Source organism: Mastigoproctus giganteus, chromosome 4 (genome assembly GCF_048544385.1).
Source record: "Mastigoproctus giganteus isolate SK-2022 chromosome 4, ASM4854438v1, whole genome shotgun sequence".
Taxonomy (NCBI): domain Eukaryota; kingdom Metazoa; phylum Arthropoda; class Arachnida; order Uropygi; family Thelyphonidae; genus Mastigoproctus; species Mastigoproctus giganteus.
Genome location: NC_143578.1, coordinates 176,683,580 through 176,971,937, shown reverse-complemented (window position 1 = coordinate 176,971,937; position 288,358 = coordinate 176,683,580). Strand labels below are relative to the sequence as shown.

Genomic DNA, 288,358 nt, shown 5'->3' with positions numbered 1-288,358 from the left:
GTATTTGAATAAGAATATTTTAACTTATTGGATGTTCTCTAATAATTTTTCCGGTATCAATATACGCCAGTGCAACGGTACTAAACCAAATAATTACGGTTATCCAGAAGAGGAAACGAGGAAAACCATTTCTGCAACATTAATACATTGATAAGGCACGATCAGCAAGCAACTGGAATACACATCATACTTACAAGATAAAAAAGAACGAATTTTGCTCTGAAATAAATCAATAAATAAATCTGAAATAAACTGAAAAGTGCTTTTTTAAGTCTAAATATGATAATACTTCATAGTACCCAGTTATTTTAATCCTTTTAGTACCTTAATCTATACAAGTTAATATTAAACTAAGAATATATTATCATACTTACTTCGTGTTGCATTTTGGCAATGGCAAATGCAGGTAGGAAAAGAAGCAAATATGCTGCCCATGTATAAATGGCGCTAGCCAAAAGCAGCCATAATGGTATATCAGTTCTGACAACTTGGTAAGTGGAGAGACAACATCCTATTGTGTTTCCGACACAGAGAAAAAGTATTGCAGGGGACGTTGCGCTGCAATACGCATTGACTAGTTGGCAGCAATCCACATATAACAAGCGAAGTTCAGAAATGCTGTACCGATGATCCGGATTAGCAACACAAGCTGATCTATAAGTCAGACTTTTGATCTCTGAATTAATTCGACGGAAGACAATCTGAAAATACTTTGAAAAATACATAATCCAACCTGGAACATAAATCCAATCAATTATGAACATACTATAAACTAAAAACACCAATACACCAAATATAACAGCTCGCGTGGGATTAATAAGAAACGTTGGAAGCGCATGGGCAGAATAAAATTGACTGGCTGTAAACAGAGACAAAAAAATTACAACAAAAAGGTTAGATAAGTAGAAGCCTAATATTAACGATGCATGTATTTTCAGTTCCTTTTTATCAGTGACTGTCAGTGAAGCTTTCTTCATATTTTTAGTACATTCCTGTAAAAAGTTCAGAAACTTCTTCTCTTTTATGAAATTTATCGTCCTCAGGAAGAGTGAAGTGATTAATAAATAAAAAGCGGAAGCATAGTAGACACCAACAATTGTCTTTCGTTTTGGGTCCCTTCGAAGAATGTTGCCGTTTTCGGACAGGACCACGAAACCTTGAACAACTATAAAGCAGTATATGAATATTGCGTACAACATCTGAAGACTGCATTTCTTTACCTTCATATCAAAGATGTTTCTAGACCGAAGTCCACTTATTACAGAAACGCCCGCTAGAATATGTAGTACCGAAATCATTCTGAATCCAGGAAGAATATTTTCAGTTTTATCGACAGTGATTTCCCCAACAGTCAGAATTTCACGTGATGGGTGAAATTTTTGAACCTTTGTCCTACGGTTACAGAGACTCATATCGAATCGCTGTACTGCGTTCAGAAAACAGCCTATTCGTAATCTGAGGACTTCTAAAGAAACTGAAAGAAGCTTAGAATAATAATAACTGCTCCTTTATTAGAAAGTAATTCTGCGGAGTCGGTCTTTCTGCACTGTTCCTATCGCCGCATTTAACCTTTGTGCCTTAAGTGATGTATCTGAGATTAACCTGTTTCTTGGAAGCACCTGCTGCTGCTGGACTCATGCTACAATAATGATGCTTTGCACTTCTAATTGCACTGTTTTCGATTTTTATATCATCGTTTTCAGACTATTTTTTTCGATTAAAGAAATTATCATTGTTAAAATGGAACGATGCCGGATTGAGAGAGAGGAGACGAAATCGACTTAATGGTTACGTAGTCCTTTTTTTTTTTTCTTAATGGATGGAAAAAATAAAATACACTTTAGTTTATTTGATTTATTTTTTTTATGCTTACATAAAAATAAAATGAATACATGGGGGTAGAGATGGGAGAAGTCAGAGCCTGCTACCGTTGAGAAAAACAGAAGGTAATACTTTGAAGAGCTTAATGATGATGTTTTTCAATATAGCGTTTCAAATGCTTATAGGTTGAAAAGCATTGCCTTTCGTGCTATAAAGAATGGTGTCCAACATTTTTTTCATGTAGTTTCTGCACTCTTGGGGATTTTTGAATTTTTTCTGTGGGAAATTCCTTGAGGATCCATGACTTATTGGGCTACTATTGAAAATAATCACCGATCGATATGATATCTCTGATGTTAAGTTTTTTTTCGTCTTCCAAAAGTGCACTTTTCCGATCCAGGTGGTCAGGGATGCGAACGATCAGGGATACGGATCAATGCATATGGTGCATTGGTCCGCATCCCTGAATATTCTCTGCTCTCTCTCTCTCGCACCCCAGGAGAGAGAGCGGAAAATATTCAGGCCTCTCATGCAATTTGTGCAGAGTTGACGGATGTGATCCAGAAAGGTCAGCAAGAATTTTGGGTCTGGAATAGCATTTTTTCCAAGCTGTTCAACAAAAGTGTTGCAGTTGTAATCTTCATCCATTTTGCGGTTGTCTTTCAACATTGCAAAGAAGGTGACGATTTAATGTGCAGGTGGAAGTGTCAGATATTAGACACTTCTACCTGTGGTTTTTAAGTGCTCCAGTACTACTACGCAGATGCCAAATATTAGATGACGATTAACATGCAGATGGAGGCGTCACTTGATAGATGACGATGTACTGTGTAGATGATGATTAACATGTAGATAGAGGTTAGATGACGAGTAACATGTAGATAGAGGTTAGATGACGAGTAACATGTAGATAGAGGTTAGATGACGATTAACATGTAGATAGAGGTTAGATGACGATGACCTGTCCAGGTGATCACCTATTAGATGACGATGACCTGTCCAGGTGATCACCTATTAGATGACGATGTACTGCAGGTGACATACATTAGATGACGGTTAACATGTAGATGGAGGCGTCACTTATTAGATGACGATGTACTGCAGGTGACATACATTAGATGACGGTTAACATGTAGATGGAGGCGTCACTTATTAGATGACGATGTATTGTGCAGATGACGCATATTATATGACGATGTATTGTGCAGATGACGCATATTATATGACGATGTAATGTGCAGGTGACACATATTAGATGACGATCTAATGTGCTTGTTTGTTTGTTATTCTGTTTTTAGGAGCATTAGCAACTAAGGCCATATTGCTCCGGGGATATGCGGTGATCATTCCCTGACCTTTCCGCATCCTCCGTATTTGGTGGTCACGGGCTCGAACCCCGATCTAATCAAGAAGCGTGTGCTACGCACTGCTGCTGCTGCTACTGCCCACCTGGCTACAGAGGCGCCTTCAAATCTAACATGCAGACTAGGATCGAACTAAAATCTCAGTTTCAATGAAACAACCCTACCTACTGAAATCCGTTCAGTGAATTCCACTCCTCTGTGCCCAGAGGAGAAATACAAAAAGATTTCGTCCCATCGTGTTAGAGAGCAGTTTTGAATGATTGGTTTATATGGAACTGGGAAAGATTGTTTCTGGAGGCTGTTGATTTTGCAGTTCTGTCAGCTTCTTCGTTTCATTTTATTCCTTTGTGTCCTGGTATATTTGGTCCCAGCACAAAAGTATTTATTGTTTTTCTTGTTGATTTTGCAGTTCTGTCAGCTTTGTTTCATTTTATTCCTTTATGTCCTGTATTCAGCACAAAAGTATTTCTTGTTTTTCTTTAGTTAAGTCTGTTAGTATGTTTAATTTGCCCAAGACAGTTCTTGGGCAATATATCCTATCCGGTGATGGTAGATATTGTTTGTGGTTTTTATGGCTTGTATGGATTCATTACACTTAATGAATCACAGTATATTATTGTTCTCAAATGATATGTGGTTTTTAAGTGCTCCAGTACTGTTTGAACTTCTACTAATAATTCAGTGTAGACACTGCATTCTTTTGGAAGTTGGGTTGACAGTGTAATGTCTGGGAAAACTGCTGATGCTCCTACATGGTTCTCTGATTTTTATCAGACTGTGGAATATTGAGTTCTATTAAAGTTGATGTCTGACAAAGTATTTTTATTCCAGATTTGTGTGGAAAGTTCAAAAGCTGTTTACCCATGATGGCATTTCGTGCTCTTCTGTAGTTGAATCATTATAAGAAGAAGAAATCTTTATTGTACAGTAAAGCGTTACTTATTCGATGTAGTTCCATGGCAACTCGTTGTGAAGGAAGAGCACAATATGAGACACAGAGCAAATGATGCCTACTACAACAATTTAAGAGTTATCTATGGTGTATCTACACCGATATTATATAGATATTCTTAACGTATTATGCCTTCTGCATTTAGTTATTTTCAAATATTACCATATAAATCTTTTGGCATCTCTCATATTGTGTGACTATCTTCACAACTGGGTTGTCATGTCTGCAATTCAGGGTACCTGCCCACCCACCGATGATAGTCCAACAGCTTGGAAACGGTGCCGTCAAGGGGAGCCTGATATTCACGGAGTTTCCGAGAATAGGTAACAACAATCTTCTCTAATGGGGAAGCGTTGTCTATTCGAGGAATTTATGAGCTTTTGAGTAGTGTGAGTTGAAGGAGGAACTGTCCCTTTCTTCGTTTACGGCATTTCCTTCCTCTACCTCTCCTACTAGAGAGAGCAGTTTTGAATGATTGGTTTATATGGAACTGGGAAAGATTGTTTCTGGAGGCTGTTGATTTTGCAGTTCTGTCAGCTTCTTCGTTTCATTTTATTCCTTTGTGTCCTGGTATATTTGGTCCCAGCACAAAAGTATTTATTGTTTTTCTTGTTGATTTTGCAGTTCTGTCAGCTTTGTTTCATTTTATTCCTTTATGTCCTGTATTCAGCACAAAAGTATTTCTTGTTTTTCTTTAGTTAAGTCTGTTAGTATGTTTAATTTGCCCAAGACAGTTCTTGGGCAATATATCCTATCCGGTGATGGTAGATATTGTTTGTGGTTTTTATGGCTTGTATGGATTCATTACACTTAATGAATCACAGTATATTATTGTTCTCAAATGATATGTGGTTTTTAAGTGCTCCAGTACTGTTTGAACTTCTACTAATAATTCAGTGTAGACACTGCATTCTTTTGGAAGTTGGGTTGACAGTGTAATGTCTGGGAAAACTGCTGATGCTCCTACATGGTTCTCTGATTTTTATCAGACTGTGGAATATTGAGTTCTATTAAAGTTGATGTCTGACAAAGTATTTTTATTCCAGATTTGTGTGGAAAGTTCAAAAGCTGTTTACCCATGATGGCATTTCGTGCTCTTCTGTAGTTGAATCATTATAAGAAGAAGAAATCTTTATTGTACAGTAAAGCGTTACTTATTCGATGTAGTTCCATGGCAACTCGTTGTGAAGGAAGAGCACAATATGAGACACAGAGCAAATGATGCCTACTACAACAATTTAAGAGTTATCTATGGTGTATCTACACCGATATTATATAGATATTCTTAACGTATTATGCCTTCTGCATTTAGTTATTTTCAAATATTACCATATAAATCTTTTGGCATCTCTCATATTGTGTGACTATCTTCACAACTGGGTTGTCATGTCTGCAATTCAGGGTACCTGCCCACCCACCGATGATAGTCCAACAGCTTGGAAACGGTGCCGTCAAGGGGAGCCTGATATTCACGGAGTTTCCGAGAATAGGTAACAACAATCTTCTCTAATGGGGAAGCGTTGTCTATTCGAGGAATTTATGAGCTTTTGAGTAGTGTGAGTTGAAGGAGGAACTGTCCCTTTCTTCGTTTACGGCATTTCCTTCCTCTACCTCTCCTACTATCACCTTCCTACATCTTTTTTGCTTTCCTAAGTCTAATAGTGATAGTATGAGGATAACAGAGATCTTTATCCCATCCCATATTTCAAACGGTGCCGTCTGGGTGGTGGTACTCACTGAGAATATGTAACAATAGTCGTCTCTATTAGTTAAACGTTACTTATTCGAGGTAGTGCAATACCATGGCAACTCGTTGTGAAGGAAGAGCACAATGTGAGACACAGAGCAAATGATGCCTACCAGTTTCTTAAAAGTTATCTATGGTGTACCTCAGTGGTTTTCAACCGGAGTGCCGCAACAACATTCCAGGGGTGCCACGTAATTTGGGTTTAAGTTACTTAAACTTATTATTATTTTTTTAATTTATATGTTTATTTCATTATAAAAAGGTGTACGGTATCTTTTTAATTTTGTGGCGATATATAACTGATGTTTACTTAGTACCTATATATATATATATATATATATATATATATAATCAAATTTTATCATATATATATATATATATGGTCAAATTAATCCAAAAATTAAATAGAGAGATAAAAAGAAAAATAATAGAAAAATGTTTTATTATTTTTCGCTGCATAAAGACCACCGCTGTGCAAATCTATTGCATCGTCGGTTTGATCTTAGTATCATTCCGTCTTTGCATGGATTTGTTTAGCGTTCGAAATGCAGTGATTCCCTGACTATTATTGGCCTCGTTGTCCTCTGTCGAGATGGTGCATAATGGTCAGTCTATTTTATTTTATTAATTTTCAGTTTATTTGGTCATGTAATGTTGTTAGTTTACGTTTCCACCTTAGTGAGATTTCACATAATTCGGAAACGGGTGCCATCGAGGGGGCGCCGCTAAATTTCTTTTAATTGGCTTAATTTCTAAATTATTTTAGGAACGTTGCTTCAGCACTACCCTTTTCTTCTTTACCCCCCCCCCATATTTTTCTGTTATTGTTATTTTATTTGGTTCAGGTCATTTTCACTCTACTGGTTTGCCATGCTACTGGCAATATTCTATTTTAATTTAGCTTATATATGTATTGGGGTGCCCAAAAATAAAATAAATGGCTTAGGGGTGCCGTTATTAAAACAAAGGTTGAAAACCACTGGTGTACCTACACCGATATTATATAGACAGTAAAGATACAATGTGTCCGCCACAGCCAGTAGACCAGGGGCTTGGCAAGGTTATGGGGTAATATAAAAACATGTACAGTATAACAAAAAGATTAAATTAGGTGTCATGAAGAAATTTTGTTGCGCAAATAATCTGGATTTAAGTTCTTCTAATTTATTTTTTCTAAGGTCACTATTCGGCGGAAAATCCGATTGGTATTTACCGTGGAGTGTGTTGAAGTGCCTTTATAAATTTCCTTTTTTGGGTATTTTTCTTTCACCATTACAAAAAAGTATTCCAGTTTCCACTCTTGATGAAAATGATACGTTTTACTCTTTTTGTAGTATTCATTTTGAATCAAAAGGTATTAAATTAACATATAAGTACTGTCCAGGTATTAAATCAGCAAAAGCAATGCTTACCGATTAAAACACTTTAAGTTGCCCGAACCGGAAAAATATTCTGTCTGAACAGCTAACGTAGGATAATTGATGAAGAGGATTCCCAAATGAGGAAGTTGTTTCCAAGATAACCGGACAAACATACCACCGTTTATTGCTCTGTTTGGTTATATACTTATAAGAATCAGTTTTGAATGCCTTTGCGATATTTCTCTAAAGCTATTTTTGGAGGTCACGACCATAAACCAATAAAAACAATTTGCACTTTTCTGTTAGTGCAATCTAATTATAAACGGGTAGTAAACTCAATCTTATTGCAGTTGCAATAATACCGACAACTGGAATTCTGTGGTATTTTACGTTATTATAGTGAAATATGTTTCTCCTTCAATGAAATCTTCAATCATGGAAAAAAAAAAATAAATAAATAAAATTTCAAAATCTGCTGTTCATTCCTATTTTTGAAGCTTCGTTAAAAAAAAAAAATTAAAAAAATCACACGCAGGTAGCGAAACCCTCTGCGTAATATAAAATTTTGGTAGTGTACCCGACCATGCAAATCAACGGATGACTGTATATTTAAAATTCGTCGTGATCGACCAAAATTAAAGCCGCGATCGACCGGTAGATCGCGATCGGCTCGTTGGCCACCCCTGGTGTATACGTATGCGGAATCTGTTTCCTTTGATTACTCCTTTCTCAAATACAGTTTATAAGATTTATTCGAAATAACTTAAATAACTTAAGGAAGCGAATGTTCTCAGTAATCAAAACATTTTATTTCAACGAAAATGAATACATGCTTACTATGATATGTAACACTGAACAATATAACATTTTATATTATAAAGTGTTAACTAATTTTAGAGCTTCATTTCGTTGGAGTTTCGTGAACAGTTCCTTTCCAGAAATTTTTATTTTAGGAAAATAAAGTTAAAGATGAAAGTAAGGCTTGAAAATTACACAGGTGACTAGTGAGTGGCCTGATCTACTATGGGTGACATCGTCAGTCTCCTGATTCATACAGCAGTATGGTATAAGTAATAACGGTGTTCATAATCTGAAAAGAAAAAAAAAAAAGAAGAGATGAATTAATCTTACACCAGTTATAGGCTAGTAAAATCCTGGAAAAACATAGTTATTTGTTTTCAGTTAAAATCCGAGGCAGGTTTACCTTTAGCTTCCTTATAGGACCTTCTTTTCAGCGACACATTTTTGCGACTTCATATTTTCAAAAAGTACATGTATAATAATAATAACTAGGGGGCTTTACCACCTGCTCGCTGCACTCGCTCCTTTTGATAAAGTAAAATAAAATACTTACAGAAGCTTTCGACACTGTGTGTGTCTCTTCCTTTGCTATGAATACGTAAATACGTTACATATGGTACCGCGTGGTCGTGTTAGATAAACATAGCGCGTGACCACGCTTATTACGTATTTTAGTATTTATTACGTATTACCACATAATTCGCATCTCTCTCTTCTCCTATTGGCTGAATAAATATCACTAGGAGGAAAATTATTTTAATGTATAGAAAGATAGTACATAAATAAATAAACAAATATATAAATTAGAGAAACCCTCTACTTAACGGACAACCTCCATCGAACCAGGCTTTATCAAAACCAGATTAAGGATTTTCATTACCATTAGGTAGTGAAGGCTTTATCAATATAATATCAAATAGGAAACCCCGAAATATTATATGAAGCATTTTTGTTCTCATGTTATGACCATTGAAGTAATTTTTTGTTGAAATGCTGCTGTTATGAAACAAAACCAAAGTTACATTTATGTGCCAAAACATTATGACCACCTACCCAACAGCGTACGTAGCCGAGTCGTCAGGAGCGGGAGTGCAGTAGCGCACGCTCTTTGAGTAGACCGGGGTTGAAGCCCCTGACTACTGAATACGGTCGATCTGGCAACCCGCACTGGACCAGCGTGGCAGATTATGGTCCATTTCCCTCAGCGTGAATTGTTGAGGAGGCTTCCATCCTGCAGTGGGTTGATAATGGCTGCACTTTACCTTTTACCCAACAGCGTTGAACCGCCTCTCGTTGAGCTGCCTCTCGCCATCGACTTCACGAGACCGCGGAAGGTGTCCTCAGGTATCTGGACAGAAGGACGTTCCGGAGTTCAGCGACGAAGCGAGGCACTGGCGTGGACTGTCGAATGCTGCGTGACACCACATCTCACAAATGTTCGATGGGATTGATGTCGGAGGAATTTTGCGGGCGGGGGAGGGGAGTACACGAAATGCTTGAACATGATCATCGAACCACTCCTGCACAATGTGGAGCCTTGTGACATGGGGCATTATCTTTTTGAAGGAGTCCACTATTATCGGGATACACAGTCACCATGTAGGACAAATTGGTTCGGAACAATGCCAAGGTTTAGTGTGTAGTGTATGTTTCTTATCTAGCGGCACCGGTGGTTTCTCCCTACAAACTGCGACGTATGCTTTGCGACGCAGTACAAATGCCTGAGATAGTGTAAGTATTTGTGTTAGTTTGTGTAGTTGGTTATGTTGATCTGTTGTTCCTCCTACATTTGGCGGTCAGGGCCCCTAGTGGGACCCCACGTTTTCGTCCACCGCCTCGGAGAGGCACCCGGGTACAATAGCAGAAATACTCTTTCTTGCTAGAAATACGCCAGAGGATCGCCAGAGTATTTGAGGAGGGATCCTCAAAATGATAAATCCGCCGTCTGTTTTAAAACTCCAATTTCTCAGCACTGATCAGAGTAGAGTTTCTACTGTGACCAGGCAAAAAGGTAAACTGCAACCATTATCAATCCACTGGAGGATGAAAGCCACCTCAACAATTCATGTTGAGGGAAATGGACCATAATATATCACGCTGGTCCAGTGCGGGTTAGCAGATCGACCATATTTAGCAGTCAGGGGCTACTCAAAGAACGTGTGCTATTTCACGCTCGCCCCTGACTACTCGGCAAATAGGGATATTCTTTTAATAAATTATTTTAGCTAACATCAACTAAAACTGATGATGGTGAAGACCATAAAGTATCATGAAATCATCGATTAAAAATTATGGTAAAAACATATTTCATTTGCAGTATTCAACTTCAGTTCTGTAAGTGCTTAATAGGATAATTAAAAGCATAACAACATTTTAAAAAAGATTACTGAATGAAAATTCCTTAAGGAATATGAATGTGACTTTAGACCACCCAGCCATTAACAATAACTTTTGCCGAAATCCTTTCCCATTTACTAAGCTGAGCACAAAGTAAAAAAGAATGAAAAAAAAAAGTCCAGTAATGGTGTACGAGTATTTGCTTCTTCTCCGGCCCACTACATGAAAAAAGATCCCAGGGATACTATTCATTTTGACAAACCCCTGAGAGCTGACGCCTGGATAGGATCTCTTACAGGTTTTCACTCTTAATACGGCCTTGATCAAAACCATTGAAACTGGTATGTTATGTTTGCATGTATTGGACAAACATAATTGGTTTTGACGAAAATATATTTAATTTTGGTTTTGTTGCCAAATATTAGCATTCGGGTTTTTAATATTTTCCTGTTTGCGCATAGTTTCAGCACATTACAGAGACAGTAGGTTTTACAGCTGAGTTCGGAAACCGTTCTGTACTTCACTGCATGTGCAAGACATAGTGACGACACTGAATGATTAACGTATTTTTTTTCCGCTTTCAACTTTTAGCTGCACAAAATCTGTAGTTAGGTAGTTTGAAATTAATGGTACATGTGCAGGGCGAGTGGTTACTGTACTTTCATTATTAGATGCGTTCACATATTATGCATATGCTGTATATGCGAACGCATCTTCACCCGTGTGCCTTCACTTTGATCATCCATCCCTTCCAGCCCATGTGGGTATCACAGTTGGTAGAATCGCCGTTCTCCTCACACTGGGTGTAAACGACTTTTTCACAACGTGGCTGAGTTAGTTGGTCTCGGGCAAGGGTAGCGTGGTATTTTCTCCCGGAAACTCGGGTTTTTGTTCCAGAAAACAGAAAATCGACCATAGAACACACGCAATTTACAAACCATATATACAGCACAATATGTCCTTGGTTGCTGATGCGCCTAAAACCCTACAACAACAACAACAACCGTCTGTCAGCATGTAACAACTCGACTCCCAGTGCATAGATTTTCGCGAAATTTTTTGCTGTTTTTGAAAGATTTGTCGAGCCATCCCAAATTTAATTAAAATCGAAAAAATAGACATCCGAAATTTTTAATATATTATACTATATTTAATATGTACACCGTACCGTATATCGTAGCTGAAGCACTGGATATTGTTTGTTGGCATACACTCATTCAAAGAATGAATGGGCAATATGGCGGATGCGCAGAAATGAAATTTTCTGGATTCTCGCTTCGCACGTAAAAGTGCTTTTTTGAGGAGCTCTCTTTTGTTATCAGTTAACTAAATATATAAATCACGAATTATTACTATTTTTATATTATATTAATCACAGAATAAACGCGGAATACGTTTCAATTTTTACGTTGTCCTCCTAACTGCATATAATTTAATATTTTTATAATTTAATTAATATTACAATTAATTAACATTATAATATGACTATAATTTAATTATTAATTTAATAGATTCATAATTTCATTTTATTAATATATATTTTTTAATTTTTATGTATTTATCAGTTTAATTATTATTCTGTTCACGGATATATGTGCAGGACAGGATATCTTTGTACTTACTGTATTTCATATTCTTTAAATCGAAGCCATTTCGTCCCGATTTGAACGCGAAAAAATGGTAACCTTACGTTATACGGAAGGAATAAAGCTCTGAAGCTTTGTGTTATATGGAAGTCAATAAAAAAGTAAAGAAATAAAGAAATAAATGCCAGAAAATGGTGAAAATTCTCTAATGACATCCAGTGACGTTTGCACTTCTACTATTGTAGAAATGCAGACTAGTAACTGGACTTATGTTGTTGTAGAAGATCAGCTACTTGTTCATTCAAATATTTATAATGATACTTAAAAAAATGAAACATAAGCTACTTACTGCTGTCATGAGCGGAAGGTCCAAATTAAAGAAATACGATGCTGTAAAGGAAGGATGATCCTCCTCATCTAAGGACATCATGAAACTCATTATCTGAAATATTGAAAGTTTGTATGTTATTCGGATGATATTGTAAATGTGCTCACGAATAAAATTACGTTTGTAGTTTTTACTGACTTCTTTTGCTGAAATTCTTATTAAACACGTTAATCACATGAAAAGAATAATTCCTCATAAATATTCCCTCCAAATTCTCTTGTTGCTAGGATGGTGGTTACTATTGCTGGCCTTCAAAGACTTGCGATTGAAGGCGATTAGAGAAGATGAATTTTTATGGATTTTTTTTTTTTTTTACATTGTGTTCGAGTTAATTGGTCTCGGTTGAGAGTTACGTGGCTTTTCATCCAACAAAACAGGACATCGACCATGTGATGCAGTATGTGCAATTTACGGACATTGCATACTGATGCCTCATGGCCATAGCTTCCTCAGCGGTAATTTTAGAAAATCAGTCAAGCTTTTTTAATTGTACAATACAGCTAAAGTGGAAAAAGCTCAGACTCGAATCATGTCGCGATGGGAAGGATATTTTTCATTCCTTTGCCGAATTAGTCGATCTCGAGTGTTTGGAGCGAGTTGCATGGTTTTCCTCTCAGAAATTCGGTTTTTTTTATAAAGCAGAACAGGCATAATACTGGCTATAGAATAAGAAATATACAAGCTGATATCGAAACGTTGAAGAAGACTTCAAGCATCGCCATTACATTTGTGTAATGGAACTAGAAAGGGGTCTTTATCAGCGCAATCTTCTATCTGTGTCACGTTAAGAATTGAGGACATTTTTTTTGTTACATGAATGGCCCAGTATTTCTGGTATTATTTTCAATTTCTTGTTGACTTCGTGCCAAGTCATCTTGGACCAGCAATTCGGTCTGATGGCCTTTCAACACTCTTATTAGTTCATTGCCAGCAGTATAGGTTGCCTTTCTCATTCTATGCAGTTCCATTTATCTGCGATCTCCAAATCATTTCGAAATCGGGATATAGCGCAACTTTGCTTAGAGACACTTACTGGTAGCGACGGCTAAGGTTGAGAAGTCGTAGGCAACGTGTTAGCATGAGTATCATGTAATGCCAATGTGTGGGGAATGACAAATCGAAACAATCTTGTAAATCCGCTCCCCTATCCAAAGTGACAAATATCCATAATTTTGCCATATTTTATAAATATTATTTATTTCCGATATACGAGGTGTCCACAGACCTTTATAAAAACTAGAACATTATTATGTTAATAGCGTACATGATACTAACCTAAAATTACTTTCAAGTGATAGAGGATAATTTCAGATTTTTAGTATTAGTATTAGTAAGGCTGAATACTGCAAGAAAGCGAACTTTTTTTTTTCTCAAATATATAATAATAACAAAATTCAAACAAATGAAGATATTCATATTATACCCATTTCCACAAGGTTGGTCATATTCATCGCCTCTGCCACGTTGGGAGTTAAATTGTTCCAATGTTATACAACCTGCTGCCCTTAGGTAAGCTATATGAAATCCAAACTTCTGTTATTCCCTGAAATTTTATATTTTTTTCCCCCTGGTTCGTATGAAGTACGAACCAGGGGGACACTAATATGAAGAACGGATTAGAAGGTGTGGACTGCAAAGTTTGACAGTTCGACTGCCCCTTAAATGTCTAGTGGTCAAACTTTGCAGTCCACACCTTCTAATCCGTTCTTCATATGTGCATCGCTTTACACTCGTCACTAATCTGGTCGCCATTGTCTGAACCCTTTCCAGGCGTTCTAAAAAGATGTCTTATTTGAAGTGCGGTCTTCACACTTGAATACAATATTATTTTATTCATCAATTAGCATAATCGCAGAGCTATAATCATTGCAGAATTTACCAATAAATCCACAAAAAAATTATTGAAAAAAGGAATTCTTATAACTGTAATACACTTGACGCCTATTTATTTTTTATTGTTTTCATATAGGTATTTGTTCTTTAATTTGATTTTCGGTAGCTCCTAGCGCTGCTGGATTTCCAACAGACTGTGAACAGATGCAGATCTTTCCAATGGAGTTTGGACTTTGTCTGAAATTTAATTATATGTATATTTTATTTTTTATGTAATTTTATTATTTTTCAATTTGTTCATATCAATCTTTTTTGGTCATGGCAGGTTTTTCCCCTCCCTGTACTTGGGCAAATAGGAGAGGGAGTATATAAGAGTACTACTAAATTATGTGTAACTGACAGCGGGGTTACCATTGGTTGGCTGAGACCGCTTTAAGTAATAAATATCAAAATAATATCAATCTAGCTCGGTGGCAGTTAGTCAGCATAATACATCGTCATCCCCCCACTGACATTTTTTGCGCCATAAAAACAAAAAAAATCAATCAGTCGATCTTCCTCTCTTTTAGAGAGAGTTTGGGTTCGATTTACATCGATGACTGGAGGTATTTCTAAAGTCCTCTTCACTACAGTTAGCCAATCTTACTCGGTGGGAGTAAGATTTCCCCTTAATTTAAGCCGGGTTTTTCTGTCCACACAACATTTAAATTAGCCTGTGAACCTACACACGTTTTCAAGACATTTTTCGGATATGAGCGGCGAGCTCGGGTGCCCTTAAAATAATAATTTTTAATTCGAAGCTTGTTGCTGAGTGTGTAGCATAGTGATTACAATTATCGTCCTCCCATACCATGTCGAAATGGCCTCAGTGAATCCCGTCGATGACGGCAGGGACTTTTAGAGGCTTTATTCACACTGCATTGAGTTATTCGGTCTTGGACGAGGGTAGTATGGTTTTTTCTGCCCAGAATACAGGAAAACTAATGAGATTTATATATATATATATATATATATATATATATATATATATATACACACACACTGTAGTAAAACTAACACTGTCTTCGAAAGAAATCATGGGATACATACCTAGTAACGGGCAGGCCCACCTTCCGGATAAGGGCAGTCACGTCGAGGCATTGAGTCCACTAGTTCACGAAAGCGTTTCCACAGGTATTTCCATCCATGCTTGCTGCACCGCTGTCCACAATTCCGTCGCATCTCTGGGTCAAAAGTTCGAACTGACCTTTCCACAGCATCCCAAAGATGCTCCACAGGGTTTCATGTCCCGGGAACGTGGAGGCCATTCCATGGGTGGTAAAATTTGCGGAATGTTTTTCGAACCGTGTTCTAGTCACCACGGATCTGTGGGGAGGCACATTGTCGTGCTGGAACAGTCCATTGCCCTGCTGGTGCACGATGACCATGAAGGGATACAGATGGTCTGCAAGGATGGGACACGTAACCTGAGTCGTTCAGAGATGCGTCTAGACGTACCAGAGGTCCCAACGTGTGCCAGTTTGAACATGCCCCAGATCATTATCAACCGTCCACCTGCCTGAACAGTTCCCTTGTTGACATGACGGGTGCATAGCTTCGTGCGGTTTCCGCCAGTTACGCGCCCTCCAGTCCGTTCGAAATAACTGGAAACGGGACAATCAGAACCGTCTCCAATCATCCAGGGTTAGTGCCGATGTTCTTTCGCTCAGTTGAGGCGTATAGTTCTGTGTCGTGGTGGTAGCAATGGGACTCTGGTGGGTCGGCGACTCCCATAACCTATTGCGGCTAATTTATTGTCTGATGGTCTTGGTGGAGACTTTTCTGTCACCTCCCTCGTTGAAGTCGGCGGCGATTTTGTGCCACTGTCGCTCTCCTATTGGCTCAAACAATACGCGACAGACGTCTACAGCCGGGTTAATCCACCACCTTTCTCCGTCCACAGCGCTGTCCACGATGAGATGTTATTCCGGAAATGACATATTCCCGATACACTCATGATACTGTCGAATGAGGATAGTGCAATATCTGTACCACCTCCGCGATAGAGTGATGCATGCTTCGGGCACCCACTATCATTCCTCTTTCAAAATTCGGTTCACTCGCGACGTCTATCCCTACTGACATCGAATTGCCGTCTACGTGAATGCAGTTACCTCGTATATACCTGCGAAGCGGTGGGTTGCCCAAGAACCAGGTATCCTAAGAATTCTGTCCTTTCACTGTACATATATGCATATTCTTAACGAACTGTAATAGTATGCTACTATGGTATACTTTTAATATCTTGAAAGTACCTTACCTGAATGCGTTCTTCAAGAGGAAAATTCTGAACAGCTAATCTTCCTAACAACGATCGCGTTAATGATGCCTAAGAGAAAGTATTAATTAATTAAAATTAAAAGACGCAACAACACATAGAAACATTGATAGTGTACTATCACATAAGCATACACTAACATTATTTAAGTATACAGACATCATTTAAATGAGAGGATTTTTTCCGCGACGTCACTATTTGCAGAAGAATTCAGCGCTGCTTCCAAGCTGCCATTATCTATCAATTAATAGCAGACATGTGCCTAATGATATGTGTTAATGGCTAGATGAATACACGGGTAAACTTATAATGAAAGTTCATACTTTCCTCTGAAACAAAAATACTTGTATAAATATATTTACGAGTTAAAGGTTGTTTCACGTGGTGATCCTCATCGGGAATCTGACACAGAACATTTGTTTTAATGCGTTATTTAATCATCTATTGGAGGACGTTTGAGACAGTTTAGAGCTTACAGTTTACTTGTATTTAATTAGGCTTAATTACGAGCTGTTCGGGTATTGAAACTTGAAGAAAGGTATGAGTTACATTCTCCCCATCTCGTCATTCAGCAATACATTTAGATATGTTATATTTTTCTTTAATTTTATTATAATAATAGCTTTCTTATCCTTTCGTAATTGTTTCATTTATTGTGATTTATGTATTTTTTACAAGACACGCTGTATTATTAATGTAGTAAAATCACAAAGAAGGTCTAACCTTGAACTCATAAAAACATTCGTACAGGTAAGATATTTTTGCTTTACGCAGTTTAATTTACCATCTTTCATTATTGGAACAGGTCCTATTGAATATTATGTCATTCTTTTAAGAAAATATTCATTTGCATTTGCAAATCTAGAGTACCTTTTTTTAATCTTAAATCAGTTATTCATCGAAAGTAATCGGCAGCCAGTAGCGAATAGTTTGATTAATTGATTCTTTATCAATTGAAGATCCCTCATATATACTGTGCCTTATATTAGAACATATCTCTGTATATTTCTAATATTAACTGATAACGTTAAGATATTTATCTCTGCAATAACAAACTCTAGTGTAACATATTCCAAAACTCCATATATGCTATCAGCCAATTGGCTGATAAAAGAACTTGAAAATAAATTCTGACGTGCCGTGTTCGGATCCCATAAAAAATGGACATCATTATACATATTGTGTAAACCAAACAGAGTTAACTAGAGTCCAGTACGGATTATATTTAGGTATAACCTTCTCTTACAACCGTTCGTTTTAACACTATTTAAAAAATATGAATTTACAGCCATGCCGAAAGTTAGGTTTCATATTTTCCTACTTGTATTTCATAATTTAGTTGTTTGTTTTGTGTAGAATTTAAATTCAAAGTACCTAATAGAGAGCACTCGCATGTAGCACAGTGATTATAAACACACTAGTTAAAAAAGCCCAAGTTCTATTACCCCGTGGCACGAGGAATTTTTATATGCCTTTTTACAGCGTGGCAATTTAGTCCATCTCAAGTGAGGGTTGCGTGTTTTTTTTCCCTTCCGGAAACTATGGTTTTTTCGTCCAGCAAAACCATACTTTCCGGCCTGAGAATACACCAAGTTGTAGGCACAATACACCGATCAGTTTCATTTGCTTTGGCGTTTAACCAGAGCCGGATTTAAACTTGTTATGGCCCTGAGCTATAACATATAATCAGGCCCTGCTCTCTTACAGTTCACATTGTTAAAAAAGGATTTTTTTAAGATGGAGTGAGGCCCCTTGTAATGTGAGGTCCTAAGCTGTAGCTTGTTTAGTTTATATGTAAATCTGGCCCTGCACGGTTTAACACACACATCATCTAACCTACTGGAGAAGTTAGAAAAAAAAACAAAAAAAAAAGATGCAAACCAGAGTTATAAAGTATATGCTTAAGCAAGACAAAATTTACGTTTACAAAGACAACCACATACATCCATAAATATCATTTTTAACAGTTAAATCTAAAGAAGCCATACGCCTTGTGTATGGCTTCTTTAAGGGCCTGTAGGACTTATATTTGAAATGATTAATAGCAAATACTTAAACGAATCTCTTTTACCCTACTTACAGATTAAACTTCCATTGCATATAACGCAGACATACACTTTCGAATACAGGAGGCTTTCCATATGATTCTCTTGCTTACATTAGTAGATTATTACAGACGGGATGAATTACATCATTTTCTGACCTCTCTTAAAACAGTTAAACAGCCTGTATCCTGGAGATTAAGTTTTAGCTTAATAAAACGAGATCTATGATTGCTAAAGTCTTCTTTCACATAATTTCACAGAAACACAGTACTTTAATAAGATATAATATTTCGTATATTCCTTTATTTATTTATTTTTTATTTGCTTAATTGTTACATGCTGGGCCGTTTTAACGCATGGGCGTAACCGGCGGACGCCAGGGGCCTCGGCCTGCTGGGGACCTCACTTGTTGATCTTAAATAATTTTTTTAAAAGACCCTCTGTCCTATATGTTACGTTGCGGTCGAAAGCACTGCAAATACAGAACATAATGATATACGAATAATGTTTTTGGCTTTCTTTAAATAGTTTAAAGTGCCGAAAATATGTGATGGAGCATAATTTCCAGTAGATCTTTTAATGCATAGAGTTAGGAATGCGACTAAGAGAGACCCAGAAAAAAATTAAAACAAAATTTAAACTGAATTGGGGCTACATTTGGAAATTGGCCGCGGGGGGGGCGAGAGTTCTTAAAACGGCCCTGGTTACGTGATCTTAAAATGACTTTCTATACTTCATTATGTTTATACAGTACTTATTTATTTCTTTACATTATCGTTGAAAGTTTTATGTTATTAAAAAATCCTTTTTAGAAATTAAATTATATTGCGTGTCGCAATAACTTTTATAAATGGCATAAGAACTCGGTAAATGTTGCTTCGTGGTTTTTTAGTAACGTTTCAAATTTCTTACTGATATTCATAGAATTTGTATATAATCATTCATTTTTAATATTATTTCTATTTACTTTTTCGTTCTCTAAATTGTAATGGTAGTTGTTAAATTATGTTTTATCAGGACTTTACCTAATGCTTACTTTTTATGTATTTTTGTATTTGTGCTGGCTGTGGCCTAATGGTTAGCGCGCTCAAGGAGATTACGAGTTGGAGACCGTACGATATCACAAAAAATGCACTGCTTGGGGGTGAGCTGTGGCACGGACAGTCTACCCTCAATGATTAATTCAACATGCATATAGTCGTAACGAACATATCAGCTCTTCTGGCTTTGGACATATCTCCAATAAACGGAAATTATTCTATTATTAGATCTTATCTGACAGAACGTATGCGGTTCAGGATAGCAGTGGCAAATGATGCAAGAAAGCAAGCTTATACAGTATCATTCAAAAAAAAAAAAAAAAGGACACCTCCCATTTCGCCTGTTCATTCTCCCACCCAATAGTTTGTCTAGTTCTTTCTTGAATTTAAGCTACCAACTTTCATACTTCCACACATTTATTCTCCAACCATCCTTAATTTGAATTTGTGCTGAACGCTGCAATTCTACCATATGTGAATAACGGAGAATTTCTGTTTTGAGAGGTGATAGCCATTATGTGCTATCCAATGTGTTATTTTGTTTATTGAAGTCTGAACTTGTCTTTCTATGGTATGCATATTCTGAGAATTTCTCGAGATTGTGAGATTGTCTGCATACATATAAGTACTTGGGATATCTTGTAACATCTTATTTATTAAAATAGAAAACAAAGTAGCACTAAGTATTAATCCTTGTGGTATGCCGTCTTCCATGTATGCCTGAGACAGTACATTTTTGTGTCGTATTTAGAAGGTTCTGAGAATAAAAAAAACTTCGTATGAGTTGAGGTAATTGCTCTCTTAGTCCAAAGGGGTGAAGGTCTTGTAGGATGCTGAATCTCCATGTTGTGTCAAAAGCTTTATCGACATTGATACTTACCATAACCAAGTGTTATTTTTGATAAATGCGTTATGGATGTTTGACTCTGCTTTGTTCATCATTTGAAATGTAAATCTATTTCGTCTAAATCCATGCTGATTTTTGTTCATTAGATTTTTAGTTTCCAGAAATAACGTGTGCCGTTTATGTACCCGTTTTCATAAGCAACTGGTATATTGGTCAATAGTTCTGTAGGGCTGACTGATCTTTTCCTGCTTTGGGAAAAGCTAAGATAAAGTAATGTTGCTTTGACTGTGGGTATGAATTTTCCAGTATAAGAGCTCGTTGTTATAATTGCTCACGTGAATTGTGCAGGACTGGTGACTGAATTTTTGGAAGTTATGATTTCATGATTGATTCATGAAAATAATACATTGATAGTCTAGGTATATTATGACTTCTCTAGGTTCGAGTATCCTGTAATCACTTTAAATGATTTCGCACATCGTAATCGGACATTACACTTGTGTTTGGATAAATCAACAAATGTGAAAAAGTTAACTTACAACCATAAACTCTGAGATATCAACAAATAAATAAATAAAATATTAATAATAATAAATGAACAAATAAAATAAAAACATGAGCTTGAGTGAATTCTATAAAATATTTTACTGAAAAATAAGATTCAGTTATATTGAGTTTGAAAAGCAATATGTCATTTTCATGAATCAATCATGCAATCATAACTTCCAAAACAGTAGCCAGTCCCGCACAATTAATGTGAGCAATTATCACAACAAGCTCTTATGCTATGTATACGGCTGTTGTAGTAGAGTTTTAGGAGCATCAGCGACTAAGGCTATATTGCTCTATGTATATTGTCTGTAAATTGGCGTGTGTTCTGAGGTCGATTTTCTATTTGCTGGACGAAAAACCCGATTTTCTGGGAGGTAAAAACCATGCTATCCTCGCCTGAGACCGACTAACTCAGCCACGTTGTGAGAAAGGCCCATAAAAATTCCTTCTGAAAGGACCGGATTCGAGCTCAGGTCTTTTCCACCTGGTGTGCGGAGGACGGCGACCCTTCTAACTGGGCTACCCACGAGGGCATATATATGGCTGATAAGATCTTGTGGTAATAAAGCCTCTCATGAACAGTGGGTAAATGACTCAATTCGCCTCCCTAAAGCATTCCGCACATATTTAATCGGATTAAGGACCGGAGATCTAGCTGGCTACGCTGTACGAAGAATATCATTACTTTGAAGAAAACCATTGACTAGCTGAAGTTAATGTGGAAGAGCATTCCTTGAAAATGAATTCAGGCTGTTTATAACAGCTCTGAAAAGATTCATACATGACTCGCTCTTTCAACATATTTGAGACTTCTCTCAAAGATGTGGAGAACGGTGTGGCTTTTTGTCATGAAGCCTCATCAGACCACGACATCAGTAGTGGTCCCTTTCTCTTATATTAAAGAAATGGAATTTGTTTCACATTCTGATGAGACCACAACAAGAATGAGATTTCAAGGCTGAAAATTGAATCTAGACTCATTTCTTAAGAGAATATTAGCCCATTGATCCTTTTCAGAGATAGTGTCATCTGCACCAAGTCAGCAGGTTCTCTTATGTGGGCGGACAAAAACGTAAACCAAGAGTTTAACCAAGAAACGACCCTTGGTGCTGGTCCCCAAATTCGGATTCCGCAAGAGTCTCGAATAGCTTCCCATCTCTAATGCGCTTTAAATACCTTACCAATCCAGTTGTCTAGCCATATCCCCCCCGCCCTCATCAGCTGTCGTGATGGAGGATTTGCGGGTATGGTAGTTGTTCCACTTCGTCTCGCATAGAGTAGTCTCCTGTCCTGAAGCTTTCTGTAAGCAGTTTGCTTTGAAACTGGTTCTGGTTTTCGCTGATAGCTCAATTTAAAGACCTGCTTGGCTGGAATCTTTCTCTAACATTTACTATTAGGTCCAGATTGATAGTGTAACAGTCGTCTAACTCTGAATTTGCCTTTCTCATCATGAAGTCTCCTAATGTTGTTGCCATTAAATCGAACTCCATTCTTGACATGTGAGGCCGTGACTGTCTCAGCTTGCGGCTGTCCTGGTAATAGTCGTCCGCCGAATCTTCTAAATCATAGGTTGCTTTCTACAGATAAAAAAAAACCTAATTGTGTGCGTTATTGTCTGCGCTAAATTTGTAATGTGCACTTTTGTAGCTTGCATATTTTGTGTGCTCTTGAACTTAACTCGTATTGTAACATCATATTCTCGTTCATCGTTTTAAATTGCATCAGAATACCCAGTTTTATCTAAAAAGTTACAAGATTACAAAAATGTAAATTAAACATGGTTTAATCAGATAATAATTTACAAAATTAAACACTATTATAGCACGTTTAAGGAACTTTTCCAAACTTAAAAATAGCCCTTAAGTTAATGGGCTATAAAAAATAACTGAGGACGATTTCGAAAGTCGCTTGTGCGCGGCTATTAGCTTCTATTTTTTTTTTTTCTTTATTTAATTTAATTTAATTTAATTAGGCAACCATAGAATGGAAGGTGCACTCTCCTTTCTTAGAAAAATTTTTATAGCCCATAACTTAGTTTTTAAACCCATAATCCCTGTAAGTTATTAGAATCCTATAACCACTATGTATGTGGTAAAACTCTTCACCAGCTAAGCGGATTACTATGAGGCGAGTGCTGAAAATTAAGCTAAGCTATACATACTATCTAGTTATTACATTAAAGCACATAAGGACTCCTTAAAAATCAAGAGTCAATATGTAAGATTTATTTTCTGCTGTGTCTGTTATGCTCATTCGCACAGGGACATCTATGGTTCTTTGCTGAGAGCAGACCATGACAGAATACCGATACCTTCCTGAAGAAGTGGTCACCGTTGTTACTCTAAGTGTTCATGCGTGCTTCCTCTTAGTAGGTGTTTGTATTCACCAATTGGTTTGGTTTAGGTGCAGGGGGGGGACGGTTTCTTCGCTTGTTTTCTGAACCTACTAGTCATTTAGCAAGAGATTCAGTTTCTGTACTTGCTTGAAAGAAATATATATCCTATTTCTTTCAAGTGGAAGTGGTGAAAGTATTATTGATAATGCTATATATTAAGTTTCGTTTTATGTTCCATGACATAATGAAACTTAATATATAACTTATTGGCTAATTTCCTGCATATCAACACACTTTTCACCACATCCAACACACAGGGGCCGCCACTTTCCAATTCTCACTAGAGGACCAGCCATTATACACAATTCCATTTCTTTCTTGGCTACAGTAAGGTCCACACGTGATTCTTTTCCTTGGACATGGTAAGTCTACTTTTACCATATGCTTTATTCTTACTTTAGTTTTTAACTTTATATCCTTCGTTCTCTGTTGAGTCAACGATGTTCTATCAACGTGTACTATGCATTAACCTCAGGGGTTCACATCTGATGAGTATGGGCTTAGCACACCCAGGGTCCTGAGCTGGATATCATCATTCTTCTCTTTCTTGGTGATTCCTTTCTATCTCTCTCTCTCTCTCTCTCTCTCTCTCTCTCTCTCTCTCTCTCAGGGTAACACAAGAATTTTTTTGGCTGCTGCAGCATAAGCCTCAAGCTTCCTTGCACCATATGGCTAATAATAATAATAATAATAATAATTATTATTATTATTATTATATAAATTCGAAACTTCTTAATTTCAGTTATGTTTTATATAATCCTAAATTCTATTATTGTTATATAACCTCGAAATTGATTGTTCCATAGTGCTTATTGATCATTACAGAAGCAGAGAACCCCTTATTGTTATTTTTCCTTTCAATTTTAGTGGTTGACCCCGGAGGAACTCACCCCATTTTTAAGTGTACCTCATAAGTTATTGTATATTATCCTTTGTGTATAAATAATATATTTCACTCATGCGTTCTCCATAGATTTATCTAGGAATGTCTTTTATAATCTTCCCCATAAGCTAATACATATATTTAACAAAATAATACGATATATACTGTATATTACATTATGGACATAGTATATATTGCTACTGTAATGGCATTAGCCCATAAATTCCGTATATTAATGATTATCAGCATACTATAAACCTCATATATAGACACCGGACAAAATAATTAGTTACTTATGGCATTTGTGGTATATAATAGATTGAACACGTGTTTCTTCTGCGGTTGTTTGTTTACAGCCCTCAAATTAGCGTAAATAGTTAACTTGTTTTCTCTATTTGCAGGTATACCAGCTGCGACTGAAAAAATAAGTGTTTGTACCACGAAAGATGGGGCACAGAAAATATGTTAGTGAGTGGCAAAAAGGAGTAATAGCATTTGGCAGATCTAAAGGACATCTTGTTAAAGAGGTAGCTGAATTTGGTGGTATCTCAGAAAGAGCAGTAATAAAAGTTTTTAAGGAATGTCATGAGTCGAAATAAATCGTAAATCAGCGCCAGAATTGTGGTTGAACGTTTGTGCTAAGTGATCGTGATTGGCAACGAATATCGCGTATAGTAAATGAAAAACGATTTCAAAGATCAAGAACTGCTGCCAACAGTTAACCAAGAACCTCAGCAGCAGACTTCTAAGAGAACACTGCGAAGAAAATTGCATAACATGGATATCTGAAGTAGGGTACCCCGAAAAAGATCAATGTTAACAGCTGTACACTTAAAAAAAAAAAAAAAAAAAAACCGGGCTAATACTGAATAAAAGACATAAATACTGGACTGTTGATGACTGGAACGCTGAGATTTTGGTAGTCTGACGAATCCAAATTTTGCCTATGCTCTAATGATGCCAGGGGTTAGAATTTTTACTTAGCATCGCCAGTACTTGTTAACAGATAGGACGGTTTTTACAAAGATGGGAAGATACACTTAAATAGAGAGAGTGCAAGGATATTTGCTGATTCTGTCGAGGCAGTCAATAGGTGGGAAAACTGCTACTTTTTGGGAGGAATACATAGAGGTGAACTATATATCTTGAATTGCTCCTGGTGGGACATGCAAAAGCCTGGAAAGCAAGCTGTGGGAATTTATATACTCTGCTAAGGGGTATCTTCATGGGATAAGCTGTGTTAGGGCTAATAAGAACAAAAACAGGTACACATTTAAATAAAATTTCTGTTTATACTCCAGGACCACACAGTAAGAGGAGTTCACAAGGTAGGGAAAATACAAGAAACAGCACTATTTAGCAGTCACGGGCTTCAATGATTGTACTACTATTAATGGTAGGAGCATAGTAAATAAAATTGATGAGTTTGAAGTATTGGTTAATTCATCAAATGTGAAAAGTATAAGGATATCAGAAAAGTGGTACCACTCTGAAATATGGGATGCGGATTTTTAATATAGAAATTACAATGTGTACAGAAGAGGCAAGACAGGAGGGGTGGGAGTAGTTATGCTCTTGGTTAAAAAGCACATAGAATCAAAAGCATTGCATCCAGATAAACAATTGAAATTTGGGTTGGTATTTCAGGATGGATTTTGGTTCCTGTGGTTTGCTTGGTGACAGAACAGTATACAAAGAAAGACGTGGTCTTGCTGCCAAGTACAACTTATTGCAGCTGTCTTGGAAATGAATGAATTGCACATTAAAAATGAATCCTGAATATGTGTGAATTTCTTAAATATTTCCACGGAAAATAAACTGAAATTTATCTCCATCGAAAATAAAATGAAATTCTTTTGTGGAGAATGCAAGTAGGATATTTGTGTCATGAAAGAAACGTCTTAAATTTCATTCAAATTGCTACTAATATTTAAACTGCTTGTTTCACTAACAACACATAACTTGTAAATTGTGAACGAATTCGGCAAATTTCCTTATTCTGTGCTAAACTGGCCAAACAGATATTTGGATAGATTCACAAGATAAAATAAAAGAAATACAAATAACGGCTACCTGTTTCACCAACGAATAAATACTTGACAATATGGTGTCATGCAAGGGATGAGTTGTTTTAAATTTTGCACCAGAGCAACGATCATCAGGCAATAGCATCTTGTACTTTGGTCGGTTTGCCTGTTTTGAATGATCAACTTTCCGAGTGGCCAGGAGGAGAACCATGTAACCCTTAGTTGAGGCCTACAGTCTTGGCTATGGCATCAAAAAAGACCATTAAAGTAAAGTTGTCTTCCATCTCGAGATCATATGAGTTAAGCACAGTCAATTGGTCAATGTAAACAATCGAATTTTGTGTTATAATTAATAGCCAATAATATGTTATAATTAAAATTCATCTGAAAACTATTAGTGAATTGGAAGCTGTACTGTACTACCATATACTGTAAACAGTTTTTCATGAAAAATAATTTAGCTGTGACTACTTAAACACTTATAAAAAACACAAAAGAGCAATATAAGCTTTGGCGTTTTTATTTGCGATTTAACTTTCTATCTCTTTTCATTAGGATAAATATAAATACTTTTCTAATTACTGGACACCATTACATTTTTAGAAGTTTAACAGCTCGTCACAATACGGATAATTTTCATCAGTATTCAACATATTTAGAATAGTTCTGGAAATCATTCTTACCTCTTGTTTCATCCTTGTTGCCATTAAAGCAGCAGAAAAGATAAGAATATAACACATAGAACCATAAAGCGCTGCTGCCAACGTTAACCATAAAGGTATTCTATCAATTCTAGTTACCATGTAGGCTGCAAAAAAACATCCCACAGTATTACCTACACAAAAAACAAATATGCCTGGAGAAAGTATGTCGTTAGCTGTGCGTACAAGTTGATAGCAATCAAGGTAAAGTAGATGAAGTCGATCAATCGGTATCCTAGACGATAAATTGTTGCTTCTCAATCTAAGGTAATCATTGATAGCACCAAAGAGGGTACTGAATAACTGTGCCATGTAAATGATCCAAAACGATATCACGCTTATATCCATAACAACGAAAAATTGGTAAAAGGTAAGTGATATTCCAAAAACAATCTGCATGATAGTGTATGAGGACACCAACGTTGGTAGGCCACCCGCAGAATTTAGCTGCCAGGTATTTAGATAGGCTATGATACCAAATGAAATGAAGTTTAGTACATATACAATTGCCAAAACTTTCACCACAAATTCTACTTTTGATCTTTGCTGTTGATTTAATCTTATGGATTGCTGGGTGTTACAGCATTCTCTAAGAAAATTCATAAAACCTTCAGCACGAATGAACATCAGTGCACGGTAAATTATTGAAGATACAATAAGATGAAATATAGCTGAGCAATAAACATAGAGGATTACCTTTCTTTTTTTATTTGTTCTGAGATCGACAGAAATTAGATAAGACGCGAAACTACCGAATACAGAAGTAAAGATAAAACATATTATTCCATAAATTGTGCGAAAACTCAGCCGCTTGACAAATATCTCGAAAGCATTGGCCGATCGTACTCCGTGAAGGAATAACATTCCATGGATAGAGAGGAGAAAGGCAACGATACGAATTCCAACAAGTGAATGACGCTCTCGTTTTTTGTTATAAAATTTTCTGTTAGTTACCATAACAATATCCTCATTTTGAAAGGCACTTTTGCGTGTCGTCATTATCACTATTGAAGTAACTTCCAAATTGAAGCCGGTGATGTAATTAATTTTTCAAAAGAACAAGAAACTATATATTACTGTGTTGTAGATGTTTGGAAATGACTGAGACAAGAGAAACAGTTTGCTGAATATCAAACAGTAAATGCCGAATAAATGGTGCGATTATCCAAACCCTGGCCCTTTATTCAAATCTTAGAGCAGAGCTTTATATACTTGGGAAGGAGGAGATTTCCGAATCAATATGTTTCTTGTTATGCTTTTCTTGTAATGCATAAAAAAACGGATTTTATCTCAGCAATCGCAAATCTATAAGCAATAAAAAGCAGCTATTGATTCCCAAATAACATTAATGCATAAGTAACAGTTTGTGCTAACTATGCAGCTTGTCTATGAAAACATATTGAAATATAATATTATTTGTAAGAAAATAACATTACACAAAAATGTATTGATATCGGATGTTCAAAATTTCAAAATAAAACTATATAATCATTTTGTGTTATATAAGTTGTTATATAACTGGCTGATTTTCCTGAACATCTGTTATCTTAGTGTCCCCCCCAACCCCCGAGAAGTAATAAAAAACTAATGGAGGAAAAAAAAAGTTCTTTTTGTGCTCGTATGTATTCCTTTTCTTCTGCAAGGTTACTAAAGAAGACTTTTTAGTCTAAATTACTTGCTTCATTTTGAATTACTGTTGGTAATTAATTATTTGCTAGCTATAATTAACGGAATATGTACCTTATGAGTTTATTACTGGTTTGTGGTGCAGTCTGAATAAAATGGCTTACACCGCTACATATTTTGCATATATCGTGTGAAAAAGATTTTATTAAACTGGTAGTGTCACTGAGTTGCAACGCCAGTTTTTAGTAAAATTTTACAGAAGAAAAAGTATATGTAGATCAGCAACTAACAGGTTGCTTAAAAAGTTTGCAAAAAAAGGTGTTGAGTCAAAATGGAAAATGTTACGAAACAGAATTTTCGTTAATAAAATCTCTTACTTTTACTGTTCAAGTATGTACATGACTTTACCTGAGAGTGTAAGATTGCCAGGTGTCCGGTTTTAATCGGGGCAGTCCACTATTTGAGTCTACTGTTGGTAAATAAATTGAAAAAATACCCGACATTTGTTTTTGAAAATTTTATAACGTAACTTTTTTCAACCATTATTTTATTTAGGTTGAAACAGCAACAAGGTAATCTTTATTAGTAGTAGTATTCTGCAGTGTATTACTCTTTCATAGTAAGAATAATAGTTTCATCTGTTTCGATTAATTTTTTATGGAAAGATTAACATAACAGGTCTGCGATGGATCTTTAAGAAGTGACTTTCTTTTTTTTTTTTAATATGCCTCTCAATTGTTTGAGATGTGAAAGATGTTTACTTTTTTTTAAAAAATATATTAAAAAGCTACGCAGTGAAATTTAAATTATAAGTTGTAGAGTATTATTTTGAATAAATTTAGTTTCATTATATTTTAGATTGTTTTTCTGTGTTGTGTCAAAACCGCTAAGGTTTTGACACTTAACACAGGTTTCTATTTAATTTTTGAGGCGGCGGCATATTGTATCTATAAATTGCTTGTTTAAAAGGATAAAAGAGATTACTTCAATCTCGGACAGTTCAACTTATCAGGAGATAGACTCGTCTGTATTTGCAAATTTAGTTAACCAATATAACAAAACACTAACTTCATACCGGAAAAGTGATTTCATTTCAATGACTCAATTAAAAGAACTGAAAGCAAGGACATATAATTTTCCATTACTTTCTTTTTTGACAAGTAAAATTCCATAAACCTTATTGTACCAACCGCCCGATTGTGTCTTACAGAAACTCAGCATTTTCGCATTTGGCCATACATTTACACAATATTATAAAACCCTTCAGACAAGACAGATGATAAAATTCGGAATTAAAAACTGCGACACTTTATTTAATAGTCTTAGAAATTGCAAGCTCGGCGGTAATCATAAGTTGTTTTCGTTAGATGTCACTTCTCTGTATACGAATTTTAATGTTGAATAAGCACTTGATATAGTTTGGGAGTTATTAAATAACAATACCATCACGATGAAGTATACTAAATTTTCTATTTAATTAAGCTTCTGATTGAAGCAAATTATATTACCTTTAAGGCAAGATATATAGGCAAATTTTCGGTCTACCTATGAGTTGTACCTTGCTAACATCGAACACTTACATTTAAAACCGTTTCTTCCCCGTATTATTTAATACAGGAGATACCGACGTGCTCATTATTACCGAGAATTTCACCACTCAAGCCATCTTACAAAAATTCAATAATATTCATACAAGACTACATTTTACACTAGAAAAAGAACAAGATGAAACGAAGTCTTTAAATTTCACACTTACACGGGATGGGAATAAAATACAATTAAACATTTACCGTAAGCCTACAAATACAAGCATGTTTCTTTAATAGTTATCACCCATTCATTTTCAAAATGGTCCATCAAATTCAGCCAATTTCTTAGCGCTTATAAATATTCCACATCTGAGTCTGCTTTCATTGAGTGATTGAGATACTGACCAACAGGTTTTTAAATAGAGGTTATCTTCTCATCGCTGTTAACCAAAGACAGGTTAAAAAATATCACGCCAATCAATAAAACCAATAAAAAATACTTTATTTCCATTCCGTATATTGATCAATGGCATAAACAATTTAGTAGACTCATTAAAGATACAGAATTTCAAATTGTAGCAAGACCAATGCAGAAACTATATACTATGCTAAAAAAATCCCATAGTCCTTTCTTCTTTCTCGGTACAACTGTACAAGTAACTGATCTCTTATACAATATATCCTGTAGTGAATGCGACGCATCGTATCAGGGCTCGACCCCTGTACCCTAAATGTGAGGGTGAAACAGCATGCCGCTTCAGTCCGTTCTTTGAATGCAACTCCATCAAAATTGATTTATTTTTAATGAAGCAAAATTTCTGACCATCCAACACAATTACACAAAGTTATTAATCACTGAAACCCTTGAAATTAAGTTGCACGAAAGTTCTATCGATGTACATCGCCCCTACCTCATTTTGGATTCATGGTTTTTTACGCGCATGTGCGAGGATAAATAATCTCTCCATTTAATATCCTGACACATACGCATCGTGCTTTTTCCAACCTGTAATCAAGACGGTTCGTCGTAGCCATCTTAAGGAAGGAAGGTTTCTTAAAATTGTTTTAAATTTTCCCATCTCGATTTATTTCATCGCCGTGATCTTAATTTATTTTAACGGCGTGATCAATTTTTTCGTTGTAATTAATTTTGACACAATGTCTTCTTGGGGATTGTTTGATGTGTTTTAGGGTCCTTGACCTTCGATTCCGGGCCGCGTCGAATCATTCATGGTGCTGTGAGTGCAAGGATTCATTAAATTATTTTATCCGTCTACATTTGAAGAGCGTCGTTCTGAAGTCATTCTACGTACCAGATCGAGGTAATCTCTTTTATCCTTTTATATACCGTTACAACGTAGAACCTATTAAGCCTTGTAGTTCTGTTTTCATATGAATTGCTTGTGTTTTTCTATTGTAGTCAATTTGCTTGTTTGCTGGGGACAGCAAAAAAAAAGAAAAAAAAAACCAACCGCTTCAGGGAAATAAAACCATGCTACCCTATTTTTATGACTGACTAATTTAGTCACAGTCTGAAAAAATCCCATAATAATTCCACGTTTCATTGAGCGGATTCGAACCGAGGCTCTTTAGACGCTGTGGGAGGAAGACGGTGATTATACTCATTGTGCTACTACACGTGGTGGTTTTTTAATTTAGTACTGTACTTCTTACTATAATCTACCCCCTTTCAATGAGAATTTTTATTGTGCCAAAGTTTCCTCATGGGTGTTCGCTACTGTTTTTGGAACCCATCCAGCTAAGCAATTGAAGAAATTTATCTACTTTTAAGTAATTGAAGCGAGAGCGCGAAACCGGAATCTGCGGATGTGGCCCTTGTAGGTAGCACAGTTTGTAGAATCCCCGTCCTCCCTACACAGGGTGGAAAATACCTGAGTTCGAGTCCCGTTGATGATGTGCGGAATTTTTATGGGCATTTTTCACAACGTGGCTGAGTTAATCGGTCTCAGGCGAGGGTAGCATGGTTTTTTTTCTCTTGGAAACTCGGGTTTTTCGTCCATAAAACAGAAAATCGGCCACAGAACACACGCAATTTAGAGACAGTATACACGTACCAATATGCCCTTAGTCGTTGATGCTCCTTAAAAAAACCCTACTATTACTGCGGATGCGAACCAATATCTATCCAGTTTTTCTGAAGTCACCTGACAACGTGACATTACCGGAACGGGGTCTCTCTGGTCCATTCCGAGCCCTGTGTGTGACATTAAGAATGAAGTTGTTAGTAGAAATTATGAATCAACAGGGCTTACTTTTATTTTTGATATAGTGTAGTGTTCCAAAACAAAGCTTACATGCATACTTTCAAAAGATAATGTAATTAATGTAACGGACCCTGGCTATGAGTTATCATAATCAATGTTACATTAAAAGCCCAAATCAAGACAAGACAACGCAAATTATGTGTGCTTTGTCATACATATACGTAATAGCATTTGGCAGATCTAAAAGACATCCTGTTAAAGACGTAGCTGAATTTGGTGGTATCTCAGAAAGAACAGTAATAAGAGTTTTTAAGGACTGTCATGAGTCGAAATAAATCGTAAATCAGCACCAGAATTGTGGTTGAAAGTTTGTGCTAAGTGATGGTGATCGGCAACGAATATCGCGTATAGTAAATGAAAAACGATTTCAAAGATCAAAAACTGCTGCCAAATGTTAACCAAGAACCTCAGCAGCAGATTTCTGAGATGTTAACCAAGAACCTCAGCAGCAGATTTCTGAGAGAACACTGCGAAGAAAATTGCATAACATGGATATCTGAAGTAGAGTACCCCGAAAAAGATCAATGTTAACAGCTGTTCACTTAAAATAAAAAAAAAAAAAAACTCGGGCTAATACTGAATAAAAGACATAAATACTGGACTGTTGATTACTGGAAAGCTGAGATTTTGGTAGTCTGACGAATCCAAATTTTGCCTATGCTCTAATGATGCCAGGGGTTAGAATTTTTACTTAGCATCGCCAGTACTTGTTAACAGATAGGACGGTTTTTACAAAGATAGGAAGATACACTTAAATAGAGAGGGTGCAAGGATATTTGCTGATGCTGTCGAGGCAGTCAGTAGGTGGGAAAACTGCTACTTTTTGAAAGGCATACATAGAGGTGAACTATGTATCTTGAATTGCTTCTGGTGGGACATGCAGAAGCCTGGAAAGCAAGCTGTGAGAATTTACATACTCTGCTAAGGGGTATCTTCATGGGATAAGCTGTGTTAGGGCTAATAAGAACAAAAACAGGCACACATTTAAATAAAATTTCTGTTTATACTCCGGGACCACACAGTCAGAGGAGTTCACAAGGTAGAGAAAATACAAGAAACAGCACTATTTAGCATTCACGGGCTTGAATGATTGTACTACAATTAATGGTAGGAGCATAGTAAATAAAATTGATGAGTTTGAAGTATTGGTTAATTCATCAAATGTGAAAAGTATAGGGATATCAGAAAAGTGGTACCACTCTGAAATATGGGATGCGGATTTTTAATATAGAAATTACAATGTGTACAGAAGAGGCAAGACAGGAGGGGTGGGAGTAGTTATGCTCTTGGTTAAGAAGCACATAGAATCAAAAGCATTGCATCCAGATAAACGATTGAAATTTGGGTTTTTATTTCAGGATGGATTTTGGTTCCTGTGGTTTGCTTGGTGACAGAACAGTATACAAAGAAAGACAGTTTTTTTTTTAAATGAAACATAATTTAGCCGTGACCACTTAAACCCTTAGAAAAAACACAAAAGAGCAATATAAACTTGGTGTTTTAATTTGCGATTTACCTTTATATATCTCTTTTCATTACCGTAAAATATAAAAAAGGATAACGATCATAAAAATGCCTTTGCAAGGTCGTGGTCTTGCTGCCAAGTACAACTTATTGCAGCTGTCTTGGAAATGAATGAATTGCACATTAAAAATGAATCCTGAATATGTGTGAATTTCTTAAATATTTCCACGGAAAATAAACTGAAATTTATCTGCATGGAAAATAAAATGAAATTCTTTTGTGGTGAATGCAAGTAGGATATTTGTGTCATGAAAGAAACGTCTTAAATTTCATTCAAATTGCTACTAATATTTAAACTGCTTGTTTCACTAACAACACATAACTTGTAAATTGTGAACGAATTTGGCAAATTTCCTTATTATGTGCCAAACTGGCCAAACAGATATTTGGATAGATTCACAAGGTAAAATAAAAGAAATACAAATAAAGGCTACCTGTTTCACCAACGAATAAAATACATTGACAATATGGTGTCATGCTAGGGATGAGTTGTTTTAAATTTTGCACAGAGCAACGATCATCAGGCAATAGCATCTTGTTCTTTGGTCGGTTTGCCTGTTTTGAATGATCAACTTTCCGAGTGGCCAGGAGGAGAACCATGTAACCCTTAGTTGAGGCCTATAGACTTGGCTACGGCATCAAAAAAGACCATTAAAGTAAAGTTGTCTTCCATCTCGAGATCATATGAGTTAAGCACAGTCAATTGGTCAATGTAAACAATCGAATTTTGTGTTCTAATTAATAGTCAATAATATGTTATAATTAAAATTCAGCTGAAAACTATTAGTGAATTGGAAGCTGTACTGTACTACCATATACTGTAAACAGTTTTTCATGAAAAATAAGTTAGCTGTGACCACTTAAACATTTATAAAAAACACAAAAGAGCAATATAAGCTTTGGTGTTTTTATTTGCGATTTAACTTTCTATCTTTGGCATTTTCTATCTTAAATCCTTGGCAAGGGATGCAAAGAAAAACAGCAAAGAGTTCTTTACTTATGTAAACTCTAGAAGGAAGGGGATGAATCAGATTGGTCCACTTGATATTGATGGGTCAAGTGTTGATGATCCTGCTCAGGTAGCTAACAAACTAAATGAATATTTTGCATCGACATTCACACATGAGGAGTTATTCAGCGAGGGGAATACCAGAGGTGTATTGAACTCTAGCAGTAAGCTACAGAATCTTGAAATAACTGGGAGTAAAGTGGAGGAGAAACTGTTGAAGATAAACACAAGAAAGGCACCCGGGGTGGATGGGATCTATCCAGTTATATTAAAGGAGGCAGCAAAGGAAGTAAGCAAACCCTTAGCCATAATTATGAGAGCTTCCTTGGGCTCAGGGGAGGTACCCATAGACTGGAAATGTGCAAATGTGACCCCAATTCACAAAGGAGGATCAAAGGCTGACACAAGTAATTATAGACCTGTGAGCTTAACTTCTGTTCCAGGAAAATTAATGGAGGCACTGGTTAAAGAAGCACTGCAGGATCATTTAGACAAGACTTCAGTTATAGCTCAGACACAGCATGGTTTTGTTAAGGGGAAGTCTTGCCTGACCAACTTGATTGGATACTATGATGCAGTCACAAAAGAACTGGATGCAGGGAATAACTTTGATATTATATACTTGAATCTTAGAAAGGCGTTTGATACTGTTGCACATGGAAGACTGCTACAAAAATTGGAGCAGTGTGACATTGGAGGCAAATTGCTGCTATGGATAAAGGGGTGGTTGAGGGGGAGAAGACAGAGAGTGGTAATCAATGGACACTGCTCATCGTGGACTGAAGTTATTAGTGGAGTCCCTCAGGGCTCAGTGTTGGGTCCATTATTGTTTTCTGTATTTATAAATGATTTGATGATGGTATATCGGGCTTAATGTCCAAGTTTGCAGACGATACAAAGGTTGGCAGGGTTGTCACGGACACTACTGACACTATGCTGCTGCAACAGGATCTGGAAAGGTTGAGCAGATGGGCTGAGAGGTGGCAAATGAAGTTCAACATTGACAAATGTAAAGTACTACACATGGGAAACAGCAACCCCAGAGCAACGTATCAACTCTGTGGTACAACACTGACAGTGGTAGAGAATGAAAGGGACTTGGGGGTGGTTGTACAGGCAGATATGAAGTTCTCTGAGCAGTGCAGACGGGCTGCAAGAGTAGCTCAGGGAGTATTGTCAATGATATACAGGAATTTTTCCAGCAGGGATAAGGAGGTGATTATTCCATTGTATAAGGCGATGGTCAGGCCACACCTAGAGTACTGTATACAGGTCTGGAGGCCTCATTTCAAGAAGGATGTAGAGCTGCTGGAACGAGTACAGAGAAGGGCAACAAGATTAGTGAATGGAACAAAGGGGTGCTCTTACGAAGAAAGGCTTAAGTTTTGCAAATTACAGTGTCTGGAGACTAGGCACCAGCGAGGTGATCTGATAGAGGTGTATAAAGCCTTGAATGGTTTAAGCATGCTCAATGCTGATGGGATTCTTCCTCTAGCTCAGAAAAATCACCTGAGAGGGCATAAATTCAAATTGAGGAAAGACAGATGTAGGATAGACGTGCGGAAATTTGCCTTTAGCCAGCGGGTGGTTGGTTGGTGGAACAGACTTCCATCCCTTGTGGTGGAGGTTGATAGCCTAAATAAGTTTAAAGCTCAGCTGGACAGGTATTTTGAACGAACAGAGGGGTGAAGTGGAAGTGGGGTTTTTTTTTTTTTTTTTTGGCTGATGCTGCATAAGCTTGCTTTCTTGCATCAAATGCCTCTACTAATAGTAATGCTAATGCTAATCTCTTTTCATTAGGATAAAATATAAATACTTTTCTAATTACTGGACACCATTAACATTTTTAGAAGTTTAACAGCTCATCACAATACGGATAATTTTCATCGGTATTCAACATATTTAGAATAGTTCTGGAAATCATTCTTACCTCTTGTTTCATCCTTGTTGCCATTAAAGCAGCAGAAAATATAAGAATATAACACAAAAAACCATAAAGCCCTGCTCCCAACGATAACCATAAAGGTATTATATTAATTCTAGTTACCAGGTAGGCTGATAAAAAACATCCCACAGTATTACCTACACAAAAAACAAATATGCCTGGAGAAAGTATGTCGTTAGCTGTGCGTACAAGTTGATAGCAATCAAGGTAAAGTAGATGAAGTCGATCAATCGGTATCCTAGACGATAAATTGTTGCTTCTTAATCTAAGGTAATCATTGATAGCACCAAAGAGTGTACGGAATAACTGTGCCATGTAAATGATCCAAAACGATATCACACTTAAATCCATAACAAGAAAATAATAGTCAATGACAATTAATATTCCAAAAACAATCTGCATGATAGTGTATGAGGACACCAACGTTGGTAGGCCACCGGCAGACTTTAGATGCCAGATAGTAAGATAGGCTGTGAAACCAAATGAAAAGAAGTTTAGTGCATATACAGTTGCCAAAACTTTCACCACAAATTCTACTTTTGATCTTTGCTGTTGATTTAATCTTATGGATTGCTGGGTGTTACAGCACTCTCTAAGAAAATTCATAAAACCTTCAGCACGAATGAACATCACTGCACGATAAATTATTGAAGATACAATAAGATGACATATAGCTGCGCAATAAACATAGAGGATTACCTTTCTTTTTTTATTTGTTCTGAGATCTACAGAAATTAGATAAGACGCGAAACTACCGAATACAGAAGTAAATATAAAACATATTATTCCATAAATTGTGCGAAAACTCAGCCGTTTGACAAATATCTCGAAAGCATTGGCCGATCGTACTCCGTGAAGAAATAACATTCCATGGACAGAGAGGAGAAAGGCAACGATACGAATTCCGACAAGTGAATGACGCTCTCGTTTTTTGTTATAAAATTTTCTGTTAGTTACCATAACAATATTCTCATTTTGAAAGGCACTTTTGCGTGTCGTCATTATCACTATTGAAACTTCCAAATTGAAGCCGGTGATGTAATTAATTTTTCAAAAGAACAAGAAACTATATATTACTGTGTTGTAGATGTTTGGAAATGACAGAGACAAGAGTAACTATTTGCTGACTATCAAACAGTAAATGCAGAATAAATCGTGAGATTATCCAAACTCTTGCCCTTTATTCAAATCTTAGAGCAGAGCATTATATACTTGGGAAGGAGGAGATTTCCGAATCAATATGTTTCTTGTTATGCTTTTCTTGTAATGCATAAAAAAAATGGATTTTTATCTCAGCAATCGCAAATCTATATGCAATAAAAAGCAGCTATTGATTCCCAAATAACGAATGCATAAGTAACAGTTTGTACTAACTATGCAGCTTGTCTATGAAACATATTGAAATATAATATTATTTGTAAGAAAATAACATTGCACAATCATGTATTGATATCGGATATTCAAAATTTCTAAATAAAACTATATAATCATTTTGTGTTATATAAGTTTAATATTGGCTGATTTTCTGGAACATCTGTTATCTTAGTGTCCCCCCCCAACCCCCGAGAAGTAATAAAGAACTAATGGAGAAAATAATAGTTCTTTTTCCTTTTCTTCTTCAAGGTTACCAAAGAAGATTTTCTAATCTGAATTACCTATATTTGCTAGTTATAATTAACGGAATATGTATCTTATGACTTTATTACTGGTTTGTGGTGCAGCCTGAATAAAATAGCTTACACCGCTACATATTTTGCATATATCGTGTGAAAAAGATTTTATTAACCTGGTAGTGTCACTGAGATGTAGCGCCAGTTTTTAGTAAAATTTTACAGAAGAAAAAGTATATGTAGATCAGCAACTAACAGGTTGCTTAAAAAGTTTTCAAAAAAAGGTGTTGCGAACGCAGGAGTCAAAATGGAAAATGTTACGAAACAGAACTCTCGTTAATAAAATCTCTTACTTTTACTGTTCAAGTATGTACATGACTTTACCTGAGAGTGTAAGATTGCCAGGTGTCCGGTTTTGATCTGGGCAGTCCACTATTTGAGTCCACTGTTGGTAAATAAATTGAACAAATACCGGACATTTGTTTTTGTAAATTTTATAACGTAAATTTTTTCAACCATTATTTTATTTAGGTAGAAACAGCAACAAGGTAATCTTTATTAGTAGTAGTATTCTGCAGTGTGTTATTCTTTCATAGTAAGAATAATAGTTTCATCTGTTTCGATTAATTTTTTTATGGAAAGATTAACATAACAGATTCTGCGTTGAATCTTTAAGAAGTAACTTTTTTTTTTTTTTAATATGCCGCTCAATTGTTTGGATGTGAAAGATGTTTACTTTTTTAAAAAAATATATTAAAAAGCTGCGCAGTGAAATTTAAATTATAAGTTGTAGAGTATTATTTTGAATAAATTTAGTTTCACTATATTTTAGATTATTTTTCTGTGTTAAGTGTCAAAACCGCTAAGGTTTTGAGGCGTCTGCATATTGTATCTATAAATTACTTGTTTAAAAGGATAAAAGCGATTACTTCAATCTCGGACAGTTCAACTTATCAGGAGATAGACTCGTCTGTATTTGCAAATTTAGTTAACCAATATAATAAAACACTAACTTCATACCGGAAAAGTGATTTCATTTCAATGGCTCAATTAAAAGAACTGAAAGCAAGGACATATAATATTCCATTACTTTCTTTTTTGACAAGTAAAACTCCATAAACCTTGTTGTCCCAAACCATGAGGCTGTGAGTGCAAGGATTCATTAAATTATTTTATCCGTCTACATTTGGGGACCGTCGTTCTGAAGTCATTCTACGTACCAGATTGAGGTAACCTCTTTTATCCTTTTATATATCGTTACAACGTAGAATCTATTAAGCCTTGTAGTTGTGTTTTCATATGAATTGCTTGTGTTTTTCTTGTGTAGTCAATTTGCCTGTTTGCTGGGGACAAAAAAAAAAAAAAAAAAAAAAAAAACCACGCGCTTCAGGGAGATAAAACCATGCTACCCTATCCTTGAGACTGACTAATTTAGTCGCATTCTGAAAAAAATCCCATAATAATTCCACATTTCGTTGAGCGGATTCGAATCGAAGCTCCTTCGACGCTGTGGGAGGAAGACGGTGATTATATTCATTGTGCTACTACACGTGGTGATTTTTTAGATTAGTACTTCTTACTATAATCTACCCTTTCAATGAGAATTTTTATTGTGCCAAAGTTTCCTCATGAGTGTTCGCTACTGTTTTTGGAACCCATCCAGCAAGGCAATTGAAGTAATTTATCTACTTTTAAGTAATTGAAGCGAGAGCGCGAAACCGGAATCTGCGGATGTGGCCCTTGTAGGTAGCACAGTTTGTAGAATCCCCGTCCTCCCTACACCGTGTGGAAAATACCTGAGTAAGGCTACTACACGTGGTGATTTTTTAGATTAGTACTTCTTACTATAATCTACCCTTTCAATGAGAATTTTTATTGTGCCAAAGTTTCCTCATGAGTGTTCGCTACTGTTTTTGGAACCCATCCAGCAAGGCAATTGAAGTAATTTATCTACTTTTAAGTAATTGAAGCGAGAGCGCGAAACCGGAATCTGCGGATGTGGCCCTTGTAGGTAGCACAGTTTGTAGAATCCCCGTCCTCCCTACACCGTGTGGAAAATACCTGAGTAAGAGTCCCGTTGATGACGTGTGGAATTTTTATGTGTCTTTTTCACGACGTGGCTGAGTTAATCGGTCTCAGGCGAGAGTAGCATGGTTTATCTCATGGAAACTCGGGTTTTTCGTCCATAAAACAGAAAATCGGCCACAGAACACACGCAATTTAGAGACAGTATACACGTAGCAATATGCCCTTAGTCGCTGATGCTCTTTAAACAAACCCTACTATTACTGCGGATGCGAACCAATATCTATCCAGTTTTTCTGAGGTCACCTGGCAACGTGACATTACCGGAACCGGGTCCATTCCGAGCCCTGTGTATGACATTAAGAATGAAGTTGTTAGCAGAAAGAAATGTGTGAAAATGTTTGAATTGCACATGTCCTGGATGCAGTTCAGAGCCAAAAGTACAAATTGTGTGGCCCTGTGAACTTTTCAAACGGTCATGTATAACAAATCATACTCTCGAATTTCCTTCACTCTTCGGGTCCTCCACAGTACTGGCGGACTTTGCGATATAGTAGTTTCGCTACCGAAGCAATTATCTGCAGCTTTGAATTGCAGAACTGCTGTTTGTTTTTTGTGAATTTTTAACTCATCGGATACGCATGTCATTGGCATCAGTTGAAGCCCCAACATGTCCAATGTCGCCTCCACATTTATCAATAATGTGTCGCAGTAGGAGTGTGAAGTTGCAAAGAATGCTCCAGTATTTCCTCCGCTATAGAAAAAAGTTCATCTGCAATCGCTTTCTTCAGGAATGGTTCGTAGAGTCTTTTGAAACACTTTGTCTTTGAGATAATTCCAACAAACTGTTGTCAAAAATTTCATCCAGGAACTCAAGGACAACTTCTCCTCCTGTTCAATGTTGCCAACCAAAAATCCAAAATCTTTTTTGGATTTTTGGTTGGCAACAAGCTCCCTTTTTTTTACGAAGTAATAAGGTTGTTGGTAAGAAATATTTTAAGCTTGAGAAACTTCAAAGGAACGAAAAATGATTATGAGTAAAAAATTTACCCTGTATGCGAAGCATGTGTTTACAGTTCGATTTGTTCACAGGCATGCATGTTGTGCGAAGGAGCGTGTGTGCTGATCAATATGGCAGCTCTGAAAATAACGGAATGAGAAAAAATCAGGCTGAATGTACACTGGTTTATCAAGAAAAGACAGTTTTGGACAGTCTTAGCATGATCGGGTACGTCATAATTTCTGACATATCGAGGGTTTAGTGTCATTTTGTAGTAAACGTTTTTGTAATTAACCAAGAAAAAGTCATTCACACTTTCTTGGTTTTCCCGAAATGTGCTTAGAGCCCAAGATAACTTGTAAACTATTAGAGAAATATATTTCTATGACATGATATGCATTGTTATTTGTATAAAGTTAAATTAAAGTTATCTCAAAACCAAAATTAAATTTTGTAGTTAACATTGTCTGACACTAAGTCCTCGATATACAGTAGTGTTCCAAAACAAAGCTTACGTGCATACTTTCAAAAGAATGTAATTAATGTAACGGACCCTGGCTATGAGTTATCATAATCAATGTTACATTAAAAGCCCAAATCAAGACAAGACAAAGCAAATTCTGTGTGCTTTGTCATACGTATACTCGTATGTATCCCGTGATGGGCGGCACCCGAACGTTATTTCAACCCCTCCGAGTGCGTTGACGGATTTATGGCGTCGAATGCGTTGTGATTATATAGAGTGAAATAGCTTTCTTAAGTTTCTTGGTTTCGATATCTTGGTTTCAATCAAACATTCACCTTATCTATTTCTGGAGAAACAAAAATGTTTCCCTACAAAATTGAAAAGTAGAAGTCGTAAAAGTTTATTGTCTATTTGGCCAATTTTTGGACGACAGTAAAAAAATCGTCCAAGTTATTGATTATTTAGTTTGTAAATGAAACACCTTTCTATTTAAATTAGTGACGGGCATAATCGAGTCATAATCAACTGTGGGCAATAATCGGAATAGAGAGAGAGAGAGACTCTAATTGAATCCCTCCTTGTCGATATTTTTTGTCCTTCAAGTTTCTTGTTGTCGTTTCATAATCGACTAATTTTCATATAATCGATTATACCCATTAATGATGGGAATAATCTGTTGCACCAGAACATCGAAATCACTGATGTCCTGGTCCAGCAGAAACGGGCAAATGACAGTAGTGTTTTGATATGGGGGATGTACTGCTTGCAATGTCTTGGAGTCCTCATGACTATAGATTGCATTTTGAATGCTAAAAATTGCCTATCCATTGTGGCTGATCAGGGTTCCTTCATGGTCGCCATTTTACTGGATGGCGCAAGTATGTTCCAGTAGGATAATGCTCTCGGCTGCGTTGCCGCTTTTGTTCTAAATAAGTTACTAATTTTTCACAACGTGGCCGAGTTAGTCGGTGTCGAGGGAGGGTAGCATGTGGTTTTTCTCCTGTAAATTTGAGTTTTTCGTTCATCAAACAGCAAATCGACCACAGAGCATACGCAATTTACATACATATTATATACGGCGCAATGTGGCCTAAGTTGCTGATGCACCTAAAATCCTGCACTAACCAACCAACCAACCGGATGTAAAAGGCCTGAATCCGAATCCCAGCAATGACGCAAGGCAGGGGGAGGAGGAGATGGTCTGTCTCCTCCCTCCCCTGCCACTCCATATACTTCGCCTGATGAGGCATGGCATGCCTTATGACCACCTGGGGGTTACCTTCCCTATCGATCCCATACTTCTGTATTTTCCCCCAGTTTTCAGTCTCTACCCCTACTCTGACTAATACGCCAGCGTACACCCCACGCAACTAATCAAAATTAACGATTTCTAAATTGAAACCTAAACCACATTAATCTGTTCTGACTTTTTCTAAACTTAAGTGTCCCCCCCCCCCTTTTTTTTTAAGGTCCTAGCCACCGAAATCTTAGGAAATTAGGTGGCAGGACCTTCCAGAGTATATATAAGCTACTGGGTTCCTGGTCTGCCTCCACGGGGCGTAAGTTGGGCAACGTTGGGTCCAGTGGCTAAACGACCAGAAGAACAACGGTACACGATACTAAACGATCGAAGACCCACACACTTTTAAATCTCTGGCATTTACAGTGTACTATAACACACCACAACTTAAACTACGTGGAGATGGGGGAAACCCCTGGTGCTGCTTGACCCTAAACACACACTTACACTTACTTACAATGACACAAGGAACTTTTATGGGCTTTCACTTCGTAGCTGAGTTTGTGAGTCTCAGGCGTTACTAGCAAGGTTCCCCTTCCTCCCCCGGAAACTCGGGATTTTTTTTTCGTCCATCAAACAGAAAATCGACCAGAGAATACACGAAATTTATTTATACACGAACAACTCACTTGCCCATGTGACACATGGGCAAATGAGTTGCTTCTCGTGTTGCGCTAATATGAGAGTTTTTTTTTTTATCATGGACTTTAACCAGAAAGTGACCAGCAGTGTTTTCAAGACCACAATTCAATGAACCTTCCTCAGTATGAGCTGCTAGAGTAGGTGCTAGGTCAAGGTACCTATACTTACAGCCATCCATCGCCAATTAAAGTGAAAGTTTGCATCTGAATGCCGTCATTGGACCATTGATGACTGGAAAAAAGTTGTCATTTCCAATGAATCACGTTTTCTTCTTTGCCATTTGGCACAACGTTCTGGTCCGACAGAAACGGTCAGGTAGATCAGAGTTTTGATATGGGGGATGTCCTGCTGGGAATCTCTTGGAGTCCTCATAATTGTAGACTGCATTTTGAATGCTAAAAATTGCCTGTCCATTGTGGCTAATCAGGTTCGGTCCTTCATGGTTACTATTTTCCTGGATGACACAGATGTGTTCCAGTGGGATGATGTGGTCAACCATGTTGCGCTTTTGTTCGAGAGTGGCTCGTTGAACAAGAAAGTAATTTCTAAGTGCTACTCTGGCAGCCAAATTCGCTGGATATGAATACTATAGAACACCTCTGGGATTACCTGGATTGAGAGATCTGGTGTTTGGATCCTCCACCACGGACTAACGCAGATTTCGGGATGCAGTCGTAGCGACATGGTACAACATACCTCATGCAATGTTAAGAGTCCATGCCTCGCCGTATAGAGGCGGCATTTGCAGCATGAGAAGGGCTTATCCGCTATTAGGTAGGTGAATGTTTTGATTGGACAGTGTATTGTAGTGGAAGCACTAGATATGTATGTTACCATGCACTGGTTGGAGGAATGAATAGCTGTATGATGCAGAGAAAATAAATAATCTTGGTTCGTGCATGAAAGTCGTCGCTTTTTGCTAGCTAAGTTTTTTATGTAACTAATTTACTTGTTGTTAGTTACATAAAACTTACTTAACAGTCAACAAGTAACTAACTTACTTGTTGACTGTTTATTATTAGCTGCAAAAATGCATATTTACGCTATTTCTAGCTCTGTAAGTCTTTTGTTAATTATTTATCTAGATCTAGTGATATATAATTGATTAGATCTATTTGATTAGATGCTGTTTCAGGGAATATGAGTTTCTTTAATTTTCCTCTTATGGACTAGGAATCATGGACCGGAAATTTACATAATAAATTATTTAGAATGGCTCAACATCTCGTGAATATCTTTTTCTGCATTCGTTCCACAGGGATGCTCCTTGGATTCTCTCCTTTTTCATATCTATATAAATGATGCAGTATGATTCTCAGACCACAAGATATCAAACTTTTGATATACACCGATATTAAATTATAGATCATGTAATTCCCTAAATGATTGTATTAAACTCCGTATTTCCAAGAATCCTTTCATTATTGGACTAAGCATAATAATCTGATCATAAATATAGAAAAAAATGAAGTAGTGTTACAAAGGTCCTCACAAGAAAGGAATAAAATTCGCCTACACAATTCACCAACGATAGTTATCTATCTGTGTATACATTAAAAAAATTTTCCTTTTAGTGATATTTATTCGAGCTAATGGAAGAAGAGGGCAAGGCAATTACGTCACTACAAATGTACAGGTAAATAATTACATTGTTGTCTTCCATTGAAAGACAAATACGTCCATAATGTTCACCAACCTCGTGCAGATGCTTCACTGTCTAATACATGCCACGCCCAGCATCATTTGTCCATCAATTTGTACAGCATCAATTTGACGTTGTAATGTCATTTGATGATGGGACCCGATATAGTTTGTATATTTGTAAATAGTTTAGTATTTTGTAAATATTTTAAATATTTCTATAGTTTGTAAATATTTTAAATATTTCTATAGTTTGTAAATATTTAATTAAATATTTTAGTCCTGTTCTTTCCAATGCAACAATATTTCTCATGCATTATAGAACCCGAAGCAAAAGGCCTTTTTCTAAGTGACCTATGTAAACACAGGTAAATAATTACATAGTGATATTTATTCCACCTTGAGAATGCCATGTGGTGGGGTAGTCACATGGGAGAAGAGGGATGTGGGTCACGTGGTACAACTGGGCGGTCCAATTATGTCACTACAAATACACAGGTAAATAATTACATAGGTCATTTCCTGATTAGATATCGATCAGTGCGTTTCGACAAGTGTCTCTTTTACATAGAAAAGATTTAACTTCGTCATACCTCTACAGCTTATGTAGAAAAGCATGTGCAGGGGTTGGCGAGCAGGGGCGAAGCCCTATAGTTTATACATTAAACAAAGTTTTCTCCTAGAGATATTTATTCGAGCCAATAGGAGAAGAGGGCGGGGCAATTACGTCACTATAAATGCACAGGTAAATAATCACATAGGTCATTTCCTGATTAGATATAATATAATAATATAATGTTATTATATTAATATAATGTCATTATTATACAAATAATAACAAAACAATACAAATATTTACAAAATACTAAACCAGGGAGGCGATCCTATGGCATGCGTGTCCAAAGTGTCATGCATACACATTTTTTGGGTACACAGAATTCAGAGCATTCCAAAAAAAATTTGAAACTTTGAAACAACATCAATTGTAACCTGAGTATGCCCGTTCTCTCTGCCAGGCATGTAGTGACGTCACACCATTCAGTAAATAGTGCAATCCTTGATAGATAACCTCCATGTCCCCCATTGAAAGACAACTGCCTCCATAACGTTCAGCAACCTCATGTACGTGCTTCACTGTCTAATACATGACCACGCCCAGCATCATTTGATGTTCCATTGTAATGTCAGCTGATGACGAGACCAATATAGTTTGTATACAGCAGGCCCCCGTTATAACGGGGTTCGCTTTACGCTGATTCGCTATAACGCTGTTCTTAGATTACAACCCGTATCTGACTATAATGCTGTCACAGATCACTATAACGCTGTTTTACAGGTTGCATTTTTGGCATATTTAACGAAATCGTTTCATTTGTTGGAGTCCATAGCTTGAAAATGAATAGCAAAAGAGCATTAAAACGTTTCCCACGCCGACTTGAGAAATTTTCTCGCACGCAAATTTAATTGCAGTTACGTATTTCCGAGATCAACATTTTAAAAAATGACCAAGTATAGTGCTTGTAATATTTGCGTTATACAAATTTGTATGCATTTATCCGAAGTCTAGTTCATTTTAGATGTACCGTACATCACTCAGTACCGTATTAGACATCGTGAGAAACGGACAGTTTACTTGAACATTGTACCATAATTAATACAACCAACACAGTTACATTTTCGAAGAGTTAATAATGGCCGATAAGAATGAAAAAGCAACAACATCTGGGCGCAGTACGAAGACTATAAATGTAAGAAAAAGACTGAATTTGAAAATTAAATTAGACGTTTTGAAGTGAATCGATTCCGGTCAAAGACAAGCGGATGTGTGCCATAATTTAGGACTTGCAAGTTTAACTGTAAGAACAATTATAAAAAAAAAAAAAAAAAAAAAGAATTAATTTTAGCAGCGGGAAAGATAGCTATTCCACTGCAAGCAACTAGGGCTAGGCCGGCTATTAGGATTGAAATGGAAAGACTTTAACTAATTTTATTGAAGGTAATATCCAATGCAGAATTCAATTAAATTAAATATTATTAAAAAGAGAGAGAGATAGAGATTAGCCAATATGATGATCTGAAGAAAACTCACCTAAAAAAAAAAAAAAAAAAAATGTCAAACCATTTAAAACTAGTAAGGGCTGGTTGAATAGATTTAAAATCCAGGGAGAAGCCGCAAGTGCAGATTAAGGAGCCGAAACTTTCAAAAAAGAACTTGTTAAAATTATTGAAGAAGGGTATTATGTGTTATACTTCTCAGCAAGTTTTTAACATAAATGAAGCAGGACTTTTGTGGAAACGAATGCCTAAAAGAAGTTTCATATTGAAAGAAGAAAAAACATGCCAGGTTTCAAATCGGCGAAGGTCGGTTGACTTTATTGTTGGGTGGTAATGCTGCGGGGGATTTAAAATTAATACCCCTTTTAGTTTATTTGGAAGAGGGACAAAGTTTAACCCAAAACCTACACATTTTTCATGATTAAATTCATCAAATTAAATTAAATAAATTTAGATCAATTAAATTCATGATTTTAATTGGAATTTTAAGTTTAATTTTGATACGTAAATAGTTGCCACATAATTATATACGTATGTAATGCGGAATATTTTATATGTACAAATATTTGAATATTAAATATTTTGACCGACATTTGTGCATCTTTTCACTACCGTTTATTATTGATTAGGAAATATCCTATGGCACCGACCGCAACTCACAAATACGTATGTTACCTTATGGGAATGCATCGCTCACTTAGCACGGATTCACTTAGCGCTCTGTTTTTACGGAACGAATTATCAGTGTTAAGCCGGGGGTCACCTGTATTTGTGAATAGTTTAGTATTTTGTAAATATTTCAAATATTTGTATAGTTTGTAAATATTTTAGTTAAATATTTTAGTCCTGTTCTTTCAGACGCAACAATATTCCTCATGGATTATAGAACCTGAAGCAAAAGACCTTTTCCTAAGTGACCTATGTAAACGCAGGTAAATAATTATATAGTAATATTTATTCAACCTTGAGAGTGCTGTGTCGTAGCCACTGGGAGAAGGGGGCTGCGGGTCACTTGGTGGGGCAATTAGGTAACTACAAATACACAGGTAAATGATTACATTGGTCATTCCCTGATTATATATCGATCAGCTGCTTTACATAGAAAAGATTTGATTTACTCCATCATACCTCTGCATTTTACATAGAAAAGCATGCTCGGGGGTTGGTGAGCAAGGGGCGAAGCCCCCTAGTCAATTATTAATGAAATTAGAGATCCAGGTATTTTATTTTCGGGTACTGTTCCTTTTCTTCCCAAATGAAATCACATAACTAAACAGGGATATTGACGAATAGGTTTCATCAAACATTATTCATTAGCAAAACACAACCAAAATATTATGTTCCATCATATTTCCCATATAAGAATTTGCGTCGCATCTTTGGACTCGAGACTGATATTCACACCAATAAATTATAAAGCATGCAAACAAAAATGATTGAGTATTTAATCAGTCATGATAGGCTTGGCGATTATCATGTCTGATTAAACACTTTAATTTTCCTGTTATAGTGTATTTCTGATCCATGATTACCAGTATAGACTTATATACTGGTAATCATGGATCAGAAATACACTAAGTTGGATGACTGTTATTTATTTCATTATGTCAGAGACAGCGCAGGAGACACATGCACTGCCATACTGTTAATGCGGAGAAAGCGCATTAACCTCTCTGTTAATGGCTGTCAACGTCTTACTCAACCTCCTCGTGTCAGATAATTATTATTATGCTTGTAGGTCTTTGAGGAGCAGTATTAATGTCTCCCTCCTCGAAAAACTTGGGGAGGGAGACATTAATAGGAGGGAGACAACATCGACGGGCAGTTGCAGCTACTACAACAACAGGGCAACTGTATATGGGCACTTGGCCCTATACACTGGGCCCTTATGTAGGCGTCACACATTAGATGACGACACACTGTGCCCCTATGTAGGCGTCACACATTAGATGACGACACACTGTGCCCCTATGTAGGCGTCACACATTAGATGACGAGACACTGGGCCCTTATGTAGGCGTCACGCACAATCAATTTCTTGTGTCAAATTTCATCCACACTGCCCCACCCACATTTTATAACACGTTCCTATTCCGTTTGATTTCTTTCCCAAGTGTTCCGCTGTAGGGCAATGTTCTATATTATTAAAGCCGCCGCCTGTATTACCTCATTTTTCATCTATGTCGCCCTCCCCAAAAAACTTGGGGAGGGAGACAATATCGACAGGCAGTTGCAGCTGCTACAACAACAGGGCAACTATTGCTATTCACCCAGGAAACAAATTTGAACAAAACAAATTTAAACAACCAATCATCGCGACACATGAAAATCCTGTGGAATGCAGGAAAGAAAGCCAAGGGGAAAGTGCCCTCCTTAATGATGAGCAAAACAGGTTCCTGAAAAACATTGATGGCATCTGTACAGAACACATGAAATTGTTCCACATGCAAACTGCAGAATTTCTGGAAAACATAACGTGGAAACTAACATCAATCTCTGACAGTCTCCAGAATTTATCTGAAGAGAACCTACAGCTTCGTGTACAGAACAATTACATGAAACAAGAAATAGGTCTCCTAACCAATCAAGTGCGTCAACTAGCAACCTTATTTATGCCCAATGAAAACAGTATTTCCAACAACGTCCCACACAACGTGGCTCAGGGAACCTCGGAAAACAAGCCACAAGAAGTAGAACTGATACATGATTCAAATGCTAAAAGGAATTATACTCCCTAATTTATGTATAATGCAATGCCTCATATGCCTATCACCCTTAACCCAATGGCAATAACACAAGGAGATAAGAATCAGCTTAATAGCGGAGATGCAGGGCTGAATGACTGTAACTCGCCCAAACCTGCATCTAACAACACTGGGGGTAGCCACTCAAAGACCTCTCAGGTGGCCCTCTCCACAATACCGATCCAAAATACTACTAAATCTAAAAGGTTAAAGGAGACAATCCATACTGGAAAGGGTGAATCAAGACCCACATTTGCAGAAGTAGTCACCGGCAAAAAATATGCTGAGAATAAAGATGCTGATAATACAGATTCACTATGGCATTCCAGGTAGATCCACAGTCACCAATTTAACATCGATAACCAACACCATTCTCAGTGCACTAGAAGCTAAAGCAGAGCTTTCTGTCACCTACATCGACTTGGAAGCTGCCTTCGACTCCATGAGTATCCCCTCACTTGTTCACCTCCTAGAAAACTACTTCTACATAAAAGATGACGTTGTGGTTTATCACAACCCTGCTCTCTGACAGAACCATTCTTCTTAAAGCGGTCAACACACAATCTGGAGAAAGATCACTGTGGGAGTTCCCCAAGACGGAGTTCTCTCCGGAGCATTATTCCCCACAGTTATTATTCCATTTGTGCAACAGAGAGAAGACACTCTGCTATGCCGATGGTATTAATCGGCATAGCAGATTAATCCCGGCGAACATCTCTCAAACATCAATAAAAAGATCTGTGAAAAGTTACACGACTTAGGATCCTATTTCCATCAATTTGGCCTCCTCATTAACCCTGCCAAATCAGCCCAAATTGTCTTTTCTCTGAAGCGCCAACCCACTGAAATCCAAGCTTCTCTAGACGGCATTCCCTTCCCAGCGGTCAAGATGCATACAGACTTGGGAGTCGTCTTCGACTATAAACTGAGCTTCAACCCCCACATTTACAAGCTCACAGCAAAATTCTGTCAAATGCGCTGGACCACAAAACAACAACTGCTCCACGTTAGGGATCTGGATGTGACTCGTCGGTACAGGGGATATTCAGGGATATTCATGTGTTGTTGTGGCGGATCCCAAGGTTTCCCCCATAAGCCGCTATTGTACTTCTTGTGTTGAAGCTTATGCCAAAACCGGCCAATTGTATGTAGTGTGTTAGTCGTGTAAGTGTTACGATGTGTTCTGTTGTTATGTTATCGGCCGGTGCCTGGCTCTTAGCAGATAAGAAGCAGTAACACCTGGTCACTACGTCTCACCCCCCATCCCCGCCACGTGGAGGCGGCCAGGATCAATTATCTTCTGCTGGGCAAGCCCAGGGCATAACACCTGAGAGTGCCCGAAAAAGAGAGTGAAGTGGAAAAAGAGGAATACAGAGGGAGAAGTTTGGGATCTTGGGAGGTAAATGGATAGAATAGAGGAGAATCAACAGAGGGACTCTCCAATAGTTAGAAGTGAGAAGAAGTTAAGCAAGAATAAAGTAGGAAGAAGTGGAGAAGTGGACTAACTTCTCTAACCATGGAGACCTATCTCATGAAAAATCCCATCCTAGGAACTAGGATCAGCAAAACATCTTAATTACAGTTTGCCTAACCCCTTGTAGGCAGAACGTCTTCAGTTGTTGAAACTCGTCGGTACATATACACCTCAGTATACTCCGTCGTACTGTATGCCTCGGAAATTTGGGGGTTCGCGGCCCCTACCAACATCAAGCGCATGTACTCCGCCGAATACTGTCTCCTTCGTTGGATCACGCAAAAACATCGTCATCCACCCCCAGCAAAGGACAGCTGAGATGGCGACGTCACTTCATTTTGCCCGACTTCCAGATCTTGTATTTGAAAAACGCCTTGTTCTCGCTGTCAAGATGACAACCGGAATGGTCTCGGAGCCAAGCATCTGGGAACTGTGTGGCTGGAGGATCCTTCTACCCGGACTGAGGTCAGCTCCCACGCTCACAGCTCACTATAACAGACTAGCGCTCAGTGACCGCTTTCTCCCCACAATCCTTTCAATTGACGGCGACCTCTGTAGGTTTGTGAAGGATCGGAGGTACCGAAGACAGATCCTTAAGAGCCTGACCTTGGCCAGGCAAAGTGCACATTGATAAGGGCAGCATAATAATGCCCAATATATTGTAAATAATGTTCAAAACACGATGTCATTATGAATGTGTTGTAAATAAAGTCAAGAATATCTTTATGAAAATAAATATTAATATAACATAATGTAAATATGAATATCTTTATTAATTCATTGTAAATACTGTCAAAAGCATATATCCTGTAAATAATCTGACACTGATTCTATTTTATTGTTGGTTCTGGGGGATGAGCCCGAACTTCGATGTGGGCCCCGTCTCCCCAAGGCTATTGTCCACCAGCCAGTGTAAAACCCCTGGAATTGCTGCTGTGAAGGGTCTATTGTATATACCACGTTTGTATACAATAAAGATTATATATATATATATATATCATAGACATTTGTCTGTAGTTTGCCATCCGTTGTAAATCTCAATCTTTCTCTTTTTATTGCGTGACTTTCTATCATGGAGATAATCTTCCTCGTCGATAGGAAGCAAACCGTCTCCTGAATGTGGGTGTTCCATTAGAGAACGCAGATTGGGTAGAATATAAATAGAATATTCACCTTTTATAAAAATAACAAAAATGTTTGTTTGAACCCTTCGGCAATGCACCAAAAATAATGTGCAACCTCAGTACGTCTGGAATTGCATCTGAAAGCTGCTCTACTAATACTTCTTGCGTTGCAGGCGAACCGAGCCGTGTTTTCACGGTACATTCAAAATCTTCATGCTGGGCATCGAAAAATTCCTAGACAATAATCTTATTAAACAATTCGTCGATATTGTCGAATTCCGATGGCAAAATGGCCTCTGCAAGGCCCACAGTCCACACAGGATGGGGTAGTCTCACAGTATAGTGCGACTGTGTATTTTCTGGAAAAACGTCCATGCTGGCGGAATTAGGCAGAATTAGGTATTCCGTAACTAAAATAATTCGGGATTATCGCTCTTTCTGATCGGCGTAAGTCACCACAGTCCTTCAGCCAACTTTGGAAAATTGTAGTAATAAAAGATCTTTACACTTAAACAGTGACCGACCCTTACACAGTTAAAGAACTTCTGTCAAATCCACTCAACAAGGCAATGGCTAAATGAATAAATTGTTTCGCTTCCATCACAGCTTATACATCTACTTGTGTGTCTCTGGAAATGAGGACGTACTGCGTCTGCAAGTATTTACAAAAGAAGTGATTCTGAAGGGTTTGAACTCTGCTTTTCTTGTTTCTAGTACAGTGATATATGAGAAACTGTCAGGTAAGTCTATATCCGTTAGACGGAGAGGAAAGTTAGTCTGCCATTCTGAAGAATGGGCTCTATCCTCTAGGAGTCTAGATGCAACCCGTCTCGTTTTATGAAAGTCAGAAGAAATCGTTGTGGTGAACAATAATTATAAGGCATCACCTGTGACTTATCAACTGATATTCCATACAAGAACTGGCGCTGCTTGGCTCTTCTTTGAAACTACACTCTGTCTTAAATCCAATGGCCATATCGGTTTTCGTTAGATGGCACAAAAAAAATGTCAGGAACCTTGGTGGTAAAGCTTACACGCTTTTACAACTGACTTCTGCAAGGAAACAACTCTCTGTCCCACTCATGTGGTTCCAATTTAATTCCCTTTATCGTCGGAATCCAGGTAGAATTATGAGGAGTAAGAACACGGTTGTAGACAATATTAGCTCATACGCTGAGGTGTTTGCTAGAACTAATTTTCTCAGAAAATGTACAGTTCCATACGGTGATATCCATAGAGGGCGTTGCAATCAGTAATACAAGCACTGTAATTAATCCTACTGCAGATAAAATGATTATAAACGATGCTATTCCGATTTGTTTATCCAGCTCGAGTCTGCATACAATCGCCATTTCACCAAAATTGCATCTTGCCACGATACACTCTTCTTTTCAGTACTCGATCAATGATATAAAATTCGGGACGCTCTACTTTTTGCAATTCTGAATAAAACTTTCTGGAGATGATATTGTCAGATGTATCAACTAGTTGATAAGTCACAGGTGATGCCTTATAAATATTGTTCACCACAAAGATTTCTTCTGACCAATTGTGAGTCGCACCTTTTTCAAAAGTTGATTTTTGGCGTGAAATGCGAACAACATCACTTTTGGCAATAAACGTCCAGGAGTTAGGGGATGGCATATAAGTGCCTCCACACCTCAGATTCATTAGAAAAAATTGACGTCAACCGGTCCCATGCCTATTGTTCTGTGCTTAGTTTTGTTATAGCCCTCTAAGAGAGCATAAAGTATATCGATATAACGATATATATTTTTGTGATAAAATATCTCCACATTCTCTCATGTGGAGATATTTTACTCTCATGTGGAGATATTTTACTCTCATGTGGAGATATTTATCTCATGTGATTGTACGATGAAACCTCTCGATCAGGCTCGCTTTCGTGTCACCATACGAAGAAAACAGATGAATGCCTTCCCTTTTCATTAAATCACGAACACGTTTATTCCAGAACTCTTTTCCTTTATCGGTCTATAAATAGTAGGGTGGAGAACCAGCGTGAAACACCTTTGATAAAGCCTGTGCAACCTATAATCCTCACTAGTTTTTCGGGGAACCATCCATGCGAACCGGCTAAAGCAATCAATAACAGATAAAAGGTATTTTAATCCGTCATTGAACTTTGCTATTGAAGTCAAATCGACGCGATCACGTTGATACTGGTGTGCAATACCGCTCACAGCCGTTCGTAATCGTTTGAAACGATGTTTCACAGATCTGTATATTGTATAAGCAGCTTGTGACTGAAGCCACTGCTTCATAATTGCAGGTGTAACCCTAACGACATTCTGAACGCAGGTCACCCCGCAAAGCTCCCTGGCTTTGCTGGAGTATAATAAGCGCTGTACAGTTATTCATTCATTACAAACTGGCGTTGATGTAATTTAAATACTGTATATATAATAGAAAATTTTTGTGTAAGCAATTACATCCTGAAAAATAGCAGTCCCGCAGAGCTCTGCGATTTGCGTGTTGTTCATTACAAAAAAAATAATAATAATTCAGGTGTAGAAATGCAATTTTTTATTAAAAAAATTATTTACATTTCTCATAATAAATGATGATAGATTACATTTGGCTTAACATCGCCTTAATCAATAAATGCTGAGCGAGAAATATAAAACACTGTATCCTTGCAACTGCTTTATCGAGTCTTGAATAGTAAGCTCAAGTTCCTCGATTAATGAAAAAGGACCGCATTTTTTCATAAAATCACTGAGAAAGAAAAGAAACTCCATCTCACTTAAGGTACGACGATCGTAGCCCAATTTCACCCAAATTTGCTTCAGAGACGATGCTAAAATCTCTGCCATAATTTGAAAAACATGCCTGTGTCCACGCAAAACTTCTAGATGACTGCTAATATTGTTAGCACGAGAAATCAGCATAGAAATACCATTAATTTCGATTTCAACAACTTTACCTTGAAGGAAAAAACGAACAATATCTTCGCTTGCTACTACCTAACAAGACCTGCCAAGAATAAAGTCTGCTTTTCGACCATCATGTAACATCTTCTCAGGGTAGGGAGGTGCGATTTCATAACTTCCCACACATCCGCAGATAAAGAAATAACAGTATTGCGTGACTCTATGGAGATTTCAGGATCGAATTCACTAAGGGAAACATGGAATCGAACTCCTCTTGACAACACAAACTGCAAACTTACACGAGACATAGCGAAAACAAACTCAAGTCACTATATAAAAATGCACTCGCAAAGCATATCGATCAGAAAAATTATATATAGTCTCTTTGGGGGAACCACCAATCAAAAGACTATATGGTCCTCCAATCAAATGGGATTAACATGCAGCTGGGCAGGCAGAACCAGTTACGAAGGTGTATGGGGTTTACTAAAAGATGAGTAGTTTTCTCATAGCTTTATCATAAACAAATCATCAAACTAGTTTTTTTTATTTCTCATCTGGTGCTCAAACGTGACTGTAACCCCTTTACATCACTTAATTGACATTTTTGACTGATAATAAACCACCTGCATCAGCTCTGTGACCTACATCCCACATGTGTCTCAAGGGGGGGGGTTCTGTCTGGCATTCAATTCTCAGCAATCATGGTGCCGTTTGTGACCAACAAGTGCAATTGGATCACATATGCTGACGATGTCAAGCTCCTTACTAGGATATCGCCGGCGCCTCCGTAGCCAGGTGGGAAGGAGCAGCAGTGCGTAGCACACGCTTCTTGATTAGACCGGGGTTCGAGTCCGTCACCACCAAATACGGAGGATGCGGAAAGGTCAGGGAATGACCACCGCATATCCCGGAGCAATATGGCCTTAGTTGCTAATGCTCCTAAAAACCAAAATAACTAACTAACTAGGATATCGCCATCCAACTCGGCAGCCGAAACCACTCAGCAAATCACTAGCAAACTGCAGGACATGGCTGACTACCTCAGTACTTTCAACCCCCAAATCAACTCCCTAAAATCGGCACAAATAATTTATTCCCTAAAGGGCAGCGCAACAACGTTGGATTCTGTGCTTAACGGCTCCTCAGTTCCAAGTGTTCAAACGCGCAAAGATCTAGGGGTCGTTTTCAACTCCAAACTATCTTTCAACAATCACGTAAACCTCATACAGTCGAGGGTGAATTCACTACGCTGGGTCGCCAAACAACAGCTGCTCCACACCACCGACCCACAACTGGTAAAAAGATACATTGTATCAATCCTTTACCCGACAATACTGTATGCTTCAGAGATATGGGCCTTGGCTGCCGAATCCAACATTAAAAGAATATTCTCTGCCGAATTCTGGCTTCTAAAATGGGACAACAGCAAACTCCACCTTCCTCCAGCTCTCAGATCAACGCAGTTACCAGAAGCCCTTCAACTACGCAGGCTCCGATCCTACATCGGAGAAAGAAGGCTGCTGTTCACCATCAAGATGGCCACCGGTAAAATTGCAGAGCCGAACATCTGGGATCACTGTTCTTGTCGCATTCTTCCCCCTTATCTCCGGTCTTCAGCACAGTTGTTAGCAAACAATAACCGGCTAGTACTAACCGGCAGATTCCTGCCAAAGCAAATGCTGCCCTCACTGCAAGCCATCGATGGGCACCTCCAAGAAGTGGTCAACAATAAAAAATACAGGAAGGGAATCCTCGTCGAACTGAAAATGTAAAACTGTGCTTTGTTGCCTTCCAATAATCTGATGTAACATATATGTTTTTCTCATGTGTATCTCTTTTGTAAATATGTTTTGTAAACCCCTGGCACCACCATGCCGTGACGGGAATAATTGTATGTATATCATGCTGCAATTAAGGATTCTATTTTATTCTATTCTATTCAATGTACTCTCAGATAACATCATTTGATTGATGATGTTGTGACACACATATCCTGCTTGATTGCATAATATCTGTGCCCACTAACAGGTGTGTATGTAGGTCAGGGACCCAGGAAGAGGGGGGCTGTGGGTGTCTCGGTTGTATTCCCTATCTACTATCGTGCCTTCTCTCAGTTTACCCAGGACCTATTCGCTAAAAGGAAACACCTGCAGAACCAAGTCGTAGCAACTCTGAACCGTCCCTATAAAAGAACTAAGGAAACTACTGTCTTGAAATTATATATAGCACTTCAAGTAATTACCACCCTGGTACCCGTTGCAGGATGACACTGTAATCGGACTACACTCTTACACAAGATAAAACCTGAACTTGACACCTGACTCTGGATTTTACACACTTGGACCCTTACCTTCACGTACTCCTACCTCTACATTCATTTCCGCGGACAGTGATTCTTCCTACTTGTCATGGACTGCCTCTGCTGTCGTGGGTTGCTGGGTAGGATTTCTGTTGCCAGCTGCCTCTGACCATTCTTGCCACTGGCGATCTACACAGCATGTATAGTATCTTATATAGGACAGCACCTCAACGAAAGTTCAACTCCGCCTTCTACACAGCATACTTCCTGTGCAACTTTCATCCCCATCTTTGGGGGGTTCTCTCCTGGGATGTTTCCCCCTACCCTTCGCCACGTGGACTGTTCGCTCTTCCAATATTTACAAGAGCCGGCCCTCAAACACCGCCCCCCCGGTCATACCAGGGGGTGGGGCAGTGTTTGAGGGGCGGCTGCTTGCAGTCGAGAGACGGAGAATACACGATGAGTTAATGAATATTTGGCAAACTAGATGGAATGACTCTGATAAAGGCAGGGAAACCTACGCTTTTATTCCCTCCGTAACAACCGTGAATTGGAAATTCAGATCGTGGTTGCAGTTCAACTTTAGTGCTTCTTTCCTGCTGACTGGCATGGCTTAATATCTAGGCTGAGTCAGATTGGTTTGGTCCCTTCTGGCTTGTGCTTCTGTGAGGCGATGGAGACTGGCCTTCATGTCATATTATATTGTCCATATTATGAAACTCTGCACAGCACACTTGAACAGGAGACCTTTAATTTGGATTTGGATACCTTGCCGGATTTGTTTGTAAGTCGAGTGTCCTTTAAATGTTTCTCAACTTTTGTTAATAATGTGTTTAAAAGAAGGGCCATGTTGTTAAGTGATAGAAGAGGTATTTCGTCACAAGGTATAGGAATAGCAGCTGAAGGCACTGGATAACACAATGTACTATTTAGTGCCGAATGACTAAAATACCGGCTCTGTTTTTGTAGTGCATATTATATGAAATTTTAGAAAGATTTATGGCTATTTATTATTTTTTTAATTTATTTATATATTTCCTGCTGACTGGGCATGGCTTAGCTTCTGTTCCAGGGAAAATAATGGGGTCACTGGTAAAATGAAGTAATGCAGGATCATTTAGACAAGGTTTTACTTATACTTCAGACTCAGCATGGGTTTGTTAAGGTGAAATCTTGTCTGGCCAATTTGATTGGATCCTACAAAGTGGTCACAAAAGAACTGGATGCAAAAATAATTTATATATCATATACATACTTGGATTTCAGGAAAGCTTTTGATACTGTTTCACCTAAAAGACTGCTGTACAAATTGGAGCAGTTAAGGGCAAGTTGCTGCTATGGATAAAGGGATAGTTCAGCGGGAGAAGACAGAGAATGGTTATAATTGTACATTGCTGTTCTTGAAGTAATGTTATTAGTGTAGTCCCTCTGGGTTCAGTGTTGGGCTCGTTGTTTTCTAGATTTAACAGTGATATTGATGAATGCATATCCGGTTTGCTGTACAATTTTGAAGATGATACAAAGTTTGACAGGGTATTTAATAACAGGAATGATGGTATCCTACAACAGCAAGTTCTAGAAAAGTTAGGAATGACATACACAAAGTACTGCGTATGGGTAGCTGTAACCCCGGAGTAATGTACCAACTGTATGGTACTACATTCGGAAGTGGAAAATGAAAAAGACCTGGGGGAGGGTATTGTGCAATCAACTGTGAAGGTCTGAGCAGTGCAGACAGTCCCAACACAACTCATGGGGTTTTCTCAATGGCATACAGGACTTTGATAGCAGGGATAAGGCAAGTGATTATCTCATTGTATAAGGCAATGGTTGAGCTGCATCTTGAGCACTATATACAGGTCTGAAAGCCTAATTTTAGAAAGGATCTAGGTCTGCTGAAACTAGTGCAGAGAAAAGCAACGAGATTGGTGAAGGGAACAAAAGTGCGGTCTTACCAAGGAAGGCCTCAGTTCTGCGAATTTCAGTGTCTGCAGACTAGGCACCTCGGAGGTAATCTGATTGACTTTAAGGCTTTAAGTGGATTGAGCAAGCTGAATGTTGACGAAATTCTTCGTCTTGCTCAGACTACACAAATTTAAATTGAGGAAGGACGGATGCAGAATAGATGTACAGAAGTTGGCCTTTAGTGAGCCAGTGGTGTATTGAAGCTGATAGCTTAAATAAAGTCAAGGAAATTGCATCATTTGCCACTATTAATGCTAAATGAATTAACTTTTTTATTAATTATGTGTAAGTCTGCATATAATTTCTGTATTAATTTTTTTAATTAGTAAATATAAATATTAATCACTCTCCTTGAGCGCGCCTCCCCTTAAACCCCCTTCCTTTTTTTTTTTTTTTTTTTTGTGCTGTCGTTATTTATTTCGTTCAGAATGCTATGTCAGATTTAACACTTGTTAGAAACACCTAATTTTGTTTTCGTGTGTTCATCATAACTCATGGATACCAATGTCGATAAAGGAGAGGGTAAACTTTTTATTATTTATTATTTTTTTACTGTTTTATTTTTATTTTTTAGCTCTAGGTATTCTTCGCGCCACCACCAAAATATGGCTGTTGTGGCTTATGAGACTATGGTTGTGTTCTTATTACGGTAGCTTCGTTTACAATGGCTGTCATTTTTTTGTTGTGTATTTTTAGAAACGTTATATTTCGGTTACAGATATTTTCTAGTTTTGCGGTTGATAGCAAAGAAGATTTACCATATGCAGATATTACTAGTAAGTAAAATTCGTGGAAACCAGATGTATGATGGTTTCATTTGTTTTAATTAATTAACAAATTGTGATATTTGTCAGTTTGTTTGGAACAGTCTTTCAACATTAACAGGTGCCAAAAATTAATTATTCACAATAATATACGTATGCATTCGTTATTAATTCGAGAAGGGATTTAACTTATATCATATTAGCTGTAACGGATTCAATGTTTTTAGATTTACGGCTTAGGTTTATTTATTGTTATTATGAGAGCATCCTTGGAGTCGGGGTAAGTCCCCACGGACTGGAGATGTGCAAATGTATCTAGAATTCACAAAGGCGGATCAAAGGGTGACACAAGTAATCACAGACCTGTTAGTCTGACTTCTGTTCCAAGGAAAATAATGGAGTCACTGGTTAAAGAAGCATTGCAGGATCATTTAGACAAGACTGCAGCAGTAATTCAGACACAGCATGGGTTTGTTAAGGGGAAGGCTTGTCTGACTAGTTTGATTGGATATTATTATGTGGTCACAAAGGAATGGGATGCAAAAAATAATTTTTATATCATATACTTGGATTTCAGAAAAGCTTTTGATACTGTTGCACATGGAAGACTACTGTACAAATTGGAGCAGTATGGAATTAAGGGCAAGTTGCTACAATGGATAAAAGAATAGTTGAGTGGGAGAAGACCCACTCTATTGGAATGAGCAGCAGTCTGGAAAACAAGATGTAGGATATTTCAGAGACTGCTGGGTGTCATTGCGGTACAAGTAAACACATGGGTTGTGTTAGGGTAGCTAAGAATAGGAACAGGTGCATGTATACTTGCGTGTACACCAATGCTAGGAGTTTGGTAAATAAATTTGATGAATTTGAGGTATTGCTCAAAACATCAAAGGCAGATATTGTTGGGATATCAGAGACGTGTCACACAGATATTAGGAATACAGAACTGGAATTTTGGGAGTACGATGTGTACAGAAAGGATAGGAAGGGAAGAGGGGTTATGCTATTAGTTAAGAAACACATAAAATCCAAGGAAGTGAAGCCAGTCGACATCGCTGGACAGTGCAGTGTCGAGTCAGTTTGGTGTGACATAAGCATTGGGAGATAAAAATTTAGAGTAGGAGTGTGCTATAGGCCTAAAGACTGATGAGTATAATAAGAAACTGTACAGGGAAGTAGAGTGGGCAAGTAAATTAGAGAGTCCTATAATGGGGGATTTTAATTTCCCAGATATTGACTGGAATTTGTGGGTTGGTCACTCACACACTAGCAAGGCTTTTGTGGATTTATTGGATGATTGTTTTCTACATCAGCATGTTCGGGTAGCAACTAGAGGGAGAAATATTCTTGATCTGATTATCAGTAGTGATTCTTCATGCATTAAGAATCTGCAGATTAAGGAACCTTTAGGTGGTAGTGATCACAGAGTGCTGAAGTGGGATTTACTCAAAGAGGTAACTACCATCAGGGGTAAAGGGAAGGGTTTTTGCTTTCGTAAAGGCGACTACAATGGTCTGAGACAGTATTTAAATTCTATACAGCGGAACCAACTGATGATGTTACCAACAGCAAATTCAAAATGGGAAGCATTCAAAGAACTTATCTTGGAAGCTACTAGGCTTAACATAACAAGTAAGAAATATTGTTCAGGGTTTAGGCCTAAATGTATGTCAGATGAACTAATGAGACATATCGCAGAGAAGAAAAATGCATGGGATACATATAAATTAACATGTGACACAGAAGCCTATGATAGATATAAGTTGATCTGTAACCAAGTTACAAAGGAGGTTAGACATGCGAAGGCAGATTACGAGAAATCTTTGGCCAAGGATGCAAAGAAAAACAGCAAAGAGTTCTTGACTTATGTAAACTCTAGAAGGAAGGGGATGAATCAGATTCGTCCACTTGATATCGATGGTTCAACTGTTGATGATCCTGCTCAGGTAGCTAACAAACTAAATGAATATTTTGCATCAACATTCACACATGAGGAGTTATTCAGTGAGGGGAATGCCAGAGGTGTTATCAACTCTGGCAGTAAGCTAGATAATCTTGTACTAACTGAGAGTAAAGTGGAGGAGAAATTGTTGAAGATAAACATAAGAAAGGCACCTGGGGTAGATGGGATCTATCCAGTTATATTAAAGGAGGCAGCAAAGGAAGTAAGCAAACCCTTAGCCATAATTATGAGAGCTTCCTTGGACTCAGGGGAGGTACCCATAGACTGGAGATGTGCAAATGTGACCCCAATTCACAAAGCAGGATCAAAGGCTGACACAAGTAATTATAGACCTGTGAGTTTAACTTCTGTTCCAGGAAAATTAATGGAGGCACTGATTAAAGAAGCACTGCAGGATCATCTAGACAAGACTTCAGTTATAGCTCGGACACAGCATGGTTTTGTTAAGGGAAAGTCTTGCCTGACCAATTTGATTGGATACTATGATGCAGTCACAAAAGAACTGGATGCAGGGAATAACTTTGATATTATATATTTGGATCTTAGAAAGGCTTTTGATACTGTTGCACATGGAAGTCTGCTGCACAAATTGGAGCAATGTGGCATTGGAGGCAAATTGATGCTATGGATAAAGGGATGGTTGAGGGGAAGAAGACAGAGAGTGGTAATCAATGGATACTGCTCATCGTGGATTAATGTTATTAGTGGAGTCCCTCAGGGTTCAGTGTTGGGTCCATTATTGTTTTCTGTATTTATAAATGATATTGATGATGGTATATCAAGCTTAATGTCCAAGTTTCCAGATGATACAAAGGTTGGCAGGGTTGTTAAAGACACTACTGACGCTGTGCTGCAACAGGATCTGGAAAGGTTGAGCAGATGGGCTGAGAGGTGTCAGATGAAGTTTAACATTGACAAATGTAAAGTACTACATATGGGAAACAGCAACCCCAGAGCAACGTATCAACTCTGTGGTACTACACTGACAGTGGTAGAGAATGAAAAGGACCTGGGGGTAATTGTGCAGGCAGATATGAAGTTCTCTGTGCAGTGCAGATGGGCAGCAAGAGTAGCTCATGGTGTCTTATCAATGATATACAGGAATTTTTCTAGCAGGGATAAGGAGGTGATAATTCCCTTGTATAAGGCAATGGTCAGGCCACACCTTGAGTACTGTGGTCTGGTGGCCTCATTTCAAGAAGGATGAAGAGCTGCTGGAACAAGTACAGAGAAGGGCAACAAGATTAGTGAATGGAACAAAGGGTTGCTCTTATGAAGAAAGGTTTAAATTTTGCAAATTACAGTGTCTGGAGACTAGGCACCGGCGAGGTGATCTGATAGACATGTATAAAGCCTTGAATGGTTTGAGCATGTTCAATGCCGATGGGATTCTTCCTCTTGCTCAGAATAATCACCTGAGAGGGCATAAATTCAGATTGAGGAAAGACAGATGTAAGATAGATGTGCGGAAATTTGCCTTTAGCTAGCGGGTAGTTGGTTGGTGGGACAGACTTCCATCCCTTGTAGTGGAAGTTGATAGCCTAAATAAATTTAAGGCTTAGCTGGACAAGTATTTTGAACGGAGGGTTGAAATGGAAGCGTTTTTTTTTTTTTTTTGGCTGATGCTGCATAAATAGATCAATGTGGCCTTAGATGCCAATGCGGCATAAAACAATAGCAGCACTGTGATAGAGACATTTAGTTCTTTAGGGATCTTGCCTTTGTTGTAAAGATTAATTAGAAATTTGGTTAACTCTTTAAAGTAGAATGTTTTTTATTTAAAAAAAAAAAAAAATGGTGTCTGACAGATGCCACTTTTTAAAATTTCTTCTGTTATTTTTATAATTTGTATTTGCTATCAAATGTTATGACCCTTTGCCCACCAATATTCTATAACTAGTTAAACAATATTTTCTGTTTATAGTTTGATATACTGTGAATTATAATGCATCGAATTTTTTTTTTTTTTTTGTTTGGTGTTTACAAGATAGATACCAAACCAGATGAACAAAAGCGTCTTTCTTTTAGGCAATACTACCCATTACCACTTGCACCTGCGAGATACCAGTGACAGATGTGAAATCTTGCCATAGAGCTTTGGTTTCACCAACTAAATGCAAACAGCTGACAAAAATAGACTACATTGCATTTGCCAGACACAACACAACCATCTGGTTTTCAATTTGATGGATTAGTGACCTTGAAAAAAACGATATAAACTACAAAATACGATAAAAACTAATTATTATTTTCTCTAATTTATTTTCATTTTTGATATTTTTGAATTGAGTTTAGCAAATCATAATAACTCACTCTGTTCAAATCAGTGAAAAAAGCTAAAAATATATTTTTTTATAATTCACACACACACACACACACACACACGCTCACAGATACCACGTGTCTTTGTTAAATTTAGGATGCAAGTGACAAAGGGTTAATTAATTCTATTGGGATATCTTTTGTAACATTGGCTTTTTCTTCATATCTCTGATGGCATGTTTCACTTCTATAATTTTCAGTGTTTGTCATTATCCTCCTATTCTTGGTTCACTCTTTGGTCATCATATAGTTCTTTTAGATATTCTTGCCAGATAATTTTTTCCCTTCTATATCAGTTCTCACTACTCTTTGCTCATTTTCTATTTATTCTCTTGCCTTTTATTTCCTTGCTACGGCTTTGATTGCTTTGTATATCCATTTCTGTGCATTTTATAGATCTTCCAATTCTGTAAACCTTTTTTTCAAGTCACATTTCGTTTGCTTTAGTAATGTCTTATACTTACAACAATTTCTCCCCCCCCCCACTTAATTTTTTTTTTTTTTTTTTTATTGCAAGCACTTTGTCCATACCCTTGCTTGTTTTTTAGTTTTGTCCATTAATCATTTATATTATTTTTGGTTATGTCTGGCATTCTTTCTACCAAGATTCTTTCCCTTGTCATCATCATAAACTTTATTTTTATTTATCCAACTCTTAGGCTTTTTTCTATTTTCTTAAATTTTAATTTTAGAAAGCTAATTAAAAGATAGTTGTCTGATTCACAGTCTACACTACGATAAGTTTAGGTTCTGTTTATCACTTTTCTAAACTTTGGTATATTAAAATAAAGTCAGTTTGATTTCTGATGATCCTTGTTGCTGAGTTTATTTGGGGGGCTTTACAAGTTGGCTTTCTCTCAGGTTGATCACCCCGAGTATTTGCTATTTTTAAATAAACTGCAGTAATCCATCTTCCCTTTCAGCCTTGTTTCCTTTGCTATCTCTTTATGGCAAAGAGAGATGATGGGAAGTTCCCATCCGCCCCATTATGATATTAATTTAATGAGATTTTGCAGGTTTTTAAAGCTGTTTCTACATCTCCATAGAATCTTTCAATTTCAGCTTCATGTGTATCTAATTTAGGTGCATATCCATTTTAATGGGTTTTATATTCAGTTTTAAAACTTGGTCCCTGTATCCTTCAACAGCTTTTAGCATATCTCATTGTGTAGGATGATACCAGTTCCATTGTTGTGCTGGTTGCTTCCAGAACACCATACAGTGCAAGGAAGCCAAGGGCTTTTGCTGCACTGGACAATAAAAGGCGGGTGGGCAGATAAGAAAAAATACAAATCATGCACTTCCCTCCTTAGGTAACTATCCAGTTGACCATTTGAATTTTTTCAAATGGTCAGCCTCAACTACCTGAGGAGGAAGAAAACTTCCTACAATCTAATCTAAACCTCTTACCCTCTGATTTTAATTTATGGCCTCTCATTCTGGAATTCTTTTACCTGAAAATTCTGCCTTCGTTTTACTAACCCCTCTCAGAGCCTTATAAAACTAAATCAGGTTTCGGCAACCAGCAAGGTGCCTGGTTGCTGAACTTTGTAGCCCATATAATCAAAGTCTTTCCTCTTATGTTCGCCCATTTTCCCATCTCACCATGCAAGTTGCCTGTCTTTGGACCTTTTCAAGAAGCTCAAAGTATTTTTTTTTTAGATGAGGTCTCCATACTTGGATCATTCAAAATGTGGTCACACAATTGCCTTATACAGTTTGATTATGACCTTATCTCTACAGAATTATGTTCAATAAATCATTGATAGGACACCATGGGCTTTCTTGGCAGCCTGTTTACACTGCTCAGAAAACTTCATGTCTGCCCATACTGTAACTTACAGTTTCGAATTCAATCCCACCAAGTTTATAATTTATTTTGGGGTTGCTATTCCCCGAGTGTAATAAGACCTTAAATTTTGCTGCATTAAAACATAGCTGCCACTTTTCTGACCATTCTTGAAGTGTAGCAAATTATCCTGAAGGATCACTGCTTGGTTTGCAGATGATGTAAAGATTGTTAATGTACAGTCTTTACATCATCTGCAAATTTTGACATCATGTCTTTTATCCCTTCGTCAGTGTTGTTTATGAAAATCAGAAGCAACAGTGGTCTAAGAACCGATCCTTGGGGATTCACTTCCGATGTTACACCAATCTGAAGAATATCCATTAAAACCTTCTGCCCTGCAGTCACCCAGCAATCCATCTTAGAATCTTTCCAGTAATCCCAACATGGACCAGCTTATACAGTAACTCCTCGTGAAGGATGGAGTTAAATGCTTTGCTAAAATCCAAATAAACTATGTTGAAATTGTTCCCCACATCAAGCTCATCAGTTAACTGATGAGCTGGTGGTTGGTGGAACAGACTGCCATCCCTTGTGGTGGAGGTTGATAGCCTAAATAAGTTTAAGGCTCAGCTGGACAGGTATTTTGAACGAACAGAGGGGTGAAGTGGAAGTGGGTTTTTTTTTTTTTTTTTTTTTTGGCTGATGCTGCATAAGCTTGCTTTCTTGCATCAAATGCCTCTACTAATGCTAATGCTAATGCTAACTGTGGCAAAATAACTTAGCAAATTAGTTAAGCATGATTTTCCCCTAACAAAAAAGATCATGTTATGTGAGTTTCAGAATGACATTCCTTTCTATATGTCCCTGTATTGCACTCTTACTCATAGCTTCTAAGACTTTCCCTACTAGTGAAGTCAGACTAACTGGTCTGTATTTAGTGACTTCACTCTTAGAACCACCTTTATGTATTGGTAATACATTGGCACTTTTCCAGTCCTGAGTCCAATGATGCCCTCATAATTAACTTCACTTGTTCAATACGGCCTTCACTTCTTCAATCTCCCTCAAAATTACTGGGATACCATCAAGTTTTACTAATAAACAGCCATCAGTAATTTTGAAATAACTAGTTTCATATGGTTCAAATTCACTTGCACAGCCTCCCTTTAGCTTCAACATGAAAGGTCTTTTGTTGCTAAAGACTGGTGCAAAGTACCTGTTCAGTTCATCATCTGGGGATGTCAAACTTTTTCATTCTCGGTACACAAGGGTCCTCTCAGATTTGTTTTTATTCTTTGTATTCACATACGTGAAAAATTCCATGTCATTTTTTGCTCTCTTAGCCATTGCTTTGTCATGCTTGGCCTTTGTCTCCCTAACCTTATTTGTGGTACTGTTACTGATCAACTTCTAGCTGAGTACCTTTCATCACTCTGACTTTCCCATGCTGTCTTTTTCTGCTCTGTTAGATAGCCAGCTCCGTATTCATCCATTTCGGCATCCTCCTTGTGCAATATTTTCTTAATGGTATATATGCATTGATGGCTTCTGTGATTTTTAAAGGTACAGTATTAAAAATCACAGAAGGTATTTAAAGGTATTCCATTATTCAAATATATTCACCACCCCTGTGCAGTCTGCTCAGTTATTATTATTATTACCCATATGGTGCAAGGAAGCCTGATGCTTATGCTGCACCAGCCAAAAAAAATTTCTGAGTTACCCTGAGAGAGAGTGAGAGAAGTAGAAGGAAATCAGCAAGAAGGAGAAGAATGATGATATCCAGCTGAGAACCCTGGGTGTGCCAAGCCCATACTCACCAGATGTGAATCCCTGGGGTGAAATAGATGATATATAGCAGGAATGGCCAGCAAGTTGATTTCAGCTTTAATTTCGGTCGATCATGACTAATTTTAAATATATATGAAAAATAGATTACTCAAAATCTACATATAATTATTATTATTATTACGAATCCGTTGAACCATGTGACTTCTCTTGTTGCCATGCAGCCGGGACAAGAGTAGTCATGACACATACACTATGCTCTCCACAACGTAACTGCGTGAAAATTCACGCAGTTACGTTGTATAATATTAATAACTGGACAGTATTTATACATTAATTTAATAACCTTTGATTTAAAATTAATACTATGAAAAAGAGCAAAAACGTATCAATTTCATAAAGAGTGGGAACTAGAATACTTTTTTGGAATAATAAAAGAAAGGTATTGTTGTTGTTGTTTGATTCACAATGCCTCCGCTGCTATACCCAAAAAAGGAAATTTAGAAAGACATTTCAATGCACTGATTAGTAGTATTTCTGCATATAGATATCAATTTTTGTCAATGCTAAGGATCTAAAAGAAAAAAAATATATGATCATTTTGCAAATATGCAAGATCATTTGCATAAATATCCTGCTTTTGAATTAAATAGTGAAAAATATGTTTCTGAAATTGAGAAAGTTGTGGATGATTTTGAAACCAGATTAAGTGATTTTAAAACAATTGAAGACATTTTTCAATATATTTCTTATCCATTTAATGTCGACTTAGATACGAAACCAATTGCAGAAAAAATCGCTGAGATTTTTCACACTGAGAAAATATTACTTGAAAATGAAATTATTACATTGCGAAAAGATATCTTCCTAAAAGCCAAGTCATCAGAAGAAGACTTGGTGCCTCTGTAGCCAGGTGGGCAGGAGCAGCAGTGTGTAGCACACGCTTCTTGATTAGACCGGGGTTCGAGCCCATGACCACCAAATACAGAGGATGCGGAAAGGTCAGGGAATGGCCACCGCATATCCCCTGAGCAATATGGCCTTAGTTGCTAATGCTCCCAAAAACCAAATAACAACAACAACAGAAGAAGACTTTTGGAAATATGTTTGCTGAGAAAAGTACCCGAATATAAAAAAATGCATTGAACTTTTAAATTCCTGTTTTGGTTCCACATATCTATGTGAATCAGCCTTTTCGTATTTGAAACAAACAAAGACGAAGAATCGCTCTACTCTCGCGGGCTTGCATAGAGAAGATTCTTTACGGTTGGCCTTATCACAGTATATCCTCAATTTTGAAAGCTGGGCAGATGATATGAAGACAAACTTTGCATAAATTAAAATTTTAAATAAGTATTTCTTTTTCTTCTTTGGTCCTTAGCTGGCGGCTGGAGGAGGCGGTTGGCCACGCAACCAGTACGCTGCTGTAGGTGCCGCAAGGTTTTTTCACTTGCTCTGTGATGTTCTTCCATGCTTTACGATCCATGGCGTCAGTCCTGGCCTGATTAAGGTCGAGACGGCAGCTCTTCAGGTCATTTTCCACTTGCTTGGCCCACGTTTTCCTAGGCGCGGTCTGTTGAATGCTCCATTGGGTGGGTCGTTGTCTCCAAAGGAGTGTGGATGGTATTCTATTCGCGCCCATTCTACATACGTGGCCAAACCATCTAAGCCTTTGCTTCTGGATTTGGTCGGCGATGGTTGGTTGCTGTTGGCATCTGGCGCGGATGGTATCATTAGTGATGCAGTCGCGAATTGAGATGCCCAGGATCTGCCGCAGCCATCGCATTTGGAATAACTCAAGTTTGTTTAAATCTAGCTTTAGACAAATCCATGTTTCCGATCCGTAAAGGAGAACGGGCAGGATCAAAGTCCGGAAGAGTCGGATTTTAGTCTTTGAGGAAATGTTGGTCCTCTTCCACAGACACCATTTGAGCGAGGCGAATGCAGTGGCCGCTTGTCCAAATCTGCTGTGGATCTCCATGGTGGATGCAACTTTCTTCTCCTGGATCAGCAACCCAAGGTATTTAAAGTCCTGCACTTGCTCTCGTAAAGGCGACTACAATGGACTGAGACAGTATTTAAATTCTATACAGTGGGATCAACTGATGATATTGCCAACAGCAAATTCAAAATGGGAAGCATTCAAAGAACTTATCGTGGAAGCTACTAGGCTTTACATACCAACTAAGAAATATTGTTCAAGGTTTAGGCCTAAATGGTTGTCAGATGAACTAATGAGGCATATGACAGAGAAGAAAAATGCATGGGATACATACAAATTAACACGTGACACGGACGCCTATGATAGATACAAGTTGATCTGTAACCAAGTTACAAAGGAGGTTAGGCAGGCGAAGGCAGATTACGAGAGATCCTTGGCAAGGGATGCGAAGAAAAACAGCAAAGAGTTCTTTACTTATGTAAACTCTAGAAGGAAGGGGATGAATCAGATTGGTCCACTTGAGATCGATGGGTGAACTGTTGATGACCCTGCTCGGGTAGCTAACAAACTAAATGAATATTTTGCATCGACATTCACACATGAGGAGTTATTCAGCGAGGGGAATGCCAGAGGTGTATTCAACTCTAGCAGTAAGCTAGAGAATCTTGTAATAACTGAGAGCAAAGTGGAGGAGAAATTGTTGAAGATAAACACAAGAAAGGCACCTGGGGTGGATGGGATCTATCCAGTTATATTAAAGGAGGCAGCAAAGGAGGTAAGCAAACCCTTAGCCATAATTATGAGAGCTTCCTTGGACTCAGGGGAGGTACCCATGGACTGGAGATGTGCAAATGTGACCCCAATTCACAAAGGGGGATCAAAGGCTGACACAAGTAATTATAGACCTGTGAGTTTAACTTCTGTTCCCGGAAAATTAATGGAGGCACTGGTGAAAGAAGCACTGCAGGATCATCTAGACAAGACATCAGTTATAGCTAGGACACAGCATGGTTTTGTTAAGGGGAAGTCTTGCCTGACCAATTTGATTGGATACTATGATGCAGTCACAAAAGAACTGGATGCAGGGAATAACTTTGATATTATATACTTGGATCTTAGAAAGGCTTTTGATACTGTTGCACATGGAAGACTGCTGCACAAATTGGAGCAGTGTGGCATTGGAGGCAAGTTGCTGCTATGGATAAAGGGGTGGTTGAGGGGGAGAAGACAGAGAGTGGTAATCAATGGACACTGCTCATCGTGGACTAATGTTATTAGTGGAGTCCCTCAGGGTTCAGTATTGGGGCCTTTATTGTTTTCTGTATTTATAAATGATATTGATGATGGTATATCAGGCTTAATGTCCAAGTTTGCAGACGATACGAAGGTTGGCAGGGTTGTCAAGGACACTACTGACACTATGCTGCTGCAACAGGATTTGGAAAGGTTGAGCAGATGGGCTTCGAGGTGGCAAATGAAGTTTAACATTGACAAATGTAAAGTACTACATATGGGAAACAGCAACCCCAGAGCAACGTATCAACTCTGTGGTACTACGCTGACAGTGGTAGAGAATGAAAGGGACCTGGGGGTGGTGGTGCAGGCAGATATGAAGTTCTCTGAGCAGTGCAGACGAGCTGCAAGAGTAGCTCATGGTGTATTGTCAATGATATATAGGAATTTTTCTAGCAGGGATAAGGAGGTGATTATTCCCTTGTATAAGGCAATGGTCAGGCCACACCTAGAGTACTGTATACAGGCCTGGAGGCCTCATTTCAGGAAGGATGTAGAGCTGCTGGAACGTGTACAGAGAAGGGCAACTAGATTGGTGAATGGGACAAAGGGGTTCTCTTACGAAGAAAGGCTTAAGTTTTGCAAATTACAGTGTCTGGAAACTAGGCACCAGCGGGGTGATCTGATAGAGGTGTACAAAGCCTTGAATGGTTTGAGCATGCTCAATGCTGATGGGATTCTTCCTGTAGCTCAGAAAAATCACCTGAGAGGGCATAAATTCAAATTGAGGAAAGACAGATGTAGGATAGATGTGCGGAAATTTGCCTTTAGCCAGCGGGTGGTTGGTGGGTGGAACAGACTTCCATCCCTTGTCGTGGAAGTTGATAGCCTAAATAAGTTTAAGGCTCAGCTGGACAGGTATTTCGAACGAACAGAGGGGTGAAGTGGAAGTGGTTATTTTTATTTATTTATGTTACTTTTTTTTTTTTTTTTTTTTTGGCTGATGCTGCATAAGCTTGCTTTCTTGCATCAAATGCCTCTACTAATGCTAATGCTAATGCTCGATCTGGACACCTTCAAGATAGATCGTGGCTTGCCACCCATCTGTTGTCAGGGCCTTTGTCTTATCAGCATTGATCTTCAACCCGTATGGCCGGGCAATGTCGTAGAGGATGTCCGTGGCTTCAGCGTCGTTTCTAGCAAAGATAGCACTATCATCAGCAGACATCAAGTCAGTCACATAGTGATCCTTGCCATATTGTATGCTGACTGTTTGCCTCATAGTGGCGTCAACCACAATGTTGAAAAGCAACGGGGAGGCCACGTCCCCTTGGCAGACTCCAGTTTGGATGGTAAATTCCTCAGATAAATCGTTCTGGATGCGCACCTGGCTGGTTAAACCATTGTATGCAGTTTGGAGGAGTGTGATGACTTTTCGAGGTACGTGTTCGACCTCTAGCAATTTCCATAAGGCGGGCTGGTGGATACAGTCGAAAGCAGACTTAGTCAATAAAAACAATGATGGTTCGCTGTCCACACCGGATCCTCTCCTCCATCAGCTGACGGATGGCGATGATTTGATCACAGCATCCTTGCCCGGGTCTAAATCCCGCCTGTTCTTCTCGACTGGTTTGCTTGCGATGTTTTTGCAGCCTTGACTGAATGATCTTCATATGGACCTTTCCAATGATGGTAAGGAGACTGATGCCACGTTAGTTTTTGCAATCCCTTTTATCACCTTTCTTGTGGATTGGCACGATAATGGCTAATACGTATTTAAAAATAACAATTCTGAATTGTATTTAATTTGTGATTAATAAAATTATAAACAACATTTTTCAATATGTGTTGATTAACTTTTTTAACCATATGCAATGAAATTCTTGAGATGGTAGATTGCGGCATATTTTGAAGAAAAAGAGTAGATCACATCACAAATTAAGTTGGCCACCCCTGTTATTATATAGCACCTTAACCTGCCATACTCTTAACCTGTTGTAAAATGTAAGGCAGTGCATCCAGTTGACATTGGTGGATAGTGCAGTGTTGAGTCAATTGGTGTGAAATAAGCACTGGAAAAGCAAAAATGAAATTAGGAGTGTGTTATGGGACAAATGTCTCTGATGAGTACAATGAACAACTATACAGAGAAAAAAAATGGGCGAGTAAATCAGAATGTTTTATAATGGGGGATTTTAACTTTCCAGATATTGACTTGTATATTGGTCACTCGCATAGTAGCAAGACTTTTGTGGATTTACTGGATGATTGTTTCCTACAGCAGCATGTTCGAGAGGCAACCAGAGGGAGTAATACTCTTGATCTGATTATCAGCAGTGATTATTCGTGCATTAAGGATCTGCAAATAAAGAAACCACTAGATAACAGTGATCACAGTGTACTATTGTGGGATTTATTTAAAGATGTAACTACCATCAGGGTTAAAGGGAAGAGTTTTTGCTTTCATAAAGGTGAGGTCTCAGACAGCTTTTAAATTCTACACAGTGGGACCAACTGATGATGTTACCAACAGCAAATTCTAAATGGGAAGCATTCAGGGGTTTAATTTTGGAAGCTACTAGGATGTTCGTGCCAACTAAGAAATACTGTTCAAGGTTTAGGCCCAAGTGGATGTCAGATGAACTAATGAGACTTGTGGCAGAGAAGAAAAATGCACGGGACGCATATAAATTATCAGGTGATGCATAAGTCAATGGTAGATATAAGCTAGTTGGTAATCAAGTCACAAAGGAGGTTAGACAAGCAAAGACAGATAACAAGAAATCTTTGGTAAAGAATGCAAAGAAAAGCAGACTTCTTTACTTATATAAACTCTAGAAGAAAGGGGATGAATCAGATTGGTTCGCTTGATATATCAGTGGTTTTACTGTTTAAGGTGGCTGACAAACTGAATGAGTATTTTGCATCTACATTCATAGATGAGGAATTCTGTAAGGAAGTGGAGAACAGAAGTTTATTAAACTCTAACAGAGCTAAATGGTTTTTTAATAACTGAGCAAAGTGGAGGAGAAATTGTTGAAGTTAAACATAAACGCACATGGGGTGGATGTGATCTATCCAGTTATATTAAAGGAAGTAAGCAAACCCTTAGCCATAATTATGAGAGCATCGTTGTACTCAGAGGGAGGTTCCCACGGGTTGGAGATGTGCAAATGTATCTCCAATTCACAAAAGGGGATCAAAGGGTGACACAAGAAATTTACAGACCTATTAGTTTGACTTCTGTTCCAGGGAAAATAATGGAGTCATTGGTTAATGCATTGCAGGAGCTTCTAGACAAGACTGCAGAATTCAGACACAGCATGGGTTTGTTAAGGGAAAGTCTTGTCTGACCAATTTGAATGGATACAATGATGTGGTCACAAAAGAACTATGTGACCACATCATTGTATCCATTGAAATCCAAGTATATAATATCAAAAAAAATTGGAGTCCTCCAGGGTTTGTTGTTTGGCCCATTGTTGTTTTCTGTGTTTATTAATGATTTTGATTAAGGTATATCAAGTTTATTGTAGAATTTGCACATGATACAAAGGTTGGCATGTTGACAAGTTGTTTGTTAATGACAGTATGCTACTGCAACAGGGTCTAGAAAAGTTGGGCAGATGGGCTGAGAAGTGGCAGCTGAAGTTTAACATTGACAAATGCAAATTACTGCTTATGGGTAGCAGTAACCCCAGAGAAATGTACCAACTATGTAGTACTGCACTCAGGGTAGTGTAGAATGAAAAAGACCTGGGAGTAATTGTGCAGTCAGATATAAAGTTTTCTGTGCAGTGGAGACAGGTTTCCAGAGAAGGCCATGGGGTCTTGTCAATGATATGATATACAGGAATTTTGCTAGCCGGAATAAGGAGGTGATTATCCCCTTGTATAGGGCAATGGTCAGACCACACCTTGAATACTGTGTACAGAGCTGGAAGGATGTACACTAGCAAGAATAAGTACAGAGAAGGGCAACAAGACTGTTGGTGAAACAATGGGGTTCCCTTACCAAGAAAGGCTTAAGTTCTGCAGATTGCAGCGTCTGGAGATTAGGCACCTGTGAGGTGATCCGATTGAGATGTATAAGGCCTTGAATGGTTTGAGCAGGCTCGATGCTGATGGGATTCTTCCTCTTTCTCCGATTACAAACCTGAGGGGGCTTGGAACTCAAATTGAGGAAAGATAATTGTAGAATAGATGTGTGAAGATTTGCATTTAGCCAGCAGGCAGTTGATTGCTGGAACAAACTTGCATCAGTCATTGTGGAAGTTGATAGCTTAAATAAATTGAAGGAAGAAGTGAACAAACTTTTGCAACAAATGGATGTTAATTCTCTTTTCTGAAATTAAAGCTTGCACCTTTACCTTTAACTACTGAAATATCTTTCTTGAACTTCCAACTAATAGTTGCATGATCACTGCCTGCCAATGGTTTCTGTACTTAAAGCCCTGTGGTGCCATCTGATTCATTAATAATGATCAGGTCAAGGATATTCTCATTCCTAGTATTTTTCTCTAACATCCTGATATAATAACCAACTAGTTTAAATTTTTCTTTCTGTTGATGACTTTCCTCCTATTTATTGCAATCAGTTAGGGCAGATTGAAGTCACCCATAATAAGATATCCGTGCTTGTTTGTCCATTCCATCTGCATGTTGGAACTCATCGTACGAAAAGAGCTCAGTGAGCTCTTTTCGTGCTCAAGCTGCTTTTGATAAGTAGCATGACACCACCTCTTCCTATCTTCCATGTCTTTCCTAAATACATTATACATACCGTAGTGGAACTCATGATCCCCAATTTCCAGGTGGCACCACAATTCTGTTAGCCCTGTTATGTCAACATTAGTTGTCTTAACCAGTAGTTTGAATTCAGCCATTTTATTGATAACACTCCTGACATTACTGTATACACAGTTAAGACTCTGTTCTAGATAGTAAACTATTCTTTTATAGTTTACTACCCTGACATTTTTTGGAGGAGGAAATTGAAAGGTCTACCTGACCTTTGAATTTCCACAAACTGTCAGCCTCAACCACCCATGTATGTAACTTATTCCAGTAATTTATAACTCGCTGGTTAACATAAAACTTCCTGCAATCCAGTTTAAACATCTCTAATTTTTTTGTTTTGTTTTTTTATTTGCCTAAAATAATTCTTCAAGATCTTTCCTAAATAGTGCATTAATGCAGAAAAAAGATTAGGAACCTGTTTTGTTTTCATCTTAATTTTTTAATTATGGCTAGGGACTTAACCAGTGGCTCTCATCTGGTGAGTATGGGCTTGGCAAACCCAGGGTCCTGAGCTGGATATCATCATTCTTCTCTTTCTTGGTGATTCCCTTCTACTTCTCTCTCTCTCTCTCTCTCTCTCTCTCTCTCTCTCTCTCTCTCTCTCTCAGGGTAACACCGGAATTTTTGGCTAGTGCAACAGCAGCATAAGCCTTAGGCTTCCTTGCACCATATGGCTTATAATCTGGGTGTGTTTAGCTTCACTAGACACTGAAAAAGTGCATGTGCAACCTAATTATTTTCATAATTTTGCTGTCTGGTGCAGAGGAGGTGATTTTTGAGAGAATAGTGTCACGTTTGGATATTGTCTCACTGAGGTGGGGGAAAGAAGTTTTGTTGATACATAAATCTCTTCGTGGGTTTCTGTAAGTAACATAAATTCAAAATTTCCTTCACACTCTTTATATGTGATTCCATTTCTATATGTAGCCTATATTCTATATATAGAACCATTGTGACTTAAGTTTGTGGGATACTCTCTCTGCTCAGAATACAAACACATCAGAATTATCAGATGTGATATCGAAGAGAGCAGCTGGCTATTCAGCCTTTCATCCTAACCATGTTTCATAAGTTATTTGTTCTTGGAATATTATGTTATTGTAGTTACTTATATGTTGTTATTTATAATGACATTGAAATAGTTCATCTGTTTGTTAACACTGATGATGCAGCATAGAAGAATTTCTGCAAAATCTCTTATCTGTTAGAAAAAATTAAGGTCAGCAGGAACAAAATTACAGTTTTATATAAGAAATTTTATGCTTTTTAAAAGATACATATTAAAATTATGGAATTAAAGTCAACTTTTTTTTAGTAAAAAATATTTTGCTGCTGCTAATGCTAACTTAGTTTTAGCAACCATATAACATAATTCAAGAGTTAACAGTGAGTCGAGCACTGTTAGTATATGAATCTGAACATGCAGAAATCACCCCCTTTCTGATTAAATGTGTACTTGCATATTGTAAGATACTTTATGTATAAGCCTACTAGCTCTATGACTGAAACACTTTGTGCCTTTTTGAAATGCAATAAGGCTAATAGTAAGATGTTAATTTTCTGTAGAAATCTAATAATTATTTTCCTAGGTCTTAAATCAATTGGGAACAGGATCACAAAAATCACTTTTTAGGCATAAGTCATACTTGTCACATGCATGGTGTTTGTGGCACCTTGAGCAGTTTCCTCAAACTTTCTGCTTGCCCAATGGACCTTGCATCGTAGTGGGGTTTTTTGTTATCTGATGAATAATGAGACTGTCATTGAAAAACAGTCTTAGCACACCTGGCTATTCTATTTTCTGGTAGGTAAGAATTGTTTATTAACTTAGTTTGTTAGTATGAGCATTGTCACATGAAATTACATACCAAATATTGCAAAGGTTTATTTTGATGTTATTCAATAGACTTTATTGATTTTTAATAGGGACACTATGGAAGAATTTACCACGAACATACTTAGTTACTCCAAAGTGAACAAAATGATTTTCCAGTGGAGGAAAAATGGGTGTCAGGGTTTTGAAACTTCCCTGTGACAAGGGAGTTAATAACATACCAAATGTCTGGTTAAAATTATTCTGAATGATTGTACTGGAACTGTTCTAGTTGTACCTGCATGAAAATATTGTTAAAATGCATCTGTTGTTACTGAATATATATTTTTTTTTTTTTTTTTTTTTTGTAATGCATTCTTCCTACCATATACATAGTTCTGTGTGTGGTGGGGGGACATTAAAAAGGATATTCTCCTTTTTAATGTTCCCACAGATATTCTTTTTAATGCTTTTTTCTTTTTACCTATTTTTGTCATTTGATAATTAATCTTGTATTTAAACATCAGGTTTTTTAGATGTTCTTTTAGAAGCAGTGTGCACAGGTAAATCAAGAAATGGAAATTGGTGAGAAAATATGCAACAATGAATAAGGCTGCAATTTGTCTCTGTTTTTTAATTCTTTAAGAAATTAAAAACAGATTGCACTCAATGAAGTTCAAAGTTCTTATTTTCTCACTAATTTCCACATCAAGTTTACTCTTATAATATTTATTGTATTCATAGTAAGATAAAAGTTCCTAAAATTATGTTGCTGATCATAATACATAACTGTATAAAGGCATAAGTTTTAATATAATTGTACACAACATTTGTTTAATGTGCATAAAGCATTTGTACAAAAAAGCCAGTTCTAAAACTTAGACTGCTAATTTAAAAAGTGAGTTGATTAACATTCTTTTCATTATAGGAAACAGGAAAACAAATGCTTTCTGAAGTTGATCTCTCTCTCTCTCTGTTATCCAGATTTAAGATGGAAAAAGGCAATGCTTGAAGTAATGGTGAAAGCCATGTGAGTCATCACAAAAAAAGAAATCAAGATTTTAATTTGTTACAAAAGCAATTGTTATAGAAAATTATGGATGACAAAGGAACTTTATCACATTATATGTTTGTAGCTCTGACAGCTGGTTTATGTTACTTTAGTGCTCTTGAATGTGGTTTTGTGTTTGATGATATGTCAGCCATTAGAGACAACAAGGACCTACGCCCTGGTATGCCACTTTTCAATATTTTCTGGAATGACTTCTGGGGAACACCAATTCATAAAGAACATAGTCACAAATCTTACCGACCCTTGTGTGTTTTAACATTTCGCCTGAACTATCTTATTCATGAGCTCAATCCATGGGGTTATCATCTTGTCAATGTGTTATTTAATATAACTGTTTGCTGTCTTTATCTGAGGTTGTTGTTGTTATTTCTTCCAACTAATGTTAGCCTAGTGGCTGCCATGTTATTTGCTGTCCATCCTGTTCATACAGAAGCTGTTACTGGTGTTGTTGGAAGAGCAGAACTTATGTCTTCCATTTTCTTTCTGCTTGCATTCCTTTCATATACTAAATGTTGTGGTAGATGGAGGACGACAGATTGGACCTACCTTATGTTCTGTATACTGTTCATAGTATTAGCTACCTTTTCAAAAGAGCAAGGAATCACAGTTGTTGGGGTGTGTTTTGTATATGAAATCTTTGTTGCTCAAAAGTTACAGTTGCAAGACCTTTTTCATATTATCCAGTCATTAATAGCTTCCAAAACTCCGCCTCCTATATGGCTGAGAGAGATGGTGTTAAGGCTTGTGGTATTGATAAGTGCTGCTATTTGTCTCTTGGTTACGAGAGTTAAAATAATGGGTGCTAAGCTGCCAGTTTTTACAAAATTTGATAATCCTGCTGCTGCTTCTGTTACACCTATTCGTCAGTTGACATATAACTATCTACTTCCTGTAAATATTTGGCTTCTCCTCTTTCCAAGTGATCTGTGTTGTGATTGGACTATGGGTACTATACCATTAGTGGAATCATTTCTTGATCCACGTAATTTTTCTACTCTTGCCTTGTATATAGTATTTATTGCGATGGTGTACAGAGCCTTAACTTCAGATGGACTGTGTTCTCATACATTATTTATGAGTATCTCATTAATGGTATTTCCCTTTCTTCCAGCCTCCAATTTGTTTTTTCCAGTAGGATTTGTTGTTGCTGAGAGGATTTTATATACACCAAGTATGGGATTTTGTATGTTGGTGGCATATGGTTGGCATGTATTAAAGGAAAGAGTACAAAAGAAAAGCTTATTGTGGATTTCAATTTTCTGTCTCCTACTTATTCACAGTATGAAAACTATTCTCAGGAATTATGATTGGAAAACTGAACAAACCATTTTTGCTGCAGGACTAAAGGTGAATCAACGAAATGCTAAATTATATAATAATGTTGGTCATGCACTTGAAAGCCAAGGCAAATTTCAAGAAGCTCTGAAATACTTCCTAGAAGCTTCAAATGTACAGCTAGATGATATAGGTGCACACATAAATGTTGGGAGAACTTATAACAATTTGAAACTTTATAACGAAGCAGAGCAAGCATTTTGGAAGGCTAAAAATCTTTTGCCTCATCCTCGACCTGGTGAGCCCTATCAAGCACGTATTGCACCTAGCCACCTAAATGTATTTCTTAATTTGGCTAATTTAATATCCAGAAATGGAACACGATTAGAAGAAGCTGATGCACTGTATAGACAAGCCATTAGCATGAGGGCTGATTACATTCAAGCTTACATAAATAGGGGAGACATCTTGATTAAACTAAACAAAACCCTTCAGGCTCAGGAAGTTTATGAAAAAGCTCTTCAGTTTGATAATACAAATCCGGACATTCATTATAATTTGGGAGTTGTGTATTTAGAACAAGGAAAAGCAGCAGAGGCATTAATATATTTTGAAAAGGCTCTTGAATTTGATTCAGAACATGAGCAAGCGCTTATGAATTCTGCAATACTTATACAGGAAAGTGGAAATCCACAACTTCGTAAAGTGGCATATGAAAGGTTATATTTGCTGTTACAGAAGGGTAAAGCTAATGAAAGAATTTATTTCAATCTTGGAATGTTAGCTATGGATGATAAAGATATACCAGTTGCAGAAAGGTGGTTCAAGAAAGCTGTAGAGATAAGAAAAGATTTTCGGAGTGCTCTTTTTAATCTTGCCTTACTGTTGTCTGATGCACACCGTCCCTTAGATGCAGTTCCTTTCTTGAAACAATTACTGCAACATCATCCAGATCATGTTAAAGGGCTTATATTGTTAGGGGATATTTATATTAATCATATCAAGGATTTGGATGCAGCTCAGAAATGTTATGAGAAAATACTTAATATAGAACCTGCAAATGTTCAAGCTTTGCACAATTTATGTGTTGTTTATGTAGAAAGGGGCATTCTTGGTGAAGCTGAAAGTTGCTTAACAAAGGCTGCTACTTTAGCTCCTCAGGAGGAATATCTTCAGCGGCACTTAAAAATTGTACGAGCACGCTTGTTGAAACGACAAAACCAAAATCACCTCTATGACAAGAAAGAACATATAAAAAGTAGATTAAAGAAAGTAGCAGAAATACATCACACAAAATCAGAAATAACTCATTCCTCAGATAATACATTCCATTTTCATCACCCTTTTTCTCAAAATGAAATCTTATCAGTAGCAGATGTAGAGGAAAATATTACTATTCATCGGTAACTGGTAAACTTCCTAAATGAAAACTTTTAATGGTGCTAAAAATGTGATTGTTTGTTAAAGATGTATCAATACAGGGTTGAAATGTAAAAAAAGAAATAATATATATGCATTTTATTCATAGAAACTATTTTTATATGCAAAATAAATATTTTAGATTTGCTTAGCCAATAAGGTGCCTGAATTACTGGTGAAATTTGTTTCACTTAATTTATCATTAATGAATATTTCAATGATTGCACTTTATATTTAATATTGCTATCTTTTTATGAAATATATTTGAACCGTTTTTTATTTTAACATTTATGATATATTAATGTGATTACCAAGTGAATTGCCATTTTTTATATGAGAAAAATATATTTTTGAAATTTTATTTAATGTATGGTATTTGTGCTCTTGCCACAATATATCTTTAATTTTGTGGTTTGAACTTGGGATTTGCAAATTAAATTTAGAGAATAAGTATATTATTATAGCCAAATGGATTTTTTAAAAGCACAAATGTTAAATGTGATACATTTTTAAAAAATAAATTTCTGGTAGGTCTGTTTATTTAAACTCAAGTAAAAGTTTGCTTTCATTACTTAATTACATGCTATCTCCACATCTACTAGATGTGCAAGTGGCATGTGGCATGTAATTAAGCAGGTATTACTAAACGGCAAAACTTAAAATGTAGGGGAGTACAGGATAGGTTTTGCAATACCCCCCCCCCCCCCGAAATTTAATTTTATAAATATATTAGGGGGGGGGATTCAGGTGAGATTATGGATGTGAGAATTTCATTAATCGAAGTGGGAGGGAGTAACCAGTGGCTGTAATTATACTAAGGATGACTGTTGTTGCAACAGGAAGATAGGCTTAATAATATCACTAAAGACCTTGAAATTGAGAATCTATACTTTGTAATTTGTTTTTTAGTATTCTTCAGTTGGCCTTTGTTTTGTGATAGTGTTATTTATAATATTAGTGATTATGATATGATATCTGTCTTTCAATATCTGTGATAAAATATGCATTTCTTTCAGGTACTGAATTATCAGCACACAGTCAGCTTGTGTTAAAATAGAATAAGTGAAGGGTGAAATGAGCAAATTCAGGAACAAAAAGAGTCTAACCTGAGTTTTGGCACCCCTGATTTAAGTTATAGAAATAACATGTAGAAAGCATATGGGTCATGAGTACAAAATAGATACATAGGATAGCCAAAAAAAAATGTGCACATCTTTTAATATAATATCGGTGTGTAGATACACCATAGACAACTCTTAAGAAACTACAAAGTAGTTGTTGTAGGCATCATTTGCTCTTTCTCATATTGTGCTCTGCCTTCACAATGCGTTGTAGTGAAGGCAGAGCACAATATGAGAAAGAGCAAATGATGCCTACAACAACTACTTTGTAGTTTCTTAAGAGTTGTCTATGGTGTATCTACACACCGATATTATATAGATATTAAACTCTTAATGTATTATGCCTTGTGCATTTAGTTATTTTAAACATCTTTTAATAAACCAAAAAGTACAAACATTCAGAAAGGAAACTGAACCACCAATATGAGTTTTTAGAAGTTGCGATAAGTTTGAACCCAATGGTGCACATACTTGATCACTGATCAAGTTTGGAAGTCCTTGCACATTAATAATCAGTGAATTGTAATATAAGCATTCATATTATGATTACCAGAAACATTATGCTCTTGAGATTAAAAAAAAATAAGACAAGTCTGAAAACTTTTTACTGAAAAGTATACTTGCACAACTGTTATGTAAATGAAGGTGGTCAGAATCACTCAGAGTTCATTGTGTGTTATGGAGGCAGAATTTGTAGACGTGATTGACTGCTCCTCTGATTAAATTGTTCATGTTTAGTAGTTCTGTGAATCAGCATAATAGCTTGCACTATCCCATGAAAATTCAAATGTTGCTGTGGAGAGGATGTTTGATGTGCTAGAATTGGTACTGTATGAGCGTCTAGGAATATTTTGGAACATAAAGTATGTTTGCTTTTGGTGGGGAGCTATTACTAATGCCACACATCTAAAGATATGCTGGAGTTATCCATTGTGCCTGCTGTTCATCAGGTATTCATTCATGAAGAAGTGTACTGCCAAACCCCAACCATTATAGTAACACAAAGGAACTTAACAATAATGCAGAAATGACTTCTGTGATATTAGACTATCAATAATGAATTTATTAAATAAATTTTCTTAATTACTTAAGCTGTCTGTAACTGAGAAATATGGTTAGGATTATGAATAATGATTTTTATAAGAAAAATAACTAGTATCGAGTATCATTAGATGAGACCCAAATGAGTGAGATGTGGAGCTCTTGTATTTAGGAGATTTTTGGTAACCAGTTATGCAAATTCAGTCATCAGTCAATCATGATCTGTGTTTTTTTATTTATTTTGTTAATTATATGTGCCTTCATTTCACATTGACAACTGAAGAAACTTGCATGAGAGAATACCAAAACACTTGATTTCATTAATTTGGATTTCACCTACCAGTAACTGATACTAGTTATTATTGCTCGACAAATTGCAGACTTCCATTATAGTATAATACAGCGTGTAAGGTTGCTGAAAACTGCATGTTAACTGGGCCAGATTTTTCTGTATACAGTGTTATGAATTAGAGTTATATCTCCGATAGTTGATTGGGAACACATTTTGTGGTACAATATTTGTATTAAGACAGGTGTCAAAAAAGATGATGAAATAAACATCAAAGTAGAGTAGGGAAACCATGTATATATTGCAGACACATAAAAATGAAACTTGGGTTATGTTTAAGTGAATAGATAATTAATCATATTACATAATAATTCTTTTTAATATTTCTGATTGTAATTTAGTTTATTTAATTTCATAATTTTAAGAAAGTACTTGAGATATGAGTAATGCTGTATATCAAATTTGTTTCATATTAATTTAAATATTTTGACGATAAAACAGTTTAACGTTCAGTCCGTGATGTGGTTTTAAAAATTTGTATTAGAGTGCTGGGAAAGGTGGGGGGGGATATAAAAATTTTATTCAGTTTTTAAATTTTTGTATGCTTTGCATTCAGGTTATGGGCCTTCTGTAGAAAAGTTACACCTGAACAGAACAGTCAATGATTTAATAATTAAAAAAATTAGTAACATATATTAATGTAAATTGACATTAAACTGTTTAATTTGTATTAGTTTTCATATATGGTCGTCAAGAAAAGATGCAATAGTTTTGAATACCTGTTTTTTTGATGTATTGCACTGGCATTGGTGAGTTGGTTTTCATTAATTCAAGCAAAAACATAATAATCAGTGTTTGATCCCTCAGCATCCACATTCACAGATACTGATTGAAGTTTACCATAACTGCAGCCAGTATTTCTTCAGAGATGCCCTTGACAGTAGCTGTGATTTCACCTTTCAGTTCTTTTTACAGTGTGGAATGTTCCTGTAGATGTCTTTCAGGCAGCTTCACATGAATCTAGATCCAGTAAGTACAGTAAAGTGTGGTGTATTATAGTATAGTACAGTGGCCAAGAATATCATCCATCATTCAGGGTATTGATTACAGATAATGTTCCTATGTGACAGGTGTTCTTAATCTATGAGTCACCACGGCGCCTCCGTAGCCAGGTGGGAAGGAGCAGCAGTGCGCAGCACACGCTTCTTGATTAGACCGGGGTTCGAGCCCGTCACCACCAAATACGGGGGATGCGGAAAGGTCAAGGAATGACCACCGCATATCCCGGAGCAATATGGCCTTAGTTGCTAATGCTCCTAAAAACCAATCAATCAATGAGTCACCATGATTCTCTTTAATAAATTGAAATTTCTCCATACACAAGTGGTTTTTTTTTTTTTTTTTTTTTTTTTTTTTGCACTTGAGGTAATTGAGGCACGTTGTTACAACAGCACCAACTTAACCTTGAATGAATAGTGGACAGCAAATTTGAGTGAATATCTAAATTTTCTATTATCAAAGCTATTGTTTTGTAAAACTCTCAAATAATAAACTAATTATTAATCATTTAATAATTCATAGTACATTTAATTCATAGACCACAGTAAAGTAATTAAAGGAAATACATTATTAATTCAAAACTGAACCATGGGAAATTGACTCTCAAACTTAATCTGTATCCTGGCCAAAAAAAGTTGAGAACCCTTGCTATGTCATTTTAAAATAATAGTCATAGGAACATTTGGGGGGTGTGTGTTCCAATGTCTTAAAGTTGGGTCAATGTGATCTTGAAGTTTTAGGTTGTTTGTTTATTTGGTTTTTAGGAGCATTAGCAACTAAGGCCATATTGCTCCGGGATATGTGGTGGTCATTCCCTGACCTTTCCGCATCCTCTGTATTTGGTGGTGACGGGCTCGAACCCCGGTCTAATCAAGAAGCGTATGCTATACACTGCTGCTCCTTCCCACCTGGCTATGGAGGTGCCTGAAGTTTTAGGTGGCATTCCACATCAGCTATATCATTCAGGAAGACTAGTGTGAGAATTCCAGCTGAAGAAATTTTGCACCACACCATGTAGTTTTTGGGATGCAGTGGGGTAGACTGAATAAGGGAATTTTCATTTCTCCTTATTAGGTACACCTACTCGTTTTCATTAAATGGAGTACTCCTTCAATAACCATCATGTGTTAATATCATGCATTATAAAGCAAGTGGACAAATATGTGAGGATGTTGTGTGTGTGTTCAGTTCAGCATGAGAGTAGGCAAGATGAAAGCTCTGAGTGACTTTGAATGTGGCATGGTAGTCAGCCCAGATGTGCTAGTATTAATATCTTGCAACCTGCAACCCTAATGGGTTTTTACATATGATTATGTCTCTGGTGTATCAAGGTTGGTCTAATACCAGTAATATCAAACCAGCTGTCATGCCCTGGTTGAAAACAGCATGTTAGTGTGACAAGCTAACAGCACTTATGCTGGGTAACAGAAAGGCTACAATCAGTCGGCCAAATTTGTTGTACCTTTTCATGCTTGAGGTATCGTAACTGATGTTTGAACTGGATTCCACTCCTGTCAGCAAAATACAAGGTATGGTTACGGTGAGCTCAAGAACAACACTGGATAGTAGAGAAGTGGAAAAGCATTGCCTAGTCTGATGAACTCTAGTTCCTGCTGTTTCGTGGTTACAAAAGTATCAGAATAGAAAATTGCATGTCCATGGCTCCATTCCTCCAGATATCAACAGTACTGGTGTAATTGTGTGGGGTGTGTTTTGTGGTGAATGTTGGGATTCTTGGTACCAGCAGAGTAACATCTGGATGCCACAGATTATCTATAAATTGTTTTTGGCCAGGTGTATTCCTTCATGGTTGCATTGTATCCTTCTGCTCGTCAGTTCTTCCTACAGAAACAGAAGAGTGAATTCAGCCTGTAGACATGGCTTCCCCATCACCACATCTCAGTCCAATTAGGCACCTTGTGAGATGAGCTGAAATTGAGCCCTTTGGAGTAGAAATCTACAATCATTTAGTTTTTGACAACTATAAAAAAACATTTGAGTCAGTGTGGATTTAGCACACCTGAGGAATGCTTTCAACTGCTCTGAGTCCTTGTCACAAAAAATCCAGGCTACTCACTATATTATTCTCTTTATTGATGTAGCCCACTAAGGCTACACCACATACGGTTCACCAGTTAAAGTGCATTTCTTTGGCAAACCATATGTATTAAATATGGTTCACTATATGTATTGAATAACTGTTCCATTATTTTCCAAATATCGATGAAATGAATTGTAAAGGCAAATCACTTTCCTTCATCAACATTGGTAAAGGATTGTTGGATGCGTATTTTGTAAGGAAGCACTTTTAACCTTTCATTGGTAGTGTCCCCCCCTCCCCAATTAGTCTTGCATCTGGTCGGATTTTCAGTAATTTTGCAGTTCACAGCTTGAGTATGGTTGCAGTTTTTGAATGTAAATAATACCAAAAATTAATGTATTAACACATGGAGTAACTTATTTTATTAGTCCCCCACTCAAGTAATGCATAGTTTTATTGTGTAAATTGAATTACATCTAACACTACTTATGAGTTTTGCAAATTGCAGCATCTGAAGATTAAGCACCTTTAAGGTACTATGGCATGTGATGCAAGAAAGCAAGTGTATGGGCTTATGCCGCATCAGCCAAAAAAAAAAAAAAAAAAAAAATTACAGATGATCTGATTGAGGTGTATAATTAAGGCCTTGAATGGTTTGAGCAGGATCAATGCTGAAGGGATTCTTCCTCTTGGTCAGATTACGAACGTGAGGGAGCATAAACTCAAATTGAGGAAAGACTTGTAGAATAGATGTCTGGAAATTTGCTTTTAGCCAGTGGGTAGTTGATTGCTGGAACAAACTTCCATCTGTTGTTGTGGAAGTTGATAGCTTAAATAAATTCAAGGAAGAACTGGACAGATTTTCGGAGTGAATGGATGGGTGAAATGGGAAGGGTTTTTTTTTTTTTTTTTTGGCAGCATAAGCTTGCTTTCTTGCATCAAATGCCTCTACTATTTCTAATCTTTATAAATTGTGTGCATTTTCCTAAAAGGTATGATTAGTTTTCTAGATTTCAAATTTTATTTTTATGCCCCCCCCCCCACTCTCTTTCTTTCTCTCAGTATTGTGTTGCCAGACATGAAAAAGTAGGCTGAAAAAGCAACCCTTCTTATTTCTGAATTATCTCTTATATTATTATGATTATATAGCACATTTATATATAAAGCCAGTGCTACTACAGAATTAGAAATTGAACTGACAATAAAATGAAATGTTTCAGTACAAAACTGAAATAAGAATATCATTAACTAGAAAAGAATAGCGAAAGCTTAAAAAGCGGTACTCACCTTGATATTAATCTGCGGTGGTTTACTTAGGTAGCGTGGTTAATGACCACATAGGTACTTAGGTAGACGTGGTCATTAACCACGCTACCTAAGTTAACCATCGCAGATTAATTTCAAGGTGAGTACCGCTTTTTAAGCTTTCGCTATTCTTTTCTAGTCTATTAACACGGTACTTGAAGATTTCTAAAAATTTCGTATTGAATATCATTAAGCATTTGTAGTCATACATACATATAAAATTGTCTACATTTTCATTTTTTACCCTTTATTAAAATTGTTTTTACATGGTGAATGTATATTCATGTCTAGACTCCTTAGAGGTAATATGATTATAAATATGGATATAAAGATTTGATTTGAATTTTTATGGTGCATGAGCAACTTAGGCCATGATGTGCAAAGTTGAAGGATACAGAAAAAAATAATACAGGGTGTGGATATTAAATAAAAAGACTGCATGTGCAGCCACTATACACCAAGTGCCACCTGTGAAAGAAACATTGGTTGACATTCAACCTTTCCTAGTTGTCTGCCAAGTCATTCCAACAAATTCATTTGCTTTACAGTGAGATGGGATTTCCTTACCTTGTGTTTTTGCAGTTTGCTGGAAAAATTACACACAAAAGAAATGAACGATGAACCAGCCTCAAATTTTTAATCAAACTAAAGAGAACGCCAACTGAAAGTTGAGCTTCTATGTCAAGCTCATATGTTTAAATGGCATAAAAGATTTTTAGAAGGAATAGAGAATGTGGAAGATGAACAACCAGGCCATCCAGTATCCATGAAAACTGATGAAAATATGTACCAGGTGAGGACATTGATTACAAGTGATCATCATTTAAGCATTAGAATGGTTTCATCAGAACTCAGTATGGACAAAGAAACAGTTAAACATATTTTAACTGAAAATTTAGGCATGAGAAAAGTGTGCCAAGATGGTGCCAAAAATTTAGAATGGAGATTGGAGAATGAGTACTCTCCAATTTTGTGAAGGTGTTTTGAAAAAAAAAAAGGAAGATGATAAAGACTTTCTGAGTACTGTAATTACTTGCAATGAAAGTTGACTCTTTCAGTACGACCCAGAAACCAAAGACAATTAATGCAATAGAAGACAAAACAATTCCCAGAGTAAAAAAGCAAATACAGTCTGTCCTCGTATAACACGTGTTTGCATTACACGAATTCGATCATACATGATTTATAAATGGGGGAACAATGTCGCATATAACACGAATGTAATTCGCTTATGCACGATTCGCCTTTGTGTTTACAAGAAATGGTAGTCGAATGCGGCGGAATCACCACAACTGAACACAACACAGTAGGAATAAAGAGAAGATTCTGAAATTTTGTTTTTATGATTTCGTGGAAGGGGAAACAATTAACATAATAACCTAAAAATCAACAGAATTTCAGCTACTGTATCGGTATTATCGCAAATGTAATTAGATCGACTTTTACCACCCGTTTATAACAGACTCCACTAGCAGGAACCACCAATAAACCGGAAACTGCAAATTGTTTTTATTGTTTTATGGTAATGACCTCCAGAAATGTGCTTTATTGTTTTATGGTAATGACCTCCAGAAATGTGCTTTAGTAAAACATAAGCATGTAATATGTGAGAATAGTGTGTTTTCGCCTTTACTGCATTGTTTATTCAGTTTGTACACGGGCGTTGCATCGTTTATTCAGTTGCTACTTGTTCGCTGTGCGTTTATGTATATCAAGCTTGCCTCCTCATTTTTGTTCAGTTTATAATTGTGCTCTATTCTCAAAAAAATGAGTAAAATACTTGAAAAAAGTGTGAAAAGGAAGCGTTCTGGTGAAAATACTTCAGAGAGAAAAAGAAATGCAAAATCAATAGAAGAAAAATATGAAATTGTGAAACGCTTTGACCAGAATGAAAGAACATGCGATATTGTGCGTGCTACAGGCCTAAATGAGGGAATGCTGAGAACAATTAGAAAGAATGCAGAAAAAATAAAAGCAACTTTCATAGCAGCAACAACACAAAGTGTAACAAAATCAGTTAGATCAAGACACAAAGAACTGGAAGAGATGGAACGTCTTTTATCTGTTTGGATAGAAGATCAAATAAAGAAGAGATCAGGAACAAGTTTGCTTACGATAAAAGCAAAGGCATTGGCAATATTTGAAGACCTCAGAAATAAAGCTGAAAACCCTCAAGAAGTGCCTCCCTTTACTGCCAGTAGTGGCTGGTTCAACAATTTCAGGAAACGTCACGCTTTCCATAATGTGAAATTATCAGGTGAAGCTGCGAGTGCAGATGAAGCAGCAGCAAAGGCATTTCTGCCGATACTGAAAAAACTAATTGAGGAAGAGGGCTATACACTGGACCAAATTTTCAACTCTGATGAAACCGGACTGTATATTGGAAAAAAATGCCATCACGAACATATATCTCAAGAGAGGAAGCACGAGCTCCAGGCTTCAAGGCTGCTAAGGATAGGTTTACCATTATGTTAGGAGCAAATGCAAGTGGCGACTTGAAACTGAAGCATGTTATAGTTTATCATGCAGCCAATCCACAAGCATTAAAAGGGATCACAAGGACTGCCCTGGGTGTTTACTTTAGGAACAGCAGAAGAGGGTGGATGACAGGGCAGATCTTCCCTGAACTTCTACTACATGTGTTTGAGGATGTGTTTTGAAACTACTGCAAAAAGAAAAATTTGGATTTTAAGATTTTAATTATTTTGGACAATGCACCAAGTCACCCTCCAACCCTTGCTGAACTGTCACCAAACATCCAAATCTTGTTTTTACCACCTAACACAACATCTCTTATCCAGCCACTTGACCAAGGAGTAATTGCTGTTTTTAAGCACTATTACACAAGACGGACATTTAAGATGCTGATAGCAAAAACAGAGGGCAAAAATGCACCAACGGTTAAAGACTTCTGGAAGCGATTCAACATTAAGAATGCAATTTACATAATTGTGGAGGCTTAGAACGAAGTGACAAAAGAATGCTTATATGGTGTTTGGCGGCCTCTTTTACCAGATTTTATTCGTGATTTTAAAGGCTTTGATCCTGTAAATGAGCTTCCTAAATTAAAAGCACATTGTGTTGCCCTCGCAAAGCAGGTTGGCTTTGAGGAATTGGAGGAAGATGATTTAGAAGAGTTGCTTCAGTCTCATGAAGAAGAACTGCAACAACTTGTTGCTGGAGGGCAGGTGGAAGATGAGAAATACGACGAAGTTGAATGCCTGAACGCCACCATAAAACCGCTTTCTACTTCAGAGTTATCTTCAGTTTTAAATTCATTTGAGAAAAGTATGCAATGGCTAGAAGATAACGATTATAATGCAGAAAGAAGCAGAAGAGCACTTCATACAATTCGATCTGCTTTGGAGCCATATAAGCAGCTGCTTTGTGAAAGGAGGAAGATTGCGAAACAACAGAAACTAGATGTCTTTTTTATGAAAACACCCAAGAAAGAGACAAAAAATGAACCGCAGCCCTCTAGTTCTGGCGTGACCACATTTCGTCCAAAGTCCTCATCGGCATCTCCTCCACCTCCCAGTTCCAATAATGATGACAACCTGCCACCACTTTTCCCATAATTACGCTGCTTCAACCCCTTTCCCTCAAGCTATCTTCATTTACTTTTAAGGTAAGAATCTATCTAAATTTAAATGATTAAATTATTAATTTTACATTTTTCAACTGTAAATGTTTTATTACGATTATTTATTGTGTTTGGTAATGTTTTGGTTAAAAATGTGTGTCCAATCTTGGGTGGTCGGCCCCTAACCCTATTTTATCCATAGGGCCTGTTGTTTATATTACACGATTTTGCATTGCACAAGGGTTTTTAGAAACACAACTATCGTGTTATACGAGGACTGACTGTACAGTAAACCCTCGATTTAACGGACTAATAGGGGAGAAGGGGTGTCCGTTAATGTTGAAAGTCTTAAATCGAATGTAACCTGTGGGGGTATTTTTTATTGTTCTTAATGTAAAAAAAAAATCTAATACAATATACAGTACTATACAATATTAAATTATAATGAAGAATATGTAATATTCTGTTGTAAATATAAAATGTTGCAATTTGGCCTTTGATTTATGGATATCAGAAATAGTTCCTTTCTTTACGCCGTAAATTTCATGGCACGCGCTACTAGGGCTTACAATACTGGTCAAAATCTTAATACCGGTATTTCGGTATTTTTAATTTATGAAATCGGGATACCAGTATTAATACCGGTATTCCAAAAACAAACGTTTTTCTCAAATTTTGATGACAATTAGGTGCAATAAAGTAAGGAAAAAACAAGTACTGTAATTACTTGAATTCATGTTTTAAATAAACTTTTATTGCAATAATAAATATTCTGAAAAAAATCATTAAAACACAGTTATTCTAAAAACAAAGAAATACATATTGTTACTGCAAAGTTTAGTTATGTTTAAACATAAGCATTCACACTACCTGTCCAAATAAAGTGAGCTCTTAAGAAACATAAGCAATCAATAGTATGATCATTTAAAATTGATCTAATTTTGGTACATACAGTATTTGATTAGCTGCAGAAAACGCCCTTTTGGAACCTATTCTGGTACTGTCATACTGAGATAATCGTAGACAATCTCAGTCCTATTTTCTAGGCTTTGAACTTTTTTAGCAAAAATAGTTTAAAGTATTTCATTAATTTCCGACTCAAGTTCATCTTTTAAAATCTCATTGGAATCAGGCAGTTTCTTATTTTGGAAAGAATTTGTGGAACACTGATGTTCTGTTTTCCATGTTGGTCTTCTGTGGTTGAATTATGTTCATTTTCTGAAGGAGAAAGACATTTTGAAGTATAATTTTCACTATAGTATCTTTACTGAGTCTGGGTGAGAACAAAGAGTGGGGATAAAGAATAAAGAAGAGAGCAAAGAGTGCAGTTAAGGAATTCTTCACATACATAAATGCAAAGAACAGGACAAATCAGATTGGACCCTTATGTAGTGGACATGGGATAGTGTTAGATACCATAGCTCAGCAGTTACTTTGCATCAATATTTACATAAAAAAAAAAACCTTTGTGTCATTGAGATATTATGGAAGTGAAGTTTATAAAATATAATTAATGATGTTGAAATTTCAAATTATTATTTAATGAGAAAACTTTCATGCCTACAGGCGAGTAAGGCTCCTGTGGTTGATGGCATATAATCTTAAAGGAGGTGGCAAATGAGTGCATTGAACCATTAAGGCTAGTTATGGGAGTATCACTGGACTCAGGAGAGATTCCATTGGATTGGTGTAAATTGGAATATAAAGGCGGTTCTAGGAGTGTAACGGGAAATTACCGACTGACCAGTCTAACTTCAGTAGTAGGGAAAATTGTGGAGGCAATAATCAAGGGTGGAATTTGGGATCATTTAGATGGAAATGGAATTCTGTAGGATACACAGCGTGGTTATGTAAAGGGAAAATCATGTTTAACAAATCTGGTTAGGCATTTTGACAGGTCACTCATGAGCTGGATTTAGGGAATAATTTTGACATTGTTTATTTGGATTTCAGCAAAGCATTTGACTCATTTCCACATGAGTGGTTACTTTATAAATTGGAGCAGGCTGGAATCATAGGGAAAATCCTTAGATGGATAGCACAGTGGCTTGAGGGCACCAGGCAGAGTGTTGTGATAAATGGTTATTCCTCAGATTGGGTTAATGTAAGAAGTGGGGTTCTCCAAGTATCAGTATTGGGACCACTGTTGTTTTTGATTATCTTAAATGACATCTATGAAGGGATGGAGGGCATGAGGTCTAAACTTGCAGATAATGTAAAGATCAGTAGATTAGTTAATGATCGCCGCCAAGCAGAGCTTCTTCAGAGTGACCTAGATAGACTTCCGGGATGGTCAGAAAAGTGGCAGCTATGCTTTAATTCAGCAAAATGCAAGGTCTTACACCTGGGGAACAGCAACCCCAAAATAACTTATACACTTGGCAGAGTTGAACTGAAGTCAGTAGTGGAGCAATGGGACTTGGGAGTTGCGATACGGTAGACAGGAAGTTGTCCAAGAATTGTGGACAGGTTGCAGTGTTGCATGGTGTCCTATCGATGATTTATCGAACATTTGCTAGTAGAGATAACGACATCATAATCACATAAAGGGTGATTTTTATAACCTTTGTGATTAAATTATAAACAATTATTTTTTTTTTAAATTAGTACCGAAAAACAAGTATTTTTTTTTTGTATCAATACCGGAAAAAAATTACTGGGATCCCAAGATCCCGTTTTTGTAAGCCCTACGCGCTACCGAGATGCCTTGTTCTAATTTCTCAATTAGCTCTAATTTCTGTGCCATATTTAAGTTCACACACTTTCTTTTAACTCTTCTATCACTTGATGCCATTTTAAATTGCAAAATTATTTAATAAATAAAGTCAATTCAGAAATCACAGAAACACTCTGTATACAACCTGGCCGCATGATAGCTTGAGGCAGACTGAGACTGAATCGCTAGACCTGCAGTTTAGTGTCCCGAGTCACGTTCAGCTCGCAAGTCACCGCCTGCTCTTATCTGTAATCTGGGAAAACAGCTATTTGAACACGTTTTCAGAAAGAATAAAAAAAACCAATTTCCTGAATTTGATTATAAAAATAAAAGTAGGTAATTATCAAAACAATAATGGAAATAGGTAATTATTAATTTTTAATTAATAACACAAGTTTTGTATAACCTAAAAAAAATATATGGTCGAGATTAATATGTACATTACTTAGTATGAACCAGAGTTGTGATGCTCAATGCGTTCTACATTGATATCAATATTTGTAAAATTAATTGGGTTAAATTGATTTTTAATTATTTGTTAGTCTAATGTAAGTTTTTTGATTTTTTTCGTTTTAATTTCTGGAGAGTAATATACGGAAGTGTTCTATGTACTATATTGAGATAAACTCCTCTTATTTTACAAATATGTACATTACTGTATTATTATTTGTCCTGTCTGTAAAATCGGCGGTTTACCGTATGTCAAAATCGAAAATGAAAACCATGCTGCTTGTTTTCTCTGATATTAAAGGAATTATTATGGCTGAAAATGTCCCACCAAATCAGACTGTCAATCAAACATACTATGTTTAAGTTCTAACAAGTGAAAAAATTCAAAGGAAGAGGCCTGAATTGTGGAAGGATGGTCGGATGTTCCATCAGCACAATGCCCAGGCACACAGTGCACTCTCATCCACCAGTTTCTGGCCAAAAAACAAATCCCTATATGCGAATGTGCACCCTGTCCACCAGACTTATCCTTTTGTAACTTTTTTCTCTTCCCTAAACTGAAAAGTGTACTTAAAGTAACCCATTTTCAGTCTGTTGAAGACATTCAGAAAAAAACGAGTGAGCTGTTAAAAGGGCTTACAGAAAAGACTTCCAGAAATGTTTCTGTGCTTGGTCATGCCAGAGTGTAATCAAGAACATTCCTTCCCTTTGTTGCAGAACAGAGAGATTTAGTCTGTCCCTGACATATGTAAGAGATACGTTCCAGGACTTCTTACATAAATCGATTTTTACATAACTTGGGAATGGCTAATAAAATATTGCTTTATATCCCTAATATGCCAAAATTACAAAAACCACATAATATCCTCAGAAGAATGAAGAAAAATAGTTGTATACAATAACTATCTGTAAAGAACTTCACAGGGTTAAGTTACAGGAGATGCTGTCACACCTTATGACATGTGAATGGAGCCGCCCTACACAATGATAGTTTGATGCAAAGTCGTTGAAAGTGGTAGGACAGTGTGAATTTCAACTTCACGACAATAATCTGACATGTAACAAATATTACATACAAAATGCAAGCAAAAGCTCCCAATTCACTCTAAAACAAACCTGAACTAACTGTACAATCCAGAAAGGATTTAGAGATGAAGGGCTAGATGTAATTCTCCGAAGAAATAGCCGATGGGACAGTCCACGTGGCTCGAATGTTGGGGTTTCTCTGAAACACTTCGACGTAATTCACCCATCTCAAACACGTTGAATATGTCTTCAGAATTTTTAAACCAGAAAATGAAATGTTAACTCTAGTTATTTACCTAGATTTTAGTTACGCCACAGGTTAATATCCAGCATAGTTTGTATGGGAATGAAAATAAAAACTTGTATTGTTCCTTCATTCGACTTCACTCTTAAAAATTATGCAGAAAGGGTCTTTATGATTTTACCAAAAAAAATTTACCTAAGTCTGAAGTTACATAAGTCGAGGACTAACTGTAATTCTTTCCACTCTTGCCAACAGTGAGAAATTATTTTATTTCTGAACAGCAATTACCAGATATTTTTTTTTTTATTAAATTATATTATGAATGTCTTAGTTTATTTTAATTTTTATATGTGTAAAAAATATTAATTAGTTGATTTTAATATAAAGCTAACTATTGCTGAAGTGTAGAAAATTTAATGCAAATTTTCGTAATATGTCATTTTATTTTTATTTTATTTATTTTTTGAGGGGGTTGCGGGCTGAGTTTTCAGCTGTGAGTCTTATTCATTTGACCCACACACAAGTCTGTCTCCAGTTATAAGGACGGCAACAATAGTGCAGCAACTGACAGATGACAATTTCTTTTCAGTTTTTGGGGAAAAGTTTTTGGAATTCTGCTTGGTATATGCCAGTGTTTCACCTTTTCTTAATGGATTGCAATGCTTATTGTAATTTTATTTAAAAAATTAAATATTTAAAACTAGTCTTTTTAAACCTTTTTTTTTTTAACACCAAAATTAATTCTGTTCTGCATAAAACTTAAAAAAGAACATTATGGCCATAAAATATAAAATTATTAGTATCTTCTGTTTTCAAGTATAAAAATCTGTTAATCATGCAAAATTTCATGTGTGCATGCATTATTTATGTTTATTATGTGTTTAAATAAATATTTTTTTTTACATAAATTTTTAAAAATATATATATTAGATTATTATTCACTTCAATTTTCAAGTTCTTTCAAATTTCCTCTTTTCTTGGGCACACAGAATTTGAATATTATGCATGTTGCTAGCTTTATCCTGAGAGAATATTGCCTTCTGTGATTTCATGTGTTTATTATAAAAAATAATAAGGTAGATATTTATAAAACTTATGGGAGAGTTTAGAAACAATTCCAAGCCCCGTGGTATGAACATGTCAGGGTATACTAATATGATTTTAAAATATTAAAAACAGTAGTGAAGCACCTATGTCATTTAACTGGCTCCTGCATGCAGTTACTCTGGGAAGAATTTTTTTATTTATTGTATTAGGTGGTTCCTACCAAAATTTGGCAATACCACTGTTTAATATACAGATAATTTATATAACTAAAATGTTTATATATAACTAAATTATATATAACTAATTTATATAACTAAAAATCACTTCAAAAACCATGCCATCTAAAAATCTATATTTAGGAAATTACAGATTTTTAACAGCTGACTGTTACATGCATTTTGATATTTTTGAGTGGAACCTGTCAGGTCAGTGCTATCACTGCAGTTGAAAAATTCTTAAAATGATATTTTTTTTGGTTTGAACCTAGCGTTGCAGCAATCACTCTAGCACATTTGCAGTATTTCAGGTATCCTCGGGGACTTCTTTTTGCTAGCCACATTCTTCGTATTGTCTATCACAGACCAGAACCAGACCTTTTTAAGCTCGTACTGCACTGTTTGAAACTTCCAATTTGATAAAACTCTTACCCTTTTATCCAAAAAACATGGTGCATAGTTGTATATGCCATATTTTTTAAAGGATTTTCCTGCTAGGATGTATTATTATCTGGTTAAAAAAAAAAAAAAATTTAATGACACCAACTCACTGCTCCACTCCAAGCCCAACACATCAAGAAATATAGCATTCAGAAGTTTTGGAAGTTTTCTTGATGACACTGTACAATGTATAACTTAGATGAATTTAATGTGGGAATTAAGAGACTAATTAAGGAACATTTGCATTATGGTAATTAGTAACACAGTCATAATGTGCATATTCAATTTTAAAAAGTTTATGAATTATTTCAATTTTTCATTTAATGCAGTTTATTATATTTAATTATATAATTGCTGATGTAATCAATTAAAAATTACCTTCATTGAATTATTTTGTGTTTTTATTTGGCCCTTTATAATTGCTTTGATTGCTTGTTGAAGATAAGCACTTGCTTTCTTTTGAAAAATATTTTATTTTAATAAATATTATTATTGTGGTCCTTAAAAGGAAGCCTTTGTCATTGGCTATTTTAACCACCATAGGTAGGTCATTTCTCATATATCTGACGGTGGTGAAAAATTATCAACCCCCTCCCTCCCCCCCCACACATTTCTCTATGTGGGTGTGTTTCAAGCAGTGTGCAGGACCTAATGAAGGTGGATTCACCTGTGAAAGTTGTCCTGGTATATGTAGATAAGCTTTTATAATACATTAAATGTATACAGTGAAACTTCCCTTCAATGGACAGCCATGGGGAACGAAAATGTGTCCGTTAGACAGAAGTGTCCGCTAACAAGAAGTCTGAGGGAGAAAAAAAAAAAGAAAGAAAGAAAAATCGTTAAACGTTTAATGTAAAATTAAAATATATACAGATTTTGAACAGTATTTTTGTAAATAATATACAATTACATACACAAGAGATAAAGAAAAATCGTTAAACGTTTAATGTAAAATTAAATTAAATTATATACAGATTTTGCACAATATTTTTGTAAATAATATACATACAATTGTGCTATGCATATTATGACTTTATCTTAAGAAAAATGCATACAGTAATCACTTATTTTCTTCTGCACCTTCTTCCGGCTGATAATTTTGTTTTCAACATTTGTTTGGAGTGAAAAAACCATCACAAGTCCTTCAGTATTTTCTTCAGTGGCGAAAAACATTTTTAAACGATTGATTTGTATGAGCACTTCTTCTATTTTCATCGGTGGTTCGTCGTTAATATGTTCTTCGATAGAATGACCTCCTTCCATTTCTTCATCCTCATGAGGAACTTCTTGAAAAATATCGATGATAATGTCGTTGATATCTAGAGCACCATCTTCTATAGTGAGGTTTGAGTCTATATCTTTGTAACCAGGGTCACTTGTAGCGGAAGTATCGTGCATTATCAATAGATGTTGAAGTTCTTGTTCTTCTTGGTGCTCCACATTGCTGTTCACAACTTCAATTTTTGTGTTTGAGAAGCCAGACTTTACAAAACAGTTCACGACAGTTTGTTTTCTAATTGCGTTTACTGAAGAGGAAATCCATTGAATCGCATCTAGGATGCTGATTTTCTTTGCAAGGTCACTCGCACATGTTACATCGTTCATGTTTGCAATGGGATGTCTTAAAACACGTTTTCTGTAGTGAAGTTTAAAATTTTTTATTATCCCTTGATCCAAGGGCTGACACTCTGCAGATGTGTTTGGTGGCAGAAAAATGATTTGAATGTTGGACAATTCAATGTGCGGGTGAGATCCAGCATTATCCATGAAGAGAATAATTTTTCTGTTTTGACGAATCATGTTTTGGTTAAATTGACTTATCCATTCGCTCATGATATCTCGTGTCATCCACGCTTTTTTATTAGAATTCCAGTCAACATCCAAAAGATTCAACTTTATGCCCTTGAAACAACGAGGATTTTGTGGGTTTCCTATAACAAGAGGTTGTTCAAAGTCTCCCAGTATATTTGTACACAATAGTACAGTCAAGCGTTCCTTAGAAATTTTTCCGCCCTGGCACTTTTCGTTTTTTAGACTCATTGTTTTTTCAGGAAGAGCTTTAAAAAAACAACCCTGTTTCGTCACAGTTGTAAATATCCTTAGCTTCAAAATCACGACATAAATCTTCCAATTTGACGGTCCACTCTGTTACAACCCCAGTATCAACAGATCCACCTTCACCACTTATGGTTTTCCAAGAAATTTTATGCCGAGTTTTGAACTTGTCCAGCCATCCCACAGAAGCTTTGAACTCATTTACTTCCATAGATTTCGCAACCTCCAAAGCCTTTTCCCTAATAATAGGCCCATTAATGGGAATTTTTTTAGCACATGCGCGACAAATTTGAAGTCCAACAGTTTTCGGGAATGATTTTTGAACCTGATCATTTCCGTGTTGCCAAAATTGTTTGAGCAGTTCATTTTTTTTCTTTAGGATGTCGCTTACCTGCGTCTTCCCGATTTTGAATTTTGCAGCGAGATTGCAAACACTATTTTTTTGCAGATCATACGCATTGATGAGTTCGACTTTATCTTTTAAAGTTAAATGTTTACGAGAAGACATTGTGCACTTCACACGACACTGAACAAAACTGAAAACTGAAACTGAAAAGACGAAAGGCTGACCATAATCCCCCCCCTGCACACACCGAATTCATCAGAACTTTTACACGTGCCTTAAAATTCTTGAAAAAAGGGTTTAGAACCGCGACGTAAACCTTGATAAAATTCAGAGAATCGGAAATAGAAAATAAACACACATTGAGGCAATACGTGGAAGAAACGTTCCTTGAAAAAGGGCCGTGAGCTCGCCCGCTGTCTGTTATGGGGAGATCAAATTAAGTGTTAATCTAAACGAAACAGTGCAGATTGCCTGTCCGCATCCGTTACAGAGAATGTCTGCTAGACAGAAGCTGCAAACACGTTAAAACCAATGGATGTGAGTTGAGGAATTTGAAAATGTCCGTTGTAGAGAGATGTCTGTTAACGAGAGGTGTCCATTAGGAGAAGTTTCACTGTATATGTATATATACTGTATGAACAGCAAATATTCAATTTAGATACCGTTGTGTTATCAGAGACAAAGAAAAAAGGGGCTGTGGAGAGGAAATAATGGGAGAATACTACCACTTTTGGAGTGGAGCTGATAAGAGTGAAAGAGCAAGAGCTTCTATTGCTGTTGAAAAGAAATTGAGACATAACATCAAAAACCGGCAATTTATTAACGAAAGAACACTCTCTGGAATTGACAGTGTATGGGAGAGAAATATGTATTTTGGGAATATATGCCCCGACTAAAGACACGGCTGAAACCTTGAAGGATGAATTTTGGGAGGATTTGAGAGAACTAATAGAAAAAATCCCCAAGAACAAAGGTGTTTTTAATGGGGGATTTCAATGCAAGAGTAGGACTGAACAAAATAGCAAAGTTAATGAAAGATTTGGAGAGAAAGAAAGGAACAACAATGGAGATAGACTATTCAATCTTTGTGAACAGTTTGACTTGAGAATAAACAACACATTTTTCCAACACAAGGATGATATCCATAAATATACTTGTTCGTGGGAGACGAGCCAAATTAGATCAGTTATAGATTACATTATTTCAAAACATTCAGGGACATATGTATTGAAAGATGTCAGAGTTTATAGAGGAGCCGAATGTGGATCTGCCAATTTTCTTGTTAAAACAACGCTGAGGTGGAACTGGATTAAGAACATAAGAGCGGACAACCAACAATGCAGGGAAGGAGAAATGCTTGCTACAAATGGATCAGTTTAACGTTAAACTACTTCAGGATGACAACATTAGAAACAACTTCACCCAGAGATTGGATGCCGAAATTAACATAGAGATAAAAGATAATACTGAAGAAATCTACAAATATTTAAAAAATATTGTAAAAAAAATAGCTCATGAAATCCTAGTCAAAAAGAAGAGCCAAAAAGACCTGGATTACAGAGAAAGTAAGAGTTGCTGTAGAGGAAAAGAAACTTGTATATCAGAAATGGCTGGGTGATAGGAATGATGCATATAGGAACATTTATGTTGAAAAGAAGAAAATAGCCAATCGATTAGTAGTAGAAGCGAAAAATGAAGAATGAGAAAGGAAATGCACTACTGTTAATAGCAAATTGGGCTTCACACGATCAGCGGAATCGTGGAAGGTCATTAAAGACTTGAGAAAACAGAATAAACACAATGGTCATTTTTAGCATTAGTAGAGGCACACGGTGCAAGAAAACAAGCTTATGCAGCATCAGCCAAAAAAAAGCTCCGATTTCACTTCTCCATTCGTCCCAAATACCTGGCTGTCAACATCCACAACAAAAGATGGAAGTCTGTTCCACCAATCAAGTACCCGCTGGCTAAAGGCAAACTTCCGCACATCTATCCTACAAACTCCTCAGCTGGATATCATCATTCTTCTCTTTCTTGGTGATTTCCATCTCTCTCTCTCTCTCTCTCTCTCTCTCTCTCTCTCTCTCTCTCTCTCTCTCTCTCTCTCTCTCTCTCTCTCTCTCTCTCTCTCTCTCTCACACACACACACACACACCGGGTAACTCAGAAATTTTTTTTGGCTGGTGCAGCACAAATCTCATGCTTCCTTGCACCATAGGGCTAATAATAATAATAATAAAACTGTCTTTCCTCAATTTCAATTTATGCCCTCTCAGGTGATTATTCTGAGCAAGAATCCCATTGGCATTGAGCAGGCTCAAACCATTCAAGGCTTTGTACAACTCAATTAGATCACCTCGCAGGTGCCTAGTCGCCAGACACTGTAATTTGCAAAACTTATGCCTTTCTTCTTAAGAGCAACCCTTTGTTCCATTCACTAATCTTGTTGCCCTTCTCTGTACTCATTCAAACAGCCCCACATCCTTCTTAAAATGAGGCCTCCAGACCTGTATACAGTACTCAAGGTGTGGCCTGACCATCGCCTTATACAGGGGGCTAATCACCTCCTTATCCCTGCTAGAAAAATTCCTGTGTATCATTGACAAGACACCATGAGCTACTCTTGCAAACTGTCTGCACTGCTCAGAAAACTTCATATCTGCCTACACAATTACCCCCAGGTTCTTTGCATTCTCTACCACTGTCAGTGTAGTACCACAGAGTTAATATGTTAGTCTGGGGTTACTGCTTCCCATATGTAGTACTTTACATTTGTCAATGTTAAACTTCATTTGCCACCTCTCAGCCCATCTGCTCAACTTTACGAGATCCTGTTGCAGCAGCATACTGTCATTAGTGTCATTAACAACTCTGCTAACCTTCGTATAGTCTGCAAACTTTGACATTAAGCCTGATATACCATCATCAATATCATTTATAAATACAGAAAACAACAGAGGGCCCAACACTGAACCCTGTGGGACTCCACAAAGAGCAGTGTCCATTGATTACCAATCTGTCTCCTCCCACTCAACCATCCCTTTATCCATAGCAGCAATTTGCCTCCAATGCCACACTACTCCAATTTCTGCAGCAGTCTTCCATGTGCAACAGTATCAAAAGCCTTTCTAAGATCCACATATATGCTATCAAAGTTATTCCCTGCATCCAGTTGCTTTATGATCACATCATAGTATCCAATCAAATTGGTCAGACAAGACTTCTCCTTAACAAAACCATGCTGTGTCTGAGCTAACTGAAGTCTTGTCTAGATGATCCTGCAGTGCTTCTTTAACCAGTGCCTCCATTAATTTTCCTAGAACAGAAGATAAACTAACAAGTCTATAATTACTTGTCGCCCTTTGATCCTCCTTTGTGAATTGGGATCACATTTGCACATCTCCAGTCCACGTGTACCTCCACTGAGTACAAGGAAGCTCTCATAATTATGGCTAACGGTTTGCTTACTTCCTTTGCTGCCTCCTTTAATATAACTGGATAGATCCCATCCACCACAGGTGCCTTTCTTAATGTTTATCTTCAACAATTTCTCCTCCACTTTCCTCTCAGTTATTACAAAATCATCTAGCTCACTGCCAAAGTTTAGTTCACCTCTGGCATTCCCCCTCCCTTAATAACTCCTCATGTGTGAATGTAGATGCAAAATACTCATTTAGTTTGTTATCCATCTGAGCAGGATCATCAACAGTTGAACCATTGATATCCAGTGGACCAATCTGATTCATCCCCTTCCTTCTAGTGTTTACATAGGTAAAGAACTCTTTGCTGTTTTTCTTTTGCATCTTTTGCCAAAGATTTCTCATAATCTGCCTTTGCTTGTCTAACCTCCTTTGTGATTTGGTTACAGACCAGCTTATATCTATACTAGGCTTCCATGTTACCCATTAATTTATATGTATCCCATGCATTTTTCTTCTCTGCCACACGTCTCATTAGTTCATCTGACATCCATTTAGGCCTAAACCTTGAACAATATTTCTTAGTTGGTATGTAAAGCCTAGTAGCTTCCAAGATTAATTCTTTGAATGCTTCCAATTTTAAATTTGCTGTTGGTAACATCATCAGTTGGTCTTTAATACCTTTGAAAGATTGGATGAAATACCTTGGAGAACTTTTAAAAGGAGACTGGGAAGATTTCGGTGAAGAAGACTTGGACTTAAAAGTTTCTGTTAGGGAAGTGGAACTCTTGCTGAAGGAAGGAATGGCAAATCACCTGGACCTGGAGGAGTTTATATGGAACTTCTGAAATAGGGAGGAAGAGAAGTGATTGTTCTGATACAAAAACTGTTAAATGGTATACTGAGAAGAGAAGAAATACCGAAAGAAATAACAACAGGATATATTACATCAATTTATAAGAAGGGCAATCGGAAGAGATGTTCAAATTACAGAGGAATATGCATTCTGAACCTGCTGTTAAAGATTCTTGGGAAATGGATCAGGAACCATTTAGAAGCCTGAATTGAGGTGTCAGCAGAACAAAAAGTGGTTTTTCAGCCGGGAGGTCATGTGTAGACCATATCTCAACAGTACAGCAGATCCTTGAAAAATGCCATTTGAAAGGAAAAGAAATCTTTATGATTTTGTTGACCTTGAAAAGGCATATGACTGTTCCAAGAAAACTTATGGGAAGCTCTGAAGGAGGCAAATATTGATGGACAACTTATTAACATTATTAAGGAATTTACTGGAATAACAGATGCAGAATTAAAGTAGGATCAGCTTTGTCACCTGAATTCCACACTTCAGAAGACTTATTACAAGGCTGTTGCATGTCACCAACACTTCAAAATTTGTATTGACATCTGCCTAAGATCCTGGTCAAAAAATGCAATAAAATGAGATTGCCGATTAATAAGAATGCCTATATTCACAATTTACTTTTTGCAGACAATCAGGTGGTGATAGTACAAGACTTAAAAGATGCAGACTATGCATGCCGTCAATTGTTTGAGGAATATAAACAATGGGGTCTAAAAATCAATTTTAGCAAGACTGAAAAGTTGTCTTCAGGATCAGGACACAGTCTAAATATTGCAGGTTTTAAAATCAAACAAGTCAATAAATTCAAATATTTGGGATCAATCTTACAAAGTGATGGATCATCCCAAGCAGAGATCAATAAGAGAATTGCAGATGGCATGTTAAATTCTGTTCTGTGGAGCAAAAATATCCTAAATAAAACCAGGAAGATTTCGGTGAAGAAGACTTGGACTTAAAAGTTTCTGTTAGGGAAGTGGAACTCTTGCTGAAGGAAGGAATGGCAAATCACCTGGACCTGGAGGAGTTTATATGGAACTTCTCAAACAATTGTATAAAGTCTTCTATTGTATGGAGCAGAAACCTGGACATTGAATAGGCGAGTGGAAAACAAATTTCTCTCCACAGAAATGGATTTTTGGAGAGCTCAGCAAGAACTAGAAGAGACAGAAAACGGAATGAAGACATAAGAGAGAAAATGGAAGTGAAAAAGAATATTATTTACAAAGAAAATAATATCTACAAAGAAAAGCGTTTAACATGGTATGGACATGTAAAACGGATTCAAGAAACCAGATATCCAAAGGCTATCCTGGAATGGATACCTCCTGGAAGAAGGAGAAGAAGACTTAGGAGGACTTTTTTTTTTTTTTTTTTTTTTTTTTTGGTAGTTGGCGCCTAGGCTTCTGTGGCCATAATGCACCTCCCAAGGTTTTTGCAGTACATTGATCCAAGCCCGAGGCGGGAATCGAACCTGCGACCTTTAGGTTGCCAGGCAGGCACTTTACCCACCCGGCTAGCCCGGTCGGCTAGGAGGACATGGATGGATGGAGTACGGGAGTGCATGACAGCCCGAGGCTTAACCGACCAAGACACCTTGAACTGCACTTTATGGCAGGAACTTAAATACCTGTACTTGGTATTTATTTTTTTTTGAGATTTTAATGCTTTTAATTACAGATTTACATGTGTAGTGTAACTGATTTTAGTTATAATACAGTTTATTTAATTTAATTTTGGTTTGGAGGTTTAAGGATTGACTTATGGAAGATAACTACAAATACAACTGAATCTTGATTAAAATAAATCTGACCTAATTTCAACTGAGGTCTAGCTGCTAGTCATCTTCAATTGTGTGCACAAACAAATGGCAGCACGAAAACAGCAAAGAAAACAAAAGCATGAGAGAATCAACTCATAAGTCAGAGGAAAGTCCATGTGGATATGTGACTTCCCCATTTTGACAGTTTTGTTTGGTTTTTGAAGGTGAGGAAGGGTGACCACATTCTGATGTCTGGATGCTTGGATTTGGAAGTGGTGTAGTTCTGTGATGGTTTCACTGACCAATGGTAATTCTGGGATAAGCTTAAGGAATAAGATTTGCTGATTTTTGATTGGGCCAAGCTTCAGTAATGTTCAAATCCTTCATGTGCTGGCTTATGGAAGGTAGTAGTAGTAGTGGCATGTGATGCAAGAAAGCAAGTGTATGAGCTTATGCAGCATCAGCCAAAAAAAAAAAAAATGCACCATTCCCTCCAAATGCCTGTCCAGTTCCTCCTTAAATTAATTCAACCTATCAACTTCCACAATGACAGATGGAAATTTGTTCCAGCAATTAACCACCCGCTGGCTAAAGGCAAATTTCCGCACATCTACTCTACATCTATCTTTTCTTAATTTGAATTTATGCCCCCTTAGGTTCGTAATCTGAACAATGGAAGGATCCCATCAGAATTCAGCGTGCTCAACCCATTCAAGGCCTTGTACACCTCGATCAGATCACCGTGCAGGTGCCTAGTCTCCAGCCACCGCAATTTGCAGAACTTAAGCCTGTCTTGGTAAGATGATCCCTTCATTCCCCTCACCAATCTTGTTGCCCTTCGTCTGCATTGCTCAGAAAACTTCATATCTGACTGCACGATTACTCTCCCGGTCTTTTTCATTTTCTACCACCTTTAGTGTAGTACTACACAGTTGGTACTTTTCTCTCGGGTTACTTCTACCCATATACAGTACTTTGCATTTGTCAAGGTTAAACTTCGGTTGCCACTTCTTAGCCCATCTGCCCAAATTATCTAGATCCTGTTGCAGTAGGTGGTGGGAGAGTTTGCATTGTGGTCCCAGGCTAGGGTGTTGGAGAGATTTGAGGATATCTGTGTTAACTTTGCTACTGTTGTGGCTAATTAAGGGAGGAGACGGCTTTGGAGGAAAGGTTCCTTATATTTCTCCACAAATGGAAATTGTAAGTGGTTAAGATTGTAGAATTGTGAACGGCATGGCCTTCAGCAATGTATTGTTTAGTAGTCACTGAGATGGGATCTGGTCTTGATTTTGTGTTGTATTGTACTGTCATGCATGTATAAGTTTGGCATGTGTGACTCACCTCGCACTGGTAATTGATTTTGCAAACATCCCTCCTGAAGTGTTGAAGTAGAATGGAGGGAGGTTGGGGTATATTATGATTCTGTGGATAGATTCTGAATGTTATTTGGAATATTAAATATGCAGAAGTCTTCCTGATTGCAAATGCCATATAAATCACTGTGATATTTTTGATATACCTTAACCAGCCAGAGTTCATTTGGGGGGGGGGGGGTCCTTGAAGCCATGGACTGATGCCTAGCTGTTATAACTTGTTTATTATTATTATTATTAGCCATATGGTGCAAGGAAGCCTGAAGCTTATGCTGCACCAGCCAAAAAAAATTCCCGAGTTACCCAGAGAGAGAGAGAGAGAGAGAGTCAAAAGTAGAAAAGAATCACTAAGAAAGAGAAGAATGATGATATCCATCTCAGGACCCTGGGTGTGCTAAGCTCATACTCACCAGATGAGTATGGGCTTAGCATACTCATGAGTGTGCCCTTGGAGTTAAATAATAGATTAAATAATAATAGATAATAGAAAGTACCAACATTTTCACATTTTGGCTTGTTTTTCCATGGCTACAAGGGATAAGGGGAGGATTTCTCGTGCAAAGTTTTCTCTTAGAAGTAAAAAATGCCTAAAATGTGACAGTAGACCGGGCCAACATATTTAAATGAGCGTTATGATTCCGTCTCTGGTGATGTTTGTTGTTGACCTTTTGCAGCAAGAAAACAAGGCAGTTCTTGGCTTTGTGAAGCAGTATGCTTGTTCTGATGTGAAAACTGACAAGAAAATTTCTCAATAAAATTTGTATTTTTAATGCAGTGAGTTCTTATGAGCTTTTATAATGGTAAGATTTAACAGGTTCTCAAATAATTTAATTTTTGAAAGGATTTTAAGACTAGGCTTGGTAATACTTCCCCACTAACAGTGGAATGTATCTGGTAACCCTGCTTGTGGAATTGAATCTTCCCAAAGAAATTAAGGAGTTTCAGCATTTTTAGGTTTTAGATTTCTTTGTTATGCCGTGAGCCCTTTCATTCTGGGGTATGCACTGACAAAATTTTTTAACTTCTGTGATGCGGGGATATGGAATCTTTTTTGAGAGTGATCTAGTATTTTGTTATTATAATGTATGTTGAGAGTGGTGTCTGAATGAGCTAAGATTCTAGTGCGGGCAGACAAATTGGAAGTTTAAATTGGAGGCCCCAATCTATAATCTTCACTAGAGTGGGAGTAAATTTTGATTGATGATGACAGCCTGGCTTTGCACATCAATTCAAAGAAATGCAGAAGTCAGTAGTAGATGGTGTGTAATAATTTGCGAAATATAATAATAAAATCAGTTTCTAGAGTCGAAATAAAGATAGTCTCCAAATGCCATATCCCTGCAACAGGGTGCTGTTCGAGGGTATGCAATTTTGTTCAGATTTTTTTTTTTTTTTAAATGTTGAGAATCAGAAGGAAACATTAGGTATCCGTCAAGCAGATCTCTGGTGATAATGTGGAAAAGTTGAGTGTGCAAGAATAACATTCGTAATAAAGAAAACATCAAATAGGCATTAAGATTTAAAAACCATACAAAGAGAGAGACTTTGTTACCATGATTAAAATATGAAAATAGTGCTCATCATAATGTAAATCATTTAAGGATCAGAGGACTGTTGAAGGGGAAAAAAAACAAGCAATTCCAACCAATTATGTAATGTTTTTATGGACATTATTTTTAATATTCTTAACAGTAAAATAAATTATAATACCGAAAAATGTCCAAAATGTACAAAACAGCTCTCCAAAAGAAATATTTTTCAACATTGATGATATCCCTATATAAAGTTCTCCTAAATTAATTTTACATGTTAATCCCTTTAAGGTTACAGGCTAGTGTCCTCAATTAAAAAAATAAATAAATAAATAAAAAAATTAAAAAAAAGAGAGAGACTGAATAGTCTATTTCAATGAATAGAATTCTTCTATATCTGTTAACAAGACATTTAGTGAATATATATATATCAGTATCAAGAGATTTAACAAAATTTAGGAATATGTTAATGATGGAAAGGTTATTTTATATATATATATATTATATTGAGTTTACGTAATGCTAAGGTTTGTGTGTTACTAAATGAATAAAAAATAATATGCAGGGTGTGTCTCACTGGCTTTAATGACTTCAGTAAACTCCCTTGGTGGTCACTTTTTACAAGTTTTTGGTATGTGGAACTAAGACAAACTCTGCTGGGACTAAGACATCCTTGTTCTGATGCTCATTTGTTCCAGAACATCCCAAAGGTGTTCAGTTGGATCATCGACATTTAAGTTTATCTTGAAAAGGGGTTTTTATACTCGGCATAATACACATAAATTCGAACATCTATGGAATTTATAACTAATTTTGATAATCTAGTCATTACTGAAAGCAATCATGTGGACCTGAACTGTTGTCAACTGAAATTTGTCCGCTTCGTCAGGTCATTCTTAACTGAAATATTTATATCCATACATATCTGAAAAAACATTTTACTAGAGGAAACATGTAGCCTTGGCATAGTGGCCAACTCTCTGGATTTATGATGGTGAGCCATCTTTTTTGGCTTGATTTTGACCTTTTTTCCATCTCACTATCGTTCTAGAGTTAGTAGCATATTTTCCCCCACTATTTTTGGAGAAAAAGATAGTAACACTCCATTAAAATTGGAATTCTCTTAATGTCATTAATATAGCCATAGTAAACACGAGAATAGGTTACCATAATTGCTCAGTTAGCTGTTAAAAAAAAAAGCAAGCTGTATTCTCCAGATGAAGCACTCAAATCCATGTTTTGTTTGTAATGTGAAAAGATGTACATAATGGATTCAAACGTCATATTTTCTTAACCACATTCTGACTGCAAAGACAGTAACCAAGAGTTATTATGGAATTCTAGTAAATTACATTTCCAAAAAATTTTTAGTAAATCAAACTCAAATCTAATTTAAAGAATTTTGTTTTAAGGTTAATTTTATATAAGTAAATAATAATAAGCAAGCACTTACCAACTGTCTGTGCAGTATCATTGTCCCAAAAGGTGTCTTAGGTCACAAAACTTGACTTGAAAAAAAGTATATATTTTATTCTATTTTGGTTTAAAAATTAATGTAATATCAACTTTTTTTTTTTCAATACTACATCCATAAATGTGTAATAACCTCCATTGTCCATTAAGCCAGTGTTTGCAGTAATATTGCCCACAAGGTACAAATACTGTTGCACACAGAAGACTACTGTGTAAATTGGAGCAGTATGCCGGTGCTACGGGATAAAAGGATGGTCGAGTGGAGAAGACAGAGTGGTAATTAATGGACACTGCTCTTCGTGGACTAATGCTATTAGTGGTCTCCTAGGGTTCAGTGCTAGACACTTTGTTTTGTATATTTATCAGTGATATTGATGAAGGTATATCAGGTTTAATGCAAACTAGAATGAGTACAGAGAATGGCAACAAGATTGGTGAGGGGAACGAACAGGTGTCTTACCGAGAAAGGCTTAAGTTCTGCAAATCGCAGCATCTGGAGACTAGGCACCTGCAAAATGATCTGATTGAGGTGTATAAGGCCTTGAATAAGTCTGCCAGTGCTCGGCAATGGCAGACTTATTGAGTTCTGCAGTCTGTAAAGCTCTCGTATGTGGTCTGTATAGCTCTTGTTTCAGTGCCTTTGTTATCTTTAAATAACAGTTTACCTACACACCATGCATCTCAGGGAATTGCAGTATCAGTATTCTGCAGGTTTGTGTTCCTGGTGACACTTGCATTATAATGTGACACTCATTATTGAGAGAGGGATGATACTTTCTCAATTTAGTATGCAATGAAGATTAATAAGAGGCCCTAAATTAATTAAAAACTAATATAATTAAATATGTATTTCAAAGAAATTAAATTTTCAGCTGCTAATTCACATTGCCAATGGATGCTGGAAACCAAACCAAAACATGCCCTCCCCTAGACATCATGACCTAAGTTGCCAATGCGCCATTAAAAACTAAATCAGTCAATCATAAACCCTAGCTGCATGGAGGTATACCTGGTTCTACTATTGATGGCTCTTTACTGGGGGTCCCAAGTAGTAAGTGAAAGGAGTTGGGACAGTGGGAGAAGTTTGGGCGAGGGATAAGAGAACAGTGAGTTGGGAATGGGACAAGGTGGCATTTCCTAGAAAACTAAGTGAAGCGAGTAGTAATATTACAGATTGTATTGATGGACAGTCAATCCTACCCCCAGAAAGAATCAGCAGGTCCCCCGAAGGGTTGGTATCCTACCCTCTAGGAGCCTACTACGCCAAGGCCTATTTCCCACTCAGCTTGACAGTCAGATTATGTAATCCCACCCCATTATGTTATTACCTGTAATGATCTAGGTTTGGTAGTCATTGTCAGTGGGTTTCTCTTGTCAGGAATTCTGCTAGGATATGGGGGGAATATGCATGCTGGTCATGTCTGGGTGGGATCCTAGTTCAGTGAGCCATCAGATGCCGCTGCCCTTGAATACACAATGCAGATTCATTGAACACTAATTTTTTTTGTATGAGTAGTTTTAAAAGGCATTCACAGGTCATGGTAAATAGGACAGGAGTTGGTGATGTGGTGTGGTGCAGATAGAGGTTTGTGCTAGGCCCAATACATGAAATTTTCCATTGAGGCTTCTATGTCCAGTTAGTAGAAAAGTTGCTGTGAACCATTTGTTGGTTCACAGTTGGCTGTAAACTTGCTGTGAACCATTTGTTGAGCTGTTTGAGATGCTCCTGCACTGTCTCATAAATATGCTATGCTATGTGCAGGAGACGAAAGGAGTATGCAGCTCTAAAAGGAAGAAATGTGACAGGAGTTCTCCACTCCGAGACCCAGACCTTATGAATTCAGTGTGTCAGAATTCATAAGGTTGAACAGTGGAAAAAGATGTCTGATGAGTTGATTAAACACATGACCAGTTTTTGCACAGGTGGAGTGGGTGGTGTGAACCTCAGAAGGCCATGCATACAGCCTGTCTTTTGGCAACTCAAGAGGTGGGAGGGGGACCATGGTATGACGTAGGTTGTTATTGTACACACAGGATTGCCCTCAAGGGTAGCTCAGTTTGGAGAATCACTGTCTTCCCTACATTGGATGGAAAACAGTTCGAATCCCGTCAATGATGGCGCGAGCAATTTTTATGAGACATTTTTTCAAATTGGTCAGGATATTAGGTCTCATTGATTGTGTCATGGTTTTTCGTTGCAGAAACTATAATAGAACACGTAATTTACAGACTATGTGGTACGATATGGCCTTAGTCGCTAATGTGATTAAAACTACAACAAAGAAAATCTCATACTGTTAGAAGGACGGTGGATGCCCTTGAAGGAACTAAATTGAGGGGCCCATCAAGCTCTCAGCTGCCCACATCAATGCCAGAGTTTGCACTTGAACTTCACGCAACCCTCGTGACTGTTTTCAGGGAAACTGGGAACATATTGTGCAAAAAAGGATAGGTGAAACAGGACCAGGGTATGTCTGTCAGGGGAAAGGATGACGTAGAGCAGATATCTTTTAAGGGCACAGAAGGTGATATTTTTGTACATGGCACTAATATTGAGAATAGGAGACCAGCGGGATTACTTAACAAGTACAGGTCACTGTTGAAAAAACGCTGTGAATAGGGTTGAATTTGAAAGTGTCAGCAATTCTGCCCAGACACGATAGGAGGGAGAATGTGATGAGAGCCTTGTCGATCAATTCAGCCCTGGAGAGATTGTGCAAGGCTCAAGACCCGGAATTTTTCTCAGCCTAGTCTATACTTGTTAACAGGAGACTGCTTTTAGACAGAGATGGAAAGGGTGCAATGAAGAATATATGCTGATGCCATCGAGGCAGTGTTAAGTGGATGGGAAAACTGCTAGTTTGGGGGATATACAGACTAATAGTTTAACAGTAGTCGCTGACAGGTGAAAATGATTCTTGCACTGCTTCTATTGCAATGAGCAGGAGCCTGGAAAACAAGATGCAGGGGATTTCAGGACTGCTGGGAGTCATTCGGTACAAGTAAACACATGGGCTGTGTTAGGGTAGAAAGATAGGTGTGTGTATAGGTGCCTCCGTACCCAGGTGGGAAGGAGCAGCAGTGCGTAGCACGCTTCTTAATTAGACCGGGGTTCGAGCCCGTCACCACCAAATACAGAGGATGCGAAAAGGTCAGGGAATGACCACCGCATATCCCAGAGCAATATGGCCTTAGTTGCAAATGCTCCAAATAACAAACAACACTTTGCTTGGAGTTTGTTAAATTTCAGGTGTTCAAAATATCAAAGGCAAATGTCGTTGGGACATCAAAGATGCGGTGTCATACAGATATAAGAAATGTGAAATGGAATTTGAGGAGTACAAGAAGGGAAGAGGGGTTATGCTATTAGGAAACAAAATCCAAGGAAGTTGACATGGCTCGACAGTGCAGTGTCAAGTCAGTCTGGTGTGACATAAGCACTGGGAAATCAAAATTGAAAGTTGAAGTGTTTTATAGGCCTAACGACTCTTATGAGTATAGTAAACGTGTACAGGGAAATAGAGTGGGACAGTACATCAGAGAGCCTTATAATGGGGGATTTCAATTTCCGAGATATTGACTGGAATTTGTTGGTTGATCACTCACACTGGAAAGGCTTTTGTGGATTTATTAGATGATTGTTTTCTACAGCAGCATGTTCAGGAGGCAACTAGAGGGAGTAATACTCTTCATCTTATTATCAGTAATGCTTCATGCATTAAGAGATTGGTGCCTCCTTGGACAGGAGCAGCAGGGCGTAGCACACATTTCTTGATAGACCGGGGTCCCAGGCTGTGACCACCAAATACCGAGATTGCCGAAAAGTCACGGAATGACCACCCCATATCCCAGAGCAGCCTTAGTTGCTAATGCTCCTAAAAACCAAATAATAACATGCATTAAGAACCTGCAAAAAAGGAACCCCTAGGTGGCACTGATCACAGTGTTCTAAAGTAGGATTTACTCGAAGAGGTGGCGCCTCCGTGGGCAGGAGCAGCGGTGCGTAGTGCACACTTCTTGATTAGACCGGGGTTCGAGCCCGTGACTACCAAATACGGAGGATGCGAAATGGTCAGGGAATGACCACCGCATATCCCCGGAGCAATATGGCCTTAGTTGATAATGCTCCTAAAAACCAAATAACAACTCAGAGGTAACTACCATCATGGGTAAAGGGAAGGGTTTTTGCTTTCGTAAAGGTCAGAGACTAAATTCTATACAAATGACGTTACTAACAGCAAATCCAAAATGGGAAACATTCAAAGAATTAAACTTGGAAGCTACTAGGCTTTTCATACCTACTAAGAAATGTGCGAAGTTTAGGCCAAAATGGATGTCAGATGAACTAATGAGACGTGGGAGAGAGGAATATATATAAATTAATGGGTGACATGGAAGTTAATATAGATATAAGATAGTCTGTAACGAAGTCACAAAGGAGGTTAGGCAGATTACAAGAAATCTTTGATAGGATGCAAAGAAAAACAGCAAAATGTTCTTTACTTATGTAAACTCTAGAACGAAGGGGATGAATCAGATTGGTCCACTGGATATTACTACTTTCCATATGTATGGTTCGACTTGATAATCCTACTCACGTTGCTAACAAACTAAATGAGTATTTTGGATCTACATTCACTGATGAGTTATTTACGTAGGAGAATGCCAGAGGTGAATTCAGTTCTGACAGCTAGATGATTTTGTAATAATTCAGAGCAAAGTGGAGGATAAATTATTCAAGATAAACAAGAAAGGAACCTGTGGTGGATGTGATCTATCCAGTTATATTAAAGCAGGAAACAAAGAAAGTAATCAAATCATTAGCCATAATTATGAGAGCTTCCTTGGATTCAGGGGAGGTTCCCATGGACTGCAGATGTGACCCCAATTCACAAAGGAGTATCAAAAGGCAACAAGTAATTACAGACCTGATAGTTTAACATCTGTTCGAAGGAAATTAATGGAGTCACTGGTTAAAGATACACTGCAGGATCATCTAGACAAGACTTCAGTTATAGCTCGGACACAACGTGTTTATTAAGGAAAAGTCTTGTCTGACCCATTTTTTGGATACTATGATGTGGTCACAAAGCAAATGGATGCAGAGAATAACTTTGATATCATATATTTAGATTTTAGAAAGGCTTTTGATACTGTTGCACTTGGAAGACTGCTGCACAATTTGGAGCAGTGTGGCATTGGAGGCAAAATGCTGCTGTGGAAAAGGGATGACTGAGTGGCAGAATACAGAAGGGGTAATAAATGTGCACTGCTCTTCGTGTATTAATGTTATTCGTGGAGTTCCTCAGAGTTCAGTTTTGGGTCCATTGTTGTTTTCTGCATTTATTAATGATATTTATGATGGTATATCACGCATAATGTCCAAGTTTGCAGACGATGCGAAGGTTGGCAGGGTTGTTAATGATATTTCACTGCTGCAACAGGATCTAGAAAATTTGAGCACATGATTTGAGATGTGGCAACTGAAGTTTAACATTGACAAATGTAAAGTACTGAATATGGGAAGCAGTAACCCCAGAGTAATGTATCAACTATGTGGTACTACACTGAGAGTGGTAGAGAATGAGAAGGACCTGCGGGTAATTGTGTAGGCAGATATGAAGTTTGCTGCAGTGCAGACGGTCTTCAAGAATAGCTCGTAGTGTCTTGTCAATGATATGCAGGAATTTTTCTAGCAGGGCTAAGGAAGTAATTATCTCCTTTTACAGGGTACTTTAGAACTATACATGTCTGGAGGCCTCATTTTAAGGAGGATGTTGAGCTGCTGGAGCGAGTTCAGAGTAGGGCAACAAGATTAGTGAATGGAACAAAGGGTTGCTCTTACGAAGGAAGGCTTAAAATTTTGAATATTACAATGTCTGGAGACTAGACACCTGCGTGGTGATCTGGTTGAGATGGATAAAGTCTTGAATGGTTTGAGCATGCTCAGGACAGCTGTACGATAGACGTTCGGAAGTTTGCCTTTAGCCGGCGTGTGGTTGATTGCTGGAACAAACTTCCATCTGTCGTTGTAGAAGTTAAAAGCTTAAATAGGTTCAAGGCAGAACTAGACAAACATTTGGAGCGAGTGTCTGCGCGGGTAGCACAGTGGTATCGTCACCGTCCTCCCCACACCGGGTGGAAAAGGCCTGGGTTCGAATCCCGTCGATGACGCGAGGAACTTTAATGGGCTTTTTTCACTCCGTGGCTGAGTTAGTCGGTCTCAGGCGTAGATAGCAAGGTTTTTCTTCCCAGTAATTGGGGTTTTTTCGCCAGCAAAACAGGCAAATCGACCATAGAATACACGCAATTTACAGACACAAATACGACTTAATGTATTTAATTACGGGCAACCCTAAAATAATAATAATAAAAAAAAAAAATTTGGAGCAAGTGGATGGGTAAATTAGATTTTTTTTTTGTTTTTGCCCGATGCTATATAAGCTTACTGTCTTGTATCATGTGGCTTTACTAAGTGCCTCCGTAGCCAGGTGGAAAGGAGCAGCGGTGCGTAGCACACGCTTCTTGATTAGACCGGCGTTCGAGCCCGTCTCCACCAAGTATGGAGAATGCGGAAAGGTCAGGGGATGACCACCGTATATCCTGGAGCAATATGGCCTTAGTTGCTAATGCTCCTAAAAACCAAATAACAAAACAAAATCCTTTACTAATGTTAATTTCATATTATAATGTTTAATTTTTATCCAGGTTGTGATGGGTTTATTCAACATGGCAATGCAACTATTCACCATCACAAATTGCATCTGAATGGTTTGAAGATTATTCTTCAGGTTGCCATTGTGTCTAGCTGGCTCTCTCTTTTTTTTTTTTTTTTTCCGTCTCGCCCACCCTTTTTTTTTTTTTTTTTTTTTTTAACTTGATCTCTGTCTAGGAAGCTTAGGCGACCCTTGCAGCGACCAGCCAGAGAAGCAAACTGTACTGTACTGTCTAGCTCACCTCCTAGTGGTGTGTACCGGCAACGTTGGGTCCAACAGGGGACCCTTGGCCAAGAAGCCGAAAGAACAACAGAACCTGTCATAGATCTACATATAGCCACACTCCACATACTTCTTGCATTTACAGAGTACAGTACTGTTATCCTCACAAGATTACTAAAGGTGCGGTTGTGAGAAATCACCCCACACTATGTCTAACTGGAACAAAGGCGCCATCAGGATATTTTGAAAGGCGGTGCATGTGGGAATAAATTTTTTGTTCAAATTTTCGAATACATGCAATAACTTATGTTTCAATAAATTAATGGAAATTTTAAAAATTGTGTTAACTTGCACCAAGCTGCAGCGCCCATGGCCCCATCGTATATAGTTGTATTTCGGGCAAAGTTTCTAATTTTTTTGACCAGTGAGGGTTTATCTGTGTAAAAAATATATATGTTGTTTGTAATGCAAGTGTTGGATTTTACGATTGTTTTTAAATGCTTCAAAGTTCGACTTTACATAATTATCACAAGTTAATGGTCAGGCCGCTTGCAGTACTGGATATATGTTGTGTCTTATATACGGCGGCACTTAAACGTTAGTTCAACCGTCGCCACCGTAATAATAATGCCTGATCACTGTGTTAATGACGTCATCATAAGTGGGCCACAAGAAGTACATAAAGCTACATCGCTGAACAGAATTGAGCAAAGCGAAAGCAAGAGTTGAATGTAAATCTACTTTATTTTCTGGGCGTAACGGAAAGATAATATATGTTGCAAGGGACAATATGAAAAAATAAATGAGATGAATAAATAAAAAACTATCAGTTTTTATACTTAAATGTGAAAACTTTTGTTAATCATAATATTCTGAAAAAATGAAGACAACACATTTATAGTTAACTATTTTATTACATTTTGAATGTTTTGCATGTAATTTGTAATCCAACTAATGTATACACGTATTCTTTAAATCTAATAATTTGGTTACTATCATTGAACAGAAATTATTTTACTTTTAAATTTAGCTCATTTTCAATGTTTGAAGTTTACGTTTATGTTGCTTTTAATACATCATTTTTCTTTTTACAATAATTGTTGAGTTAAATATTGATAATGGTATTAATTAGAAAATTTAAAATTATTTTTTCTGAAATACTTTTTCTGTTAATTGAAATATTATCACTTACAGTTGCTACACATTATAACCAATTTTCTTCAAGCTCACAATTTTTTCAAAACAATGTAATCTTTCTGCAATAATTTTTTTCACGGATGAAACATAAATGACATCTTTGTAATTTGGCAATAAGCTTAGAATCGTAAATATATATGCACTTGTATCTGCTTCAGTACTATCGAAAGAATTTCCTAGTACGTTTCCACCTTTGTAATCAATATAAGGTTTCAGATGAATTTCATCGATCATTAAACTAATTTTGCGTTCTGAAGAATTTAAAAAAGCTAATTTCTTCAGCTAATTCTCTTGGTGGTCATCTGGAATTTTTGGGTTTAGAGAAGAGCAGAGCCTACGAATAGAATTTGGATGAGGAAGAAGTAGTAATGTACAATGCTGTAGAAATTTGTAGGCATGTGGAGATATCGGAAACACCAAAGACGAAAATATTAACACTTCGGTGGAGTATCTGTATGCATTCTTTTCACATGCTAACAAATGTAATTGTTCGCTTATGAATTCAAACACTGTTGCTCTCTCACTATTCATGTCTCCCGCAATTGAATTCAGTAAACTGCAAGCAGCATTTAAAACAAGAAATATTATTAACATCACTGCTGTTAGCAATTACTGGTAACGTTCTAAGATGTTAATAATCTGTTTGAAACTATTCACCTTCATAGGAAGTGCGGGTGGTTGGTTGGTGGAACAGACTTCCATCCCTTGTGGTGGAGGTTGATAGCCTAAATAAGTTTAAGGCTCAGCTGGACAGGTATTTTGAACGAACAGAGGGATGAAGTGGAAGTGGGTTTTTTTTTTTTTTTTTTTTGGCTGATGCTGCATAAGCTTGCTTTCTTGCATCAAATGCCTCTACTAATGCTAATACTAATGCTAAAGTTCCATTGACTTTGACTTTCTTAAATTATGAATTTCTCCGCTCTGTACAAATACCGACAACATCAAATCCTCACTAATCAAAAACACAATACAGTTATTCTTTGAAATAACTTGCAGGATTCGGGTGCTGTATGTCTTACTCAAGCACTCCGCAAGTTGTGGGACCGTAGTAAATTCGCAAGCTTTTTCATAGTCATGTTTACTCTTACTATTTTCCAGGGTCTTCTCAAAGTGTTTTTTTCTAATCTTCGCTTCTTCTTTTCGGGACTATCTCTTGTAAATGCTTGTGATGGGAAATAGCTTGGACAGTTCGGAAAATGTGATGGAACAACTCCGTGAATTAATTTTGGATGCTTGAAATCTACGGCGATTCTCTCTCTCTCTCTATTTTTTCATCAAATTTAGATGCCCGTCAAACTGTCTGGGATGGCTCGAAATGAATCTGACATACCTGTAACAATGGGCCAATATGGCTGCCGTTACAAGTAGACACGTTTTCACGAGCTCCTGATTTTTCTATTAAAATATGAGTTTTATCAAAGGTTGCATATACAGTAGTTACATTTCGTGTACAATGTATTTATCTACACTAAAATTTCAATAAATAAAATTAATATTGCGTCTCGTACAAATATTGATATTTTTTGATTTCTTAAACAAGTATGCACGCATTTTTCTCCGAGTGTATCCAATATATGAAAGGAATAATTTATTATTATTATTATTATTTCTCCCTGATTGGGGGTTCCACCTCGTGACGGGTATTGCTACCAAGTACACAGGGTATTTTTTTTGTTATGTCTGGTGTTACTGTTGGTCGAGAAACTCTGTGACTATCCTACAGGTGTTCGGGACTGGGACTTTCTGCAGTTCTTGTAAGTGTTCGCTGGGAGTCCTATTGCTACTAGACTGTTATGTTGGGCCTTTGGCACCATACCTGTGGTTGATACAATGATCGAAATGGTCGTTACTTGTTGCATATGCCTCATCTCATTGATATCCTGTCTTAGGTTCGTGTACTTGATTTTTTCCCCATGGGTTTTCTGCATGTTGGGTACCGCTATGTCAATCAGATAGGTAACCTTTTCCTTCTTGCCCACAAGGGTTATGTCCGGTCTGTTGTGCGGGATTGTCCTATCCTTTATTATGGTGCGATCCCAGTACAGCTTGTGGGTTAGGGTCTCTACCGTACACTTTTTTTCGATCAACTAGTATTTCCTTTCTAGCTTCTGATGTATTATCCTGGCTACCTGGTCGTGTCTATGAGTGTACTCAGTCCGAGTGATCACCCTGCATTGTTGTTTTTTGTTTTTTAGGAGCATTAGCAACTAAGACCATATTGCTCCGGGGATATGCGGTGGTCATTCCCTGACCTTTCCGCATCCTCCGTATTTGGTGGTCACGGGCTCGGACCCCGGTCTAATCAAGAAGCGTGTGCTACGCACTGCTGCTCCTGCCCACCTGGCTACGGAGGCGCCTCACCCTGCATTCTGCGGTGATGTGCTGGATCGTTTCTGAGGCCAGGTGGCATCATCAACGTGTCATCGAACACTCTGGGCTCCTTGGCGATGTATTTTCTACAGTTCCTGGTGTTGATTACCTGGTCTTGGATCGCGAGCATGAATCCTTCAGTCTCGGGGAAGAGCGTCCCGCTCGTGAGCCATGCATTGGAAGCAATTTTATCTATGTCATCTTGATGGAGATCATTGTAGTGTCTGCCATGAAGTGTCTTCTCTGCCCATCTTTCTATCTTTGTTTGTACCTCCTGGTTGGGGGAGGAATCCTCACTTAGGTTCAGTGGAGTATATCACTTGTTTATCTTCCTTATGGCCTGGTGGAGTGCTGCTGTGTGTTTCTGGAAGTAATCCTTCAGGTTAACTATCGCTGTTTTCTGTTGTTTAATAAGGTCTATCAGGCCCCTTCCTTCTTCTTCCCGGGAAATTGTCAGTCTCTCCATGGAAGATTTTGGGTGGTGTTGGCCGCTCTTGGTCATCACTGCCCTTGTCTTTCTCATGATATTCTCCAGCTCGCTATTAGTTCAATCTATGACCCTAAAGGCGTATGTTAGCACTGGGACTGTATAGGTATTTATGGCTTTAACTGTGTTCCCTCCATTCACTTTGCTTTCAGCAGGGTTCTGAGTCTCTGATGGAATTTTTTGGTCAGGCCTTAATTTCCTTGTGCTGTAACTGCTGACCTTGCATCATCCCCAAGTATTTGTTGGCCTCACGCTCTGCCATGGCTTCGATCTATTTACGAGTCTGCAGCTGGTAGTTTCGGTTGACTAATTTTCCCTGACACAATCCATGGATCTTGCATTTGTCTGGACAGAATTCCATCTTAATATCATTGCTTAATTCTTTGGTGATCTGGAGTAGTTGTTGGAAGTGCTTCTCGGTTCCCTCGTAGAGCTTGATGTCATCCATGTACATCAGGTGGGTGAGGGTGTCCAGGTTCTTTCTTCTTTCTTTGAGGTTATATCCATACTTGCTACTGTTTAGCATGGTAAATAGCAGGTTAAATGCTAGACAGAACCACAATGGGCTAAGGGCATCTCTCTGAAAGATTCCTCTCCTGATTGGGATTGGCCTGGTTGTGATGTTTTCGACCTTAATAGTGGTACTCCATTCGTCACGGTTCTCCTAGGATGTTTATCACTATCGGATTGACTTTGTAGATGTTCAGCGCCTCTATTGATAATATGAGGCACGGAGTCGAAGGTCTTGTGGTAATCGATGTAGGCTGTGTACATGTTATTCCGTTTCTTGAAGGCTTGCTCCATAACCGCCGCATCTATTTTAATTGCTCTTTGCATCATTTGCTCATCCGCTTGCATCCTTTCTGCTGTTCAGCCATTATGTTCTGGCTCTCCAAGTGGTCTGATATCTTCCTGGTTATGCAGCTGGTCAGGATCTTGTACATTGTTGGGAGGCAGGTGATTGGCCTATATTTCGCCGATTTTCTTGTATCTTCGTCTTTAGGCTTCAGATATGTGATTTCTTGACTGAGGAACTTCGGGATTATCTCTGTGTGCCTTATCATTCGGGTGAACTGCTCTGCCAGGTGCTTGTGTGTGCAAATGAGCTTCTTGTACCAGTAGTTGTGGACGTTATCTATTCCTGGAGTTCTCCAATTGTGAGAGTTCTTGATCGTCTGTTTTACTTCTTCTTCTTCTTCCAGAATCTCCCACCGTCCCATTTCTTGTACGTTCTTGGTTTTCTTGCGTTCTAGTTCTATCCAGGTGGCTTGGCTGTTATGTCTTACTTCCCTGCTCCATATGTTTCCCCAGAACTCCTCAATCGTCTTCTTTTTGGGTGGTCCGTTCCTGTCTTCTCCGTGATTCCTGTAAAAGCCCCTTTGGTCCTCTTCATAGATTCTGTTGTAAATTTTCCTTTGGGAGCTCTCTTTTGTATCGGTGTAGTCTCTTGCTGAGTGCAAGGAGGTTCTGCTTTAATGTGTCCAAGTATTCTCCTATTCTCTGATTTTTTCTCATGTATGCTGTGGACGCTGTCTGTCTTGAGGATGCTCTTCACTTTTCCAATTAATTTCTTACTCCTATTGCCCCGTTGGTAGTAGTAGTAGTAGTAGTACTAGTAGTAGTAATAGTAGTAGTGGCATGTGATGCAAGAAAGAAAGTGTATGAGCTTATGCAGCATCAGCCAAAAAAAAAAAAAAAAAAAAAAAATCAATTGGCCTATCTTGATTCTTAATTTTTCTATCCTCTGCTAAAGTCTTCTTTCCCAAGCCAGTGGTTCCTTCTGTTTTCGGTTCTTCTGCTGCTAGTCTCTTGCTCCTCCTCCGTTAATCCTCGTGGTTGCTACCGCAGCACAATACACGGCTGTGTGGATGGCCTTCAGTGTTGCACCATTGCTGTCGAGGTAATGCGGTATTATGTGCCGATTCAGGCGGTCTATGACTCTCCACAAGATTCTATTCGGCCTCTGCTTCGGCATCACGTGGGTCTTTGTGTGGGGTCAATTCCTTCGAATTCTGTTAGGGCCTTCTTCCACTCATCCTCTATTCTGGATATCACGACCTAGTATCTTTCCACTTCAGCTGCTGTGAGTTGTATTTCTTCTTGCTCTTCCTCCTCTGGTTCGGTGGTGGCATGTTCTTCCTCCTATGGTTCCGTATACTTTATCCTTTATTATTATTATCATCCGTATGGTGCAAGGAAGCCTGAGGCTTATGCTGCACCAGCCAAAAAAAAATTCTGAATTACCCCGAGAGAGATAAGTAGAAGAGAATAACCAAGAAAGAGAAGAATGATGATATCCAGCTCGGGACCCTGGGTGTGCCAAGCCCATACTCACCAGATGTGAGCCTCTGTGGTTGAAATTATTATTATTGAAAACTTCCAACGATATAGTCTGTTAATAATAAGAAAAATAACAATAATAATAATACATGTAATAATAATATTATTATAAGCGAGTTATGATAACTTGTGCGATTCCTGGTTATTGCGGCAAAAATGATAAGTGTATTAATTGGAGGCGCGAAGTTACGAGTATACCGAGTGGCGCTTTGTTTAAAAAATGTTTTTGTAAATAAAAAAAAGAGAATAAAATGCATCTGTAATCGAGCGTACCAAAATTAGGTTTATATGATAGAATCCTTAATTGTTTTTCCTTGTGTACCATATTTGTATTTCATATTTCGAAAACTTTCCTTTCCACCATTAAAATAATGATGTCACGTATACAGCATGCGATCATGTGTGCCGCTTATACGATTTGAAATGCCTTAACCCTGATCAAATAGTTGTTGGAATGAGCAAACTTTGTAAGTATACCGAAGTGATTTAATATATTGAATTTAATTTGTACAGTATTGCAGCATCATTTAACTGACTCCATTGCTGACGAGATTCCTATAGTTTTATTTATTTATTTTTTGTTGTCATCTGTTAAGTTATTTAGTTAACTTTATATGAAAATTGAAGAATATCATGCAGTAGGCATGGTACCATTTGTTGGCATCTCCCTCCAGTTAGATTTGTAATAGCCATATAGCGCAAGGAAGCCACAGGCTTTTGCTGTTCTAGCTAGGGGGAAAAAAAAAAGAAAAAAGAAATACGAGCAGATAAGAAAATACAAGTTATTTCTTTGCTCATGTAGTAACTAGCCAGGTGAAATTTATTCAAAATGTTAGTCAACTACCTTTGAAGGCAACCTGTTCCAGCAATTAGTGACTTGCTGTCTAAATGAAAACGTCCAACAATATAGTGTAAACCTCTTCCCCTGTAATTTGAATTTATGTCCCGGAGTTTTGAGGTTCTTTATAACAGCAAAAATTCTGCATTCATTCATTTTACCAACCCTCCCAGATTTTATAAACCTAAATCAGGTCTCCTGTAAGGTGCCTGTTTGCCAAACTCTGTATCCCACGTAATTGGAGTCTTTCCTCTTATGGTTGTCCTTTTGCTGATCTCACCATGCGAGTTTTCTGGCTTTGAACCCATTTAGGAAGCTCAATGCCGTTTTTTTTAGATGAGGTATCCATACTTGAACACCGTATTCCAAATGTGGACTTACAGTTGCCTTATACAGTGGGACTATGACCTCTCTATCCCTACAGGATAATGTTGAATAAATCATCAGTAGTACACCATGGGCCTTCCTGGCTGCCTGTTTTCACTGCTCAGAAAAGTTCATATCTGCCTATATTTTAACTCCCAGTTCCCTTTCTTTCTCCAAAGTTTTGAATTCAATTCCACCAAGTTTATAATTTATTTTGAGGTTGCTATTCCGCAAGAGTAATTAAGACCTTGCATTTTACTGCATTGAAACATAGCTGCCACTTTTCTGACCATTCTCGAAGTCTAATCAAGTTATCTTGAAGGAGCACTGCTTGACACTCATCAGTCTCAGACTCTCCCAATGTTTACATCATCTGCAAATTTTGACCTGTCCTCTATCCCTTTGTTGATGTCATTTATGAAAATCAGAAACAATAGTGGTCAAAGAACCAATCCTTGGGGGCTCCACTCCTGACGTTATACCAATCTGGAGAATATCCATTAATCATAACCTTCTACCCTGCAGCCACCCAGCAATCCATATTAGAATCTTTCAAGTAATCCGAACATGTTCCAATTTAACAGTAATCCCTCATGAAGGACTGTCAAATGCTTCGCTAAAATTAAAAAAAATTATATTGAAATTGTTCCTTACTTTCAATTAATGAGTAATTGTGTCAGAATTGCTCAGAAGGTTAGTTAAGCATTATTTCCCTTAACAAAACCATGTATGAAGTTCAGAATGCCATTCTTTTCTAAATATCACTGGTTTGTACTCTTACTCATAGCTTCTAAGAGTCGCTGACCGGGCTAGCCGGGTGGGTAAAGTGCCTGCCTAGTAACTCAAAGGTCGTGGGTTCGAATCCCGCCTCAGGCTTGGATCAGAGTAAATGCAAGAACTTTGGGAGGTGCATTATGGCCACAGAAGCCAACGTGCCAACAACTAACAAAAAAAAAAAAAAAAAAATTTGAAGTGAGACTAACCAGTCTGTAGTTACCGACTTCACTCTTATAACCACTTTTATGTATTGGTGATAAGTTTGCACTTTTCCAATCCAAAGAAATCTCTGCCAAGTCTAAAGATGCACTCATAATTGACTTCAATAGCTCAATACATTCCCTGGTGCCCTCCCTCAAAATTACTGGGTATATGCCATTAACTTCAGGAGCTTTACTTGCCTTTACGCCCAAAAGTTTTTCTAATAAACAGGTGTGTAATTTAGAAACCACTAATTTCATATGACTGCCTCATTTGCACAGCCCCTTCTCAGCATGAAGAGTTTCTTCAGTAAAGTCAGATGTAAAGTACCTGTTCAGTTCATATGCAACATCAGCTGGGTTGTCTGAGACTTTCCCCCACCTAGTGCACAAGGGTCCAATCTGATTTGCATTTTTCTTCCTTGTATTGAGATACATGAAAAGTTCCTTGTCCCCCATTCTTTCCTGTCTTAGCCAATGCTTTCCTGTTATGCAGCCTTAGCCTCTCTAACCTTATCTGTTGTATTGTTACAAACTAGCTTTAAGCTGTTGTAGGCATCAGTAATTTTCATCACTCTGTAACTGTCATATGCTATCTTTTTGTGCTCTATTTGACCAACCCCACCTTTGCATTCATCCATTTTGTTATCCTCCTCCTGAAGTATTTTCTTAACGTTAGGTATGCGTTCATGGTTTCTGTGATTTTTGCTTTAATAGTATTCCATAATTCAAATGTAGTTGCATTCACTCGGCAATGATTAGGTCAAGAATATTCTCACCCCCTGGTACAAATAATATGTAGTTTATTTAAAAAAATTTTTCTTCATGGTGGTTTCCCTCCCACTTATATCAATCTATCTGGAGCAGATTAGTCACTCATAATAAGATATTTGCCTTACTCTTCCGTCCCATCTGCATGTAGACTCTTGTTGGTATTATAGTAGCAAATGATGCAAGGAAGCAAGCTTATACAGCATCAGCCAAAAAAAACACCCCATTTCACATATCCATCCCCTCCAATAGTTTGTCTAGTCCTACCTTGCATTTATTCAAACTATTCACTTTCACAGCAACAGATGGAAACTTGTTCCAGCAATCAGCCACCTGAAGGCAAACTTTTGCATGTATTGTGCAACCATCCTACCTCAGTTTGAATTTATGCTCCCTTGTGTGCATAGTCTGAGCAAGAGAAAGAATCATATCTGCATTGAGTTTTCTCAATCTGTTCAAATCTTTAAACACCTCAGTCCGATCACCTCATAGTGCCTAGTCTCCGGACACTGCAATTTGCAGAACTCAAGCCTTTCAGATGCCTCGAAACAGACAATAGTTACTGTTCACAGCTGTTGAAAAATAAATGTCTACTAAAAATGTCTTTGTTGTAGTATGTCACCAAAGTATTCATGGTTGGCTTCCCAAACAACATTGTTGCTTTCATCAGCAGTGAAACTAATTTTGAAGTCCTTCGCTGTTTGTTCATTTCGTTAAAGTTCAGGCAAATATATTTTAAAAGTCCATCATATTTAAACATAATTTTTGCTGCTGGACAATGCTGTTTAATAAATTCAGATGACTTTCATCAACCGGTGAAATACCACCACTTTGCTTATTGGAGGCTTGAAGTGGTGAAACCCATGTTTAGTCTCTAGAGCAAAGTTTCCGGAATCCCCTTCCCCCCATACTTCTCCTTCAACCCATGCACGGTACTAAGTACTATAGGTTTTGATACTTTTCGTGTTTGGGGTTTTCATTAAAAAAAAAAAAAAAAAAAAACCCTCCAGCTGTCAACTATTTTAAAATTCAAACCAGTGTGACACAAAGAATGAATGAAATTGTGTTTGCGTCTTCTGTTTTTCTTTTTCTCTGTCACCTTCATCTCAGTCAGCATTAGTGTGATATTGAGGATACTATGCTAAAATGCTGTTATTTTCTTATAATTTCTTATACCATTAAACAGGGTTTGACAAATGTGGTAGCCATGCTGACTAATGAAGGCTTGGCAACTAAATTTAGCAGCTGTCACTTTGAACTGCTTTTTTTTTTTTGTTTTATGATTGCTATGGTCTGTATCTTGCAAGGATTGACACATGATTTTTGAAAAATGTATGGTACAGTGGGTTCTTAGTATGGATGTTAAACTATCAGCAGTCTCATTTTATGCAACAAACAATCACTACTTTGAATGTGGTAGTATGGTGTGTTATTTGGGGATTACTGCTAAAGAAATGCAATATAGTGCATTCATGTGTTAAACTTCAGTTGCCTGTTCTCAGTCCATCTGCCTAGCTTCTCTAGGTCTTGTTGCAATAGCATAACCCTGATTCCTGTGATTAACCATTCTGCCAAATATTCTCAGCAAACTTAGACATTAAACTTGATATGACTTTGTTATTACTAGTGGCAAATGATGCAAGAAAGTTTGTACAGCATCAAACAAAAAAAAAAAACACCCTTCCCACATCACCTATCCTTTACCTCCATAAGTTTGTCTAGTTCTGCATTGAATTTTTCAAACTACCCACTTCAACAACAGAAGGAAGTTTGTTCAAAAATCAGCTTGCTAAAGTGAAAGTTCCACATATCTGTTCTGCAACCATCCTTCCTTGATCTGAATTTATGTCCTCATATATGTAGTCTGAGCAAGAGAAAAAATGCCACCAGCTTGTTCAATCTATTCAAAACCTTAAACACCTCAGTCAGATCTCCTTGAAGGTGTCTAGTCTGTAGGTACTGCAGAACGAAGCATTGCAACATGCACTCCTTATCCATATCAACTGGCAATGCATCCACTTTACTTGGGTGACGTGTGCGCAATGTTGTCAGTTTGGTGTGATATAAACACTGGGATAATAAAATTTAAAGTATGAGTGTATTATAGGCCTCGTGACTGTGATGAGTCTCATAATGGGGAATTTTAATTTTCCAGATGGTGACTGGAATTTGTGGATTGGTCCCTGATGCACTAGCGAGACTTTTGTGGATTTCTTGGCTGACTCTTTTCGACAGCAGCATGTTAGAGAGGCAACAAGAGGAAGCAGTACTCTTGATCTGGCTATCAGCAGTGATTCTTCATGCATTAAGAATCTCCAGGTAAAAGACCCACTGGGTGGCAGCAATCACAGAGTACTAATGTGGAATTTAATTAAAGACATGACTAGTGTCAAGACTGAAAGGAAAGGCTTTTGCTTTCATAAGGATGAATACAGTGGTCTCAGACAGTTTTTAAATTCTGTGCAGTGGAGACCACCTGATGATGTTACCAACAGTAAATTCTAAATGGTAAGTAATCAAAGACGCTATTAGGCTTTTCATACCAACAAAGAAATATTGTTCAATGCTTAGACCTAAATGAATGTCATATGAACTATTGAGACATATGGCAGAGAGGAAATGTCATCGGGTGCATATAAATTATCAGGTGATACAGAAGCTGATGGCAGATATAAATTAGTCGGTAATCAAGTCACAAAGGAGGTTATGCAAGCTAAGGCAGATTATTAGAAACCTCTGGAAAACAATGGAAAGAAAAACAGCAAAGACTTCTATGCTTATATTAACAGTAGAAGGAAGGGGGTTGAATCACATTGGGCCAATTGATGTCTATGAGTTAACTGTTGATGACCCTGATCAGGTTGCTGACAAATTTAATAGGTATTTTGCACATCTACAATCACACATGAGGAAATCTTTAGGGAAGGGGATGCCAGAAGTTTACCAAACTCTAAATGAGGGGCTAAACAACTTTGTTATAACTGAAAGGAAAGTGGAGGAGAAATTGTTGAAGATGGACATAAAAAAGGCATCTGGGGTGTATGGAATCTAGCCAGTTATATTAAGAAAGGCAGCAAAGGAGGTAAGCAAACCCTTAGCCATAATTATGAGATATTTTCACACATGGCGACTTAAACCTAATTTAAATAAAACCGAAGTTAGCTGTTTTCATCTGGATAATCATAGGGCTAACTATATGCCACAAGTGGAATATAAAGGTCAATGACTGAAACACAACCCTTTCCCAAAATATCTGGGAATTATAATGGACCGAACACTGACGTATAAACAACACCTTTGTAATATTGCAGCAAAGATAAAAACTAGGAATAACATCTTGCATAAACTCAGTGGAACAGGCTGGGGAGCAAACGCAACGGTGCTACGAACATCAGCCCTTGCCCTAGTCTACTCAGTTGCAGAATATTGTTGCCCCGTATGGCTTAATAGTGCACACTCTGTAAAAGTTGATATCCAACTGAATGACACAATGAGGACAATATCAGGCACCATTAAATCGACACCTTTAAAATGGCTACCAGTGTTATCTAACATCTATCCCCCTCATATAAGAAGAGAAATAGCCTTGCTGAAAGAATGGCAGAAATGTCAAAGAAATCCTCACTTGCCCATACATCAGGATTGCAACCCCCAGAAGCCGGAGAGATTGAAGTCTAGGAACCCCTCATGGAAGCTAGGCGAGAAACTTACCAAGTCACATTTTAATGCTGACCAGACCTGGCGCGAAGACTGGACTACTTCAAATCCCGACCACCTGGGCTTAGTCAGTGATCCATGCAGAGCTGTTCCAGGTTTCAACTTACCAAGAAAGGAATGGACATCCCTGAACAGAATCCGAACAAATCACGGAAGATGCAAGTTTTGGCTGCATAAGTGGGGAAAAACTGAAAACCCATTCTGCGACTGTGACAACGTGCCCCAGACCATCCAGCATGTCATCTCGGAGTGCCCAAAGAGGAGATTTGAAGGCTCCATCCAAGATCTACATAGTGTTACTGATGATGCTATTAAGTGGCTGAATAAACTGGACATTACATTTTAATTCATCAAATGTTACTTATAATTTTTTTCTGTAAATATTGTTTTTAGGCTTATTGTAATTTATTTATTTATTTTTTGACATTGTTACAAATGTATCCTCATTTTTTGCCATACGAAATAATAATAATAATTATGAGATTATCTTTGGGGTGGTTCCTGTGGCCTGATGTGCAGAATGTATCCTCAATTCTGCCAGGGACAAAAGTGATGAAGTTGTAGGGTGATCTTTTAAGTGCACAAAAGGTGATATTGTTGTACATGTTGAGAGTAGGAGATCTGCGGAATTACTTAACAAGTACAGGTCAGTGTTTAAAAAAAAGTCGTGAGTTAGGGTTAAAATTGAAAGTGTCTGCAATTCTGTCTAGACACGATAGGATGGACCATATGATGAGAGCCCTGGAGAGATTATGCAAGGCTCATGGGGTAGAATTTTTCTTGGTTTATGCTTGTTAAAAGTGGAGTCTACTGCTACAGGAATGGGATATACTTAAATAGAAAGCATGCAAGAATGTTTACTGACACTATCGTGGCAGTGTTAGATGGGTTGGAAAACTGCTAGCTTGGGGAGATACACAGACTAATAGTTTAACAGTAGCCACAGGCAGAGGTGGAATGAGCAGCAGACTGTAAAGCAACTGTGAAACAAGTAAATACATGAGCTGTGTTAGGGTAACTAAGGGTAACAACAGTTGCATGTACATGCAATGCTAGGAGTATAGTAAATGAATTTGAAGAGCTGGTCAAGACAAAGGAAAATATTGTTGAGATATCAGAGATGTGGTGTCACACAGATATAAGGAATGCAGAATTGGAATTTGGGGAGTACAATGTGTACAGATAGGAAGGGAGGATGGGTTATGCTGTTAGTTAAGAAACACAAAATGTTAAGCAGCGCATTCAGTTGACATTGGTGAAGAGTGCAATGTTCAGTCAGTTTGGCATGACATAAGCACTGGGAAAACAAAAATGAGGGTAGGAGTGTGTTATAGGTAGAGTGTCCATATGTCCCGGTTTTCTGGGATTTGTCCCAATTTATGTGAAACTGTGCCGGTGTCCCGAAAGTTTTTCCAGAACACTTAATGTCCCAGATTGTTATTATGAACATTTTTGTACAAATGTATTTTCGTGCAATCAAAAGATAGTTAGCAGAGTTCGCAGTACAGTATTGTCTTCAATTGTGTCGTCAGTCACAGCTTGAACATCACATGTTCACCGCCGGTTTGTGTTCAGTGCACCTGGTTCGATCAGTTTATAGATAAAGCGAAATTTTTTGTAAAATTATTTTAATTAGTTTAAGCTGCATAATAAAAAAAATGTATAAATGGAAATGTGTTTCCAAAGAAGACTTCCAGAAAGAATGGAGTTTTATAAAAAAAAAAAAAAAAAGAAAGACACGAAAATGAGGCTGAATGCTCATGTTTTATCAACATAAGTCATGGTGGGAGACGTGATATCAAAAATCAAAAAAAAAAAGCAATCAAATTTCAAGCAACTGCATCATCATCCAAATTGGAACACTTCTTTGTTCAAAGAAAATTCAAATGAACTTGACAAGGTAGCCATCGCTGAACTTACAATGGTGCATCATTTAATTAAACATCATCAGTCGTTTAGAAGTGCTGATTGCTCCTCAAGCCTTTTCGATCAACTTTTTGACGACTCAAAAATCGCACAAAAATTTTCCGGTGCACAAATGAAAACAATTCCACTAATAAAGAATGTACTGACTCCTTATTCACTTAACAAAGTTTTAAAAGATATCAGTAGTACTGAATTCTTTGGAATTTCCAGCGATGCAGACAACCATAGATTGGAGAAGGAATCTCCATTGTTATTGCATTATTTAAACGAGAAAAATGGTATGCAAGTTAAATTTCTTAAGATGAATTTTTTACGCGATGAGATATCAGAAACTATAAGCAACTCCATTCTTACTTCTATGAAGGAAAATAATATCCCAAAGAAAATTGTATTGCGTTCGGAGCTGACAATCCAAATGTTAATTTTGGAGGAATCAACAGAAGAGGCCAATGCAACATATTTTCTCGACTCCAAAATTTGGTTATTTCCAATATGAAAGATTGGATGTCTAGCGCGCACATATTTCATAATCCTGACCAATAAGGAGCAGGAAGACTAGCAGTTGACATGGAATTGGTAATCATAAAAATAGTTTCTTACTTTCACACTTATACGGTTCAAATGGAACGTTTAAAGGAATTTTGTCCTACTGTTGATGTAGATTATAGAGTATAAAAATACTCTCTTGCTCGTTGACATTATTTCCTGCCATTGAATGCATTTTAAAAATTTTTGAAGGTTTGAAATCTTTTTTTTTCTTCATTTGAAGAAAAGCCTTCTGTTTTTTATTGAGAAATTTTTTAATCATCTGTTGGGAGAAGCATATTTGTGGACTGCTCACAGCTTTCTCAGTTTCTTCAATATCAATAAGCAGATATTAAAAAAAAAAAAAAAATTATTTTAGAGGTTAAAATAATTGTTTAAGAAATGATTAAGATGTTAGATAATTGAATATCTGATCAATGTCTGCCATTTGAGCCTAGAAAAATTATTCAGTGTGAAATAGAAAGCCGAAGAGTTCATAAGTTTATTAAAAATGAAATTATAGATTTTTTATTCGACGGTTAAAAATTATTTAGAAAATTGGTCAAAACCCCTAGAACAATTCCAATTCTTAAACTGGATGCTAATGAAAAACATTCCAAAATGGGAGGATATAGCAAATTCTCCAGAATTATTTGAAAAGATTGAAATGAAGTTTGATGAAAATTTATTATATGATCAGTTTGGAGTTTTAAAAAAAAAAATGCCATAAACAAAGTTGAAAATAATAAAGAATGGAATACACTGAATTGTGTTGAAAAAATGGACAACATTACTTAAAAAATCAAATTCCTTGAACAAAAGAGTGATTTTATTAGATTATGTTCATATTTATTTGCAATTCTAGGTCAATGCTGGATGCGAGTGAATATTTTCTTCTGTTATTAGTCTTCTGGGGTAATTTTTACCCAGTATAAGTTTTAACTAACTTATTCTATACTTTTTGCTCTATCCACAGAGCTGAACTTTGCAATAGCTGGAGCAAGAACTGTTGGATAGAGTAGACAACATTTACTGATTGGCTTTTGAATTTAGATAAGTGCTTTTTACCCGAAAGTGAAAAGTTGCCATGATTGTTGATAATTGTTCAGCTCACTCTGAAGTGAGATTAAAAGCTATAAAGCTTATATTTTTGCCTCCAAACATTATTTTACAGCCTTGTGATCAAGGCATAATACAGAATTTAAAATTTTATTACCGAAAACAATTGCTAAGAAAATGTTTGCCTGCAAATGAAGCAAAAGAAGATTTCTCCGTCAACTTATTGAATGCATTGCATATGTTGCACACTGCTTGGAATCTTGTAACACCAAAGACTATTGAAAATTGTTTTCATTATGCGGGATTTTTCAAAATGACGGATTTAATACGGCATACAGGTCTGGAGGCCTCATTTTAGGAAGGATATAGTACAGAGAAGGGCAACAAGATTAGTAAATGGAACAAAGGGTTGCTCTTACGAAGAAAGGCTTAAGTTTTGCAAATTACAGTTTCTGGAGACTAGGCACTGTGTGGTGATCTGATTGAGGTGTATAAGGCCTTGAATGGTTTTAGCAAACTAAATGCTGGTGGGATTCTTCCTCTTGCCCAGATTAATCATCTGAGGGGACATAAATTCAAATTGAGGTTTGAGTTGTAGAATAGATGTGCAGAAATTTGCCTTTAGCCAGCAGGTAGTTGATTTCTGGAACAAATTTCCATCTGTCATTGTAGAAGTGGACAGCTTAAATAAATTCAAGGCAGAACGAGACAAACATTTGGACCGAATGGATGGGTGAAATGGAAGGGGTTTTTTTTTTTTTTTTGGCTGATGCTTTATAAGCTTGCCTTCTTGCTTCATATGCCTCTGTTAATGCTATTTTGGTGGATCTGGTATATGCAGATCTTCATTATGTGGAACAGGCATTACTTCAGATATTTTAGGATATCTGATGCTTGCTGTGCATACTTTTTCTAGACATCCCTGATATTTTTCTCATGCAGAAATAGCAATCATCAATGTGGTGGTACAGTATACTTTTAATTTTCCCAGTCAACCACATCCTCAGATTTGTAATGCAGGTTTGCACATTTGTGGTGCTCAAGTTTTGTTCTAATCACCAATCTTTCTACCAAAGCACACAGAATAAAAATATTTAGTAATACTTTTGATTTTCTTTCTCTGAATTTTTGTTGTAAACTATCTGCACACATAGCAAAAATTGTGAAGGTGATTGAGACACTTCCCTTGCTTCTGCTTAAACATTTCAACAATACAATACTAAGCAAAACAGAATAAAGAAACACTATGCAGTAGATAGCAGATAAACTACACATACTCTCATTACAACTGTCTTTCTGAAAGAGAGAGGTGGGAGGCAGACAGACAAGGTTAAACATGTTAATCCTCCCCACCATTACTGCCAAGCATGAGCATGTGCAAAAATTGTTATTTGCAGGTAATATAATAATTAGTGTCATATCTGCCGCCAAAAATTTTAGTAAGAACTTGTATATGTGGAAATTGTGTCATGATGTGAAATTTTAAGAATTATTTTCAAAATTGTACATAAAAAATTGACTATAAACATTCCTATGCACTCTTATGTGTTGAATTTCTTTATGCTTATGTTGCAGTGAGTTCTAGGTTTGTTTAGCATTATGGTTTCTTTTCCTTCATGGTGCTTTGGGGGAATAATTGTTGTAGCCATTTAAACAAGCAGCTTCATCACTCATTTGACTGGTTTTTACAAGATGCCATTTTTCAGTCAAGATAACTCTGCAGCATTCCAAAGAAAATGGGATTCATGGGTACATTTCTTCATCTTTCATTCGTTCTTCTGTTTATTATAGTGGTGATATTTCATAATTTAAACCTTAGTTCACTCATGTTGTTCCACTCCTGACATCTCTGTTGTTGGCAAAATTTGTATTTTAATTAATTAATTCATTTTTTTTTTGTGTAAATTACTTTGCCATTTCTGCTTCTACTGCTTGGGGATCCTGTACTTTTGATGTATAGTTTTTTTGTTGAATTATGTGATATTCCACACTGTTTTATATTAAACTAGTCTTTTTAGTAGCTTTATATTTATTACTTTCTGGGTTCTAAATCATTCATGGCTTTTGCCTATTCTTTGGAATCTTAATTTTATCTATACTTCATAGTTGCTACATCTCTGTCCTCCTATTACATATATATTTGCATTCTCTATTACTTTGGTATTTCTATTTTTTTAAAAATAGATAAGTATATATATATATATAGACCCCCCCTCCTCCTCGCAGATTCAAAACTGATTATTACAGTTATTCAGTGTATGAGATGATCACCTCCATGGGAGTATACTATACTCTCAGAAAATACCTAGATAAAAACTGAAGTTATCCCTGTTGGAAAAAATAAACTTTTAACTCATTTTTACTCCTTCCCAGGGGTGGGAAAACAGAGAAACTGATTATGTGCCAAATTCAGTTACTTGATGATCCACTCCCTCCATCCATAAACGCAAAGTAATTAATGATCTATGTTTAGTGGTTGCAGGCCTTCCTGCTAGTTGGATACTTGTTTTCAAAAAAAAAGTATAGCCTGACCGCTTGGAAAAGAATTATGGGGGTGTGGCTTGTATAAAAGGAATTGCCCAAGTAAATATGTTAAAAATAATCAATGTTGTGAAATCTTTGTTTACTTTCAGTTTGTATTCTGTACCTAAGTTTGCAAACATTTCTGCCACTGCTATAGACACCCCTAAAATTCCAGTGTGGTGTGGTATCTTGTGCATGACTGCACAACATTATCTCATACTGTTGTACTGCACAAGTTCTTTTCCCTGTGGGAAAGCTATTAAGATTTATTGTTATGTATTTTCTTTTTTAAATTTATGATTATCACATGAGGATAACTGTTTTTGAATATAGAATGTTTTAAAATCTTTATTTTTGTAATCACAGATGTATTCAGTTATTAGTATGTATTAGTAATTTTTGTTACCACTTTGAGGAATATTGAGAAATAATGTATTTTTAATTTTATGATTTATAACGTTACGGCATGGACAAGTATGTGATTAAAGTTCCACATGACTCAAAGATAGTGCAGAAAACTCAAAGTAGAGATTTAAAACAAGGAACGTTAGAATCATTAAAGGTATGTGTATAACATTAATGTTTGATTAAATTTTTGAAAATAATCTAATCAGGAATTTCTGATTAATTTCCTGGCAGGCACATTGATACTAAAAATAATAATTAATAAATAAATTAAAACATGAGTGAATTTTTTTGATATTCATTCATCATTCCCATATTCTTTCACTTTTGATCATTAAAATCTTAAATAATGAATCACAATCAAAGTCAAGTCTAATGAGGAGAATGTAGGAAAAAACAGGAACATTGTGTACAAAATACAATGTTTTCACTGTTCGTTGCCCAATTGTCAATCCCACGTATACCACAGTCTGTGATAGCTCACCTTGGGTCATATTTCTTATAAATTTCATTGCATCTTTAATATTACTTTCAGTTATTTAAAAATTTTTAAAAATGCTAAAAATATATGCAGGTGATTTGCTATACTTTATTATTATTAATGTAATTAATATAAATTTTCTATATGTATGAAACCATACCCTGTTTAATTATGACATCTAAATGCTCTTCAACAGCAAATGATAGTTTCATGTTAGAAAAGAAAAAGACTAAAAGCATGATGTTGGAGAAAAGTTGAGCATTATACCCATTAATATGAGAATTATTGTGAACGAGGTACTGGGTTTACATATATATGTATATGTATTAAGAATTTGGCAAACATGCATTAAAAGCATAAAGTGTGCATTACTAGCATTAAAAGCTTCTTATGAAACTTTTAATATGTAGAATGAGGAGATGGTTGAGCCACCAATTGTTTTCTTCTTTAGTAAAATTTTAAAGGTGTGTTTTGTATTAATGCAGTTTAAATCAACAGATTTGCTATCATTTATTAGCACACACTGTTATATACCCTGTATGTGATGCACTGCTATATTAAAGGAATACGGTATTGTGACACAAACAGTCATTAATTTTTCAGCAGGTGGAATGCAATATGACAGCACACAAATAAAATTCAATGCAGAATAATGAGTGATGGTGTAGCAAAGGTAGTTGCTGATGTGCTTGTTATATGTACATGAGATAGCAAGATGTCTTGCCATTGCAAAGAGAGGTTGTAAATTTTGAATTGATTTTAATTTTTAAAAGACAAAATTTTCTTTTAAAAATTTAAATTTTTAAAAGACCCTTCAGCCTCTGCTGTTTATAAAATCAAAATTGATTTTGATTTTATAAACAGCAGAGGCTGATAGGTTTGCAGCTTGCCAGCAGTCAAGCCAGTTGCCTTGTGAATGTAAGCAGATATAAAGAAGTAATGTTACCAATACTGAAGGGTTGCAAGTCAAATTTGTGGATGACAAAGAACTACATTAAGAATTATTTTTCAAAGATTAAAAATATATTAAAAGTCATGTAATATAAAAATGACATATTCCTGTATCATTTCCCTCTAGCATGCAGTGGTCATTCAGATGATCTGAATGCAGTAGTGTTTTGGGTGGACGCAGAGGTTTTATCTTTTAAAATTAGTATTTTGTTTGGTTTCTCTATTTTCCTTGATAGAGAAAAACCAATACATTTTCTTGAAAGGTTTGTCATTTAAATTCAGTGAAACTCTTAATTTTTGAGTGAACATAGAAGTGCAAGACAAAGTATGAAATCCTGCAATAGTTAGGCTTCATAGCTCTGAAGTCTGGATTAAAAGCTTCTACACTATTGGCATCCTTCATATTACATAATTAAGTTGCAATTTGATTGTCAGTTCTTACACTTAGGGTGCCTAGTCTACCCATTGATAATCTCAGGTTGTCACATACAGAGAATGAAGGTAGCAATCTACTGAGAATAAGCCGCAATATACTGGGTTTTTCCGTTAAGAGGCCCACCCAAATATAGGCCCATCTGGGCCTATATTTGGATTTTGTTTTCCAAATAGAAGCCCATGGGCGTTTATTGGGGACAAATAATAACGTGCTTTCTCATAACATACCATATATCCATATATCGGCGCTCTGCGCATGCCCAAGATGTCATTGCAATAGATGTGAACTGTACTTCTTTATTCGTTGTCAGAATATTTAACCCTAAAAATGGATAATAAAAAGTCTAGTAAACGAAAATCGTATACTATCCAGGAAAAACTAGTTTGTGACACGTTTAAAAGCGGGGGAAAGTCAAAATTCGATATCGCAACAAACAGGCATTGACAGGAAAAATCTTCGCCATTGGTTGCAACAGAAGCAGAATTATTGAAGCTTGTTAAAAAAAACGTAAACACAAACGTCTTGAGGGTGTAGGAAGGAAGGCATTTTATCCCGAAATTGAGAAAAAACTATTTGAATTTTTCAAAAAGGAACAAAATAACCACCGATCAGTTACCTATAACACATTGCGAAACTATATTTTCTCACCTTAAAATACCACTTGCTTTTAAAGTAAGCAACAAGTTCTTATTTGGATGGACCAGGAGACATCGGATTAGATCACGTAAAATAACTCATCATGGACCTGGATAATCGCGATCCAAAGGAAACGCAGGAATAAGTAAAGCAATACTTAATTCAAGTAAATAACGCTACAGCAGGAATGACAAGTGATCGTGTTTTTAATATGGATGAAACTCCATGTTACTTTGACATGGCAAGAGATTGCGCTCTTCACTTTGTTGGGAACAAAAATGTTGATGGTGCAGATACAGGGTTCAGAAAAAATCGATACACGGTCTGTTTGACAATATCATTGGATGGATGTATACTCCCACCTATGATTATTTTTCGTGGCTTAAAGAAAATTCCCAAAGTAACAATTCCCAGTGGTAAAGCAGTTGTTGCTGTAAACAAAAGCGGATCAATTGACACAAATCTACTGAAGACGTGGATGGATACTGTTTTCTGCAAGAGAGGATCTTATTTTAGTAACATTCCATCAGTAATTATTTGGGATTCTTATGGAACTCATAAGAAAGAAGAAATTTTAAAATATCTTTTTAAAAATTATGGCTCAAAGGCAGTAATAATTCCAGGAAAGACAACACACTACACGCAGCCCCTAGATGTTGCCATAAATTCCATTTCAAAGCTGCTATGAGAAAGGAATGTGATAATTGGGTAAGAGAAGAATCGCGATGTTGTGATTGTGGATAAGTCCCGACATTATCTGCGCCGCGCCTGTTTGGAATCGTTAAACACCAAATGCTCCAATACCTCAATGAACAGGAACAGTGGTTGTGAAGTCCACCCTATCACCGAAGCAATAGTCCTGTCCATTGACAAGCGCTGGCCACGTCCACATACATCACAGCCACAGGCTTCAACCTCAAACAATTAGCCACGCGCTTCACGTACCAGATTGGCAGTACACGCCTCCATTCTAACTGTCATTTTATGTTTTTGTTTCAACTGAAGAAGGTTGTCTAACCAACCGAAAGCTTTGTATGTTTCTATGTATATTTATTAAACCTGTTACAATTCGCTCTGAGAAAGCCGTAATTTATTTTACTAAGAGAAGAAACTGCTGAATTTACTCCAAAAGGATATAGAAAAAGACCATCTTACCAAAAGATTGTTGAAATGGTTATTTCTGCCTGTAATACAATCCAATCAAAATCAATTCAAAGAGCATTTGAATGTTGCGGCATTGCTGCAAATGGACAAGAAGTACCAGCGACCAATATATTAAATCAAAAGCGAATTATCCTTGAAAACAATCATGGACTTGAAATTGAATCTGATGATCTGGCTGCTAGTGATGGAAGTGATGAAGAATTAATGGAATTGGATGAAGACGAAAACAACAATTCTTCCACTACTAGCTTGGATTGCTCTGATACAACAGGTTCTGAATGAAAATTACTAATATAAATAATTCTCTTCTTGCAATTATTATTTTTCTTATATATTTATATTTTTTAAAGATAATAAGAATAATTTTTAATTTCATACTGTTCTATTGTTGCAATATTTAAAATAAAAATAACCTTTCATTAATCAAATAAATATTATTTCAAAATAAACCTGCTTCTATTTAGGGACAACATGAGAACCTTATAAATGCAAAAACCAAATACAAGCCCATGGGCTTCTTAATGGAAAAACCCAGTACTACTCTTTTGGGGAAGTGCTGCTTAAGAGTAGGCAACTGATTGTGAAGTATTCACAATGTGAGATGCAGTATAATGATGCATTTTGTGCAAACTTTCATTTGCGTTTATATACACAGCTATATTTGTACATGTACAAATGCTAGGTTTGGATGCCGGTAATTTAATCATAATAGCGATACGTTGAACTTCTGTTGTGAAATACTTTCTCTCATAATTCTTTTTCAAATAAGTGTAATTTTAAATGAAATTCAAATGCACTTAACTATATATGTTATTCCAGATGTTCTTGTACAAGAACAAATTAATGACCAAATGTGAGCATCATAATGTAATCCTCATGTGGGCAATTTTTTTTTTTTTTTTTTTTTTTATTTTAACTGAACACATTTCATGGCACCATTTTTCTGCCCATTGGGTAGAAAGGGGGGTGCACAACCTGAACAATCTGGATGGTCTTCCACTTAGGTTGGACTTAAACTCAAGCTGAGTCTAACACTGAAGAATGAGCTTAATACACCAGAATTAGGCGTAATAGTTAGAACTAATACTGGTTATTTCATGGTAATGTTTAAAGTGCTGCTGAAATAAGTTGGTTATTTTTTAAAAGAAATTGAAGTAGAACACCTAAATGAGATAATGTTTAGAATTCATATCGGGCATTTAATAATATTTAGAATTCTGCCAAAATAAATTGGATATTTTTAAACAGTAATTCAAAAATCTATTAAATATGTAGTAATGCTGTTTTATATCCCATTTAATATTTTTGACTTTAATTTCTTTTAAATAACCAATTTATTTCAGTGGGATTTTAAATATCACAATTAACATTTACATGTATCAATTCTATATTGTTACTCTAAGATTGGTCATTTAATAATTAAATTGCTGCAAAATAAATTACTTTTAAAAAATTAAAGTCTGAGACATATGAGATATAACATTAAATGTCGAGTGACTACTACAGAATTTGAAGTACTGGCTAAGTCATCAAATGTGGACGTTGTAGGGATAGGGATGTTGTAGGTTGTAGAGATGCAGAATTTGAATGTGGGGAGTATAATGTGTGCAGAAAGGAGAGACAGGATAGGAGGGGTGGGTGAGTAATGCTCTTAGTTAAGAAGCACATAAAATTTAAGTCAGTGCAACCATTTTACATTGGGGGACCAGTGCATTGTTGAGTCAGTTTGGTGTGACATAAGTGGCAGGAAAACAATAATTAGAGCAGGAATGTACTACAGACAAATGAATGTGATGAACATATATACAGAGAAATAGTGGGCCAGTAAATCAGATTGTCTTATAATGCAGAATTTTAACTTTGCAGATATTGACTGGAACGTGTGGATTGGTCATTCACGCAGTAGTAAGACTTTTGTGGATTTATTGGATAATTGTTTTCCACACCAGCATGTTAGAGATGCAACAAGTGAAAGTAATAGTCTTGATCTGATTATCAGCAGTGACTTGTCATGCATTAAGAATCTTAAAATGAAAGCACCATTAAGTAGTAGTGATCATAGTATAGTTATGGGGGATTTACTTAATACAATCAAAAGCAAGAGGAAGGGTTTTTGTAAAGGTGACTTTTGTCACCTCAGTTTTTAAATTCTATGCAGTGGGACAATGTGATAATATTACCAACAGCAAATTCCAAATGGGAATCATTCAGGGAAGTAATCATAGAAGCAGCTTGGCTTTCTATACCAACTAAGAAATACTGTTCAAGGCATAGATCTAAATGGATATCAGATGAACTGATGAGACTTGTGGCAGAGGAGAAAAATACATAGGATGCATATAAAGAATCAGGTGATACAGAGGCGTACAGTGGATATAAACCATTCTGCAATGAAGTTACAAATGGTGTTAGGCAAGCTAAGGTAGATTACAAGAAGTCTCTGGCAAAAAAATATGAAGAAAAGAAGGAAGAGGATAAATCATCGCTTCATTAGATATGAATGGTTTGACTGTTGATGATCTTGCTCAGGTTTCTGACAAATAATAGATAGTTTGCATCTATATTCATGCATGAGATATTCTTTAGGGGTGGGAATTCTGAAACTATCAAATTCTAACTGGGAGCTAAGTGATTTTCTGATAACAGAGATGGAAAAAATGCTGAAGTTAAACATAAAAAAGAGGCACCTGGGTAGATGGGATCTATCCAGTTATATTAAGGCAGGCAGCAAAAGAGGTAAGCAAACCTTTAGCCATAATTATTAGAGGATCCTTGGATTCAAAATTTTGAAGTCACTGGTTAAAGTAGTAATGCAGGATCAAAAAGACAGGAGTGTCATATTGCATTCACAGCATGGACTTTGTTAAGGGACAATCTTGTCTGACTGATCTGAGGGATGGTTGAGTGGGAGAAGGCAAAGAGGGGTTATCAGTAGACATTGCCCTTTTTGGTTTTCTGTTATTATACTGAAGTTATTCAAGGTTCAAATCTGGGCTAATTGTTTTCTATATTTATTAAAGATATTAACGAAGGCATGTCAGGCTTAATGTCTCAGGTAGCAGGGTAGTTAACAACAGTAATCAGTCTGCTACTGTAACAGCAGCTGGAAAAATTAGGCAAATGGGCTGAGAAGTGTCAATTGAAAACATTGACAAATGCAACCTACTGCATATGTGTAGCAGCACCTCAGAATGAATACAAACTGTGTGGTTACCAAACTTGGGTGGGGGAGAATGAAAATGACCTGGGGGTAATTGTGTGGACAGACACGAAGTTCTCTGAGCAGTGCAAAACCAGTTAGGACAGCTCATGGTATGGTCATTAGGATGGTTTTGTAAATGATATACTGCTGGAAGTTTCTAGCAGTATATCATTGACAAAACCATCAGGTTTAAGGCAGCAGGGATAAGGAGGTGATTATCTTGTTGTATAAAGCAATGGTTAGGCCACAGAATGCCTCATTTTAGGAAAGATGTAGATTTGTTGGAACAGGTGCAGAGAAGAGCAACAAGATTAATAATTGCAATAGAAAGACCCTTATACAAGGAAAGGCTTCAGTTCTGTAAATTGCAGTGTCTGGAGACTAGGCACCCATGAGGTGATCTGATTTTGGTGTTTAAGGCTTTGAATGGATTGAACAAGCTCAATGCTATTGGCCACACACATGATGGGACATAAATTTGAAATCAAGAAAGGATGGTTGTAGGATAGATGTTTAGAAATTTGCCTTTGCCTGGTGGGTAGTTGATTGCTTGAACAAACTTACATATGTTGTTGTGGAAGTGGATAATTTGATTAAATTCAAGGGAAGAACTAAACAAACTATTAGAGGCGATGAACAGCTGATGTGGGAAGTGTTGCTGTAAGCTTGCTTTTTTTGCATTATTTTCCATTATTAATACAAATAATAATACAGGCAGTTTAGTGTTGGAGAAAATATGCTTAGTCAAGGTGACTAATGAGAGAGTCTGGTGACCTCGTGTGTCTGTTTGCAGTATTGGAATTTGTAAAAAAATTAAAAGTATGTGCATTTAGTGATATGAAATGAAAGATTGGAGACACTTGGCAGAGTTAACATTTGCTGGCTGATAAAATAAATGTGTGCCATATTTATTTAATCAGCCATCACATGCTATTAATATTGCTATTTTACTACACCTTATAGTTTACTGTCTTCAGTGCTTAAATTTATTCACCACATCATAGTAGCCTATCAGGTAGGTTATACAAGACTGCCACTTAACAAATCCAAGCTGTGACTGCAGTATAATTGCATTCCTATCCAGATGGTCCTGCATCACTTCTTTAACCAGTGATTCCATTATCATTATTTTTCCCTGGAACAGATGCTAAGCTAACAGGTCTGTAATTACTCATGTCACCGTTTGATCCCCTCTATGAATTGAGGATACATTTGCACATCTCCAGTCCTTAGGGACCTCCCCTGAATCCAACGATGCTCTCATAATTATGGCTACAGGCTTGCTTACCTTCTTTGCTGCTTCTCTTAATATTATTGGATAGATCCCATCCATCCCAGGTGCCTTTTTTATGTTCAGCTTCAACAATTTGTCATCCACTTTCCTTTCAGTTATTGTCAAGTCATTTAGCTCCCCATTGGAATTTGATAAACTTCTGTCCTCCCCTCCCCTAAAGAATTCCTCATGTGTGAATATAGATGTAAAATACTTATTGAGTTTGGCCGCAACCTAAGCAGGGGCATCAACAGCTAACCCATAGACATCGAGTGGCCCAATGTGATTCAATCCCTTCCTTCTATTAATATAAGCAGTTTTTGTTGTTTTTCTTTTGGTGTGCATAAGTATATACACCGATGAACCAAAACATTATGACCAATGAGTCGTTATGCAAATCGAAGCAGCTGTAGGTGAACTATGGTGCATGTGCTGGTTGGGACACAGTATAAAAAACACCTGGTACTGAGCTTTGTTAATCAGTGTTACTCTTGTTCTTCAGATGGGAAAGGCAGCAGACTTAAGTGAGTTTGACAAAGGCCAAATTGTAATGGCCAGACGACTGGGTCAGAGCATATCCGAAACAGCACGGCTGGTAGGATGCTCACAGTCAGCTATGGTTAGTACCTACCGAAAGTGGTCCAATGAGGGGGAAACCCATGAACCGCTGCCGAGGTGTTGGAAGACCACGGCTCATCGATGCTCGAGGTGAGCGAAGGCTCTCCCGGATGGTACGTGGCTACAGAAGGATGACTGTGGTATAACTAGCCGGTAAATGGAATGCTCGTGACGGGAGTAATGTGTCACAACACACAGTACATTGAACCCTGCTGAAAATGGGGCTGCGTAGCTGCAGCCGATCTGAGTGCCCATGCTAACCACAGTTCACCAGCGACAGCGCCTACAGTGGGCACGCGAGCATCGAAACTGGACCTTGAGTGATTGGAAGAAGGTTGTCTGGTCCGACGAATCACATTTCCTGTTGCACCATGTGGACGGCCGGGTATGTATGCGTCATTTACCTGGGGAAATGATGGCGCCTGGATGCACCGTGGGATGAAAACAAGCCAGTGGCAGCGGAGTATTAGTATTAATAATGGCTGCATGGTGCAAGAAAGCCTATTGCTTATGCTGCACCCGCCCAAAAAAAAAAAAAAACCCTGAATAGAACAATGATAAAAAAAAAAATATATAAATAATAATTAATAAAAGAAAAGGAAATTAAACCTATCATCCTATGCGCTTCCCTGACCCGAAGGTACTATCCAGATGACCTTTGAATTTCACCAAACTGTCAGCCTCTACCACCCATGTAGGCAACTTATTCCAATAATTTATAACTCGCTGGCTAAAATAAAACTTCCTGCAGTCCAATCTAAACATTTCTCCCCGTAACTTGAATTTATGTCCCCTATTTCTAGCATCATTTATAATCTTCAAAATTTCGTTCTCATTCATTTTACTTATGCCTTACTTATTTTACAGAGCCTTAAACACCTCAATAAAATCTCCTCTAAGGTATCTAGTTTCCAAACTCTGCAACCCACATATTTGAAGTCTTCATAAGGACGCCCTTTTGCCGATCTCACCAGGCGAGTTACCCGTCTTTGCACCCTTTCAAGAAGCTCGATGTCTTTCTTTAGGTGCGGTCTCCATATTTGAACACAGTATTCCAAGTGTGGGCTAACAAAAGCTTTATATAATGGGATTATCATGTTCCTATTTCTACTTGCAAAAGTTTGATAGATCATCGATAGGACACCATGGGCCTTCCTTGCAACCTGTTTACAATGCTCAGAGAATTTCATGTCTGACCGTATCGTAACACCCAAGTCCTTTTCCTCTAGTACTGGGTTTAGTTGAACTCCACCAAGTGAATAAGTTATTTTGGGATTACTGTTTCCCAGGTGTTAATACCTTACACTTTGTTGGATTAAAGCATAGCTGCCATTTTTCTGACCATTCCTGAAGTCTATCTAGGTCTCTCTGAAGAAGCTCAGCTTGACAGTGATCATTAATCATCTGCAGATTTAGACATCACGCCCTCTATCCCTTCATCGATGTCGTTTATGAAAATTTAAAACAACAGTGGTAATAATACTGATCCTTGGGGAACCCCACTTCTTACATCAACCCAATCTGAGGAATAGCCATTTATCACAACCCTCTGCCTTCTGCCCTGAAGCCATCCTGCTATCCATCTAAGGATTTTCCCAGGGATTCCAACCTGTTCTAGCTCATAAAGCAACCGCTCATGTGGGACTGAGTCAAAAGCTTTGCTGAAATCTAAATAAACAATGTCGAAATTATTCCCTATATCCAGCTCATGAGGGAGGCGCCTCCGTAGCCAGGTGGGAAGGAGCAGCAGTGCGTAGCACACGCTTCTTGATTAGACCGGGGTTCGAGCCCATCACCACCAAATACGGAGGATGCGGAAAGGTCGTGGAATGACCACCGCATATTCCCGGAGCAATATGGCCTTAGTTGCTAATGCTCCTAAAAACCAAATAACAACAACAACCAAACACGGAGGATGCGGAAAGGTCAGGCAATGACCACCGCATATCCCCGGAGAAATATGGCCTTGGTTGCTAATGCTCCTAAAAACCAAATAACAACAACAGCTCATGAGCGACCCTTTCAAAATAGCGAACCAGATTTGTTAAACATGATTTTCCCTTTACAAAATCATGCTGAGTATCCTTGAGAATTTCAATTCGATCCAAATGATCCTGAATTCCACCCTTGATCATTGCCTCCATGATTTTCCTTTCAAACTTTCTCTTGAGGAAGTTTGTGATAACCACTAAACAGTAGAACCCCAATAAAACTTCTCAATTCATCGGCACTAAGCGAAAAATTTGGGTAATTTTTTTGTTGTGTGTACAATGTGCTTTGCTCTACTATGTGATCAATAATGCCTTGAGAGAAAAACTCTTCGAAAATTTCAACTGCTGTTTTACCGTATAACAGAGATGTAACATTTTCAAAATTATTTTGGGATAAACTGTTCGTCTCAGTGTACTGTATATGATTCTTTGTCCACTCTGGTGTTTTTCCTTTTATATGACTTGTTTTTGCAACTGTTTGAGAAATTGATTTTCTGTATTTATTGCGAGATTCTGATAGGCTTGAAAAGCTTCCTGATGTATCTTCATTACGCAGAAGATGGTTCGTCACTTTACACAGCTTATTTTTTTTACAGCCAGTGCGTTGTCATCGCTGCTCAATTCAGATTCATCATTTATAGGTGTAAATAACTCTAGGGTACCTGCAACATCTTCCACTTCTTCCTTCTCCTTCAAGATTATTTTCTTCAAAATTCTCTGTGTCAGTTAGCTCATCAGAATCTGGAGGATTGATTGGAACATCAACATCATTGTTATCCCTGTCTTCCCAAAATGCAGGATCCGCAAACATTTCCTCTATCTCTTTTGTAGTTAGATATTTTCTAACAGTGTACTTTCCACTGCTCATGGCTTTGTTATATAATATTTTTACAAAGGTAAACCACTAAAATTTCGTTTTGACTCGAGAAACATCCACGTGCTTGCTGATGTTATTTTCAGCCAATGTCCTAAAAATGGGACATCAACATAAATAACAAATTTACAATAAATAATAGTGTAGATGGCTTACCCTTTTAGTTGAATCACAGAAAGCAACTATTCTAGAATATATTTCTAGAGCCCTTATAGTGTTTGAAAAAAACAGAGAAACTTTTATACACTTATCTTTCTTATGACACACACATGCTTGAAAACGAAAAACTTGTAAATGCTTTCTGTCCTAACTTTTTGTATTTCAGTGCCATCTGACAATAAACGCCGTGATTATAGATCAGTTTCAAACTACTGTGCTTCCTGTAATCCAGTTTTCTGCATTTCCATTATTTTTATTTTCATTAAAAGTTGCGTTCCATAAATGGGACAATGGCTGTTAATGGGTTAAAGGACATACAGACATAAGATGGTTGTCCAAAGAACGAGCTATTAAGTCGTTGTTCTTACAAATAACAAAAGTTCGTATAGTCTTAATTAATATTGAAGGTACGTCTGCAAATGCAGAAACTATCAGTATTGCTTAAAGTCTGCTTTTTTATGTAGATTGGCTATATGGAATAAAATTCTTCATAATACTGACTGTGTAATAAAGCATTACAAGCTAAAAAGTTTTACATACGTAACTCTTCCCAATTAATAAGTGGATTGATAAAATATCTCCAAGAAATATGTGAAAGTGAATTTCAAGATATTTTCGGATATTCTGCTACCACAGTAGAAAAAAATACTATACCAGTTACATTTCTAGATGAAAGAAGAGGAAAGAAAAAAACAAAATGACACTGAATCTTCAGATGATTTCAATTCATCTTCTGAAAAACAATTTTGTATTGAAATTAAATGTGTTTTGGATATTCTATGATTGATTTACTAGATTTGAAAAACTGAATACTATTTTTTCATATTTTGATTTTCTGTTTACTTCACTCACATTAATTAATAAACCTGACTTGCGGAAGGCTGCTTCCGACCTTGCATTAAAATACAACAGATTTAAATGCATCAAATATTTCAACAGAAATTGAAAATTTCAAAATCATGTTTTATCAGTTCTGCAGGATATAAAATCTGTAACCCTCCCCTTTCAACTTCTCCAATTCATTTGTGAGTACTGTCTAATAGAATCTTATTGAAACATAGAAAGTGTTATGATTTTTCTTACCCTGCCTGTAACAGTAGCTTCTTGTGAAAGCTCCTTCAATAAACTTAAATTTTTGACTAAAAGTCATTTTAGATCAACAACTGGACAAGAATGACTAACAAACATATCAATTCTTTACTTATGTAAACTCTAGAAGGAAGGGGATGAATCAGATTGGTCCACTTGAGATCGATGGGTCAACTGTTGATGACCCTGCTCAGGTAGCTAACAAACTAAATGAATATTTTGCATCGACATTCACACATGAGGAGTTATTCAGCGAGGGGAATGCCAGAGGTGTATTCAACTCTAGCAGTAAGCTAGAGAATCTTGTAATAACTGAGAGCAAAGTGGAGGAGAAATTGTTGAAGATAAACACAAGAAAGGCACCTGGGGTGGATGGGATCTATCCAGTTATATTAAAGGAGGCAGCAAAAGAAGTAAGCAAACCCTTAGCCATAATTATGAGAGCTTCATTGGACTCAGGGGAGGTACCCATGGACTGGAGATGTGCAAATGTGACCCCAATTCACAAAGGGGGATCAAAGGCTGACACAAGTAATTATAGACCTGTGAGTTTAACTTCTGTTCCCGGAAAATTAATGGAGGCACTGGTTAAAGAAGCACTGCAGGATCATCTAGACAAGACTTCAGTTATAGCTAGGACACAGCATGGTTTTGTTAAGGGTAAGTCTTGCCTGACCAATTTGATTGGATACTATGATGCAGTCACAAAAGAACTGGATGCAGGGAATAACTTTGATATTATATATTTGGATCTTAGAAAGGCTTTTGATACTGTTGCACATGGAAGACTGCTGCACAAATTGGAGCAGTGTGGCATTGGAGGCAAATTGCTGCTATGGATAAAGGGGTGGTTGAGGGGGAGAAGACAGAGAGTGGTAATCAATGGACACTGCTCATCGTGGACTAATGTTATTAGTGGAGTCCCTCAGGGTTCAGTGTTGGGTCCTTTATTGTTTTCTGTATTTATAAATGATATTGATGATGGTATATCAGGCTTAATGTCCAAGTTTGCAGACGATACGAAGGTTGGCAGGGTTGTCAAGGACACTACTGACACTATGCTGCTGCAACAGGATTTGGAAAGGTTGAGCATTGGGCTTCGAGGTGGCAAATGAAGTTTAACATTGACAAATGTAAAGTACTACATATGGGAAACAGCAACCCCAGAGCAACGTATCAACTGTGTGGTACTACACTGACAGTGGTAGAGAGTGAAAGGGACCTGGGGGTGGTTGTGCAGGCAGATATGAAGTTCTCTGAGCAGTGCAGACGGGCTGCAAGAGTAGCTCATGGTGTATTGTCAATGATATATAGAAATTTTTCTAGCAGGGATAAGGAGGTGATTATTCCCTTGTATAAGGCAATGGTCAGGCCACACCTAGAGTACTGTATACAGGCCTGGAGGCCTCATTTCAAGAAGGATGTAGAGCTGCTGGAATGAGTACAGAGAAGGGCAACTAGATTGGTGAATGGGACAAAGGGGTGCTCTTACGAAGAAAGGCTTAAGTTTTGCGAATTACAGTGTCTGGAAACTAGGCACCAGCGAGGTGATCTGATAGAGGTGTACAAAGCCTTGAATGGTTTGAGCATGCTCAATGCTGATGGGATTCTTCTCTTGCTCAGAATAATCACCTGAGAGGGCATAAATTCAAATTGAGGAAAGACAGATGTAGGATAGATGTGCGGAAATTTGCCTTTAGCCAGCGGGTGGTTGGTAGGTGGAACAGACTTCCATCCCTTGTCGTGGAAGTTGATAGCCTAAATAAGTTTAAGGCTCAGCTGGACAGGTATTTCGAACGAACAGAGGGGTGAAGTGGAAGTGGTTATTTTTATTTATTTATGTTACTTTTTTTTTTTTTTTTTTGGCTGATGCTGCATAAGCTTGCTTTCTTGCATCAAATGCCTCTGCTAATGCTAATGCTAATTATATCCATTGAAAATCATGTTGCACAAAACAAATTATGATAAAATTATTGAGTTTGCTTTGGCAACAGGGAGAAAAATTAAATTAAAACAATACATCTTCATTGCATATTTTTAGTTTATGTTATAATATTAAAAGTATTCTATAGTATATTTCACAATATTTTATTTCTATGATTTTATTCTAGATATATAAACATAAACTATCTGTAATATCTATGATTTTTTTTTTTATTTCTTTGTAGTTTATATAGAAACAAAGTCTCTGTAGATATAAACAAATATTTGTAAGTTTCTTTTTCTTTAATATTTTTGTTTTGTTATATTCACTGTATTATTTAAATAAATTTATAAAGATTGGCTACCTTCATATAGTGGGGGTGTACTTATATTACTTTTGCCCCAGGTGCAGGATTCCTAGTTCCATCTCTGGATAACAGTAATTAGTACCACTACTTAAACTAATATAAAATAAAAACTAATAATACAATCCTAACACTAATAATACTAGTAGGTGGTAGATTACTCTCAACTGATGCAATACCACTGTGCCTTTGCTATTGGAGGCTTCAAGTGGTGAAACCCATGTTTAGTCTTGAGAGTAAAGTTTCTGGCATCTCCCTGCTCCATTTCCTTCAACCCACTCAAGATACTAAGTACTATGGTTTTGATACCCTTCATGTTTGGGGTTTTCAAAAAAAAAAAAAAAAGAATGTAAATAGAAGAATATCTGTATATGATTTATTAGATTATAATACACAAAGCGAAAAATGAGTTATCAAAGAAAAGTTTCCGAGAATTGTTTTGAATTTATTTATGTTTAGCTGAAAGATGATTTCTTTTTAATTTTTTTCAAACAGTAAAAATAATTGATAATTTCCAATTTTAAAATTTTAGGGTGTTGTGGTAATAGAAGATATTTTGCGACATAGAGCAGTTTTGGAATGGAAAGATCAAGCTGCAAGTGAACTTCTAAACACTTTAACTGAACTTGAAAAGAAAAGGCCCTCTAAAGAAATTCTTCTGTCTACTAAGATTGGTAAGTCCTGCATTCCTTAAGTGTACATAATTACTTTAGTAAAAATAATGGTTATATTTTTGCTGCTGAGCTACTAAATGCACAATGAGCATATATGAGAAAACAGATCATACTTATCTGTTAATTTTATATAGATTTTGAAGTTTCTAAAATTCATGGTGTTTCTGGGTTCACTTTTATTGCTAATTTTAAGAATCCAACCCATTTTTACCTATCACGTACAGCTTTTTTACAAACAGAATTGTTTTCTTAGATACACATTCCATGTATACACAATATGCATACTATCTACTTTTTGACTGACAGGTATCGACTTGGCCAGATGTCTTTAGACAAGCTTGTAAAAGCCTGCAAAGTATTTCTTTTGCATTCAGTTGTTTTCTGGTGCAGTCATGCTAACTAGTATCTGCTTCTAACATGATTTTTATAATCTGTGTTTTTGACAATGGCAACTCGCAGTTGTGTGAACAATTCAACTCTATTTTGTTACATTGCAGTAACTGTCTTGTGGCAAAAGAAAGTAAGAATATAACATCATATGTGAAAAATGTCTATCTGGTCCTCTGCTTCTGACACACATTTCAAGTCCCTCTTAGAATTGAATATTGTCTTTTGACAATGGCTTAGCAGAGTTTCTGGTGACCCCTTCACTATCTCAAGGGCTATTCTCTACTCAAACCTTAGTATTACACCCTGGATGCAGCAGATAATTAATAGAAATATACATACCCTCTCACAAATTCTCTCAGGTAGATAGAGGTGCCAGCTTTAGGTGTTATTGGCATGTTCCACAACTAGACGAAATCGTGGGGCAAATCTCCACTTGGCACAATTACGCTAACTCTGCATGGTTTTCGATGTTTGTAAACTAATAGCTGTTTTTAATTCAGTTTTTCACAATGATTTCAGAAATGTTATTTGTTTTTTTCTGTCGCTTACCATTACCGTTCTTTCACAAATCACTTAAGTTGACGTCTTGAGTTGTATCATTGAATACATTAAGCTAGGAGTAAATGTTGGGAATTTGTGAACTAAATCTTCACATGTTGACAATACTGCTTTCAGTCATTTGTTTCTTGACCTTGAGAACTCCATGCAGCAGTGTTTGTCAGTCATCAAGTTGCATTTTACTAGTAGGTTTCTAGCTTTTCTGGGCAGTAGTCTATGTGAGAGTGTAAAAAATGCACCTTGATACACATGTTGCAGCCCAGCTTCTTGAAGTTTGCCAACCTATTTAACTATACTCTTGTAATCTGGATCCTTGTTGTTCCTAAGAAGTTCTCAACAACAGACCTGAAGCTAATCCATGCCTGTTTTTCACTCAACAGTGTAAACATTGTTGCTCACTTTCTTCTTGAGGTTATTGTGTCAAACTTGTTGAAAAGTGAGTAAAATGTCTTCGTGCAAGTGTTTGAGCAATCTAAACTTATTTTGTTATATTTATGGAAGTTGTGTAGTCCTCAAGCAAAGACAGGATATTACAGAATTTTTAAGAAATGTGTATTGTGCTTATTTTGGAATGAAACTTGGTAACCAAAATAAATAATGGGCTCCACATAAAGTTTGCCAAACCTGTGTTGAAGCGTTGTGATTGTGGAAAAATAGTAAAAAAGAAGGCTATGCCATTTGCAATTCCCATGATTTGGCAGAGTCTACAAATCACTGTGATGACCATTACTTTTGCTTGGTTAGTGTAGTGGGATACAATGCAAAGAGTAAGAAGGACATTGTGCATCCTAATATTCCTTCTGCCATTAGTCAGCAACTTGAAGTTGACAAATATTAAGTACATGGTTAGTTGGTCTGTGCTGACTTTAATGTGACAGGCATGCTACTTGGACAGCATTCTGGCCACACAAAAATGACTTGCTTACTGTGTGAGTGGGACAGTCGAGCAAGTAGCAAGCACTGGTCAAGGAGGGACAGTTTGCCTGGATCAAAGAACATAGTTCATAAATCACTGGTGGACCCCAAAACCTTTGCACATCAAAGTAGGTTTGATGAAACAGTTTGTGAAAGCTTAAGCTAAAAGAAGGTATTTTTGTTAGACCTCGCAAACTGATGAGGGAACTATGAATAAAAGAGAAAAACAGGCATGGATTAACTTCAGGACTTCTTAGGAACAACAAGGATCCAGACTACAAGAGTATAGTTAAATAGGTTGGCAAACTTCAAGAAGCTGGGCTGCAACATGGGTATCAAAGGTGCATTTTTTACACTCTCACATAGACTACTGCCCAGAAAATCTAGGAACCTACTAGTAAAATGCAACTTGATGACTGACTATTTCTAGATGCTGGAGAGGAATTGAAAAGTAGAAGGATCAGCAAGAAAATCAATGAAATGAAAATTTGACCCATTGTATATCATAGGTGCATTTAGTGGACATTTTACCACACTGCCCTTTCTAATAGTATTTTCAACATGTATTTAAATATAAAAGTCTGGTAAAAGTAGGATTTTATTATAATTTTCAGTGCACAAAATTAATAAAAATTTGTGAAAAAACAAATTTCTCTCATGGCCTTTGAAGAAACCAGATGTGATGGAAACAGACAGAAGCCATTTTTGAAATCAGCATTAGAAAATGATTTTCTGAGAAAACATTGCTGAAATTTTTTTCAAAATGCAGAATAGTGATTAATAATCTTGAAGACTTTTGAAGATTCCCAGCAAATACAATAAAGACATTTGTTTTTCATGCTGAAAAATTCTGTGAGGATGTAGCATACTAAAAGGAGATTTAGGCCTGACGTAGCCGAGTGGTCAGGAGCGAGAGGGCATAGCACGCGCTCCTTGAGTGGACCGGGGTTTAAGCCCATGACTACTAAATACGATAAATATTTGTATTGACGATTTATTGTAAACTCTACTGACTTGGTTGTCGTGCCGGAGTATAAACAGAAAAAAAAAAAAAAAAATCTTCCAGAATTTTTATAGACCTGAGCATGCACCAAATAGATGTGGACTGTAACAAATACCAACATGAACTGCCTTATAATAAAACTGTGTCACATAACAGGAACTTGAAATTCCTCCTTCAAGAAAAATAATGTAGTTATATATTCATTAATAGGTGTAAATATATCATTAATATATTTCCTCAGTTTCTGTTGCTAATATAATGTGGTCCTTGGTCCTTGAGGTTGTCATAGACATTCTATGAGGTATGCCAAGCCAGGCTTGCTACCTGGGAGTCAAAAACGCTGACGGAACTGATATTTGGGTGACACTCAAGTCAAGTGGACCTAATTTTGGTGAAGTCCGGTCGATCTGTGACAGCCAAATCCTCTGCTTGCACCTTCACAATAGTGTGACTGTTAGTAATCCTGGGTATAACTCCCATGGCAAGTCTTAAAATATGGCACCTAGCATACTGGAGGTAATCACCCAGGTGTGAACCAACTTAAGCAGACTTAGTGTGGTGCCTACCACACAAAGTCTGCTTAAGTTGGTATGAGTTGGAATGCCTCCCCTCTGTGTTACCAGGCAATATTAGGTAGTAGATGACTCTCATCAACCAGTGCAATACCACCACTTTGCTTATTGGAGTCTTGAAGTGGTGGAACCCGTGTTTAGTCTCCAGAGCAAAACTCTGGCAATCCCCTGCCCCATCATGCAGTGTGGTTGATGTCTTTTGAGGTTATGATGGATATCATGGCGAGATCCAATCTTCCTTACATTTCAAGGGTACATCTCCAGAGTGATGTTCACAGGCTGGCCACTAGATAGTCCACTTGACTGAACCTATTGGTAACTCTTTAGGAGGCTTCTAGATCAGCTAGTGTATAATCTTGCTGCCTCTACTCTGCCAGGTAGTGACTGGAGAGAGTCCAATCAGTGTGTATGCAGGGGTCATTGTCAAGGAGCTGGGGATATTCTTGCCATGTGTATGCCATATATCCAAAAATTTCATTACTTTATACATGTCCTCCCACCTTTTCTTACTGTTGAATTCACCATGAATTGTTAAACTAATAGAAAAAAACTTCATATGTGAAAAGATTTAAATCTCCCAAACACTTCCTCATTCATTCCACAAAATACACAGTCTTAGTTCTAATCTCAGTGATGTCCATTTTCATTTACAGTCTACCAAACCCCATGTACTTTTTCTGAGAGAATCTCAGTTATTGGTTGATTCTTTTTTTTTTTTTTTTTTTTTTTTTTTTTTTTTTTAAGGAGCATTAGCAACTAAGGCCATATTGCTCCGTGAATATGCGGTGGTCATTCCTGACCTCTCCGCATCCTCCATATTTAGTGGTGACGGGCTCGAACCCCGGTCTAATCAAGAAGCATGTGCTACGCACTGCTGCTCCTTCCCACCTGGCTACGGAGGCGCCAATTGGTTGATTCAACCATTGCTCATCTCAGTTGTCCGAATTATTCACTGTACGATTCCTGTTTCTTCAAAGGTGGTACTTGTACATATGTCCTTTTTCATATTCCCTGTCAGAGACCTAGTAATTTGGAATCTCCTCTTTTCAATCTTTTCGGCTTAAGATCTCTCCTGTTGCTTCTATTGTTCTCCCAACTCCACTAATCACTTGGAACTCTGACTTCCTCTTTTCAAAACTTGACTTTTTCTAGTCCAACTTTCCTAACAGTGAGGTAATTTTCCTTGGGTGTTTTTAATGTTCACAACTCCAGTTGGCTTCCGTTTTCTAGTCAAGCGGACCCAGCTGGTTGAGATGCTCAGGCTTTTGCAATTACTAATGACCTCGCACAGATTGTTCATTTACCTACCAGAATACTGGACAATCCTAACCATACAGCCAACACGCTTGATCTTTTTGTAACAAACAACCCTTCTAACTACAAGGTTAAGGTGAGTGGTTCTCTGGGCACCTCAGATCACAATTGGTGATGGTCCCTTCTCGAGTGGAGCCTTTTTCTCATGGCCATTCTCAACCTCATGTTGTTTGGCATTACAAGAATGCAAAATGGAATGAACTGCGAGATTTCTTTTCTTCTTTTCCCTGGTTGGATTACTGTTTCAAATCTGATGTCAGCATTTGCTCATATCAAGTCAGCAAAATTATTCTTGTAGGGATGAAATCCGTTATTCCACACTCCACCTTAAAATCTCGTCTGTTATGTAAACCTGTTTTCTGATAAATGTGCTAAGGCTGTTCAAGATAAGAATGTTACATACCACAATTGGCTTTTATCCAAATCACCAGTTTCATTTTCTGCCTACATCAAAGCTCACATAAATTGTAAAGCAGTTATTAATCAGTCCAAGCTATATTTTGAACAGGCTAAGAGTAGAAAACTTGCTCCATGTCCAAATGTTAGTTGCATTCTGATTTCTTGCCTAAGCTATTGCCTGCAACTTGTGCCCATTTCTGTCAAGAGCAGATGGTTCTGTTGTCACTTCAGCCAAAAATAAAGCTGACCTGCTAGCATCCTACTTTTCTTCCAATGCATGTATTGATGATCTTGGTAAACCAGCTCCTGCCATTCTTAGTATGCTCCATTCAATGTCTCCTGTGGTCTTCCATCAGAAGGATGTTGGAAGGATGTTGGACAATCTTGATATTAAGAAAGATCCAGATTGTGATGGTATTTTTTTCACTTTTTTTATTCTAAAGGAGTTTTCAAATTTTTGGAGTGAATGGGAAGTGGTTTTTCCTTTTTTTTTTTTTTTTTTTGGCTGATGCTGTATATGCTTACCTTTTTGCATCATATGCCACTATTAATGCTAATGTAGAGGTCCATATTGACTCTAATAAACTCATTTAATCCTGCTACAGGTGTGTTTTGTTTTGTAATATGTATGTATGTGTGGGTGTCACCCACAATATACTTGTTTTTTTGAGAAGCTTAGAAGTTTATATCAGTGAAAATCCACTACAATTCCATGTATCTACTACCAGGTTAAACACAAACTCATTTTCTCCTTTTGCTTCCAATACACTTATGGTCATGAATATATTGGTTATTGCATTGTATTTTTGCATAGTTTAATTTTAATCTTTGTGAACAATTTTTCTGTTTGTAGAGAAGTAAATTGCAAGTACAGTGCAACCTTGATGTAATGCACTAGGTTATACTGCAGTTTTGGATATAATGCGAGTGTGATCATATCTGTCCTGTTGGGGGACAGACATGAATCACAATAGATACTAGCAGAAGCAAATTTTGTACCTTGCACATCATAACCAACTATGCAGTGTATTCTCTCAATTTTTATTTTCTTATTATAAATTTTTTATATAAATTTTTTCATATTAATATAATTTTTATATACCCTCAATTTTTATAAACAGTAGTTATCTGAAAGTAAATTCTGTAACTGGAATTCTATTTTATTTCTCCTATCTTGCCTCTATTAGAGATGCAATAAAAAATACATCATTGAAATGTTAATTGCTTATAGGATACATACAGGAAGTAAACATTTTCTCTGAGAGAGGGACTAATTCCATATTTGTGTGTACTATAATTCCATGTGTGTACTGTGTATTCAGTTATAAATATTTGTAAACAGCCTTTTCAATGATGAAATTGTATTTAGAATGGCAAAATCTAAAGGCATAATGCAAAGTGTACGTGAATTGGCAGAGTTTATTTTTATAAGTTGCTACTTTTGACTGCAGTTAGCATTCTCCATGATTATATATATACCTTAATGATATTCAGTAGAACCCGGATAAGAAATTCCCGCATAAGTTTTCCCCTGTACTAGGTTTAGTTTCATAATTCCCGTTATCAAACAACACATTACAATATATATACACTGTGCTGCCACTTTATTAGGTACACCTACCTAGTAGCATATTGAGCTTCTTTTAGCCTTCAAAACAGCCTGAATGCATGGATTGAACAAGATGTTGAAAACATTATGCAGAAATGGAGTACCATGCAGACACGAGTGTGCCACGCAGTTCCTTGAGATTTGATGGAGGTGTAGGCCTGCAGTGAACAGCCCTTTCCGGCTCATCCCAAAGATGTTCAATAGGATTGAGATCCAGGGACTGAGCAAGCCACTGCAGCAAAGAAGTCATTGTCATGTTCCTGGAACTATTCCATAGTGATTCAGGCTTTGCGCACCGGCACATTATCCTCCTGGAAGTAACCATTTGACTGAAGATAAACTGTTAACATGAACGGATGCACTTGGTCAGCAATGATGTGGCATTCAGACATGAATCTATGGGTATCAATGGACCCAACGTGTGCCAAGAAAACATTCCTCACACCATAACACTGCCCCCCCACCTTGCACAGTAGTTGTCAGACATGAAGGGTCCATGGATTCATGTTGTTTTTGAAAAATTCTGAACCTTCCATCAACATGATGCACCAGGAACTTTGACTCGTCAGACCAAACAACTGTTTTTGAATCCTCAATAGTCCAGTGCTGGTGTTGCTGTGCCCACAGGAGGCGTGCTCTGTTGTTCTTCATTGATAACAAAGGTACGCGATGTGGCCGTCGGCTGTTGTAGCCAACTCGCGACAAAGTGCGACTAGTGGTCCGTTGCGATATTTTGTTCTGCGCACCATTTTGGCCCGTCTGTTTGCTTGCACAATTCTAGCCATTCTCCTCTGACCTCTCTCATCAACAAGCGATTTTCTTCCACAGGAGTGCTGTTGAGAGGATGTTTTCTGTTCATTGCACCATTCTCGATACACCCTTGAAACTGTGGTGCGTGAAAAGTTCAGAACTGCTCAGAGATGCTTTTTCCAGCACGTCTTGCACCTACTACCATGCCATGTTCGAAATCCGTTAGATCATTCTTTTCCCTATCCGTGCTATGGTTTGTACACTTAACTGATACTAGAACGGTTGTTCTGCTACCCTTATATCTACAACTGTGGTCATGTGACTTGCAACGTTGTGGGACAAACCATTTGTATGCACATCAGGGGTGTACCTAATAAAGTGGCAGCATAGTGTATATTGTAATGTATTATTTTCCTGGATAAAAATCTTTCCCACATAAAAAATGTGAGATAAAGAATACACAAGGTATTATTATAATGATGTTTTCCTACTTAATACGTTTTTTAGATATAGAAATTCTTTATTTTTATATTAAAAAGATATAAACATTTTGGTAATCAAACAAGTTAGTGAATAGCATCATATTACTTTGTAGTAAAATACCAAAGTAGGTGAAATGGTATCACTTTTTACACCTCATATTGTGAATATCTTCACAGCAAGTTGCCCTGATATTGCACTACTTTCAATAAGCAATGCTTCGCCACTGGAGAAGACTGTTACTTATTCCACTGGTGAAGTGTTGCCTATTTGAGAATCCACTGTCAAAGTAATTTCAATATCATGGCAATTCACTGTGAAGGCATTCACAATATGAGATATAACAAAAATGATGCCATTTCACCTACTTCGGTGATTTACTACAAACTAAAATGATACTATGCACTAACTTGTTCGATTAGTGAATTTTCTGTAGTCAGAAGCTTTCAGCACTAAAACTTTTTTAGTATAAACATTTTGATATAATGGAAGTGACATAGTGCGATTGTTTTCATCGACATCCATAAGTGGATCGACCACATTAAGATACGATAGTTGTGATTTACTTAGTTCTTAGTTACTAAGTTCTGATTTACTTAGTGGATTGTTGCTGTCTTGTTGTAATTGTGCCCTTTTAAGGTATGTTGAAACTCCAAAGGAGCTCATTTTTCCAACTTCGTAATGCATTTAATGAACAGAATGTTAAGCAATTACAAATCTTCAGTTTAAAAATGTTTCCCATAGGCAGAGTAAAATATTTATAAATTCTGAAATAGTACTTAAAAATAATCTTTAACCTATGTATGTGTATCTTTTCATTTTTATTTGTGTAATTAATATTTCATACCCTTAAGGTCATTTTCTCTTCTAAGAAGTTTTCCCTCGTAAGAAGTTCTAAACTTCTTATCAGGGTTCTACTCTACTTGAATCTCATAATTCAAGAGGTACCAGTTATTAGGTTATGTGGCTGAGATATTCATTATTTCCTATTTATGCACTATACTGTAAACTGGATTCTCTCCAAGCTAGTTCTGACTGTAGTTAGCATTTTCCATGATTATACAGCAGTACTGCAAAATTTAACTTGGTTGTTTACCACTGTGGTGGTGTGGCCTAGTTGGCACGGTACATCACCACCTACCACTCGTTTGGAGAGGTTTGGATTCAGTTCCTGTTGACGACTGAAGGAATTACTAAAGTTTCTTCCATTTGTGATTATAGTTAGCAAATCGCAGGTGTAGAGTTCATGAGCATTTATGATCTTTAGATCTTAAATACTTATGGTTATGAGCACATGATTAGGTTATTAATACCAATATTTTTTATTACTGTATTGTTTTTAATCCAAAGTAGTATGGTCCAGAATGTAACCCAGCCAAATTACCATATTTTCTGTGGAAGATGATTTCTGAGATGGTTGCTTTTTGCCCATGCAATGATTTTCGGGAATATGTCTAATTCAAGAGGTACCAGTTATTAGGTTATGTGGTGGGGCTGTTCATTATTTCCTATTTATGCACTATACTGTAACCTGGATTCTCCCTAAACATGTCTTATTAGGAATTGTGGGATTGTTTAAGAAATTGTTTGAAATTTTATTTTTTAAGTATATTTGTAGTATTGCTGTTTAATATTTTTATTTTCAAGTAGAGCATTATAAAAAAAAAAAAAAAACACCCTTATAGTTAGTAATGGTGCATTACTATGATAATGTAATGGTACATTATCATTTAAAATGTTTAACTTTTCACCCACTGATGGTAAAAGGAGAGAAAAAAGTGTGAAATTATTAAATTTGCTTCTATAAAAATGTTTGCTTAATAGGCTGCCGTTTAGTCAACCTATTAAGCAATATGTGTTCATGTTAACAGGCTGTAAACAACTGGTTAAATTTCATTTTGGCTATTATAATGCTCTTCATTTATTACACAGGTGTTAAATTTATCCCGAAATCTGTGTCATATCCAGGTTGCACTATAATAATAAAATGACTAAATGTCAGCCATAAAATTTGTTTCTTATCTACCAGGTAAGGCAGTACATAAGATGTGTCGACATCCAGATCTCCAAGTAGCAGCTAAAGCTAAAAAGTTGTACAAAAATTGGAAGGAACACATACTTTCAAAAATAAACAGGCCAGTATATGAAGTTAGATATGATCTTAAAACACAGGAGATCCGCCGTACAGCTAAGAAGTGGCTTGCGAATGCAGTCCAAGAAAGTGTAAGCAGAATTTTTTTGCATGCTGTTTATTTTCTTTAGTTATGAAAATGTATTAGAAATGTGACATGTAAAAATACTGGAAATAACTTTCTACATGGACTGCTAACACCTGTTTGATAGGAGTTAACATCTATTTAACAACTTATTTTATTCACATTTACCAACATATCACCAATACTTTAAGGCAGTTCTAAGAAGCAATGTTGAAACAACAAACTGGTTAGTCTGACTTCAGTGGTAGGGAAAATCTTAGAGGCAGTGAATGAGTGCAGTCCAGGGACATTTAGATAGATACATCTTTCTGAATAACACACATGGTTTTGTTAAGGGAAAACCATCTTTAACTGACTTAGTAGGCTTTGACACATGAGCTGGATATAGGGAACAATTTCAACGTAGTTTATTTAGATTATAGCAAGGACTCTGTCCCTCATGAGATGTTGGGATTACTGGAAAAATTCTAAGATGGGTTGCTGGGTGGCTAGGCAGAAGGTTGTGATTAATGGATATTCTTCAGATTGGTATAAAGTCAGAAGTGGGGTTCCCCAAGGATTGGTTCTTGGCCCACTGCTGTTTCTGATTTTCAGAAACATCAGTGGGATAGAAGGCTTGATGTCAAAAGTTGCAGACAACAAAGATTGGTAGAGTAGTTAACAGTGCTCCTTCAGGATACTTGAACAGGTTGCAAGAATGGTCAGTAAAGTGGCAGCTATGTTTTAATGCAGCAAAATGCAAGGTCACTTAGGGAATAGCAATCCCAAAATAAATTATATGCTTGGTGGGGTTGAATTAAAAACAGTGGAGGAAGAAGGGATCTGGGAGATATAATACAGGCAGACAAGAAGTTTTCTGAGCAGTGTAATCAGGCAGCCCGGAATGCCCATGGTGTCCTATTGATGATTTATTGAACATTATCCTATAGAGATAGGGAGGTCATTGTTCCACTGTGCAAGGCAATTGTACAGTGGAACAATGACCCCTCCCCTTGTGTCCTCTCTGGCCTGTCTTCAAAAAAGGTCTAACAATTAATTTTGACTTATCACCTTCTGATTTGTGTCTACATGGTAAATTGAAAGACTAGCAACACGTATTATTATATTCTTGGAAATTTTACAATTTTACAACTCAATTTTTCCAAATAAGAAATTTTCCAAATTCTCAGGAAACCAAAATTTTAGAAAATGCCATCAACTTTCAGGCACTTAAATTATGCTAAAGCAGTGTTTGAACATAGGAAAAGATCACAATTTAACTACCAATCCTGATAATTAAATTTTGAGTATATATTTCTTTTAAGTTTAATCAGACATTGTTAAATCAACAATATTAGTGTCCCTTTGTGGTGTATTTTTATTTTGTAGCTATTCATGTACCCTTATGGCTTCTTAAATCCTAAAGTGCACTTTCTAATTAAGAATTACTTATGTTTAAAGCTTATTGTAATATAAAATTCATTTATTTATCTTACTTGACTTCTCTTGAATACCATACTAAACTTGTAGAAATTGCATAAGTCAACAACACCTGTAAGTTTTAGAACTTCTAGCCTTTGAACTATTTTTACTCAAAACCTATGAATTCTTAAATATTTTGTTGTTGACTTTGACTCACCAACTTTAATGTACTGAATATACTTATTCATACAGTGCTATATGAATTTATTGTAATAGATGTCACAGAGATATAGATTTGTTATGAATATTTCCAGGTCATGTGTATTTGCATATATCTATCTTAACTTGTACTATTTTTCCAGTTATATTTAATTTTATTTTGCTGGTACTCTTAGTTTGGGCAACTATGAGTGTGGGATTTTGCCCTTTAGGGCAGACAATGATTGTAGTGCCTAAGGCCCACCATGATTTACACTTAGTTAACCCACCTCCGTGGGCAGGAGCAGCAGCGCGTAACACACGCTTCTTGATTAGACCGGGGTTGGGGCCCATGACCACCAAATACAGAGCATGCGGAAAGGTCAGGGAATGACCACCGCATATCCCTGGAGCAATATGGCCTTAGTTGCTAATGCTCCTAAAAGCCAAACAACAACCCACCTCCTCATGGTGTAGACAGGTGCTGGGAAGGCTTTCCAGGTGATTGCCGTCCTGGCAGAAAAGTGGCCAGAAACAACTAAACAGCACAAACACAAATATGACATTACATACATTTCTGGCTTTTTACAGAGTTCTATATTCGTTCCAATGTACCAAAGCAGATCTGAACAAATGTTCTGGAGCTGAAGTACATAAGAGACTATACATGTTCTTGATGTATATATTGTACTCCACATATTCAAATTCTGAATATATGCAAGTGACACCTCATCTCTAATATCCCCAAAATGTCTGCATTTGATGGCTTGACCAGCACTTCAAATTCATCAGATTTATTTACTATGCTCTTAGCATTGCATGTACATGCAAGTATACATGCACCTGTTCTTACTCTTAATTACCCCAACATAGCCTATGCATTTCCTTGTTCCGTGATGTCCCACACAGGGCTCCCACTCCTGGGTTTTTCCACCCAGATCTGGGTTTTTTGATTGTCATCTGGGTTGATAGGTTTTTTTCACAAAAATATCTCATTATCTGGGTTTTTTCGGTAATTTTTAATTTTAAGTCAAAATTTAATTTTATTTCTTGTAAATACAATAAAATTTAATATATTTAATAACAGTTTACAATTTTCTTAATTTTATATTCTAACAATACTGATCATAATCTGTAATATCTCAAGTGCTTGTACAAAATACTACAAATGTAAAAAGATTTCAAAGTTTTCGCAGGGTTCTACACTATGAAATTATGCTTACATGTTCATACATGTAAGCATACATGATCGTGTTACTAACATGTATGTGCAGCCTATTGAGCAGGCGGAAGGCGGTCTTTACTGCACAGTCTTTCGTGATCGTTCGTGGTATTATTGCATTATTTGGTGTGATTTTTACATTTATGCGTGCTTAAGGGCTTTCCGCAGAAGGAAAGGACTTGCCGGTTGAGAATAATTATGTAATGTAATAAGTGTACTACCACTGTATATAGTTGCCTCCTTGGTATTAATCGTATTGATACAAGACCTCTGATGAGGAAATGTATTTGTATTTATTGCCGGAAGGCAATATTAGCGTTCAGAATATATAAGTCGATGTGCCAGGATCACTGTTGGGTGGATGATGTCCTGGGACTTTGGCTTGTAAAAAGGTACATAAATTGTAAATCTTATATTGTATAAATTGTAAATCATAAATTGTATAAATTGTAAGATATATATCAGGCCTCATTGTAACCGAACTGGTAGGTCCTATCTATCTGTATAGTTGTATAAGTTGTGAAGGTTAATATAGAAATTGGTGCCTTCAACAAATTGTAATAACTTAGTTGCAAGTGTTAAGGTTATACAATATGTTTGTAATCATTCCTGTGAAGATGCTGGATCAAGATGTTTTGTAAAACCACAAATTGTAAATAATGTACAGTTACTCTTCAGCGGCGGATAGGGGGAACCCTGGAGCCCGCAGAAAATAATAAAATACTTTGAACTACGTACAGTGATATAATAAATTTAAATTGTAGTGACTATTTCTATTTTATGTTAATGGATTAGTGATTTATTTTTTATTTTATAGAACATTTTAAATAAGATAACTGCTAATTAGTCATACCCACAAATTGCCCACAATGTCTGAAACTTCTTCCCCACAAAGAAAGATGAGTAAACGGTGGTATACTCAAAATTTTAGAAATGAATGGTTAAAAGATCCGGAATTAAAGGATTGGTTGAAAGAAGACAGTAATGAAAAAGGTGCATCTTACTGTATTTGTTGTGAAATGAAATTAAAGAATGCCAATAAATCGATGTTACTAGCGCATAAAAATACAGTTGAACATAAAAAAAGTGCAAATATTGCTAAGACAAGTTCAACGTTAGACATGTTCTTCAAAAACGTAAACCTATGGAGAATGAAGAAGTAGCAAAGGCAGAGTTAACAATTGCTGCACTCATCTCTGAGCATAATATTCCATTTGTGCAATGTGATCACCTTATAGAAGCATGTAAGAAAGCATTTCATGATAGCAATATTGCAAAACAAGTTCAGATGAAGGTGACTAAAGTCCCTTATCTTATACAAGATGGCATAGCCTATCATGAAAAAATATACATTTCTAACATATGCAGAAACAACAAGTTTTCAAAGATAATAGATGAAAGTACAGATTTATCTTTATCGCTAGTTCTAGCTGTTGTTGTTAGATATTTTGATATTCAAAAACTTGATGTTGTAGATATGTTACTTGACACTGTTTGTGTCGAAAATGGTACTTCAGAAGGGCTTTATCAAGCTGTAAAAGATCTTTTCATAGAAAAAACATTCAAATAAGTAATCTCGTTGGCTTTAGAAGTGATAATTGTGCCACTATGATGGGTACTAAGAGTGGGTTCCAGTCATTGCTAAAAAAGGATGTACCATCAGTATTTATAATGGGATGTGTTTGCCATTCTTTTGCATTATGTGCTAGTCATTCAGTCAAGGTACTACCATCATATCTAGAAATATTTATAAAAGATATCTCTTGTTATTTTTCCCGTAGTAGTAAAAGATTAAACGAGTTCAAAATGATTCAAGATGTTGTAGATACTGCTAAGCATAAAATCCCCAAATTAGCACAAACACGTTGGTTATCCTGTGGCAATGTAATAAAAATTATTATTGAGCAGTGGGATGCGTTAGTTCTTTATTTTCAGTCTCAATCAAAAATTGACAAAATCAATGGTGCAGGGAATATTTACAATACTATGATCACCAAAGGAATATGTACTGGAGAAAATAAACTGCCTGAATATTGAATTTCAATCTGAGCATTTCAGATTGCACTTACTTCATTCAATGGTTTCAATTGAGTATAAAAATATTCTTAGTTTTTTCATAAAAGAAGAAGTCATTACTTCATGCAAGCTGGTTGAAATTGATCCAAGCAATGCAATAAATCATAAGCCTCTGAATAAAATATATTTGGGAGGCCATTGTATGGCCTTATTAAATTCAACACCACTTGGTGACAGTGAGAGCAGGTTTAAAAATGATTGTTTAAAATTTCTTGTTGAACTTTGTATAGAAATCAGAAAAATATTTCCTCTAAATGATGATGGAATTATCGCCAGTCTCAATGTTCTTGACCCAGCAGTGATACATGATCGTGCCAATTCGCCATCCTCAATTTTCCATTCTGAAGACAAACTAGATCTTCTAGATGATGAATGGAGATCATTTCATTTAAATCAAGATTTAGATTTCTCTTACAAAACCATCCCTGAGTTTTGGTATCTGTTACGTAATGTAAAAGATGGCTTTAATAATTCTAAATATGAGATTTTATCTAACTTTATGACCAGTCTAACTATTTTACCTCACTCTTCGGCAAGCGTAGAAAGAATCTTCTCCCAAGTAAACCATATAAAATCAAAAGCCACGAACTCCCTTAAACCAGAAACTGTGAAAAATTGACTAATGGCAAAACAGGCGATAAATAGATCTAATCAAAATTGCTATACATGGAAACCTAAATCAGAATTGGTAAAAGAAGTCATACAAGGAACTTGTCATAAAAGATAGGAAGAACGTTTGAAAAAAATGAAAGAACTTCAAAAAATAAATGTGGAGGGAACTGAATGGGATGAAAATTCTGATTACAATTAAATAAAAGATATTTTTGCATGGTAAGTTTTATCTTATTTGTGTTGCTATACTATATGATGAAAACTAGGTTTTTTTTGGGTTTATTTAAGTTGCAAATCTAAGTTTTTTTAAAATTTGTGAGTGGGAGCCCTGGTCCCACAGCAGTGCAAGTCACTTTCACTTCTGCCTGTGAGTGTTGTTTCTGTGAATCCCCTCCAAGCTAGCAGTTTTCTGACCCACTTAACATTGCCTCGATAGCATCAGGAAATATTCTTGCACTTTTTCTCTTTAGGTGTATCCCATCCCTATAGAAGCAGTCTCTCATGTTAACAAACACAGATCATGCTTCTGCCCCACAAGCCTTGCACAATCTCTTCAGGGCTGAATTGATTGACAAGGTTGTTATTATGTACTCCCTCCTAATGTGTCTGGGCAGAATTGCAGACACAAATTTAACATGTGACCTATTTCTCAAATTGCATTGTACTTGTTGCAATGTTCTTATAAAACTACATTTTTTTACAATTCGTTTTGGGAGACATGATTATATCTACCATGTATCTGAAACAAGGGTATGAAGAGGTGTGTTATAACAGGGTACTGCATAAAACTGTTTACCCCCCTTTCCTTATATTAATAGCTTTTTTTCCCCTTCTCTACAGGAGAACAGTAAACTGTGTGAGCTGCTAGAGAGGGAAATCTTTTACACCTGTGGCCGGTTAATAACGTCATCATACAAAAAAACAGTAAGGAAAGTTGTCTTTACTCTTAAGAACAATGATCATATGAGAGCCAACATTTCGGAAGGGACAGTTAGTCCGCTTGACCTTGTAATTCAGTGTAAAAGGTGAGAAAACACATTATTTTTTTATTTCTATTGTCAGCAACATATTTTATAATCTGAAATAATGTTTTTTATCTTTATTTTATATGGTATGTACAGTACCATTGTTTTAATACTGTTAATTATAGCAGTTGACATTTGCACCTATATGTTATTAATAATGAAATATTTTTGATGAGAGCCTTGTCAATCAATTTGGCCCTGGAGAGATTGTGCAGGGCTCATGGGGTCTGTGCTTGTTAACAGGAGAGATTGCTTGTACAGGGATGAGATGCATGTAAATAGAAAGGGTGCAAGAATATTTGCTGATGCTATCGAGGCAATGTTAGGTGGGTTGGAAGACTTGCTAGCTTGGGGTGGATTCACAGACTAATAGGTCAACAGTAGCCGCAGGCAGGGGTGGAAATGATTCTTGCACTGCTTCTATTGGAATGAGCAGAAGCCCAGAAAGCCAGTTGCTGGGGATTTCAGGAACTGCTGGGAGGTCATGAAACAAGTAAATACATGGACTGTGTTAGAGTAAGAACAGGTGCATGTATACTTGCATGTACACCAATGCTAGAAGTAAAATAAACAAATTTGATGAATTTGAAGTGCTGGTTAAGACATCATAATGCCTCCTCCCTTCCTATCCTCTGATAGGAAGGGAGGAGGCATTATGCTGTTAGTTAAGAAACACAAAATCTTAAGGAAGTGCATCCAGTTAACATAGATGGACAGTGCAATGTTGAGTCAGTTTAGTGTGATATAAGCACTGGGAAAGCAAAAATTTGTTATAGACTGACTCTGATCAGTACAATGAACAGTTACACAGACAAATAGTGGGCCAGTAAATCAGAGTGTCTTATAATGGGGGATTTTAATTTCCCAGATATAGACAGGAACTTGTGGGTTGGTCACTTGCACTCTAGCAAGGCTTGTGGATTTATTGGATTGTTTTCTACAGCAACATGTATTAGAGAGGCAACAAGAGGGAGTAACGCTCGTGATCTGATTATCAGCATGCTTATTAAGAATTTACAGATAAATGAACCACTAGGTGGCAGTGATCACAATGTACTGATCTGAGATTTACTTAAAGATGTAACTACCATCAGGGGTAAAGAGCAGGATTTTTGTTTTCATAATGGTGACTACAGTCTGATTTTTTTAGGTTCTATAGAGTAGGACCAACTGATGATGGTCATCATCATCGTCAGCCATTTTCAATCCACTGCAGGATAAAGGCCTCTCCAGCAGCTTTCCAGTTCCTTCTGTTTTGAGCACTGTTCATCTATTTACTACCCACAAACTCACGAATTTCATCTATCCATCTCCGCCTTTGTCTTCCAGGTTTTCTTCTAGCTCCTCTTGGGTACCATTCTGTTATTTTCTTAGTCCATCTGTCATGTCTTTGAGCTATGTGTCCTGCCCAAGACCTCTTTAGTTTTGATAAGAATGTCCTTTACTTGAGTTTGCTGCCTAATCCATGTGTTTCTCTTCTTATCTAACAGTCTGATTCCCAATATAATTCGTTCCATTCTTTGCTGTGTAGTTCTCAGCTTCTCTTCCATTCTTTTGGTGAGTGCCCAAGTTTCACTTCCATAAGTCATGGTGGGGAGTATACATTGGTTCATTATTTTACGTTTCAGACAAACTGGGATATTGCTCTTCAGTATGTGACTATATTTCCTAAATGCTATCCATCCAAAATTTATTCTTCTCTTGACTTCCAGCCATTTATCATTATTGCAGATGATGACTTGTCCCAGATATTTATATGACTCCACCTTTTCAATTACTGCTCCTTTAGTCATTATTTCCCTTTCTGTGGCATACTTGTTCATCATTACTTTTGTTTTAACCATATTCATCTTTAGTCCAAAATCCTTACTAACTGTGCATAACTGATTAAGATTTTCCTCTAATTCTTTGGGATCATGGCTTATGACCACAATGTCATCTGCAAATTATAAATGGTTTAGGTACTCTGTTCACATTGACTCCTTTCTGCAACCAGTCTAAACTTCTGAAAGCTTCCTCAAGGGCAGCAGTAAACAGCTTCAGAGATAGTGTCTCCTTGTCGAACTCCTTTCTTGATTTTAAATTTGCTACTGTCTTTGTCTAGTCTAATAAAGGAGGTAGTGTTCTCATATATTTTCTTCAAAATCATAATATATGGGGTATCTATGCCTTGTCTTTCCAGTGCCCAAAACATTGCCTTATGCTGTATGGAGTCAAATGCCAGGCATAATGGTGTTTTATATTCATTTGCTTTCTCCATTAGCTGTGATATTACATGAAGGTGATCCATAGTTGAGAATCCTGTCCTAAAGTCAGCTTGCTCTTTCGGTTGATTCTCATCAAGTATTCTTTCTAATCTGTTAGTAATGACCCTTGTGAACTACTTGTAGATGTGATATAACAAGCTAATTGGTCTATAATTTCCAATTTCTGATTTATCTCCTTTCTTATGCAGCAAAACTATGATTGCATTATTCCACTGCTTAGGCGGTACACCTTTTCTAATTCACTTTGTGAAGAGCCTTGCCAGTTTTTGTGTTATGTCTCTTCCTTCCAATTTTAACAACTCTACGGTAACTTCATCTTCCCCCGGGGCTTTCTGATTCTTCATTTTCTTCCATGCATGTTCTACCTCATCAGGAAGAATATCTGGTATGTCGTATGTGTTGCTAATTTCCAATCCATCTTCCCCACTGCTGGCATCATTCCCTCGCTCCTTGTAGTCTTCTGCTATGAGTTATGCCTTCTCTGCTGTTTATAAGTGCACCATCGGTATTCTTCAGTTTCTGTGTTACTGCTCATGGCTGCTGATTTAAGTCCTTTGTTTTCCCTTAATGCTTGTTCTACTTTTCTTGTTTTGAATCTTCTTATGTCCTGTCTGAGTCTCTTTCTAATGGCTTTGCATAAATCAGTATACTCAATTTTCTCCTTTTCAGTGTTTATCTTACTCTTCGTTTGTCACCTTCGGTTCATCATAAGAAGTGTTTCTTGACTAATTTCTTTTTCCCTATAGGTTTCTTGGGCTTTATCACTTTCAGAAAGTTGTAATATTCCTCGTCGATATCTTGGTCCTGAGCAGTCTGCAGAAGCTCAAACTTGTTCTTAAGTTCCAGTACATACTGCGTTTTCTCCTCTTCTGTTATCTCAGACTTTGTATTATTTACCTGAGTCAGTTTTTTCCTTTCCTAAATCTATATCAAGTGTATATCTTACCATTCTGTGATCACTTCCAACATTTACCTTATTCAGGACGGTAACATCATTCACAATATATCTTCTGTTAATGAGGATGAAGTTGATTTCATTAGTTGTTAATCCATTTGGACTTTTCCATGTCCACTTTCTGTTCACCCTTTTCTTGAAAAAAGTGTTCATTACTGAAATCCTTGAGATTCTGCAAATTCCACAAGTCTTTTGCTTCTTTCACCAATTCCAAAATTTCCTATAGTTCCCCTTTCTGTACTGTTTTGTCTTTTTACAACCTTAGCATTGAAGTCCCCCATAATAATAGTGTAGTGGGTTTTCTGCTCATTTAGAAGACACTCAATTTCGGTTGACATTTTTTCAACCTCTTCATCATCATGGCTCGATGTTGGTGCATAAATCATAAAAACCTTTAGCTTGTACCTCTTAGAAATCTTGAGAATTAGTCTTGACACCCTTGGTGATGTACTTTTGAATTCCAAAATGTTGTTTTTTAAATCTTTATGGACCAGAAACCCAACTCCACCTTTTCTCCTTTCACTGCTTCCATTGGTGTACAGCAGATTTCCACTTGATAAACTTATAAGTGATTCATTTCTTCTTCTTGTTTCAGCCAAACCGATGATATTCCAATTCACATTTTCTCATTCCTTCTCCAGCTCTAATATCCTGTCTTCACCGATGAGTGATCTTACGTTGTAACAGGCCAAGTTGAGTTTCCATGCATGGCAGCTTGGTCGTACCCGAAGATTCTTAGCGCCCTCTGCTTCTACTCTGATCCTCTCGCTGCCGTAAGAGGGGTAGTGAAAGCCGCTAGGGACTGAGGGCCATTTGTTTTGTCGAGTTGTCATATGCTGGAGGGTTTGGTCTTTTCCTCTTCATGGTGACCAGGCACCTTGAAGAGAACCACTCTACACGTTCATTACCATTGAGAAGGTGTGCATGAGTGGATTTTAGGGAGGCAGGCCAACCGGACTTCTCCTAAATTGGATCTATCAGTGTTTTAGACAGTGTCTGGTAACACACAGGATACCTGTTCCCCTCTAAGCCCCTGATGATGTTACCAACAACAAATTCTAAATGGAAAGCATTCAAGGAAGTAATCTTAGAAGCTACTAGGCTTTTTGTTCCAACTAAGAAATACTGCTCTAAGTTCAGGCCCAAATGGATGTCAGATGAACTAACAAGACTTGTGGCAGAGAAGAAAAATGCATGGGATGCACAAATTGTCAGGTGACACAGAAGTCTATGGTAGATACAAGCTAGTCTGTAATCAAGTCACAAAGGAGGTTAGGCAAGTGAAGGCAAAGGATGCAAAGAAAAACAGCAAAGACTTCTTTATTTATATAAACTCTAAAAGGAAGGGGATGAATCAGATTGGTCCTTTGATATCAGTGGCTTGACTGTAGATGATCATTCTCAGAATGCTGCTGAACTAAATGAGTATTTTGCATCTACATTCACACGAGGAGATAATCAAGGAGGAGAGGGCCAGATGTTTATCAAACTCTAACAGGAAGTTAAATGATTTTGTAATAACTGAGAGCACAGTGGAGGAGAAATTGTTGAAATTAAACAAAGGCACCTGGGGTGGATGGGATCTATCCAGTTATATTAAAGGAGGCAGCAAAGGAAGTAAGCAAACCCTTAGCCATAATTATGAGAGCATCCTTCGATTCGGAGAAAGTTCCCACGGACTGGAGATGTGCAAATGTATTAGTATCTCCAATTCACAAACTGGGATCAAAGGGTGACAAGTAATTACAGAGCTGTTAGTTTGACTTCTGTTTCAGGAAAAATAATGGAGTCACTGGTTAAAGAAGCATTGTAGGATCATTTAGACAAGACTGCAGCAATAATTCAGACACAGCATGGGTTTGTCAAGGGGAAGTATTCTGACCAATATGATTGGATACTATGATGTGGTCACAAAGGAACTGGATGCAAAAAATAATTTTGATATCATATACTTGGATTTCAGGAAAGCTTTTGATACTGTTGCACATGGAAGACTACTGTACAAATTGGAGCAGTATGGCATTAAGGGCAAGTTGCTACAATGGATAAAGGGATGGTTGAGTGGAAGAAGACAGAGTGGTGGTCATTGGGTAGTGCTCTACGTGGACTAATGTTATTAGTGGTGTCGTTCAGTGTTGGGTCCATTGTTGGTTTGTATATTTATCAATGATATTGATGAAGGTATATCAAGCTTAATGTCAAAGTTTGCAGCTGATACAAAGATTGGCAGAGTTGTTAATAACAGTAATGACAGTATGCTGCTGCAACAGGATCTGGAAAAGTTGGGTAGATGGGCTGTGAAGTGGCAACTGAAGTTTAACATTGACAAATGCAAGGTACTGCATATTGGTAGCAGTAACCCATATGCAGTACTTTATCTAAGTTCCTGCTGCTTCACACTGATGGGGGGATAGAATATGACAAAACCAGGAATCCATGGAGCAGGCTGGTGAAATTGTGTGGGCATTTGAGTTGCACATTGGGGCCTTTCATAGCAATAGATGTCATATATTATCAGGAGATTGTTTCCACCTGGGTTTCTCCCTTCAATGGCTGTGATATAGCCAGCTGCAAATGGGTTCTTCCAACAGGATAATACACCATGTCACAAGACCATAATGGTACAAAACTGGTTTCAGGAGCAAGCTATTCAGAGTAGAGATGCAACATGTTTTTGAAATGTACCAACTATGTGGTGTTACACTCAGAGTAGTGGAGGATGAAAGAGACCTTGGGGTAATTGTGCAGTCAGATGTGAAGTTTTGTGAGCAGTGAAGACAGGCTGCCAGAGTAGGTAATGGAGTCTTGCCAATGATACATAGGAATTTTGCAAGTAGGGATAAGGAGGTGATTATCCCCCTGTATAAGGCAGTGGTCAGGCCACACCGTGAGTACTGCATACATGTCTGGAAGCCTCAACAAAGGGGTGCCCTTATGAAAAAATGCTTAAGTTCTGCAAATTACAGCTTTTGGAGACTAGGCACCTGCGAGGCAATATGTTTGAAGTGTAGAAGGCCTTCAATGGATTGAGCAGGCTTAATGCTGATGGGATTCTTCCTCTTGCTCATATACTGCACATGAAGGGACATAAATTGAAATTGAGGAAAGACAGTTTGCCTTTAACCAGCGGTTAGTTGATTGCTGGAACAAACTGCGATCTGTCATTGTAGAAGTTGACAGCTTAAATAAATTCGTGGCAGAACTAGACAAATATTTGGAATGAATGGATCAGTGAAATGGGAAGGGATTTTTTTTTTTTTTTTTTGCTGATGCTTGCTTGCTTTCATTCAATAGCCAAATAACATTCACTCAACAGTGATTCTGTAGTCGGAAACAGCTTGTCAATGCACAAGGCTAACAAGGTAATAAAGGCTACAGTCAATCAAATAACCCAGTCCAACAGTGGTAACCAAAGAAGCATTTTGGAATGTGTAACTCATTGTACTTTGTAATCAATGGGGGATATTGCAGTCGAACTGGATTTTGCTCCTGCCAGCCAATAATAAAAAAGCAGAGTTACAGTGGGCTCCAGAACAACACAACATTGATGGATTCGAAAAGCACTTCTTAGTCTGAACCTAAGTTCTTGCTGTTTCACACTGATGGGAGGGATAGAACATGACAAAACCAGGAATCCATGGAGCAGACTGGTGAAATTGTGTGGGGGATTGAGGTGCACATTGGGGCCTTTCATAGCAATGGATGTCATATTATCAGGAGATTGTTTCCACCTGGGTTTTTCCTTTCAATGGCTGTGATATATAGCCAGCTGCAAATTATTTTTTTCCAACAGGATAATACATCACACACAAGACCAGACTGGTACAAAATTGGTTTCAGGAGCAAGTTATTCAGAGTAGAGATCCACCATCCAATTTGCAACATGTATTTGACACCTTATTGAGTCCATACTGTGACGTATCCAGACTGCTTTGAGGGCTAAAGGGAGCCTATTCACTTATTAGGCAACTATTGCCTATTGCCTTGCAGATTACGTTCATTAGCAAAGGGCCCAAACCCAGAAAGAATCTTGAACAAGAATCAAAAACTACCTGTCCTACTTAATCTGGATTAAGCAGGCACGTAATTTTTGTTGTGGGTAAGGGAATGTGCTTCATTGCCCACTTTTCATTTCCGCTAAGCAAATAAATGGTATTAGTATTGTTTCTATTTATCTATTTTACTTCTGTCTAAAATCACATGATCTTGATATTTGAGTGAATCATATGCATTGCCAGGAAACATTTTTTTACTTTTGGAAGTAGAGTCTAACTTTTCATGCAGTAACATTTTAATAAATATCAACAGTAAACAAAATGCTATATAGGTTGCAGCTAGCTGGAGGAAGAAACAAAAACACTGGCTTGGTCATAGCATGAGAAGAAATGTCCAGCTGCAGATATAAAAGATAAAAGTTTGCAAATAAGCAGTACATCCATATTTTTGCTTTCTTATTTTTTTTTTTAGTGCACGAGGTAGGTATTTAAGACAGTGCATCCAGTATTATGTATTGCACTTGAACTCATGTACAGAGGTATCCCTCCCACAGCTCTGACACCAATTAATGTTAATTGATCAATAATTTGCTATACCTTTCTAAGGCTTTATTCTAACAGGAAGGTCTTAATACATTTTCAACAGTCAAATGCTATGTGATTGAATTAAGCAGGGGAGGGGGAGGAATTATGGGCATATAAATATAGTTGACTCTTCCAATCAGGATTTATTGCAGTCTGTAATGACATGTATTGGGTAAACTCCAACTGAAGTGGCCTCTAAAATTTCTGTATCCATAACAGGATTCAAAACTGGACTTTTCCAACCACGTATAGTCCATTATAATAGTGGCTGAAAGCACTATACTGTCACTCTTCATAGTGTGGGGATGGTTTTCCTAGGTTGCAGATTAACTGGGGGTGGCTCCAGTCCATAGCAGTCTTAAGTTGGATAACAAAAAGAAACAGGTGGAGGTGTTTGTTGAGCTTTTCCAAATTTCATTAGAATTGGACAAATAGAAATCATACAATTATTTCTTTTCTTCTCTACTGCATGGAAAAAAGAAATTCATAGATTTAATGCAGTACTGTTATGTAAGGCTAGTGAAGAAATATATATACACACACACACAGGGTGTCTCAAAAATACACAGCATAACTTCAGGAACGAGTTCCTCAGATGTAGACAAAAATATTTTATATCAATATAGTTCTGGAAATGCTTGGTTTCCGAGTTTTGAAGGTCTGTCTATGACACTTAACTGTTCACATCACCTTATAGTAATTGTTCAAAATGTCCACTTTCTGCCTGAATACAGGCCTCACATCGATGTCTCATGGACTCGAAGATGATCCCAAATTCCTGGCATGTTAATATGCTGGTGACAAGGCCTGTGGTAAGGATACAGTTGGTGTTCTCACAACACTCTCCAAATAGTTGAATGTTGAACAGCCAGTTGCATTGCTATTCTGCATGTGCTGATTCCAGAAGTGGCATGCACAACATCCAAAATCCTCTCCTCTACTGCAAGAGTCGTAGATCGTGGTCGTCCTCTGTCGGCATCATGAGGTGTAAAGGTCCTATGTTCACAAAGGCAGCAATGGATGGCACCTCTGTAGCCAGGAGCAGCAGTGCATAGCACATGCTTCTTGATTAGACGGGTTTCGAGGCCGTGCCCACCAAATACAGAGGATATAGAAAGTTTGGAATGACCACCGCATATCCCCAGAGCAATATGGCCTTGGTTGATAATGCTCCTAACAACCAAATAAACAACTAACAAGCGGTGATGGATACCTTCAAAATTTTTCCTGTCTGGACATCGTTCTGGGAACCTTTCGTGGTACAAACGACGAGCCTCCAGCACATTGCCGTCCGCCAAACCGTACATAAAGTGCATATCCGCTTGCTCCTGATTTGAGTACATGGTCAGAATGGAAGACCACCAGATTCTGTCAGTAGCTTGTGATGAAGGAAATCAACTGCGGGAGATAAGACATTCCGGTTAATAACTCGGGAACTAAGCATTTCCGGAACCATGTTGATATAAAATATTTCTATCGTCTACATATGAGGAACTCATTCCTGAAGTTATGCCGTGTATTTCTGAGACACCCTGTGTGCGTATATATATACACACACACAGATACAGTAGACTCTCGATTTTCCGGGATAGATGGTAAAAAACAAATCTGGGTTAATCCAAAAATACGTAAGTCCTTACTTCGTTACTTCGTAAGGACTTATGTATTTTATTGCGTAACTCGGGAATGACTAATAACATATCGCTACTATATTATTATTGACAATGCTGAATTCAGCGCGATACTTGTTAGTGTTTGACCATACATCCTTATCAGTTTAATTTTTTGATCCAAATCGATCGCTTTCCTTTTCTTGGTAGATTTACTAGTCTACCAAGATTACTATCTTTCACCATGATAACAGTAAAAATAATTTTCTGTAAGGAACTTCACAGGGTTTAGGCAAAAACTCACTATCACTCTGTGTGAGCTCACATTTTAATTGTGTGTTAGTTTTTACGTTATGTTGACGTGTGCATCCCCCCTCACAAATCTTGTTATATAAAAAAAAAAACCTATAAATATATTATAATCTTCTCTTCTTTCCTATTTTTTGCTTTTTACTTCGTATCTCATTTGTGCATGCCATGATTGTCGTTATTGATTACTTGTTTTAATTTTTACTTTCCTAAAAAAAAATTGAGTGAAAATTTTTTTTATGTAAATCCATAGTTGCATAAGTCGAGGACTTACTGTATAGAAAAATGTTCAGCAACCTACATAAAAAAAAAAAAAAAAAAAAACTTCACGCACTACTTGCATTTCCAATACGATGCCAATTTTAAATCTAATAGCTTCCCTTTATTTTTTACGATGTTGCATATGGTTTGGTCACCAACATGATAATGGTTCATTAGAGATTTAACGGATGCACCATTTTCAAACTTTTCAAGTCTTTGTTTAACTGAAAGCGCAACTCTTTTGCATTTATCCATTATTTTTGCAATTTCTAAACAAAAACATTTAGTATAAAAAAAATTGACATCCCTGACATAAATAACGAAACAAACAATTGACACTATGCACTAAAACTAATCATTTTTTTATTTGGAGTCTTGAAGTGTCCCGGTAAATCGAGAGTCTGCTGCATACAGACAGAGACCTAAAAAAAAAGTAATAAATATAATAAACCAAATCTTAGTAATTAATTGATAAACTGTATTTTACTTTTCACTTCTTTTTACAAAGAAAAAAAAATCAAAGGCACTGTATTAACTTGTTTTAAAAGAGATAGATAAATTTTATGCCAAATCCTCTCATGCTATAATATACTTTTTTTGTCATATTTACGTTTCCTTTCAGTTTGTAGATAGCCTGGGATTTAGTTATCTATTGCTCATTATTTATAATGAGCCAATACACTCATATAAGAATATTTCACTGTGATAAAAAGATTTAGTACCTCTAAACATTTCAATATTTATTTATATATATATACTATACATTATCATGGCCATAAGCACCATTGAGTATAGTTAACATTCACAAAAGTGTATATATGGTCTAAAAATTTACAAAATATACAGTGGTTCTGGAAAGATATTACTGATCATATAAAAGAAAAACATTCAGTTGCATAACAGAATTTAAATGACACTAACAGAGAGGAAGCTCTGAATTAATGACAAATCTTGATGTATGCAGCCATCAACACTAAATATGATGACGTGTTTTCTGTTCCAGGTAAGAAGATAAGAGTACAACAGGTGGACGGAACTTGTGATACTGATTGCGTACTTTGGTCCAACGCAACCCATTGTGGTCATAGCCTAGTGAAACGAGAGTAAACAACAGTTCCATTACAGAATTGCTTTGTATAATGAAAGTGTAATTTAGAGGAAAAAGAAGAAAAATTTCAATATTGAAGTTTTAATTCTGTATTTTTTTTTTTATTGACATATTAAAGATTATTTTAATTCTTTTTAAAATGGCTACTACGTGGAGACATGTTTGGATTTAAAGGCAAGTTTCACTCTTTTCTTTAATCCCTCCCTTAATGGTAACACACAACCAAATGTGATATATTCCCAAATTGGTTTTTTTTTTTTTTTGTCTCAAGGCCATTTCATGGTCTGGGGACAAAAATTTTCTGGTGCAGAAATTCATTTATATAGCTGGATAGCACATTTTGCTAAGTGCTGTTCATTTAGAGGATTTCTCCCCTAATTCCAGATGCTAACTTTTGTTAGCATCTGGAATTAAGGGAGAATATTTATTAGGCAAGTTTTTTATATAGATAACAGAGGCACTGCCACCTCATTTAACAAAAGGAACTTACCCCAAAAAACTGACGCATCAAGAACCATCAGCAGACTAGTGCAAATGAATGGGTAACAATCAGTGCTACTACTAAAACCTGTCAGTCTGGCCCTGGCAGCTTCCATGATTTTTGACAAATTATATATTGCTATGTTTTAGCATTAGCAGAGGCATATGATACAAGAAAGCAAGCTTATACAGCATCAGCAAAAAAAACCCCTTCCCGTTTCACCCATCCAGTCACTCCAAATATTTGTCTAGTTGAGCCTTAAATTTATTTAAGCTATCAACTTACACAACAACATATGGAAGTCTGTTCCAACAATCAACTACCCACTGGCTAAAAGCAAACTTCTGCACATCTATTCTACAACTGTCCTCAATTTGAATCTATACCCTCTCATGTTCTTAATCTGAGCAAGTGGAAGTATCCCGTTAGCAGAGAACCTGCTCAAACCATTCAAGGCCTTATACACCTTGATCAGATCACCTCACAGGTGCCTAGTCTCCAGATGCTGCAACTTGCAGAACTTAAGCCTTTCTTCATAAGCGCACCCCTTTGTTCCTCTCACCAATCTTGTTGCACCTCTACATCCTTCCTAAAATGAGGCCTCCAGACCTGTATACAGTACTCAAGGTGTGGCCTGACCATTGCTTTACATGAAGGGATAATCACCTTGTCTCTGCTGGCAAAATTCTTATATATTCCTATCATTGACAAAACTCCAGGACCTGCTCTGGCAGTCTGTCTCAGAGAACTTCATATCTGACTGCATAATTACCCCCCCCCCAGGTTTTTTTCGTTTTCCACTTCCCTGACTAGTATCTCACAGTTGGTACATTTCTCTTGGGTTACTGCTCCCCATACGGAGTAGTTTGCATTTGTGAATGTTAAACTTCAGTTGCCACTTCTCAGCCCATCTGCTTAACTTTTCCAGATCCTATTGTAGTAGTATACTGTCTTTACTGTCATTAATAACACTGCCAACCTTTGTATCATCTGCAAACTTGGACATTAAGCCTGATATACCTTCATCGATATCATTGACAAATACACAAAACAACATGCCCAGCACCGAACCCTGGGGCACTACTAACATTAGTCCATGTGTTTTGTTTAAACAATGATAGTTTCTCCTAGCAATATTATTATGTTGATAATAATTGCCATAAGTCATAATAGTTTCAAGTGATGTGTAGGGGAAGCTGAAGGTTGGATTGATCAGTACAAGATCAGGCAACATGATAATAATTGATCATTATTAGACTATAGTAGGAAGCAACCCTGACAGAGTGTCATTCCTGTGGAATGAGTTTATCATGGAAATTAGAAAATCTGTGTAAATATAAACTTTATACATAAATGCTTTTAAATATTAATTTTATTTTGACATGATTATCCGACGTCAGAGCAAGTCAAAACAGAATAAAAAATTATGTACTTTTTAATTTATTAAAAAAACCTTGTGCTCTTCATGATGCAATAATACTCTCTAAAAGTATCAGTTAATGTAGTTTAATCAACTTAAGTCTGAAATGGACAAGGGTTGGTAAGGCCCCCGATTTTCAACAATTACATGAAGAGAGTTGTTACTGGTTGGACATGTTTAACCTTCAATAACATGATATATGCATGCATACTCAATAGAACATGTAATTCTACATACATAAAATATTCACCTCATTATGAAGCCTGGTTAAAATTTTATTGTAATAAAATTTTAACCATAAAACTATTTGCTGCATTTAATAAAGCAACTCAAAGAATTACTTATCACACAACCACACGAGCAACTTTGGTAGCATGTAGAATGGCAAGATGGTAGCTGATTTCATTAAGTTTTTGAAGCATCTCTTGAGAAGTGGAAGTCATTACCTGTTCAATATGCTATTCTAACTGTGTGAAATTAACATTTTTGTATACACCTTGTCCTTTACGTAAACCCATACAAAGAAATCCAAGGAGACCATGGAATGGGACCATCCTGACTAATCGATCAGTTAGGAAAATTTTTATTGAGAAAATTGCACACATGCACACTACAATGTGGTGGTGCTCCATCTTGCTGTAGAACACATGTGGCTGCATACAATTCGAGCATATCTGGGTAATCTGCAGAGTTCACAGTATTTTTATGGAAGAAAAATGGCACAATTACGTGGCTGAGGGACAGTGTGCACTGCATGTTTATCTTGGGACTATCATGCTCATGTTCACAAACTCAGTGGGGATTTTCAGATCCCCATATGCAACAGTTGTGTCTGATAGCGTTAGCCAGGTGGAATGTTGCTTCATCGCTGAAAGTGACATTTTTCATTAAGTGCTCATCTTAGTCTATACAGTTGAGAATGTAAACAGCAAAAATCCTCTCATTGTGGATGATTTGCACTTTGTAAGCATAAAGTTCAATCTCTTGCGAATGACCCCATGCAATGCTGTTAGCAGTATTTGCAGCTGCGGGCTCTCTGGTGGATAGATTTTGTAGGAATTCGGGTAAACATTTCCTAAATCTCTGACACTTCATATGCATACACTAGGTCTACTTGCTACTTTCTGGTGCAGCACACAGTTGGTTTCTTGAAACTGTTTCAACCATCACCTCATTGACTGTTCAGTTGTGTTGTTTTTGCTCTTCCACATCAGAAAAATATTTCTGAACAAAGGACCTTTGAAGGATGTACTTAAATCACTTGGCTCCAGGGCCACAAATCACTATGAATTTTTTTTTTTTTTTTTTAAATATGGTAAACACTACGGCTTTAAAAAGTTCAAGATTTTTTGCATGCTACTCCTGACATTTAAATGAATGAACCAACTCCATTACAAGAAGTTCGGGACCATGTTAGTTAATGATTTTAAAGAGTTTGGCAATTCCGTAAAGATTAAAAACAAACTATATTTTCAAAGAAAGAATAATTCCATGTGACATCAAAACACTAATTGTGAAATTGCTAAAGACTACTGTTACAATAATGGGGAGGGGGGGGGAACTGATTCCTATTAAAATAACTTGCTATGATTATTCCCTGCTAAGGGATCTTGTACTGTATCCTCCTGGACCATAGGGGATGATCAATTCTAGCATATTCTTGTACTTTTTGTAGCATGCTGATTAGGTAAGTCATTTAGTTAATTTAAAAGAGCTTTGTTCAGCATGGTAAGTCCCCCCACCCCCAATTGGACTAATCAATAAGAAAACAAAATTTCTGGTAAAGGACACTTGTATTTGCTTGCCTCTGTAAATGAATTATAAAATAAAGTAATAATTATTATGCAGAAGCTTTTCTATTCAAGCTAGAGAGACTTTCATAATAATTGTAGATAATGACAATTGTTGTCATATCTCTAAAATTAATTAAGTTCATATTCAGGTATTTTCTTATTTTAAAAATACTTTTCTTTCAATCTATATGCTGCCAGCACTACATCTGCCATACCCAAGTTATGCTACTGCTTTTTGGATGGATTCCATGGTGAAAGCTTACTAGATCATTTCTTAGATCAGTGACTCAACTTTCACAAAACTACATCAACATGTTCGCTGCCACCTGAATGTGAGAACTTGTTCAATGTGATGTGCTTTTCAGAATGGAGAAGAAAAAAAGGGGGGGAACCCATTCTGACAACCCCAGCATTCCAGAAATTTGTACTTAATGATTAAAAAATTAGTTACTAAAAGTAAACACTTTTATGCTGAGCTGAAAATCATAATTTTATAAAAAGTTAATCATCTATATAAACTAATGTCAACACAAGCAAAAAACAATATGTGGCAAGTCTATGAATAAAAGCCAAGCATTATTGCAAACATTTAGTCAGTGTGCCAACACTGAGTAATTTGGCAATTTCGTGTGCCTTTGAATTTATGGAACTCATTGGTTAACTGCATGTATGCATTCTGAACACACTCATTACAGCACATCACTCCTAGTGACATTTTACATTTATATGCACAAAGGAAGTGAACATATTAATATATGAACAACTGATGAGTTTCTTTTTTTTTTAACGTACTCAAGGATATAAGATCCATGTACTGGCAAAGAGCATGCAAGATAAGGCGTTCAAAGCTGTTACTCAGTTGGAATCTGTGTACTGCACGAGGCTCTCTCTGAAAGAAGGTAAACAGCTGTTCCTCTAACTGAGCCAGAGTACCCTAAAAAGAGGAAAAACTTAAGTAAAAACTTAAATCTTGTATTTTACAGTTCGTAAATTGGTTACTATGTGATTGATACATACACCTAGACATTTTAAAACTGAAACGCAGGAAAAAGTATGAAATTAAGAATGTTTAATTAATATAACATAATTTGAATTATTTAAAATGTTCAAGATAATTTCTAGATTACTTTTTTTTTTTAATCAAGCACTGTAATAGGAACATAAACAATACTTAACTGTGCTGCCACTTTATTAGGTACACCCCTGCTGTTCACACAAATGGTTTGTCCCACAACGTTGCAAATCACATGACCACAGTTGTGGATATAAATGCAGCAGAACAACCTTTCTAGTATCAGTTAAGTACTTTCCCCATAGTAAGAATGGGGAAAAGGAGTGATCTAACAGACTTTGAACGTGGCATGGTAGTGCAAGATGTGCTGGACAAAGCATCTCTGAAATGGCAGTTCTCCTGAACTTGTCATGCACCACACTTTCAAGGGTGTATTGAGAACGGTGCAACGAACAGAAAACATCCTCTCAATGGCACTCCTCTGGAAGAAAATTGTTTGTTGATGAGAGAGGTCAGAGGAAGATGGCTAGAATTGTGCAAGCAAACAGATGGGCCACAATGTCGCACATCACGTCAGCATACAACCTTGGTGTGCAGAATAAAATATCGCAATGGACCACTAGTTGCACTTTGTTGCGAATGGGCTACAACAGCCGATGGCCACATCGCTTACCTTTGTTATCAATGAAGAACAAGAGAGCACACCTCCTGTGGGCACAGCAATGCCAGCACTGGACTATTAGAGGATTGGAAAACAGTTGCTTGGTCTGACGAGTCAAAGTTCCTGGTGCATCATGTTGATGGAAGGCTCAGAATTTGACGAAAACAACATGAATCCATGGACCCATCATGTCTGACGACTACTGTGCAAGGTGGTGGGGGACAGTGTTGTGTCTTGGCACACATTGGATCCATTGATACCCATAGATTCATGCTTGAATGCCACATATCGTTGCTGACCAAGTGCATCTGTTCATGTTGACAGTTTATCCTCGGTCAGATGGTTACTTCCAGCAGGATAATGTGCCAGTACACAAAGCATGAATCACTATGGAATGGTTCCAAGAACATGACAATGACTTTTCTTTGCTGCAGTGGCCCACTCAATCCTATCGAACATCTTTGGGATGAGCTGGAAAGGGCTGTTCGCTGCAGGCCTACAACTCCGTCAAATCTCAAGGAACTGCGCAACACACTCATGTCTGCATAGTACTCCATTCCTGCACAACATTTTCAGTATCTTGTTCAATCCATGCTGTTTTGAAGGCTAAAGGAGGCTCAACACGCTACTAGGTAGGTGTACCTAATAAAGTGGCTCACAGTGTATGTGGTAACAAAATATTTTTAATCAAACTCAGCAATGAATGAAAGAACAGAAGGAACGGTTATGTTAATCTTTAATGCTCTAGCTGCTCCATAGGTAGAAACAGAAGGAAGAGTTAAGAATAAAGCTTCCCCCCCGCACCAAAGTAACTGTCAGGATAAGACTGTGGGAGTAATGAATTATGTCCCAACCTGGAGGATATGATTTATGGTCACTGTATATTAAAATACATAACGATAATAAATGCAATTAAAAACAGTGTATTGGTTGCCTATGCTATTTTTCATAGATTTTTTAAAGTTCAAACTCTAGCAATTAAATTTCATTAACATACACATTTTTATATTAACCCGATAATAGGTGTACGAAAATTCAAAATTCGCCTGTGCACAGAAATTTTAAAAATCAACAAAAAATAATTCAAAATTAATATTTTATGTCACTTATAATTTCGATATCTTCTCAATGTAACTGTGAAAAATCCATGCTCTTTATTAAAAACACATTTTTAATAAATTATTGAAAATTAAAAAACTCTATACCCATTTGGAAAGTGAATATAAAAACCGTGTCAGGGATTAGTTTGATTCTAGATGAAGCATCAATGTCACAAAGCCAGAGAGCATTACTGACTGGAGGAAAGCATGCAGCAATAAAACAAAATTATCAATATCTCGTCATGTATGTAAATCAACATGTGCATATAATTAGGTTTAACTTAAATTTTTCCTAATTGTGAGATAATTAACAGACATTTCTGGAATTTTCTGCAGACAATTCAAAGAAAATATTTTCTGCAACAAGGTATCAGGAGTTTCAGGTGTGTATGTGGGATAGAAGAATATGGTTAAAATACAGCCATAGGATTTGTTTGGATTGTTGTTAAACATAAAATGATTATTACACTTCAAGAAAGATACTGTTGCAGATTATGCCCACTTCCGATGTGCGAAAATTTGTTCATAACAATGGCTCATAAATAGGCTTAGTCGTTACCGTAACCAAAAAGAGAAGATCAACTTCAGTTTTTGTTTTCTTTTTAACCAGGCTGAATATCCTCTCACTCAGCACTGCTGTGAGGAATTGTTAAAATGGCATGGAATAATTTATATTTCAAGCTTTCTTTTGCACTCATCAGTTCCCCAAGCCAGGACCATTACACATCAATTCCTCCTTCTTTCATAATACTGTTGGGCATGTTCTCATATCGAAACTGACAGAACTGATGCTGCAAAAAACCTATCAATTCATCTGTTTCTTCATTGTTAACCCTCGAATTTAATGATTTTGATGAAACAGATTCTGCTGTCTAGTCCTGAAACCGGGACTCAGTCCACTCAATGGAAGCATGCTAAGTCACTGTCAAAAAATTCAATGTTGCAAGAGTGGAGAAAATGATAGTTGCTATTTTCTGGGATGTTGATAGAATAATCTTTACACATTGTGTTCCCAAGGGCACTACAGTGACGGGAAACTCGCATACAAAGAGATCCCAAAAAAAAAAACCAAAAAAAAAAACTCCCATTCTTTTGGGAAGTCTACATGGACTGAACTGCACGATTCCATCAGGAAAATGTTCTATGCCAGTGGTGTCCAACTTACGGCTCATGAAAAAATTTTATATGGCCTGCATGGAAAGTGAACTAGAACAGCATTTTACAGAGTTGTAACAAGCATACATTGAACAAGACTGTATGAAATGTGTACATATAGTCCAGTGCAGTCATATATACTAAATACAGTTAAGTACATCTCAATCTTTTCATATTGTGAAATTCTACTATTTTGATACAATTTTTATTTCATTGTATTGAATTATTAATTTGCATTGAATTAAAAAATCATCCTTAAAAATATTCCAAAAGAGGAAAGTCGATTTGGAGTGCAGTGTTTTTAATCAAAGGTGGACTGAAGACTATAATTTAAAATTACACTATGATTCCAAGCATAGATCTTATGATTAATATAAAGGAGTGTTGTAAAAAGAAGTGTTCAAAGTTACAAAACGAATTAAGAAAACAATAAAACACACTGTACACGTATCAGTCAGGAAATTTATCTGCTGTCAAGTTATCACAAGTTGCACATTTGATCGCTTCTGAAAGTAAACCGTTCGAATTTGTTAAACATTGTTTGTTAAAAGCTGTGGAAAAAATTTTTCTGGAGAAACTAACAATAATATAAGACTTTGCATAATTGTTTGTCAAGACAATTATGCTAAGAGTAGAAGATATTGGAAAGAATTTGTTCAAACAACTTTTGGAAACCATAAAACAAATGAAATATTTTTTTGTGTGGCACTGGATGTAAATGACACAGCCCAACTTCACATGTGGAATTAATGATAATTTTGTACCAGTTGAAGATTTAGCTGATCTACAGAGTATGCATGGAACAACTACATCTGAAAATCTTTTTGAAAATTTTTGCCAAATATTAAAAAGTTAGGATTAAATATTAAAAACCTGGTTGGAGTCACAACTGATGGTGCAAAAAATTGATTGGTAAAAACATTGGGCTTATGGGTAGAATTCCAACTTCAGCTTTCTCCTTGGGAATGTATTGGATCTCCACACATTATGAATCTGGTTATTTCAGCTGTAAATTTTATAAGATCACATTTTTTTTTTTTTTTTTTTTTTTTTTTTTTTTTTTATGAAAACCCCAAACACGAAAGGTATCAAAACCTATAGTACTTAGTACCGTGCATGGGTTGAAGGAGAAGTATGGGGGGAGGGGGATGCCAGAAATAGCCTTAATCATTGCATGTTTCAACAACTTTCAGAAATTGAAGCTGAATAGGAAGATGGAATTTTACATAGCTTAGCGAGATGACTTAGTCGTGGCAAAGTTTATATCGTTTCTTTACACTGTGTCATGAAATTGATATTTTTATGACAGAAAAGAGGGAACCAATAAAACAATTATCAAATATGGAGTGGCTGTTTCATCTTGCAATTCTTACAGACATTTCTGTCATTTAAATGCTCTTAATTTAAAATTACAAGGGAAAGGAAAATTGGTCTCTGATTTGTATGGCAACTCAAATCATTTCAGATTAAGTTGTTTAAATAAAACATTGAGCAACACAATTTAGTTCACTTTGAATGTTGTACTGAGCTAAAAGAGAATATTTCTAAAGAATCGTTGCCTCTCATTATTACAATTACTTTTTGACAAGTTTGAAAAAGTCAATTTGTTGATATAAGATTCCATGAAAAAAGACATAAGCTTGTTTGAGAATCCATCTACTTCTATGGCTAAAAACTACAATCCCATCTTGTAACTTGAAATTACTGATCTTCAAGCCAAAACATGGTTCAAAAATAAGCACATGGACTGCAAAAATAAACTACTTGAAGTCTACAAGGCTCTCCCATCTGAAGATTTTCTGCAAATAAAAAAAATTCCATGAAAATGGCTGCTTTGTTTGGATCAACATGTTTGCAGCAAATTTTTTCAAGCATGAAATCAAATGAATATTAATAAATAAAAAAATAAAATAACAGATGAGCATCTTCATTCCATATTGAGAATTGGCATCACAAAATTTCAACCAAATTTTGAACAATTATTTAAAAATACCCAACCTCAATCATCTCATTAAATGTTAAATTTTGTTCAGTAAATGTTATTGCGTATTGTACTTAATAAAATTTTCAAACAATTCCAATTTTAGGTGTATCATTATATTTATTTATTCACCTTAACATTGAAAAGCAGTCATCCTTTTCGGGTTGTAAGTTTTCTAAAGTGAGCATTTAAAAGCAAAAGCAAGGTATTTTTTTAAAAAACAAGTAATTTTTATAATTTTAATAAAATATAAAAAATAAAACACCGACAGATGCATTGCACATAAAAGTGTTGGGAATTTGCATTTTTTATACATAGCCTGAAAATAAAAAATGTTAACATGAAAATAGAAACTTCCTTTTACGTGTAACAAGATGTGGAAAATGTAACACACTTAATTTTTCTCGAATCACTCAGTGCGGCCCATGAAACAAATCTAATTTTGAATATGGCCCCTGTACAGGAAAACGTTGGATGCCACTGTTCTGAGCCATTGTGTTACTAAGTTTCAATTTTTTTTTTTTTTTACAGGGGGAAATGAAGTTACTCCACAGTATTTACATGACCTTGCACCTACTAGCGACTTTTGATTGCTTCCAACCATTAAGGCAGAACTTTTCCTAGCCAACAAGCAGCTGCTCTTTGGCTATTCAATGAGCTAAACACACCCCAAAACAACCCTTCAAAGTAGCCTTCTCAGATTGGAAGGTGCCTCCATAGCCAGGTTGGGCAGGAGCAGCAATGCACAGCACACGCTTCTTGATTAGACAGGGGTTCGAGCCAGTGACCACCAAATACGGAGGATGCAGAAAGGTTAGGGAATGACCACTGCATATCCCAGGAGCAATATGGCCTTAGTTGCTAATGCTCCTAAAAACCAAATAACAATAACAACAATCAGCTTGGAAGAAAGGTAGAAAATTGTTTGTTCTAGGCGATTATGTTGAAAAATGACTTCATTTCTGTATCTTGGGTGAAAATTTGGTTGAAATGAGAAATAAAATTAGAGACCTTATAACTTGAATGCACCTCATACAAGAACACAATTTTTCAATAGGAACTTGTGCACCAAGTAATCACGTGCAGCAATAAAGTACTTCCTCACTGAACAAAAGAGCAGAATCTTCACCTTTTGTTTTCAACTCTCCTTGACCTTCCTTATCAGTAGAAATGCCAATGACTAAGTCAGAATCATCCTTCTGGTTTAATCTGCTATAGTAACAACTTCCGAAATAGAAGTGGAAGCAGTTCCTCCTTGTTCCTATTGACATTGCTCCTGTGGCTATGCTGAATGGCCTAGTTTTCCTTAAATTCTCTTCCTTAGTTGTGGTCTATGGCTAGGATGTGTGGACTTCTGAAGTGAAACTGGTGGTTTTCATTTATGGAGTGGAATGCTATGTTCCTCCCTCCCCAATCCAATGTTCCTCTGCCTTCTGTCACTCCCCTGCTCCTTGATTCTAATTCCAAAGCCTGCAGTAGGACTGATCAATGTTCACCTCCTCTTTTGGAGGTGGAAGTTGGACACTGAAATTTATTCACTGTGAGAAATGAATTTGAGGAAAAAATTTTTTCTGTTCACCATTATTAGGTTTCTGAGCTAGTTTGGCCCTTGTCTTAACTCCTGTGTTCATAAAGGAGTTCATAAATTGCAGTTCTGTAGGGCCCTCAGGTTACTTTACTATGCCCACCTTGATGCTGAGGGAGAAGGGTTGGAATGGAAGTTAAAACATTGCAGTAAATACTCATGGTGATTCCATTTTCTGCTTTTTTCACAAGAATATCCAAGAAAGAGCGTTGTTAACCTGAAGTTGAGGGTGAAGCTAATGTTTTAGTGTTTCAGGTGTAGAAATCTCTGAAATATTCCCTGCTGTCATTCCATATAAGGAAAATGTCAAGAAATCAGACCCATGTCTTTAGCATGGTGATATATTAAACCTTTACACAGAGGTTTGGTTTGGTTTGGGGTTTATTGGCGCATTAGCAACTAAGGCTATAATGCGCCAAATCCAGGTCATGTGTAAAAAATTAAAATATTCAGTGACCTAATTAGTTAGGCCACCATGTCGAGACATAACATAGATATTAAAGGTATAAAAGTAAAAAATATATCAGCAAAGCAATAACAATTCAATTTTAAATACGGGTAAAAAGGCTTACTGATTTTAAAAAGCTAAAAACAGCAGACACATTGTCACTGTCAGATAAAATCTGACTGAGTGTATAAGGCTCAGCCAGATGACTAAAATCGGTAAAATAAAGGTCACGTTCATGTCTAAAACGTGGACACTCGGTTAAAATGTGACGTATACTTAAATAGGTGTCACAGTTCTCACACATAGGACAGTCATCTGCCCTCAGCAGAAATGCATGCGTAAGATGACTGTGTCCTATGCGGAGGCGAGCTAGAACAACTTCCTCTCTGCGACTCCTGCGCAGACTAGACTGCCAATGTCGGATTACAGGCTTTATCTGATAAAGCTTGTTTGTGACTTGATCATGCCAAGAATGTTGCCATTGGGACAGTAATTTAGCCTGTATTAGCTGCCTGTAGTCTGTATAAGGGACTAACAGGCAATAAGTGCTGTGGGGTTCTGGTGACCTGGCCGCAGCATCTGCCAGTTCATTTCCCACGATCCCAATGTGGCTTGGAATCCAGCAGAAACGAATGTCGAAAGAGCACTCAGACAGAGAGGGTAGCATCTGCTGAATCCGGATCACAAATGGATGAGGATTATACCTCATACCCTTTACACAGAGGAATGAGTAGTGAAAATAATTATAACAGTGGGAAACACAATCAACATGCAACTACTAAAATCTGCTCAATGTATACGCAGAGAATGAAGGTTGAAGACCTGGTGTAAAGTTTCCTGCTGCTACCAAAATGTATTAAGCCTATCAAATTGCATGAAAAGTCTGACCCAAGTTCTTCATGAAAAACTGCATGAAGATTGAAAATTCAAACTTGTTCAAGGTTACACAATTCAAGCAAGTTCATCCAATTTGCTTGAGCATGTATTGCCCACTTAACACAGAATATAACTTACAGCCTGCAATATCTGTTTTACATGTTCCACATTAGTCTTTAGCTAAGAATTCAAAGAAAAGCAAAAAGGAATTCTTTGGGTATGTTAAAACTAGAAGGAAAGGGATGAATCACACTGATTCACTGGATATAAAGCTTAATCACTGATGAGCCTGTATAGATTTCTGATGAAGTGAATAAATATTTTGCATATATGTTCATACATGTTCTTAGAGACAGGGATAGCAGAAGTTTAATATGGACTGGAAGTTATGTGATTTTATAATAACAGAAAGTGGAAGAGGAGTTGCTGAAGCTAAAGGGAACAAAGTTCTGGGGATGATGGGATTTATCCGATTATATTAAAGGAAGCTGCAAAAGAGATAGTTTAACCTTTGGCCATCATAATTGTCGTCAGACTCAGGAAAAGTACCTACAGATTGGATGTGCCAATGTATTTCCCTATTCACAAAGGTGGCTCAAAGGGTGAAGTGTTGAGTAACTACAGATTTAAGTGTAGCCTCTGGAATAATGGAATCGGTATTTTTTAATTATATTTATGTGGCAGTTGGCAACTCTTCAGCATTACTGGTTGTGGTTTTCAACATGGTATAATAGTGTTTTAATTTTACAAGTCATTAAAGTAATACAAGATCATTATGATAGGATTGCAGTCAAGGAAATAGCATGACCAATCTGAGAAGCTACTATGAGGATGTTACAAAGGAACTGGATGCAAAGAATAAATGACATTATAATAATACTTAAAGTCTTTGATACTCTAACAACATGTATGATTGTTTTATAAATTGTAGCACTATAGCATTAGGAACAAGTTACTACTATAGACGAAGGGATGATTAAGTGGAGTGGTTATATATGCCATTGCTCTTCATAAACTAATGTGATAAGTGAGCTCCACAGTTGTCAGTGTTCTCAGTGGCAAAGTAAAGTGGGTTGATTGTATATAATATATTCTCTCCCACTCCCCTCAAAGCAAATTCATTTCATGCTATTAAGAAAACTTACCAAAGGCACATGTCTCTTTCTAAGCATGCATTTCAAGTCATTATCAATCTTCAGAAAACAGCTCTCAGCAGAAAATGCTGGATGGCCTGTGAAGTACAAGTTAAACTTATCAGCAATCGTTGTTAGATATTAAGTCTCTGGTTTGCTGTTAGATGCAATTATAGTTTTTATATCCAAGGGAAAATGTAAATATAATTCTGGACAAAATATGCAGTACCACATATGTTTTGAATTATAATAATAAAAAGGAATGATAAACAAGTTCTCCTTGGTAACTTTAGGAGTATTGTAGGGGAATGAAATAAAAAGGGTTCTTATGAACATGGGTCAACAAATGACTTGAAATTTTGTTAGTCAGATAAGCACCAAGGAAACCTTTCATTTATTATGTGTCTTTATGAAATTTTACTTTAGTTAGAAACTCACTCAGTTTAGCCTGAGTGCTTACCTCACATCAATTAACAAGTCTTGTATATGTTGCAACTACTGTGGTATGCAATATACCTCTTCAGCAGTATACTGAACGAGCTGAAGTGATTCATCCTAAATTAATGCCAGCCTATATAAAAGTTTTTAGGAACCTCACAGGAGTAAAAATATAACATTTAAGTGTGGAAGGCAGGGAAGACAAGTTAAATTTCAGCCAACCAATCCATGGCTGACTGAAATTTATTTATCAAAGCCCATAGTCACCTGCTGTAATGTGTAATTCTTCACTGTATGCGATAGCATCACTAGTTAACATGGTATGCAATATAGTGTTCCAAGGGAATTTGGCATAAGTGTCAGCACTCAGTCAACCCAGTGGTATTGATAAATTAACAAAATTTTTGAGAAGTTTAACTCAGCAAGAATGAATCTGTGTTCATAAAATAAAAAAAAAAAAAAAAAAATTTCTTTTGTTACTCTTCATCATACTACACTGCCATTTGTCAAGAGAGGTTTCTACATTTCTACAGATTTGTAGAAGCAGTGGTTATACGTAGACTATTAAATATGTATATACACGTTGTATATACATATTACATAACCAAATACATTTTCTAACTTTCCCTTCTACGGAAGGAGAGTTTTATTAGACTGGAACATCAATATTGTTATAATCATTTACACTGTAGTTCTTATATAGTGAACTAATTATCAAAAATTGTTATGAATTAAAGGTTTTGATTCTTGATTCCAGTTAATAAGAGTCAGGTATTTTAGGTAACTAAATCCAATTTCTTAAAACTCCATGATCTATCACCCACTGATTACATTTGAAAAAGTCAAAGTAGTTGTTCTTTGGTTTTTAGGAGCATTAGCAACTAAGGCCATATTGCTCCGGGGATATGCGGTGGTCATATACCTTTCCGCATCCTCCGTATTTGGTGGCTCATGGGGTCGAACACTGGTCGAATCAAGAAGCATGTGCTACGCACTGTTGCTCCTGCCCACGTGGCTACGGAGGTGCCTAAGTCAAAGTAATTTAACACAAATATAATTTTAATCCTTTTTCAAGTATGCATGTATACATATGTTTTTTCATGTGTGGGACTGGAGTGCATATATATATATAAATTTTTTAGGTTGTTTCAAGCAATGTATCTGTTTATGTACAAATGTCTAGAAATATTTAAGTAGGGGCTGCCATATCTTATCTGTGTTTCTAAGCAACTGCACCCACAGTATATAACAGATGATAGCTCTGCATTTATAGCTCTGAAGACTGGAAGAAAAGCTTCTACCAATTTTCAGAGCTTATTTGCTTAGCTTCACTCGTTTCATTTGTGCTTATGCAAATTTCTGAATAAATTCTACTGGATTTGTAATCTTGGTTTATTACACTGAATCAAGCAATACATTATTTTAGGATATTACATTAAAAAAAAACCTTTTTTTCATAATTTTTTAAAAATATTTTAAAAATAGCCTGATTTTTGACAATTTTACTCTAATGCTGGACTGCCAAGTCAAAATAAGATCAAATTAATACAGTGCAAACTTCACATACCATGACTGATTACACTGAAATTCTGGAAATACAGTAAACCCTTACTAATCAGGAGTAATGGGGGAGAGTTCATCCAGATTAAGCAATAATCCAGATTAGTAAAGCAAAAGATAGCCCTAAAAGACAAAAAAATCTTAGAACACAAATAAATGGAAAATTTAATGATATATGTAGTGCTGATGAAAATAAATTAAAAAAAAAAAAAAAAAAAATCATTGCAGAGCCTCTATTTAAAAACTATAAAAAGACAATACGTTTATCCATCAATATATGGGTAAATGTATTGTCTTTTTATACATTTATCAGGTGGCGCTGGCATTGCACACCAATGCCACTTGATTGCTGGTGTGAATACTACTTAATTAATACAGCTTCTTCCAGCAACACTTCTTTTGGCTTTTTTAATGTCTATTTGATACACTGCTTTTATCACTGTCCGCGTCGAATTTTAAAGGAAATGTCTTTATAGATTCTTTTTGTTTTTTAATATCTATATATGTTAACTTATGTATATACGTATAAAAAGGTATGCAAATGAAGTGATATAAGCAATAACATCCGTCCAAGTCAACAACGATACTGAACAACATGCAAGACAATGTAATGTACACTGCCCTACCATTAATATCTGGACACCCCTCCGTGGATGGGGAAACAGGTCCTATGCATGCAACACTTCACAGAACCTGCTATAAATATGCACACTGAGCTTCGAACAGACAATTGCAAAAGTGGGCATACAAGACCGTTCAGCAGAATTAACAGACTTCCAACATGGAATGATAGTAGGCTGCCACATAAGCAAGCATTGTGTACGAGATGTCACAGTCACTCTGGGGATCTTAGGTCAATGGTTAGTGACGTCATATGCAAATGGAAGAGGAATGGAATGAATCTGCCAAAAAATGGCCTGGTAAACCCCGAAAACTAACAGAACGGGACAAGAGAATTCTGTGAAGAACTGTGCGACAAATCGTAATTTGCCATTGTCGTAAATCACACAAACCCTCCATGAGAGTATTGGGAATTATGTCAGCACTAGTACAATACGACGGACACTCCATGATATGGGTTACAATGGTCGTGCAGCTGTTCACAAGCCATTGATCACCTCAACAAATGCTAGACAGCAATTAACATGGTGTAAGGAGCACAAATCCTGGACTGTAGAGCAGTGGAAAACAGTCCTATGGCCAGATGAGTCGAGGTTCGCACTCTACTAGTCTGATGGCTGTTCCTGGGTGTGGTGAATGCCAGGGGAATAGTTCTATCCTGCTTGTATGCTCCCAACAATGAAGTTTTGTGGAGGCAGTGTCATGATATGGGGCTGATTTTCATGGTTTGGCTTGGGCCCATTAGTCATTATTGACAAAAGCATGAATTCTGTGCAATACCAGGACATCCCGGACAATTATGCACTTCCCACATTATTTCTGGGAAGACTCATACCGGTACCATCAAGACGTGCCATGCCATACTGCTCAGATCGTAACAGAGTGGTTTGAGGATATGGGTATGGAAAAGTTGGATTGGCCAGCCCAGAGTCCTAATCTGAACCCTATCAAGCAGCTTTGGGATGTATTGGATTATCAGGTATGTGCACGTTGAGATATCGCCCACAGAACAAGGCAGAAGTGGTGGTGGCTGCGTTAAGGGCTGAGTGAAGGAACATATCACCTGACATTTATAAAAAGCTGGTTGAGAGTATGCCACGAAGACTGAAGGCCATCATAAAAGTAAAAAATATTAAATGACACAATAAAAGCTCTTTTTTTTTGTCTAAAGGCAGGTGTCTGGATATTAAGAGTAGGGCAGTGTATGTTCCGTCCCTCTCTGCACAGTCAATCAGCATGCAGCAAGAGTTACTCATCTGCCTTCCTAAATCCCACGTGTCTCTCAAAGTACAACTGTGAACAGAATTTTTCTTTTTTTGACATAGATTAACTGTAACCAGATTACAGAGGGTTTAATGTAACAAGTGTGATCATGTCTATCAAGTGGGACATATAAAATAATAATAATAATAAAAAAGCAGTTTATGGCAAAATCACAAATTCTGCAGTAGACTCAAAGAATCAAACTCTATACCTCACCGGGCAGAGCCAGCTACTGTAATTGTTTCAGGAGTATAAACCAACAAGCTGCTGTATTCTCTTTTGTGGTATATTCCCTCACTAGGTGAGTAAATTTTTATACAGAACAGTAGTTATCTGAAACTAATTACTGTAGAAGATGTTTTCTCCCTATCTAACCTCAGATGCAATAAAAAATAAAACAAATGTTACTTGCATATGAGAAAACTAATCATTTTTCTCTGAGGGGAGAGTAGAACCAGTTATATTTTGTAAGTTTGCAATATATTCAGTTATAATTTTTGTAGATAACAGCATGTGACATTCTTTTCAGAAATTAAATCATTTAAAATGGCAAAAACTGCTCAAGTAGTACATCAGGTGATGGTGTGAGGAGGGAGATAGCCACCGACCCAAAATGTAACCCAGCTTTATTACACTAGTTTTCTATGGAAAATAGATTTCTGAGTTGTTGGTTTTGAAGAATACTATAATGGAGAAGAGAAGCTTTTTTTGTACCCTTGCATATGATGATTCACCTACAGCATTTGTTAGATTTTGTGTCCTATGATTGTGACCAAGTTGTTCCTTATTTCCTATTTATGCACTATACTATAAATTGAATGCATTATACCACATTTCCTTTGGAAGCATGGGATCATTAAAATTTTGGAAATAAACAAGGAGTTGCCTTTTTATTCAGCCCATAAGATTTCTTCATTCCAAAATCTCCTTATACGAATAAATTACGAAATGATACTTAAAACAAAATTACATAATTAAAATAATTTAAAACTCTTAATGTATTCCTCACTATTGACACAGACAGTCCAACACCCCAGGATCACAGCAGGGAACCCCACCCTGACCCAGAAATATTAAACCCCCCATGCAACTTCTAGTGAAGGAGGAAATTGTCATAAATGAGAAATTGGAATACAAATAAAATACTATTAAAATAAAAGTACGATAAAACCATGCAATTAAAAATTCCTCACTGGAATACGAATAAAATACTATTAAAATGTGATAAAACAAAGAAATTAAGGGATTCCTCCCTTAAGTGGACTAAAACTTTGACTATTGTCATGTTCACAGGGTGGAATGAAACTACCAAAACAGGTGTACGTGGGAATCTTATAAATAGGAGATTAGTCTTTGGTAAGCATGTGTTCGAAAGTCCACGAATCAGATATGAGAAATGGACGACAAACGTTAAGTTTTTTTTTTGTATTTTCATTTCTAAAGTCTCGGCAATCAATAACTTAGTATAATTATGTTGAATACTTAAAATTTTGGCTTCATTAAACAAGAATGTGTGGTTTTCATTTATTGCATGGAATGCTAGCTCTGATGCATTTGCACATGATGCACGAACTGATGCTTCATGTTGCCTAACCCCCGAGTTTAAAATACATCTGTTAGATCCAATGTAAGACGAATCCAATCCTTACAAGAAATGTGGTAGATGAGGTCATGTGTTTGTCCGGAAGTAGATAGTACCATGTGATTTTTAAGTGTGGCATATAATTTATGGACTGGTTTTGCTACTATTTGCATTTCTGTACCTCTAAATGGTTGATAATTTGTCTATACCAGGGTTCAACATATGGCATTGAAATAAAATATTTTTTACTAATCCTGTCAGTATGTTTGTTATTGATAGAGGTAATTGGGTATCCTCTATTTAGGAACCTATTCGTCAGTTCTTCTATTTCTATCTGTAGGGCATGTTGTGTGGAAGAATATTTGAATGCATTTAAGAACTGGTTTAGCATGATTGACCTTTTATATGAGTATAAGTGATAGCTACTATAGTGTAAGAACATCCCCGTATTCATGGGCTTACGATAAATACTGAAATTAATATTTTTGCCCTCCCTCTTAAGTGAGAAGTTTATAAAATTTATGGACTTTGTTTCTTCTTGTTCTATCTCCAGAGTAAATTTTAACCTAATGTGTACATTATTAAAAGTTTGCAAAACTTCATTTGTAGTGTCATTATCCATTATAATGAGGATGTCGTAGAGGTATCTTCCATAAAATATTATTTTTGGTAAAAACTGTGTTAAATGTATATTTTCCAATCTATCTAAATACAACTCTGATATTAGGCCACTCAAGTTTAAACCCATAGGCAAACCAAAAATCTGTCTATAAATCTTACTTTAAAATAAATATAATTAGCCTCAACCAATTAGCTCAAATATCTCTTTTTTTGGGCAACTTCGTACTGTTAATACTAATAGTGTTATTATTTAATAAATCCCAAATTACATCCAGCGCATATATTACATTAACATTAGTGTATAATGAAACTACGTCAAGGGAAAATAATTTAACTCCTCCCCCAATTTTACAGTCTTTTAAATTTGTATATAAGGTATCATAATTCTTTATACTATATTTTAATACTTGCCGAAAAGGTTTTATAATCCAATATAAATGTGTCACCAAGGCGGAAAAAGCAGAATTTTTGTATGATACTATAGGCCGAATAGGGTGTCCGGGTTTGTGTAGTTTTACTTGTTCAAAGAGAATAGGTACATTTGTTGCTTTAGTTGGCTTTTAGTTGCTTCAGCTGTGCCATTCGAAATATAATCCTTTTTATGATATGAGGTAAGTAATTTGTTGTATTGATTAACCTCATTATCAAACACGGAAGAGTCTACCTCTTGGTATGTGGAACTATCTGATATAATTACCTGTAATTTTTTTATCATAATCCACTTTATTTAAAATGACTACCGTATATCCCCCTTATCAGCTTTGTGAATTACAATATACTTATTTTCCCTTAATTCCCGTAAAACAATAACTTCATTTCTATATAATCTCGGTACACTTGACTTTCTAGGATTGTTTATGATCTGATTGACCTATTGGATTAAAACATCTTTTTTGGGGGATGTCTCTAAGACTAAATTCAAGATCTACTACTAACTGTTTCTTTGTTAGAGTGCATGGGGGTAGATGTTCAAACTCCAATGGGAAGCTAAATGACTTTGTAATAACTGAAAGGAAAGTGGAAGAGGAATTGTTGAAGCTGAACATAAAAGAGGCACCTGGGATGGATGGGATCTATCCAATCATATTAAGACAGACAGCAATGGAGGTAAACTAGCCTTTATACATAATTATGGGAGTATCCTTGGTTTCAGGGAGGTCCCAATGGACTGGAGATGTGCAAATATATCCTCCTCATAAAGGAGGATCAAAAGGCGACATGAGTAATTACAGACTGGTTAGCTTAACGTCTATTCTGGGAAAAGTAATGGAATCACTTGTTAGAGAAGTGACGTAGGACAATCTGGACATAAATGCAATTATACAGGAGTCAGCATAGATTTATTAAAGGGGTGGGCTTGTCTGATTAATCTGATAGGTTATTATGATGCAGTGAAGAAGCAACTGGATGCAAAAAATAAATTGCACATCATATTTTAGGATTTCAGGAAGGCTTTTGATATGTTGCACATAAAGGACTGCTGCATAAACTGGAGCAATGTGGCATTAAGGACAAGTTACTGCTATGGTAAAGGGATGGTTAAGTGAAAGAAGATAGAGTGGTTATCAATGGGCTTTGTGGACTAATGTTATCAGTGGAGTTCCCCAGGGTTCAATGCTGGACCTGTTGTTGTTTTCAATATTTAGAATTTAATCTAATTAATGAGAGAAATCATAATTGCATACAAGGTGAGTGAGGGAGGGGTGTTCAGGTCTGTATTTGTGTGTGTACATTGGTCGATTTGGGAATGGAAGCCCCCTTCACGGGACTCGGCCAAAATTGACTAACTTGGTACTGAAAGAAAAGACCTCTGGAAACTCGTCCAGCAGGATATAAACCCAGGTTCTTTTCAGTATTAATGATATTGATGAAAGTATAGCATGCTTAATGTCAAAGGCTGCGGAAGTGAGCAGGGCGTTTAATAACAGTAATCAGGGTGAGCTACAACAAGATATAGGAAAATTGGGTCAATGAGTGAGAAATGACACTTGTTTAACATTGACAAATGCAAGGTACTGCACATGGGTAGTAGTAATTCTAGAGTAACTTATCAACTGTGTTAATACACTCAGGGTAGTTTGAAATAAAAAAGAGACATGGGGGTAATTGTGCAGTCCAATATGAATTTCTCTGAGCAGTGCAGACATGCTGCCAGAACAGCTCATGTGGTTTTGTCAATGATATACAGAAACTTTGCTAACAGGGATAAGGAGGTGATTATCCTTTTGTAGAAGGCCACGGTTAGGCCACATCTTAACTATTGTATACAGGTCTGGAGGCCTCACTTTAGGAAGGATGTAGAATTGGTCTGTGCTTGCTAACAGGAGACTACTTCTACAGGGACAGGGTACATTTAAATAGAAAGGGTGCAAAAATATCTGCTGATGCTATTGAGGCAGTGTTAGGTGGGTCGGAATACTACTAGTTTGGGGGGATACACAGACTAAAAGATTAACAGTGGCTAGGCAGAGGTGAAAGTGATCCTTGAACTGCTTCTATTAGAATGAGCAGCAGCCTGGAAAGCAAGGTGCTGGGGATTTCCAGGACTGCTGGCAGTCATAGTGGAACAAGTAAATACATGGGCTGTAAATACACCTGTTCCTACTCTTAGTTAGGGTAACTAAGAGTAGGAACAGGTGCATGTATACTTGCATGTACACCAATGCTAAAAGTATAGTAACGAATGGGCCTGGAGTTGTGGGGTCCATAGTTTATAATGGACCCCAGTTGTATTTTTGTATTTAATTTGTCAGTTGACAAAGGGACACGCGTCTCGAAAGCTACTGATTTTGTTAGTATATATTTGTATTAAACTGGATTATAACTAACTTACGTATGCTAAAAGTATAGTTAATAAATTTGATGAATTTAAAGTGCTGGTCAAGACATCAAAGGTAGATATTGTTGGGATATCAGAGACGTGGTGTCATACAGATATAAGCGGTGCAGAATTGGAATTTGGGGAGTACAATGTATAAAGAAAGGATAGACAGGACAGGAAGGGAGGGAGAGGGGGTTATGCTGTTAGTTAAGAAACACAAAATCTAAGGAAGTGCATCCAACTGACATTGGAGGAAGATGCAATGTTGAGTCAGTGTGGTGTGACAAACATTGGGAAAAGGAAAATGAGAGTAGGTATGTGTTATAGGCCTAATGAATCTGATGAGTATAATGAGCAATTGTGCAGAGAAATAGAGTGGGCCAGTAAATCAGAATGTCTTATAATGGGGGATTTTAACTATCCAGATATTGAGTGGAACTTGTGGATTGGTCACATGCAACTAGCAAGATTTTTGTGGATTTATTGGTTGACTGTTTTCTACAGCAACATGTTCAAGAGGCAACTAGAGGGAGAATACTCTTCATCTGATTATTAGCAGTGATTATTCATGCATTAAGGATTTGCAGATAAAGGAAACACTAAGTGATAGTGATTGCAGTGTACTGATGCAGGATTTACTTAAAGGTATAACTACCATCAAGGGTAAAGGGAAGGGTTTTTGTTTTCATAAAGGTGACTATAGTGGTCTCACACAGTTTTTAAATTCTATACAGTGGGTTCAACTGATAATGTTACCAAAGGTAAATTCTAAATGAGAAGCTCTCAGGGACTTAATCTTGGAGGGTACTAGACTTTTCATACCAACTAAGAAATACTGTTCAAGGTTTAGGCTTAAATGGATGACAGATGAATTAATCAGGGTTGTGGCAGAGAAGAAAAATGCATGGGATGCATATAAATTATCAGGTGACACAGAAGCCTGGGGCAGACATAAGCTAGTCTCTAATAAAGTCACAAAGGAAGTTAGGCAGGCAAAGGCAGATTACGAGAAATCTTTGGCAAAGAAAAACAGCAAAGAGTTCTTTACTTATGTAAACTCTAGAAGGAAAGGGATGAATCAGATTGGTCCACTTAACACAGACGGTTTGACTATTGATGATCATGCTCAGGTAGCTGATAAACTGAATGAGTATTTTGCATCTACAATCACACATGGGGAGTTATTCAAGGAGGGAAATGCCAGAAATTTATCGAACTAACAGGGAGCCAAGTGATTTTGTAATAACTGAGAGTAAAGTGGAGGAGAAATTGTTGAAGTTAAACATAAAGCACCTGGGGTGGATGGGATCCATCCAGTTATATTAAAGGAAGCAGCAAAGAAAGTAAGCAAACCCTTAGCCATAATTATTGGAGCCTCTTTGGACTGAGAGGAGGTCCACATGGACTGGAGGTGTGCAAATGTATCCCCAATTCAATAAGGGGGGGGGGTCAAAAGGTGACAAGTATCTATAGACCTGTTAGTTTAACTTGTGTTCCTGGGAAAATAATGGTCATTGGTTAAAGAAGCACTGCAGGATCATCCAGACAAGACTGCAGTAGTAGTAGTCTGGGTCTGCCAAGCCCATACTCACTAGATATGAGCTCCAGGGCTCACATCTAGTGAGTATGGGCTTGGCAGACAAAGGGTCCTGAGCTGGATATCATCAGTCTTCTCTCTCTCTCTAAATAGAGAATTTTTTTTTTGTATTAGCTGGTGCAGCATAAGCCTCAGGCTTCCTTGCACCATATGGTAGGCGCCTCCGTAGCCAGGTGGGAAGGAGCAGCAGTGCGTAGCACACGCTTCTTGATTAGACCGGGGTTCGAGCCCGTCACCACCAAATACTGGAGGATGCGGAAAGGTCAGGGAATGACCACCACATATTCCAGGAGCAATATAGCCTTAGTTGCTAATGCTCCTAAAAACCAAATAACTAACAAACAGCACCATATGGCTAATAATAATAAGACAGCATGGGTTTTGTTAAAGAAAGGTCCTGTCTAACCAATTTGATTGGATACTATAATGTAGTCACAAAGGAACTGGATGCAAAAAAAAAAAAAAAAAAAATTTGATATCATATACTTGGATTTCAGGAAAGCTTTTGATACTGTTGCACATGGAAGACTGCTGTACAAATTGGAGCGGTATGGCATTAAGGGCAAGTTGCTACTACAATGGATAAAGGTAATCAATGGACACTGCTCTTTGTGTACTAATGTTATTAGTGGAGTTCCCCAGGTTCGGGTGCTAGGCCCATTGTTGTTTTGTGAGGTTGGATATATTTTTTTTTTTTTTTAATGAAAACCCCAAACACGAAAGGTATCAAAACCTATAGTACTTAGTACCGTGCATGGGTTGAAGGAGAAGTATGGGGGGGAGGGGGATGCCGGAAACTTTGCTCTAGAGACTAAACATTTCACCACTTCAAGCCTCCAATAAGCAAAGTGGTGGTATTTCACCGGTTGATGAAAGTCATATACCACCTACAATTGCAGGTGGTAGATGCAGGATTGGTATGTGGAAGTTTGCTTTCAGCCAGCAAGTGGTTGATTGTTGGAACAGGCTTTCATATGTTGTTGTGGAAGTGAATGTTTGGAATAAATTCAAGGACAAACTAGACAAATTCTTGGAGGTTATGGATGGGAGAAGTGTAGTGTTTTTCTTTTCTTTTTTTTTTTTTTGTGGCTGATGCTAAAAACTTTTACTTTCTAGCATCATTTGCTACTACTATTACTAAAAGACAAAAGATATAAAAATTATCATTTACCTTCATGTTCAAATTTGAAAATTCTGATGTTCTGCATTTGTATTTTATTTATTTATTAATTTTTTTTTTTTGTTACATTTTATTTTAGTGTATAGTTGCTGGCAACCGTTTCCTTTCAAAAACTTCTGTGGTTAATCTCTTGTGTAAATAGAGACTTATATACAAAACAGAGGTTTATTTCCATGCAACCAAAGTAAAATTTCACTGTTAACTGACACATTTTTCTCCTTAAATGATATCAAAGTCATCAGTTTACAAATGTTGTGCAATAAACTTATTTAGATGTAATTTCAAGAGCATTCTATGCTAAGTACATTGAATAAGTGCCATACTAAAACAAAGTCACATTTTTGCACCAATTACAAGAAAATTACACAGTAAATATCTCAAAATATGGATACACTCTGCAGCATGTATGTATCAATTATAGGTAGTTCTCGACTTTATGAGTTAATTCATTCCTAGTGCGTGCTCGTAAAGCGAAAACTCATAAAACAGGAATTACACCCCACAGACATAATGTTAAAAACAGGGGTTGCATTCTCAACAATGAAATTTGACCATAGTAATGTTAAATAAAGGTCAACAAAACAATAGTTTTTCTTAAGCAATGATTTTTTTATCCAAAGAAAGGAAAACATAGCCTTTAAAATCAAGCAAATTATAATAATAAAGAAATTATTTATGTCATACTAATGTTAAAGAATGTTTATTCTTCTTCATCGACTAAATGCACACTCACTGATTGTTCTTTAACAGTCATTCCGGACACATTTGCTTATTATCTCTTATTTATTTTGTTTCCAATGTTATTCCTCTTCGCCGTTTCTTTTTATTAACCTCACTCTCTGTAGAATTACTTCGTTTTGGCATACTGCACAGTATTCAGGGCCAGATTAAGGATGAAATAAACCCCCAGCCATATTTAAAATTGAGGCCCCTTGTATATATACACACATACATGTAAATACAAATACTACGTAGATTTTACACTTTTATAGTGAATAATAATTCCTTGATAAAAATGTAATCTAAGAGGTCAAAAATGTTTTGTTTTTTGACTTGATAAATAAAGTAATAATAAAAACAATTTTAATAGAAACTTTTAACTTATTTATTGTATAATAAAATTTTAAACACTTAAACAAGTTAACTTTAAGAATTCTTTTATTTTACACGTTTCCTTGGTTTATTATTAGAAATTTTGATCACTACTTCAGAAAATATTTACACTGAAAATGAGGCCCCTCTTCGGGCGAGGCCCCAACCATGGCCGGTTTGGCCGCATTGTTAACGCGGCCCTGACAGTATTAATACAATTAATAAGGGGGATAAATCTGAAATAAGACAAGATAGCAAAAATGAAGAGCAACAGAACCACTCATTGTAACATCAGCATGGTAGCTGCTTTATGTTATGTGAGCTGGTGAGATGCTCCCATCTGCCTGAACAAATGCATGCATAGTTACATGTAGCTATACAATACTACAGTACTACTGTAGTATTGTATAGCTATGTGCGTGGCTTGAAATGCCCTATTTATGAATGTTTATCATTATTTATTGCAATTAATGTTCATAATTTCGATTTTGTTGATACTTGAAAAAAAAGAACTCTTCACCCAGGAACTCGTAAAGTGGGAATTATCTGTATATGTAATAAATAACATAGCACTTATTTTAACATACATTTAACAGCTCATATACATCAAGCTGTATAATTAGTAATGGCCGCAAAATGAAACCCAGCACATTCAAGAAATTAATAAAATTTCTCCACAGTGCAATTGTTATTTTTCTCATACAGACTAAATTAACATCTATTAATGTCTACCACAATAAAACTTAAAAAAAAAAAAAAAAAAACTTACCTTGTATGGATACTTAAAACCCATTTAAATTAAGACAGACATTTTCATCCTTGAATTTTGAATTAACAAGGTTTTACTGTATATAGACTTTGTGGGAAAGAATTATTTTCTAAATTTTTTTTTAATAAAAACACTTTAATATTGTTTAGATTGGCATAAACAATTTTGGTTGGAGCATTACAACTATTGTGCTTTTTATTTTTCTTTGAAATTTCATACATTCTTAGCACCCCAACAATCAATTACTCTTTGCTTCAGTTTTCGCAATTTTTTTCACCAATTTTATACATGAAATCTGAGAAGAAAAAAAAAAAATTTTTGGGCTCTAAGCAGGATTGTTTTTTGTGAATCCATTTGGTACAAAAATACACTTATTTCACCATCAGAAGAAAATCTTGGTACTCATCAAGTTATGTTTTATATATCTACTTACACAAAACATAACAGATGTACTTTATTGAATGAACTAATGCAATATACATTACATGCAATGACAAAAAAAAAAAAAAAAAAACTTACTTGTGCGTTTATCATCACCTGCATTTGTCAATTCCTCTTGCTTATGCCCATAATCCTCTACAGAAGAGGATATAACGTCATTATTTTCATTTTTCAGAAATCTCCATTGTTCTTCTTCACTTTGATTAATAAACTGATTCCAAGCCTGAATAACAATAAGTGATAGTATAGAATTTCATTCAAATTTTTTCCTTTACTCATGCTACAGTATATAAAATACATTGTGTAAACAACAATACAGCAGTGACACTTCAAATTTTTAATTTCCTAAAATTACTTTTGACGTTTTACACATATAGATAAACACTTGAAGATATCATGCTAGTAGTCACATGGGGTCTCTAACAGAATTTCCAAGGATTTAAGCATTATACTATGGACATTAATAAATACTTCTATTCAATTGTTTTGTGTTGGTCAGCTATGTTTTATGGATTCTAAAAATAAAATATGCTTTCATATTGTAAGCAGTATTTTTTTAAAAAATTTAGAAAAAAAAAAAAACATTCCTAGCTGGTCAGTAATACTATGAGTTTCGAGAATATGAAATATTCTATTCCTAACTATAGTCAGGCACAACAAGTACTAGGCTGCTTAAAGTTTTTGTAAAGGTGTCTAGTATTTTCTGCAATATTCTAATGTTTTTCTGTCTTATAAAAGAATTTAAAGTTCATGCCTTGTTTCATGTCTTGTCAATTTGACAGGACATTTAATGAACAATTAACTTTAGACCACCGAAATGCTAACCCATCAGAAGCACTCTGTTATGGCATGAATCTTTCACTGAAGGAGCTGTCACATACAATAAACAACAACTGCACAACTAGTGAGATTCAGTTTTTTTTTTTTTTTTTTAAATGATAGTGTGAAAACAAAAACTATTAAACCAAAAATGGCATTTTCAGATTGTAACTGGGCTTGCTGCAATTTTTTCTGCTACATATAACAGTACTCAATCAAAATTCATACATATACAAAAGTAGAATCTTGTTAATACTGAGTGTGGTATGTCTAATTAATTAAAGTTTAATTTATTCTGAAATCCACTTGCTGTTCCAGCAGAGTCTTGCAGTGAGGGAAAATTAAGTATAAAAAAAAATATATATATATATATATATATATATATATATATTTATTTCATTATTCTGTTATGCTGCAAAGCAGGTGGCAGTATAAACTGCAACCACTTGTGACTGAGGAAAAGTGTTTTGCTTGTGGTCAGAAATTCGGTCTTGTATATTGAGAACAGACAGAGGAATAACCTAAACAAAGTGGCAATGCTGATGATTCTAGACTGCTGTAGAGGTACACTGTCGAGATGCTTACACTGAAGAGCATATCTCCCAATATCAGTTTTATACAGCAACTGGATCAAGGTATTTATAACCTTAAGAGAGCATAAAAAGCCTGCTTGGCAAGATATTTTATCCACAACATTAAGATGGTATGGGATAAAGTGTAACAGTCAACTGTTCACAACAAGTGACTTTGGGTGAGAATATCATTGAAAAACATAGCCCATCAAACTAATGTGATAACAAAATTTATGAAAGTGAAGGAGAATGTAGATTTCATTGGAGAAAGGAAGTGGTCCGTTGGGGGTTCTCGTGGGCTGTGTTAGTGTTACTAAAAATAAAAACAGGTGCAGTGTGTGTACACTAATGCACAATTAATACTAGGAGCATATTGAATAAATCTGATGAATTTGAAGTACTGGTTTAAGTCATCGATGTGGACATAATGGATACAAAATTTGAATACAGGGAATACAGAAAAGAAAGGGAGGGGGATAGGAATAATGTTCTTAATTAAAAACACAATATAAGGCAGTGCATCCATTTGACATGAGTGACCAGTACAATGTTACTGTTAGTAGTGGCAAATGATGCAAGAAAGTAAGCTTATAAAGCATCAGTCAAAAAAAAAAAAAAAAAAACCTGCACACTTCACCCATCTATACCCTTGCAAACCTCCACACATCTATCATGCAACCATCCTTCCTCAATAAATTTAAATATTTATGCCCCTCAAGTGTATAGGCTTAGCAAGAGAGAACGCCATTAACATTTTTGGGAATGAGATTAGCTCTGTGCGGGGAAAGTTTTTACGGCTCCAGCTAATAGAGAAGTTTTTCTTAAATTTTTTCTGTTTTATTGACTTAAATTGGCATATTAATTTATTTTCTAGAAGTAGCTTTATATTTCTAGTAACAATATTCAGTTTAATTTGAACTTAAATAGAGTATTTGTAGATTATTACTTAGTAAGGGTATCCAATCCATGTGTTGGACAAGACTTTGCAGCTCGGGCCAATGCTAAGTTTTTAATTATATTTAGCCATTTTATTGACTTAATTGTTATATTAAATTATTTTCTATAAGCAGCTTATAGACCTAGTCAAGCTCCTTGGTTTATTTTGAATTTAGATAGCGATTTTGAAAGTTAATTAATACTTAGTGTCTGTAGATTTACCGTTCTTAACTTGCTGCCATTCTTATACGATACAACATATATCCCAAACTAGATAGCATATGGTTTAATGTAAAACTAGATAGCGAAACACATAGCACTGTATTAGAAATCTGTTAGCTTAGTTTAGTATAGTATTATCAATTAATCAGTAAAATTTATTAATCTTATTAAATTTCATTGTCAATGGTACTTTTTTAAGTAAATACATATAACAACCTAGATTTTACAAACGTAACATTATAAATTAAAACATATAACTTAACATGAGATACGAGAGTCATAACGTAACTAGGAGGTAATACTTGTTACTGAAATATATATAGTGTTATAACTGCATTGGGATATAAGTTTAGGGTTATATGTTTGTATTGAAATTGAAACGAAATCATGACTCAGACCAGAGCAGCAAAGCAAAAGGCTCAAGCTAATGGGAGTGCTGTAGCTCAGGGGAGAACTGAGGGGTAGGGGGTTGTCCTTTGAATCACAGTCTTTTGAAATGAACTGCTTGTTTGATGTTTTTAGAGCAATCAGGAATGGGACATGATATTGCCAAGGGGAATGTCTTTGTGTGTGTGCGACGTAAGGAGTGAGAGGAAATCAGGCACCAATTCAGCATTGTTATGGGCCTATACGAGAGCTTGAAGGACAGGGTGGATGTCCTTGAAGGATTTAAATTGAGGGGCCCCATCAAGTGCTCAGCTGCCCACATCAATGTCAGAGTATGCATTTTAACATCACACAACACAGTGGCAACCCCCAAGGCAGAATGCACTAGTCCCAAAGAAACTAGTTGTTGTGGGTGACTATTGTCAGGGAAATGGGGAACAAATTGTGCAAAAAGGATAGGTGGAACAGGGCCAGGGTATGTTTGCCAGGGGCCAAGGTTGATGACGTTATAGAGCAGATATCATCTTTTAAGGGCACAAAAGGTGATATTGTTGTACATGTTAGCGCTAATGATATTAAGAGTAGGAGACCAGCAGAATTACTTAACAAGTACAGGTCAATGTTGAAAAAAAGCCGAGTTAGGGTTGAATTCTAAAGTGTCTGCAATTCTGCCCGGACACAATAGGAGGGAGTATTATAACGAGAGCCTTATCGATCAATTCGGCCCTGGAGAGATTGTGCAAGGCTCAAGGGGTAGAATTTTTCTCGGCCTGGTCTGTGCTTGTTAACAGGAGAGACTGCTTCTACAGGGATAGGATACACTTAAACAAAAAGGGGTGCAAGAATATTTTCTGATGCTAACAAGGCAGTGTTAGGTGGATCGGAAAACTGCTAGATTGGGGGGGGATACACGGACTAATAGATTAACAGTTAGCCGCTGGCAGAGGTGAAAGTGGTTCCAGAGACTGCTGGGAGTCATTCCAGAACAAGTAAATACATGGGCTGTGTTAGGGTAGCTAAGAATAGGAACAGGTGCATGTATACTTGCGTGTATACCAATGTTAGGAGTTTGATAAATTTGAAGTGTTGGTCAAAACATCAAAGGCAGATATTGTTGGGATATCAGAAACATGGTGTCACACAGATATAAGGAATGCAGAACTGGAATTTGGGGAGTACAATGTGTACAGGAAGGATAGACAAGATAGGAAGGGAGAATGGGTTATGCTATTAGGTAACAAACACAAAATCCAAGGAAGTACAACCAGTCAACATGGCTGGACAGTGCAGTGTGAAGTCAGTTTGGTGTGACATAAGCACTGGGAAAGCAAAATTGAGAGTAGGAGTGTTATAGGCCTAATGACTAATGAGTATAATAAACAAATGTACAGAGAAATAGAGTTGGCCAGTAAATCAGTGTTTTATAATGGGGGATTTTAATTTTGCTGGGCATAAACAACAAAGCTGAGAACCAGACCCCTACACAATAAACTGAGACAGTGACAACCTAAACAAAAAAGCGATGGAAAAGGTTCTCATTGAGACCAGCTTCTCATTGAGACCAGCTGAATGACTACAGGACTTGAACACAAGAAGCGGTGACAACCTACAGCAACTGAAAGACAACTGAGTCCTTACTGGATGTGATCAAACACTGGGACCTAGATGTAGCAGGCGAAGCATCCTGGCCTTTTGCCGAGACTAGGTCCACCACCTGGAGAGTCAAAGTGAACGACTTAGATTGCAGCCTTGCTGCTAACTGCCAACTAGCGACCCAGGTCTGACACCTTGCAGGGCCTGCTTTATCTCCTTTTCCTGGCAGGGTTGGCAGCGACACCCCTGTCCCCCCCCACCAAACCCACTTTCCCTCTGGTGTGGCATGGACATATCCATTGAATATTTAGGGCCACCTTCTCTATCGGTCCCTTTCTTCTTCTACCCTCCAGCCTTCCTCCTCCCCACCCAAATCTGTCTACCTGCAACAGTCCCACATGCCAAAATTGTAACTACACCAAAATTGCTTGCCCAACCATTTTCGGCCAAAAATAAAACTCATTCAGCGTACAATCCCTTCTCGCTCTGAAAGCAAATCTCTATGACCAAACAAAAGCATCAACAGCGAGTTTTTTTTTTTTTTTTTTAAGGTCCTAGCCACTAAAATCTCAGGAAAGTAGATGGCAGGACCTGCGATAGTACTGATTCCTTACTGGTAACATCTGGCTAGCCTCCCCGTGACGCGTTATGGGCAACATTGGGTCTCATCAGGGACCCGATGAACAACGGGCACAACAGACTACACCATACACGATCCACACACTTTAAAGCTCTAGCTTAACAGGGTACTGTCGCTCGATACAGAGAACAATGCAAAAATGGGAGAAATCCCAGGAGTCGCTAGACCCTCAACATATCAAATTAGCTATCCATTATTTGATGCTTATCAAGGGAAAACTATTCCGATTGAAATCTACCATTTACTTTTTGTGTTAAAATTAAAAAAACAAATTTTTTTTTATCGTACTTCGATAGTGTGCTTCTTTGTACTAAGAAACTCTCCTTTTGGTGACAAAAAGGTTGCTAAATAGTTAATAAATCTATAAAGGTCATTTATAAATTTTGCGACGAGGAGTACTTTTTAACAATTTTCAAAGCTAGAGTTGTCCCCGCAAGGAGGTACTGATTCAAATTCTTCTTGTAATGTACCAAGTTTTAATTTAACAATTACAGAATTTAAATTAACAAAGCATTACAGAAATCAAATTGTTATCAAAACTTTATCCACTAGTGAAGTTAAAATTAACTGAAGTAACTGGAAAGAATTTAACTTGGCAAAAAATACTTTAGAAAAGTTAAAAATTAAATTTATAAAATATTGTAGAAATTAATTTCACAAAATTACTGAAATAAGATTTAAAAATTACAAAAATTTTGTCTACCAGAAACCTGACTACAGTGTGCCATAGGGCAATAACTGTGATGAATATAATGCAAAACTATGTAAACAAATAGAGTAGGCCAGTATATCAGAATGTACCGAATATCAGTGTGGTGTTGTATTATAATGTGAGGTTTTAACTTACCAGATATTGAGTGAAACTTGAAGGGGGGTGTTACTCACATGATATTAAGACATGGATTTATTGGATGATTATTTTTCTATACCAACACATTACAGAGGCAACAAGAGAAAGCAATACACTTGACTGATTATCAGCAGCAATTCTTCATTAGGAATCTACAATGGTGGCAATGATTACAGATTGATGTAGGATTTACTTAAAGATGTAAGTACCACTAAGGTAAAGGGTTTTGCAAAGGTGACTATACTGATCTCAAGCAGTTATTAAATTCTATACAGTAGGACCAACTGATGATGTTACAAACAGCAAATTCTAAATGGGAGAACCATTCAGGGAAGTAATCATAGAAGCCTAGAGTAGATATACACTAGTCTGCAATCAGGTCACAAAAGGAAGTTAGGCAAGCTGAAGCAGATTATGTGAAGTCTCTGGCAAAGAAAAGCAGCAAAGACTTCTTTACTTATGAAAACGACAGAAGAAAGGGAGATTAACTACACTGGTCTGCTAGATATGAATGGTTTAACTGGTTAATAATCAGGTTGCTGACAAACTAAAGAGATATTCTACATCTACATATAAGGAAATTTTTAGGGATGGAATTGCCAAAAGTGTATCAAATTCTGACAGGGAAATAAATGATTTTGCAATAACTGAGAGGAAAGAAATTGTTGAAGCTAAACATAAACAAGTTAATATACGTAGTGTGTTACATTTCAGGCACGTTAGTGCCTGAAATGTAACACACTACGTATATTAACTCCCCAGATTAATTGAATTTTTGTTCTTTTTCTGGGATTAATAAAAATGAAACATAAATACAGTTAACCTTCTTATCAATTAATCACTAAGATTATAAAATTTATAGAACACTTAATAAAGGTCTATAGTTTTACGTTCTCTGAACCTAGCCATTCAATTTAATGACAACTATATAATATTCGGCGCTCTTCTCCCAAATATTTTCAAGCCCTTTTTTCACTTTCTCTCTTTCTCCATATCTCTTCACATGAAAATCCTCCTGTGAGCACACTTGCACAGACATAACACCAAAAGTACAAATTGAATTATCATAACTATTAGCCAACTATGGTCCAAGTAGGTGATATGCTGAAAACTCAAAAATAAGGAAAAATTTTCACTTTCACTATTAACTAATGCATTTTGGTGTAGTATGTGTACACAAGCAATTGAGTCAGTGCTTCCCCCTTTGCAAAGAAATGATGTACTTATGTCTTCTCTACATTCCCCTTCAAATTGGACTAAAATCACAAATACATATAGTACATTATTAATAGATTCAGTATTAGCATTGGCAAATGATGCAAGAAAGCAAGCTTACAAAGCATCAGCAAAAAAAAAAAAAAAAAAAAGTTCCCATATCACCTGTCCATTCCTTCTAATAGTCTAGTTCTTCCTTGAATTTATTCAAACTACCCACTTCCACAACACCAGATGGGAGTTTGTTCCAACAATCAACTTCCCACTGGCTGAAGGCAAACATCAGTGCTACATTACATGCATCTATCATGCAACCATCCTGAATTTGAATTTATGCCCCCTCATGTGTAGTCTGAGCAAGAGGAAGAATGCCATCAGCTTTGAGCTTGCACAATCCATTGAAAGCCTAAAAACTCAGGTGCCTAGTCCAACCATATCCCAATTGCAGCTGATATGGAATTTCTGCATCACATATAAGTTTAAGTATTTTAAAACTAATTTTAATTTTTTTTAAGTTTAATAAAAGTTGGCTTCAAAAAGTAAATTGTCTTCCCACATTTTCTCTGCCATTTCCTGTTTCCAAATTAGAAAAATCTTCTGCCTTAATATCATGTTAAGGTCATGTTATTTGTAGAGCAAGCAAAATAATATTGTGTGAAAGTTATTTAGAAGAAAAAAAAAAAAAAAGCATCATATCACTGCTGAGTAACTTGAAAAGGGAGAGGAAAATAACCCTGGCCAAAAATAAATGACAGGTTAGTATACTGCAGGTTACAATTATATGGAAATATATATAATAAGCTAGTTTCACAGGCCTTCCACAGTCTGTAATTCAAGGAATGATAATATCTCTTTTCCTCTTCCTCTCTCTCTCACACACATGCAAAAATAAATACAGTAGAACCCGGATAAGTTTTCCGATTGACTCTAGGTTTAGAACTTCTTACGTGGGAAAACTTCTTGGAAGAGAAAATGACCCAAGGGTGCGAAATATTAACTGCACAAGTTAAAGATAATTTTTAAGTACTATTTCAGAATTTATAACTCTATGGGAAACATTTTTAAACTGAGGATTTCTAATTGCTTAACATTGTGTTCATTAAACTCATTACCAAATCATACCTTTGAATGTAACTCGCGCCCTTCTAGCCAATGGCTGTACCGGGGGTGTCTCCTCAACACAGAAATAAATTGATAATAATAATGATTACCAAGTTAGAAGTGAGCTCCTTTGGAGTCTCAACATACCTTAAAAAGTTACAATTATAATAACACAGAGCAACAATCCACTAAGTAATTCAGAATTGTTCAAAAAAGGAGAACTTAACTGCAAATGCTTCACGTGGTCAACGCTATTCAATTATGGATATCGAAAACGATTACAATAAGTTACTTCCATTATATCAAAATGTTTATACTAAAAAGGTTTTAGTGCTGAAAGCCTCACACTACAGAAAATTCACTAATTGAACAAGGAATCGTTTTTGTGATACCTCATATCGTGAATCATGGGTGCTGGCAAGATATTTTGCAAGGTGCATGTGAGAATAAATTTTTTGTTTACCAAATTTTCAAATACATGCAACATTTTAATTAAGTCAAGTTTGGCTGATTTACATGTACAACCAAGCCAATGTTTCGTGATCAGTGGGAGAAAGTACTTGTATTGTTTTAATGTTTCAATAAATTAATGAAAATATTGAAAATTGTGTATTACTTCGAAATCCAAAGGTGAAGGTGGTGCACTTGCATCACCTTACACCATGCTGCTGGCACCCATGTTGCGAATGCCTTCACAACGAGTTGCCTGATATTGAACTACCCAGAATAAGCAACACTTCGACACCGGATTTTTGAAATAGGCAACACTCCGCCAGTGGATTCTCAGCAAATACCACCACCCCTGGGTGGTTGTATCTGCTAAGAATAAGTAACATTAGTCTTCTATATTGGCAAAGCATTGCTTATTTGAAGTAGTGCAATATCAGGGTAACTTGTTGTGAAGGCAGGCATTCACGATATGAAATATGTCAAAAAACGATGCCAATTCACCTACTTGGTGATTTACTACGAATTAAAATGATGCTTGGCACTAACTTGTTCGATTATCAAAATGTTTATATTGTTTAATATAAAAATAAAGACTTTCTATATTTAAAAAATGTATTAAGTGGGAAAAACGTCATTATAATAATAATACACTGTGTATTCTTTATCACAAACCTTTTATGCGGGAAAACGTTTTACCTGGGAAACTTCTTACGCAGGAAAATAATACATTACAATAAACAGAAGTGAAATTGGGACTTAAGAAACCAAACCTAGTACAGGGGAAAACTTCTTATGTGGGAATTTCTTAACCGGGTTTCTATTGTATTTAGTTTTTAGCAAAAAAAATTACACAAAATTTAGTGAAAAGAATATTTGAAATTTCAGAGAAAGAGAAAAAAAAAAAAAATAAAAAAATAAATAAAATAAATAATAATCACCTCCATATTTTCTTTTTCCTTAAGTATATGAGTGAAAGCCGAAACTGATTTAGGAATAAAATCATAGATAGTCACCTCTCTAGACTCTTCGGTGTCTGCCAGGGACATCAGATAGTTATCTGTTAAAGAATTGAACTCTTTAGACATCAGTACAAAAAAAATAATAATAAATAAAAATACTTTATTTACTCAATTAGTACATGCATATACAGAAATACCTAGCCATTCTGTTTCTCAACACATCCATTTTGGGTTTTTCACCTGTTATACATAACTTCTGTCACTGATTCCATTTGTTTTCTCTAGAGGTGTTATCATGAGAGTTCTCAAACACTGGCACTTTCAACCATAAAAACAACTCACTGAGACACTGATTTGGGATGGGGTCTTCAAACTTTGTCTGCAAACTTTTCCTGTTTTGCTGAAAGATTTCCAGTATTCGTGTGTCTTTTATGGTTTTCAGGCAAGTTTACTTTTTTGAATTTTAGTCATTTCTCCCTCCTTCCAAATACAGAGGGAATTCATTAATGGAATAGGAGGACTTGCATTATAGCAAAAGATTTAAATTTATGGTCTTTATGTTTTACTGTATGCATGTGGTTATTATACACATGCAATCTTTGACTGGCATTCATATGAAAGAAAAAGAGAAAAATCTGAAAAAAATCCAAGAAAATTGTATTCAACATTACATTTCAATAAATAAGCACTAAATTATAAACTGAGTATATCAATCGAGAAAAAGTGGTGTATAAACAGGATTTTTGAACAATTGATAAAGTTAAGCAAAAAGTAAAAAACATTCTCCAAGTTTCCTATCATCCAAGAAACATTACAAAGAAAATAATACAGGTTATTCTTTGGCCCAGTGTTTCTCAACATTTTCGTTGCTGTGGCACTTTTAAAGACACTTTGTGGCACACTACATGCTGTAATACTCATATATTCACAAATGGGAAGTTATTTCTGTCAGGTATATTTAATAACACACTTATTATTTGTACAGTTTAGGTGAACAGATCTAATACTAGGAATCAAAACGTGACATCACATTGACAGCTGGAAGGCTCAGCATAAATAAACAAATTTTTTGTTTGAATTAATTTTTATTTATTAAAACTTGGATTTATTACTTTTTTTTAATTTGCATTTTCTGCGGTGCACTTGAAGCATACTTGCAGCACAGTAATATGTCATGGCACACAGGTTGAGAAACACTGCTCTGAACAATTTGATTGTAATGGAATAAGCATTAAATGATAAACTGAGTATACCAATCAAGAGAAAGTGGCGTATCAACAGGATTTTTAGAACAATTCATAAAGTCAAGCAAAACTTTCTCCAAGTTTCTTATCATCCAAAAAACATTATAAAGAAAATGATACAGGTCATTCTTTGGCCCAGTGTTTCTCAACATTTTCGTTGCTGCGGCACACTTTTAAAGGCGCTTTGTGGCACACTACACACTATAATACTCATATATTCACAAATGGGAAGTTATTTCTGTTAGGTATATTTTATAATACACTTATTATTTGTACAGTATAGGTGAACAGATCTAATACTAGGAATTGGGCGCCTCCGTAGCCAGGTGGAAAGGAGCAGCAGTGTGTAGCACATGCTTCTTGATTAGACCGAGGTTCGAGCCTGTCACCACCAAATACGGAGGATGCGGAAAGGTCAGGGAATGACCACAGCATATTCCCGGAGCAATATGGCCTTAGTTGCTAATGCTCCTAAAAACCAAACAAACAAACAATACTAGGAATCAAAACGTGACATCACATTGACAGCTGGAAGGCACAGCATAAATAAACAAATTTTTTGTTTGAATTAATTTTTATTTATTAAAACTTGGATTTATTACTTTTTTTTTATTTGAATTTTCTGCGGTGCACTTGAAGCATACTCTCAGCACAGTAATATGCCATGGCACAGGTTGAGAAACACTGCTCTGAACAATTTTATTGCAATGGCATCATCATCATCAGCCATTTCCAATCCACTGCAGGATGAAGGCCTCTCCAGCAACTTTCCAGTTCCTTCTGTTTTGTGCAATGGCCATCCATTTACTACCCACAAACTCATGAATTTCATCTGTCCATCTCTGTTGTTGTCTTCCAGGCTTTCTCTTAGCTCCTCTTGGGTACCATTCTATTATTTTCTTAGTCCATCTGTCATCATGTCTTCGAGCTATGTGTCCTGCCCAAGACCATTTTAGTTCTTTAGTTTTGATAAGAATGTCCTTTACTTGAGTTTGCTGCCTAATCCATGTATTTCTCTTCTTATCTAACAGTCTGATTCCCAATATAATTTATTCCATTCTTCGCTGTGTAGTTCTCAGCTTCTCTTCCATTCTTTTGGTGATTCTCCAAGTTTCACTTCCATAAGTCATGGTAGGGAGTATACATTGGTTGGTTCATTATTTTGTTTCAGACAAATTGGGATATTGCTCCTCAGTAAGTATGTGACTATATTTCCTGAATGCTATCCATCCAAAATTTATTCTTCTCTTGACTTCCATCCATTTATCATTATTACAGCTAATGACTTGTCCCAGATAAGTATATGACTCCACCCTTTCAATTACTTGTTCATCATTACTTTTGTTTTAGCCATATTCATCTTTAGTCCAAAATCCTTACTAACTCTGCATAACTGATTAAGATTTTCCTCTAATTCTTTGGGATCGTGGATTAGGACCACAATGTCACCTGCAAATTATAAATGGTTTAGATACTCTCCATTCACATTGACTTCTTTCTGTGATCAGTCTAATCTTCTGAAAGCTTCAAGGGCAGCAGTAAACAACTTCGGAGATATTGTGTCTCCTTGTCGAACTCTTTTCAATTTTAAATTTATTACCATTTTTGTCTAGTCTAATAAAGGAGGTAGTGTTCTTATATATTTTCTTCAAAATCATAATATATGGGGTATCTATGCCTTGTCTTTCCAGTGCCGTATGCCTTTTCATAATCCACAAATGGCAGGCATAATGGTGTTTTATATTCATTTGCTTTCTCCATTAGCTGTGACATTATGTGAAGGGTGACCTATAGTTGAGAATCCTGTTCTAAAGCCAGCTTGCTCTTTCGGTTGATTCTCATCAAGTATTCTTTCTAATCTGTTAATAATGACCCTTGTGAACAACTTGTAGATATGGGATAACAAGCTAATTGGTCTATAATTTCCAATTTCTGATTTATCTCCTTTCTTATGCAGAAAAACTATGATTACATTATTCCACTCCTTAGGCACCATACCTTTTCTAATGCATTTTGTGAAGAGTCTTGCCAGTTTTTGTGTCATTTCTCTTCCTCCCAATTTTAACAACTCTACAGTACTTTCATCTTCCCCTGGGGCTTTCTAAACCTTCATTTTCTTCAACACATGTTCTACCTCATCAGGAAGAATATCAGGTATGTTGTATGTGTTACTAATTTGCGATCCATCTTCCCCACTGCCGGCATCATTCCCTCGCTCTTTGTATAATTCTCTATAGTAGTCTTCTGCTATTTGAATTATGCCTTCTCTGCTATTCATAAGTACACCATCGCTATTCTTCAGTTTCAGTATCATTTGTCTTTCTGTATTACTGCTCAAGACTGCTGATTTAAATCCTTTGTTTTCCCTTAATGCTTGTTCTACTTTTCTTGTGTTAAATTTTCTTATGTCCTCTCTGAGTCTCTTTCTAATGGCTTTGCATAACTCAGTATACCCAATTTTCTCCCTGTCAGTGTTTTTCTTGCACTTCATTTGTCATCTTTGGTTCATCATGAGAAGTGTTTCTTGACTGATTTTTTCTTCTTTGGATTTTTTTTTACCTATAGGTTTCTTGGGCTTTATCATTCTCAGAAAGGTGTAATATTCCTCGTCGATACCTTGGTCCTGAACAGTCTGCAGAAGCTCAAACTTGTTCTTAAGTTCCAGTACATATTGCTTTTTCTCCTCTTCTGTTATCTCAAAGACCTTTGTATTATTTACTCGAGTCAGTTTTTTCCTTTCTTTTCTTATATCTATATCAAGTGTGCATCTTAACATTCTGTGATCACTTCCAACATTCACCCTGTTCAGGATAGTAACATCATTCACGATATATCTTCTGTTAGTGAGGATGAAGTCAATTTCATTAGTTGTTAATCCATTTGGGCTCTTCCATGTCCACTTTCTGTTCATCCTTTTTTTGAAAAAAAGTGTTCATTACTGACATTCCTCTAGATTCTGCAAATTCCACAAGTCTTTCACCAATTCCAAAATTTCCTATAGTTCCCCTTTCTGCACTGTTTTGTCTCTTTCCAACCTTAGCATTGAAGTTCCCCATAATGATAGTGTAGTGAGTTTTCTGCTCATCTAGAAGACTTTCAATTTCGGTGTACATTTCTTCAATCTCTTCATCATCATGGCTCGATGTTGGTGCATAAATCATTATAACCTTTAGCTTATACCTCTTAGAAATCCTGAGTAGTAGTCTTGACACCCTTGGTGATGTACTTTTGAATTCCAAAATGTTTTTTTTTTTTTTTTTTTTTTTATCTTTATGGACCAGAAAGCCAACTCCACCTTCACTCCTTTCACTGTTTCCATTGGTGTACAGCAGATTTCCACTTGATAAACTTATAAGTGATTTATTTTGTCTTCTTGTTTCACCCAAACCGATGATATTCCAATTTACATTTTCTAATTCCTCTTCCAGCTCTAGTATCCTGTCTTCACCGAGGAACAATCTTACGTTGTAACAGGCCAAGTTCAGTTTCCGTGCATGGCAGCCCGATCATACCCAGAGATTCTTAGCACCCTCTGCTTCCACTCTGATCTTCTCACTGCCGTAAGAGGGGGAGTGAAAGCCGCTGGGGACTGAGGGCAATATGTTTCGTTGTGCTGTCATGTGCTGGAGGGTTTGGTCTTTTCCTCTTCACGCTGATGAGGCATCTTGAAGAGAACCACTCTACACATCCATTGCCACCTAAGTGACGTAACAGGGCTTACCATTGAGGTGTGCATGAGTAGATTTTAGGGAGGCAGGCCAACCAGACTTCTCCTAAATCTTCTGAAATAGAAAGATATTGGATCCATCAGTGTTTTAGACTGAGTGTCTGATAACACACAGAATGCCTGTTCCCCTCTAAGCCCCCCTCTGCCTTATGCAATGGCATAAGGCAGACAAACCAGGATTTCTATATTTATGATGAAAAATTACCAACTATGTATATAAGATAATCCCAGTATTAAAGCAAAAAAAGGATTAAGCGACAAAGAGAAACTTTAAGAAAACTTCACTATGCAATTTTGTTGAAAGAATTCTCAAAACAGAAGAAAAGTTAAGGGAAAGAAATGTCATACTTAAGGGAGTGCAGTATTTACAGGAAATGAATAAATAAAATATTTTACAATATATTTAATTACAAATATAAGGTTTAATGTTTTATAGAACTCATAATTAAAGTGCAACATCTATTTTTTTTTAACCAAAAATTAACCAAAAAGGTTAATTTTTTTATCTTTAAATTCAAGTACAGCAACAGTCTTTTGCTAAGTCAGCTTTAAAAAAAAAAAAAAAAAAAGACAGAGCACTTCATTTCTCCTGTTGGTATCAAATCCAGCTGAGTTTTGAATTTCCAAAACTCTCAGCCTTAACTTATTTCAGTAATTCACAACTCACTGGCTAAAAGGAATTAACCTAGAAATAATAGGAGAGGAGACTTTGTACTTCCTTGTAATTCTTTATAGATCTTTCATTGACACATACAATACTGAATGGCACTTTGCATTTGTGAATAGGCACATTACTTGAAACACAAAAAAAAATAATGCCAGGTGATAAAAGAATGTTACAAACTTCTTGGGGAATACAAATCATTTCATTGGATGAAATGAATATAACAAAATCATTTTGGAACCATTCACATGTCCAAGTAGTTCTGTTATACTTTTACAGCAAACATATGTAGTAATTTCCACTTTATTTTATGTAAGTAGAAACTTTAAAATTGATAATGAATAAATAAAATAACATCATATACTACCAAAGAAAATATATTTGTTGAGAGAGATTACTATTTTGAAAAAATTTGATTTATGAGAAATAATTATATTTCTATAGCATATAAATATTTTAATAAACCAAGCATTCAGAAATTCAATACAGTAGAAATAACATTCATAAATTTCATATAATAATATAATTTCTTTATATTTACCATTATTTTTAAGCATACATATATATTCAATCCTATTGCAATCACAAATATACAATTTCAGTTTTAGTGCAATATAAAATACATAAGCCTTATTAAAATATAGGATGTCTATAAATTATTCACCTGATTATGATGCTGGATTAAAATTTTATCGTAATAGTTATTGTAAACCACTTTGCTACACTTAATAACAGCAGCTCAAAGAATTTCTTATCCCACAACTGCACTTCAGTAAACCTCCACATAGGTATTCATTACAAGTGTTTTGAAGCAGCTCTTGAGTAAGTTGAGTTCAGGAGCACATGTTTTGTGAACTAGTGCAGAAATATCATCATGACCTGGAACTTTCTTAGCATCAAGATTCGTCAAAATCTTTGACATCCTTTTGACAGAAGACCACAGAGGTACTGAATGGAGCATACTAGGAATGATAGCAGGTAGTTTACCAAGATCATTAATACATGAGTAGGAGGAAAAATAGAATGCTAGCAGGTCAGCTTTATCCTTGGCTAAAGTGCCAATAGAAGAAAGTGCCACTAAAGTGCCAATAGAATTTAACAGAACCATCTGGTTTTGACAGAGGTGAGAAGAGGGATGGGCCAACAGCTTTGGTAAGAGAACAGAATGCTCGCTACCATTTGTACAAGAAACAAGTTTTATACCTTTAGCCTGTTCGAAATCTAGTTTGGACTGATTAATAACTGCTTTACAATTGTTGTGAGCTTTGTTATAGGCAGAAAATGAAACTGAAGATTTAGAAACAAGCCAATTGCAATATGCAACTTTCTTCTTTTGAACAGCCTTAGCACACTTATTGGGAAATCAAAGTTTAGATAAAGGAAGACATTTTAAGATGGAGTGAGGAATAAAGGATTCCATCCCTACAAGAATAATTTCACTGACACTACCTGAGCAAAAGTTTTGAAACAGTAATCTGCCCAAGGAAAATAAGAAGAGAAATCTTGCAGATCATCCCATTTCACATTCTTGTAATGCCAAACAACGCTAAGTTGGGAATAGCCATGAGAAAGGCTCCATTGGAGAGGAGACTTGTGATCTGAGGTGCCTAGAGGACCACTCACCTCCAACACATACTTAGAAGGGTTGTTTGTGAGAAAAACATCAAGCGTGTTGGCTGCATGGCTAGGATTATCTGGTATTCTGGGAGGGAAATGAACAATCTGTGCAAAGCTGTTAGTAATTGCAAAAGCCTCAGCATCTCAATAGTTGGGTCTGTGTGACTAGAAAACTGAAGCCAGCTGGAGTTGTGAACATTAAAAATCACCAAGGAAAATTACCTCACTGTTAAAAAAGTTGGACTGGAGGAAGTCAAGTTTTGAAGAGAAGAAGTGAAAGAGTTCCAAGTGATTGGAGTGGAGTGGAGTTGGGAGAACGATAGAGGCATTAGATGAATTTAACAGAATGTGATAGAGAGATTTTAAGCCACAGAAGATTGAAAAGAGGAGATTCCAAATTACTAAGTCTTTGACAGGGAATATCAGAATGGACATATGCACAAGTACCACCACTGAAGCGAAAGAAATAATACAGCGAATAATTCAGACAACTGAGATGAGCAGTGGTTGAATCAACCGATAACTGAGATTCTGTCAGAAAAAAGTACATGGGGTTTGGCAGGCTAAGTGGAAATGGACATCACCGAGATTAGAACTGAGACGGTTTAGATCTATTCACAGATACGTTTTCTCTTAGTTTGACAATTCATGGTGTATTCAGTAGTAAGAAAAGGTGCTGTATGAAGTAATGAAATTTTTGGATATGATGTACACACAGCAAGAATAAACTCAGCTCCTTGACATGACATGGCCTCAACAATGCTCCCTCCAGTCACTAGCAGAGGCAGCGATATTATACACTAGCTGATCTAGAAGCCTCTTAGAGAGTTACCAATAGGTTTGGTCTAGTGTACTAACTAGCAGCCAGCCTGTGAACACCATTTTAGAACTGTACCCTCGACATATAAGGAAGACTGGATCTTGCCATGATGTCCATCATAACCTCAAAAGACATCAATCATACTGCATGATGGAAGAGGTGGGGAGAGTTTACCAGAACTTTGCTCTGAAGACTAAACATTGGTTCCACCACTTCAAGCTTCCAATAAGCAAACTGGTGGTATTTCACTGGCTGATGAAAGTCCTTTACCACCTAGTATTGCCTGGTAACATAGAGGGGTGACATTCCTCCATGTGGTGTGAGTGCCACACCTCAACACCTGCTTATGTTGGTTTGCACCTGGGTGGTCACCCATAGTGTGGTAGGTTCCATATTTCAGGACTTGCACATGGGGTATACCCGGGGTTACTAACAGTCTCACCATCATGAAGGTGCAAGCAGAGGATGTAAAATAAATTTTCTGTTTATACTCCGGGACGACCAAACCGGTCAGAGGAGTTTACAAGATACACAGAATACAAGAAACAGCACCATATTCAGCAGTCACGGGCTTGAACCCCGGTCACTCAAGGCACGTGTACTTATGCACCCATGCGCCTGACCACTAGGCTACGGCGGTAGCTGTCACAGACTTGCTGAAATTAGGTCCACTTGTCTCAAGTGTCACCGAATATCAGTTCCATTGGCATTTTAGACTCCCCGGTAGCAAGCACAGCTTGCCATGTCTGAGAGAATATCTGCGACACCTTAAAGGACCAGGTGTTATGTGACTTCAGTTTATTTTTGTGCTAACTGCATATGGTCACTTCTTCCATATTTTATTTCTGTGCTTATAAGGATGAATTTCATTAGCCTTGCACTTCCTTTCTGATTTTTCTTAAGCATTCTTGTCAATAACCTTGTCTCTCATCTTCTCAACTCTCCTCACATCAGCAATTGCTGATGTGAGGAGAGTTGAGAAGTTTCTTGTCAGTTTTTACATTATTCAAGAGCAATCTGAACTAGCAAATGGCCTTTTCTGTGAAAAGGGCCTAAATTCCTTTTCTCTTCTCAAGTTTCTGGACTAATTCTTCCATACATTTACTACAAGCTGCAGACTTTATAATCTGATGCGATACCAAGCATGCAAGAGCTGTAATATAATTATATTTCAGCACTTTGTATTTCTCAGCAGCTACATAAGGCTAATTTGTCCTTTTCCCATATCTTCTAAAGAATTTTTGGCAGCTACTTCAATATTAACTCAGGATATAGATACCAGATTGTCAGTCTTTGTAACGTCTGCATCAGCCTGAAGCTACTTTTTGTTTCAACCATAAGTTACTTTGGAAAAATCTGCTGATTAAACCGCTTAAGAGTTTCTAACCAGTTGTGGAGAAAGGGCAACACACACGTTTTGGAATTTACATTCAGAGAAATAATTGAAGCAAGTGTCATGAGAAAATGGAGTTTTGACAGTAAAAGAGAATCATGAAGACATTTTCTTACATCCCTTACAAATTGCAATGACTATATGGGCCTGGACTGATAAAAACTTCCTCACATTGCCAATATATCAATAACTCTTTCAACTATAAGCTGTGGAGCCAGAGAGTTGCATAAAATGTGAGAGGAAGCTCATATATACCAGTAATACTTGCATTGCTACCTGACAAGCAGGTGAATCCTGAAAAAAAAAAAAAAAATAAAAATAAATAAATAAATAAATAAAAATAATAAAAAAATATTAATAAATAATAATAATAAAAAAATAAGAGCTGAGAATTGGTTTGTGTGCTATTGAAACGTATTATGATACTGAAAGGCAGCATGGGCAGCATGACACTACAGCTTCCAAGTTGTAACATTCTGAATCATTTTCAAAGGAAATAAGCTCCTTACACAGTTTATTGTACAGTAAATCCTCATATAACACGTGTTTACACTACATAAATTCGATCATACACGATTTATAAATAGGGGAACGATATCGTATATAACACGAACCGAATTCGCTTATGCACGATTCGCCTTTGTGTTGTCAAGAAATGGCAGTCGAACACAGAATCACCAACTGAACGCAACACAATAGGAATGAAGAGAAGATTCTGAAAATGTATTTATGTTTTTTATATCAGTGAAAGGGAAACACATTTCGCTATAATAAAGTAAAAACCCACACAATTCCAGCTATTGGTATTATCGCAAATGCCATTAGATCAAGTTTACTACCAGTTTATAACAGATTCCACTAACAGAAACGCAACTGGAAATTGTTTTTATTGTTTTATGGTAGTAACCCCCAGAAATGTGCTTTAGTAAAATGCGAGGTGTTAATAGTTTATCTCTGCCTTTACAGTGTTGTTTATTCAGTTGCTACACACGCGCAGCTTTGTTTATGTGTATCAAGCGTGCCTCCTCATTTTGTAATTGTCCTTTATTCCCTAAAAATGAGTAAAATACTTAAAAGGTGTAAAAAGGAAGCATCCTGGTGAAGACACTGCAGATTCAGAGAGAAAAAGAAAAGCAATATCGATAAACAGAGGCGGACTGGGTCAAAAATTCTTACCCCGGAAAATTTGTAGTGGCCTCATACTATCATTTATGGCCAAAATCACACCGGCCTCGGCCCGCCGGGGTTTCCCCCAGTAAGACTTATGGCCAGTCCGCCTCTGTCGATAGAGAAAAAATATGAAATTGTGAAACGCTTTGAGCGAAATGAAAGACCATGTGATATTGCCCGTGCTACAGGCCTAAATGAGGCAATGCCGAGAATTAGAAAGATGCATAAAAACAACTTTCATAGCAGGAACAACTCAAAGTGTAATTATAATCCATTAGATCAAGACACAAAGAATTGGAAGAGATGAAATGGCTGTCATCTGTTTGGATAGAAAATCAAACAAAAAACAAGTTTGCTTATGATAGAAGCAAAAGCATTAGCAATATTTTATTATGTAATAGTCGTAATAAAATACTTACGTATTTTATCATGATAATTTATTGTGTTTGGTAATGTTTTGGTTACAAATGTGTGTTCAATCTTGGGTGGTGGCACCTAACCCTATTTTTTCCCATAGGGCCTGTTTATATTGCATGATTTTGCATTGCACGAGGGTTTCTAGGAACACAACTATCGTGCTATATGAGGACTGACTGTATTGGGTAATGGACCAATGCGAGCTGAGCCTTTATCAGTAAACGGCGTAAGGAACTTATTTCCAATGAAAATTATTCGGAATGTTAAAATCCATCAAAACTTAATTTTTTCAGTTCAAAAGAGGATAATGCTTCTAGGAATTTTTCAAGCAGGCCTTTAGTTCTAAAAGAAATGAAAATGCCAGGGAAAAAAAAAAAAAAAAAAGCACTGTCTCTGGAATGATTTTTTTTTAAGGTTGAGACCACATTTCTTTCCCGATAAAAGCAGTGTAGATTATACCTTTTGGATTAGTGGATCTTGGCTCACTGGGTCTCGTTGAGAGTAATGATGAAAACACAAGGGGAGTTTAGAGACTACTCTTTATTGTCAGAGTTGTTGGTCTTCTTATCTTCTAAAAAAAAAAAAAAAAAATTAATAGTAAATATGAATTAAATGCTGTCTTATATCAAATAAACATAAGAGTATGACTTGTCCTAGATGGCACAGCCAGAGTGGCTTAGAGAAAAAAAAGAAATGTTACAGCAAATAATCATGAAATACATTCATATACCGACAAACAGCCCATGACTTCCTAACCACAGGTTATGTTATCATGTATATCAGAGACATGAATAACATTTTTTTTTTTTTTTTTTTTTGGTAGTTATTGGCACATCGGCTTCTGTGGCCATAGTGCACCTCCCAAGGTTTTTTGCAGTACAGTCAGTCCTCGTATAGCACGATAGTTGTGTTCCTAGAAACCCTCGTGCAATGCAAAATCATGCAATATAAACAACAGGCCCTATAGGAAAAATAGGGTTAGGTGCCGACCACCCAAGACTGAACACACATTAGTAATCAAAACATTACCAAACACAATCTTTGTAATTCTCGGTGTTGCCTCATTTAGGTCTGTAGCACGTGAAATATCACATGGTCTTTCATTTCGCTCAAAGCGTTTCACAATTTCATATTTTTTCTCTATCGACAGAGGCGGACTGGCCATAAGCCTTACAGGGGAACTCCGGTGGGCCGGAGGCCGGTGTGATTTTAGCCATAAACCATAGTATGGGGCCACTACAAATTTTCCCGGTAAGAATTTTTGACCCAGTCCGCCTCTGTTTATTGATATTGGTTTTCTTTTTCTCTCTGAATCTGCAGTGTCTTCACCAGGACACTTCCTTTTCACACCTTTCAAGTATTTTACTCATTTTTAGGGAATAAAGCACAATTACAAAATGAGGAGGCACGCTTGATACACATAAACAAAGCTGCGCACGTGTAGCAACTGAATAAACAACACCATAAAGGCAGAGATACACTATTAACACCTCACATTTTACTAAAGCACATTTCTAGGGGTTACCACCATAAAACAATAAAAAACAATTTCCAGTTGCGTTCCTGCTAGTGGAAATCTGTCATAAACTGGTAGTAAACTCAATCTAATTGCATTTGCGATTATACTAGCTGGAATTGTTGATTTTTACATTATTATGGTGAAATGTGTTTCCCCTTCATTGATATAAAAAAACCATAAATACATTTTCAGAATCTTCTCTTCATTACTATCCTGTTGCGTTCGGTTGGGGTGATTCTGCGTTCGACTGCCATTTCTTGTAAACACAAAGGTGAATCGTGCATAAGCGAATTCGGTTCGTGTTATATAAGATATCGTTCCCGTATTTATAAATCGTGTATGATCGAATTCATGTAGTGTAAACACGTGTTATACGAGGACTGACTGTACTTTGATCCAAGCCCGAGGCGGGATTCGAACCCACGACCTTTGGGTTGCCAGGCAGGCGCTTTACCCACCCGGCATGAATAACATGTATTGCAAGGAATGCTGCTGACAAATACACTGCAGTATGCAAGCTGGTACGACAGAAGATTGCTCTGGAAAAATCTTAGCAGTGATATTCTTTGTTCTGTAAAAAAAAAAAAGTTCAGTATCGTTATACTAAAGGTAACCATAGTATAACACCGTAGTTAGGTTCCTATAAAATGTTGTGTTGTGCGAAACTGTTTTATATGGGACTAAAAAAAGTACAAAAAAAGGGGGGTTATATTCCAAATGCCAACAAAAATACACTATTACATTAACAAAACTAATAAAAATACACCATTCTAGATTCTGTGTATCTTCTGCTCTCTTTAAAAAAAATCTGGGTTTGTTTGCTTTTGCTTGATAAATCTTTGTGAATTTCATCGCATGGAACTAAGCATTTCTAAGCATTTTTGAAGCTCCCTTTTGAACTTTGGGCTCCTTTCATTCAAGAATCTGCATTCAAAAAATAAGATTTTAATTGCTCAGCTAACTTTATGCCTTCCTGTATGCTTTTTGGTGTAAAACTTGGAAGTTAAGAATTTATCTGCACTATCATCCTCTGAATTGATTTGGTTTTACCTCAGATGCCATTTCCACCAAATCCGCTTCGCCAGCCTCTTTTTCTACCAGGAATTCTTGAACTTCTTCAGTAATCATATCTTTTTTTTTATTTTATTTTTTTAGGATTATTGGCAACTAAGGCCATGTTGCTCTGCATATATTGTCTATAAATTGCATGTGTCCAGAGGTCAATTTTCTGTTTTGCTGGACGAAAAATCCAAGTTTACGAGAGGAAAAAACCATGCTATCCTCGCCTGAGACCGACTAACTCAGCCATGTTGCGAAAAAAGACCCATAAAAATCCCTCCCGTTATCGACTGGATTTGGACTCAAGTTTTTTCCACCCAGTTTGGGGGAGGAGGGTGATTCTATCAACTATGCTACCTACGAGGGCTTCAGTAGTCATATCAACAAAACCTCCCTCTCCTACAGAAGTAGCAAGTTCTACTATCACACCAGTTCAGTTTTATGCCGGTTCGACCATATTTCCCAAATGAACTGACTCTGGCCATACATTTTTCCACACACACATTTAACATTGACAGTTTTACTTCTTTTAGCAATAAAGCTATGATTCTGATACAGTCCACAATTGAGAAATGTTTCCATGCCTCCATTACTTTAATAGATTCGGAATAATTTTTTTTTCCAAAATCCATTGTAACAATTTTTTGAAGTAATGAAGTAAAGGTAGATAAAATGCCTTGATCTAATGGCTGAATGAAAGAAATTGCATTAACCTAAGTACAACTGTGGCAGTAGGAACAAACCTTCAACATTTGGATGACTTAATTCTTTTGGACGGCCTGGTGTGCTATCGAATAGTAATAAAACTTTGAAACCTAGATTTTCCCACAAGTTCAATAGCACAGAACATAACATGGGGATTTCCCAACAAAACAAAATACAGGGATTTCTCAATTTTTTTTGACTAGTGAGTCAAACAGCGGGGATTCAAAAAGAGTGGAAATGTTGAAAAATTACATCCAACATAATAGCAAGGTTTCCCCTGCACAAAAGCTCAAAAATACCCCGTTATGCGAGGTTTGCCGAAATTCTCTAACCATATTGGAGTAAAACCATGTTATCCATGTTGTGCGAGGATTGCCACAATTTATCAATCATTAGAACAAAATTGTATTAGCATGGGCACATGATGCAAGAAAGAAAGCTTATATAGCATCAGCCAAAAAACACACACACCCTTCTCATTTCACCCATCCACTCGCTCCAAAAGTTTGTCTAGTTCTGCCTTGAATCTGTTTAAGCTATCAACTTCTACGACAGAAGTTTGTTCCAGCAATCAACCACCTGCTGCCTAAAAGCAAACTGCCACACATCTATCCTAAAACTGTCTTTCCTCAATTTGAATTTATGCCCTCTCAGGCAATTATTCTGAGCAAGAGGAAGAATCCCATCACCACTGATGCATGCTCAGACCATTCATGACTTTATACACCCCACTCAGATCACCTCGCAGGTGCCTAGTCTCCAGACACTGTAATTTGCAAATCTTAAGCCTTTCTTCATAAGAGCAACCATTTGTTCCATTCACTAATCTTGTTACCCTTCTCTGTACTCGTTCCAACAGCTCTATATCCTTCTTAAAATGAGGCCTCCAGACCTGTATACAGTACTCAAGGTATGGCCTGACCATTGCCTTATACAAGGGGATAATCACCTCCTTATCCCTGCTAGAAAAATTCCTGTATATCATTGACAAAACACCATGAGCTACTCTTGCAGACCGTCTGCACTGATCAGAAAACTTCATATCTGTCTGCACAATTACCCCCAGGTCCTTTTCACTCTCTACCACTGTCAGTGTAGAACCACACAGTTGATACATTACTCGGGGGTTACTGCTTCCCATATGCAGTACTTTACATTTGCCAATGTTAAACTTCAGTTGTCACCTCTGAGCCCATCTGCTCAACTTTTCTAGATCCTGTTGCAGCAGCGTACTGTCATTAGTGTCATTACCCTGCCGACCTTTGTATCATCTGAAAACTTGGACATTAAGCCTGATATACCATCATTAATGAACACAGAAAACAAGAATGGACCCAACACTGAGCCCTGGGGACTCCACCAATAACATTAGTCCTCTAAGAGCAGTGACCATTGATTACCACTCTGCTTTCTCCCACTCAACCATCCCTTTATCCATAGCAGCAATTTGCCTCCAATGCCATACTGCTCCAATTTGTGCAGCTTCCATGTACAACAGTATCAAAAGCATTTCTAAGATCCAAATAGACATCAAAATTATTCTTTGCATCCAGTTCCTTTGTGACTACATCATAGTACACCCAATCAAATTGGTCAGACAAGACTTCCCCTTAACAAACCCATGCTGTGTCTGAACTATAACTGAAGTCTTGTCTAGAAGATCCTGCAATGCTTCTTTAACTAGTGCCTCCATTAATTTCCCTGGAACAGAAGTTAAACTAACAGGTGTGTAATTACCTGTATCTCCCTTTGATTTTCCTTTGTGGATTGGGGTCACATTAGCACATTTCCAGTCCATGGGTATCTCCTCAAGTCCAAGGAAACTCTCATGATTATGGCTAAGGGTTTGCTTACTTCCTTTGCTGCCTCCTTTAATATAACTGGATAGATTCAATCCACCTCAGGTGCCTTTCTTATGTTTATCTTCAACAATTTCTGCTCCACTTTATTCTCAGTTATTACAAGATTATCTAGCTTACTGCCAGAGTTTAATACACCTCTGACATTCCCCCCCCCCAGAATAACTCCTCATGTGTGAATATAGAAACGAAATATTCATTTAGTTTGTTAGCTACCTGAGCAGGATCATCAACAGTTGAAACATCGATATCAAGTGTTGTAGAAGTACCGTGTTATTTATAAGTATTTATAAGCCTGTATTTATAAGTATAATTTAAAAGATATTTCTTGGCTAAATGCCTAAGAGTATGAAGAAGTTTACTTATGCATCATTTAAATTATATCTCATACCTTCACAATGAGTTGCCATGGTATTGCACTACCTCGAATAAGTAACGCTTCACCAATGGAGAAGACTAATGTTACTTTTTCTCAGCAGATACCACAACCCAGATGACACTGTTTTTAAGTGGATTTTTGAATTAAATATGAATAAAGCTATTGCTTCCATAAAATTTTCAATACAGTTGTGTAACCTACACTCTTTGCTACGCTGTCACCAAGATTTTCTTTCACGCAATTCAGGACCTACTCTTTCAAATAACAGTTCTGGTTAGTCTACCACCACCTGAAACTTGCTTGTTGAATGATTCTGTACCTGTTTATTCTCTAAAAGGTCTAATTTGTGAAATGGTAATTCAGAAAGTCTTTTGCTTATAAACGTCTTGCGGTGGCCACATTAGACTCAGCAAGTGTGTACATGAGATGCATGTCTGTCATGTCATTTCTTTGTTTGAATAAGCCTCTGTTCTCACTTCAAATGCACACTTTATTTTTGCACACTTAAGCTTGTTTTTTTAATATTTTTTTAAACAAATTATTACTCCATATTTATTAATTAATAAGACCAGATATTAGAAATTACATTACCATTCTCAATTCTTCTGTTCTTTTTCCAACTTTTGCATCGTGTTCCTCTGTTTATTCCAGTACTCTCTGGCTTTACTACATTCCTCTGTTTGTTTCTTCTGGGTCTTCTGTAAATGTGTTCCTCTTCCTGTTCTAATGCTTCCTGAATTATGCTGTTTTAAACATAATTTATATGTAAAATTAATATACACACACACAAAACTAATATGTTCTGTGTAAAAATGACTCTACACATATCAAAGAATTCTGGAAATCAGAAATAAGCTCAACTAAGCAAAACATCACATCACTATGGTAAAGCAGTATTTGTTTTTCTATGATAGTGGAGAAACAAATAAAACAACTTTCATGATAAGAATTATGAATGAAAAAATTTTGTTTGTTATTTTAAAATTAATATTTTGTTTATAACATTTCAGTTCTGGGCTGAAAGTTAAGTATGTTAAGTCTCAAGAAGAAAGAAGGGGAAAAAAAATGTCCTTCAAACTGCAGTACCAGGAAAAGAACCTGTTGACCTTGAAATAAATGTCTCCTCTATTACGTCATGTAACCAACTTAAGAACACAGAAAGGTGGGGAGGAGGGAGAGAGAGAAAAAAAAATTGGTATACTACTGAAATTAAGTTTCTAAACAGGATTTATAATACTCTTTCTGATGACATTCATCAAAATTGTATAATAAAATAGTTTTCTATTTTATTGAGATTAGTTCCATATAACTTGTTCATATTTATTCATATTCATTCATTTAATTTCAAGGGATAATTTCAAGAATGGTCAAAAATGTAAAAATTTAGTCTACTGAAAAGTATACTGTACACTTTTTTATAACAGACAGGCTCTAAATCAGAGATCACCAACTGAGAGACCACAACCCACATCTCTACTATTAATGATATTTAAAAGATTGTACTTCCAATAATTTGTCCAAACCTTCCTTAAATTTACTCAAACTGCCCAATTCCACAACACTAATGAAAGTTTATTCCAACAACTGATTATTCTTTGGCTGAATGCATATTAGCAGAGGCATATGATGCAAGCTTGTATACCATCAGCCAAAAAAAAAAAAAACAAAAAACACATTCCATTTCACCGATCCATTAACTCCAAATGTTTGTTTAGTTCTGCCTTGAATTCATTTAAGCTGTCAACTTCTACAATGGCAGATGGAAGTTTGTTCCAACAATCAACCACCCGCTGGCTAAAGGCAAATTTCCACACATCTATTCTACAACTGTCTTTCCTCAATTTGAATTTATGTCCCTTCAGGTGACTAATCTGGGCAAGAGGAAGAATCTATATAACTTCATAGCTTCCCTATATATATATATATATATATATATTTTTTTTTTAATATTTATATATAAATATACATATATTTTATATATCCCTATATAAAACTCTTGTGAGGTTCTGTGGGAATATACAATAATTAACACAGTATATTAATTTTAACATTATAAAGATTACATAATACATATTGCTACAGTAGCTGCAATAGTGCAGTGCTATTACTGGATATTGGATAATATGCACTAAAGAAATAGGTAAAATGTGCAAATATGGCAAAATGCTACAATATACAATAATGTTTTTACATTTATTTACCTTTATTATACTTGTACAGTACCTTTATTACACACTCATTATATGTTTATTAATTGAATTACAATTTCTTTGTATTCAGGATTTAAAAGTAACTGCTAAATGAAAAGTTTTAGAATAAGTATCATTTTATATGGTATAACCTTTGTTATAGTAAACAATATTTTTTCATTGTATCCCATTGCAAATGTGGAGTTTACTGTTCAGTAATTTTAGAAGTAGAGAATGATCTTGGAATATCGACAGAATGACTGTGAAACTTAAAAATGCAAGCCTCTACTCATTTCCATTACCAAAGTCATCTATTTTCTTTATAATATAAAATGCACAGTTCTCTTTTAAAACATTATCAACTTTATTTCTTATTTACTCTCCTGTCACCAGGGATGGTTGAAATTTTTTCATGAACTTTCTCTACTTCTTCAATTGCAGTGCTCAAAGAAAGTCCCCATGCTTCAACTTTGGTTACCGAATTAGTTGACAAAGCAAAGCAAAGCAAGCTTTGATTTTTTTTTTTTTTTTTCTTATGGAATCAAAGCTTTTGGCATAAAACAATGCTGCACATAATCATGTTCTCCACCTTATCAAAACAAGGACTGGTGAAAGAGGAATAGCTATGCATGTAAGGGTTTTTTATGAAGACTTCTTTCACACAAGAAATAACTTGTGTCAAAATTGCCCCGAATTGTTTCTGCAAGCCTATGTAAGCAATGGGCTAAGCAAGTAATGCAGATTAAGGGTTGTATAGAAAACTTGTAATGAAAAAGCTGCTTTTTCATATATGAAGCAGCATCACTAACAAAAATGTACTTTTTTTTTTGCAATGGGTTGATTTTCTTCTAGCCATACTGCAAGGAAACACTCACACTTTCTATAACCTTACAAGCAAGCAAATGAAAACAAGAAGGCTCTCTGTCTAATTTCCCACATACCAAGTGTGCAATATAATGACCACAAGCATCTGCTGTATCACTGGCAGACATTGAGATGCAATTTTCTCCAGTATCTTAAATTTTGAGAATATACCATCATAAGTATTGAGATAGTTCTTACACAAGATAGATACAGCTGGAATGTTCTGATTGATAGAATATTTTTTTTCAAAAATCATTTGAAAACCAGATTGGTTAACTTCTGAATAGAATTTACCAATGTGAGACAGAGATCCTACGAAAGTCACTTTTCCATTCTTTTGAGAATGGAAAAGTGACTTTAATCAACCCACGTACCTTTTGAGGTAGATGGATTGATTAAAGACTGCCCTAGCAATTTTTACATGCCTTTTCTTTTTCTAGTAACACTGTCTAATGTTTTCACACATTGGCTGATGTATAATTTTTTTTCTGCATGGAACATTCTTTTTCACAGAAATGCAAAAGACAGTACTCCCATCTGTAGTGAACTCTTTTCCATGATTGGTGATCCACGTTTCAATAAGTTTAGCAGCAGATCTGATTTTTGGCATTTTGAATGTCTATTTTGTAAATTTTTTATAGCAAAACTGAACTGTTATGTTCAGTTTTGCTATAAAACTGAATTCACAGAACATACTCTTGTCCAACATCACTGATGGCATAAGAATTAAAGTAAAAGACCATTTATGTTTTTGCATGCGGAAAAATTTTTTCTCATGCTAATGTTATTGTTATATTGTGACATTTTCAATGATTCCAATTATATTTCTGTGTTTAATGCCTGAAAACAATAAAATTAACAAAATATACAGGGTTGCTAGCAATACTCATGTTATAGGCATTTATATGCACATAATCCAATGTCTAGTTATTACTACTGTAACAGTACATATATCATTACCGTTTCTTAGTTTATTATTCAGGTTTAGTGCTATAGGACTAATTAAGGTTTTTTTTTTTTTTTTTAAACTGAGATTATGTCTATGATTAGAGCAGCAAAGCATATGACCCAGAGCAGTGAGGACTGCCTTGGATGGGAGGGGAGGGGAGGGGGTAAATTGCTGATGGCCAATTAATCAAGGCCTTATTGCATGCACTGTGTTATGTATGCACACCAGACTATGGTTGCGTATAATGCAACAAATGATGCCTTTGCATGTTCTGGGGACAGAGAGAATGGGAAAATTAAGTGGAAGTTTAACATTTTGTTGGAGACTAAAGGGTAGCTGCCTTCGAAGGAATTAAATCAGGGGACCCATCAAGCACTCAACTAACTGCCCAAGTTATAGTTAGATCCTACCCTCGTGCATCTGGCTGCATGATGGGATCACAGTTGATTATTCTTAGTGATTCTATTGTCAGGGAAATGAAGTACATTTTATGCAAAAAAGATACAGGACCAGCATATATTTGACAGAGGCAAAAGTTCATGGTATTGTAAAACAAATATTATCTTTTAAGGGCAAAAAGGGTGATATTGTTTTTCATGTTAGTACTAATTATATTAAGCATAAGCATTCTGAGGCTATACTTAAAAAGTTTAGGAAGACAATGAGAAAAAGCCATGAGTTAAGGCTGAATTTGAAAGTGTCCACAATTTTATCACAAATGATAAGGGGAGGCTATACTTAAAAAGTTTAGGAAGACAATGAGAAAAAGCCATGAGTTAAGGCTGAATTTGAAAGTGTCCAGAATTTTATCACAAATGATAAGGGGGTAGTTTGCAATGAGAACTGAGTCAATAAATGAAGAGACTGTACAAGGCTCATGGCATAATTTTTCTTTCCATGTCCAGGGGTTGTTAACAGATGGGATACATTTAAATAGAAGGGGTACAAGAATATCTCTTGATACCATTCACACAGTTTTAGGTGGGTCGGAAAACTGCTAATTAGGGAGGATACAAACACTGATACTTTAAGAGCAGCAGTAGGGTTGCCTGAAAATAGTAATAGTGGCATGTGATGCAAGAAAGCAAGTGTATGAGCTTATGCAGCATCAGCCAAAAAAAAAAAAAAAACACACACACAACCATTCCCGCTAAATGTTTGTGCAGTTCCTCCTTAAATTTATTTAACCTATCAACTTCTATGACAGATGGAACTTTGTTCCAGCAATTAAACATCTGCTGGCTAAAGGCAAATTTGCACACATCTATTCTACAGCTGTCTTTCCTCAATTTGAATTTATGCCCCCTTAGGTTTGTAATCTGAACAAGTGGAAGAATCCCATTAGAATTCAGCGTGCTCAATCCATTCAAGGCCTTATACACCTCAATCAGATCGCCTCGCAAGTCCCTAGTCTCCAGCCGCTGCAATTTGCAAAACTTAAGCCTCTCCTGGTAAGAGGATCCTTTCATTCCTCTCACCAATCTTGTTGCCCTTCTCTGTACACGTTCAAGCAAATCTAGCAAAAGCAAAAGGGGAACATTACATTGCCAGCTGGGGCAAACACGAGTCTAGCAATTACACAAGCTGTGTAAGAGTTATTAAAAACACAAATAGGCACATGTTTATTTGTTTTTACACTAAAGCTAGGAATATAATAAATAAATTTGGTGATTTTCAAGTATTGATTAAATCATAAAAAGCTTACATTAAAAGTATAACAGAAACATGGGGTTGCTTTTATATTGAGGATGCAGGATTTGAATATGGTGATGATAATAATAATTATGTGTACAGAAATGATAGACGTGGCAGGAGGGGAGTGGTGCTTTTAGTTAAGAAGTCCAGATTCTAAAACAGCCCAACCAAGTAGACAACTTGCCATTGTAATACTGAGTATAGTGTGACAAAACTATGGGGAAAACCAGTCGAAGTTCACATCTGTTATAGTCAAAAATGACTGCGATGAGTATAATTAACAACTACACAGACAAAGAGTGAACCAGCAAATTAGAATGATAATCTTGAGAGATTTTAACTTCCCAGATATCAAATGTAACTTGTGGATTGGCGGTTCACTCAAAACATTTGTTGATTTGCTGATAACTGCTTTCTATACTAATATGTTAGTGAGGTAACAATAGAAAGCAATATTCTTGATCTGGTTATTAGCAGTGATTCATCGGGTATTAGGAATCTTAAAGTAAAGGAACCACTAGGTAGCAGTGATAATATATTGATATGGATTATTCAAAGGAATAATACTGTCAAGGGTAAAGGGAAATGTTTTTGCAAAGGTGATTTAATGGGCTCAGGCAGTTTTTAACCTCTTTTCAGTACAATCAACTGATGATGTTGAAAAATATAAATGACAAATGGTAAATATTCAGAAGTACTCACAGAAGCCACGAAGCATTTAATATCAACTAAATATTGTTAAAGATTTAGATCAAAGTGGATGGCAGAAAAACAGATGAGCTCATTGGCAGAGAAGAAAAATGCATGGGATGATTATAAATTGTCAGGGGATAAAGTCTTACAATATGTAGAAAGAGATGTGCAAATTACTTGGGAAGTTAGGCAGGCTAAGATAGATGAGACGGCTTTGGCTAAGAATGCAAAAAAGATAGCAAGGAATTCTTTGTATATGTTAACAACAGAAGGCAAGATGAATCACATTGGTCAACTGAATATGAATGGCATAACTCTTGATGATCCTGTACAGACTGTTGATATAAAGTGAATAAATATTATGAATCCACATTCACACATGAAGTTTTTATAGATCAGGCTAGCAGAAGTCTAATTGTGAGTGGGGAGTTAAATGATTTTATAATAACAGAAAGTATGGAAGAGAAACTGCTGCAGCTAAAAGTGAACAAAATGCCTGGGCTGATGAAATCTACCCAATTATACTAAAGAAGCTATAAAGGAGATAGTTAAACCTTTAAGCTACCATAACAGGGCATCCTTAGATTCAAGATGCACAAATGTATCTCCTATTTACAAGGGTGATTTAAAGGGTGAAGTGGGTAACTACAGACCTCCAGGTTTAACCTGTACCAGGAAAAACAGTGGAATCAATAATTAAAGAATTAATGGAAGATCAACTTGAGAGGGGTGGAGACGTAAGGTAGTAACACCATGGATTTGTTAAAGGAAGAGCATAGCTCAAAAATCTGATTAGTTACCATGAGGTTGCGAGAAAGTAACTGAATGCAAAGAATAATTCTAATATCACATATGTAGATTTCAGTAAAACCTTTGATACATGTACAATTATTGTATAAATTAGCATTAAGGATAATTATTATTATGGATAAAAGGCTAAAAAATGTCAATTGTAGTTTACTAGTGATAAATGTAAAGTACTGTTTGAATAGCAGTAATCCCCAGAATAATATACCATCTGGAGGGCAACAAACTGAAGGTAGTAGATTATGAAAAATATCTGTGGATAAGTGTAGAGTCAAATAGTTAAGCCACATTTCAAATACTGCATAGTTTAACAGATCTGTTATAAAGAATGCAGAGAAGAGTAATAAGAAAAGAGGAAGCACAAAAGTTTATTCTGACCTAAAGAGTCAGAGATTCCATAAATTAGTCTCTGTGCATCTGTGTTATAACCTAATTGAAGTATATAAGGCTTTATTAAAAGGGTTAAATAAATTAAATGCTGATTGCATCTTTACTCTTTCTAAGATAAAACACACAAGGGGCATAAAATTTAAAGTGTAAAAGGCTAGTTGTAAAACAAATGTACAGATATTCACATTTAACTCTTTATTCCAGCAGTTAATTAATTAACTGTTGGAATAAACTTTTACCTAATATTGTGGAAGTGGATTTTTTGAATAAATTTTTTGCAAATTATTAAGAGGAATAGGGAAATTAATTTTTTTTTTTTTTTTTTGGTTGGTGCTGTATAAACTTTGCTTTCTTGAATCATGTTGCCAATACTAATACTAAACCTTGAGAAATTTCTTCTCTTTGGTATAAAATTCTTGTTAGCTTCTATGAATGACTATGACCTACAACAAACTCTAACTGTCACTTTTATTTTCCCCATTAGGATATCAAACCAGACTGCCTCAATATTTCACTGGCAACCTGTGTCTACTGGATGTACTCTTTTAACTAAAAGAATCTGATTCAGAAAAGACAGAACCCTTCTGTCTTTTCTGAAAACATTATAATCACCATATTCAAATTTTGCATCCCCAATATCAGTGACTTTATATTTCTGTTATAACTATAATGTCTGCATTTGATGATTTTTACCTATCTTCCAAATGCATTTCATTTATGCACTATACTCCTAATATTAGTGTATAAGCAAGTAAATGTGCACCTGGTTTTATTTTTAGTAATACCTGCCCATGTAATTGCTACTCCATATGTCCCCAAAGCAGGCATTGTAATGTTTCCCCTCTTGCCATTCAGGCTACTGCATGTCAAAATAGAAGAATGCAAAAATCAATTTCACCTCTGTTTGCAGCTGCTGCAATTTTCTGACTCACATAACACTGCCTCAACAGGTATTCTTGCATACTGTGTATTTAAGGATATCCAATTCATGTAAAAAAAAAGTTCAATCTGTTAACAAGCACTGGCCTGCAGAGAAAAATTTAAAAGTAGTGGCCTTGTAGTCTATCCAGGGCTGATAACTGAGGGAAAGCCCTCATCATATTGCAGCAAAATTCTGGACACTTTCAACCCTAACTCATGGCTATTTCTCAACTTCATATCATACTTGTTAAGTATGGGTGAAGCTGACCCTCAGAATGTTATGCTTCACATCATTAGTACAACAATATAATCTTTTCACCTTTAAAAGGTGATAGCTGTTCTACAATACTACCAACTTTTGCCTCTGGAAGCCATCAAAAATTGTGTCTATATCTGGAGTGGGGTGGATAAAAAGGTAGAACTTACCATATAAGAGCAGCTTATCATCTTTACTTCACTTGATTACATAGCATTCTGATCTGCATAAGTTTGACTATTTTTACTAAAATGTTTAGAATCAATAAATAAAATACAATGAACAATTCCTTTGTGACAGTATTGCAGATTTAACACTTGTTACTCAATTAAAGAGGCAGTGATTTCTATTCAACTTTGACACCTGAGGAATTCTGAAAGGACTCTTCAACTGTCTATCAAGGTCAGATGTCAGAGTCTATCCAGGGCTGATGATTGACAAAGCTCTCATCATATTGCAGCAAAATTCTGGACAATTTCAGATTCAGCCCTACTCATGGCTATTTCTCAACTTCACAAGATACTTGTTAAGTATAGGTGAAACCGAACCTCAGAATGCTATTCTTCACATCATTAGTACAATATGTAAAACAGTGTAATCTTTTGCATGTTTAAAAGGTGATAGCAGTTCTACAATAGTGCCAACTTTTGCTGCTGGAAGATACCAAAAATTGTGGTAAATATCTGGTGGGGGGAGAGTTGAACTACCATATATTAGTATTACTAGTGGCACAGTGGCAGCATCACCATATGAAGCAAGAAAGCAAGCTTATATAGCATCAGCCAAAAAAAAAAAAAAATAATAAAACACTTCCCATTCACCCATGTGTCAAAAGTTTGTCTAGTGCTGCCTTGAATTTATTTAAGCTGTCAACTTCCACAACGACAGATGTAAGTTTGTTCCAGCAATCAATCACCTGTTGGCTAAAGGCAAATTTCCATACATCTATTCTACAACTGTTACCTCAATGTGAATTTATGTCCCATCAGTTGAGTAATCTGAGCAGGAATCCCATCAGCACTGAGCTTGCTCAAATCATTCAAGCCCTTATATATCTGTCAGATCACCTCACATGTGCCTAGTCTCCAGATGTTTAAATTTGCAGAACTCAAGCCTTTCTTGGTAAGAGCAACCCTTTGTTCCACCCACTAATCTCATTATCTTTCTCTATACTTGTTCCATCAGCCCTTCATCCTTCCTAAAATGAGGCCTCCAGACCTGTATACAGTACACAAGGTGTGGCCTGACAATTGCCTTATACAAGGGGATAATTACCTCCTTATCCCTGCTAGCAAAGTTCCTGCATATCACAAGACCCTCATGAGCTGCTCTGGCAGCCTGTCTGTAGTGCTCTGAAAACTGATGGCACACCCTAGGTCTTTTTCATTCTTACTACCCTGAGTGTAGTATCGCACAGTTGGTGCATTACTCTGGGGTTACTACTACCTCACTTGACTACGTAACATTCTTTTACTGAAAATTTCAGAATCGATAAATAAAATACAGTGAACAATTCCGTTGTGACAGTACTGTAGATTTAACACTTGTTACTCAATTGAAAAAGTAATGATTTGTACTTTGAGACTGGAGGAATTCTGAAAGGCCTCTCTTCAATTGGGGCTGAAGTTAGCTAATATCAGGTGAATGGATTAGGCTACACCTGGTTTTCAACTCACATATGATGCACATAAACCATTAACACACTTATACAGACTTAATTCATGCATAGTTATAAATATATGACTTTCAAAATGCTGTAGATTAAGTGTAAGCAGATATGCGGTCCTTGAGGTTGTCACAGACATGCTCTCAAATATGCCAGATAAGCTGTACTTGCTACCTGGGAATCTAAAATGCTGATGAAACTGATATACGGGTGACAAGTCAAGTGGACCCAATTTCGGCGAAGTCCAGACGGTCTGTGACAGCCAAATCCTCTGCTTGGACCTTCGCGATGGTGGGACTGTTAGTAATCCTGGGTATAACCTCCATGCACAAGCACACGGTGGGTGACCACACAGGTGTGAACCAACGTAAGCAGGGGTCGAGGTGTGGCACCCACACCACATGGAGGAATGCCGCATCTCTATGTTACCAAAAAGCACTAGGTGGTAGATGACCCTCATCAACCAGTGCAATACCACCACTTTGCTTATTGGGGGCTTGAAGTGGTGGAACCCATGTCTCCAGAGTTAAGTTCCGGTAAACCCTTCCCCATCTCTTCCATCATGCAGTATGATTGAGATACAATCTTCCTTACATTTCGAGGGCACAGCTCTAAAACGGTGTTTGCAGGCCGGTCGCTAATTAGTACACAGACCGAATATATTGGTAACTCTCTAGGAGGCTTCCGGATCAGCTAGTGTATAATCTTGCTACCTCTACTCTGCCAGATAGTGACTGGAGGGAGTCCAAGTAGAGTGTATGCAGAGGGGGGGGCATTGTCGAGGCCATGTTATGTCAAGGTTCAGGGTATATTCTTACCATGTGTACGCCATATCCAAAAATTTCATTACTTCATACAACATGTCCCTTCCAATTTTTCTTACTATTGAATACACCACGAATTGTGAAACTAATAGAGTAAGCTTATCTGCGAAAAGATCTAAACCTCCCAAACACTTCCTAATTCATTTCACAAATATACATGGTCTCAATTCTAATCTCAATGATGTCCATTTCCACTTGCAGTCTGCCAAACCCCATGTACTTTTTCTGACAGAATCTCAGTTATTGGTTGATTCAACTACTGCTCATCTCAGTTGCCCAAATTATTCAATGTATGATTCCTTTCGCCCCAAAGGTGGTACTTGTGCATATGTCTGTTCCGATATTTCCTGTCAGAGACTTGTTAATTTGGAATCTCCTCTTTTCAATCTTCTCTGGCTCAAAATCTCTCTACCTCACTGTGTCAAATTCATCTGTTGTCTCTACCGTTCTCCCAACTCCACTAATCACTTGGAGCTCTTTGACTTCCTCTCTTTGCTACTTGACTTTCTCCAGTCCAACATTCCTAACAGCGAGGTAATTTTCCTTGGTGATTTTAATGTTCACAACTCCAGCTGGCTTCCGTTTTTAGTCACACCGACCCAGCTGGTAGAGATGCTGAGGCTTTTGCAATTACTAATGACCTTGCACAGATTGTTCATTTACCTACAAGAATACTGAACAATCCTAGCCATAGAGCTAACACACTTGATCTTTTTCTCACAAACAACCCTTCTAAGTACACGGTCGAAGTGAGAGATCCCTTAGGCACCTCAGATCACAACTTGGTGATTGTGTCTTCTCCAATGTTATCTCATGGCTATTCCCAACCTCGTATTATTTGGCATTACAAGAATGCAAAATGGGATGACCTGCGAGATTTTTTTTCTTCTTTTCCTCTGTCGGATTATTGTTTCAAAACTTTTGATGTCAACGTTTGCTCAGATCGTGTCAGTGAAATTATTCTTGCTGGAATGCAATCCTTTATCCCACACTCCACTTTAAAATCTCGTCCTTTATCTAAACTTTGGTTTTCCAAAAAATGTGCTAAGGCTGTTCAAGAAAAGAACGTTTTATATTGTAATTGGCTTGTTTCTAATTCTTCGGTTTCATTTTCTGCCTACACCAAAGCTTGCAACAATTGTAATGCAGTTATTAATCAATCCAAACTAGATTTTGAACAGGTTAAGAGTAGGAAACTTTCTTCTTGCCCTAATGGTAGCCGAGCATTCTAGTCTCTTGCCAAAACTATTGGCCGCAACTTTTGCCCATCTATGCTCCCACCTCTGTCCAAACCAGATGGTTCCGTTGTCACTTCAGCCAAGGATAAAGCTGACCTGTTAGCATCCCATTTTTCTTCCAACTCATGTATTAACGATCTTAGTAAAATACCACCCGCCATTCCCAAAACGCTCCATTCAATGCCTCTTGTGGTCTTCTGTCAAAAGGATGTCAGAAGGATTTTGACGAATCTTGATAAGAAAGCTCCAGGTCCTGATGGTATTTCTCCACTTGTTCTCAAAACCTGTGCTCCTGAACTTACCCCTGTTCTTTGTCACCTTTTTTTCACTTTCTTATTCCAAAGGTGTTTTTCCTTCTGCTTGGAAATTTGCTCATATCCAGCCAGTTCCTAAAAAGGGTGACAAATCCCTCCCATCCAATTATAGTCCCATTGCAATTACTTCTACTGTTTCTAAAGTAATGGAGAAATCAATTAACCGCCAAGCCTTAAACTACCTAGAAACCTTCTGTCTCATCAACGATTGCCAGTATAGTTTCTGTCAGTGTCGATCCACTGGTGATATTCTGGCTTATGTTACCCATTTATGGCCAAATTCAATGGAAAATTTCATTTAAACACAAGCAGTTGCTCTTGACATCTCAAAGGTTTTCAACCGTGTTTGGCATAAAGGTCTTTTAAACAAGCTTCCATCTTATGGTTTTCCAACTGTTTTTTGTAATTGGTTATCCAGTTTTCTGTCTGATCGGTCACTGAGAGTGATGGTAGATGGCTCTCTGTCTTCTAACTTCTCCACTAATGCCGGTGTCCCCCAAGGTTCAGTTCTTTCCCCCACTCTTTTCCTCTTGTATATTAATGACCTTCTTCCATTGACTGGAAATTCTACCCATAGTTTTGCCAATGACAGCACATTGCATTCCACTTTCTATTTTGAGAAACTTTGCCCTGCTCAATCAGCTTCAACTTCTCGAAAATCTGCTAAGAATTCCTTAAATGCCGATCTCCAGGTAATTCTCCAGTGGGGCAAAGACAACTTAATTGATTTCAATCCTTCTAAAACTCAGTCTTGTCTTATATCTCGCAAAAAGGATTCTTCTGCTCCTATGCTTATCTTTGGTGACATTCCGATTTCTAGGCAAAATGATATATCTCTTTTGGGGATTACCCTGACTTCTAATCTCTCTTGGCACAAGCATATTACAAATATTGCTTCCTCTGCTTCTAAAAAACTTGGTTTTCTTTTTCGCTCTCGGCATTACTTTTCTTCCAAACAGCTGTTCACTCTGTACAAATTGCAAATTCGCCCTACCATGGAATATTGTTCCCATATCTGAGGTGGTGCCCCCCAAAACCTCTATCAGGCTTCTTGATTCCGTTCAGAAGAGGGCAGTTAGGTTAATTAATGATTCGTCTCTAACAGAGTCTCTTCACTCGCTGTCTCATAGACGTACTGTCTCTGCTGCATGCCTCTTATACGGATATTTCCATGGGCGCTGTTCTTCTGAACTGGCTTCTATAATTCCCATTCTCTCTTTCAAAACAGTCCAAACACGTGCTGCCATCAGCCACTATCCATTTACTGTCCAACTTCAAACTCACAGAACCAACTTTTCATCTTCCTCGTTTATTCATTCAACTACCGTTTTCTGGAACAACCTTCCTTCATACGTATTTCCTGAAAATTACAGTCTACAGAAGTTCAATTCCAATGTCAACAGATATCTTCTTTCGTCTTCTCAACCTCCAACCCAAACACGGTACCAAGTACTATAGGTTCTAATACCTCTTGTGTTTGGGGTTTACATTAAAAAAAAAAAAAATAATAATAAACTAAAAACTATTATATTTAGGCCACCCAAATAATTAAATTCATCTGCCGTGCTGTGTGTCTTATGTCTGTTGTGTCTGTTCTATGGTCAATTTGTCTGTTTTGTTGGACGAAAAACCTTGCTATCTACGCCTGAGACCGACTAATTCAGCCACGGAGTGAAAAAAGCCCATTAAAGTTCCACGCATCATCGACAGGATTCGAATCAGGGCCTTTTCCACCCTGTGTGGGGAGGACGGTGGCACTGCCACTGTGCTACTCGCACAGATGGTGTAAACAGATCTTTGGACCAAAACAGACAGACAAAAAAAAAAAAAAAAAACAGAATTTTTCAAAAAAGGAAGTTATTATTATTAGCCATGTGGTGCAAGGAAGCCTGAGGCTTATGTTGCACCAGCCAAAATAAATTTCCAAGTTATTCTAAGAGAGAGAGAGAGAGAGAGAGAGAGAGAGTCAAAAGTAGAAAGGAATCACCAAGAAAGAGAAGAATGATGATATCCAGTTCAGGACCCTGGGTTTGCCAAGCCCATACTCACCAGATGTGAGCCCCTGGGGTTAAAGTTTTTTGCAAAAAAACATGCAAATTTTACTGAAGTCCATACTACACCAGAAATTAAATTTCAGTGGCAACACACATTTTATATGAAAATACAAACAGAGGATTGATTTTGCATTTTCATATGTATTTTATGTTTGTTTTATTTAGATATCATCTGATCTTGACCCTGCTTCAAGAAAGATACTGTTGCAGACTTTGGCCTCTTCAGTCTTCATATGTTGAATCAAAGCTTTATTCGTAACAATGGCACTGTTGTCTAGAATTGGCTGTCAAGAGCATTTCCAAAGCTTGATTTTCCAGTCTGAATTCAATTTTTTGTTTTTCTCACCTGGCTGAATATTCTCTCATGTGCAACATATATATACAGGAATTGTTAAAATGCCAGTCTGATTAACCTGGTTGAGGAACTATTTAATTTCAGTACCTCAAGCAAGGATCATTGTGCATCAAGTTTTTCTTCTTTCAAAACTGAGTTCCATAGGTTCTCACACTGAAACTGATGCTGCAAAACATCTTCATCTATTTCTTTACTGTCCATGATACTGAGAATTACCGAAAACTTCTCTACGAAACATGTCATATTTGAAATTGATGTGCTGACATTTGAGGAAATTTGTGCTACCTTGGCATTTATAAGAATATAATATTTCAGTAGGAATGTGCACCCTGTAGTCACATATAGCAATAAAATACTTCCTCACTGAACAAGTGAACAGAATCTTCTCTTTTTTTTTAGAATTTGCACAACCTTAGCAGTAGAAATGCTTACTAAATCAGAATTATTCATCTGGTTTACTCTGCTGTGGTAATCAATTTCCAAAATGAAAGTGAAAGATTTAAAAAACTGTTGGTACAATAAATTTCCATATAACACCTTTTAACACATCTAGTGGTAATGACCTAAGTATATAAAATGTGAGGTACATTGTACTGAAGGTCTATGTTTGGATTTTCAAATATTGACATAACATTTAACCCTGAGCTTGTTGCATGGGGTTGACGACACTCCCCAGACAACATTTCAGCAATTTGTTCTCTTCATCTTCTCTGCCCGCATAATTAAAATTCCAGAAATCTGTTGTTTACTGCACAATTAGGAAAAATTTGGGACTTAAAGTTCAACCTAATTACATGCATATGTTGAATGCCTTCTGTTATATACAATTATCAATAGTGAGCTGGATTTATTGACATGCTTTCCTCCAATCATTAATGCTCTCTAGCCTTTTCACACGGAAGCACTGTCTGGCATCAAACAGTTGATGCATCTGCTTCACATTCCATGGTACTCCTGTTATTGACAGGCTGGTGTCCAACTGCATGCATTCATTGAAGCATACAAGTTTTTAAATTTGCATTTCAACTGCCAACAGGTCTATAGGGAGTTTTAATTTCAAAAATTAATTAAAAATGTATTTAATATAAAAAAACGTTTTCATCATGAGTTCAGAAAAGACTGATCATAAGAGGCAGCATCAAAAAAATAAACAATTCTGAATTATTTTTTGCTGATTTTTCAATGAGTGCACATAGGATCACTTTGACCCTGTGCATAGTGGAAAAACAATCCATCACATTACTGGCAATGGGTTAAAAGAAACAAGCAATTTGCTTTATTCAAACAGCAGAGAGGTATGTGAGCAGACTTTCTGCACAAGAGAGAGTAACGTGTAGAATAATCACCTTACTTGGCCTGTTCATGATTCCTTTTACTAGAAGCTTATTATTCAGAAGTTCTTTTTCTTGGATGTTTTTTTTTTGTTTCTTATTTGGATTTTAGGAGCATTAGCAACTAAGGCCATATTGCTCCGGGATATGCGGTGGTCATTCCCTGACCTTTCCGCATCCTCCGTATTTGGTGGTGACGGGCTCGAACCCCGGTCTAATCAAGAAGCATGTGCTACGCACTGCTGCTCCTTCCCACCTGGCTACGGAGGCGCCCTTTTTCTTGGAGAGTTCATTAATTAGTCTTCTCTTTCAAATTTTTTTTTCTGGATCATGAACCGGATTTGGATACGAGTCTCTGAAAAGTGCTCATGTGGTTTTTCTTGCTGCTTCTAATATCATCTTCCAACTTGTAAAAGGTTGCCACTGTTCTGCCAGTCTAGTTATACATTTAACTAAAAAGGCAGCCTGCATGTGCATACATGCTTCTAATTTTTTACTTTAGTGGCATGAATCAGTTGAAATCAATTTTTACTTTTAGTACTTCTTTCTAGATAGTAATAAATTTCCACTATATATCCTTCAAACTTGTGCAGTCCTCTTTACAGCACAGAAATTAATGTGATTACAAGGAGAGCCTATTACCAGTAAGCACTCCACTTCCTCTTTTATCTTTGCTACTCCAATTTTTAGGCCTATCAGAACAGGCACATTAACAATACTAAGTGCAATACAGTATTTTAAAAGGAATGCTACAAGCTTGCAGGTTGTTCAGAAGATACTCAACATTTTACCCTGTGGCATCACCTTTGAATGCTAGCACTGAGAGCAAGCTGCTTTAGATTTGACAGTTCCGTATTTTTTTGCTATTTCACTACAGCAATGGTTCTTGAACTGTTCATTGCGATGCCCTGGGGAGATGCCATAATTTACTAGGTGCGTCGCAGACGATGTAATAGTTTATGTAAGATTTCCATGGCAAATATTAAAAATCTATTAAGAATGATTTATTTTTTATTATTAGATATCTACTACACTAAGAGAAATACTTGACTGAAAATTTTGACAAGTACATATGGATTAGTGATCCCTTCAGTACAAAGTTCCCATCAAATTTATCTACTGTTGAAGAAGAACAATTTATTCATCTCACATTGGACCTCACACTAAAAGAAAAGTTTTCGTCGTTATCTTTATATGAATTTTGATGTTTAGCAAAACAGGAATACCCGGAATGTAGCAATCTCAGCCTGGTCTGTGCTTGCCAACAAGAGAGACTGCTTCTACAGGGATGGGATACACTTAAATAGAAAGGGTGCAAAATATTTGCTGATGCTATCAAGGCAGAGTTAGGTGGGTCAGAAAACTGCTAGCTTGGGGTTGGATACACAGACTAATAGATTAACAGTAGCTGCTGGCAGAGATGAAAGTGATTCTTGCGCTGTTTCTATTGAAATGAGCAGCCTGAAAAACAAGGTGCAGGGGATTCCAGAGACTGCTGGGAGTCATTGTGAAACAATACATGGGCTGTGTTAGGGTAGCAAGAATAGAAACAAGTGCATGTATACTTGTGTGTACACCAATGCTAGGAGATTGGTAAATAAATTTGATGAATTTGAGGTGTTGGTCAAAAGTTCAAAGGCAGATATTGTTGGGATAACAAAGATGTGGTGTGACACAGATATAAGGAATGCAGAACTGGAATTTGGAGAGTAATGTGTACAGGAAGGATAGACAGGATAGGAAGGGAGGAGGGGTTATGTTATTGGTTAAGAAACACATAACATCCAAGGAAGTACAGCCAGTCAGTCAACATGGCCGGACAGTGCTGTCGAGTCAGTTTGGTGTGACATAAGCACTGGGAAAGCAAAATTGAGAGTGGGAATGTGTCATACCAACAACTGTACAGAGAAATAAAGTAAATCAATGTCTTATAATGGAGGTGGGGGGGGGGGAATTTTAATTTCCAAAATATTGATTGGAATTTGTGGGTTGGTCACGTAGCTGAGTGGTCATTACTTGACATTACTTGAGTAGACGGGGTTCAAACCCCTGACTGCTAAATACGGTCAATCTGCCAACCTGCACTGGATCAGCGTGGCAGATTATGGTCCATTTCCCTCAACATGAATTGTTGAGGAGGCTTCCTTCCATCCTGCAGTGGGTTGATAATGGCTGTAGTTTACTTTTTTTTTTTTTTACCACTCACACACTAGCACGGGTTTTGTGGATTTAATGGATGATTGTTTTCTACAGCAGCATTTTCAGGAGGCAACTAGAGGTAGTAATACTCTTCATCTGATTCTCAATAGTGATTCTTCATGAATTAAGAATCTGCAGATAAAGGAACCACTAGGTGGCAGTGATCACAGTGTGCTGAAGTGGGATTTACTCAAAGAGGCAACTTACCATCAGGGATAAAGGGAAGGGTTTTTGCTTTTGCAAAGGTGACTATGGTGGTCTGAGACAGTATTTAAACAAAAAATTCAAAACGGGAAGCATTCAAAGAATTAATCTTGGAAGCTACTAGGCTTTTCATACCAACTAAGAAATATTGTTCAAGATTTAGGCCTAATGGATATCAGATGAACTAATTAGACATGTGGCAGAAAAGAAAAATGCATGGGATATATAGAAATTAACAGGTGACACGAAGCCAATGATAGATATAAGCTGTCTGTAACCAAGTCACAAAGGAGGTTAGGCCGGCAAAGGCAGATTACGAGAAATCTGTTACTTCAATTAGTAGTAGTAGTGGCATGTGATGCAAGAAAGCAAGTGTATGAGCTTATGCAGCATTAGCAAAAAAAAAAAAAAAAAAAAAAAACACTATTCCCTCCAAATGCCTGTCCAGTTCCTCCTTAAATTTATTCAACCTATCAACTTCCACAACGACAGATGGAAGTTTGTTCCAGTAATGAACCACCCGCTGGCTAAAGGTAAATTTCTGCACATCTATTCTACATCTATCCTTTCTTAATTTGAATTTATGCCCCCTTAGGTTCGTAATCTGAACAAGTGGAAGGATCCCATTAGAATTCAGGGTGCTCAACCCATTCAAGGCCTTATAGACCTCAATCAGATCACCGTGCAGGTGCCTAGTCTCCAGCCACTGCAATTTGCAGAACTTAAGCCTCTCTTGGTAAGAGGATCCCTTCATTCCCCTCACCAATCTTGTTGCCCTTCTCTGTACACGCTCAAGTAAATCTACATCCTTCCTAAAATGAGGCCTCCAGACCTGTACACAGTACTCAAGGCGTGGCCAGACCATTGCCTTATACAGAGGGCCAATCACCTCCTTTTCCCAGCTAGCAAAATTCCTATATATCATTGACAAAACACATGACCTGCCCTGGCAGCCTGTCTGCATTGCTCAGAAAACTTCATATCTGACTGCACAATAACTCCCAGGTCTTTTTCATTTTCTACCACCTTAAGTGTAGTACCACACACCTGGTACGTTTCTCTGGGGTTACTTCTACCCATATGCAGTACTTTGCATTTGTGAAGGTTAAACTTCAGTTGCCACTTCTTAGCCCATCTGCCCAAATTATCTAGATCCTGTTGCAGTAGCACACTGCCATTACTGTCATTAACAACCCTGCCAACCTTTGTATCATCTGCAAACTTCGACATTAAGCCTGATATACCTTCATCAATATCATTGATATATATACAAAACAACAGTGGACCCAACACCGAACCCTGTGGGACTCCACTAATAACATTAGTCCACGAAGAGCAGAACCCATTGATTACCACTCTCTGTCTTCTCCCACTTAACCATCCTTTTATCCATTGTAGCAACTTACCCTTAATACTATTCTGCTCCAATTTGTACAATAGTCTTTCATGCGCAACAGTGTCAAAAGCTTTCCTGAAATCCAAATATATGATATCAAAATTATTTTTTGCATCCAGTTCCTTTGTAACCAAATCATAATATCCTATCAAATTTGTCAGACAAGACTTTCCCTTAACAAACCCATGCTGTGTCTGAATTATTGCTGCAGTCTTGTCTAGATGATCCTGCAGTGCATCTTTAACCAGTGACTCCATTATTTTATTTATTTTTTATGTGAACCCCAAACATGAGAGGAATTAGAACCTATAGTATTTAGTACCGTGCTTGGGTTGGAGGTTGAGAAGACGAAACAAGATATTTGTTGACAATGGACTTGAACTTCTGTAGATTGTAATTTTCAGGAAATACGTATGAAGGAAGGTTGTTCCAGAAAACGGCAGTTGAATGAATAAATGAGGAAGATGAAAAGTTGGTTCTGTGGGTTTGAAGTTGGACAGAAAATGGATGATGGCTGGTAGCGGCACGTGTTCGGACTGTTTTGAAAGAGAGAGCGGGAATTATAGAAGCCAATTCAGAAGAACAGTGCCCATGGAAGTATCTGCAGAAGAGGCATGCAGCAGAAACAGTACGTCTATGAGAAAGCAAGTGGAGAGACTCTGTTAGAGATGAATCATTAATTAACCTAACTGCCTTCTTCTGAATGGAATCAAGAAGCCTGAGAGAGGTTTTGGGGGCAACACCCCAGATGTGGGAACAATATTCCATGTCAGGGCGGATTTGTGATTTATACAGAGTGAGCAGCTGTTTGGAAGAAAAGTAACGCTGAGAGCGAAAGAGAAAACCAAGTTTTTGAGGAAGCAATATTTCTAATGTGCTTGTGCCAAGAGAGATTAGAAGTCAGGGTAATCCCCAAAAGAGAGATATCATTTTGCTTAGAAATCGGAGTGTCACTAAAGATAAGCATAGGAGCAGAAGAATCCTTTTTGCGAGTTATAAGAAAAGACTGAGTTTTAGAAGGGTTGAAATCAACTAAGTTGTCTTTGCCCCACTGGAGAATTACATGAAGATTGGCATTTAAGGAATTGGTAGCAGATTTTCGAGAAATTGAAGCTGATTGAGCAGGACAAGTTTTCTCAAAATGGAAAGTGGAATGCAATGTGCTATCATCGGCAAAACTATGGATAGGATTTCCAGTCAATGGAAGAAGGTCATTAATATACAAGAGGAAAAGAGTGGGGGAAAGAACTGAACCTTGGGGGACACCGGCATTAGTGGAGAAGTTAGAAGACAGAGAGCCATCTACCATCACCCTCAGTGAGCGATCAGAGAGAAAACTGGATAACCAAATACTAAGAACAGTTGGCAAACCATAAGATGGATGCTTGTTTATAAGACCTTTATGACAAACACGATCAAAAGTTTTTGAGATGTCAAGAGCAATTGCTTGTGTTTAAATGAAATTTTCCATTGAATTTGGCCATAAATGGGTAACATAAGCCAGAATATCACCAGTGGATCGACACTAACAGAATCCATACTGGCGATCGTTGATCAGACGGAAGGTTTCTAGGTAGTTTAAAAGTTGGCGGGTAATTGATTTCTCCATTACTTTAGAAAGAGTAGAAGTAATTGCAATGGGACGATAATTGGATGGAAGGGAACAGAAGTTAAACTAATTGGTCTGTAATTACTCGTGTCACCCTTCGATCCCCCTTGTGAATTAAGGATACATTTGCACATCTCCAGTCCAAGGATGCTCTCATAATTATGGCTAAGGGTTTGCTTAGTTGCTTTGCCGCCTCCTTTAATATAACTGGATAGATCCCATCCATCCCAGGTGCTTTTCTTATGTTTAATTTCAACAATTTCTCCTCCACTTTGCTCTCAGTTATTACAAAATCATTAAGTATCCTGCTGCAATTTGATAACCTTCTGCCATTTTCATACCTTAATAATTCCTCATGTGTGAATGTAGATGCAAAATACTCATTCAGTTTGTTTGGCTATCTGAGCAGGATCATCAACAGTCGAACCATTGATGTCAAGTGGACCAATCAGATTCATCCCCTTCCTTTTAGAGTTTATATAAGTAAAGAAATCCTTGCTGTTTTTCTTAGCATCTTGTCAAAGTAATAGAGTAAGCTTATCTGTGAAAAGATCTAAACCTCCCAAACACTTCCTAGTTCATTTCACAAATATACATGGTCTCAATTCTAATCTCAAATTTCCACTTGCAGCCTGCCAAACCCCTATGTACTTTTTCTGAAAGAATCTCAGTTATCGGTTGATTCAACTACTGCTCATCTCAGTTGCCCAAACTATTTGCTGTACGATTCCTTTCGCCTCAAAGGTGGTACTTAGCATATGTCCGTTCCGATATTCACTGTTAGAGACTTGGTAATTTGGAATCTCCTCTTTTCGATCTTTTCTGGCTTCAAATCTCTCTACCTCATTCTATCAAATTCATCTGTTGTCTCTACCGTTCTCCCAACTCCACTAATCACTTGGAGCTCTCTGACTTCCTCTCTTTGAAACTTGATGTTCTCCAGTCCAACTTTCCTAACAGTGAGGTAATTTTCGTTGGTGATTTTAATGTTCACAACTCAAGCTGGCTTCCGTTTTCTAGTCATGGTAACCCAGCTGGTTGAGATGCTGAGGCTTTTGCAATTACTAATAACCTTGCACAGATGTTCATTTACTTACAAGAATACCGGACATTCCTAACCATACAGCCAACACGTCTGATCATTTTCTCGCAAACAAACTGTCTAAGTACACGGTCGAAGTGAGAGATCCCTTAGGCACCTCAGATCACAACTTGGTGATTGTGTCTTCTCCAATGTTATCTCATGGCTATTCCCAACCTCATATTGTTTGGCATTACAAGAATGCAAAATGGGATGATGTGCGAGATTTTTTCTTTTCCTTGGTCAGATTACTGTTTCAAAACTTCCCAACTCCACAACGTTTGCTCAGATCTTGACAGTAAAATTATTCTTGTAGGAATGGAATCCTTTATCTCACACTCCACTTTAGGCTGTTCAAGAAAAGAACGTTGCATATCATAATTGGCTTGTTTCCAATTCTTCAGTTTCATTTTCTGCCTACACCAAAGCTCGCAACAATTGTAAAGTAGTTATTAATCAGTCCCAACTAGATTTTGAACAGGCTAAGAGTAGAAAACTTGCTTCTTGCCCTAATGGTAGCCGAGCATTCTGGCCTCTTGCCAATGCTATTGGCTGCAACTTTTGCCCATAACTACTCCCACCTCTGTCAAAACCAGATGGTTCTGTTGTCACTTTGGCCAAGGATAAAGCTGACCTGCTAGCATCCTATTTTTCTTCCAACTCGTGTATTAATGATCGTGATAAAACACCTCCCACTATTCCCAACACACTCCATTCAATGCCTCTTGTGGTATTCTGTCAAAAGGATGTCAGAAGGGTTTTGATGAATCTGGATGCTAAGAAAGCTCCAGATCCTGATTGTATTCCTCCACTTGTTCTCAAAACCTGTGCTCCTGAACTTACTTCTGTTCTCTGCTGCCTTTTTTCACTTTCTTTGCAGCCTTTTTTCACTTTCTTATTTCCAAGCAGAAGGAAGAACACAAAGGTGTTCTTCTGCTTGGAAATTTGAATATTGCTTCCTCTGCATCTAAAAAAACTTGGTTTTCTCTTTTGCTCTCGGTGTTACTCTTCTTCTAAATAGCTGTTCCAGTACAAATCGCAAATCTCCCTTCCATGGAATATTTTTCACACATCTGGGGCGGTGCCCCCAAAACCTCTCTCAGGCTTCTAGATTACATTCAGTAGAGGGCAGTTAGGTTAATTAATGACTCCTCTCTAACAGTCTCTCCACTTGCTGTCTCATACCCGTTCTGTTTCTGTTGCATGCCTTTTCTATAGATACTTCCATGGGCACTGTTCTTCCGAATTGGCTTTATAATTCCTGCTCTCTCTTTCAAAACTGTCCGAACACTTGCTGCCACCAGCCAACATCCATTTACTGTCCAACTTCAAACTCACAGAACCAACTTTTCATCTTCCCTGTTTATTCATTCAACTGCAGTTTTCTGGAACAACCTTCCTTCATACGTATTTCCTGAAAATTAAAGTCTACAGAAGTTCAAATTTAGCGTCAACAAATATCTTCTTTTGTCTTCTCAACCTCCAACACAAGCACGGTACTAAGTACTATAGGTTCTAATACCTCTCGTGTTTGGGGTTTTCATAAAAAACTCTTTGGCAAAAGATGCAAATAAAAACAGCAAAGAGTTCTTTACTTATGCAAACTCTAGAAGGAAGGGGATGAATGAGATTGGTCCACTTTATCGATGGTTAAACTGTTGATGTCATGTTATTTGGTTTTTAGGAGCATTAGCAACTAAGGCCACATTGCTCCGGGGATATGCGGTGGTCATTTCCTGAACTTTCTGCATCCTCTGTATTTGTTGGTCATGTGCCCGAACCCCGGTCTAATCAAGAAGCGTGTGCTACGCACTGCTGCTCCTGCCCACAGAGGCGCCTAAACTGTTGATGATCCTGCTCAGGTAGCTAACAAACTAAATGGTATTTTGCATCTACATTCACACATGGAGTTATTCAGGGAGGGGAATGCCAGAGGTGAATTAAACTCTGGCAGTGAGCTAGATGATTTTATAATAACTGACAGCAAAGTGGAGGATAAATTATTGAAGATAAACATAAGAAAGGCACTTGGGGTGGATGGAATCTATCCAATTATATTAAAGGAAGCAGCAAAGGAAGTAAGCAAACCCTTAGCCATAATTATGAGAGCTTCCATGGACTTGAGAGGTACCCATGAACTGTAAATGAGACCCCAATCCACAACGGAGGTCGGGGGGGGGGTAATTACAGACCTGTTAGTTTATCCTCTTTTCCAGGGAAATTAATGGAGGCACTGGTTAAAGAACCATTGCAGGATCATCTAGACAAGTTTTCAGTTATAGCTCGGACACAGCATGGGTTTGTTAGGAGGAAGTCTTGTCTGACCAATTTCATTGGACACTATAGTGTGGTCACAAAGGAACTATATGCAAAGAATAATTTTGATCATATATTTGGATCATAGAAAGGCTTTTGATACTGTTGCACATGGAAGACATCTGCACAAATTGGAGTAGTGTGGCATTGTAGGCAAATTGCTGCTATGAATAAAGGTATGGTTGAGTGGGAGAAGAGAGTGGTAATCAATGGACACTGCTTTTCGTGGAGCAATGTCCATTGATTACCACTATTAGTGGAGTCGCCCAGGGTTCAGTGTTGGGTCAATTTTTGTTTTCTGTATTTATTAATGATGGTATATCAGGCTTAATGTCGAAGTTTGCAGACAATACAAAGGTCAACAGGGTTGTTAATGACACTAATGACAGTACGCTGCTGCAACAGGATCTAGAAAAGTTGAGAAGGTGGGCTGACAGGTGGCAACTGAAGTTTAACATTGACAAATATAAAGTACTGCATATGGGAAGCAGTAACCCCAGAATAATGTATCAAAAGTATCAACTGACAGTAGTAGAGAGTGAAAAGGACCTGGGGTAATTGTGCAGGCAGATGAAGTTTTCTGAGCAGTGCAGAAGGTCTGTAAGAGTAGCTCATGGTGTCTTGTTAATGATATACAGGAATTTTTCTAGCAGGGATAAGGAGGTGATTATCCCCTTGTATAAGGGAATGGTCAGGCCACACCTTGAGTACTGTATACAGGTCTTTAAACCTCATTTTAAGAAGGATGTAGAGCTGTTGGAACAAGTACAGAGAAGGGTAACAAGGTTAGTGAATGGAACAAAGGGTTGCTCTTACGAAGAAAGGCTTAAGTTTTGCAAATTACAGTGTCTGAAGACTAGCCACCTGCAAGCTGATCTGATTAAGGTGAAAAAAGCCTTGAATGGTTTTAGCACGCTCAATGCTGATGGGATTCTTCTTCTTGCTCAGAATAATCTGAGAGGGTATAAATTCAAATTGAGGAAAGACAGTTGTAGGATAGATGTGTGGAAGTTTGCCTTTAGCTAGCACGTGGTTGATTGCTGGAACAAACTTCCATCTGTTATTGTAGAAGTTGATAGCTTAAATAGATTCAAGGCAAAACTAGACCAACATTGAGCGAGTGGATGGATGAAATTAGATTTGTTTGTTATTTTTTTGGCTGATAAGCTTGCTTTCTTGCATCATGTGCCTTTGTGAATGCTAATAAAGCTTTGCGAATACTAGTGTCATTTGCAAGTGCTTACTTTTGTGAAGTTGGATTTTCAGCATTGGGTCATTAAATCTAAGTACAGATCAAAATTAAACTTTGTAAAAGAAATAAGTGTTGCCATTTTGAAAATGATACCCAGGTTTGATGAATTGTGCAATAAAAAACAAGCACAAACATCACATTAATGTTTTTTAAGAATAAAATAATATCTTGATTATTATTTCAAGTATTAATAATTATTGTATTAACACATTAAAAATAAGAAATTGCACAATTGTAGATGTTTTACTACAAGGGAGGTGCCGGGAAAATTTTACAGGTCAAGGGAGATGTGGGCTCAGAAAGTTTGCGAACCACTGCACTATAGGGAAAATGTGTTTCTGAACAACGTGATTGCATGAGAAAGGTTATATTTTATGACAAAAGATGTAAATAAGCATTAGCCACACATGACACCAGCATCACTATGAAATGGCACACCTGCTTTTGGCATTTCATTTTATGCACTGCATGTTGTTCTTATGGCTATGTTTGCAAATGTCTGATTACATAATTTCTTCTTTAAACTGAAAAATCACATCTACACACAGTACACAATGCAAATTGTGTTCATTTTCAGATTTCATAAAAAATCTGGTGTGTTTGTCTTCTGAAATTTTTGCCATATTTATTTACTGAAAGACAATGTTAATTAGCTTTTTACCACATAGGTATGATGAAATGGCCATCCATTACAGACAGCAAGTTTATTATCCTGTGTTTCCATTTCACAATGTAGACCACACCAGATGAAGCCACTTTATTAATAAAAATAAGCAAAAATTTGTAAAATTTTTCAAAAATCCGAATTTTATCATAGTTAAACTATTTTTTGCGAAAAGAAAAAGACAAAGAAAACTATGTTTTTGTAAAAAGACGGAGGAACTCTTTATAATTAACTATATTACAACAGCGAGATGGAGAAGGGTTCAAATACAGTAAACCCCCTCTATTCGCGGGGGTTACGTTCCTGAGAAATGCCGCGAATACTGAGTTATGGCTCCCATAGTAATAAAGGGGTTCCGTTCCAAAGTATATATATATATATATATATATATGAAATATATAAGAAAAACTAGTCTAACATTTTGTCTATGTATGTATTATATGTACCTTCATAATATGACTATGTACATAGACAGCACATAGTGAAATGCAAGCATATGGCATCGAAATGAAAATAAGAAACAATTTAATATTAAATGTAATATTTATTAGAAATTTCAAACCAGCGCCTTTGCTAGCTAAAAAAACTTATCCCGCCAGTGCTATCACCAGTTTCGCTAAAGTGTTGATAAAGGAGTTTTGCCTTTTCATGAATGATGAGTGAACTTAACGGAATTTTATTTTGAGTTCGGTCTTCTATCCACAGATTTAAAGCCTTTTCCATTTTTTCTAATTTAACATCACGAGTTACAGAGCAAATTTTTGAAGCAATCAGCGCGTTTTCACGGACACTACGGTGGATTTTTCTTCCGATTTCTTGATTGATCGTACCGTTGACTCATTCATTTTATAATGTTTTGCCACTGAGGAGACACTTTCACCCTTAGAAATTTTGTCTAATAACTGAATTTTATTCGCTAATGTCATCACCTTCTTTGATCTTTTCACAATTCCCTTGTTATTCGTAGCAATATTTTTGTAGGAGTTAGAAAAGAATTTGTCCACAATAACGTCACTTTCTTCTGTTAACACACTCGAAAAAGTCTGTTTTCACTAACACACTGCAAAACGGTATATTTTTTGCTTTTGTAAGTATATCAATTTACTGATATATAAATTGATAAATTTATTCAATTTATAAGCATATAAATTAAAAGCAAACCACGAATTCTTCCATGACAAGCGCATAGCACATACTGAACAAGGATTAGCGAGAAACATCCACGCTAACGATTTTGACACCCCTCTCCCCCCACCGAGCACTGTTTTGACTGGGAAAGATAATTTTAGCCACGCCCATGTTTTTTTTTTGGCGGAAAATGTTCACGGCGATTTAAAATTCAATTTTTTTAGGTTTCATTTTATATTAAATTAGCGACTGCAAATACAGACACCGCGAATAGCGGGGGTTTACTGTATATTTAAAAAAAAGCAGATGCTTTGTCATAAATCTGGAAATTTGGAAAGTGTTGTCAGCTATATACATGATGAAAACATAGTAACTAGGTTGTTGTTATTTGGTTTTTTAGGAGCATTAGCAACTAAGGCCATATTGCTCCGGGGATATGCGGTGGTCACTCCCTGACCTTTCCGCATCCTCCATATTTGTTGGTTACTGGCTCGAACCCCGGTCTAATCAAGAAGCGTGTGCTACGCACTAGTGGTCCTGCCCACGGAGGCGCCATAGTAACTAGGATACTATAAGAACTGGCACACTATGGCCTTAGTAGTCACAATGTGCCAAAAATCCACAAGGACAAGATAGAGAATAAAATCAATAAAATACATCCACCATTGCACTCATCATCCAGTCACCTACCATATGCTTTGTTCCAAACCACTTTAAAGGAAGAGGCAAAGTGCCCCAAACTGAGAAATAGTACATACCGTTTGACCACATCAAATAAAAATTGCGCAAATGAAAAAGTCCATGAATCAAGAAATCACTATAAGTTTATATAAAAAATATTTATTTGAATTATTATTCAAATTAGTTTGCTTCTATTGAAGCAAAATAATTCTAAAGGAATAATGATTCGACAGCCATTTGGAATTCGATTCTGAAACTTATCCTGATTATTAGTATTAATGTGGCTATGATGCAAGAAAGCAAACAATCTGCATCTCCAAAAAAAAAAAAAAAAAAAAAACACTACCATTTCATATTATTCCCATTGTTAAAAAGTGCCTATTCAAGTCCTCTTTAAACATTGCCACACGTCTGCTTTTGCTATACTAACATGCAACTTATTCCAAAATGCCCACAATGCTCTGCCTAAAGGTACACTTCATAAAGGATACTGTTACTTTCTAGGATTCTATAGTTTCACTCACTGGTGAGAATATTACTCATTCATTCACTTTACAAATAGTAGTAGTTGTTGAGGCATGTGATGCAAGAAAGCAAGCTTATGTAGCATCAGTCAAAAAAAAAAAAACATTTTGCACATCCATTCCCTCTAAAAGTTTGTCCAGTTCCTGACTGAATTTATTTAAGCTATCAACTTCCACAACAACAGATCGAAGTTTGTTCCAGCAATCAACTACCCTCTGGGCAAAGACAAATTTCCACAAATCTATTCTACAACTGTCTTTCCCCAATTTAAATTTATGCCCCCTCACGTTCGTAATCTGAGCAAGAATCTAATCAGAATTGAATCTCCTCAACCCATTCAAGACCTCAATAAAATCACCTTGAAAGTGCCTAGTCTCCAGATGCTGCAGTTTGCAGAACTTAAGCATTTCTTGGTAAGAGAACCCCTTCATTCCCCTCACCAATCTGTAGGCCTTCTCTGTACTTGCTCAAGCAACTCTACATCCTTAATGATAAATGAGACCTCCAGACCTGTACACAGTACTCAAGGCTTGGCCTGACCATTGCCTTATACAAAGGGATAATGACCTTTTCTCTACTAGCAAAATTCCTGTATATCTTTGACAATACTCCTTGACCTACTCTGGCGGCACATCTGCAATGCTCAGAAAACTTCATATCTGACTACGAAATTACTCCTAGGTCTTTTTCATTTTCTAACACCCTAAGTGTAGTACCACACAGTTGGTACATTTCTCTATGGTTACTTCTACCCATATGCAGTACTTTGTATTTGTGAAGGTTAAACATCAGTTGTCACTTCTGAAGCCCATCTGCCCAACTTTTTTAAATCCTGTTGCAGCAGCACACTGCCACTGCTGTCATTAACAACCCTGCCAAACTTAGTATCATCTGCAAACCTGGATATTAAGCCTGATATACCTTCATCAATATTATTGATAAATATACAAAATAACAGTGGGTCCAACACCAAACCCTGGGGGACTACACTAATAACATTAGTCCATGAAGAGCAGCATCCATTGATTACTACTTGTCTTCTCCCACTCAACCACCCTTTTTTCCATTGTAGCAACTTGCCCTTAATACCATACTGCTCCAATTTGTACAGTAGTCTTCCATACACAACAGTATCAAAAGCTTTCCTGAAATCCAAGTATATGATATCAAAATTAATTTTTGCATCCAGTTCTTTTGTAACCACATCATATTTGTCAGACAAGACTCTCACTTAACGAACCCATGCTGTGTCTGAATTATTACTGCAGTCTTGTCTGGATGATCCTGCAATGCTTCTTTAACTAGTGACTCCATTATTTTCCAGGAACAGAAGTTAAAATAACAGGTCTATAATTACTCATGTCACCCTTTGATCCCCCTTTGTGAATTGGGGATACATTTGCACATTTCCAGTCCGTGGGGACTATCTCCGAGTCCAAGGAGGCTCTCATAATTATGGCTAAGGGTTTGCTTACTTCCTTTGCCACCTCCTTTAATATAACTGGATACATCCCTCCACCCCAGGTGCCTTTCTTGTGTTTAACTTCAATAATTTCTCCTCCACTCAGTTATTACAAAATCATTAAGCTTTAGCTAGAATTTAATCAGCTTCTGTCCTCCACTTCCCTACAGAATTCCTCATGTGTGAATGTAGATACAAAATACTCATTCAGTTTGTCAGCTATCTGAGCAGGATCATCAATAATCCCCCAAGGGCTTTATATATATATATATATATATACCCCAACCAAATCCATCCCCATCTAGCTGCCAAGCTCTGCAGATGTAATCTTCCAAGTTGTTCCCGATAGGTATAATGTTAAATGCTCTTCAGCAATCTATCACCCTTCTAGAAGTTCTATATATTTATTTAGATGTAACTTCCAGAGCTGGATACCAAATTCCAAGTTTGGTTTTATCATCATATTATAGAAACGGATAATAGCCTCCTTACCTGTTAGCTGAAATGTGAGAACATAGGAACGTTATGGATTTGACTGTAACCAAACATAAATTGAGAAAATTCTGTCACTGAGCCTGATTATTTGCTGACAAAAGATACTCCCTGCCTTCCAAAAATTTTGGGACCCAGCCAGTATTTCACATAAATTTTGAAATGTAGGGGTGCAAACTGTTGAGTATCTCAAAATATTGTTTAATATTTTTACGTTAAAACCGAACAAACTGTACTGCAATCAATTCCAGTCAAACAGGCTGGACAGTGTACAGCAGTTGTAGAAGAGCAAAATTTTAAATGATCAATATTATCAAGTCTTCAATAAAAGAAGTAAAATTTGGATGAATTGACAAAATGTGTACAGTTCTGAATTTATCCCATATGATATTACATTGTTCAATCTATACAAAAATAATTAAAAGATCAAATATGCAAAATTTGTCTCAAATATTCATGTTTAGAACATTCCATTTGCACATCTAGCAAATGGAATGTTCACATTTGCACATTCCATTTCCACTACACACCCTCATGTAAATCTGTCAGGTATGCCTGCGCAGGCACGCCTGTACAGGTCTACAGGAATGTGTAGATGATAAAACTGCAGGTGACCAGAGGAAATATGAAAAATCATTCGATTTGCCTGAACCGGAGTGGCCTGTGCAGGCAAACCAGAGCGTGTGTAGCGATGTGGCAGGTGCACTGCTAGATTGGGGTATTTCCCTATTCGGCTATCATTAATAATTACATCAATTCTATGAAAAAATATTCACTATTAAATTTGTTGCCGATTAATAAAAAATTTGCCTGGATTAGAAGTAAATTTTAACTTTTAATATCAGAGTGTCAATAAATATAATTTATAATAACAGCAATAATAAAATTCATTACTATATTATTTTATTAAATTTTAATAAATCGGGGATTTTTCTGAAAATTACTGCAATTCACTTAACAAGTTCACATGTGAATAAACTTTTCTTTTTTTCAACCATTCTTTGCACCATATATTACGTTTTATTCACGTTTTTATTCATTGCAAATAAGAAGCCAACTGTTGCTAAAACGTCGTCTGTTGATGACATGGTCAGCCAACTGAATGAATGGTGACAGGTTTACCGGAGCGTGTGGATGCACTATGGGCATCCGGTAGACCTGTATAAGGGTGCCTGCACATGCATAACTGACAAGTTTACCTGAAGTTGTGTAGCGGCCATAATGAGAATGACCAGTATCTTAACCACGAAAAATTCTATGTATTATTACAAAATATACACCTGGGTTGGGGGAGGAGCTAATCCAACCAACCCACATGCATCAGTTAAAATGCTGTCGAGGGCACTTACATCTAAAAGTTTGTAACCAACCAATATAAGGCAAGCCTAAAAACATGCCAAAAATTCAAACAGGCAAATTCATATTGCTGCCAGACAACAGAGAAATCATGACTCTTCTCATAAACCATGATAGTGTCTAAAAATACTGAATGGGTTACTGGCAAAAACTCATTTGGATGGAATTTAATATAAAATGGCTTATGAGGAACCTGTTTATAGTGGATGGACAATTTAAAATCAGGTAGGTTAAATTAATCAAAATTTTTGGGCTATGAGTTGGTGTATAATGATGACCTTTATATATGTGGTTGACAATTGGAACAAACTTCCATCTGTTTTAGTGGAGGTCAGCAACTTAAATAAGTTCAAGGCAGAACTAGATAAACATTTGGAGTGAATGAGAAGGGTTTTTTTTTTTTTTTTTGGTTGTTGTTGTTGTTGTTTTGGTTTTATTGGCGCATCAGCTACTAAGGCTATAATGCGGCAAGACCAGGTCATTTATAAAAAAATTTTTTTTAAACTTTCAGTGCCCTAATTAGTTAGGTCACTATGTCAAAATGTATAACAAATATATAAAAGAAACAAGTAAAAATTTTATATATGAGTAAAAATATTTATTGATTTTAAAAAGCTAAAAACAGCAGACACGTTGTCATTGTCAGATAAAATCTGACTGAGTGTATATGGCTCAGTCAGATGGTTAAAAGCGGTAAGACGGATATTGCTAAAATCTGAACATTCGATTAAAATGTGTCTAATTGATAAAGCTGTGCCACAAGACTCACACATAGGAGGGTCATCAGCCCTCATTTTTTTTTTTTTTTTTTTTTTTGGCTGATGCTATATAAGATTGCTTTCTTGTATCATATGCCACTACTAATGCTATGTATTTATATATAAAGGTATAATGATGACCTTTATATATGTTGTATAATGATTACCTTTACATCGCTTGCTTCGTTTCAGTCACGTACAGAAATTATGCAGATGCACTAACTTTTTTTTTTCCTGTTTTTCATAATTTTTGATTTAAAAAAAAAAATGCAACACCTTTGTGACATGGGGGAGTTGAGTTTTCTGATGCAACAGCTACTTAGGCCATATTGCACTTCCCAAATCAATTTATTTTCTATATAAAAAAATGCTTGAACAGCAACATGGGGGAGTCTCAAACTATGTGATAAGGACAACTCACCCTCCACAAAAAAACCATGCCATTTAAGAATGGCTTCTTAAATGAGGATTTCAAATTTCTAATGTTATCTAGCCCCCCCTCACAGGTTTGCAGAGAGAGAGAGAGAGGGGGGGGAGGGTTACTGATCGGGCTATGTCCTCCAAAACATTGTTTTATATTACATAATCTTACTGTCCTGTGTTCATGTTTATAAAAACAAGAACTACCAATATAAATCCTACAAAAAACAAACAAAATTTCTGGGTGCACCACATAGAAAAATGAAAACTCTTCATTCTATTCATATAACACTACATCACACTGAAATAAACAGTTTTTGAAATCTCTTATGAGCAAAACTTGAAAAACTATTTATTTTTTTTTGCTGAACTCCAGATTACTGGTACAATTGGTATACGCATTACCACATGATGCAAGAAAGCAAGCTTATATAGCATCAGCCAAAAAAAAAAAAAAAAACACACACCTGCTTCTCATTTCACTCATCCACCTGTTCCAAATGCTTATCTAGTTCTGCCTTGAATCTGTTTAAGCTATCAACTTCTACAACAACAGATGCAAGTTTGTTCCAGCAATCAACTACCTGCTGGCTAAAGGCAAACTTCCACCCATCTATTCTAAAACTCTTTCCTCGATTTCAATTTATGCCCTCTCAGGCGATTATTCTGAGCAAGAGAAGAAATCCCATCAGCATTGAGCATGCTCAAATCATTCAAGGCTTTATACACCTCAATCAGATCACCTCACAGGTGCCTAGTCTCCAGACACTGTAATTTACAAAATTTAAGCCTTTCTGCATAAGAGCAACCCTTTGTTCCATTCACTAATCTGGTTGCCCTTCTCTGTACTCGTTCCAACAGCTATACATCCTTCTTAAAATGAGACCTCCAGACCAGTATACAATACTAAAGGTGTGGCCTGACCATTGCCTTATACAAGGGGATAATCACCTCCTTATCCCTGTTAGAAAAATTCCTGTATATCATTGACAAGACACCATGAGCTACTCTTGCAGACCGTTGTTGTTTGTTTGTTTGTTATTTGGTTTTTAGAAGCATTAGCAATTAAGGCCATATTGCTCCAGGGATATCCGGTGGTCATTCCCTGACCTTTCCGCATCCTCCGTATTTGGTGGTCACAGGCTCGAACCCTGGTCTAATCAAGAAGCGTGTGCTACGCACTGCTGCTCCTGCCCACCTGGCTATGGAGACGCCTTGCAGACCATCTGCACTGCTCAGAAAACTTCATCTGCCTGCACAATTACCCCCAGGTCCTTTTCACTCTCTACTACTGTCAGTTGATATATATATGATACATTATTCTGGGGTTACTGCTTCCCATATGCAGTACTTTACAATTGTCAATGTTAAACTTCACTTGCCACCTTCTAGCCCATCTGCTCAATTTTTCTAGATACTGTTGCAGCAGCAGCATACTGCCAGTGTCATTACCAACCCTGCCGACCTTTGTATCGTCTGCAAACTTGGATGTTAAGCCTAATATACCATCATCAATATCATTAATGAATACAGAAAACAACAATGGACCCAACACTGAACCCTGGTCAACTCCACTAATAATATTAGTCCACGAAGAGCAATGTCCATTGATTACCACTCTCTGTCTTCAACTACTCAACCATTCCTTTATCCAAAGCAGCAATCAACCTCCAATGCCACACTGCTCCAATTTGTGCAGCAGTCTTCCATGTGCAACAGTACCAAAAGCCTTTTTAATAGCCAAATATATGATATCAAAATTACTCTTTGCATCCAGTTCCTTTGTGACCACATTACAGTATCCAATCAAATTAGTCAGACAAGACTTCCCCTTAACAAACCCATGCTGTGTCCGAGCTATAACTGAAGTCTTGTCTAGATGATCTTGCAATGCTTCTTTAACCAGTGCCTCCATTAATTTCCCTGGAAAAGAAGTTAAACTAACAGGTCTGTAATTACCTGTCTCCCCATTTGATCCTCCTTTGTGGATTGGGGTCACATTTGCACATTTACGGTTCATGGGTACCTTTCGAGTCCATGGAAGCTCTCATAATTATGGCTAAGGGTTTGCTTATTCTGCACTGCTTATGTCTGTGTGACACCACGTCTCTGTTATCCCAATAATATATGCCTTTGATGTCTTGACTAGCACTCCAAGCTCATCAAATTTATTAACTATACTCCTAGCATTGGTGTACACACAAGTATACATGCACCTGTTTCTACTCTTAGTTACCCTAACATAGCCCATGTATTTACTTGTTCCACTATGACTCCCAGCAGTCCTGGAAATCCCCATTGGCTTGGTTTTCAGGCTGCTGCTCAATTGCATTTCAATAGATGCAGTGCAAGAATCACTTTCACCTCTGCCAGAGGCTACTGTTAATCTATTAATCCGTGTATACCCACCCCCCCAAGCTAGCAGTTTTCCAACCCACCTAACACTGCTTCGATAGCATCAGCAAATATTCTTGCACCCTTTCTATTTAAGTGTATCCCATCCCTGTAGAAGCAGTCTCTCCTGTTAATAAGCACAGACCAGGCTGAGAAAAATTCTACCCCTGCATTGCGGCCATGGCAAAATTCAGGACAGATTCAAACAAAAGAAGTGTGGATTTTTTTAATAAACTTTCATTTTTGGCTAGTGAAAAAAGGTAAGGGTAGTTTATGCCAGTAATTCTGGACAGATTGAAGCAAAAGAAGCCACTTCTTCCAGAGGTGTACCCATAATCTGGAGTATAACCTCTTTTTCAAATGTCATGTTCAGAAAATTCCATGTAATACATGTGCTTATACATGTATTACATGGAATTATAGGTATCGACTGAACCATGAAAAAAATTATGGCTGTTAAGATTATGTTTGGGGGGGGGAATGGTGGAGCACATCACATGCTGCAAAGGATGCAACCTTGTCTCCTTTGTTCTAGATATTTACCCCCTTGTCATAAAATGTCATTTTTCCAGACTGTTTCACAATTCCTTCCAAGTTGGATGACATTTAAATATGGTTTTTGCTTACATGGATTTGTGTATGTGAGGGCTGCACTCAGGCCTTGGTGGCCTCAATGCAGTGAGTTTTATTCGGGGCTGATCCAGACTGTTTTTCAAAAGGAAGGTGTGGGCGATATAACAGTAATGAAACATACAAATGACAATAACTGGGAAGATCGAATTTTGCTTGAATTAATTTCGAATTTTTAACCAACTTTCATTAACCCCAGGGGCTCACATCTGGCGAGTATGGGCTTGGCAAACCCTGGATATCATCATTCTTCTCTTTTTTGGCGATTCCCTCCTACTTCTTTCTTTCTCTTTCTCTCTCTCAGGGTATTCAAATTTTTTTGGCTAGTGCAGCATTCCTTGCACCATATGGCTAATAATAATAATGTCTTGGGGAAGGGAGGGTTCATCCCTATAGTCTCCCTTGGATCCACCACTTTATACGTTGTGCATTTTACGTTGTATATGTATTTTATTAGTCTTTATTGCTGAACGGAAAACTACGGTTTCTAACGCTGTCACATACTTACACTTCGTACGGTTCGAACTTACTTTTAATAATCTAAACCAACGTATATTCTATTCGAATAAGAATTTGTCAGCACGCAGATATGCTGAAATGGAAATCATTTCGTTTCTAAGGAAATTATATCTTCCTATTTGCGTAGGTTAATTTTATATTACAATATAATTTGGTAGGAAAATAATATTACCCATCTGTTGTTGAAACGAAATTGGGATACAAATGTCACTCAAAAATAAAACTACTGTGAACAAAATGGTCACTGTCAGATTAAAAGATAACCAAAACCGCCAAATTTAGCAGAATCTACTTACTCTTCAATATCCTCAATATAAGTTCCAAATGGGCTAGTTACATTATTAATATTCTGGATTACACCCATAATTAACTACCTTAGAGACAGCCCAAAGGTAGAAACCCCTCAATAATACACCATCTACCTCCTACCACAAATTCCGAACACTTTCGTTTTACGACGAGCGCACCCTCACAAATGTTTACAATCGAGGCAGAGGAATTTCATGCAACACAGCGTATGGATATGTAAACAACCAATTACACATTTCTTGACTTTTTAGCTCTCAGTTTCTTCTACGTACCTTTCCTGATAACCAGTTTTAATTTTGTTTTATTTATTTATTTTACTTTTCTCCCCTGAAATCCTTATTTAAATAAAGGGTTAATTTTTTTTATAAATATTGTAAAGTAGATCTCTTAATATGTATAAAAGTTCCCAATAAAAAGCCTCCAAGAAGCTTCGGGATGGATTTTTTAAATTACGGAGGAGGAATCTCAGCTTAAAAAATGATGTTATAGTCAGGGATGTCTGCAAATTTGTTGACAAGAGGCTGGCTCAAGAAGAATTTCAGCTGAAAGTCATCCTGGTTAAAATAGTTTGATAATTAAATTTATCTTCTTTTATTTATTTTTTTTATTTTTTAAACAGGGGATTTGGATAATCCACAAAAAATTGAAATTGGATCTCGCAAGTTGTTTGTCCCTGTTAGGTGTAATCTACATGGATGGAACGCTTATCGTTCCTACGGTGATATCTGGTGAGTATGGGCTTGGCACACTGGGCTATATATCCATGATGATATGTAGCCCAGGGTCCTGGGCTACATATCATTTTTCTCTTTCTTGGTGATTCTCTTCTACTTCTGACTCTCTCAGGGTAATTCAAAATTTTTTTTTTTTTTTTTTGGCTGGTGCAGGATAAGTCTCAGACTTCCTTGCACCATATAGCTAATAATAATAATATATCCAGCCGAATTCCCCTCCATCACATCCCTGGTTAAAGCTACAGGACCGGCAAAATTGTTAAAAATTAAGAAAAATGTTCCATTGTTGCAACGTTTCTTTCTTAGCCTACGAAGTTTAATTATTTTACTTTTAGGCAACCAAGAACTATGGGCCCTGGTGCAACGTTCTTTATTTGCCCCTAAAGTCTTATCTCTTTGGGCTCCTCTGGAGTTCAGGGCGAGATGTACCACCTGTGCCATAAATGATGCAACTCGATGTTTTCGCTAGCAAAGCTGGATATAATAGATCAGAAATAATATACAAAAAAAAATAAAATAAAATAATAATAATAATAATTTAACTGCACAGAAGGCCGTTCGAAGTGGTTTGCATTATCTCCATACACGAAAAAATTCAAATACAAGTTTATCTTCTTCATTGTAAAGTCACAAGTAAATGTTTTGATCTGGCTGACAGAAATTTTAAAATTTAGAAATTTTGAAACCACTATCATCACAGGTTAGCATGTAGCTCTGTATTATCGCGCTAGATTTGAATTAGATGCAGTGATAAATTTCATATTAGGGTTACCAGAGAGAACGAACTCTTTTTTTTTTTTTTTTTTGTTAGTTGTTGGCGCATCGGCTTCTGTGGTCGTAATGCACCTCCCAGAGGTTTTTTTGCATTTTTTTTACTCTTTTTTTTTACCAGCAAAAAAAAAAAAAAAAAAATTCTGAATTACCCATGAGAGCGAGAGAGAAGGGAATCACCATGAAAGAGAAGAATGATGATATCCAGCTCAGAACCCTGGAATCTTGGAACCTTGGGTGTACCAAGCCTATACTCACCAGATGTGAGCCCCTGGTGTTGTGTCTGTCAATTGCATGTATTCTCTGCTCGATTTCCCTGTTCTGCTGGATGAAAAACTCGAGTTTCCGGAAGAAACAATTTTCCTGTCCTCGCGTGAGACTGAACCACAGCACGAAGTGCCAAAAAGAAGAAGAAGAAGAAGAAGGGGAAAAAAAAAAAAAAAAAACATAAGTTCTTGAAGTCATTAACGAGAATAGAATTCAGACCTTTCCGCTCGTGTAGGGAGAACAGCGATTCGACCACGTGCCAGTGGCCAGGATAATTAGACAATAGTGAATTTAACAACAGTAAGCAAGAACTCGCCCTCGTGGGTGGCATAGTTGGTAAAATCGCCGTTGTCCCCACACTGGGTAGAAAAGACCTGAGTTTGAGTTCCGTCGATGACATTTGCAATTTTTATGGACCTTTTCCACAATGTGTCTGAGTTAGTCAGTCTCAGGAGAAAACAGCATGGTTTTTTCTTGGGGAAACTCAGGTTTTTTCATCCAGCAATCAGAAAATCAACCATAGAACACACAGTTTACAGATGGAGCAATATAGCCTTAGTCACTGATGCACCTAAAACTAAACAACAAGAAGCAAGAATTATCAAAGAGGCTCATTTTTATTAAATTCAAAACAATGCATAACATGAGTATAGACCGACCGAAAATAAATGCCTCTTGTTGCACAACTTTTGAAGGAACAGAGATAAAAAAAAAAATTTCTTGTTGATTTAACTATTTGATTTTTGATTTTTTCAAAAATTGTCTTCAATTTGGCATATCACTTTTCTACACATGTGACACTTCAGTTGATACCTTTCATCTAGTGTTTGACAATTTTTTGTGTCCTGTTCAAGTAAAATAATTTTGTTTGAGAAACAAATGATCTCGTCACACCTGTTTTACCTTCTTCAATGAAGTTACATTTCTCTTCATGGCTAGCACAGTGGTTATAATCTCAATCTCCCCATTGCATGTGAAAATGGACTAAATTAGAATCCTGTTAACGAGAGGAATTTTTATGAGCTTTTTTACTCCATGGTTGAGTTAGTCAGTATCAGGGAAGGATAGCAAGTTCCCCCTCCACAGAAATTTGTGTTTTTCGAACAGTAAAATTGATAAATCAACCAGAGAACATATGCAATTTACAGACAGCAAAACAGACAGGTAGATGAGGCAATTATGGTGGCCTTAATGTGACAGTTGTTTTTAAGAGAAAATTGGAAGTATCTAGATATGTTCTTTAAGCTATAGGAAGAAAACAGTTCCTCGGGGTAAAATCTGAACTAAAGGAAGAATGGAAGGCAACTTCAAATCCTAACGAAATTCTTCCCAATATTGAATGCCTATATTGCTCTATTGCTGTGTGAACCAAGCCAGATAATACATGTATTACCGGGCTTAGTTTATTTGATTCCTTTTTTGATTACGTTCAATGACTCAATGCATTGCACTGAATTGATTGCGCTCCCTTTTGTCAAAAATATTGTGGGGTGGGGTGTAACACATAGGGATTTAAAAAAAAAAACAGGTAACATCAATTTGTTGACTGCTGCTTGGACTTTGAATTTTTTTGGATATGAAGATTAGTATTAGTAGTGGCAAATGACACAAAAAAGTAAACTTATTATTATTAGCCATATGGTGCAAGGAAGCCTGAGGCTTATGCAGCACCAGCCAAAAAAAATTTCTGAGTTATCCTGAGAGAGAGAAAGAGAGAGAGAGAAGTTGTGAGGGAATCACCAAGAAAGAGACAAAATCTTATACAGCATCGGCAAAAAAAAAAACACCTCCTACATCACCTTCAACAGGCTGTCTAGTTCTTCCTTGAATTTATTCAAACTACCAATATTCACAACAACAGCTGGAAGTTTGTTCCAACAATCAACTACCTGCTGGCTGAAAAAAAAAAAATTGTAGACAATTGTATGCGAGAACTACAGCACTGTTGCAGTTTCCAAGATACTCATATAGGAGTCCCACTCAGTTAAGTGGCTTCCCATCTGGCTAAGTTAAAGACAGATCTCTTATCTTCACCTCAGCCAGAGGGGAGGTTGCCCTATTGCAGTAGTATACTGGCATGCCTAATCATGACAGAGGATGATTACCAGGAAACAGTCTTCCAAGTGATTGCTGCTTCCTGGTAACAAAGTCACCAGTCTACAACACAACACTAATCACATGAAACCCACACTATTCACGGGAGTGATCTCAATCCTATGCAGAGGAAGGTGATGTTGAGGCACTGTACAGACAAATATTAGGCACCGTACAGACCAAAGTTATACAGGGTATATTTAAATTGGTGTCAAATATTATAGGGGTGTATTCCCATTGAACAAACATTAAAAAAAGTTCATATAAACATGGGTCTAGAAACGCTTAGTTTCTTCCCTTCATGCCTCAATTCTTCTATCAAGTCATGTAAACACAATACTAGTAGAGACTCCACCGCTCAGCAGAAAAGATATCTGCAATGGGTAGTAGTGTTTTGTTTTGCTGATTGTTTTTTTTTGTTGTTTATAAATGTTAGTTGGTTTTGGAAGATACTGCAGATTACTTCAGATTAAAGTTGTGTTTGTTATTTGGTTCTTTGGTCCTTTGGTTCTTTGGTTCCCTGACCTTTCTGCATCCTCTGTATTTGGTGGTGACGGGCTCGAACCCCGGTCTAATCAAGAAGCGTGTGCTATGCACTGCTGCTCCTTCCCACCTGGCTACGGAGGTACCCTCAGATTAAAGAAATCGTAAAGAAAATGTATTTGGTGTGTGAAATGGCAGAGATACACTACACTTATGACCTTGCAGATGGGAATGTATTAAGAGAAAGTGAACTTTATTCAGAAAGGTACCCCGACAGGTGTACCTTGTCCAAGAACATTCACATGAATCCACCAACTTTTGACACTGGAAGACCAAGAGAAGTACAAAATGCTGACCTTGAGGAAAGAGTTCTTCATAATGTGGATGAAAATCCAACAGAGAATACAAGAAGAATTGCAGTAAGGGAAGGAGTTAGTCATATGACTATTTGGAATATTCTCCATGAAAACCTTCTGTTCCCCTATCACCTTCGACGGGTGCAAGGACCTACTAAGGCAAACTTTCTGCCACGAAGAACATTGTGCAACGCACTCAACAAAAGTGTATTGTGGTCCTGACTTGGCATTTATCTTGTTCACTGTTTAGGCTGATTTTACACGTGATGGGGTCTTAAACTACCACAGTAAACACATCTGGAGCAATGAAAACCCTCATGCAGCGCGACAGAACAAATGTCAACATAAGTTCAGTCTAAACGTTTGGGCTGGAATCGTGCATGTTCATTTGATAGGCACCATTTTTTTTTCCCTCCGCATCTGACAGGAGACATTTATCTGCAGTTTCTTGAAAATGAATTGCACCATTTAATGGACGATGTACCTCTAGACATTGCCCAACAAATGTGATTCATGCACGTTGTTGGCTCACTTTAGTTGGAGAGTTCGTCAGCATTTGGATGGCCATTTTTCTCAAAGATGGATTGGTTGCAGGGATCCATTGAATGGCCTGCTTGATCATCAGATTTGAACCCAATGGATTTTTATCCCTGGGGGCATTTAAAGTCCATTGTTTATGCAACTCGTGCCTGATGTTCATGTTTTAAGAGAGCATATCATAAATGGATGTGAGCAAATACGTAACACTCCAGGTGTATTCAACAGAGTACGACAAAGCATGGAGCACAGGCTCCGAGGATGTTACAATTTTTGTAACAAAATGTTCTGTCTTGTGTTTACTTTGCTTTTGTTTGTTTCTGTTAAACCTTGTCTTGTTTAATTGCATTACTTGTTCTGTTGGATTGCTTATTAATTGTTTGATATTGTTAAACAATAAAATTCCTCCTACCTGAGAAACTAAGCATTTCTAGACCCCTGTTCATATGAACTTTTTTTAATATTTGGTCGATGGGAATACATCCCTAGAATATTTGACACCAATTTAAATAAACCCTGTATACATATATATTGATCAATATAATTTATGCAACATTCGAAACTTTGTCTATTGAAAGAAATCTATAATTGAATTTCAAAACTGTTTTTTTTTTTTTTGTTTGCCCTCATTTAAAATACTTGATGGGTGAACTTTTATATGTCAACTGCATAGACTGGCATGAAAAAGAATTGAAAATGTTCTGTTTTTTGGAAACTGTATATTTTTTGAGAAAAAAATATTAAAGTATAGTGTATCACCGAAATGAATGCAAAACATGATTACACCATTACTCCAGTGTATAGAATATAGTATATAATGTAAAACGTGCTCATCACACACTCCACACGAATTCAGAATATAAAATTTATTAAAAAATGAAATGCATTTGAATATTTTAATAAAATTTGTTAAAAAACATGAAATGAGTGAAAAATGTGAAAAGTTGTTGGTTTACAAGGTACTGCATCTTGCATTTAATTGTCTAGGATGACATCGAGGAACACAGCAAAAACTTGCATTGTGCAATCGTGAAATTATATTATTTGCAATGGCAAGCATTTGTAAAGAGACAAATAAAAGTTCAAACTATGTGGATTAAGATGACATCAGAATCTTTAAACTCTTAATTCCAATTATTTTCCTTTAACTCCTATGTCCACTTCTCTTTTCCCTATAAGTACTTGTTTTAATTATGTTAATGCAATTTTTGCAATTTATGAAATAAATTAATGCAATTTATTCCATGTGATAAAAGACTTGCTGATGTTCAAACGTGCAACATTTCAACTCTAAATTGGGCAATTGCATGGAAAATGGTGCTGCAGTAATGCAGTCTTTCAGGTGGAACAGTATCAAAAGCTTTTCTGAAACCTAAATATATGATATCAAATTATTATTTTTTGCATCAAGTTCCTTTATTACTGCATCATAGTATTCAATAGATTGGTCAGACATTAACAAATTAATGCTATTAACAAATGCCCATTAACAAATCCATGCTATGACTGCCATATAACTGCATTCCTGCATTACTTTTAATCAGCTTAAAATAAAATAAATTTATTTTTAATCACATTATTTTCCTCTGGAACAGAATACAAGCTTATAGTTCAGTGATTACTCACTTCACCATATGCACCCCTTTGTGAATTGGGGAGACATTTGCACATTTCTAATCCAATGGGACCTCCTCTAAATTTAAGAATGCTAGCATTAGCATTAGTAAAGGTACATGATGCAAGAAAGCAAACTTATATAGCATCAGCCAAAAAAAAAAAAAAAAAACCCTTCTCATTTCACCCATCCACTGGCTCCAAATGTTTGTCTAGCTCTGCCTTGAAGCTATTTAAACTATCAATTTCTACAACGACAGATGGAAGTTTGTTCCAGCAATCAATCACAACTGGCTGAAGACAAACTTCCAAACATCTATCCTACAACTGTCTTTCCTCAATTTGAATTTATGCCCTCTCAGGCAATTATTCTGAACAAGTGGAAGAATCCCATCCTGAATGGTTAGAGCATACTCAAACCATTCAAGGCTTTATACACTTCAATCAGATCACCTCACAGGTGCCTAGTCTCCAAACACTGTAAGAAACCTTTCTTCGTAAGAGCAACCCTTTGTTCCATTCACTAATCTTGTTGTCCTTCTCTGTACTCATTCCAGCAGCTCTACATCTTCTTAAAATGAGGCCTCCAAATCTGTATACAGTACTCACGGTGTGGCCTGAACATTGCCTTATACAAAGGGAAAATCACCTAGTTATCCCTGCTAAAAAAAATCCTATCATTGACAAGACACCATGAGCTACTCTTGCAGAATATCTGCACTGTTCAGAAAACTTCATATCTGACTACACAAATACTCTCAGGTCCTTTTCATTCTCTACCACTGTCAGTGTAGTACCACACAGTTGATACGTTACTCTGGGTTACTGCTTCCTATAGGCACTACTTTACATTTGTCAATATTAATCTTCAGTTGCCACCTTCTAGCCCATCTGCTCAACTTTTCTAGATCCTGTTCATCAGCGTACTGTCATTAATGACCCTGCCGACCTTCGTATCTTCTGCAAACTTGGACATTAAGCCTAATATACCATCATCAATATCACTAATGAATACAGAAAACAAGAATGGGCCCAACACTGAACACTGGGGCACTCCCCTAATAATGTTAGTCTACAAAGAGCAGTGTCTATTGATTACCACTCTCTGTCTTCTCACACTCAACCATCCCTTTATCCAAAGCAGCAATTTGCCTTCAATGCCACATTGCTCCAATTTGTGCAGCAGTATTCCATGTGCAACAGTACCAAAAGCCTTTTTAATAGCCAAATATATGATATCAAAATTATTCTTTGTATCAAGTTGCTTTGTGACCACATTATAGTATCCAATCAAATTGGTCAGACAAGACTTCCTCTTAACAAACCCATGCTGTGTCCGAGCTATAACTGAAGCCTTCTTTAGATAATCCTGCAGTGCTTCTTTAATCAGTGACTCCATTAATTTCCCTGGAACAGAAGTTAAACTAATAGGTCTGTAATTACTTGTGTCGCCCTTTGATCCTCCTTTGTGAATTGGTGTCACATTTGCACAACTCCAGTCCATGGGTACTTCCCATGGACTGGAGTCATGGACAGTCTTATTTATTTAAGCTATCAACTTCCACAACAAGAGATGGAAGTCTGTTGTTGTGGAAGTTGATAGCAATCAACTACCTGCTGGCTAAAGGCAAACTTCTGCACATCTATTCTATAACTGTCTTTTGTCAATTTGAATCTATGCCCCCCTCAGGTTCTTAATCTGAGTCTAAGGAAGCCCTCATAATTATGGGTAAGGGTTTGCTTACTTCCTTTGCTGCCTACTTTAATATAACTGGATAGATCCCATCCACCCCAGGTGCCTTTCTTATGTTTATCTTCAACAATTTCTCCTCCACTTTGCTCTCAGTTATTACAAAATCATCTAGCTAATGCCAGAGTTTAATTCACCTCTGGCATTCCCCTCCCTGAATAACTCCTCATGTGTGAATGTAGATGCAAAATACTCATTTAGTTTGTTAGCTACCTGAGCAGGATCACCAACAGTTGAAATATTGATATCAAGTGGACAAATGATTTATCCCCTTCCTTCTAGAGTTTACATAAGTAAAGAACTCTTTGCTGTTTTTCTTTGCATCCTTTGCCAAAGATTTATTTTCGCAGATAAGCTTGCTCTATTATTTTGACAATTCAAGTAACAGAGTTCTGGTAATCTGCCTTTGCCTGCCTAACCTCCTTTGTGACTTGGTTACAGACAAGCTTATATCTATCATAGGTTTTGATGTCACCTGTTAATTTATATGTGTCCCATGCATTTTTCTTCTCTGCCACATGTCTAATTAGTTCACCTGACATCCATTTAGGCCTAAATATTGAACAATATTTCTTAGTTGGTATGAAAAGCCTAGTAGCTTCTAAGATTAATTCTTTGAATGAATGCTTCTCATTTTGAATTTTCTGTTGGTCCCATTGTAAAGAATTTAAATACTGTCTTAGACCACTGTAGTCACCTTTACAAAAGCAAAAACCCTCCCCTTTACCCCTGATGGTAGTGGCCTCTTCGAGTAAATCCCACTTCAGCACACTCTGATCACTGCCACCTAGTGGTTCCTTTATCTGTAGATTCTTAATTCATGAAGAATCACTACTGATAAGCATATGAAGAGTATTACCCCCTCTAGTTGCCTCCCGAACATGCTGCTGTAGATCCAATAAATCCACAAAAGCTTTGCTAGTGTGTGAGTGACCAACCCACAAATTCCAGTCAATACCCGGGAAATTAAAATTCAACATTATAAGACTCCCTGATTTACTGGCTCACTCTTATTTCCCTGTACAGTTTCTTATTATACTCATCAGAGTCATTAGGCCTATAACATAGTCCTACTCTCAATTTTGATCTCCCAGTGCTTATGTCACACCGGACTGACTCGACACTGCACTGTCCAGCGATTTCGACAGGCTTCACTTCCTTGGATTTTGTGTTTCTTAACTAATAGCATAACTTCTTCTCCCTTCCTATCCTGTCTATCTTTCCTGTATACATTGTGCTCCCCAAATTCTAGTTCTTCATTCCTTATATCTGTGTGACACCACATCTCTGATATCCAAATAATATCTGCCTTTGATGTTTTGACCAACATCTTGAGCCTTTCGCTTTGCTGCTCTGGTCTGAGTCATGATTTCGATTAAATTTCAAATAAAATTTCTGTCATAATAATGTTTAAAGGTTTGCTTATCTCCTTTTTACTCCTAGCATTGGTGTACACACAAGTATACATGCACCTGTTCTTATTCTTAGCCACCCTAACACAGCCCATGTATTTACTTGTTCTGCGATGTCTCCCAGCAGTCTCTGAAATCCCCCGCACCTTGTTTTTCAGGCTGCTGCTCATTCCAATAGAAGCAGTGCAAGAATCACTTTCACCTCTGCCAGCGGCTACTGTTAATCTATTAGTCCATGTATTCCCCCAAGCTAGCAGTTTTCCGACCCACCTAAAACTGCCTCGATAGCATCAGCAAATATTCTTGCACCCTTTCTATTTAAGTGTATGTCATCCCTGTAAAATCAGTCTCTCCTGTTAACAAGCACAGACCAGGCTGAGAAAAATTCTACCCCTCGAGCCTTTCACAATCTATCCAGGGCCGAATTGATCAACAGGGCTCTCATCATATACTCCCTCCTATCGTGTCTGGGCAGAATTGCAGACACTTTCAAATTCAACCCTAATTCATGGCTTTTTTTTAACATTGACCTGTACTTGTTAAGTAATTCCGCCGGTCTCCTACTCTTAATGTCATTAGTTCTGTGTACAACAATATCACCTTTTCTGCCGTTAAAAGATGATATCTGCTCTACAACATCATCAACCTTTGTTCCTGGCAGACATACCCTGATCCTGTTCCACCTATCCTTTTTGAACAATATGTTCCCCATTTCCCCGACAATAAAGTCACTGACAGCAACTAGTTCCTTTGGGACCAGCGCATTCTGCCTTGGGGTTGCTGCTGTGATGCGTGATGTTCAAGTGCATGCTCTGGCGTTGATGTGGGCAGCTGAGAGCTTGATGGGCCCCTCAATTTAAATCCTTCAACAGCATCCACCCTGTCCTTCATGCACTCTCATATAGGCCTATAACAATGCTGAATTGGCTCCTGATTTCCTCACATCACTTAAATCGGGCACACACAAAGACATTCCCTTGGCAATATCATGTCCCGTTCGTGATTGTTCCACAAACATCCAACAAGCAGTACATTTAAAAAGGCTGTGATTTAGAGGACAACTGTCCCCCCCCCACAGTTCTCCCCTGAGCCACAGCACTCCCATTAGCTTGAGCCTTTTGATTTGCTGCTCTGGTTTGAGTCATGATTTCGATTCAATTTCAAATAAAATTTCTGTCATAATAATGGCTAGAGGTTTGCTTATCTCCTTTTTACTGCTTCTTTTAATATAGCTGGATTGATCCCATCTGTCGTTGGTAACTTGTTTACTTTTACTTTCAATAATTTCTCTTCAGATTTCTTCTCAGTTATCAAAAATTCATTTAGTTCTCAGTTATAACTTGAAATACGTCTATATTCCCATTCCTAAAAACTTCTTTGCAAGTGAATACAGAGCAAAATGTTTATTCAGTTTGTCAGCAACCTGAACAGAATCATCAATAGTTATGCTGCTCATATCTAGTGGGCTAAGATGGTCCATCCTTTTCCTTCTAGTGTTAACATAAGCAACGAATTCTGCCCTACTTTGCCTTGCATTCTTAGCTGAAGACATTTCATAATACGCCTTGGCCTGTCTAATCCCCTTAGTGATTTCATTGCAAACTAGTCTGCAATTACTCAGGTTTCTGTGTCCCACGCTAATTTATAATCATCCAATGCATTTTTCTTCTCTGCTACTATACTCATAATTTATTCTGACATCCATTTATAAACCTTGAAAAATATCTCTTTGTTGGTATAAGAATTTCCCAATCAGAACTTCCCATTTAGAATTTTCAGTTGGTAACATTATCAGTTGGCCTCACTAAGGGAATTTAAAAAAATTGCCTAATAACCACTGTAGTTGCCTTTATGAAAGCAAAATTCCTTCCCCTTGCCCTCAACAGCAATTATATTTTAAAGTAGTTCCCACATTAATATATTATGATCATTGTCATCTAGTAGTTCCTTTACCTAGATATTTTTAATGCACATGTAGGAGTCACTGCTGATAATCAAATGAAGAGTATTGCTTTTTCTAGTTGGCTCTCTAACATGCTGATGGAAAAAACAGTTATACTTCCTACTGTGTGAATGACTAACCAACATATTCCAGTCAATATACAGAAAATTAAAATCTGCCATTATAAAGACATCTGATTTACTGGCACAATCAATTATGTCTGTATAGTTGTTTGTTATAGTTATCCGAGTCATTTGGACCATAATGTGCACTTTCTCCCATTTTTTGCCTTCCTTGTGCCTATGCATAGCAAAATGACTCAATATTGTACTGACCATCCAGATCAACTGGGTGCACTGCCATAGGCTCTAAGTGCTCCTCAACCAAGAGTATAACTCCTTCTCCCCCCCCCCTATTTGTCCTGTCTTTCCTTTCTGTACACATTGCACTCCCCATATTCAAATTCTGCATCCCTTATGTCTGAGTGACACTATGTTTCTGATATACCCACATTGCAAAATGTCTGCATTTTATGACTTAGTACCTCATATTCATCATATTTGTTCCCTATACTTTTAGCATTGGTGTATATGCAGGTATACATGCACGTGTTTCTGCTTTTAGTAATTCTGCTGCATACTAATTAGATATTTCATCTGCATCTAAATTTTATCAAAAAATTTTTTAAGATAAATATAATATATTCTTAATGCCTGAATATATGCAAATAGCTGTGCTTATTAAGAAAAAAATAGTTATAATTACATGAAAACAGTTGAGATTAGCTAACAATGCAATAAAGTTCACTTATCAAATTGAAACAATATTATTTAGTTTTATTATTATTATTATTATTAAACATATTATTTTCTCCCTGATTGGGGGGGTTCCATCTTGTGACGGGTATTGCTACCAAGTACACAGGGTGGTTGTTGTTATAACTGGTGTTACTGCTGGTCGAGGAACTCTCTGACTATTCTACAGGTGTTCAGGATTGTGACTTTCTGGAGTTCTGTGTAGGTGTTTGCTGGGAGACCTATTGCTGCTAGGCTGTTATGTAGGGTCTTTGGCATCATTCCTGTGGTCAGGGCTGCGTCTAGAGCTTTGGGCCCTAGGCATAGAAATGAAAGTCGGTGCCCTTCTTATATAAACAAGAATGAGGGTAATATTTGTTAAAAAAAATCACAATTTTTGAAGTTGTGTTAATTTATATTATTAGTTTTTTAAGATTACAAAAAAATATAAAATTAAAATAAAAAATTAATATTAAATTATTTTAAGAATTTAAAATTTTTGTTTTCTAATTTTGACATCTGTAAACTTATTAATAATATCCTCATAAAATATATTTAAAAATATATCTTTGTTTAAATAGAAAATTAAACAATTTTACAATGTAAAACAGTTATTATCAAAAAGCAAAATGTAAGTACATCTTATCATTTATAATTATAAAGAAAAAAAAAAATTATTTTCATACAAGTAACAAAAAATTTGTGTGAGGAACTCTCACGCGTTGGAAGTAAAACTTCTTACCATCAATGTTCGATTCCTTTGATGTGTGTTGATTTACCGATAGCTGTTCGACTGCAACTGTATGCATAAAGCTATGCGTAGACAAACGGTTTCTGCTGCCTCCTGCCTCCGCTCACGTTGTACTAGTGGTTCGTGAAAAACAACGTATACTTATGCACAGTGCACAGCTGAGCTGTAGTGTACATTTCCCCCTGCCACCAAAGTATCAACCTAAAAGATACCACCCAAATATTTTTTTTTTTTTTTTTTTTTTTTTTTAGGAGCATTAGCAACTAAGGCCATATTGCTCCGGGATATGCGGTGGTCATTCCCTGACCGTTCCGCATCCTCCATATTTGGTGGTGACGGGCTCGAACCCCGGTCTAATCAAGAAGCGTGTGCTACGCACTGCTGCTCCTTCCCACCTGGCTACGGAGGCGCCACCCCACCCAAATATGACATTGGCATTGCAATAAGTATTATTATTGGTATATATTTTTAAATTAAATTTAGAAGTCGAAGCCAGTGATTTATTTATTTCATGCAGTAATGACAAATACCTCTGTGTGGGTCCCTCTTTTCAGCGGGCCCTAGGCACATGCCTATTTTGCCTAGTGGGAAACGTGGCCCTGCCTGTAGTTGACACAATGATCAGGATGGTCATTACTTGTTGCACATGCCACATCTCTTTGATCTCCTGTCTTAGGTTTGTGTACTTCCTGATTTTTTTTCCCATGGGCTTTCTGCAGGTTGCCAGTGTTGGGTGCTGCTATGTAACTCAGATAGGTAGCCTTTTCCTTCTTGTCCACAAGGGTTATGTCCGGTCTGTTGTGCGGGATTGTCCTATCTGTTATTATGGCACGGTCCCAGTGCAGCTTGTGGGTTGGGGTCTCCAGTACTGCCTGGGGTTCGTACTTGTAGTACGGTACACTTTCTTCGGTCAAGTGGTTATTATTATTACTATTGCTCTTATATTATTTCTCCCAGATTTGGGGTTCCACCTTGCGACGGGTATTGCTACCAAGTACACAGGGTGGTTGTTATGTCTGGTGTTACTGTTGGTCGAGGAACTCTCTGACTGTCCTACAGATGTTCGGGATTGCAACTTTCTGGAGTTCCTTGTAGGTGTTCGCTGGGAGACCTATTG

At 36.9% G+C, this 288,358-nt stretch overlaps 3 protein-coding genes across 4 annotated transcripts; 2 read left to right on the top strand and 1 right to left on the bottom strand.

Moving 5' to 3' along the window:
• The first annotated feature begins 60,802 nt into the window (after positions 1–60,802).
• On the top strand, positions 60,803–82,331 carry LOC150087218 (protein O-mannosyl-transferase Tmtc3-like). The gene is made up of 2 exons (XM_090372411.1): positions 60,803–60,933; positions 79,506–82,331. The coding sequence occupies exon 2, from the start codon at positions 79,674–79,676 to the stop codon at positions 82,329–82,331; it is 2,658 nt and encodes an 885-aa protein (XP_090228537.1). The 5' UTR covers positions 60,803–60,933; positions 79,506–79,673.
• Positions 82,332–138,226: 55,895 nt separating this feature from the next.
• Positions 138,227–181,853, top strand: LOC150087217 (transcription elongation factor A N-terminal and central domain-containing protein 2-like). Of its 2 annotated transcripts, XM_090371892.1 has the most exons (5): positions 138,227–138,339; positions 153,877–154,018; positions 164,038–164,231; positions 170,574–170,758; positions 181,744–181,853. In XM_090371892.1, the coding sequence occupies exons 1-5, from the start codon at positions 138,244–138,246 to the stop codon at positions 181,745–181,747; spliced, it is 621 nt and encodes a 206-aa protein (XP_090228018.1). In that variant the 5' UTR covers positions 138,227–138,243; the 3' UTR covers positions 181,748–181,853. The 2 variants fall into 2 exon arrangements, with proteins under 2 accessions (XP_090228018.1, XP_090228019.1); XM_090371893.1 differs by lacking the exon at positions 170,574–170,758 and having other exon boundaries at positions 181,744–181,843.
• Positions 181,589–273,929, bottom strand: LOC150087216 (R3H domain-containing protein 4-like). Its single transcript, XM_090371890.1, has 7 exons — positions 273,724–273,929; positions 236,387–236,538; positions 219,202–219,320; positions 209,557–209,701; positions 195,506–195,591; positions 186,335–186,476; positions 181,589–181,829 (listed from the first exon to the last, which is right to left on the bottom strand). Exons 1-7 carry the CDS (start codon positions 273,789–273,791, stop codon positions 181,714–181,716), a joined length of 828 nt encoding a protein of 275 aa, XP_090228016.1. The 5' UTR covers positions 273,792–273,929; the 3' UTR covers positions 181,589–181,713.
• Between the last annotated feature and the right edge of the window lie 14,429 nt (positions 273,930–288,358).

Coding starts and splice junctions, on each gene's coding strand:
- LOC150087218 (XM_090372411.1), top strand. CDS start 79,674: ATGGATGACAAAGGAACTTTATCACATTATATGTTTGTAGCTCTGACA.
- LOC150087217 (XM_090371892.1), top strand. CDS start 138,244: ATGGACAAGTATGTGATTAAAGTTCCACATGACTCAAAGATAGTGCAG. Junction 154,019..164,037: donor TCTTCTGTCTACTAAGATTG/GTAAGTCCTGCA, acceptor CTTATCTACCAG/GTAAGGCAGTACATAAGATG. Junction 164,232..170,573: donor CGAATGCAGTCCAAGAAAGT/GTAAGCAGAATT, acceptor CCTTCTCTACAG/GAGAACAGTAAACTGTGTGA.
- LOC150087216 (XM_090371890.1), bottom strand. CDS start 273,791: ATGGGTGTAATCCAGAATATTAATAATGTAACTAGCCCATTTGGAACT. Junction 209,702..219,201: donor AGGAAAAAGAAAATATGGAG/GTGATTATTATT, acceptor ATTGTTATTCAG/GCTTGGAATCAGTTTATTAA. Junction 181,830..186,334: donor CATGGATCTTATATCCTTGA/GTACGTTAAAAA, acceptor TCGTTTCACTAG/GCTATGACCACAATGGGTTG.